General features: G+C 50.8%; 2 protein-coding genes across 6 annotated transcripts; one reads left to right on the forward strand and one right to left on the reverse strand.

Annotated features, from left to right (window-relative positions):
• Positions 1–14,044: 14,044 nt before the first annotated feature.
• Positions 14,045–145,816, reverse strand: MICAL2 (microtubule associated monooxygenase, calponin and LIM domain containing 2). 4 transcript variants are annotated; one of them, XM_040989100.1, is made up of 28 exons: positions 145,683–145,802; positions 121,402–121,467; positions 98,917–99,257; positions 67,701–67,908; positions 65,203–65,319; positions 63,536–63,637; positions 59,684–59,839; positions 56,693–56,793; positions 52,997–53,254; positions 51,443–51,558; positions 50,586–50,712; positions 49,910–50,000; positions 48,728–48,875; positions 46,923–47,122; positions 46,439–46,545; positions 38,387–38,455; positions 36,052–36,201; positions 34,612–34,734; positions 33,375–33,593; positions 33,044–33,145; positions 31,763–31,891; positions 27,683–27,745; positions 21,190–21,297; positions 20,093–20,279; positions 19,173–19,261; positions 17,855–17,957; positions 15,248–15,305; positions 14,045–14,278 (listed from the first exon to the last, which is right to left on the reverse strand). In XM_040989100.1, the coding sequence occupies exons 3-27, from the start codon at positions 99,178–99,180 to the stop codon at positions 15,265–15,267; spliced, it is 3,378 nt and encodes a 1,125-aa protein (XP_040845034.1). In that variant the 5' UTR covers positions 99,181–99,257; positions 121,402–121,467; positions 145,683–145,802; the 3' UTR covers positions 14,045–14,278; positions 15,248–15,264. The 4 variants fall into 4 exon arrangements, 3 of the variants coding, with proteins under 3 accessions (XP_040845034.1, XP_040845035.1, XP_040845032.1); XR_005884764.1 differs by lacking the exons at positions 27,683–27,745; positions 121,402–121,467 and having other exon boundaries at positions 15,134–15,305; positions 145,683–145,816; XM_040989101.1 differs by lacking the exons at positions 27,683–27,745; positions 121,402–121,467 and having other exon boundaries at positions 145,683–145,816.
• Positions 145,817–215,521: 69,705 nt separating this feature from the next.
• Positions 215,522–250,848, forward strand: DKK3 (dickkopf WNT signaling pathway inhibitor 3). 2 transcript variants are annotated; one of them, XM_040988952.1, is made up of 7 exons: positions 215,522–215,754; positions 221,360–221,497; positions 224,297–224,380; positions 247,216–247,308; positions 247,728–247,872; positions 248,655–248,811; positions 249,555–250,848. In XM_040988952.1, the coding sequence occupies exons 1-7, from the start codon at positions 215,542–215,544 to the stop codon at positions 249,769–249,771; spliced, it is 1,047 nt and encodes a 348-aa protein (XP_040844886.1). In that variant the 5' UTR covers positions 215,522–215,541; the 3' UTR covers positions 249,772–250,848. The 2 variants fall into 2 exon arrangements, with proteins under 2 accessions (XP_040844886.1, XP_040844887.1); XM_040988953.1 differs by lacking the exon at positions 224,297–224,380 and having other exon boundaries at positions 215,542–215,754.
• Positions 250,849–255,832: the final 4,984 nt, after the last annotated feature.

The raw sequence follows: 255,832 nt of genomic DNA on the forward strand, positions 1-255,832 counted from the left end.
TAATCAACTGCAGGAGACTGGCACTGTGGCAGTGAGTGGAGATACCACCTGCAGTGCCAGCATTCCATATGGGCACCGGTGTGTGCCCCAACTGCTTCACTTCTGACCCAGCTCTCTGCTCATGTACCTGGGAAAGCAGTGGAGGATGGCTCAGGAGCTTGGGCCCCTGCATCCACGTGGGAAATGAAGCTCCTGGCTCCTGGCTTCAGGTCTGGCCCATCTGTGGTCATTGTGGCCATTGTCTAGCACATAAAAGAATTCTCTCTCTCTCTACCAGCATGGTAACCTAGTGGCTAAAGTCCTTGGCTGGCATGTGCCAGGATCCCATATGGGTGCTGTTCATATCCTGGCTGTTCTACTTCCCTTCCTGTGGGTTTCCCTGCTTGTGGCCTGGGAAAGCAGTCAAGGATGGCCCAAAGCCTTGGGACCCTGCATCTGCATGGGAGAACTAGAAGAGCTCCTGGCTCCTGGCTTCTGATCAGCTCAGCATCAGCTGTTGCAGCCACTTGGGGAGTGAACCAGCAGATAGAAGATCTTCCTCTCTGTCTCTCCTTCTCTCTCTAAATCTGACTTTCTAATAAAAAAAAATCTTCAGGAAAAAATCTCTCTCTCTCTCTGCTTCTCCACGTTTCTCTAACTCTGCCTTTCAAACAAATAATCATAAAAAACATAAATAAAACTATTGGGGCCAGTGGGTGGTGGAAACTGCTGTCCTGCCACACAAATTTCCCCCTTTGTCATTGTTCCCAAAGAATTGAGGGGTGACAACCACCGACACCATATTCATGTTACACTGGGTGTTGGGTCATCTAGAGAAGATAGAAAATTACTCAGGCTGATGCAAGGCCGTCCCACGTGAGGGACCAGAGAGCATCTTGGACGTCTGTGTCCTCGGCAGCTCCCAGAGCCCAGCCTCTGCAGCTTTCCTGGCCACCTGGAGAAAGTCATGGCCCATTTCCTTTCCCATCCTGGCTGTGCAGAAGCATGCTTGACCTTGCTGGGCACATACACCTGCTGAACTCTTGGGCACACGGCCTCATTCTATCCAGCTCACCCTATCTTCCTGGGACAGTGGTTCTGAGTCATGCTGGCTGTCCTGCCCTCATCGTCCAGCAGGGGACGCTCTTAGAGCCAGCACCAGGGACACTGTGTTTGCTGAGAAGGCGTTACTTAGCCCTTTCATCTCCGTATCATCAGCCCTGATTCTGAGGCTTCATTGTCCACAGACACAGGCATATGACTCAGCTTCACGCTTTTCTAGCTACATTCCCTACACATCCTCTGGAAAGGATGGAGAGAGGAGAGACGGAGGAGAGGGACAGAAAGCAGGCAGGCTGCTTCTTAGTGATGGGGAGATGAGAGAGTGAGTGAGTACTGGGCTCAGGCAGTAACAGGCCAGGACCTCAGCGGGCACAGACAAGGGCTCTGCTCACTGCCTCCCTAGCCGAGCCAGTCTGCAGAGTACCACACTCAAATGCATTTTGATGACCAGCTTTCCTTTTTGAAAAAAGGCTCACAGGGGCCTGCATTGTGGCATAACAGGTAAGACTTCAGCCTGCAGTGCAGCATTCCATATGGGCCTCTGGTTCTAGTCCTGGCTACCCCAATTCCAATGCAACTCCCTTCTAATGGCTTGGGAAAGCAGGAGGGGATGGCCCAAAGCCTTGGGCCCTGCACCCATGTAGGAGACCTGGAAGAAGTGTCTGGCTCCTGGCTTTGGTTTGGTTGTAGCCATCTGGAGAGCAATCCAGCGATGGGAGACTCATCTCCTTCCTCCTCTGTGTCTCTTTCAAATAAATAAAACCTTTAAAAATCTTTCACTCTCACACAATAGGCTAAATTATGAGTTTCCATGATTTAAAGATATATATATAAATAAAATATGTTAAATAATATGCATAAAATATGAAAGACAACATTCCTGAGGACCTGATGAAAATTTAACCCCTGGCCACCAGGGGGCAGTGCAGGACCAGACATGCTACAGCTGTCCAGGGCAGCTTAGGAGGTTGGTACTACTGATGCGGTCAGGGACCCCACTCCATCCAGGGAGCCTGTTTTATCTGAGGCCACTCCCCAGCAAGAGCAGTTCCGGCCAGAGCTGCTGTTGACTGAAGCAGAGGGCTCAATTCAGAAGAGCTAGGCTGCTCAGTACAATCACTTCTAAACTGGCCAGAGCTCAGGGGCTGGAGAGGTAGGGAGGAGCCATGGCAGAATTTCCAGCCTGTCACTGCACCTGCACAAGGGGGTGCTGGAGCCACTCTCCAGAGGAGCCATGGCTCCATGTGTGAGGAATTTCCTAGCCCAGGACAGATCCTCAGTACAAGTGCATGCCACTCTGTAGGGACTTTCAGGTGCCTCTCCCCAGCCCTCCAGCCTGGCAATAGTGCTGGGTGCCATTCCAGACCCTTACCCAGGTGGCCTCAGAGACCATGCTCTACCTCCCTTCCCTCGGAGACCATGGGAGGCAGGTGGGAGGTGCTGTAGCCAGGAGCACCTTGTAACCTGCCCCCCATCTTTTCCTACCTGTGATGCAATGGCCCACAGGCCCCTTCCACGTCCTCCCTCCTGGAAGCCAGAGCTTCTCTCAGCTCAGGCTCTCACCCCAGCTTGCACCCCGCTTCCACCCAAAAGCTCACCCTGCTGCCATCACCCAGGCTCTCTGCTCACCGAGCATGGTACGGGGCTCCTCAGGCCACTGTGGTGAGACAACCCTGGTCAGGGGCTCCTTCAGGGAGCCATGCCGGATCAGGGACTTGGGCAGAGGCTGCGGGGGTCTCTCTTCATTGGGCTTCACCCTGGGGGCCTTGTTGCTGCCATAGTCAGACTCAGCATCAGAGCTGGAAGGAAGAAGAAGGGAGGGGGTGAGCCGGGAGCCTTGTACCCACCCCTGGCCCTCCCTGGCACCTGCTCCAACAGACCCTGTTCCCCGGGACCCAGGACTATAGTAAAACCAAGTCATTGGATGAACCTGCATCCCATACAACACACTCTTGTCAGAAGAGGGACTGGCATGGGTCAGGGCAGACAGAGGATGCCATGAGCCAGGGGCTGCAGACTGTCCTGACGTTTGCCTGCCCCAGGCAGAAGTGCTGAGCTGACCCTGACCCTAAACTGCAGGCATTTGGCTGCCCCTTTTCTCTGCTAGCATCAAGGGTGGGGCAGGGAGCTTGAGGGAGGCAGACTGGCCTGGAGCTACAGGCTGGGTGGCTACGACCTTCCCATGACTAAATGCTTGCTCTTTTTCTGTGCATATGCACCCAGCACAGCTGCTCCTATCCCATCAGCACTTGCTTCGGCAGACTCTATTCCCTGTGACCCAGCCTGGCCCAGTCCTGTTTACCCACAGGTGCCAGTGGTGGGGATGTGAAGGAGGTGACACCAATTGCATGCCGAGGCCCTCTGTAGCCAGGAGCCACATGTATGGAGATGGTCCCTAGGGGGATGGCTGCACGGGCTGGGAGGTGGCAGGGAGGTGGTGAAAGGGCAGGCTTCAGCCTGGCCTTGGAGGAGCTGGTGTACCTGTCTTTGCTACTGAGGCCACTTTGGGTTGGGAGATGGAAACTGTCTTGCCTAACTGAGGTCTGGAGGTGGGGTGGGGCTCTGAAGACTGGGTAACCTAGAGCAGGTGGCGCCCATTCCCTGCTTGCCAAGCCCCAAAGCCTGAACCTCCCACAGACACAAGCAGCAGGCTTGCAGGACCTGCTGAAGCACAGCTCCCGGCCCCATTCCCAAGTCCCAGAGAGCCAGGATTGAAGAACTCGGTGGCTTCTAACACAGTAAACCTCTCCTAGAAACAGCCTTCCCTGCCTCACACAACCCAGCCCTGTGACCACCGGGGCTTCCTCCTCCAACCCTCTTGGCCATCCCTTCTTGTTGGCTTGAATCACACCTTCTCAAGAGGCTGGTGTGCACGCTTTCTAAACATGGTTGCAATCATTCTCTTTTGCAGGGGGATTTTTCAGCCTCTCTTCACAAAGGATGGAGTCCACTTCTTTCCCTTTTGAATCTGGGCTGACCATGTGACATGTGTGGCCAATCACACGCAAGTGGACCAGCACAGTGCAGTGCCAAGTCCAGGCCTCCAAGGACATTGGCGCCCTTCTGCCTTGAAGGCCACCGGAACGACCCTGGGTGGAGGATGAAGGATCCACAGCTCAGTGGTCCTCTATATCCTGCCTCACAGCCAGCCATGCTCCAGAAGCAGAAGGATGCTACCCAGACATGCCAGGGGAGCTGCCAAGACTACGGCAGCCTGGGTGACGGTCACAGTCAAGCTTAGGGAGATGTGGCTTTGGAGTCCCTAACTGATACCAAGGTGGTTCCTGATCCATGAGTTTGTATCATATGAGAGCATTTTACACAGTCTGCCAGGGCTGGACATTGGCTCCGCAGCTGGGATGCAGGTGTGGATGCCTGCACCCCACAACTGGGAGCCTAGGTGTGAGTCCCTTCCTGCTCCTGCTTCCGGCTTCCTGCCAGCACACACCCTGAGGCAGCAGGTGATGGCTCAAGTACCTGGGTCCCTGATGGTCTCTTGGGAGACCCAGAGTGAGGCTCAGCTGCTGGTTCCAGCCCTGGGCCTACCTCTGGTTGTTGTTGTCTCTGGGGACTGAATGAACAGATAGCAGCACTGTCTCTAACTCTATATTTCTCATTTTTTTAAAAGTTCATGGAAAATGGAATTGAAAGCCAATTTGAATTTGGTGCAATCCACGCCTGGATTGCTGATGGCATGTATTTTCCACGACCTTTTTGGAGACCCCTCAAACATCCCGATCCTAACTCTGCTCTTGGCCCAGGTGAGGTATTCTTATTAGCAGTTTCCTTGTTCTTTCACTGGCCACCCCATCGGGTGAAAGTTCCATGAAATCCAGGACTTCGTACGGGTCCCACCCCCAGTGTCAGTACCTGCTAAGTCCTAAGCAGTCAGCCTTGTGAAGGGGTTCCATGCCCATGTGTGTCTGGGGAGGCCCAGAGTCTGGCTTGCTAAACGCTGCACCCCACAGACAGGTGGCAGTGTGTACTGCTAATCCCCAGCCCAGCAGACTCTGAATCAGGAAGTGAGAAGCTGCCCCCAGGACACCAGGGACTCAGGACCTCCTGCCCTGCCCATTATCAGACACCCCCATCTTCTGGAGAGGGGGAGTCTGCAGTGTCTTCCCTGTGACGGGTGACACCCCCTCTGCACTCTTGCTGCAGCCTGTATGATACTGGCCTCTTAGCAGGGCAACAGTGGGGCCGGAGTCTCCCCAGATTGTCCCCTAGCTGCTGGACATTATTCTGCACACGTTACTTGTCTTCATGCTCTGGTCTTCCCCTGAGATGGTCTTCTGTTTACAGATGAGAAAGGAGGCACACCCAGCCCAGTGCAAGCATATGCAGATACCATCCTATCCCATGCTGTCTGTACCACCCGTAGCCTGCGCAGACTGAGCGTACCTGCTGTCATCGCTGGTGACCAGGACACGCACGGCCAGCACATCCTGGCCAACTGTGTCCTCCCCAGGGCTGATCCTCACTGAGGTCCACTCAGAAGGCAGGGGGGAGGTGACTTCCTCTTGCATGTCACAAGGCTGCGGCTCGGGGATGCCCTTGGGTTTCTTGGGGAAGGTGGGCTCATCTGCTGAGAGGAGAACAGAACTAGAGAGATGGTGGGAATGAGTGGCCCTGTGGTGCACCTGCTCCTCCAGGAGATCAAGCAGGATGCTGTGGATGACTCCTCTGCATACCCCAAGACTGACTTCCCAAACGCCATTCAGCCCACCAGCTGCCCCTGGCACTTAGGGGATAGCACTGCTGCAGGGCACAAATGTACACTTCATCTGAAAAGAGCAAGCCGTATTCAGAAATGTTCAGAGGGTCCATTTCAGGTACCAGCAGCCTCCAGACTGCTGCCAGAACCACAGCCTCCAACAGGTTGCAACTTTGGGGCTCCTTATACCTGATCCAGCCCTCCCCCTCCTCAGCTTCCGGCTCAGCCCAGCCTGGCTCTGTGCCCGCACCCCTTCCCCACCACTGGTTGCCTCCTCGTCAGTCTCCATGGCTCTTTGCACCTTCTCCCCTTGACCTCCTGGCACTGCAGGGTCCTCTGTCGCTCACAAGCTCAGTGGATGTGTCTGCTCCCACAGCTGCAAACAGCTCTGGGCAATCGCCTCTCCCAGACTGACCGCCTGCCTTGATTCCAGACTTTTCTACGCCACAGCTTGCTTGGAGTCCAACACACGCGGCAACCTCAACCTGTGTCAATGCACTCCTCACGTCTACCTGGCCCTTGCTCCTCTGTGATGGGGTAGCGCCCCCTGCTGTGGCCCCTCCTGCACTGCACCTGACTCAGGCCCACAGGTGGCTCTTGTTACTGTCCAGGAGAGTCACTTCCCAGGCTCCTCTTGCCTGCACTGGCACATGGTGGAATGTCACCTGCCCCCAAAGCCTGCCCTGGGCATTCTGTCCCACACCTCCTGCAACTGGCTCTCCTCTGCCCTGCGATTCTCTGTAGAGGATGTCTTACCTCCTGAGAAAAGACATGACTGTTTTGTTCTGGTTATTGTCTCCTGTAGGGTGAGATTAAGAGCAGTAGATACTCAACAATAATAATGTCCTCCCTGTGGCCACCTCCAGCCAGCCTCAGGGGAGGCGTTTTTGTCCTTTCTGGGGAGATCTCTTATCTCTGCCCACTGCTCCACCCCAGCCATCATCTGCTTTTCCTCGTGTTCCTAGCTTATCATCCGTCTTTACGTCTTCCAAATTCTCCTGCTTCTAGAAATCTCTTCCCAACTCCCATCCCTTGCCCACTTGCCCATCTTTCTCCTTCCCACCCAATCCCTTTGGAAAACTTTGGCACCCTCACTCTCCCTAACTCTGGGAACCCGTATAAATCCTGCCTATGTCTCCACTCCTCCCACACTACCCCCACCAAAGGGCCTCCCTGACCCCAGGTCACAGAATTTGGGGGTACCTTCCACAACCCTTGATATATGCCCACCCTGCTCCAGGACCCCCCTCTCCCATGCCTCTCTGGCACTTCTCATTCACCCAGTCTTTTAGGGAGCCCTCCACCTGGGGGCTCGCTGTTACCTGAACCTGCTCGTCTCAGTCCCACCCACTCTCTCTGGGAGATGCTATCTACTTGCTTAACTGTACTTACCACCTGTAAAGAGAATCCCAGAGATGCTGGGTCTTATGTAAAAACCTCAAATTTGAAAATATTGCAGAGACCCATGATGCCTGTGAGTGTGTACACATAGGTGTGTGTGTGTGTGTCCACAATGATGGGACATGTGTGAACATGTGTGTGTATGCAGGTGTGTGTGTCCACCCTGGCAGAGTGTGTGCACATGTGTGTGCACATAAGTGTGTGTGTGTACCCTGGTGGGGCATGTGCATACATGTGTGTACACGGTGTGATGTCCACACTGACGGGATGTGTCATATGTACGTGTGTGCAGTTTTGTCCACGCTGGTGGCACTGGGGGCAGAGGGCTGTTTAAGGAATGTAACTGATGTCTGGCTGTGTCACAGCCATGATGTGATGCAATGATGACAGTGATGGTAACCGTGGCAGTGATCCCTTTCTTCTCTTCTGGGGAGCATGAACTGTGCACACCCATCCTAAGAACGAAGCACTACTGCTGTCCTCACTTGCCTGCTGAGGAAACAGGAGCCCAGAGAGGCTGGGCACTGGCACAGGTCATGGTCTCTTTGGGAACACACAGACCCCATGAACAGGCACCATGGCATGTGGCCGTTGTTCTAGGAACCTGCCTGGATTATGCACCTGTCGTGTGCTCCCTCCCTGTGCAAAGCCACAGTCGTCCTTCCTGCTACAAGGGGAGGGGGCCCATCTTTGTGCCCCACTGCCATGAAGCCTAGCGGCCAGCCTGGCTTTGGCCACTGGAAAATCCATGCCTGTGATAGGAGCAGAGGCTTCAAATGACTCTCTGGCTTGGCCTAACCCTATTCACGCACCCGTGACATCACTACCACAAACCAGCTGCTTCAGGGCTCCCTGATTTGGGCACCTGGAACAGAGCTGGTGCCAACATGTAGCCTAGAGTCCAATGCAGTAATCCCAAGGGGTCCAGCTGTGTACCCCCACCTTCCATACTCCTGTAGCCTGGGTGCACTGAGCAGGAGGGATGAGAGCAGTGGAGGCGGAGTGGAGAGGCTGTGGGGATGGGCAGCTGCAGGCAGTTGAGGCTGTGGGGCACGGAACCACAGGCCCACATCCTGGGGTCCTGATCTCCTGTTTCTTCCTTGCACTGAGATTTTTTAAGGGTGGAGCAGGCTAAGGGCTCAGCCTGGCTCCTGTGGGTGGAGGATAAAGCTGACTGAAGGGCCATAAGTGCCACCGGAGCAGGCCCAGCTGCCTCAAAGAACTTGGACACCTGGCAGGAACCAGGCCAAAGCATCCAGAGGTGGAGACTTGGTGGCAAAGAAACCATCACACATTTGCAAGCTTAATGAAGAAAAACTCCAAGGGGCAGTGCGTTCTTCCTTTCCTGCTTCTGCCCTTCCCCCAACCCTGGGGCTTGAGAGAAGCTTCTCCACTCACACCTCTCTCTGTTCCCAGGGTGTGTGTGGGGTCCCTGTCCATGCGCACCTGTCAGCAGTGGTAGTATGGCATGGGTGCTGGAACTGCAGCCATGACAGGGACAGAAGCAGCTGCAGGCCTCACTGAGCACCTGTGTGCCTGTTTCCTTCAAACATTCTTCACCTCCAATGTCCCCACCTCAGAGGATGCCAGAGGGAACACCTCCATCCAGGCACCCACGGGGACCCAGAGCAGCTGTGGCTGTGGCCGCTCCAGGCCAGCCACAGACAGGGTACACCTCCTAACACAGTCCCCTTTCCACCAGGCCACGCACGGTCCTCTCCCCACTGTTTTCCCTGGCCAGCTGCTACCTGGCTTAGACCTTGCTGAAGTCATTTTGTGCCTGAAAGGGAGAGAATCCAGGAGCACAGGGGGTGGAATACATGAGAACGGGGGGGGGGGGGGGGGGGGGAAAAATCCAGCACCTTCCAGAACAGCTGCTGTTGGCCTTCCACTGTGCTCCCCAAGAAGTTGCAAGGACCCAGCCAGGCCACTCCCACCCCTCACGCCCACCCTGCTACAAGGTCAGGACTAGGAGGAGCCGTTCTGACCCAAATCAGGAGTGGTCTCCACTTACCCCAGAAACCAGGGGTGCATGCTCCTATGTCACCTGCCATCAGCCCCATTTTACAGGGGATATAACTGAGGGTCATACATGCCTTTTCTTGCTAGGGCCACTGCTAGCACAGGGCCTGGTGAAACTCCACCTACTGTCCTGCTCTCTATTCTATTTGACTGCCCAACTGGAGAAACAAAGTGGTGGAGTCAAGTGTAACAGGTTTAAGCAGAATCCCAGAGGGGAGCTCCATGGAGAGCATGCGTACAGGCAGCAGGGTGCAAAGATGGACAGGGGAAAGAGCTGGGGTCACAGGGGTGTCCAGAGCTGCAGGATGTGGGAGGTGCACCTGATTTCCTCATTCCAAGCCACAGTCTCCCACCAGTGCTTCCCGCAGCCAACCTAACAGGAAGCCAGCTGCAAGGGAGTCTAGGAAATGTGGTTGGCAGTGGTTATACTCCTTGAGGTTGAGGAAGACGGAACAGAAGGTGAGGGCAGTGTCCTTATCTATGCTAGGTCTCCCTTGCTGTCCTGGGCCCTTCCTCTGCATATAGCCTCTGTTTCTGCTCCAGGCACTTGCAGGAATGTCTGAAGCCAGAAGGTCAGAACCAACCTGAGTCACCCACCAGCCTTGGCAAGAGGAAGCCTCAGCCCCATCCTGGGTGGATAGGACTGACACTCTGACACCTGGGGCAACATTTGGGGATTCCTAACGCCAAAGCCAGGGACAGTGGAGAGCCAAGAGAGGCTGCATGTGATCTTGAGCTGAGAGACCCAGAGCTGGACTCTGGCATCCAGGGCCGTCTAGCACCACTCTCTGTGGCTGCTGCAGGCCTGATCTGCCACTGTAAGGGCTGTGCTGTACCAAGAGATGAACGTCCCGAGAGGGTAGAACAGAAGCACACCCAAACTCCCTTCTCGAAACCAAAGGGCTCACATCCACCTTATCCTCCTCCCTGCCTTGTTGCCCTCCTGCGGGGGATGCTGCAGGCCAACAAGACCTCCAGCCAGAGGTGGCTGCCTGCTGGGGTCCAGACCAGAGGGTACCTAGTTCATGGATATTTACAAGGGTCTACGAATGACCAAGCTCATGCTACCTGTTGGGCTTCAAAAGAAACAGAGTAGTTATAGCCTCCTAAAGCTGACATTCCAGCCGGTGGGGGGTGGGGGAATGCAAACAAATAGCACCTGCAGGGCCAAGAGACTGATATAATGTCTCTGCAGGTGACAGATGCAGTGGGAAAACCACAGGTGTGTAAGGAGCCTGGGGAGGGTTTCCAGGGAGTCTTGGCTGAGTGAGGGAGTGGTTGGAGGAGGCTGGAAGGATGCAGTGGCCTGGGGAGCAGATTGAGCCAAGTCCCAGGGCAGACAGTGTGGCTGGGACAGAGTATATGAGGAAGAAGTGTAGGAGAGGAGATGGGCACAGGGGCAGACTCCACTGATAGTTCCTAAGGGTGTGAGCTGGAGAGCTCTGGAGAGTTCCCAATAGAGGTAGAATCTAGGCCACAATCTCCATGGGTCATTGCATTACAACAGGTTGAGGGCAAGGGACGGCAGCTAGGAGGCCTTGTCAGGAGACTGCTGTGTTAATCCAGGAAGACCTGAAACAGGCTGAATCCCAAGTGGTCCCAGAAGACAGGGAGAAATGGACAGATCCCGGCTGTTCTTGGCATGTGCTGGTGCCTAGGTGTGAGGCTAAGAGAAAAAATGGGTCCAAGGCTTTCGGGCTGAGAGGAGAAAGAGGGGCAGGGCCACTGCCCTGGATGGGGAAGGCCAAAGTCAAGGGTGGGGAAGCAGGGGAGTGGGCTTGGAGGTAGGTGCTGGAGTTGGAGACATCCAGATGGAGGTGGGAATACTGGGTGGGAAGCAGGAAATAGCTGGAATGTGCACCCTGGCTTTATCAGGCTCCAGATAATTATCAAAGCAAAATCCAAGACCTGTTGGGGTCAGTGAGAGGGAAGAAGGTCAGGGCACCCTGAGGGCTGTGGCTGGGGACAGCTGGGGACTCAGAGCCCAGGAGAAACAGAGAGGGAGCCACCCGGTGTGTTCTCAGCCTGAAGCTGTCTGGCCAGGTACTCTGAGCCACAGCTCAGCGCAGACATCCCCGGCTGGACACAACCAAAAAAGTGCACCTAGGACTTAGTGGCACAGAGCACCTGCCACTCTGTCCCCGGCTTCACCCCTAGAGGCCCCGTAGTCAGTTGCGGGGCTCCTGGTAGGCACCGCACTAAGGTTCTGAGGTTTCCCGACTCTGTCTCATAGCACTGGAGACCCTTTCCCAGTGCCAGTAAGCTCCTTTGTGGGAACTACTCTCCTGTGGGTCCCGGCCTCGGCATGGCCCCAGCAGAAGGAGAGCTAAGGAGACACTGCTGGGCCTAGCACCTGGCTCAGGGAAAGCGCTCTGCACATAACAGCTGGCCCCAGAGCAGAGCAGGAAGCAACGACCTCTTTGCCTGACTTGGGGAGTTTTTTGCTTCATGTTACAGTGATGACTGTGGCAGATCTACTTCCTTCACGTCCCTCTCAAGTTGCTCAGAGCTCTCTCACTTTTGAACAGTACTATTTCCTTAGCATAAATCCCTGGGGCGGGACTCCCGCACCAAGAGGCCCAGAGACCTTTGCCAGATCCTAACGCTCGTTGCCATATGGCCTTCCAGAAAAACACTGTCATGCTGGTTACTGATTAAATTCTTATTTTTCCTCTATGAAATCAATTTATTATTATTATTATTTTTTTGCCCATCCCTGCCTCCAGTGGGGGGTGGCGCAATTGACACAGCTTTGAAAGCCAAGTCAGGGCATTTCCGTAAGTGCTCACATTTTTCTTTGTAGTGTTTACTTTTTACTGTGCTTAAGTATGAGCTATTTACCCCAGGCTTTGTCTACTCATCATCGCACAATCAGTGAATGCGAACTGACCCTCCACCTGGGAACACCTGCTCTAATGGACACTTTAAAGACCGTGGCAGTGAACTTCTTTAGAGTTAACTCGGATTTCCTCCCATTTCATATTTTCATTATTATTCTTATAAATTGTTTTAAATGTTTTTCTATGTAGTTCTTCCTACTAGAGGTTTAAAGTTTATGCAGTTATCCGTATGTAATTCTGTGGCACTTTAAAATATTAACATCTTCAGCCCAGCGTTTCTGGATGGAAGAGTATCCTACATTGGGCAGGCACTGTGGCTTGGCAAGTTAAGCAACTGCTTGTAACACCAGCATCCCTTACAGGAGTGTTGGGGTTTGAGTCCCAACGTCTCCTTTTCTTATTTAGCTCCTTACTAATATACCAGCAGCACACGGGCCAAGTGTTTGGGTCCCTGCACCCATGTGGGGTCTAGACCCGTATGCAGATCCAGTTTCCTGGATTTCGCCTGGCTCAACACGGGCCACTGTGGCCGCTTAGGGACTGAGCCAGGAAACTGAAGATTCTCTTTCTCTGTCACTCCGCCTGTCAAATTAACAAATCAAAAAAAAAAAAAACACCTTGTGAAGCGTTATTTATGAAAAATGTATCATCCAAAAAAAAATAAAAACAAATTCTGAGAACAAAACAAGAACTTCAACAAGGCAGGGGACATGGGCTTAAGCAAAGTTAACACAGCTGCTTTGCCACGGGCTCCCGAGAGACTTACCACGTGGACAAAGCCCAGCACTGCCCAGGGGACAGAGGAGATCAGCACAAACGTGTCTCAAGTGTCCTCTGCTAGGAAGCCCCTCCATGGCACCACAGTCTAGAAACAAACTTCAAACAGAAAAACCAAACCAAATGGCAAGCTCCACTGAGCAGGGATTTATGTCTGCTTCTTTGCCTGCTTTCTTCTCAGCTGTAACTCTTCAGTCAAGCTGGGTTGAATGAGTAATGCAGCACACGCAAAAGAAACAACACTGTGTATGGTCCAGCAGGCCTGGGTACCTAGGGACACACTGCTGGATAACAGAAGCATGAAGGATGACTCACTGGCTCAAGGCAGCCCCCAACTCCTGGTCACCGACCTCCTTCTCTGAGTGAAAGGAAAGCATAACTCATTTGGGTAAGGGCCCAGGACCCTCAGCCATGATGGACACAGCCCTGAAGGCAGCTCCAGGTGCCAGCCGCACAAGGCAGAGGCCAGGGCCCCAGAAAGGTCCCTTGGTGGGTGCCAGGGCACTCATGAAGCATGCAGGTAATGTTCATGCCAGGGCCAGTAGCCCAACTCCATGGAGCCTGGCAAAGGCAGGTACTGCCCATGATAGGAAAGTTGAGGAGCAGCCACCTAGGGCATGTCCCAGGCCAGCTGAGACCTCAAATCCATCCCCAAGTGACCCCACGGGGTGAGCCACAACATGTAAGATGAACACTGGCTTGAGCCTTCGGGGACAAGACAGGGCTCCTAGGATGGCAAACAGCTCGCCACGGGATAAGCATACCTGAGTGGCCACTGCCATCCTGAGACCCACATCCAGTTCTGCCTCCTTACCTCTTTCTCAGCATTCAGCTGGACCAGCCTGAAATGCTCAAGATCCACCTTCGCTGTAACAACCTAAATGGTGCAGAGTTTACAGGGAAAGCTGCTATGGGGCTACGTTGTGGAGGCTGGGGGTGGGAGGTGGGGAAGGGGTACCATCTTTCTCTAAGATCCTCACCTAATATGTCCAGCACTTAGAACAGCCAAGCCCAGTGAGTTTTCAAGAAAGAGACCACCAAGCCCAACCCAGGAGAATAGGTGACATTTTCCAAATATTACCCCTGGGTAATATTTCCTTTGACAGTGCCCCAGCGCAGCCCCCAGAGAGTCCCGGGTCACCAGAGTGCAAGCCCTGCCAGCAGTTTAGGGAACACAGACCCCCTAAACCGGTCCCCGTGTCGGAGGTTTAAGAAGCTTCCCTGGCAAAGAAGAGAGGAAACAATGAGCTTTATAAAGAACCATATTTATTTTCATTTACAGCATCAAATACCATAAATAAAGCTAAACATTGTTTGCCGTGTGCAAAATACAGGGTTTTTGTGTGGCACTGCAAATGATTACCCAATGTCACAAACATGCCTTGTGATGAGATGGGGCGGCTAGCTAAGGAGAGATGGGGTAGGGGAGGGGGGATGGGTGGAGGGCACTCTTTGGTTGACATTCTAGAAAGGGAGGAAGACTCTGAAAGAGAAGATAACACAAGAGCATCGACTTGGTACTGGCCAGGCTCTGCACACACATGGCGAGGACGCAGCAGGCAACACTGAGCAGACAGGCCAGGAGGCTGCAGCAGCTCTGGGCACATGCAAGACAGATACCACAGGGCCTGACCTATGAAAGCTCCATCATGACTTGGTGTGTTGCTTCTCTGGGAAGCCTTTGATGCTCCAGGTAAAGGAGTCGGCAAGAGAAGAGGCCTTGAACAGAGCCACAGGGGCATTACAACTAACAGCTCATCTTCCAAAGCCAGCCTGGGCCCAGGACTGCTCTGCATGCAACGCTTGCCTCATTAGGGGGCATTAGAAACCAAGGCAGGTAGGGAGAGTCACAGCAGAGGCCTGGGATCTAGAGGGCAGGCCGCCAGAAAGGACTTGCAAGAATCATCTTGATCACATGCTCAGAACCCAGAGTAAGGCACAAGCTTGTGATGAGGTGTGTAACCTCTGCTAGAGGAATTACATAGGCTTCAACCAAGGCCATGAGCAATTCTTACTTTAGAGCCAATTGGAGATGAGGCAGGTCTGTACGAGCTACTCAACACCTTTTCTGAGGTGATACAGCCCTTCCATATGGTTCTGTCTCCCAGTCAGGGTCAACCCTCCCAAGAAGGCACAAGGCTTTGCAAGCACAAGTGGGGAAAGCATGCACGGAGGCCGGCCTAGGGAGCCAAGGAGAGGCAGGACATGCACTTGGTGAGGACCGAGCTGCTGGCTGCAGGGCAGTGGGACCAGAACAGGGCCTTTTGGGCTGGACATCACCCCATGCTGCTAACCAACCATGCCACTGAAAGAGTCCATTAGTATGCAAGACGCTCACAGTCAGCACAACCCCATACCACTGGTGGTGGCGGCGGCGGCAGGGCAGAACAGTTGCAGGAAGCAGGGCAGGGGTTAGTGCCACTCTCTGAAGATTGGCAAGAAAATCAGTCACCTCCGAGCAGAACTGTGTCAGCCAAGAAGTGGGTGTAGAACTGGAAGGGTGAAATGAACTGATGGCCACAGTGTCAGGTTGGAAGGAGAGAAAGACAGAAAAGAGATTTTTAGTGCAAGGGTGGGACGGTGGCGGCGGGGTGGGGCTGGGGAAGGAAAACAGGCGGCCATCCGAGAAGGCAGTGGGAGTGGAAATAAGGCAATTGTTACAAAAGAGAAGTCATTGCTTGCTCAAGAGAGAACAACATTTCCCGCAGCGACCCAGCTATGATTGGCACATGGCTGGCATGTCGCCAACCTTCTGCTGTCCCCCACCAGGAGCTAGAAATGCCCCCAGAATGCCCCTGCATCCCCATCTTATTCTAGGGTCTCATGTGGACGCTCCAATACAAGGTGGAGATTGGGCCTTCTTTCCTGAGGAGCCACTCACATGTCTGGTGCTGCACACCGGGATGGTTCCAGGTTTCAGAACATTTTACAGACATCTGAATCTTGCGGCAGGCACACCCTGTCTGCCAGAGTAATGCAAACCAGTCCTCCTCAGGGCCTTAAATACATGCTAAGAGATTCCACTCAGGCTGCGTGGAACATTCCAGAAAGCACCTCAGCTCACCCTGAGTTGATGATAGTCAAAAATTCATGACTGTTCCAATCATGCCCCCAAGAATTTACTTTTCTCTCATCAAACAAAGGCATCAGGCCCCACCTTCATGATCAGGTTGAACATTAAAACCGTAGCAAAGATTGAGGACAGCACAATGCGAGTTGCTGGACTTAGACTGAACATGAATAGAGGCCCCGGTTCTCACAGACTTGGCCAAGGCCAGGGGTCTGCTTTTCCAAGGATTTGAGGGACATGTTTACGGAAACACAGCCTTCCCCACCCTTTCTTCCCATCATACAGCAGCTTGTCATCTCAGAGCGCTCAGGCTCTCTGGCTCCTAACCCGTGCCAGGCTGTCTCGCTCTGTTAATCTGGAGGAATCTCTAATGATAACAACTGTCTGGTGCTATCTAAGGTCCAGCAACTCTGGACAGGCTGAGCCCCAAAGCAGGCCTTCTCGGCTTAGCCTCTCAATGGCTCCCTGGACCCTGCACCCCTTGGCAGAGTGCAGTGGGGTGCTCTGAGAGACCCTGTGGATACCCACAAGAAATAATACAGGCGGACCCAGTGCTCAGGCTTGGCCTCATCAGGGTGTACAGTGTTTGAGTCATCCAATAAGCAGTTTACATGCCCAGCCACCCACAGCTGAGCCTCTCTCTGGAGGTCAGGCACATTCCTTTTCTGGGGGTGGTGGGAAACTGTTTCCTAACTGTTTTAGCCAAGCACGCATGTCAGCCAAGTGGACTGCACCTGCGAGCCATGAGCCCGCTGCCCCTGCACCATGGAGGTGCTAACACGCTCAAGCTCAAAGGACAGTGTCTTCCATTCCATTCCGGCTGGTCATTAGGGACCTTGGATGGACTTGGTTGAGCCTACAGCTGAGCTAGGGGAACAGGCAGGGAGCCAGAGAGTTAAACTGCCCCAGCTTTACAGGGCTGGTCTGCAGCACTGGTGGAGCTCAGCATGGTCAGAAGGCCCTAGGGGCCAAGTGGGCAGGGACATGTGTGCTTGAGGCAGTGTGGTCCAACCTTAGGGGTTCAGCTGCAATTTCGCTTGGTGGCAAGGTAGGACTGGGGGGAGGGGCCTCTAAGCGATTACTGGATTTCAAAACGAAGGGAGAACAAGTAACAGTCAGCTCTGACTGCTATGTGCTTTAGTAGGTTTAATTCTCTTCTGGCCTCATAGTCTTTTCTTACAACATAGAAATGCTTTCCTGTTGCAAACAATTGGCTGCTATGGCCAGGTGGTACCCAGGGACATGGGTGGAAAGGCACTGGTCAGGAGGTGGTACATGACTGTCTACCGAATCCCAGATCACAAGCTTCGCAGGCAGTGGCCACTTCAAAGCCACTGCCTCACTGAAGCTGTATGTAAGACCAGTAATGAACTTGAAAACCATGCCTAGCAAAATCGACACACATAGAAAAAGAAGAAAAAAAAAATCCTCTCCTGGCTTATCAAAAGTTAAAAATTGAAATGTAAACCCAGAAATATGGCTCACTTTGGTATAAAAAAAGATTGTACAAAAAAAAAACCAAAAAAACACATCCTTCATGTTGACCCTAGCCCGGCACCAAGTGGATGTTCACCCTGACAGAGCTGGTGAAGGCAGCCAGTGTGAGCCTCTTTGGCTTTGAAGACAATGGGGAAAGGAGAGCAGACGCTGGGCTTTCCCCGCAAGCGTCACACACGCTGTGGGGCGCTCTGGGTGGCTGGGCGGCTCAGGGCAGCTTGACTGAGATGCAACTGAGCACCCAGCTGCAGAAGTTCTCCAGGGACTCCTCGGATTCCCTGTACATGGCGGCCAGGACCTCAGAGAAGACCCAGAGGAGCGGAAGCCCCAGGCTCAGGAGCTCGTATGTGTAGCAGTAGTTGTGAGCATTGTCCCTGATATGGAGGCCCATGGCGCGCAGAAGTCCCCGAATCCAGTTAAGCAGGCCCCGGGGGATGTTGAGCAGGGCCCCCGGCCAGCCCAGCACCTTCCTAAAGAAGGAGGTGGAGGTACCTGGGGGGCTGCCTTCCGGGGTGCTGATGGCAGCCGCTGCACAAGAGCTCTCCGTTGGCGCGTCTCGCCGAGGGGTGTCCTGTTCTTGCCATGTGCTCTCCTCCTGAGATAGAGATAGAGATAGAGAGAGAGAAATGTCACAGACTAACCAGTTCTCAAGCCTCACCCAGGAGCCCATGCAACAAAGCAGACCACAGGAAGCGAGCTTGGCGGGCCCTGGAGTCAGCCAGCAGCCCCTGCCCTGCTGAAAGGCCTCAGCCCCCAGTTCCATGCCACAGGTGGTGTCCACAATGGGCCCATCTCTTCTGGGGGTGGGGGAGGTGTGGCAAGTGAGAACGCGCACACTGACTGTAGGGTACTTGAGCCTTCAGACTATCCATGCACTTGACCGATCAGCCTAATTCTAAGACTAGAGACCACATAGTGCGGTATGGGTAGAGACAATGCACGAGGATGCTCATGTGAGAATAGTTGTCAGACAAAAACACCAAGCGACACAGAGGCCTGACAGTGTGGCACTAAGGAAACACAGTATTGGCCATCCACAAAACAGAATCATCTTTTCTACGCGTTAAAACATTGGCCTCTCAAAAAGAATGTCTGAAGTCATGGAAAACTGGTCTTGACATTGTGTTTACAAACAGAGGAAGAGACAAAAACATCCTGGATAGGATTCCAATGAGGGAAAGAGCTGGGAAGAGATGTTTCAAAAAGCACAAGTGGATAAAAGTGACAAAGCAATGACAGGTGACTGAACTCTCCTTTTGTGTACACTTTCATGAATTTCCCTATTTTTCTTCATTAAGCCTATGCTACTCGTTGAATTAGGAACACCTTTTGAGTTATGAGGGTCTTGGTGGCTGGTACTTAAGGAGGCATTTGAGGAGAGCCACCAGAAGGGGGCACTGCTGCCAAAACACCTGTAAACACAGTGCTTTTGCTTGGCAGACACGCAAGAACCTGAAAAAATGGCCGGGCGGGGGAGGACAGAAGGTGGTATTCTTGCAAGCAGTGCCCTGTGGCCAGGCGAGCCCCAGGCATCCGGGGATCTTACGGCTTGTCTGTCACCTTGCAGGCAGTCCCAGCCCCAGCATAGGGGCAAGCTTTTCTCAGCTTCCTGGAAGAAGCGTGTGAGCCACACACCTGAGAGACCGGCTAAGGAACCTCGCACCCTGGGAAGGAGCTGCTTAACTGTCACCTGGGAATAGGTTCGGCCCCTCCAGGGTTTGGAAAGCTGGCCTGGCTTTGAGAGCCTGCAAAATCCTTTTGCTACGGAGAACTCCTCTGTATCAGCCCAGTCCTTAGAGACACAGCTTACCTCTCTCTTCTGCTCCAACTGTGCTCGTCTCTTGCGTTGCTTGCTGTTCGTCTTACAGTGAATGAAGTGAGGCTTACAGTAAAACTTGCCTGCAAAGATACACACACACACACACACACACACACACACACACACACACACACACACACACACACACAGTTTGCTTCCGGTTGGCCAGGTCAGAAACCTCAATGATGGGAACAAGTCTTAGTTTGATTTTTCCAACTCGGGAAATGCCAGCTCGGGACTAAGACAAAGCCTGTTGGATCTTTTGATGCCCCGGAGACAGGCTCCAGCAGACGGGGCTCCTGAGCACTGGACTAGGATCCTCAAGAAATCCTTAAACCAACAGATGCCAAGCAGCTTACTTGACCAATTGCCAGGCTGCAGGGCAGAAGCCGTATCACCACCCCTCCACCTTTCTTCCCAAAGATAGGTGGCATCAGTGATGGGTGGGGAGGAGGAGACCAGGGCAGGGCACACTGAGGAAGTGCCCCCAGCCTAGGGCCACTGGACTTCTTTAGGCTCTCTGTTGCAGTAGTAGCAACCAGCTCACCACTTATTTAACTTACAGAGCAGGCTGGGCGTTGTGCTGAGCACACAGCACAGGTTGTCAGGTTTGAATATCTCAAACACACAGGGGTGGTGGAGGGCGGAGAGACTAACTGAAAAAAAATGAGGTCATTGATGCCTCAGCATACAGCAGGTGCACACAGGGTCCTTACATAACACAGGTGCCATTAGCTTCCCTGCCCTTAAGCCACGGGTGGCTTCTCTTGCTGGGAGGGATTCCCAGTTTTCCCAAACAGCCTTTATTTATTACTATTTTTGATGCAATGACACTCCCTGAGAGCAGTAGGGCAGGGTCCCAGAGGTTGCAGAGGGGCTGGGGAGCCCAGACCAAGGTCACTGGGGGTTACCTTCATCACAGTCAAAGGCATAGGCAGCCAGGCGCAAGGTGGTATCACAGACGCTGCAGCGGAAACACTCGCGGTGGAAGAAGTGGCCCTCAGCGCTCAGCCGCTCCATCACGTATACACGTTTCTCGCAGAAGTAACAGGTGTCACTGCCACCCACGTTCAGGGGAAACGCCTTCCGCATGGATTCCTGGGGTACAGGAGGGATGAGCAGTGAGACAGGCCGACACAGCCTCAAGTACCAGGTTCAGATGCTTGGAAGCTTCCAACAGTACCACAGGGGCCCTAGAGGGCCAGCTGCTTGCTGCTTGTGTCACAGTAGCTGAGAGTGAGAGTGGTGGAGACACACTCTATGGCCCCAGGCTGGCTGCCCTGATTCCAGGGCAGGAGGGCTGCCCCCTGGCTGTGGTAGAGGAGGCATCCCTTGCAGACATGCCTGTCCAGGGATGCCATTGCTGGGCTCGGTTCCTCGGGTCAGAGTCATCTGCTCTGGGTGTGGTCACTAACTCTGTGTCACTGAGGATGGCTTACACGTTCTTGTAGGAGCTTTGGTCAGACAAGGACAGTTTGTGGCAGCAGCTGTGCCCAAGAGCATGGCAGAAGTGGTGTTTCATAGCCCCTGAGCTGCCAGTCAAATCCTAGGCACAATAGGGAGGGCAAGGGCATGGGACCTATCTGGATGATTTGAAGGAAAGGTGCCAAGAATAAGAAGCCCAAAGAACAGTGGACTCCCATCACCAGCCACAGGAGCCAGTGGCCTGCCTGGGGTATGGATGGGAGATTTCAAAGGAAAAGCATGCGGTCGCATCACTTATTTCTGCATGTCATATGCAGGGGCTTCTCAGTTTGGACCCAGGGCTTCGTTGTCCTCCCCAAGGCTGAGCCCCATGTCCACAGAAAGCAGGGCAAACACTGTCCTGGAAATGACCCACTAAGAACCTGGAATGCAGCTTCCCTTCGACCTCTGCCCTGGGCCAGCCTCTTGCTCCCCAGACATGGGGCCTTCGAGGGGAACTGGGCCATCCTTCTTGTCCCAGGTATCTCTCCTGAGAGGCCAGAGCTGGTGCCTGTTGGTGGAGGTGGAGGGGACATATCCTTACCAGGTCTGGAGAGCTGGCCTGGGCCTTGGGTCTGTGATCGTTCAAGTACAGATTGACCAGGACTTCAGCTGCAGCCCCTATTCCGCTGGACACTCTCCCTACTGTGAGCTAAGCAAGAGCAGAGGCAGAGGAGACAGGGAGAAAGGGAGCCCATTAGCACCCAGAAAGCTGCCAACTGGCCGGATGTGGGGCAGGGCCCACGTTCCCATGCAAACAGCACCCAACAGCTTTGGAAAAGCAAACCAGCCAAGGGGTAGCACAGCACAGGTGCTCTGGAGATGGGGGAGAAAGGAGGAACACAGAACCCCGTGGCCACCACAATACCTTCATGGGAGATCCCTGGGGAGACAGGAGTGCAGTGACTAGAGGGAACTGGGGCAGGTTTGGTGCTTCAGGGTCACAGGATTAGAAGTTTCTGGAGACAGATGCTGCACACTGTATAAATATATTTAGTTCCTTTATACTCAACACATAAAAATGGTAACACTGGCTGATTTTATGTTACATATATTTTTAAAATGGAAACGAAGAGACTATAAAAGGAAACTTCTGGAGCCCTGAGTGAACCAGAAGCTGGATATAAAACCACATTCATGGGGAATGTGAGGCCTCTGGGAATTGGCCCAACCTCTTACACAGGTAGGGTAAGCATCTCTTTGAAGCCACTTAGCAAGTGCATAGGTGATTCAGGGCTACACTGGGGTCTCCCTGCTTCCAGCCCTGGAGCTATCACAACAGGTTCTCATTGGGTTTGGTGACTACCAGCAAGGCCTGCATTGCAACTGCATTTCCACAGCCTCCAGGAGTCTACGAGACACAGAAGTCAAGCAAAAGAAATAAATCAATCAGGGAGCAAGTCCTACCAGCAAGACAGCTAAACTGTGGTCACCTCCTCCAGGGTGCCCTCCTGTCTAGATGGCTGTGGACAATGAGCTATACACAGCGGGCAGTGGGGTCTGCACCCATCTGGGGAGCCCAACACAGGACACTGCTCAGGTCCGGCACAAAGTTTGGAACTTCTGGGAACACGTAATTGAACAGGGAAGGTTAGATATGCTTTGTGCATTTGTGGAAAGGACAGAGGAGTGACAGAAGCAATGTCTTGTGCCTGGTACTTAGTGGGGCTGGGCCAAGAGGACCTGACTCCTCATTCCTTTCTCTAGACCTAGCCTGCCTCAGCCCACCCTGCAGCAATGGGGCTCCTGGGAGAGCGAGGTCTGTGTCTAGCCGAAGTCAGTCATGGCACAACCGCAGACCACTTTGCTGGAACAGCAGTGTTGGGATGACTGGGTGCCCCAGCAAGGGCAGGAAAGGGCAAGTGGGGGGAGGAGCTGAGGGGTGCTTGTAGCAGGTCACAAAGCCAGTGTTGGACAAAACCATCTTAGAGTAGGGCAAGCTGCAGGGCCATATAAACTACAGGGAATATGGCCTGATGTAGAGTTACGGTATTTGTGCTCCCAGGTGCACCTCCAAGTTCTTTGTTCTCTACCAGTAGGTCAAGGGGTCAAAAGGGATGGTCTAAACAGAGCTTGGCTTGACCTCACACATGCCCCCTGGGTAAACCTCCAGCTCTCAAAGGCCACTCTTGCCAGGCAAACACGCTGAGTGGCAGATCCTGAAAACACGGGTGCCTCATCAACACACCCTCCCCAAGCCTGCAAATGTAGCTTCCAGGAGAGAAGGGTCCCAGAGGGGCACCCTAGGAACTGCAGGACATCTGGGCAAAAGTCAGTTGCTAACTCCACGGCATGTTGTTTGAAGGTATAGTCACAGCCTCCACTCAAACCCAAGATGCCTCAGTGGCAGGAAAGGTGTGTGTGTGTGGGCGGGGGGGGGGGCGGGCAGTCAGGGTGCATACCTCACCCCATACTCAGAGTGAATGGGCCTAGGAGACCCTGGGTTTGTTCTTATTAAGGCACCCCCAAGGCCTACACACCTTGGAATAGATCTTCCCCGACCACGTGTGTGCTTCTTGGGGACTGAAGAGAACATGGCAGGCTGGGGGTTTCAGATTTAGGCAGGTGAGGCCTCATCAGATGTTTTCATTAGAAGCAGCAGCTGCCAAGCCAGGCAGCCCCTCCTACCATTCCCTAATGCGTCCCAGCCTGGGAGCTTGGGATTCCACTTCCAAGCAGACTCTTGGTCATTGGGCTACTACTTCTCAGGGCAATAAGCCATTGGGTGTCTGACCTCCCATCCTGCACCAGGGCCTCCTCCATGACCCCTTTGGATGCTAGAACATCCAAAATACTTCCTAGCTTTATGTCAAAGTCATGAAGGAGAGAGGATAGCAGGGAAAGGCAGATCTACCCATGGTACTAGCTGCTCAGCCCCTGGTGAGCCCAGGGTGTGAATTACTCCTTGGCTCAGAAAGGCACCTGGTAAAAGTAAGACTCACATCCAGTTATTGCCTTCCCTGACTTAGCAGATCAAGACAACCCTTTCTGGGGGCTTACTAGCCACTTAGCTAATAAACACGTCTTATCACTGAACAGTCCTAATTTAGGGAACAACTGCTTCCATGAGCAGAGGGCTCGGAGGTGGCTGGTGCTGTACCAAGACCTATCCATGCAGTTGCAATCTGCCCGCTTGTTCTATCAGCACAGAGAGCTGGACACAGGGTCAGGATGAAGACCACACCTGGTCCTTCGTTTCACTCTAGATCCAAAGGCTCCTTCTGCCAGTGGCATCCACGCACACTGACAGTAAGGAGATGAAGCCATCCTTAAGGAATTCAGCATCGCATCTTCCACTTGCTCATCCCCACCTGACAGAAATCATCCCAGCCTTACCAAAGACAGATAAGAACTTCACTGAATCCTCACAAGAATATCTTGAAGGAACTTACCTTAAGGGAGGGAACAGGTGGGAATGTAGACTGGTGCGACCTTTGTGGAAGACAGTATAGAGATGCCTCACACACCTACACATAGACCTACCATGCAACCCAGCTTTTGGGACTATACCCAAAGGAAATGAAATCAGCAGATGAGAGATCCACTGGTATCCCTATGTTTATACCAGCTCAATTCACAGCAGCCGAAATATGGAATCATCTTAGATTCCCTTCAGCTGATGACTGCACAAAGAAACTGTGGTTATATGAATACTACGGACTACTACTCAGCCATTAAAAAGATGAAACCCTATCTTTTGTGATGAAATGGATGCAACTGGAGGCCATTACGAAATAAGCCAATTGAAAATAAATCATGTTTTCTCTGATTTGCAGTAGCTAATATATATAAGAAATTGAATAAATGTAAGTGACACTAACATATTGGGATTTAATTATTGCTTACAGCCCTGACCTGTGTTTACTGCTGAACAGGCTTTCCACTTTCTACTAGTTAAGTTCCTTACTTAGTGGAGCATTAAGCCTGTGACTATAAGGTAAATGAAAAATGTTATTGTGAAAATTTTTTAAATGAGGAAGAAAGGAGGGAAGGAGTTATCATTACATTCTTAGAATTGCATCTATGGGCCCGGAGGCGTGGCCTAGCAGCTAAAGTCCTCGCCTTGAACACACCGGGATCCCATATGGTTGCTGGTTCTTATCCTGGCAGCTCCACTTCCCACCCAGCTCCCTGCCTGTGGCCTGGGAAAGCAGTCAAGGACGGCCCAAAACCTTGGGACCCTGCACCCGTGTGGGATACTCGGAAGAAGTTCCCGGATCCTGGCTTCAGATTGGCATAGTATCGGCCGTTGCGCTCACTTGAGGAGTGAATCATCGGATGGAAGATCTTCCTCTCTGTCTCTCCTCCTCTCTGTATATCTGACTTTCCACTAAAATAAAAATAAATCTTAAAAAAAAAAAAAAAGAATTGCATCTACGGAACACATGAAATCTGCTCTCTTTATATAAATAATTTTTTTTTTAAAAAAGGGTTGAGGGCCCGGCGCCGTGGCGCAAGTGGTTAAGTCCTCGCCTTGCACGCCCGGGATCCCATATGGGTGCCGGTTCTAATCCCGGCAGCCCTGCTTCCCTTTCAGCTCCCTAGCTGTGGCCTGGGAAAGCAGTCGAGGACGGCCCAAGGCTTTGGGACCCTGCACCCGCGTGGGAGACCCGGAAGAGTCTCCTGGCTTCAGATCGGCATAGTATCGGCCCTTGCGCTCACTTGGGGAGTGAATCATCGGACGGAAGATCTTCCTCTCTGTCTCTCCTCTCTGTATATCCACCTTTCCAATAAAAAATAAAATAAATCTTAAAAAAAAAAAAAAGAATTGCATCTACGGAACACATGAAATCTGCTCCCTTTATATAAATAATTTTTTTTTAAAAAAAGGGTTGAAATTGGGGGGGGTGGTGCGGGTTGGTGGGAGGAGGGTCCTCCAAACCTGGACTCCAGGTCAGAGTGGACTTTGCCCCAGGCGTAGAAGTGTGCTTTCTTCTTCCTGCGTGTGGGTTGGCCACACTGGCTTCTGAACTTGAGGATAAGACCTCCTGGCTTCTGCTGGCTGCGGCTTCTGAAACCATCAGTGGAAAATCACCCGATTCTACTTTTTCTTTTACAATCTCTCATCCATGTGGCTTGATCCTTCCAGATGCTATAAAAACAGGTTTCTAGAAACAGGATTGTACACTTGGATACGAGGCAATGCCAGATTACCCTACATTATTCTTTCTTCTTGTCTTTGTTCAAGAGGCAGAGAGGCAGAGCAAAAGTGAATGAGTAAGGGAGAAAGTGAGACAGAGGTCTCCCATCCACTGGTTCACTCTCCAAATTTTGGCAACAGTTAGGGCTGGATTGACCCAAAGCCAGGAGCTGGAACTCAATTTGGGTCTCCCATAGGGTAACAGGGATCCAATGACATAAGCCATCATCTGGAGCCTGCCCTAGATTTACATTCTCTGGAAGCTGGCATTGGAAGTGGAATCAGAGTTGGAGCCCAAGCTCTGTGATGTGAGCTGTAGATGTTCCAATACATGTCTCAGCACTAGGCCCAATGGCTGCCCCTCTATACATTTTTAATGCTTACTCTCATTTGCTATATCTGTGTGTGAACTACACTGGAAGCAGCCCTGCTTGGACCAACTGGGGAATTATCAGGTGCTCAGGATCATGAGCAATTAGGAAAAGCTCAACTCATGGAGAATTTTCCAGAAAACTCATCTCAGCCTTGGCCTCAGGCAAGAGCCTGAGGTTCTTACCACATGTGTTCCTGGGCAGGGCTGGACAGGAGGACAGGTAGAATTGGGCAGAGGACACTTTGGCCAAAGCCCACCTTAGGTGATCCAAGAACCTAATCTAGCTTTGCCAAGTTACTTATTCTTTTTATAGACTTCATTTTGGAGTCCAAAGAGACCACTTTGGCAACCCTTCACATATCTTTGACTAGTCTCTTAATTTTCAAGAATGCGAACATTTTTCACTCCCTCCCTCCTCCTTTGAGTCTGAATTATTTTTCAGTCCATTAGAAAAAGTTAGAATGGTTGGCCATTTCCAGAGAGCCATATTATATTACAGTAACTTTGCATGTACCACCCTCCTCCTCTGAGCCTTCGCCTCCTGCTCTGTGAAATGAGGAGACCACCAAGCCTGCTGGCCTATAGGAGAGAATCACCATGCATCAAGGCTATGCCTCAAATGCTGCTGAGTCTCAGAAGGCCCTGGGCTAATAGTCACCCAGTCCAAAGCACTACCAAGTGTGCAGCTGGGCATACCCATGTCTGGGTACCTCTTTTCTGTTCTCCTAAGTGACTTTGACCCTGATCTGCAAAACTCAGAATCATGGGTCCTCTCCCCATCCCTGACTACTCTGCCATCTCTTTCCAAGCTGACCTCAATTCTAATATGGTGACCCAGCTGTGAACAGGCCGATCTCAGAGGCTGCAGCAGATGGTGGCACCTCCAGAGAGACCCTGCTCAGACAGTCCTGTGACCCCTAGCTCTGAGCAAAACGGTCTCTGCTTGGATGTCGGAGTAGTTCTCACTTTGCCCCCAGCTGCCTGTCTTCCCTCCAGCATGTACCTCCAATGGCCACCTCTTGTCTCGCTCACCTCTACCTTCTGAGCCCAGGACACATTCTCTGACTTCTTCAGAAGGAGAAGTCCAAACAATGCTAATTGCCCTCCTGGGGCCTGGAGCCCAGCCAAAGATAGCAGGTATGCAGCCTGCACCTGTCCATAGCACATGACCTGCTTGGAGTACTGGGCAATCCCATACAGGCCAGATGGGGGTGAAGGTGGAGCTGGTCAAGCTCCTGATGCCTCAGGGCTGAGGTCTCGTGGGAAGGGGATAGCTTCCTCAGATAAGGGAAGGGGAGGCAACAGAAACACCTTCCTTGCAAGGACCTGGAAACCTTACATTCACAATGGAGATACAGGCAGGGCTCTGTGGCTATAACCTCCTGGTGAGTCTGCCCACAGTACTCCCCTGGTACCAGACACTGTGCTACTGCCCACACACATTAGCCCTTACAATCCTGCAAGGTGGCTCTCCTGACACCCTGGGCACATGAGGCAGCCATGGTACAGCAGGCTCCCACTCACCTGAGCTGGCACTGTTCTTAAGCGGCTGGGATGGGAAAGGCCATTTGAAGGTGACATCAATTCCTTTAGAAAGAGGAAATCAACATGCATTTCAGGTAAAAGAGCTTTCCTTCAGAACTCCCTTCTGCTGTGAGAAAGAGCCCATGCTGGATGCTTTGGGCTAGGCGTGTGTGTTATGTCGCTGCAGCATTCCAGCACCTGCAGGAAAAGCTATTGCTGTCTCCATTCTACGGGTTAGAAAATCAAGGCTCCGAGCAGTCCACTGACCTGTCCAGGGTTGCACAGTGTGCAAGCCAGGTTGCATGCTTAGCTTCTCCCTACAGTGCCATGCCTCCTGTCACACCCAAGGCTGAAACTCACACTGGAGTCTTGGAAGCTGCTGCCTGCTCTTTCTCCATGACAGAGAAAGGGGCAAAGAAGCTGGAGGTGGCCTTGGGATCAGTCCTGCAGAATCATCCTCACACCATGTGAAACAAGGGCAGGTGGCCCAGGCACATTGGCCCAGCATTCCTGTTTCCCTCTCCTGTGCAGATTTCTAGAGTAAACCCTGCAGATCCAGTTTTAAAACAAACACCCTCAAGGCTAGAGAAAACTCCTATGGCAATGCTCATTGCTCTTGTGACCCAGGAAGTCCAAGCTGGGCTTTTCAGCCCGGTGAAAGGGCTCCTTGCTCAGCTGGGTCAGCTCAATTGCTAATTTGCTCTTCCAAGAGCTCACTGGTCTTAGCAAAGAGTCAGCAGTCATTGTCCAGATCCACCGTGGCTTCCCTTCTTGAAGAATGCAATTAATGAATGGTCAATAAGGAGCTTGTACTGCCAGAGGAGGGCTGGTCTAATGGAATGGGAGAAGAAAACAGTGCTGGTAATGTAAGACCAGACATGGTTCCCATAGGCCACTGTCTTGAATTAGAGCCCCTTGGTAGGATATGGGTTCTAAATGACAAAGCCTCAAGACTGCACCCCTTCCAAAATAATCCATGGGATGTTGATCAGAGTAGGGGCTGATGTCATCTGAAGACAGAGCCCTGGCTACTGCTCTTACAGTTGGTGATCCAAATTCATGGTCATGACAAGTTTGACTGAATATGTTTCCATTAGGTGGATATTCCTGGGCCCTCTGGGGTGCAGAACTTGGGGGTGAGAGGAGCTGGGACAGGGGCACACAGCCTGCCAGGAAGCCATCAAGGACCAAGCCTTGGTTTCCAGGTACATTTTCTCCCTCTGGCTCTCCTTGCATTGGGCACTCAGAGCAGAGTTCACCAAGACTCCCGGCTGCCTCCAGGAAGGGGGCCTCTCAGAGCTGCCCAAGGGGCATCAGGCTGCTTCTCACACAGTCATCTCTGTCCTCATGGATGCTGTTTCCACCATGTTCTATATGAGTGAGGCCCAGTGTGGAATCTACTAGCATGGCAGTGGCAGGGAAGGGAGGAAAGTTGGGTCAGGAGCTGGGGCTGGCAATGTCTTTTCTAAGACCGATCCTTGCTCCTGCTCTGATTGCCTCCAGGAGCTTCACAATGAGCCCTGCTGAGCCATGCAGAGCCCTGGGTGCAGGTGCTTAGGGAAACCAGACTGAAGAGGTGCAGCGGCTCATGTGAGAGCCCTGGGCCAGCTCCTGGGTCACGCTCAGCCATGCTGTGAAAGGCACATCAGACTGTAACTAACAAGCTGGAAGTAGTTAAAGTAGCCCAGTTACAGCAAATCACACGATGAAGCCAGGCTTTGGAGACTGGGCTGAAAAAAGAGGGGGATGGTATTCTGTACAATCTGGATGAAAATAGGGGACAAAGCTGCAGAGGAGGGGGCTGCATGTTGTGGGGTCAGCCCTTCCAAAGCAGCCTGTTTCGTAGCCCACCCTGTGGCTGAGTGTGGGGTTTCCCAGAGACACAGCTTCTGGCTGCCCTCCTCAGACAAGGCTGAATTCACACTTGGCCTTGGTGGCACCTGGCAGTCAGAAGGGCTGACTCTGCCTTCCTCCTGTCTGTGGCTCTGCTCCTGCTTAACCCTCACTTGTAGGAAGACCATTCCCCTGCTGACCAGATTTAGAAGTTGCTTCCTCTGCAGTCCAGGTCCCTGCCTCCAGCTCTAATTCTTCCACGTGAAGTAACTCTCTCTGTCTTTTAAATCATTCTTATGTAATCTACTCGGTTGTCACATTATCACTGATGGCCTGATTCCCAGTGCTAAAACGTAGGCTTCACAGGGCAGGACTCTAACTCTGACTCACTGGTGTGTATCCCAGAGCCTGAGGTACTAAGTTATCATTAGGTACTGCTTGAATGAATGATTAGTGGAAGGACAGCCTGCTCATTACTTCATGAGTGGCACTGGAGAAGCAGTCCGAGGTTGCCACAAGGCAGGAAGGAGATGTGACAGGGGCTGGGTGACCATGAGTGTCTGAGTCAGATGCAGCATGTTAGCTCCTGTCATTGTCAGAGGAATGACTGTCCACTGGAAACCAAGTGAGAGAACCTGGCCAGTGGTGGCTTTCCTTACCTCAGTGCTGTCCTTGGCTCTGAGCAGCAATAATCAAGCAGATGTTTCTGAGGGTAGAGGAGCAGCAGGGACAGGTGAGGCCTTGATTGGGACAGAGAGGAATCAAGTGGGCCCAGGCTACTCAGTTTGGATCGTGGGTCATTGCCTGGTCTTTGCCTCTCCTATCAAGAGACCTGGGTAGCACTGCTCTCTCTGGCTGGGTCCAATGGCAGCCATGAAAACTGAAACACCTATCTGTACCTGCAATGGGAGCAGGAGTCATTCTGTTCCCAGAGAGACAGTGAAGGTCCAGACAGGCTGGGGGCCTGCAGCTCAAAAGCTGATCCAGGACCCTGCCCATGGTCATGCTGCTGACACTGAACATCCAAGTGTTTATGCTTCTCCAGGTCCTGTTCTTCCTTCCAGGGATGCTTTTCTCACCTGGAGGGGTGGGACTTGGAGGCGATGGAGGCAGTAAGAGTCTCTGTTCTTGGGAACCACCTTCCTCCACACTGAGATGGAAGTTGATGCAGCGGGATCCAGCCGCACTTCAAAAGGCAGCTTTTGATTCTTCTACAGGGGAACAGTGTAGAGTTCATCTAAGCATTTGCCTAATAGCACGGAGGCAACCCAGCTGTGTCTCTAATGGGCATACTGGGCACAGCTCGCCAAGCTTCAGCAGAGGAGCCACATGGATTGGGTGTGTCCTGACACGAATCCTGTCCCCCAACTGAGCCACAGCTGAGATGGGTGCTTTCCCAACACCCTGAGGCCCCTTAGTGCCACAGAGATCAAAGGGAATGCCAGCTCAGAGGTGCATCTCACTGTTTGCTTAGACGGAGTTGGCTCCCTGCCTTCCGTCTCGGCGGGTCCATCCCAGCCCTGCTACTGTCTTGTGCTTTCAGAGGATGGAGTGAATTCTTCAATTCCTTACTATGAAAAGCATGGGCTCATTCTCACCTCATGCCATATACCCTGCAGACACTTTGATCCCTCAAGTTCAAGTCAGGCCACATATTCTGTCTTTGTATCCCACGCAGTTCTGCCTTTGAACGTACCAGCTGCTCCCGAAGACGCTCTGGCTCTGCACACAACTCCTGCAAAACCCTTGCACACAACCTTCAACCCTTGGCTCCCATATGCTTCCCAAGCATCTCCCTTCTCCATTCCCACACCCTCACCCTTTCTTTCCTTAGAAAGTAGCATTGTAGTAGGTTTGTTGAGCAATCCTGCTGTCTGGTTAGAGCAAAACTAGCTAAGCATTGGCAATGTTTTGCGTTAAAATGCAGCATTTCCATGCAAAGTGCTGTTTCCCATCTAAGCTCTTGCAAGGGCACTGCGCCTTCCTCTGCTGAGGGCACAGGGTGTCACCTGGGGGGTACCGCTGAATACATGAATGGGCTCCACTTGGCAGGCCTCTGTGGGCTGCCTGTTCATGCTCCAGTACATGCTCCAACACAAAATCGCTAACGGATTCCAGGGCTACTGTCAGACATTTCACAGTTATTCAGCCCAGCCCAGCCAGGCTCCAGATGTCCATCTGTGCGGGCCAAGTGAAGCATGAAGCCCCTCTGGGATGTGAGGACAGCGAAGGGCTCAGGATGACTACCTTTCTGGAAGAGGAGGCAGTGTTGACAGCCGGTGAAGAGGGAGGAGCAGCTGAGTCAGGAGACGGAAGACAAGAGGGAAGAGACGGAGGAGGAGTGTGGTGAGATAGGTCTTTAGCGAGCAGCTTATTCTGCACAGAACAGAGACAGAGGGAACTGGAGTTACCCAGGGGCAGTGATGCAGGCATCGATGACACGGCCCTATGCTAATGGACTTGGGGCACAGAGAGGGAAGACGGGGGGCTTGTGTCTCTCAGCACCAGGCAGAAAGCTGTGTTTTTGGAGCCAGGCAGGATTATTTGGCTCTTGGTTGGTCACTCAGCATTCTGCTACAAACCACGCCAGTGTCCGTGTCACACCAAAATAGCTCCAAGCTCCAGCAATTCTGTTTCTGCTCCCACCCTCCACATACACCAGCACCAATGACCCAGTTTCTGGAGCTCAGCGTGAACTGGCAGCTGCAGGCTCAGGTAGGGAGCTGCTGCTGGCTGCCTCGTGGCAGCTGCGGTGGGCAGTTGTGCCGGCCTTCCTGGCAGCCAAGTGCCACTCTGACAATCAACTAAACCTAAAGCATCATTCCTGCACCCACGACTTGACCAAGTCTCGGAAGACAGCATGGAGGAAGGCAGCAGAGAAGGTAAGTTTTAGAGAAGGGCAGAAAGGGGTTGTGACCTCATGGTCACTTGTGACAGGCTCTCTTCTCTTCCTTCCCTCCAGCAAGTTTCTAAATCGGGAACTTGGAGGGGGCTGCATATCCAGTTCTAAGGCAAAGTCACTCTGGCTGGATGTTGCCTCCTGCTGAACCAGAACCCAGCTTAGAGCACGACCTTGACCTCAGCCTTCAGGGTCATCCTGATCAGGGGCTCAGGGATGTCTCTATGTAGCACCAGATAGCCTGGGCAGCTGGTTTGCTTTCACCTTAAAGGCAGTGCTATTCCTGTGACTGACCAGTACGCCTTCTTTGCATGGGCCCTTAGGAAGCTCTGGGCTGACTCAGAACCTGCCTAGGACTTAACACGGCCCACACATCTGGCTAGTAATGTTTTTCTTTAACGTATGCTCATTTTCCTGCTTTGGTCTTCCCTTTTCAAGGTCTATCTGCTTATGCTGTATTTCTCAGTTGATTTTTTTCCCCCAGATGCCAGCCCAAACATTTTAGTGGCTTAAAAAAAATGAACAGTCATGCAATAGAAGGCAGTAGGAGCCAGTCAAGTTCCAGAGACTGCTCTTGGTCAGCTAGTCTCTGGGTTCTGGAGGACGAGGGCCCAGAGCACCAGGTTTACCTGCTGGAAATCAACGTGTCCAAACATGGAGGCCAGGTGGGCCGCCTTCTCCTTAATGTTCTTTTTGTGAAACTCTCTGTTGGCCAAGTTCTGGGCCCTTTTCTGAAGTCAAGGCAAGAAAAGAGAAAGAAGAGAGAGTGACAGAAACGATGGTGGTGCCTTGGAGAGAGGGGTGAGGAAGGCAGACAGTCAGGTGTCAGGGAGCAAGCAGGAGGAAACCACCCCTCCCAACACACATACACACTTCCCAGCACCAGGGCCAGGAAGAGGAGGAGCTATGATAGGAAGTCACCCAGGTATGGCCTTCATAGGGCACAGAGTCATCTTTCACCTGGATAATCTTTTCTTCCACCTGCTGTAGCCGTCGCAGCACCCCGGAAAGGGCCAATGCCCCCTGGCAAGTAGGAGGCAGGCCATCGGAGGTTTTGGGCCCACCCAGTTGCAGGTCAGACTTGGCCCTGGCTCTCCAGGGCCTGCTTGGGCACTCGCCGCCAGCGGACACTTGCTTCAGCTCTCGGAGCACATGCCCTGGCACAACCGTGGAGGGGAACTGAGAAAGAGGGAAAATCAAGTTTCTTTCCCTCCTGTTGCCCCTGTCCTAGGCCCCACAGAGGGAACCCCTTTCCACACCCCCTGCTCCCTGCTCGGGGCCCAGAGCTGAGAGGCCACACCCAGTAAGACTCTGGATTAACTTCCTCCATCTGCCTCAGAAGATGTGATTACCCCAGGACCTTGGAATCAAAACCCAATGGAACTTCTGTCCTCAGTCCTAGCTAAACATCTGAGATAATCTTGGGGGGTATGGAAAGCCCCCAAGTCTAGTCCAGTCCCCGGAAGTAGTTTGATGGGACTAGAGGGGCATGGCACCTGGGCATGGGTGTACAAGGCTCCCCAGGTGAGTAGATAAACTTGCTACACTCTACACACACCTGTCTTGCTCCGCCTCCACCTCCTGGAAACCAGCTCAGACTTCCTGATACCAACCAAAAGTCCTCAGCCCTGTGGCCAGTGAGAGCGATTCTGTTGATTCCAAATCCAGTGAGTGTGGCTGGAATGAACGACAGCTGGTGGCGGCATTGTCTTCTTTGCCCAGTGTGCAGGTACCTGGCTAACTCTGGCACCAAGTAAGTCACTGCATCCAAGCCTTGCCTTTTTGGGGTAGGAAGTCAAGTGGCCACCTGTACCTGCATCAACATCACCTGCTCATTGATTTGGACAGTCAACTACTCCAGTGGTCAGTGTTTACATAGAGCCAAGTGTGGCAGGGGGCATCACATGAGACTCCAGGGACTGAGGTTCAGCTGTCCCCAGGGAACAGCATTAAGAGCATGGCGGTCAGTTAGCCATTGCCACCCACTGGCTGAGGGCTCAATGGCATGTATTAAGCGATGATGTGTACTTAGTGAATTTCACCTATAAGGGTGGCAACTTCAACCCTGGGCCACTGGCCAACAGATTCTACAGTTAGCCCTATCTGGGGGTGTGACAGGAGCTCTGTGACCCTACCCCCTCCTGTCAAAGTCCCCTCTTGGCCTCATTCAAAAAGCATCCACTGGACGGAGCCCTACCTGCCTTTTCAGAGGAGGTGATGGGCTGGGTGTGGGCTCATCCGGCTTGGGGCAGCGAGAGCTAGCAGGAGAATCAGAGGAAGAGCACAGGGTGGTCTTACCTAACCCCGAGACACAGCGTTCCTGGGAGGAGAGAGGTGAGTCCCCAAAGGCAGCCACAGGAGACAGGAAGGAAGAGGTGAGTCAGATAGGTATGCAAGGAGAGAGAAGCAAGGGGGAACATGGAGAGGCAATGTACAAGTACAGATGGAGCACTCGGTGGAGCTTCTGCTTGCTGGGCCCAGCCTGGAAACTTGAGCCCTGGCTCTCCGTGCTTGTGAACAGCCTGTCCTAGAGGCCCCTCCTCCTGGACAATGTGTGAATCCTAGGGAGGCTTTGCTTTTGGCTCAGACACAGAGCCCTGGGTTGGCACTGCCAAGAGCCTATGCTTGGCCAGGTGGCTGGCCCGGGGATCCTCCTGAAGGCGGGAAATCTTCCCACCCACATGAGGATGAGGCCGTGTTGGTACATCCGATGGGACAGAGAGCTGTGGTCAGCACTTGGCAACTGAGCGGGACCAGCTTCCAGAGGAGGCATTGAGGACATTTCTAGAGAATCGCAAGTCTCTGGAAAGTGGCCCCCTTAGAATAAAGCAACTCCATTGCCTGGAGACCTGCAGCTGGGCCAGGACCAATCAGACATCAAGGGTCAGCTCTGGGGCTAAGGAACCCAGAGTCCACCCTCCTGAAACAGCCTCCACTGTCATGGGGCAGATCCTCTCTGCCCAAGCTCTTGTAAAGGGGCAGCAGCTCCCTTCAGGGAAATTTGGGGTGGCCTGGAGGGCAAACAGGGCCCAAGACAGGCCCAGCAGCCAGTCAGAGAGATGATCCCAAGGCATTCAACTTTTTTTCAGCTTCTGACTGGCCTTGGGGCAGAGGGCTTGGCATGGCCAGGAGACACCTGAGAGGTGACAACAATGCTTCAAGACCTCTAATTCCCTTTCCCTGGACTTGAGGTTTACAACATGGACGATGATCCTACCCTCCCAGGCGGTTGGCAACTTAGCAAGTTTCTGCAAGTTGTGCCATCTCACATAGCAAAGCAATATCAAGTAAGACAATGGATTTCTTCAATGCACAACAGGTGCCAGCAGTCTGGCCCACTGCCTGCTTTTGTAAATAAAGTTTTGTTGGAACATAGGCTCCTTTGTCTTAACCACTCTCATGCTTCCAGGCTAAATTGTTCAGTTACCAGAGATGGCACTGCTCTGACACACAGAAAAAATTACTATCTGGCCTCTTTTAGGAGGAGACTCCTGATTTAGAAGACTCTTGAGTGCTGCTTCGATTAGGCCTGACTGGCCTAATAGAAATCCATTTCCAGCCAGAAACACTCTATTGCCTTCCTGGCAGCAGATGATCGCCAGTGAGGCAGGTCCACTGAACACTGCCCAGGACTCACCTGCTTCAGAAGGGAGGGGTTCCGAGTGCTTTCCTCAAACTTGGCCCGCAGCTGATTCGCCATGGACTTGACTTTGTTCTGATTGCCTCCTTCTTTACTGCTGCCACTCTCCTGACTGGAGCCCAGGTTCCGGCTGGAAAATGCTGATGGCTGTGGAAATCAGAAGAGTTAGATTGTAGTTGGTTCCTGGACCTGTACATCACGGAGGGAGTCTGGTTCCTGAAGCAGGGCTCCTTCTATGGGTCAGGAAAGTGAGGCTGCAGCAGCAGGAACAGCCAGTCGGTAGAGACAATGCTCACAGAAGGGACTTTCTTCTCAAAGCATGGACATGATCAGGCTTAAGAGCCAGCCAGTGAGGGCTCAATCCTGACTTGCATTTCCCAGCTGTGTAACACTGGACATTGACTCAACGTCTCTGGAATGCCTGCCCTGTAAAGGGGAAGAAACCCACTTGATCTGGTTTCTGCAGTAACCAAATACAATATAGATATGTCAGACAAGATCAGGTTTAGCACCTACCCTGGCTCTGACAGTGAGTAAGAAGCAGGGACTGATGGATGCAGAGGAGCAGCTGGGCCCCATATAGGCTTGGAGTGCCTCTCTCCTCGACGTCATGCCCAACTTTGCCCAGTCCTGCCTGGGTGTTGCTGTCTTCATTTAATTAATTAATTTATTTACTTCTAATTTAGGAACAACCATAGGTTCACACAAATGTGCACCACAGATTGTTCCCATGTACTCCTTAGCCAATTGCCCTTACCACTACTGTCTGGAATAATCACTATGCTATTGTTATAACTAAATCAGCAGGAGCATGGCGTTATTCAAAAGACCAGGGATGCCACGCGAAGATCCCAGTTTTCCCACCAAGACCCTTTGTCTTCATGAGGAGTTCATCCCAGGAAGCCACACTGCCCTGAGTCACACCCTGTCCTTGGTTTCCTCTGATCTGCCTGCCCTTTCTTTGAAGGACACTGGCAGCTGTTTCAGAGGAAGTCCCTTGGTCTGGGCTGCTCTTTGTTCATGACTGGCCTTGGGGTGTGGGTTTTGCAGGGGAACTGCTCTCCTCATTGCACCCCAAAGGGGATACAGGGCACCAACATGCCTTGATCACTTGTGGGTGCTATTTTAGAACATGGGGTTCCTTGTAACAGTTCTCCAGCCCACCTGCTACCAACGATTGGAAAATCACTAGGGTTCCACAAGAATGCCTGCCCCTTCCCCCAAGCCTTCCCCCAAGCCTTAGAGAGGGGTGACTTGAACTCAATGAGCAGAATGAGTTTATTTTAAGCTGTGAACTGAATACCAGGTTTGTTTGCACTGTGCTCCCATTTTCTGTGGATCATCCCACCAAATCAGTGAGTAGCAGGCAGTGCACCCCCAGCCCTGGTGGGCCATGGGGCTCTGTTTAATTGACAGTCCATGGCTTGAAGATGGAGCAAATCATCAACAGAAAAAGCGGGGTTACTAAAAACAGAGCAACAAGCTATGTAAAACTAAAAAAGTCTTTTCTGAACCCTTATTCCTCAAGCATCACTACAGATTATCCCTTGTGCCTCTAAGTCAAGTTGACATTAACCACAAGGCTGGCGACAGCTGGCACCCCACACCTTCCTGACAACATGCAGACACTTAAAAAAAAAGCATGGAAAATGGGCACTATGAAAAAAATGGATATGAATTTCAAAATTCCCATGTACTCCCAGCAGTTGATGTTTCCAATCTATTTCAGTAGCTTCTCGTGTGTTGGGAGGAGCTCACACCTCAGGTCTCCAAAGAGCCACCTCGGGGAGCATAAACTGACTCACTCCTGCTGAGCCCCTTTTCAGAAGCAGGCGTTCTCCTCTGACTTTGCAATCTCCCTCTTCCACCGAAAGGGGGCACTCGTGTGCTCTGTGACATTTTTTTGCCTTAAAAGCAAGAACAGAAAACACTGACGACTCCAAACAGCGCCTGGGAGGAAAGTGGCCCTACTGGGGCCTCTTGACTGCTTGCTGTTAACAGTGATGATCTGGGGATTAACACATGTAGCACATAGCATGCTGTGAAAGACATCTTGCTCTTTAAAAACCCTGCATTTCCACAGGCTTCCAGTTTACCATGCATTGTCTTTTATAGACAGCATCCACACCCTGGGAGTTATCCTCCTCTAGGCTACAGAGCTAACAAGTCCCAAGGCGTGGCAAGGCGAGGCCTGGAACCCTGCCTGACTTGGACCTAGTGCTTCTGGGAGAGGAAATACAGACAGACTTTGGCTGCAGCTGTGGTCGGTAAGCCTGTGGCTACCTGTTGCCAGGGAGTGGTCTTTGCTCAAAGGAACCCTGGGTCCACTGACCTCCTCCAGGTTGTTGAAGCCTTTCCGCCTGCGTTTGTTCATGTCGTTCTCTTCGGATTGGCCATCCACCTGCAACAGCCAAAAAGCACAGTGAGTTCATTGGCACAGACAGCTGGCTTGGATCTGGCACAGAGGCTCGATCCCTGCCTAGATACAGAGCCAGCCTGCAGGCAGACATGGCCATCGGTGACCCTGCACCGTGACAAGCAACTGTCACAGGCTTTGGCTCGGGCACAGTGTTGGAGAAAGCCTTACCCCACACAGGGGGCCAGGGATTGGGGGAGAGTGGCTGGCAACTACATCCCCAAAAGATCATAACAAAATAGCCCATTCTGAGGACTCAAGGAAGTGAGCAGTCCAGGGACTTGGTGACAAATTAAATTGGCATTTTAGGTACCATCACAGCTATAGGCAAGTGATATTTTATTAACTCCAAATAACCATGAGAGATAACCTGATGCCTATAGAAGCTACACAGCCTTGTTCGCCCAGGCCAAACTGATTTACTGCCTCCCTCCCCCAACTCTGCATAATTATTAACAGTGTCCCCTTTTTACCCTCCAAAGTAGCCCAGCTTGCACAACCCATTAAATGGGTTGTTGTCTTACTGATAACCCCTCCAGGCCCATGCTCTGCTGCCTTGATCTGGACATTCCAATCTGGAAAACCCTGCCTGACCCAAACACATTGCATCAGCCCTGCAAGGACTACCAAAGGACTCTGTCACCATCATGCCTGTGTCTATAGGGTGGCAGGGGCTCAGGCAGGGGCTGGGTTTAGTGTCTCCTTATGCCATGCTGGGTAAGCTGCCCCATTTTGGGCTCTGCCATCCCCTTTTGGGGCAGTCAGTTCCCCACTGTGAGACCCTCTCCCAGTGTCTGGCTCCCTCCCAGCCATTGAGCCATCCCCCACATATCCTCCTACCACACACATTCATGCCCCTTCTGCAGGGTGCCTCACACACTGTGAGAGCCCCTCCCAGGAAGAACCACATTACATGGTAGCCTTTGTACCATTGTGGCTGCAGTAAGAAGGGCTGCAGGCCACCTGCTCATCTCAAACCCAGGCATGCAGCTCCACCACCCCCTCAACACTCCAGTCCCAAGAGTCTTTTATTTTCTGATTGTTCTGAAGTGGTAGCTATGGGAGCCCTGGCATTTGGTCCACCATGGGCTGCAGGCCTCCAACGAAAAATACCTACTTCCCCTAGCACTTGCACCTCTCACCTTGCCCTGCCTGCCCCTGCCGGTGTAATAGCACCTTGTTTTTTTTTTTTTTTTTTTTTTTTTTCTGTAACAGACAAGATCAACCACAGTTGTCACTGATACTGTTTCTGAAACTGGCAGTGCAGCACAACAGATCCAAGGGCCCAGTCTTGTTTCTGACATTTTTTCCTCCACTCCTAAGAAACCACTGTTCTGTGAATGGAAATGGTTTCAACCCAAGCATTTGGGCACACACCAAGAGAAACAGATGACCTCGTTTGCAGCTTAACAGGGAGGTTCTGGAGGCACAGACTGTCTGGGTCCCTATTCCACTGCCAGTGCAGGCTGCTCTGGCCCTGAGACCCGAGCCTGGGAAAGTACAAACTGTTCCACCCAACAAGGACTCTTCATGTGCAATCTGAGGATTTTCCTTGTGCATGTGTTTCCACCTTAAACAAGGACTTGGTCTTTTCTCCAAAGAATAACACAGCTCTCTCAGAGAGGTCCTCAAATGCTCAGGGACCACTGTCTGAGAATGGAAGGATAAGAATGGCTGAGTTAGATCCAGGACCACATGTCACATCCTCGGGGGCTTGTGCACAGCCAGCAGGCTTGGGGACACCAAGGCTTAAGGGGGAATCGAGGAAGTGTAAAGGGGTGGTTTTGGCTCCTCAGAGCCATCCCAAACCCTATGCAATAACAATGCAGACTCTAGAGACAACTGAGCAACACACAGATCCTAATGATTTCCTCTTTCTCTGGCGGGTTTAAGACTCAAGCATCAATCCTTAGCTAAGATCTAGGTAAACACAAGACACTTAAGTAACTGCAAACCCAGAGACCAATCTTTTTCTTATCTGCTTTGTCTATGTTTGTCCATCCCCACCCATTTTACTGTACAAGGAGGAAGAAAACAGCTATCATAGCTAGTCATCAGCAAATAACTTTTCTTTTCCTGTTAATTTTCCCAACTCCTTAGATAGCACATTATCCTAGCACAATTTCCCAATGATTCCAAAGACTATAAACCACAAAGTATTTCTTAAACCAACGGGTTTCCTCATTAAAAAACAAAAATCAGCAGCATCCCTCCTATTTATTTCATCAACACAAGAGAATCATGCTCCTGCACTTCCTGAGTTAATATGATCTTTGCTCAGAGTAGATCAACTTTGGCTATCTGGCATAGTCCAACCCTGGAGGAACTGAGGTATGGTTGAAGTAAGAGAGAGATTGGCATTGTGTGCTATGGCCTGGTTCATTCAGGCAGCAGCTATGATATTTGGAAAGACGGTCACCCCCAAAAGCAAGCCAGCACATTCATTCTTCAAGGGCCCATGGCTCAAATATTAGCTGTGTGATCTCAGAGAAGTTCCCCCTAGCTACCCTAAGTTCAATTTCCTTACCTGTAAATAGAATCTGATACTTGTTTAGCTCATATCTGTTGTGATGATGAATCAGCGTAGGTGTAAAACACATCTTGAATTACAGAGTGCCACAGATCCTGACACTATCTGTTGGGTTAATGCTAGGGACAAAATTCTACACGTCTGCATTTTAGTTCTGGTGCTGACATCTGTCACCTAAGTGACTTAGAAGATTTAATCCCTCCAAGTCCAGGTGTCCTCAGCTGTAACTGAGGACCATACTCCCAATCTCCCTCCAAAGGCAACATAAAGTGCAAATGAGATGTGCAAGGGGATTGCAAGAATTCATGGGAAAAAAACGAATGCAAAGTTTGCTAAAATGCAAAAATTTTTTGAGATCTACATGGTTTTCTCAGCATACCCATTCTCTATGAGGATCCCTCCTACAGAAGAGAGCTTTCTATATTGGAAAGTGCTGGATTGACCACAGCTACACTGCAGAGCCAAGTGTTTAAATAACTTCATGCATCTTCCCAGAAGACAAGCATCTCCATTTACTTAGCATCCGCAAAGGGAAATAGCCACCATTCACTGAGACCATTCTAGAGGCCAGGCCTGACACTCAGAGCTGTGTGGCAGCTGCTCAGGACTCCACAGCAGAGCTGGAGCACAGGCTCTCACCCTTGTTCTGCAGAGAGGCTAGGGAGCCTGTGGGAAGCTGGGATATTTGTCAACTCCATAGAGGTCTGAGGAGGTCTTTGCCCACTGGGCTTCAACATGTACTCCTTCCAGGAGGAAAGGAGAGCTGGCAGGGGGCTGATCTGGGGCCTGAGCTTGCCCAGTCTTGGAAGCCAGTGCCCCAAACTGTCTCATCTCTGAGGTGAGAAGTAACAGACAGGTTTGACAGGGGAGTGAGCAACTTCTGATGCCACTGCAAGGTAAGCTCCTAGGGTGGCTTCCTTGGTTGGTTCACCTGCTCTGCCCTCAGTATCTGGAACTCAGGGTGAAACAGGTGCTCAGGGTGAAACAGTTGGTGAATGAATGGATGGTGGAGAAGGTAGGGGCTCACCTGGCCCTCCCTGGCTCTGTGGAAAGTGTTTGGGCAGAAGGGAAGGGTTGGGGAGAGGGCCTGGCCCACTCCAGACCAGACATGGCCATGAACGTGTCATACCTATGAATTCCACTCTATCAGGGATGAGGGCTGGAGGAGGAGGAAGACCAGGCTGGGCACGATGAATCCAGGGCAGCCACCTGGCTTCTGGAATGGGTTGACAGGGGAGAGCTTCTGTGTTATCCTCTAAGGAACAGGCTCAGAGTGGGACAGAAGCCAGGTTCCCTGCAGACCCATGGAATGTAGAGTCTGTAAATACGACTCCAGCCATCACTCCTATGCAGCAGGTCTAACAGACCACAGACAGGCATGTGTCCAAGCTGGAATAACAGCAGCTTCAGAGGTAAGTTCAGTTCTACCTACCTACTTGGTGATGAGAGCCCTGTACCCTCAGGAACTGTCCCAAAGCTATGAGGCTTCTAGACCAATTGGGATCACAAGAAGATCTGTAGTGGGCCCAGAGCAATAGCCTAGTGGCTAAATCCTAGGCTTGCATGTTCCAGGATTCCGTAGGGGCACTGGTTTGTATTCTGACTGCTCCACTTTCCTTTCAGCTCCCTGCTTGTAGCCTGGGAAAACAGCAGAGGATGGGCCAAAGCCTTGGGACCCTGCACCCATGTGGGAGGACTGGGAAGAAGCTCCTTGTTCCTGGCTTCAGACTGACTGAACTCCAGCTTTTGCGGCCACTTGGGGAATAAACCAGCAGGATGGAAGCCCTTTCTCTCTGTATATCTGGTTTTCCAAGAAAAATAAATCAATCTTAAAAAAAAAAAGATTTTTAGTGCACAGACCAGGGCTTTTCAAAAAGAATGTGTAATCCCCAAGCTCATGGCCTCTGGCAAAAGGAGGGACACCCAGTCCTTAGAACTCATCAATCCAGCTGTTACACTCACCATTCAAGGGGGAGAATCACCCTCCCCCAAAAGAAACAAGGTCTTTCATGGAGAGAAGTATTTTATCTTGCTTGAAGTAGATAAATCGTGTTGGGATTTGGATTTGATTGGGAAGGTAAGATTAGGGAATGGAGAAATTAGCACCAACCATGAAAACCAGAAGGGAGATTTTTAAAGACTGGCTAATGAATTCTCTTTAGATTTAGATGCTTGTTGTAAATGAATGTGTATAGACTGGAAGGGAGGAAGTTTGAACACAGATGCATAAATATGGAAATATCTTCTGTGTGTAGGCCATGGTACAGAATTGTGCCAGAACGGTCCAATATGTCCATTTCATTCCACTTATTTGAAAAATAGAGAAATGAAAAAACAGTGGCAGGGAGAAGGTGGGAGGGAGGGAGGAAGGGAGAGAGAGATTGCCCATAGATTGATTTACTCTCTAAATGCCTCTAACAGCTAGCTTTGGGCCTAGCCAAAGCCAAAGCCATGAGCCTGGTCCTCCACCCCACATGGGGAGCAGAGACCCAAGTACTGCAGCCATCTCCTCCCTCCCTTCTAGAGTAAACTCTGGCATTCTTGGGGTGTGCATCATCAGGAAGCTGTAATGGAAATCACAGTCCAGTCACTCCTATCTGGGACGTGGGCATCCCTGGGGCAGCTGATCTACCAGATGCCTGCCCCTGTATCTCCATTCTGAGATGCATGAGCTAGCGCATGGAGGGTTGCGAGTTTAATTGTACCAACATCTTCTTGGTGTACCTGGGTTACATTCTCCATGTTTAGTCATGGATGCATGTGTGGATTTCAAACTCTGTCCACATGGAGTGGCATTCCTTGTTTGAATGAAATGCAGAAGCCTTGCCAGGAAGTTCTCAAATCCAAACGTATCCAGTCCATAGGAGTTGACACCTGGGGACTGGGGAGAAGCTCTGTGCCACACAGTCCTGACCGCCATGCTGGCATTGAGGGGTGCTCAATATGCAGGGAGTTAAGACAATGACCTTGGTGGCACAAGCTGGTGACCTTTTAAGCCTCCAGCCTCCCAGAGGGTGTACCAGATCTGACGAGAGAGAGAAAGAGAAAGAAAGAAAGAAAGAGAGAGAGAGAGAGAGAGAGAGAGAGAGAGAGCCCCTAGGAGGCATTACATTAGGCTGAAGCAGGGGTCTTTGGGACTGACCCTCTAAAGTAGGGCAGCCAAGGGACACCCTGCAGGACACTGGCCAGCTTCAAAGGGGGTCACTGCTGGGTCAGTCAGTGCCCCAGCTCCCCGAACATTTCCCAGTAGAGCCAGAGGGCAGTGAAGCTGCCTGGCTGGCCTTGACCAGTTCTGTCTTGTGACTGGCCCATTCCCCCAGCCAATGCTGGCCAGGCTGCTCTCACTGGGTAATTCTGTCAACAGAGGTGTGGTGAGTGAATGCCTCGAGAGCCTTCCTCTCCGGTTCTGTGTGTGGGTTAACAGCCGGGGATGGGTGGGTGGGGAACGAGGGTGAATCAGTAAACATATTCAGTGTGAGGCTCAGAGCTTCTAGGAAGAGTGCACTGGCTGACTGGGGATACCACCATCCCAGGCGCAGCTCCTGGGGGCTTGAGAGGGAGATGGAAAAGCTGGGGTGAAACAAGACAAGACAGGCTTCACAAGACGGCACAATGGGCCAGGAAGTCCCTAGCTCAGAACAGCTGAGTGAAAACCAGAGACTGCCATGGTCATCATTCCAGCAGCTTAGCTGAGAAGCCTACCCTTGCTTCTCTAGCCCTGGTGGGAAGGCCGGGCTATTCCCTTCCTACAATCAGAGAGGAGACGAAGCAGCCGGCACCGGAGACAGGGAAACAGTGGCCACCACATTCCAGGGAGCAGGCAGGGGAGGCCTTGATGGAAAAAGTGACTACTGCTTCCTGCCGTCCAGGGAGTGACAGGAGGCCAGGCGGCTCCACCCTATGCTGGGTGGCCGGCTGGGCTGGCTGGCTGGAAGAGGCAGTACTGGCCAGAGGTGACAAGACTGCTATGGTCCAGACAGAGTGAGAGACATGCAGAGGCCTGTAGGGTCTGCAGGGGGATGGGTGGGAGGGGAAGGGTGGCCCTTACTTACAAGTGCCCTGACCCAGAACTCATGCTCCCAGGATCCATCCGCTGTTCCTCTGTCTTCCACAACCACTGACTGGCCCAGAAATTCCCATTCCACTCCTGGCCCTGACACTTCTAAACTCCCCAGCCCATCTTACCCCTGCCCCTCTGTCCTGTGTCCTGGCTCCCTGGGTTTTCCTCTTTCTCCCAGCCTTCCTGGCTGTAATTCCTCTTTTTTTCCTTTTTCTTATAAATGGGCTGCTCTGCCTCTGCTAGCCCCTTCCATGTCCTTCCCCAAAGCTGTGACCTTTGCCCTAGCCCTCTCCCTATCTTCCCAGGGTTTTATCCTACCAGCTAGACTCACATCACTTCTGCCTCTGCCTGTAACACCAACATCCCTTACAAGTGACACTTTGAGTCTTGGCTGTTCCATTTTCTATCCAGCTCCCTACTAATGCAGCTGGGAAAGCAGCAGATGGCCTGAGATCCCTCTACCACTCACATGGGAGACCTGGTTGGAGCTCCAGGCTCCTGGCTGTAGCCTGTCTCAGCCCCAGCCATTGTGACCATTTAAGGAATGAATAAGCAGACAGAAGATTTCAGTTGCTCCCTCTCTTTTGTAACTCTACCTTTCAAATGAATAAATACATCTTTTTAAAATATGAGCACATGAGAAAGCTTATTTCACACTTTCTGTTGAGAACTTATCATCCAAATAAAATTCTAACTCTTTACTAGCCCTCCAACTTCCAAAGTGTGTACCAAAACACCTTGTGACACCACAGTGACTTCACAAAGGACTTGCAGCACATGGAGAATTCTCCTGTTATTTAGACTGAAATAGATGACAAACAGAACTGTCAGGCATTTCTTTTGATCTAGGGGCACCATGAAAAAATTATTCACTGCCAATTGGGGAAGAGAAAGTTTGGAAACCCATTTACTGGACTCTGAGCTCTCCAAAGGCAAGGTCCACTCGTTACTCATTTCTGCATCTTGCTTTCCTTATCAACAGCAAACAAGAACTATAGCTCCAAAGCTGAAACGCACACATATGCTGGACAAAATGAAAAACACAGAAGAATGAAACATACATGCAACTGTAACTTCAACACCACACACTTTGGCCATGGGACACCTGGATTAACTGGCTCCATAGTGACAGGAGTCACTCCCCAGCCTCCCACTGGCACCTGCTTGTCTGTTCTGTGTCCTCTCCCCTGGCCTTCCTATCCTGGCTGCCATGCACTGAAAAGAATGTCCAGGAAACCTGGGTACTAAACCCAGCTTGACATGCACCTTCCTGGGGCTGCTATCACAGCACATAGACAGGGTGGGGCAGTCTTGTGCCCCTTGACCCTACCCATGTGGGCCTCCCGAGAAGCAAGAACAGAGGGCAGAGATGACTCACTCGTGGCGTTCTCTTCCTCGGAAGCGTGAGGTTGAGATAGTTGTTAGGAATGGAGGTCTTGGCCAGACCGAGGTCAGCATTTTCTCCGTAGTTTTTGCGCCAAGAATCTGTTGGGGAAAAGAGGCACAGCTAAGTCATGGATCTGGGGGCCCTGGTGACAGTGGCATAATCACTGTGACAGAGTCCCTGTGAAATTGTTCCTTTACCCCAGACTGGAAGATGTCCCTGGCCTACGCAGGTCAGTGGAAGATTCTGCCCTCCCATGGATGGAGCAGGGAGTCCCCTATGAGCTCACTAGACAGACAGACACACACACACACACACACACACACACACACACACACACACACACACACACACACACACACACTCCCATACCTCCTTATCTTCAAAGGCCAGGCTCGGGTCTGCCCCAGAACAGATACAAACCCTAAGAACCATGATGGCTTATGAGGCTGAGCTCAACTCCCAGGCAGATGCTTACCCATGGGCCTCAGTGGGGTGCCCCGGAAGAGCTCGTAAAACTTGGAGAGGTACATGACCATGCTGAGCTTGTCGGGCACCTGGGCCAACGCCATCTCCTTGCCCGTGGTCACGGGAGGGATCCCAAACTCGCGTTCAGCCACGTCAAATGCCAGCTGGTTGTTCTCCACGGCATCGTCTTCATTGAGTGAGTCAAAGTTGCTGCAGGATTAAAGCAAAGAGGGGGCTCAGGGAGAGGGGGAGTAGGGTGGAGCTCAGGAAGAACCCATGAGGAGCAGTGCAGGCTTGCAAGCTGCTGGGTGCCCCTGACCTGGTTCCAGCTCCTAACCCTGTCTTGGGAGAAGTAAAATGCATTCTTGCTCAGGGAGGATACACGTCAGACGTGGGCTAGGACACCAACATTGTCTTTGCTGCCTTGGCCCAAGACCCCCAAATATCACATAAACCTCTCTGGAAAACACACAAGTTGTTTTGCATCTCATTGTTTCCCTTGTGCAACTCTCTCTATGATTTACAAAAGGAATATGGGATTCTTCTAAGAAAATCAAAGTACAACCACACATGGCAGAAAGGGAGAGAGTCCCACCCCTTCTCACAGCACCCTCATTTCTTAGAGGGACCAGCTGGCAATCCCAGTGGACATCCTTTCAGCCCTGTTGGATGGATTTGCATGTGGACGTGAGACTATCAAATCTGGTCTTTCCAGGGACCCTGCCAACCATTCCTGGATGATGGATGAAGAATCTGACGCTCATATGGTCTAGGTGGCAATCCAATCACATATAGCTAATGGGTCTGGGTCTCATTTTGTTGAGTTCCTCAATTCATCAAGGAAAGTAGAGTTAGAGAGAGAGAAAGAGAGAGAGTGAGCTTTCATTTGCTGATTTGCTCCTCAGAAGGCTGCAAAAGCTGGGATAGGTCAGGCTTAAGCAGAAGTTAAGAGATTCGTCCAGATCTTCTGTGAGGGAGATAGGGTCCCAAGTACCTAGGTCATCTTCCACTGCTTTCCCAGGTGCATTATCAGGGAGCTGGATCAGAAGCAGAGCAGCCAGGACTCAAACTTGTTCCCACACGGGATGCCAGTATCACAAATTAGGGCTTAACCTACTGTATCACAATGCTGGCTCCTCAAACCCAATTCTTTTGACTAAAACCCTTCACAGTGGTGTTCAGAATCAGGTCTTGCCCCAACTCGTTTCCTGAGAGTAAAGCTCTGAGGTACAAATGCCCAAGTTTCCACAGTGTGGCAGCTGGGGCATGGTGGCAGATTGCTGAGCCTGAGTCCCTTTTTGAACTCCCATGTAAAGAACACAGATTGGGGGTAGGGCTGCAGTATAGCAGGTAAAGTTACCATCTGTGATGTTGGCATCACAAATGGGCATAAGTTTAGGTGCCAGCTACTTAACTTTCAATCCTGCTCATAGCCTGGGGAAAAACAGCCAAGGTTGGCTCAACTCTTTGGGCACCTGCACCATGTGAAAGACTTAGATGAAGCTTCTGGCTTCTGATTGGCCATTGTGGCCATCTGAGGAGTGAACCAGCTGATGAACCATCTCTCCCTCTCCATCTCTCCCTCTCTTTGTGTAACTGTGCTATTCAAAATAAATAAAAATAACTAAATAAAGAACACCCATCAAACCTGAAACAAACAGGACAACCATTTCCAAGGCAAATGGGCACAATTAAGAAGATACCAGATTGAAACAACACAGAGGAAAGTACTGAAGCAAGTAACGAAGGCTCTGCACCCAGCAGAATGGCCTCAGTTCCCGTGCTGCTAGTGTCCAGCCTGAACCCCAGACTTACATCAGCTCTGGCCGGAAGCGGTGGATGATGGCACAGAGCGCCAGGCCACTGCGCCAGGATGTGGTTAGGTCAGTGACGTTGACATGCTGATAGCCCTCCGTCTGCTGTTGGCACCACGTTAGGAGCTTGCTGGGCCGGATGTCGGACTCTGCAGGGAGGAAGGAAGGAAGCATAGGCAGGGAAGCCCTGGCGAACTCTCAGGGGGTTGTGGGCATCCTCACCCATTCTACCAGGGCTAGAGACCAGGAGGAGCTGCACCCGGGCCAGGGGCAAGGGACGGATGCTGCAACAGGAAACACAGTCCTCCCATTGAATCTCTAAGATCCACCATGAATCCAACCACCTCCCAGGGTCAAGGCTAGGAACATAGCCTTGCCCACAGAGTGCTCACCCACAAGGAAAGGGAGAAGATGGTAAGGATGAGGGATCGCTATGCAGGGAAGAATAGGGTGCATGGAAGCAGGCGTGCCCCCAGTTTACAAAGGCAGCATGGCAGGGCAGCCTTTTGCAGCTGATTCCTGAAGAATGTCTATAAATTCATCTGACAGAAGGTGGCCTTCCAGGAAGGTTTAAATAACTGTGCAGGGGCCAAGACTCTGGGGAACCTACCCTATGTGTAAATAAGAGTAGGGTTCGTTACAGTGCATGGAGAATGACAACAGTTGGGCACAAGGTGGTTGTGGGAGGAGAAGAAGAGGCAAGGTCTAGAAAAAAGTAAAGAGGGCCAGAGGCATGGGTGAGGCCTGGTTGGTGCAGCTGGATGCTGGGGGAGCTGTGTTCTGAACCACTCCTTCCCCAGCCATGAGCAGTGGTCCTGTGTCTGGTGCTGTGTGAGGCCCTGGAAGGTTGGGAAAATACAAAAGCCCTTGGAGCTCCTCACCTAGTTTCGGAGACAACAGTGCCCCATGCTGAAAACAAGAGCATCAAAAGCAAGTTCCGAGGATGGAACCACAAGTTGTGATGGGTGTGCTAAGTGCCCGATGTATACCAGCTCCTTTACTCCTTGCAGTGAGCATGCATGCAGGTGAAGTTCTCCTCCTTAGGTGAGTGGGGCAAGTGGAAGTTCAAAGAGGAGAGGTATCTGTTCTGCCGGTGACAGAGGATAGAGCCAGGCTGTCTTGCAGAACTTGAGTCACATGGCCACTGAACACAGCTGGCCAGGCTCCCAGCAGGGTCACTCACCTCGCCTGGAGAGGCCAACTGTTCTCCGCATGGAGCTCAGTCTCTCAAGAGGGTGGTGGTCCAGCTCCTTTGTGATGTACAGGTGCTTTACCTGTGGACAAGGAAGAGCGTCCCATCTGCCTCCTGGCTTTCTTCTCCCAAATCCTAACCCCAGGGCCCTTGCATGGTGGGCCAGCATGACCCTCGGCAAGGGAACCTGTGTGACTCAAGTCCTAGAGGAATGAACCTTGATGGTCAGCGCCAGTGTGTGGGGTCTGAGGGTGAGTATATGCAAGTAGTGACTTTCACAAATTCACACCAGTTCTCTTGTGCTTTTCAGGGTTGGGTGGCTTTGATTTTGTACCTTGTCAAAGAGTAGAGCATGATCAGCAATGCCAGTGCATGGCAACAAATTAATATATGTAAATACATGCACATAGGAATATGCATGTGAGTTGGTGTACATATTTATATGCATGTGTATTTGTGCATGTTTGTCTATGGATTATCTTAAAGTGTTCTGACCCTCTCCTATAGCCTACAAAGAATACTAGAAAACTCACCCCATGTGTTTTCAAGGTTTCCCCTGAGGGCCCTCACAGAAGGCTGCACTTGGCAGCCTGGGAAATGTGCCAGTGTCTCACCTGGGCCTTCCCTACCCTCAGCTCAGTGTGGACTATTCCAGAGGCAGACTCACCTGATGGGGCCTGACACAATTTGAGTTGAGGTTTGGGTAGCGCGTCCCTGGGTCCAGTGTGTATTGCTCAAAGTTCTTGTTGATGTTCTCTGGGGTGGTTTGAGGTAACAGCCGGTACAGACTTTCCCTGCAAGAAAGCCAGGCCCTGAGGTCAGGAACAGCTCCTGCCACGATGGGCCTTTGTCCCAACCCTTCTCTTCCTCCACAATTCACTCTTCCATGAGCTCCCTGGTTCAAGGGCTTCTTGGGTGTGTTGGTACAACCCTGCCCTGAAATGCCTGGCTCTTGTGGTTCTTGAGATTCTGCAAAGTGAAGGGAGGGACACAGAGGCCCGAGTGGCAGGAACACTGGCCTCTTCCCTAGGATGCAGGGCTGGCAGCACAATGACCTGACGTTTGGCCCTAACCACTACACAGCCACACTGCCTCCTGTGGCCTGGCCTCCATTACCGTTGAGGGGCCATCTGTAACTGCCAGCCTTGGCTTCTGCCAGTCTGGCAGCTGTCATCATGGCCACATGGCTGGTTGCAGAGGTCTGGGAGGAAAGGTCAGAATCTCAGCAGGCCAGTTAGGGCAGGACACCTGGCACTGCCCTGGAGGACTCCTCTACAAACACCTATCTGGCTCTCGGGAGAAGGAGTGACATTGGGAGGCCTGATTTCACGGCCATCCCAGGTGAAGGCTTCTCTTTGGCTTTCAGATTCTGATAAGCAGAGGAGGTTCCTGAAGGAGATTAGGATGGAGAAAGTGTCCTTGGGGTCCCCACAGGTGGGGAAGGCAGGTGAGTCAATGATGACATTGCTGGGTGCAGCTGGCCTTACCTCTCTCCTGCCCTGCCACTGCTATGTCAATGCTCACCTTTCAGCCAGCAGCTCCAGAGGTGGGGTTCCCTGGTCCCAGTTCTTCACCATCCATGCCGTGTCAAAGGCTGCCAGGAAGCCACGGGCACAACCTGTACCCATAGGCCAAAATGGCTACAAGGAAAAACGTGGAAAAATCCTATTTGATTCTATTTGATTCTAAGGACTCCAAGTCCCCTATCCCATTATGCCCAGCGCTCTGACTTCTAGCCCCTTGCAAGGCACAGCAGTTGAGAGAGGTTGACAGAGGATAGGATCCTTGCTGTCCACAGTCACATATAGCGAAAGCATGAGGTCAGATGCAAAGGGCTATGACAAGAGCACAGCAAGACTGCTTGAGCACTCACAAAAGGTAGAGCCAATTCCTGCTCTGTGGGAGGAAGTTGAAAACAAGGGAATGCTTCATCCAAGAGCTGCATCTATTTCAAATTTTATTTTTATTAACTCATTTTTACCTAAATCGTTAACTAATGAGGGACAGAGAGGCAGAGAGAGAATTTCCCATTTGTTGGTTCACCTCTCAAATGCATACAGCAGCTTGGGTTGAAGGCAGGACCTGGGAACTCAATCTGGGTCTTCACGTGGTGGCAGGGATCCAACTTCTTGACCTGATCACTTGCGACCTCCAAGGGTCTACATTAGCAGGAAGCTGGAGCCAGGAGCTGAGCCTGGGTGCCCTGATATGGAATGCAGGCATCTGAACTGTGTCATAACTGCCAGGCTAGCCACCTGCTCTACTGCTGACAATAAACAACAGAGGGGCCTCTGTTCTTGATCCATTAAGGAACTGTGTGGGTAAAGGCTTGGTGGCTGTAACCTGCCAGAGCCTGATGGCAGACACAGGAAGAGCACAGGCAGAGCCAAAGCAGGGAGGAAGCCTGGGACAGAAGCAGGTGGATGCTGGCTGCTCACCTAAGCGTCCTAGTGAGAATGCACACATTGTAGTGAACAGATAGCCTGCCCAACACAGCTGTATGCCAATCACACTGTCCCATGAGCACCCAAATCATGAACTTGGGGTAAATATACAGACTTTTTATTTTTTAGGAAAATGCTTCCAGTAAAGATAAGAACTTATCCTTCCAGAAAACATTCATGTCATCTAAGGCTCCTTGTGCTTGCAGATTTTCAAGCAATAATCTGGAGCAGGGAGACCATGCATAGAAAATGAACCTTGGGGACCTGCAAGATGACTGCTGTCTGTTCACATCTTTGTACTGAATGGCCTCCAGCTAAGGACTCCCTGCTCAGAGGACAGCACGGGTTGGCACATACCAGAGCTGTGTTGTGCTGGACTGCCTGCCACAAAGGGAACAGCCCAGGACTTGGAGGCTGAAGAGAAAGCTCTCGCCTCTGCACGCAGGCAGGTAGTCTCCTCTAGAGACAGTGAAAGCACCAGGATGGGCCTGGCAGAATTGTGCCAGGTGCCTGAGAACCCTTCCTCCTCCATGCACCCCCAGGCTGCGTGACAGCAGATGTTGCCAGCCAGAGCCCCAGTGCAGGGAGCTCTGTCTCACAGCAGAAATGAGGCCTCCAAACACGCAGCAGATACCTCAAGCAAGCTGTCGCCCACCAGGGCCACGAGCAGATGGTGGGCCTGGCGCTCGCGCACCAGGGCTGCATTCTCCGAGGCGTACATGGAGGTGAAATCGAACATGGCCACATCAGGCTGCCCATAGTGGTTCATGGCGAAGTCCAAAGAGGGCAGCTGGTAATTGGTGGCGAAGTCTGCGGCTTCCCGGGCATAGGACAGCAGGTTGTCCTGGTTCACATTCTCTGCACACAGCAGCATCTCTGTGTCGGTGTAGTCCTGGGGAGACCGAAACAGCAGTGCAGCAGCTTGTCCCTTTAAGGGGCTAGACTTCATACACCCTTCCTGGCAAAAGCGCTTGGAATGGGTCTGCACAGTGTGGACTAATCAACAGACATAGGAAACCAGGGCCAAAGGGATTACAGAGGAAAAGCATGAGCCAACGACTAGGGTTAACACTGTTGTGATTAAACATCAACTTTGGCGTTGAGCTGCCGGGCGTCTGAGGCGACAGGGAAGTGTGATAAGTTATGGGGCTTTCCTTATCAGAAAGTAGGAAGCTGAACAACTCCTCAGGGGAGGTCATTTTTTCCTGGCACTGACTCCTAAATGAGTGATCTCACGTAGGAATTCCAACAGTGAGTGCTGAGAGAGGTAATGAGCCATGCACTTGATAATGGTCCTGCAGGCGACCAGAAGCATATTTCCCATGGCTGGGTCTCATGATAACACAACGCAAAGGCAAAGATGCAAGTCAGTCGGTGCGATTTTAAAAGGGACTCAAACAAGCTAATGTGGTCCAGATGTGTAGTGCGCAGCACACAAACAGGATCAGGAAAAATCACAATGCTTGCTGTAACTCCCATGCTTTCTCCCAGGCTGTCAGCAGGCTGGGAGCTGCTCAGGACCGGTTTTGGTCTTAGCCTGTGCTGCTCACTTTCCTGCTGAGGGGTGAAGAACCCTGAGCATGGACAGCCAAAAAAAATCAGCCTTGCCATGAACCACAGGATGCCAGGCAGTGAGGAACACTGGAGTTCAGTCTGACACAGTGTGGCTAAAGTACCTCAAAGGCCACCTGCCTTCAGAATCGCACAAGAACAAGGGACAATGTGAACAATGAACATGGACTTTGGATTTGATGAGAGCAACATGTCCAATTCTACCCCTGCAGGTGACCAGTAACAAATACTTCACTTCTTTAAGTCTGTGTTTCCATCTGTATAGTGGGAACAATACAATCTTTGGCACTGAGCCACATGAGGACTGAGTGAGGCTGTGTCCATATACAAGACACCCAGCTCATGCCTGGGACACAGAAGTGCTGCATGAACAGAGCCCTTGTATCCACAACCCACGGAGGCCTTTGGTGTGGCCATGGGGGAGTGCAACGTGCACCCAGGAAGTGCCAGCAAGTAGCTACACAGGTCTCAGAAGTCACAGCCCTGTATACACCTGCCTGGCTCCCAGCCTCACTTCTCCATATAGCCAGAATCTCAACCACTCTACATTCAAAATGCAAACATTTCCACGTCCAAGCCACACCCTATAAACTGCACCTTCCATTGCTGCAAGAACACTTTTGGGTGCTGGCGTCAGGAGGGAATCTGTTAATTGGTTTCCTATCTGACACCTGTTTTTGTAGCCATGTGACCACTGTCCTTTGTGGATGATATGGGCTTGAGATGGGGGCAGAGTGAATGGGGAGTGACATGGGCACAGACACACACACAAGAGTCTGAGTCCCCCAGTATGGTTTGTGGCCACCACAGAAGAAAGACAAAACCTGGTACTCAAGTCCCAAGCAGGAGGGCAGGGATCCTGATGTCCAGGAGGGCCTAACTTCCAGTTGGACCTGAGTGAGGGCAGCTGGATAGAAGGACAGCCAAGAAAGGGCCACCTGTTGTCCAGTGGTCAGTTACTTAACATTTACACAGGACGTCCTGTATCTTTACAAAGATGCTGACCCATATTCCGAGAGGACTTGCAGTTCCTCTGGGGAGCAAAAGAATGTCAACTGAAGTGGCTCTGAGTGCAAGGGCCAGCAAATGCTACTGTGCCTTGTCAGACACCTGCAGCCTGAGGCCAAAGCTCCTGATCTACGTGATGTCCAGTCCTCCCATGTCCAGCCTCTTGGCTCAGGTTTCTGGATGAGAGTTCCTGTCTTGTTCCTCAAGTGTCCTTAAGCAGTGGCTTGCAGGTGCTATGGAGTCCTCAGGGAGATAAGGAAAGACCTTGGCGAGGATGACTGGAGGCCTCGGAGTTTGCTCCTGGCTTTTCACAGCTTTGATGGGGCAATTGCCATGAGAGAAACAGACATGAGTGTGGAGGGGCTCTGCCAAATGTCAGAGATGCCAAAAGCAACAGGTCACTGCCCTGTACACACACTGTGGGATGATCTCAAGGTGACCTTGGCACCCCAGGAGACTTGGCCAGTGAAACATAAAACCCAAGGCAAACTGCCTGAGCACCATCTGCCAAGCTGTCCACTGTCCCTGCATTCAAGTGGTCCAGCACTCCCTGACTCGGTCGGCTACAGAAGCAGATGATTGAGAGAGATACCTATGGTGTAGAGGGAAGATGGGGGAGGGGGAGGGAAGCCACTTGTCCCAGCTGAGCAGTCAACAGCAGTCAAGAGTCGTCGAAACCCAGCACCCTTCCACACCTGTTGTTCTGTCCAGCTAGCTCAGCCTCCCAACACCCCTGGTGCCTGGCCTCCATCCACAGGCTCTCAGCAAAGCCCCAGGCTGTTGTGGAGGAGGCCCTTGGGAGGGTTGTGTTACTGGTACTGCCCGGAAAGCTGCCAGCACAAGCCAGCAAGGAGATGGGCACATTCTTCTCTGACAAGCAGCAACAAATGCTTGCCACCTGGCCTGGGCTCCAGGCAGGCACTCGAGAGCAGGCCGAGCAGGACTATGAGATCCTTATCCTGAAGACACGGTGGTGATGGACAGTGGCAAGGACAGAGGCTCTGAAAGGACTGAAACCATGGTCAAAGACACTGCCTGTCCTGGGAACTCCTCTCTGCGGGCTTACTCCTTCCCATTGTACTCTCTGTTTGGCCATGAAGATGCAAAGCCACTCAACAGAGACCAGGAAGCCAGCAGGAGTACCAACAAGGCCAAGAAACTAGAAAGGGAGGCTACAAATCTGGCCACCCACCTGGTCTTTGTGAACACTTTAAGAAAGTCCTTTCCAGGATCCTTGCAAAGACTCTCTCTGTTTTACATATGAGAAGGCTGAGGTTCAGAAAGCATAAACAGCCTGCCCTTGACCCTGACCTACTTCGTGGCAGAACCAATGCTTCCAGTCTTTCTGACTGTACCAATGGTGAACTTTCCTCCAGATGATGACAAGAGCCCATGACATAAACAAACAGAAGCACCTCTCTGTCCCAACCAAGACAAGGAGCCCTTCTCTGCTTCAAAAGGACATGTGGCCTCCCAGGGCAAAATAAGGACTCACTAGCCCACGTCAACACCTGGCGAAAGGTCTCCCAGCCCCTGCATGTCTTTGCAAAGACACCTCTGTGTACTGGGACAGTCTCTTTCCTCAGGCCTGGTGTAACACAGAGAGAAAGGCCAGTGGTTGGGAAGTGGCCCCTGCCCCTCTCCTGCCCCTCCTCAGTTTCTGGTAGGACATACTTCCACCTGCACAGCTGTGCCAGTCTAGGTCACCAAGACAAAAACAGGTGGCAAGACCCAGCCGTGGGGTGCGTACCTCAATAATGACCCCTTTGTCGAGCAGGCTCTGCTTCTTGGCAGTCATGACAAAGTAGTGGGTGGAGTCCTTGTAGTAAACAATGTTCTCGAGATCAATCCCTGAAAAGAGAAGCATTCACACCCAAGTTTACGTCCTCAGTACCAACCGTATGCTGGGAATGAAACCGGGCCACGACTTGTGGCTCTATGGCAGTATGTTCACACGATACACATGAGACATGGTCCTAAGGTATGTGAGGTTGGAAAGGATAAAACAGAGGCCAGAAGCTACCCACAGCGAGGCAGTCAGCTTAGAGTCCCAGGCAAGCATTGTTGCTTTGAAAATGCTCAACATCTTATAGGGCTGTCGGCTGGTGCAGCTGGTTGGGTTGCAGAGAGGCCAAGTGCTAGCCATGGCCATGGAATCTAAGCAATATCAATGTCAGGATTTGCACCTACACCTGTTTGGTTCCAAGTCCCATTCTCTGTGACTCCAGGTAGCCAGAATGGCAATATTAAAGATTGTCTCCCTCATTCCTCTGCCTACCTGCAGTGGTAGGAACAAGTCAGAGTTAAGGCTATATACTTCTCATAACATCTTCCAGCTAAGGATTCTGCTTGCAGAATCATGATATGAGACCAGGGTTTAGCTCAGTGGTTATCAAAGGGTGGTCCTGGGCCAGCAGCAGTAGCATCACCTGAAAACTTAGTGGAAATGCAAACAATGCAGGACCGTTCTCACACTGACTGAATCTGGAGCTCCAGGGCTGAACCAGTCAACACCCTGTCTCATAAAAAATGCTCTACACAATTCTGATGAACACTCAAGTTTGAGAGCCACTGGCATAGCTTATTTAAAAGGAAAGAAAGGAATTGGCACATGGTGACCCAGAAGTCTTTGGCACAAGGTAGGCTGGGTAGCCATAGCAACATCTTTATTACAGTCAAATCGGAAACAGCCATCAGAACAGAGGCCTTCCCCGCCCCAACCTCTCCACAAGAGAATCAGAGGAAATTCATCACTGTCACCGGGTGAAGACATTGTTGTGAAACAATAGCCCAAAGTGACAACCACAGCAAACGCCTGGACAAAACACATTTAACATCATAATTTATATTTAATGTTTAGATATTCATTTTCTTGGCGTTTGAGGGGAAGGAAGGATTGGAGAATTTTTAAATCATTTGAAAGGGCATGACATGCTCAAAGGAAGTATTTAAATTCTTAAGAAAATAATGCAACTGTGGTGAGACTCAGAGGGTCATGCAACAGCGTAAGAGGCAGAGTCTGGCTCCTAGGAAATGATCTGAAGGAAATAATTCAACAGCAACAGTTTTATCTGCCACTAAAGTAACTAAAGGGAAGGTCTAAATCAGAGGTTGCAAGATTTCATGTGGAAAGGGCCTCATAATAAATGTTTCTGGCTCTGTGAGCCATTTGCTCTCTTGCAAGCATTCATAATGTAAATAAATGGCCATGGCTAGGTCATAGTCAATCCTTGAGATCTGAACCCCACATAATTCCTAACGCATCATAAATATTATTCTTTTTATTTCTTCTTCATCCCCCCCCAAAAGCAAATCATTTTTAGCTTGGAGGCAACACAAACACACATGACTACCCATGGTTTGCCAGTCTCTGGTTTAAATGGCTAGGCAGTGATTCCACATCCACTTGACAACGTGCTCTGCAATACCCCCAAAAAACTTTCAGATGGAGGATCTTCCTCTCTGTCTCTCCTTCTCACTGTAAATCTGCCTTTCCAATAAAAAATACAAATCTTTTTTCAAAAATGTAAATGTGGAGGGCAGTGTTATGGCATAACATGCCAAGTGGATTGAATGCCATATGGAAACCACTTCTTGCCCAGCTCCCTGTTAATGCACCTGGGAAAGCAGCAGAGGATGACCCGAGCAGTAGACCCTTGCACCTACATGAGTGATTTGGATGAAGCTCCTGGCTTCAGTCTGGCCCAGCCATGGCCATTGTGGCCATTTGGGCAGTTCATCAATGAATGAAAGATCTCCTTTCTTTAACACTTTCAAATAAATGAGCCTTCTTTTAAAAATGTAAACCTGATGCTGTGTGGGAAAAGTAGAACAATCCAGGGCAGGGGACACTACGACTTCAGTTGGAGCAATGGAAGGAGTACACAGGCAGGGGGAAAAGAAAGAATATATGATGACAAAGACTGTTCTGAGCTGAGTAGTCATATTAGGGTAACTTACTTTCTGTGCAAAGATTTTATTTGGCAATATTTCTCAGGATATATATATATATACATATATATGTGTGTGTATGTAAAAAGAAAAGTTGGAATTTACTTGGGAAGGGGCAACTCATCCTCCTCTTTCCCTTCACCCTGCCCTCATCATCCTTTAGTACTGCATATCAGGTGTTTTCTTGCTTATCGACCTCTGACCCACATAGACTAAAAGCACCAATCAAGCCTTGCTTTGCTGCCTGTTCTGTCACAGTCCCCAGGAGATACCTTGAGTGAAGGAGCCCATGCCATCTGGGCTCCAGGTTGTGACTGGTGATGAGTGATGCCAAGGACTGGGTGTTCCCAGGTGTCCCTCATGGGGAAGGAAGGGCAGCACTGCACAAAGGCCCTGAGGCCTCCTTAGGGAGCACCCACTGTCAACTTCTACCTGCCTCTGACCTCAGGCATGGTGGCAGGTACTAGCTTTACATGGGTGCCCTCACTAGGCAGGGAGCTACTGTAGGAGTGAGCATGACAATCTCAACCTCAGACCCCACACACTGAGTCCCCACATGCCCACCAAGGAAAAGCTCAGTATCTACTTTTAGAGGCAACATCCAGAGGTTCCCTCAAGACTGTTCCCTCTTGCCCCTGAAGAAACCTGCCCATTGACTGTCTAAAGGAGGGGTATCAGCCTCTGCCCCATTAGAGTCCCTTAAGTGCCCAAAGCCCTGGAAGCCAGCTTGCCACTCTACACCCTTCACTGGTTTGTGACCAATGGCCAGATGAGAGAGCGGAAGTCCCACCTGTTTCTTCTTTCAGATCCTGAAAAAACTTCTGGTTGAAGATGAAAGCCACACCACTGATCTCTTCTACCTTGGCCTCAGCTGTACTGTTTCTGTTGATGAAGTTGGCAGTAATCGCAATGGCTAGCTTCCCACGGAATTCCTTTCTTCTGAATCCTGCATAAGGAAGGAAAGAAAAGTGGGTCTTGTTTCTGTGTTTGATGTGAAAATTGACCCCCCAAAAAAGAAAGAACCCAAACCACAAACAGACAAAAACAACCTAATCCACTGAGAAGCCTACATTCAGTTGCCACCAGGCTCACAAAACCAGGGTCCCAGGTGGCTAGGGAACAGGAATAGGAAAAACACTACAGTTTAAGTCAGCAGAACTTGGTCTTTTTCACAAGGCTGTAGGTCCAAGTCCTTGACTAGGCTTATGAGAAGCAAAAGGCTAACACCAACTATAACAGCCAATCATAAAGCTGGATAAACAGGAGTTTAGCACTGTACTAGATACACCTTGGGGGCCTCACATGCACTTGCAATGTAACTGTTGAAAAGTACTTTGCCAACATTTTTTGTGGTTATTTTCCCCTTTTAAGGATAGTGAAGTCCTGCAGGACTGGGATTTTCAACAACTCTTCTTTGCTTCTTCCTTTGTTGTGGATTACCTGTGTCTCCACGTGCTGCACTCACTCTCTCTAATGTGTATGCTGAAGACCTACCCCACCCACAATACCCTGAATGTGGCTTCAATTGGAAAAAGGAGATCATACTGGAGCAGGGTGAGTCCCCAGTTCCAAATGACTGGTGTCCACCTGGGGAAATTTGAACACAAGACATCCCCAACAAGAAGCCTGCAATGTGAACAGTTGGGGAGAGAGTAGAGGATGCTTCAACAAGCCAAGGGCACCACGGATGGCCAACCAGACTCCAGAAGCCAGCAGGAGGATGTGGAACGGGCTCTTCCCTTAGCCCTCAGAAGGAAGTGATTTTTAGGGTCACTTTGACTTGGCTTTCCAGTCTCCAGAGCTGACAAATGGTAAATTTATCTTGTTCAAGTCACCTGGTTATGGCACTATGGGAGGACAGGCCCCAGGAAACTCACATACCAATTTCAGTGACTGATATTTGGGACATATCCAATCAAAGTGTGGTAAACAGACAGAATTTCAACTTGTAATTAATTCTAACTCCTCAAGCTTTCATTAAAAAACCATCTTTACAATTGACACAGGATAATTTTACATATTGATGGGCTACCAGGTAGAACTATAGTACCTGCGTGCACTGAACAAGGATCCTATCAGGGTAGCTACATATTCACCCTCTAAGTTGTAGCAAGAGTTTGGGATCCTTCTCCTGGCTATTTAAAAACACTGCATCATGGTCAACTCTGGTGTACAATGCTGTATAACAAACAGGGGAACTTTCCTTCAGGGTTCCTAAGTTTCAACGGTTCACATAAAATGTCTTTTGACATTTGAGGATGGTGCAATGGCACAATTGGCTGATCCTCCTCCTGCAAGTGCCAGGATCTCATATGGACTCCAGTTAGTGTATCAGCTGCTCCACTTCCCATCCAGCTTCCTGGTTATGGCCTGGGAAAGCAGCAGAAGATGGCCGAAGGCCTTGGATCCTTGCATCCCAGTGGGAGACCTGGAGGAGGTTCCTGGTTCCTGACTGCTGGCTTTGGACCAGTTCAGCTCTGACCATTGTAACCACTTGGGGAGTGAACCAGAAGATGGAATATCTTTTACTCTATCTTTCCTTCTCTCTATAAATCTGCCTTTCTGAAAAAAAAAAAAACAAAACTTTTTTTAAAATGACTTTTGAATGGCGATGACACAGAATGACAGCAGTGATATCATTCCATTAGCCTGCCTTCTCCTTCTCATCTCTAGTCCCTTTTCAACACTTGATTCTTTTCCTGCAGTCTTGAATTTTCTTGTAGTCCCACTTTCTCCACCTGCCCCAACCATGTTCTTTACTTTCCCCTAGGCACTTCTTGCTATGGTTGAAAGGAGGCCCCAAGTTCATGTCGCAGAAACTTAAATGTTAAGAATCTTCACAGTGGGGCCATTAGGAGGTGACTCAGTCATAACTGCTCTATCCCCAAGAATGAATTCACGCATGCATGAACAGATCAATGGGTTATTACAAGAATGGCAAAAGCAAGCTCTGGCAAGCTTGTTCCACCTTGGCACATGGTATCCTCCACCACGATATAATGCAGCAAAAGGCACTCCTCAGATGCTGGTATAATGCTGTTGCACTTTGCAGACTCAAGAACTGTGAGTTCAACCTGTCTCTATTCTAAACGCACAAGCCAGCCTCAGGGACTAATCTTGAGTACAGACTTGCCACATGTAGCCTTCTCCAGCTGCCTTCGGAAATTCCATGCACACCTGCTCAGCATGTGCTCCAATTTCATGCTTGTTTCCAGTCATCTGTGTCAAAAATCCCTTTTACTGGAAGTTTGTGTCTCTAGTCAGGAGCCTTCCTTTAGCTTTTCCTCATTAGATCTTTGTCAGAGGGTCAACAAAGGCCATTGCTCTCCCATCCAGAATTTCTCGGTAAGGGGTGTGGGGTAGCTATGTCTCACAAGGGACATTTGGTGATGTGTGGAAGCATTTCTGGTTGCCACAGTTGGGAGGTTATCTACATGTAGTAGTTAGAGGTCAGGAATGCCTCACAAGAGACACCCACAACCAGGAATGACACAGCCCTAAAGGGCAACTGGTGCCAAAGTCGAGGAGGCCTGAGACAATCTACCTGGTTGGTGCTAAGTTGCTCAGATGGTACCATCCTTCCCACCCTCCTTTTCATACTCACAGGATGCCAAATTTTACTGAAGCTGAGCACAGATGCTGGATTTTCAGCATTTTGCCCAAATATCCAAATAACCCTGAGACTGCAACCTCCAGCTTGGTGGCTTACAAATTCCTTGTCTGATATTGCTGATTGACGATGAGGAGGTAGATTCAGAAGTAAGGCCAACAGCACTGGATGCACAGCAGGTGGAAGGAGGCCTACCCTTCCTGGATTCTCCTAGGTAAGCTTTACTTCAAGGACAAGGTCTTGTGCTAGGAGAACGAGCCCTCTCAGACAGCCCTCTGCAGCTTGTGGTCATTAAGAAGGCCAAGCTCAGAAGCAAGGAGCCCCAGGCTAAGAGATGCTCCTGGAGGCTATTTACTACCCATGATCTTGACTTACCACAGTTAATATGAATCAGTACAGCCTGTGGACTACTAATTCATCCTAAAGCTGGGGTAGAGGTGACTAAAGCATTTCTTGGCAATGGGGTTTCTCTCTCCATCTGGTTAGATCCCACCCCCACATAAAGCACACTGTGCTCCCAGCTTTAGAACCCTGAGAAGTATGGATTTGTACCCTAAAGCTTTAGACTAACTCCCTAACTAGGTATGTTGTGAAATTATGCATAAAAATGAGCTCCTCCTACTGGAGCATTATACTTGAAGATAAATGCATTCCATTAATAACAAAAAATGCTTCCCTTGGATGAAGCGAGGGTGAAAATATTGAACACCACAGTGTTCAGGAATTGCATGTTGATTTTTCTCATGGCATTTGATCTGGTGAAAGCATTTTTTCCAGACACTTGCCCCTCCCAAGTCCTCATCATAAGGTTCTGAGACTAGATTGTGCTAGGTCCTATAGCTGGGAAAACCAATGCTCAGAGAGAATTAAATGGCTGGCCTCCAAATTCAGCTTCCAGCAGGTCAGAAAGCCTGTGCTTTTGCCAGGAAGCCCCACCCCCAGCATTGACATCTGCCACCCTGCTTATGTTCCTCCACTCCCTGCCAGCTCCCAGCTCCCAGCTCCTGTCCCAAGAAAGAAAAGTGTACTCACCTTCCAGCGTGTTCCTGCGGCCATCAGCGCCAATGATGACATCAAATTCAAAGTCAGAAAGAGCGTGGTCTGCAGGGAGGAATTCTGCCCGCCAACCAATCTCTGCCAGAACAGAAAAACAGACAAGCTGGCAGACAGAGGTAGGAAGAGACAGCAATGACGCCCCTGCTATGGTGGCCATGAGACATGAACCATGTTACCAGGTCTGTGCTCTAATGCCCCAGAGGAAAGGTCTAGAGCTCCCACACTCTTGCTAACCTGGTCATGTTCCTTCAATCCAGAACAAAGGAAGCCAGCAGCAATGCCAGCACCAGGTCTATCACCTGCCACTGCCAGGAGTCTGCCCTCTGTGATGCTACAATTAGTCTCTCTTGTATCTCCTTTTCTTTTTTTTTTTTTTTAAAGATTTATTTTTATTAGAAAGGCGGATATACAGAGAGGAGACAGAGAGGAAGATCTTCCGTCCGATGATTCACTCCCCAAGTGAGCGCAACGGGCCGATACTATGCCAATCCGAAGCCAGGAGCCTCTTCCGGGTCTCCCATGCGGGTGCAGGGTCCCAAAGCTTTGGGCCATGGGTGCAGGGTCCCAAAGCTTTGGGCCGTCCTCGACTGCTTCCTGGGCCACAGGCAGGGAGCTGGAAGGGAAGCGGGGCTGCCGGGATTAGAACCGGCGCCCATATGGGATCCCGGGCGTGCAAGGCGAGGACTTAACCACTTGCGCCACCGCGTCGGGCCCTTGTATCTCCTTTTCTCAGCAGAGTCTCCCATATTCTCTGAATGGTCACTAAATGTCCCAGGGTCTTGCCACTGCCAAACAGACTCAAAGGATGTACATGTTAGGTCTCACAAAGCCTGTCTGGATGACTGCTCCTTGCTCATGGCACACAGCCTTAATAATATAGATGTCAGGGAAGCCTGATTGGCTCCCATCCTCAAGACTGAAAATGCACTAGGGGACTGGAAATAATTGTATCCAGGGGATGATAGATGATGGAAGCTGTCCAGCCACATCAGTCTGCCCTAAACCTTAGATGCTTTTGGGCAGAAGATGCCAGGACTCAGAGGAGCACTCTCAACAGGAAACTGCAATGTCTCCAGCCCTGAGCTGGCTCCAACACACAGCTCTTTCCAGGAAGGAGATCTTGACCATGGAACAATGATAGGGGATTTGGGTGCTTCACTAACTGCTTGTAAGCTGGGTATGTGGTATTCACAGGCCTACCTGCAGATGCAACTATCTGGGACCCCTACATGTGGAAGGATGCACCCCCACCAATAGTTTAACCCCTAAGCCAAATGCCTACTCATAAAAGTCTGACTGTCTTTGCTGGATCTTCAACAATCTTACAGGTGCCACAAGTGCATCCACAGGTCCATGTGTAAACTGAACATTTGAATGAACTCTATAAAGTAACCAAATCCCCACTTTCTATTCTACTTACTGGTTAAACTCCATTTGTCAAAGCAGCCTCTCTTACAATCAGGAAGACCAAGTTATAAAAAAAGTTGAATGCATTAAATCCTGGGGCAATGAAAGAGCAAATCTAAGATGGCAGTAGGGTCCATGAGATGATGCCCAATAGCCAATAGCAGAATGACTCCCAGAAACACTCTGAGAAATCACACACACGTTGTGCATTTTGCAGGCAGAAATGGGTACCATACTTTGGTTTTCTTGGTCTTCGGGAGGCTCAAGAACCTTCACAAACTCCACATTCACGTGGATTTCCACACCCAGCATCAATGCCACCTTGAACAGGATTAACTGCAGCTGGCGAATACCTGTTAGGAAGGAAAGAGGAGAGTAGTGGAGTGGCCTGAGTGCCTCTCACACGCAGCAGCCTGTGACCTTAGAGCACAGACATGAACCACAACCCTCCCTGGGGAGCAGTAGCAAAGCACCAAGCACTGTGCGCCTTCTCATTGAACATGGATTGCTAGGATTGCCACTCTTTTTGTTAACTGAGGCTTAACAAGGTCTGGTGACTTGCAACCAATCATTCTAGGATGTGGGTGTAGGGCTGTCTGATGCTAAGACCCTGCTCTGGCCATCAAAGGATAGTCTAGTTTGGGAGGCTCTGGCTTTTCTGCCTCTTTTCCAAGCTCGGGGCTGGGTATGATGTGGTAAACCTGGAATAGGAGCAGACAGACAGCTCTGGAACACAGTACAGCCAGTGCTTGGGCCACTCAGATACAGAGCTGTGCCCAAGCTCACGGCCACTGGGTGCTGAGGAGTGGGGCAGGAAGTCCTCTCCCATATCACCAGCCTCGTGCTGCTCTCCTCTGCCTCCTCCTTGATTTTCCAAACTCTCCAAGTAACGAAACTGCAGTTTCCTCTTGTGCCCCTGGACACTCAGCATTAGCACATGTACCTCCCATTACCGCTCTGCAGCCTGAGGAGCTTCACCTGTGTGCCCAAGTTTACATACACCTGCTGAGCATCCGTTGCATGAATGTGCCATGTTGGGCAGGACTGGGAAAACCTGCCCTAGCAGAGGAGTCCCTGGACAGAGCAGTCCTGGAAGCTGGCAGTGGAGGTGACAGGACCAGCCAACCCCGTGGAGGGGTTCAGGGCTGTGGAGACCACATTAAAGGCCTCATTGAGGACACATTCAACGGTTGATTGAGGCTAGAGCTCCTGGAGACCTCAGCGACAGTCTCAAGGGCACAGCAATGAGGGAGAAAGAAAACCAACTGCATAGGGCGGAAGTGAGAATGAGAAGTATAGACTGTTGACACTCTATTTTCTAGAGGGATTTCTCTGAAGTGGGGAAAGTTAAGGAGGCATCAGCAGAAGGCTCGGGACTCCTGTGAGGGAAGGAACAGGTAGAAAGGAGGGACAGAAACCACAGGAAGCCAGAGATAATAGGAATGTGGGGAGGAAGGATGGGGTCCTAGGGTATAGAAGCAGGGAAACAGGCTGGCATGGGAGTGTGGCCATTGGCCTCTCCCTCAGAGAGCAGAGGGCAGGCACTGTGAGAGCCAGGAGGCCACTACCATCAGACAGCATGGGGAGCTGCTGAGTAGCACCAAGCCAGAGGACACAGCTGGAGCCATGCACCACTGAGGGTCTGGAAGGAAACCAAGTGGCTGGGCACTTGCCAAATTCAGCCTGCCTCCTGCCATGAAGCTGTCCTGCTAGGGGAGACCAGCACCTTTCAGCTCTCTGGGTCTTTCTGGTACTGGTGCACACTACGTGCACAGAACATTCTCCCTGCCTTCCTTTGCATGGGGGACCCTGTAGCTGCTCTGGGACAACACACATTCTGCACACATCACTCACTGCTCCAGAACCTGTCAGCAATGCTGTATGCTGGATGTGCGTGTTGGGAGCAGGTAGGAATTAAGCCATAGCCCCATCAGGAAGGACAGGAGGGGCTCCTGTAGGGAGGCTAGCCTGACAGCTGGCCCCACAGCCCTGCAGGGTCATGTTCCAGGTGCCTGGTGCTGCGTCTCAAGGGGCATAACGAAAGAGTAGAAGCTCAACATCCTGGTTGTCCTTGCGTGTAATCGATATGCATTCTTCCGTGGGTGGTAGAGGATGGCCTGCAAGCTGACGCTGCAGCTCTCCCAGCAGGGCCAAATTCCTTTCCGTTGTCCTCCTGGAATTTTCCCATCCCAAAGTGGGAATAAACTCTAGGGCCACTGCTGGTAAATTCGCTTGTGTCTGAAGAAATTATACCCTGTGTGGTGGCTAATTCTCTCCAGTCATCCTGTCCAAACCTCACTCCCTTTTCCTATTCATTTCTGGCCTTCTAAAAGCATGACTCTCAGGGCCCTCCCCCATCCACCTGGTCTGGATTCTGAAGGCTCTAGGCTCACTGTGACCACTGGCTATGAACCATTTTCCTGAGCAGCTACTACACACCAGTCAAGTGAGACCCTTAGTCCTAGAGCACCTTCTCAGCAATTCTGAGAGACAGATATTCATTATATTTAAAAACTGAGATGTGGGGAGGGTAAGGAGTTTGGGCCAAGGCACACAGAAAAGAGACAGATTAGGGACCTTGAAACTAAGTGTCAAGTAGCCTTTCACTAACTGATTGTAAGCTGGGTATGTGGTGCTCACAGGCCTACCCGCAGATGCAATAATCTGGGACCTCTACATGTGGAAGGATGCATCCACTGAGAGCCCACCCCTCCCTTCACAAAGCTTCACTCACTGATGTGGTCAATGGAGCCAGCGCAGAACTTTCCGTAGAACTTCTTGGCTCCCAGGCCCCGCAGGTCGTGGATGGTGAATGGCCAGAGGTGCAGCACATTGTTCCGGGAGAAGGTGTCCCTCTTTTCCACCACGACCACTTTGGCCCCCAGGAAGGCAAGCTCAATGGCGGTTCGCAAGCCACACGGTCCACCCCCAATGATGAGACACTGCAGAAGACAGAGAGGAGAGAGACGCTCAAGAACCCTCAGTCAACAGGCTACCAAGTCAACAGACAAGTGCAACCCACATCACCAGTGTAACACACAAAGCCCCTTGGTGCCACTATACCCTGTGCTGTGCCCTGGGAGGGGCAAAGGTAAAGGGACTTGGGAGATGCACATGAGGTATAGAGTCAGCCTGACCTGGGGTTTGAGCACTGGATTTGGCTTTCCCTGTTGGTGAAGTGGGTCCCTCCTCTTCCCTCACTGTATGTAACACATCACTTTGCAGAAGCACACAGTGCATCTTTGCAATCTTGGATGACTCTGTTGTGTCTTAGCTATAACACCAAGTGCATAAGTGACAAAAGAAAAGATGGTAGAATCAGACTTCATCAAAGTTAATGAACATAGTGCTTCAGTAGCACACTTATGAAAGTAAAAACACAAGTTATGAGAAAATATCTGCAAATGGAATAACTGAGCAGAGTCGGCAGGGGGTTATACTCAAAGCACATAAAGAATTTTCACAATTCAACCATAAATGCACAAACCATCCAATAAGCAAAGGAAGTTTCTTCAAAGGAGATAAACAATGACAAGTAATCATTTGAAAAGATCTTCAACACCATTAGCCATTATGGAAATGCAAATCAGACTGCAATGAGTTATCACTTCACAGCCACTGGGATGATTATAATGACAACAACATCCAAAGACAGAGAATAACATTGGTGACAACTGGAGGCACTGGAACACTGGTAGGAACATAAAATGATTCAAACATTTTGGAACAGTCTAACCATTTTTCAGTTAAACTCTGTATTACCATATAGGCCAGTCATCCTACTCCTTAGTGTAAACATCTAAGAGAAATGAAGATGTACATTCATATAGAAACCTGTGCCTGAATGTATAGCTGCCTCACATTCCATCGATAAAAATGGAAACAACACAAATGTCTATTAACTGATGATGAATAAGTAAAATGCACTCCACACTATGATGTATTATTTAGGTATAAAAGAGTGAAGATCCAGTATATGAATGAACCTTGGAAGACTTGAAAAAAAAAGATGCAAAGGGAGACTGACCCCAAGATTCCGCTGTTAGGAAATGTCCATAGTAGGCATGTACTGAAATGGAGGTGGATCAGTGGTTTCCAGGGAATGGGACAGGCAGGACCAGGAAGTGAGTGCTAAAGGACACGGAGCTTCTCTTTTTGGAATGTTCTAGAATTAGATGACGGGGCTGTGAACTGTATGCTTGCAAAGAGATGTGCTGTGGTGCATGGATCCCCATGCATCAGCCTGAGAGCAAATTCAGACTTTGAAACAAACATGTAAAACCCTGGGTGATTAGTTCTATTTGGTGCCCAGAAGGGGAAAAAAGCTAATCCTTCTTGGTGGATTGAATAGGACTTCCTAGGGACTATCTTCAAGATGATGATGACGATGGTAGCAGGTCCTCAGATGCTCCTCTCCCAGGAAAGATGCAGCCCTATTCATTGGGGAAGAAAGACCTGCAATGAGCTGGATCATTCTACTGGCCACACTTCATGTGGAACAATGACCTCAACACCAAGGAAAATGGCAATGCTGTGACTGAACGCATGAGATGGAACTCAAAATAATAAATGGTAACAAGCTCCTTCCGTAAAGGCAGGCTTTGACCAGGGGCCAGGGGCCTCCGCACAACTGAGGCAGCCCCTGGGAGCCAACAGACAGGGGCCTGTGCCAGCTGTTCCCTCCTCCACATCACAGGCATATGGAGACTTCCCTTGGACTCAGGATTAAACCTTATCTTAAAGAAATACATTCCCCTTCCCCGAGCAAATATTCCATCATCTGGTTATCAGTCAGCCAGGCCACCAAAACCCCAAAGGGATCATGCAAACAAATCTATCAGGAGCACCCCCACCCCAATCAGTGTGGATAACAGTCTGGAATCTTCTAGTGAGTCTGTGAACACCCAGTCAGGGGAAATGAAGTCACCACTGAGACACAGCTCACCCATCTGGGAGGCATGGTGGGCTGTGTGGGACTGTGGGTGGCCTGGTGGGATGGGGAGCAGCTCTTACAAGCCCAGCTCTACTCCTTATCATGCACCCCAAGCCTTCTCTGAGGCAGACAGAGCCAGCTAGGACAGCCAGGCCCAAGGTCACTCTCAGCCCGCCATTTGTGAGGCTGGCTTTGGGGTGAAGTTGGATTTGTTTCTTTTTTTTTTTTTTTAGATTTTATTTTATTTTTATTGGAAAGGCGGATATACAGAGAGGAGAGCCAGAGAGGAAGATCTTCCGTCCTATGATTCACTCCCCAAGTGAGCGCAACGGCCGATGCTATGCTGATCTGAAGCCAGGAGCCTCTTCCGGGTCTCCCACGTGGGTGCAGGGTCCCAAAGCTTTGGGCCGTCCTCGACTGCTTTCCCGGGCCACAGGCAGTGTGAGCTGGACGGGAAGCGGGGCGCCCATATGGGATCCCGGGTGTGCAAGGCGAGGACCTTAACCACTTGCCATCGCACCGGGCCCTGAAGTTGGATTTCTTGCATTGCTTTGGCCTTAGTGCATCTTTTCCTGTTTGCCTGGTTCTGTCACTTCAGGGCCAGGTGTAGACGAGGTGGTGGGAGGATGTGGGGTGAGAAAAGAAAGGAAAGGAGGGAGGAGTCCATCCCCCCACCCCCTGCAGCCTCTGTCTACCAGGTCTGACCTAGTACCATTTCTCAGACCAGGCAATTCCTGTTCCCACCAGTCAAGGGGCTACAGTGCATCTGGCATGGAAACCATAGCTGGTGTTTTCCTGTCCTACTGGCTAGACCTAAAATCCATTAGTGAAAGCTCTCCATTTTCATATCCGCCTAAGGCCCCAGCACAGATGTGGGGCCTGAAATCTTAGAGACGCCAGTCATACTATAAGCTAAAGTCAAAGCAAACACCAACGGCCCTAATTATATCACAGGAGGAAAATTGGGCACAGATGTTATCAAGGCCGTTGGTAGGAGCCAGGCCAGCTCCTTCCCGCTGAGTCCGCCTATGAGGATTAGCGTGGGAACTTGGCGTCCCCAATCAGGGGCTGGATGCCACACAGCCACATGCCTGGGCAGAGGGGCCCAAGAGAAGAACCCCCGCCCCGACAGTGCAGTGTTTGTCCTATCCATGCTCTGGATGTTGGGCAAGGTCCGCCCACGACCACAGATGCTAAGGGGTGTAACCACATGGCCCAACGGGGCTTTGTACTTTCCCACTGTCTACTGCTACTGAGGACGTGTTTCCAAGAGTAGCTTTCCTTAAAACCCATCCCTGACACCCCACCTTAAGCCTCCAAATCAGATCATGCCAAGGGAATCATGGTAGCCAAAGATGAATTTATTTCAGTGCAAAGCGATTTAAAATCCATATAGGGCTTTTTTCCTAGTACGCATTTTCCATGAACTTTTCAACAATCTTTCATATATTATCTCAAGTTTCTTTTAAATCCTATTTCCTATGAACTCTGAAATACCCACACACCTTCCAACTGAACTCCCATTGGCCCTGACCCACAGCCCATCCTCTAAAGCTGTTCCATGTCCTCTGCCCTCTGCAGGCACAGAGCCCGGCACACCTGGGGTCTGGATAAACAGCAGATGGGTGAATGAACTTCACATACCTTCCTCGGCCACCCAAGCCCAGCTCTCTGTCCTGAACTAAGGAGTTCAGCTTACAGCAGCCAATGTCCGTGTCTGCAGATTCCCACCCAGACTGCAGCTCTGGGATTGACAAGGTCACCAGCATCATCCATGTCCCATGTAGCTGCATTCAGGCAATATAAATCACTACCCAGTGCAGGCTGGAGCAGGGCCACCACCAGCAGGAAATCAACTGTAGCGATAAGCTCAGTAGAGTCTGGCCCGTCATGTTAGCAGACAAATGCGACACAGAAAAAACAGCTCTTTATTTAAGGGTGTGCAGTGGGGCAACAGCTAGCTTGTACGCAGTTGGGGCACGGGGGTAGGGTGGCCCAGCTCACACAGGACTCCTGAGCTACCCCACCCACACAAGCATGACGCGCTTCTTGATGAAACAGCGCATCATCCAGCTGCTCCCCTTCCTGACCCACAGTCACTGTGTTGTGCTGGCACCAGACCAAGAACGTGCGAGGGATTCAGTCCTCAGAGGAGATGCTGAGAGGACCAGGGCTGGACCAAGGGTTAGCAGACTGTGGGCTTCAATTCCTTTGTTGAATCCTGCCCTCTGCTTCCCTTGAGGGCTGGGTGCAGTGATGCAGAGGGCAAAAGCTGGGGGTAGGGGGGGAAGGGGGAGCCCTGGGGGAGGGCCAGTTGTTCATCTGCTGGATGACCCCCACCTGCACCCTAACTGCAAAGTTTGATTACAACAGCAAAGCTTCCCACTCACAAGCTACCATTCTTGTGGCCATAATTCATCCTTGCAGCTGTGGTAGAAGGGTCTTGGCATCATCCTTGCTGAGCAAACCAGGAAATTAACCTTGCTTGAGGGACCCTTACTTATCAGCATGCTTGCATTAGGTAGTGGAGACTCTGAGTAAGAAACATGCCCAGGTCATATTTACAAGTGGTCAGCTTTGGACTTGCACACATGTGGTATGGACCCAAGGTCAGTGCTACCCGGGAGGAAAGCTTGACTTTGGCAGGTGTAATCAGGATGGGTTGAGGCCAAGTTCACAAGGCCTCTGTGTGGAAGGACTAAGCTGTATCCAGGCTGGGCTTAGTTGCTTCCCCAGAGCAGACATCCACAGGCTGACTAGAGCTGGAGCCTGTGCAACCCCAGGAAGCCGCACTGGCAGGTGTCATGGCAGCTGGAGTTTGTGCTCAGGACAATGCAAGGCTCTGATAAGCTGGCAGCCCTGGTAGCACTCCAGGCAACAGGAGGTCAGGCATGGGGCTGTCCTCCTGGTAGCAGCAGCTCTCCCAGCACACTGATCTGCAGGCCAGCTCCCTGGGGGCAGGGCTCCAGTGGCAGCAACATGCTGCCACACTTCCTGCAGGCCTCATAGGCCCTGAGCATCAGCTGTTTGGTTCCCACCAGGCAGCAATGCCCTGCCCGTCACTGGGGCAACAGCTTGCTTAGAATGCTAGGGTGGAGAGCTGACAAAGCCTAGGTGTCACCCACATGCTGTGGGAATGGAGACTCAGCCACACTGCCTCACCGCTGCAGGGCAGTGCTGGGGGTGGGGTTGTGGTAGAGGGTAGGGAAAGGAGCCTCAGCAGAGATGTGGCCACTTAAGGTCCCAGCTGTGGAGGGACTCTGGGAGGGGAGACTGGTCTGACAGCTCTTCTTAAGGACTTTCAGGGCTGTCCCAGGCAGGGAGCAAAATCTCATCCAATCAACAAAGCCTTGCCCCATCCTGACAGCTCATGTCCTTGGGTCAAGCACATTGTAGATACCTGCCACTTAGTAATCTCAGAGACTGAAAGGAAACGGAGAAAGATCCCCTCTTCTCCTTGCTTCCCAGGAAAGCAACACTCACACCTCAGAGGAAGGCCCTCCCCTTCCAGCCAGAGCCGGTCTCTCCTGCTTATGTGGGGAGCAGTAACCAGAAACTGCAGGGTCTGGGTTTGGGGGGACAGCCTCACTGACAAGCACTCTGTGCTGATCCTTGTAAGTGTGCTTGTGTTGGCTACCACCTGGGTGGTGGATTCTAAGCCCTTCCCTCTCAATCCTACAGCGTGGTCCAGGCTGGTACTGTTCACACCCTGTGGCAGCCTCCATCCCAAAGTTTAGTGTGTGAGTCACCCCAAGCCTGGAACCTCTACCACAGCAGAGTCCACAGCGTCAAGCAGGCGATGAACAGTGCCAGTCCTGTTCCTCCTTGCTGGGGAGGAGGTTCCTACCTTGCTGCACTCCCTCCTGGGGACAGCAATGGTAACAATGGCATTAATGCAGATAATCAAAACACAGTTACCACATGTCACCTGCTAAGGTACAAGAACTGTGCCAGGCACATTATAAGAAATGTGTCCTGTCTCCTTCTTCAGAAACAGGAGCTTGGGGAGGTTAAATGATTTGTAACCATGTTTACAGGACTAGGGTAAGAACTGAATCTCAGATCACAGGCTCCAGGCTGAAAATCCTAATTCTTTTGTGAATCCTTCCAGGCTCCTGTGGCCATGGATTAATGCTCTCTCTCCTTTCACAGGCGACCAAGGATGGGTAAGAATTCCCAGGCAGCTGGGAGGAAAGGCTTTGCAGAAATGCACCCTCAAGGATGTTGCACTAAAGAAACCACCCCAGGTTCTTAGGCATCCACTACATGGCACTCATGGGCAGCAGGATGGATAGGACTGGAGCCTGCTGACATCTAGGCACTGCAGTCTATTCACAGCCCTGAACATCCTTTCATGGGAAGCCATTTGTCAGTGGAAGGAGATGCACTTGGAGTTGTCAGCAACTTCAAAGTATGAATGAACTATTTCACAATCTTTTTCTCATGACAAACCTTGTAAGCAGGTAAATATTTTACACTTAGGAAATAGAAAGGGAGTCACCCACTGTGATGGGCAGGAGGAGTGAAAGCAATGTGGAATGGTGGCCAGAGGCAAAGGATCACAGCTCCTGGTGGGTACCCCAGCACTCTGTCACTTCATGCTTCCCTCCCCGCACCCTCACCCCTGAGTACTATCCAACCCCACCAACAATCCTCCTACCCCCTGGGATGGGAGCATAACAGGAAGTAAAGAAAGGTGGCGGAGAAGCAGGGAAGAGTCCGGGCAGGGAGCTATGGGGAGCTAGAACCTTCTGGGCAGCAGCCAGTGCAGACCTTCCAGGAAGCACCTACTAGACATCAGCCAGAGTGCAGGAGCAAGACAGATAGAGGCTTCCGCTGCCCCCGTGCTCCCACTCAGGACATCCAATTACCTCTCCTTATGGCTGTTCAGCCAGGGCCTGTTCCAGCCCGAAGAACTGCTGGCACAGGCCTTTTAAAAACCACAGTGTCTGAATCAACCTGGAGTCACTTCCAGAAAAGTCAAGATTTGTGCCTGGGACCACTCAGCAATGATTACATTATCTTCAGGGTGACTCAAATGGAAGGGCTGGAGCCCGTTTTCAGACTCCCTTGCCACATTCACCGAGTCCTGGCAGTTCCAGAGAGGAAAGAATTATCCCCCCTGTGCACAGTGGAGGTTCAGGACCTCACCTCAGGACAGAGCCCTGGCCAGGATGCTCCCACCTGATTTAAAGGAGAAAACCTCAACTGAAGCATATAGCCCAAACTTAAAACAGTCACAGAGGTGTTCCCCTGTGACTCTACACTCAGTTAGTGGATTAATCATACCAGGAATAGGAAACATGGAACCCTTTACAGTGAAACCCAAACAGCTCCATGAGGTCAAAGATGGAAAGCAAGATAAAACAGAGGCAAGCAGGGTGGAAAGGGACAGAAGAATACAGAGAGAATGGGGATCCCATACGGCCAAGAGAAAGGGGGCCCCTCCAGGAACAGCAGGGCCCTCTGGAGCAGAAAAACTGGACATCCAAGTTCAGGGCTGCTCTCTGATTTCCTAAGGCAACACGCAATTCATCATTCAGAGGCTCTGGCTGAGGAAACCAAGCCTGCAGTAGACCAGGGACCACCCAGGCTACGGTGGGAGCCAGCAGTAACAGGCAGGCACCCAGCACCTCAGTCTTCCCAGCCTGGCTCCAGCAAGAGGCCCCTCCTCACCCACCGGGCTAGATATTTCTGCAGGAAGTCTCCCATTAATTGATGCCCTGAGTTTCCAGCACATGTGCCAGGTGCTGCTGAACTTTCCGACAATCTCACAGAATCCACCGGTGCCCACCTCCAGTGTTTCTGTATGGGAAGTTTTCCCAAGAGGCATCTTCCCTTCCCATCTCTGCCATCCTCCTCATTTTGTAGATGGGTAAACCAAGGCCCAGAGACTAAGAGCTCCTAATCGACCATAGGCAGAATAAGGAGGGCATCTATGAGCTTTCAGGATCACACCCTTAAAGGGAAGGTTACAGACAATGCTCACACACCCATAGTACCTGTGATGAGAATGCCTTTTACAAATCACAGCTATTAAATCCACTCTCACTACTTCACAGAACTCATCTTTCTCTGGACAAGCTTTGGATCAATGTGCTTTGAGTCTGTTACTCATTCAACTATGCCGAGAGAGAGAGAAAGAGAGAGAGAGAGAAATTGCCCAAACTCCCTGTTTCATCCCTACGTGGGCAAGGACTTGCTTATTTTTCAAAATCAGTTTCATCAGCATGGAAGAGCTCTTGGCATTTACCATGGGTTTCCAACCAGTGTTCAGGCCCCAGGGAATCCCACTGATACAGATCTCTTTCTGAGCCATCCACACAGCTCCCATATCCCTAGCCTGCCTTGGGAGCTGGGGCGCCCCCTTCAGAGCCACCAGGCCAACCTCCTGGTCCCAAGACTCCTGTGCTGAGTGCCTACCATGTACCTGGGAGGTATCAGGCTAAGAGGGTACACCATGCCAGTCCTTGGTAGGAGTTTCAAAGTGTGATGGCAGGCTGGCACTGGTGCTCAGTGGAAAGCTGTTTCTAGGAGCACAAACAGGGTACCGGGGCTTCACCCTGCCTTGCCCAGGGGTCCTGCCAAGTCTCTTTCTTTATGCACTGCAGATGGGCTTTGACACTGCCATTGCTCTGGGAGAGCTGGGCAGCACAGCACCCTGCAAACAACAGGGAGGATGGGAACTGAATCGGGAGCTAGGATGTAGCAATGAGAGGACTCCTCCTTGGCAGTCACCTGGTCCCCTGCAGCCTCAGTGTGTCCATCTGTCAAATGGTAACACTGGGGAGTTGCAGGGAGGACCGGAGTTCAGCCACACAGCAGGGGATGGCTTGGAGGAGGCCTGCCCTGCCCTCCTAAGGGGGAAGCTACTTGCAATAGATACCTTGTGGTGTACTCCTTCTAGGGCTGAACAAGGGTTGAGGTTTGTACTGAAGCCGAGACCACTTACTGAATGCTAACCACTCTGTCTCAACATTGGACTGGGGAGGTCAGGACCCCAATTCCATCCACCTATCTCTCCATCCATCTTTGTTGGATGAAAGCTAACTGCCATGGTACACCTTCTACAAATGTCTCATTGAAATGGGAGGACTCTGGGCCCGGCGCGGTGGCGCAAGTGGTTAAAGGTCCTCGCCTTGCACGCCCGGGATCCCATATGGGCGCCGGTTCTAATCCCGGCGGCCCCGCTTCCTTTCCAGCTCCCTGCCTGTGGCCCGGGAAAGCAGTCGAGGACGGCCCAAAGCTTTGGGACCCTGCACCCGCGTGGGAGACCCGGAATTGGTTCCTGGCTTCGGATCGGCATAGTATCGGCCCGTTGCGCTCACTTGGGGAGTGAATCATCGGACGGAAGATCTTCCTCTCTGTCTCACCTCTCTGTATATCCGCCTTTCCAATGAAAAAATAATAAAAATAAATTCTTTAAAAAAAAAAAAAAAAGAAATGGGAGGACTCCTGGGGGACGGGTACAGGCCCAGAGCTCTTCCTTTGGCTATTAGTCTGTTGTTAACTCCCTAGACTACGTGAAGCCTTGCTTGCTCCCTTCCTGCCATGCTGAGCCACACGCAGATGGCCGAGGTGGCCCAGGTGACAGTGGACAACCCAGCTGAGCGCAGGCTGAGCTGGTGAGGCCTCCAGGCCCTAGAGCAGGGACAACCTCCCCAACTTCTGAGGCCAGGCAGGCTCCACATGGCTGTGACTCATCCCACCTCCCCTGCCTCCTTGCTCAATTTTGAGTCAACAACAATATAGACTGGCGTGGCAGTGGGCTAGGTTGGTTATAACAGCTGGAATCTATTGATGAAATATCTTAGAATAGCCCCAATCATTTCAACACACACACACTTGGAATGCCAGATGTTGCCCAGGACAAGCCACAGTGCAGACATTCAGTACACAGGCATTCTTGGGCGGGAAGACTGGCCTTTCCTTGACTTCTCTCTCTCTTCTCTCCGACTCCTCCTTTGGTGACTAGTTTCAGTGAAGCAGCAGAGAGGCAGGGCTCTGCCTGCACAGACACCTGCACTCCACCCCAGGCAATAGTGTACAGGGAGCAGTTTGAGAGACGTGGAGCCACACTGCACACAGCCTGCCTCCTGTCAGTGCTAACAAGCTACAGGTAATGGCACCCAGCACCAGGCAGCACTCTAGGGGTTTACTTACATTGGTCTATGCAAGTCATGCAGTCTCACCTGAATTGTGTGTCATTATCACCCCCTGTTTTACAATTAGTGAACTGGTACACAAAAAGGTTAAATTATAGGCTTAAAGTCACACAGCTCTATATGAGCTGCCAACCCAGCTGGGTCAACCAGTAGGCCCTGCTCTGAAACAAATCACCATGTCCACACCACCTCCTTCCTCAGCATAAAGACAGGAGAACCTGGAGTGCTGAGTGTTTTGGTGGAGCTCTCAGCATATCTTCTCCCCACCATATCCTGCACAGGAAAGTCCCTCACACTCACTTCTCTCTCTGGCCTGTGCGGAGCTCAGGAGTGAGATTGTGCATTCTGGATTGGAGCAGATGCTGCTGGGAGCCAGGCCCGGGAGGGCAAATGATCAAGCCAAAACTTAAGCTCTCATTTTGAGCAACAGCTCAGTAGTCAGCCAGGAACACCACATGTGTTCATGTCCTCTGATAACAATTAAGTTCAAACAGAGCATGGATTCAACCCCAAGACCATTCAATGACCGAAAGACAAAACCACAATGTGTGTGTCATCTGCACCCAGGGACCACAAAGCCTTTTTGGGGTCAGGACTTAAATAAGAAAAAAACAGAAAGCAGAGGCAGGATATGGTTTCGTGCCGGCATGGAGCTGTTTTCCTCGCCCACATGCTCACAACTTCCTGTGTGAAGAAAGCATTGGGTCACTGCAGCACCTTCCACCAACATGACCATGGCTGCATTTTCCCATGGAAACGACTGGTGGTGAAAAGGGATGTGTGGACCAGGGATTGGCTTTCCCAGGATTGTTATCAGCTGGTGCAGAGAGCAGTGACCACTCTTAAGGATGCATGACCCCATAACTGTTTCACACCGTGCTCCAGGGAGCAGCTCAGCCCATGCATTCCCAACCTGTGAGCTCAGGGCTGGAGGTGAGCCAGGGGAAGCCAAGGTGGACAGCGGAAGGGAAAGGGAAAGGCCTGGGAAACTGTGGTCCTTGTTGCTGCTCCAGCACAGGAAGAGGGTTGACCAGTCACACGGCAGCTCAGGTGGGACAACAGAGCACTTCTGGGGTGGGGTGGCAATGGGGCGGGGGAGGGGTCTAGCATCAGACCCTGAATCACAGCACATCTATGGGATACTTGAGTGAGTGCAGCCATCAACCTCTCCGCTGTCAGACAGAAGGAAACAGAGTAGGGAGGAAGGAAGAGAGGAATTTGCCTCTCTGAGGACTAGCTATTGTGGGAGTGATTGTTCTCCCACCCCCTTCCTTTTTTTTCTCTTGTTTGAGAGAGCCAACCAACTTGCATCCATTAGTTCATTCTCCAAAGCTGGCTGCGACAGGCCAAAGCCAGGAGTCTGGAACTAAATCTGGATCTCCCTGGATGTAAGCAATCACCTGCAGCCTCCCAGGGCTCATTAGCAGGGAGCTGGAATAAAAGTGGAGTAGCTGAGGTTCCAAAGAGCATGCTGATATAGGGTGTGGGAGTCCCAACTGAGGGCTGTAGCGTAACGCCCACTCTGAATGATTCCCTGTGTGAGTGTTGGAGCTGGTGAGGCAGCTGTTTGCTCTGCTGTTTTCACTACGCAGACAATGGGGCTCAAGCCAGTAAAGTAACCAGCCTAGGGTCACAAAGCGTGTATGTAGAGGAACGGAAATTTGACTCCAGGACATTCTTTGGCACCCTTCACCCCTACAAGTCCCACAGGGCTCCTCACCCCTCCTTCCAGATCTATGACATTGAACATGGGCTCCTGAACCATTATTTTTCGCAACTTGAGAAAGCCTCAGGACTCCTGCCCAGTGTACTATCTTTAAATGTGTAAGATGTCAGCACATTTAACATATCTAGCAAGACCTAGCTGAAGATCCACAGCTTACATATGAGTATAAATGATGACAGAGCTACCCCAGCCACTGCAGGGCATTGGCAATATATGTGATTTCCATGGGGGACAGAGGTGTCACACTCCTAAAGCAGCTTTCCTGCCTATCTTCATCATTGAGAAATATGCTACATTTCAGTTACAACTTAATGGAAATAAAGGGATTTTCCCCTCACCCAAGTTTACTGATTCCTGAACCTCAAAAATCGCTGCACCAGACCAGCACTACCTTCAATCTCCCACATGGGGGACAGTCCTCAACATTTTCCTTAAAGTTTTAGGACAAAACAGTAACAGCTGCCATCTACCAGGTGTCACACTATTGCAGGTTCCTGCTAATGACACATTCTTTCAAGCAGCAGTATCAGTTTCACTTTACAAAGCAGAACATTTTCAAAGTTGAATCTTGCTACAAGTTAGACACCTCTGCCTGCAGCACAATTCAAGTTTTGGGATTATTATCATGGAACGGAAAGTAAAGCAAAGATGTTAAAGATTGTAGCTGAACTTCCTGCTTGATTTGTGAATTTTGAGATCCGAACAAATGCTCAAGCTGCAGTACTCATCAGGCTACCACTGCCATTCTTAACTCCTACACAGATCAAAACAGCTGCACGGCACTTCTAATAAACAAACATTCAGCTATGAAATACCAAAATCAGAAATTCATTGAGACCAAACAATGGTGTTATCCACCCTAAATATTTTACTCTGCTTCTTTCAAAGAGAGAGAACAATATCTGTGCCTCTCCGTGTCCTCACCATGTGACACTAAGAGCACCAGACATGGTGAACAGAAAACCACATACTTTACAAAGCTTGCGAGAGTTACATACTCCATTAAGTCCTAACACAAAGGGTACTCAATTGGATGCTAATTCAGGAACCCCTGTGATTGGACATTTTTGCATCTTTCCGTGTATCCCCAATTAAACCTCCATTTTTTTAAACCCATCAAACGAAGACAAAAGTGCCAGCCCTGGTTTTTCTCGCTGAGTTACTCTAAGAATCAAATGAGATCCTGGCTGCAAAATGACATTGTCAGCCAAAAAAAAAAAGATTCCCAAAGCTACGATGCCTTGTGAAAACCTCATAGGCCGTGGCATCTTGTGTGATGCAAGAGGCTCCTGTGAGCCCCTGATTACAAGTCAATGATACCTGCACCTGTCGCTGAAGTCAGCAGTGCCAGGAAAAGGCCACACAAAGTGCTCTTCACAGAAACCCAAAGACACAGAAAGGCTCTGCCCCTGGCACCCCCACCCCAAATTTTGTAGTTTCCTGCCTTTGGAGAGATTTCCAAGGTGTCTCCTTAAAGATTGTGGGGACAGGAGAAGGTTCAAAGAGGTGGGGACATGAGCCTCAAGAGGCCAGGCAGACAAGGGCACAAGGGGGTGCTCGTGGGTTTTCCAACTCCCAGGCTCCTGGGGACGCTGACAAAAACTCTTCTACTGGGCTGGGTCACAGTGTGGTTGAGGTGAAGGGAGGAAGTACAGACATAGAACCAAGGAACACAGAGCTATCTGTCCCCAGGAATTCGGGTAAGGAGGGAAGAAACAAAGAGCTGAGGGTGCTGGCTCTCACAAGCTATCAGATGGCTACTCAGAAAGGACTGGGAGCCTCGTGGGAAAGCAGAGGATGAGCCAGCTGCTGGTGGACTTGAGACCAAGGGAGGATATCCCCAAGGGTCACCCTAGAAGCATGAAGATGCTCAGCATCCAATTATTGTAATTTTCACATGATACTCCTAGCTAGCTCTGCTGCTTTCTCCCATGGTGCCAGGCAGCCCTGGAGGGGCAGCATCAAATGTCAGACCCCAGCGGCTGCCAAGCTTGGGTCAGCCTGAAGCCCGAGGCCTGGAGAAGCTGCTGAAGAAGGTTATTAAGGTCAATCCCAGATTCCACAATGGTCGAGCCATGACACCCAGGAGAAGCTGCTGCGGGATAGGGAGGAGTCGCCGAGGATGGAAGTCAGGCTGGGAGCCAGTTTCAGGAGAGTGACAAGCCAGGGTGTGAAAAAGCTGCCCATCCAATGAGAGCTGAGGTGGAGCCATCCACGGTGGTGGTAGACTCCCAAGGTGTGGCCCTGGGAATGGACTGGGAGAGGCTGTTTGGAAGCCATCTCTGCTACAGGGGGCTGGGCAGTGTCCAGGGTGCCAGTCAGGAGCAGGGCACAGAATGGAGTGAGACTGAAGGCAGCCCCTGTGAAGGAAGTGGGCATCAATGTCAGAGGCAGGAGAGCCTCCAGGCTGGGTTGGAGTCGGAACCCGACCACGCATGCACAAGTGGCTATTAAATTGGGACCGAGTTGTGAGTAATGGTGTGTTTGGGGGAAGGACAATGTGGCAGGGCACAGCCACTGTTCCAGAGCAGGGAACAGGCCAGAGGCTGGCGGGCATTGCGAACTTGGGGAGGAAACAGGGCAGTCCCTTGGCCAAAATGGGGAGAGCGACCGTGGAGACCTGCTAGGATAGAATAACTAAGATGAGGGCAGCAGGACTGGACTCTTGGTCAGCTGCACAGGCATAAGGGAGATGGAGTTCATGGCCATGGTAGGTTATGGAGCCCCTGGAACTTTGAGAGGACAGAGGAAGAGAAACAAAGATGGGAGCAGGGCAGCACACTTTGAAAGGTATGGGGAGGGAGCTGCAAAGAAGTTTCTTAGGCAGGGCCACGGGGTTCAAGAGGGAAGGATGGGCCAGAGATGGAAATGTGGGGGTAGCAGGTGAGTGTGGCTGAGACCACCTCCAAGAAAGCACGCCTAGGAAGAGAGACACACAGTCAGTCACAGACAAGTCCTTAGATTACATGGAGCATGGGCCTGAGAAAAAGAAGCCAGAAGATGACTTAAAAATGGGTCTGAAGAAAGCTGTATCACCCCCTCACCTAATAGCATATACAAACACTAACTCAGAATGGATCAAAGGCAGGGGTTGATGTCGTGGTGTAGTGAGTTAAACTGCACTAAACCTGGGGTATTCACATCTCTTACCAGACTGCTAGCCCAAGTCCTGGCTGTTCCACTTCTGATTTGGCTTCCTGCTAGTGTGCTTGGGAAAGCAAGAGAGGATGGCTTGAGGACTCAGACCACTGTCACCACATGAAAGATCCAGATGGAATTCCAGGCTCCTAGCTTTGGCCTGGCTGCTGCAGCCATTTCAGGAGTAAACAAGTGAGAGGATAAAAGATCTCTCTCTCTTTCTCTCTGCCTTTTAAATAAATAAATAAATCTTTAAAATAAATGCACCAAAGACCTAAACATAACAGCTGAGCTATAAAACTCCTGGAAGGAAAGATAGGGCAAAGACTTCATGTGATGGGATTTGAAAATGATTTATTAGTTATGACATTAAAGGCACAGGCAATAAAACAGATAAACTTGGCTTCATGAAAATATCAAACTTGGACACATCAAAGGCTAATATGAACACAGTCAAATGTAATATTTGCAAATTACACATCTGAGGATAAGGAAGTTAAATTTCTGGATTTTAGGGTTCATAAGAATCAGCAGCAAAATAGCAAACGAATTTAAATGTGACAAAGAGCTGGAATTTTTTCAAAAAAATAATTAAAATATGCAAAAGAGAAGATATATATGAATGAGGAGATGCTCAACATCATTAATCGTCAGAGAAAATGCAGATCCAAGCCTTGGTGAGACACCACCTGACACCCATGAGGACGGCTGAAGACAGACAGCCCTCCAAGCAAGTGCTGGCAGATGCTGGCAACCCAGGCCCTAGGGCCAGCAATGTAAGATGGTGCCACTGGGACAGAAACTGTCAGGGCAAATCCTCCAAACATCACATGTAGGAAATGACTATGCAAACCAGCGATTCTGCTCCTGGGCACATATCCCCACAACTGGAAAGCAGGGCCTTGATGAGGTCTCCATGCATTGCTGTTTGCAGCAGCACTGTACACGATAACCCGAAGCTGAAAGCAACCTGAGTCCATTGACTGATGGCTAGACAAACACAGTGTGGTCTACACACTTGGAAACTACTGAACAAGATCCCTGGAACATTACCTGGCCCTGCAAAAGAAGGGAGTCGTGAATTAGGTTATAACATGGCCAAACCTTAAGGTCTCTCTGCTAAGAGAAATAACATGTTCCATAACGGGTAACTTCTACATGACCCTATTTCAAGGAGGTCCTTAGAGCAATGGGATTCATAGACCCAGGAAGCAGAATGCTGATTTTCAAGGTTGGAAAGGGCGAAGAGGTATGAGGAACTATTGCTTCATGGGCACAAAATTTCAGTTGTACAAGCTGAGCAGCATCCTAGAGACGGATGGTGGTGATGGCTGCACAACAGGAGTGTCCTAAATACTCCTGAACTGTGCATTGAGAACGGGCTAAAACCTTCAGCTAAAACAGTAATAAGTTGTGTCTAAGAGATGAGAAGTGGCTGTCCAGGAAAACAGCTAGATTTTCAGCAAGTGCAAAAGCCCTGAGGCAGGAAAGCTCCTTGTCAGTCACAGAACTCATTGAAGTAGCCATAGCTGCTAGAGTGAAGGCAGCAAGGCAGGCAGTGATCCAAGACAAAGGTGGGGATGCAGTGGGCAGGAGCCAGGTTGCTGAAGAGCCTCTCATGTGGGCCCTTGAAAGGAGTGGAAGTTTCATCATGAATGTCTGGCATTGTGGCAGTGTGTTAAGCTGCCAGCTGTGATCCCACCATTCAGGCACTCTGCTCTCTGAGTTCTGATACCCAGCAGCTAAGACACTTGGCTGTAGTCAAAGAGTGAATGAGCAAAGCAATGAACACGGTCCTCCTTGGGTCGTGTTATGTGCTGTGGCTGTGCAGCCAGGTGTGCCCTCACCTGGGCAAGCTGCCCCCAACCTGCTGGCTCCCATTGTCGGAGGCATGGCAAGCTCTCCCCACCTGAGTCAGCATCATCATTCAGGCACCCTCTTTCTGTCTGGCCACCCCTGACCAGCCCATGAGTCTGCTCATTGCCTCTAGAATCTACTGAGCACACTTGCTTGTCAGCATCTTTGCACCTGCTGTCGACAATTTCATTCCCTGCCTAGAGCCACGTGGTCATCACCTCACTTCCCCCAGGTCTCACCTCAAGGACTGCCATCCCATAGAAGCCTTCCCAGGATGCTATCTGCACAACAATAGCCCACTTCTCTCTGAGGCTTTGGCTTCTCCCTAGTACTTACCACATACATACATACATACATACATACATACATACATACATATACACACACACACAGAGTTTCTTGCTCACAAGAAATATCAACCTCAAGAGAACAGGGACTTCCTTCTCTTTTTTTCTGCTGAATCTCCCACACTTGCCATGGAACAGACACCCATGCAGCAGACTTTGAGAATAAATGACCATAAAATAGTTAATCCAGGCACGGAATTTTAAAAAATAAAGGTAAATTGATAAGGTTGGCACAGTGGCATAGAAGGCTAATCCTCCACCTAAAGTGCCGGTATCCCATGTGGGTGCTGGTTCTAGTCCTGGCTGTTCCACTTCAGATCCAGGTCCCTGTTGATGGTTTGGGAAAGGAGCAGACAATGGCCCAAGTGCCTGGAAGCACCCACGTGGCAGATCCAGAAGCAGCTCCTGGTTCGCAGCTTCAGACTGGCCCAGCTCTGGCCATGACAATTATTTGGGGAGTGAACTAGCAGATGGAAAAATCTCAATTTTTTGCTTTTTTCCCTCTCTCTCTGTAACATTACCTTTCAAGTATAATAAATTAGTCTTTTTAAAAAGAAGATTTCTGGAAGAGCTCCTGGCTCCTGGCTTTGGATTGGCTCAGCTCCAATTGTTGCGGCCGCTTGGGGAGTGAATCATTGGATGGAAGATCTTCCTTTCTGTCTCTCCTCCTCTCTGTATATCTGCCTTTCCAATAAAAATTAATAAATCTTTTTTTAAAAAAAAGAAGATGATGATGTTTTAATAAACAAAGGTAAATGAAAGCTGTTGGGTTGTTTCTTTATAACATAAAAGTAGAATTACTGTATGACTCAGCACACCCACTCTTAGTCATTCGCCCTGAAGAACTGAAAACAAGGACTCAAACCGACACTTGTACACCGGCCGTTGTGACAACGTTATTTGTGATCACCAAAAGGCAGGGAAAATGGAGCTACACTGAAGGCTACACGGATCAACAAACAGTGTCTATTAGACACTAGAACAGTATTCATCCCTAAAAAGGAAGGTGATTCTGACATAGGCTACAACACAGCCGAACCCTGAGGACATCACACTGGGTCTGAAAGTACACAGACCATCTGATTCCAGTCCTCTGAGGTGCCTAATGACTCAAATTCAGAGACAGGAAGCAGAAAGGTGGACGCCTCAGGCCTGGTGGGGGCGGGGAGAAAGGATGGGGAAGTTACTAAGTTACTATTTAACAGCAGATTCTCAATTCTGCAACATGACGCATCTGGGAAGGCAGAGAAAGATAGTCCAAGTGCTGGGGCCCCTCCACTCACATGGGTGACTCTGGTGGAGTTCTAGGTGTTTGGTTTCAGTCTATTCCAGCCCCAGCCATTCTGGCCATTTGAGGAATGATCCAGTGGAAAAGAGATCTCTCTCTCTCCCTAACTCTGTCTTTAAAATAAAGAAACATTTTTTTGTTTTAAGATTTATTTATTTTTATTGGAAGGTAGACACACAGAACAGAGGAGAAGAAACGGAGAAGAAGACCCTCCATCTGCTGGTTCACTCCCTGAGTGGCCGCAACAACTGGAGCAGAGCCAATCTGAAGCCAGAAGCATCTCCAGGTCTCCCATGTGGGCGCAGGGTACCATGCTCAACTGCTTTCCCAGGCCACTAGCAGGGATCTGGATGGGAAGTGGAGCAACCAGGACACAAACCAGCCCCCCCCATTTGGGATCCAGGCATGTATGCAAGGTGAAGTTTTAGCTGTTAGGCTATCTAGCTAGGCCCAAGAAACAAATCTTCTTACAAATTAGCATTTGGGGCCTGGCAGCGTGGCCTAGTGGCTAAAGTCCTCGCCTTGAACACACCGGGATCCCATATAGGTGCCAGTTCTAATCCCAGCAATTCCACTTCCCATCCAGCTCCCTGCTTGTGGCCTGGGAAAGCAGTAGAGGATGGCTCAATGCTTTGGGACCCTGCACCCGCGTGGGAGGCCTGGAGGAACTTCCTGGCTCCTGGCTCTTTGGATCGGCATAGCATCGGCCATTGCAGTCACTTGGGGAGTGAATCATTGGACAGAAGATCTTCCTCTCTGTCTCTCCTCCTCTCTGTATGTCTGACTTTGTAATAAAAATAGATAAATCTTCTAAAAATTAGCATTTGAATGAGATGTTCTATAAATTGCACACCAGGTTTTGAAAACTTACAATAAAAAATGTAATACGTCTTATGCTTAACAATGCTTTCATGCTGAGATGACGATTCAGTTGTTTTGAAGAAAATAAACACGATTAAGCTGAAAAAGAAACAAAATGAAGTTCTGCCACACGCACGCATGACTGGACCTTGAAGACATTATGCTCAGGGAAACGAGTCAACACCAAAAACAAACATCACGCGATCCCACTTAGGTGAACCACACAGACTGGCCAGAGACTACAGAGCAAGAGGAGCTTAAGGTCAGTTCACACAGAGAAGCTGCCTGACAGGAGAAGAGAAATGGGGCTCACCACTTCGTGGCCACAGAGCTTGCATTTGGGGTGATGGAAAACTTTGGAAATAAACATGGGTGATGGCTCCCAATGCTATATATATCATCAGTGCTAGTGAACTGCACACGGAAAATGACTAACATGACAAGTTACATGTATATTTACAAATATATTTCGCAGGTATTAGAAAAGACACATGGAAATGTAAAACATCAACACCAAAACAAACAAACAAACAAACAAACAAAAAACCCACAACTGGTCTTTTTCTTAAGCTGGAGAGGAGTTCCAAGCAGTGCACAGCAAACACGGCTGTGACAGTGTCATAGATGGGACTCGGCCACAGATTTGGACTTCATGGAATTTCCCCTGTCCCCACCCTCCATATCCCCCAGATTTAGGGGGCTCTCCCTTGGAGACGAGGTCTTGAGAACAAACTATCCATGGTAGATTTCCACAGATACATTTAGCTGCCCTGAAACCACCAAGCGAGTGGGAGGCAAGGTGTAGGTTGAGTGGCCAGGGAACTAAAGTACAGGCAGCAACACTTGGCTGTTGTTTCCCAGGAGCCGCATAGCTGCTTGAGTCAGACAATGGCCTCAACATGCATAGACATGCATGTGTGTGTGTGGATTCTCACACACACACACACACACACACACACACACAAATGGCTATGTTGCTAAATGCTGGTGTTTGGTAGGTTAAGTGTTACATGCATTTTCAACTTATGGTGTTTTCAGCTTTTTAAAGAAAGGATTTATACACTTATTTGAATGGTAGACTTGCAGAGAGAAAGGGAGCGAAAGATCTTTCATCCACTAGATTATTTTCTAAATGGCCTCCATGGCTGGGCTGGACCATGCCAAAGTCAGGCACTTGGAACTTCTTCTGGATCTTCCACATAGATGCAGTATGCCCAACCACTTGGGCCATGTTCTACTGCTTTCCCAGGGCTGTTAGCAGGGAGCTGAAGTGCAGCAGCTGGAACTTCCAAGCAGCATCCAGATGGTGGGTGTCATAGGTAGTGGCTTAACTTACAACACCAGCCTGATTTCTCAACTTTTGATGGGCTTACAGGGCTGGAAACGTGTCATAGTCACAGAGGACATGTACTATTCCCCTATACTATTCCTCCCACAATAGTGTGCGTTATCTAATTCAATATTTTACCAGGATATGTGTTCACATTTGTTATCTAGAGGGCTGGGAGTTTCTAGCTAACCATCTCATGTCAGCCGAGAACCAAGTGGTCTTCTACCCACTTCCTTTGCCAAACTTTGCCAAGTTAGAAAAGGACCCACGTATTAAAAACCTGGCAGGTACTTGGCTTTCTGGCATATCCTTCCTCAGCCCTATCCTCCTTCAGCCCCTTTCCTTTCACAGGTGGTGACTGGTGATCTGCTTCTAGGTACCCTAAAGCACCTGCTTTTGAGCAGTTAACCTGTGATGAATACCTACCAGGTGTTAGACATTCGATAAAATGTTAGGGGATCAGCAGAGAACATTTGACACAAGCTCCCGGCCCCATGATGCTTACATCTTAACATTTCTGCCTATGTGATAAGGAGACAGCGGTAACTGAAACCTTGTCTTTCAACCTTCTTCCTGTCTTGGAAATAAATGTAGGATATGGAGTTACAGCAGCCACCTTGTATTTTCAAAATGACCCATATGAGGAAAAGTTTCACTGTCCAAGTTAGGAGCCACTAGCCACATATAGCAAGGTAATATTTGTAATGTAGCTTATCTGAATTGAGACGCAAAAGGTAGCTAACTTGAATTGTAATGCACTGTGAAACACATGAAAAATTTCAGAAACTTGATATTCAAAGAGTCCAGCCTAATTCAGTAATCATCTCTGTTACAACAAGTGATGGACATAGCAAAATTAACTTCACCTTTTCTTTGTACTTTCTAAATGCAGCCACCGGAAATTTGAAATCATGTATGTGACCCACATTGTATTTCTCTTGGACAGCACTGATTTAGTAACTAACCCTATGACCATCGTGTCTCTCTTGACTTCTTGTTAAAAATATAGTAAGCACTATTTATTATTGTCTGTTTCCTTGCAGCTGAATGCAGTCCTTTCCATCTCAGCCCAAGGAAACACACAGGATCTGCAGCCTGCCACCCCACCCAGTGCAGCAGGATGCAGCCAGCTCCATGCCGATAGGACTCTAGCCGCAGCCTACACTCAGCTGCGAGAGGTCTGTACCATGAGACAAAGCACAGCAGGGGTCTCCGGTGAGCAGAAGAGGAAGTGAGGGCTATCCTTGCTTCTTGGAGCAGAGCGTGATACCGCTCTATGACTCCCCGTGCCCTGCATAGCAGCACACACTTGTTTGGACAATCCTGGCCACAGCATCCTTCCCCTCAACCACCCCCGGGGCCTTGTGCAATCCTGGTTGGGCTGGGAACTGCAAGCTAGAGTTTTTGTTTTTCTCCAAGAAAGAGGATGCTGAGATGTTCAGACTCCAAGGCCTGCTGGCTACTTTCCATCCCCCTGGAGAACTCCACCAGCAGCTCTATGAGGGTGCAAGCCAAAACAAGGCTGCAGTCACCATCCCTGCCCCTTGGGGTGGAGGCACACAGAGGAGTAAGACTCAGATGTAAAACTGGACAGAAGCTTAGGGAAGAAAAATGAAGGGATTGGTGGCTCCTGACCCCTACAAGCCCACAGCCAAAAGCTTGCAGATACCAGCACTCACCAGGATGGCTCCGAATACAGCTCCATAAGCCACAGGGCTGATTACTCTAGTCTCTTAGCATCTTGTCCTTAGGCTGGGATGAGGCCATGTCCCCAGGGGTCTCAAGGTCAAGAGGAACAGAGACAGAGCAATTAATATGGGACACTGCCCAGCAAGACAATGGTGGGTGTCTGTGAGCCTGCACATCATCAAAGCTTGACTGGGCATAAAAAAAGAGGAGGAAAAACGTGAGAAGAGGGTCAGGGAGGACTCCCAGGAGGTGGTGGTGTTTGCTTAAGCTCCCATCCAGCTTAAATAGCAGAGATTGTCCAGGGACTGGGGCCCTCAAAAAAAAAGTTACTTTTTAAAGGTTTGTTTATTGAAAGATATACAAAGAGAAGGAGAGACAGAAGGAAAAAAAAAATCTTCAATCCACCATCCACTATTACTTTCCCAGGCTATCAACAAGCTATGGATGAGAAGTACAGCAGCTTGGACTAGAACTGGTACCCATATGACATGTTAGCACTGCAAGGCAGATCAGTATGTTGAGCCACCACGCAAACCTTCAAAGCTCCCATTATTTGATGAGAAATTTCAGTCACGTATATAAGCGTATTTTATTTGACACACTCTAATGTGTTCCCTTTTTTAGAAAAGACCACACAACTTCACTGATCAAAAAGCTTCTTAATGATGCAAGTGTTGGGAGGTAGAAACACTTCTAAGAGACATGGTTCACGCTGGTGCTGAACAGATTTTCACTCAGCGGCCTCCTTCAAGGCTACGTAAACTGTGCTCCAGGACTCACAGGAGGTCCCTCCACGACCAGCCTGTAAGGCTGAAGAAATCTAGTTGGCAGCACCTGCTGCTGGGGTCTCCCTGCCACGAAGGAGGCTCTCTGGATTCCCTGTAATACTCATGGAAGCACCCACTCCAGGGGTGTGGCAGCAAAGGTGCCTGTGTTAGTTCACCACCATGCATATGCTTTCTCAGAAATGGCCCCAGTCATTCCATTAGATGCACAGAAAGTGGGGGTCAGGAAATGTCTTTCAATGCAAAGTGATGGTGAATAGGGACAATCCAAGCAGCCTCCTAAACCAGGAATCTATCACAGCCATGGAGAAAAGGGTTACACGTGGAAAAGCCAAAGGAAGCGATCTCAATGGATACGTTTCTGAGTGACAGGAGTATGCGTTGGGCCAGCACTGTGGCACATCAGATTAACCTACTGTCTGCAATGCTGGCATCCCATATGGAAGCTAGTTGGTGTCCTTGCTGCTCTACTTCCAATCCAGTTCCCTGCTGATGCACATGGGAGAGCAGTGAAGGGTAGCGCATATATGTGGTCCCTGGCTACCCATGTAGGAAGCCTGCATGAGGCTCCTGGCTTTTGGCCTTGATCTGGCCCAGTGTTTGGCCTAACATCCATTTGGGGAGTGAACCAGTGGTTGGAAGATCTCTGTCTGTCTCTCTAATGCTGACTTTCAAATAAATACAGAACAAATGTGTACATTTTTTTCCATTTTAAAAGCAAATGAGGCACCAAACCTACCCCACAGACACAAATACGCATACAGGTGCACACACAGGTAAGACCCTGAGGCAGGGGCAGGGACAAGGGAGGAAAGTCCCATCATGGGGAGGAACTGGAAGCATGGGAAGAGAGACGTCTTTCCTACTGTACTTTCTTATCCTATTTATTATTTTTTTTTACCATAAACATACTCAGTTTTTAAAATTCAGAAAGCAAAACTGTTAAGATATTTCTACAATAGGGAAGAACAAGAAAAAAAAACATTTTAATTCTACATGTTTATGGGATACAAAATGATAGCTTAATATACATTCTGATCTGAATGTGTGAGAATCAAATCAGGTTAGCATTTGCAACTTCTTAAACATTAAAAATTTTCCAGTCTTTTCAGTAAACGTGCAGGAAAAATGAGATTTCCTCTGCAGAAGGCTGAAGCCAGACACCTGCCTCCCACCTTGCACAAAAGTCAACTCAACATGGACTCCAGACCTCATGTTAGACTCCCCATTCAGAAGCTACCAGAAGCAAGCACAGAGGAAATGCTTCAGGAAATCAGGATGTGATAGGAGGTTTTGAATCAGACCACAAAAGCCCAGGAAATAAAACAAAAATTAGACAAAGGAGACTTCATCAAACTAAAGACCTTCTGTTCAAGGCAAAGAAATAGTCAACAGAGTGAAGAAACAAGCAACAGAACGGGAGACAGGGTTTGGAAGTTGTATTCCTGACAAATGGCTAGGATCTGAAATACACAAGGGACTAAAGCAACCCAATAGAAAACAAAAATAGAAATACAGGGCAATGGCTTTAAACACACATTTCACAAAGACACACCAATGGCCAACTTGAAAAGATGCGTAACATCACTATTCAGGAAAAGTAACTTGAGATGACAATGAGGTAGCTGGATGCTATTTAAGAAGAGCAGAGAAAACAAGTGCTGGTGAGGCTGTGGAGCCAAGATTCCCGCTGCCCACTGCGAGGGGAGTGTGAATCTGTGGTCACTGAAGGAAATGATACGGAAGTCAGATCCTCAAAGAGCTAATGATCCAACCGCTATAGGGCGTGGCTGCCCTACTCCCAGGAAAACACACCAAGACAACAAAACCAGTCTGTTGAAGAAGTAGGTGCACGTCCACATTTCCTGCAGTTCCACTCACCATGGCCAAGGAATGAAACCCAACCAAGTATCCATCCAATGCTCGACGGACAAAGAAAATTGGTGCATACAAGTAGCGGAGTACTACTTAGCTATAAAGAGAATGTCATTGTGTCAGTTCTAACAACAGATTTCATTCACATTTAGAAAGCTAAAAGTTTGACTTTGTAAAAGATATGCATGACATGATGGTTACCAGGGGCTAGGGAGAGTGAGGGGAGGCAATAATGGGGAAGGGTTGATCAACAGAAACTAAGTTATAGCTAAGTCAGAGAAAGAAGTTCTGGCATGCTCCTGCAGACTAGGTTGGCCACAGATAAAAATAGTAAACTGTGTGTGAGTATAACAAAAACCAGAAGAAAGGATTTTGAAAGTTTTCACCATCAAAGCAGATGTTGAGGATATGGATGTATTTATTATGATTGGACAGTTGTACAACATATAACTATGTAAAAACATTGCACGGTATACCGCAAAATGTACAATCTCTGTGTGCCAGTCAATAGTAAGTTGGGGGCTGGTGTTGTGGCTTAGCAAGGGAAGCCATTGTTTGTGATACTGACATCCCATTACCGCATGCTTGTGTCCTGGGTATTCCACTTTTGATCCAGATCCCAGCTAGTGGTCTGCAAAAAGCAGGTGTTTGGGCTCTTGCCACCCATGGGAGAGATCAAGATAAAGCTTCTGGGCCAGCACTGGCCATTGCCAGCCATTGGGCAATAAACCAAAGGATGGAAGATGTCTCTCTCCCCTTCTATTCCTCCCCTACCTCTCCTTCTCTCTAACTTTGACTTTCAAATAAATGTATCTTTTTAAAAAAATTTAATTGAGAAAGGGAATCAAGAATACCAAAAGCAAAGTTACATTTAATAAAGGAAGAAAATTAGTTTTTTCACAAAAATATATTGTAAGTCTGTAAAATGTATTTATAAAACAAACCACTGTGGGTCTGGATTAACTGCTTCTCATGAAGGTAGCCAAACAAGAGGGTTCTTTCTTCTTAATACAATATTATGGACAATGGGGTTCACAGAGACTCATGGGTATTGCCCATGGCACATACTCAGGCCAAGCCTGCATACGTGCTGTCCCCATGGTGCCGTGATGACAAGTGTGGCCACTAAAACAAGCCAGTTGCTATTGAGAGTAACAGTGCCAGCAGTCCATTGCCAGGTAAAGTGAACAAAGGTGAAGTCTGTTGCAGTTCTGTTCCACCAGCTCAGACATCTGCACCCTGGGGACCAACCTCCATGCTATCTGTCCTCAGTGCACCTGTCCATATTAGGCGAAGTGGTACCGCACATACCGATGCCAGCAGAGTCTCAGTTGCTGACTTCAGAGGTCAGGAATGCCAGATGGGCTTATCCAGGCCAAGAGATAGCAACCCTCTACCCCCACTTCACCCTGTCCACCTCTCACACACTCACCTCCTCACTCCCGTCTACCCTGCCATGCTTTGCTGAGGCAGGGCAGTGACCACGTGACAGGGCAACTCTGAGGATAAGCCTGGGTCTGGGCTGCACAGTGGGGAGGTACTACAGAGGTAAAGAAGGACAAGAGTCATGTTCGGGGACAAGGAGGAGTAACCCTGCTGGGAACTGCCATATTCAGACATATCCTTCTACAGAGATGGCACAGGAGTTTTTATTATATGGGCCACTCCTACTCTAGTGGGGACAAGAGTCTGTGAGTCACTTCCTCCAAGTTCACTTTTATGGCCCTAACGTGCAGCACTCCCTCTGCAGTCCTGTTTACCTGTGATCTCTGAGCAATCTCCCAGCAGGGGGCAGAAAGAACCCTGGAGCAGACTGGGGCTCTGCAGCTCCCTGTCAGAGGCTCTGCAGGCTGGACCTGCTCTTTACGGCCAGACACCTGGAGGCCTCTCTTCTTCGAGTCCTCCTACCATCCATGCACACAGCTCTCTCCGGCAATGACTCCTTCCCAGTCCCATACCACCTTCCTCTCCATCACATAACAGCACACACTGCATCCATCACGCAGCCCTCTGCCTGTATTCTCTTCAGCAGTTCCCTTAGCTCTACCAAACTCCTACTCCCCCGCCAAACTCGACCTCACACCTCCTCTTCCAGGAGGCATTCCAAGACGGCCCCAGACATAGTCACTTGCTTTTCCAGACTGCTACATACCAATATGCACACTTCTGTCAAAACACGTGGGTCATTAATGCAACTAAAGGCTAAATACTGAGTGACTATTTACTATGCACAGGCAAAGCTCTAAATGCTTTACAATGATGACCTGATTTACTCCCCACAGAAACTCCATAATGGGGGTGCCATTATTATTCTCATGTAACTGAGAATGCTATTGAAGATCAGAGTTGTTGAGTAACTTGCCCAAAGCCACAGAGCTATTACATGGCTGATACCTAAACAAGTGCTTGGCACACAAAGTAGCTACTCAATAATTTTTCATCCCATAAATGATTAAGTGATTAAATGTGGAAATAATTACATTACTTCTGCCTCCTTTCTGGAAAGGTCAAGAGAGAATTCATTCATGCTTTGAACCATACTTCCTATCAAGTGCCCTGTAAGGTATAAGGCACTGTAAACACCTTTTACGAAGTCAGTGAACCAAAACAACAAAAAGCAAGCCAGATCTCAGCAATGCCACTCGCTAGCCTTAGCTCCCACCTGTCATCCATCAAATGCAGAGGCTGTGCCCTCAAGTCCCTTCTAACATTTTAGGTTTCTATGCAAAGTGACCAGGATCCACGATCTGTGATTATGGCAACAAGCACACCAAAGCATGCCTTACACATTCTGGAAAGCCTCTTCTGCTGATGCCACTCATCTGACGTTTGAGCCAGGTGTTATCCAGAAGTAGCAGCCCATGCTGAGCTAATTGGCCAGAGCCAGGGTTCACCCCGTTCTAATCCAAACAAAGCCATTCCAGGGGAAAGAATGACAAAGGGCCCCGACAAAGGGCCCAACAAAATCCTCATTAATAATAATAATAATAATAATAAACAAGGATCCCAAGTTGGATTATGCAACTAACATCTGCCCTGGAGACCTGGGGAGGGCAGTCTCTCTGTTTTGTGGTCCATCTACCAGAACCTTTCTTCCCCAGTCTCCCACCACCAGCACCAGTGCACACAGGCCCTCACTGATGGCATGACCCCAGTGGTACGTGGGGGTGATGATTACTTGTGAAATGCTGACACCCCAGCCTGCTCCAGATGATTCTGAAATGTGTCCACGTCAGTGGAAAGACAGGACTCTGGTTGAACTGCACTGATTCCTGTTTCACCTGCAGATCCCTGGGTGCTTGGATGGGTGCCTGGTCCCTGACCCATCTGCACTCTCTGGTTTAACATGGGTGAGCAGCCACAGCTCCGCTCGGGCCCTGTATTTCCTGTTTGGCTAATATTCAGCATACACTACTGCACCAAAACATACCTGAATGTCTGAGCCATAGACTCTGACTTTACACTGGAAGAGCGAGTAGTAGCCCAGCTCTGTGCTTTATACCACTAAGAACAAGAAGCACAAACACTGTGTCTTAGAACCAGGCATCCACACAGGGTGGGCCTAAACCACAACCAGAACACAGTTTCCATAGAGGACACCTTCGGCTAATCTGCATGCACCTTCCCCACCACATTCCTGGGACCTGCTCCTCCCCCATGCCATCAGGGAAGGCCCCACAGTGCTGCCGGATCACAGTTGCCATAATCAACCCAGATGCCAGCTCATCAGAATCCTCTCCTGAGAGTGTTTGCAGTGCTGAGCTGGGAGAGAATGATCCTGGCCTGACTGGATCCTGAAGCTATAAAGATGGGAAGTAGAAACCACTTGTTGATGAAGAGAAAAGTCTGTGTGCAGGAAGGAAGAATGCAGACCTCCCATTATTTCCTGGCCAATGATCCAAGAGGAGATGGAACGGCTAGCCCCCAGGTGCCTGTGCCTTCTGGCTCTTGCAAGCTGATGAGTTTAATGAATGGATCTGAGCTGCACCTCTGCTATGTTCAGCTGTTCAGTCTTAATCCATGCTTCCAGACCACTTGTCTCCACCATCCCAGTGGCCAGCTGGCTTGGATGACATGGGCTGTCATACTTTGAACTGTCTTTGTAAGAAAGATTTCAAAATGCCCAGTAAGCATTACTAACTTTTCCTTTGTAGCAAGTGCCATTGGTGACCCACTGATCACACGAAGCTTTTGAAGTGGAGCCATCCAAGCTGGCACGAGGGCTGGCTCCACAGGTGAGGCAACCAATCAGGCAGTGAATTTTGAAATAAGGGCACCTTGCCCCTGCCAACCTTCCAGCCCACTCTCTGCCAGTTGACTTTGAGGGTCTCCAGAACACCAAGACAGTTCCTCAACGGCCACACTGCACTGGGGGTGTATGGAGCATAGCCATTGCCTAGACAAACAGGAACTCTGAAAAGACTGTGAGAACCTACACAGCAGCAGGGCCACCTAGTTTCCATTGGAAATTTCAAAACCACATATGGTTACTGAGAAGGGCGATGTCTTGAAAACTGGAAGTTTCTCCTTCCTCTAACAAGTTACCCATAGAACCACGACCATGAAATTCAAATAACTAGGAAGGGAGACACAGGGCAGGAGTGTCACCCGGGACTTTAGTTCCCAGCTTTGTTCTGCCTCCTTTTCTCCTAGTCCTTCATCTTCTCTGCTTAAGGCCAGAGCATAGCAGGTTCTGGGCAGAGGTGCCTTAACAAATACTGTGGGAGCATGGCAGATTCTGGGCAGCGGTGCCTTGATGGATACTGTGTTCTGGACTGAAGTGATTGCTTGTTTCCGACTGATGGAATGCACTCCCATGCGGCATCCAGTCTCAGCACACCCCAGGCTCCCAGGGGATTGGCAGTTGCCTCCCTCAGGATGGTGGAAAGCAGCCGTATCTCAGGGCAAACACACCAGCTCCCCATCACCAAAACAAATGCACAACAGTCCCCATTGCCATGGAGAGTTCAATCCCCTTGTCCTGGGATTGGCACTGACTGGAATTCCAAGGGCTCTGACTGAGCTACCTCTTGTGAGGTCTAAATGCAGTGCATGGGATTTTAACCTAAACACACAGCCTGCAGCAGCGGCCGGGGCTGACAGCTCCCAAAGGCCAGTGGAGAAATCTTGACTTTTGGCTACCCCACATGGTGTGGCATACTTTAGGGACATTGAACCTGTTTATACTCTTTTCAGCCCCAGTTCCCCAACCCTTTCCAAGATGGAAAGTTTGAACAGTTTGCAGAAGGTTATCTTCCAGTGGGATCCTGAGCACAGATATGATCCAGGCAAAGAACAGGTTGGGGCAGAGGACAGGAGAATGAGAGGGAGGAAAAGGCAGTGAGGACAAAACACCTGTTCCTTACCCATTAATTACAAACCAGAGATCTTTTAAAAATGCTTGCTCCAAAGGGAACACTACCTTAATTACGCTCCTCCGTGGGATTTGGTGCTAACATTCTGGAATTGGACAAACCAAGGTGGCCTTTCAGTTATATGCCCTTGAGCAAGATCATTGAATGTTTTTGGTTTCTGTATCTCTAATACAGGTCAAAGGTCTACTGAAGGTGTGCAGTGAGATCACAGATGTGAAGCGCCCAGCTTGACAGTTCAGTTGCTCAATGAACTGCAGGGGCTGCAAGTCCTACTGGTAGGAAGAGGAGAAGGAGCTTAAGCCTCTGTGAGGTCCTCTCTCCACCTTGGCTTTGGTTCCCTTCCCTTGGTGAGGGCACAAGAAGGGATGTTGAGGCCACCAGGGTAAAGTGCAAACTCCGACACAGGAAAAGCTGAGTGTTCGTAAGCAAAGGACCCCTCAGCTGAACAAAATCAATCCAACCATCACCCTCACAGCCATTAAGGTCCTAGGGTGGAAGAAGAGGAATGACCCCCTGACCTCTCAAGGCCAACCTATGCACCCTGCACAGACAACAAGCACCCATGCAAGGTCACCCCTTACCTTGGTGTTCATGCATGACTTTCCTCGTTTATATTCTTTGTGGGAGCCCCGCTTGTCCAGTTTGTACCACAGGGCTTTGGCCTTCCAGGTGGTCACCTTGGACTTGAGTTTCGAATAGAAGTTTCTATGATCCAGAGGATCCAGGTCCAGCTGACGTACGAGGATGTTGAAGGCCTGCAGGGTACCTTTGCATGTGGAAGCCTGGACAAAGTTCTCAAAGATCTGCCCAGCCTGGGCCTGCTTCTCGTCCTCGTTCTCTCCCATGTCTCAGGAGCTGTGTGGAGCAGAGGCGTGGAGAGCGCAGGGGAGGATACCATGAAGTACCTGGAGAAATGACACACCTGCAAAGGGAGGCAAAGGCAAATGTGAGCTTCATGGATCATGAGACAAGGAAGGGGAAGAAGGATGCTGAGGGCTATAAATAAAATCCCTTTATGCTATTAAATGTTAATTCTCAAAAATTTTAAGGTTTCTTTTTTATTGGAAAGGAAGATTTATAAAGAGAAGGAAAAACAAAGATCCTCCATCTATTGGTTCACTTCCCAAATGGCCACAACGGCTAGAGCTGAGCCAATTTGAAACCAAGAGTCAGGAGTCTCCTCTGGATCTCCCATGTAGATCCAGAGTTCCAATTACTTGGGCCATCCTCCACTGCTTTCCCATGCCATAAGTAGAGAGCTGGATGGGAAGTGGAGTAGCTGGGACACGAACCAGTGCCCATATGGTTCACTAGCACTTGCAAGTAGACTGAGCCATCAAACCAGTCCCTAATTCTTCAATTTAAAAAAAAAAATTCATTTTTATTTGAAAGGCAGAGAAACAAGAGTGGGAGGAAAGAGAGAGAGAAAAACAGAGAAACAGATCTTGAATTCACTAATTCACTCCCTAAATGCCTACAATAGCCAGGGCTGGGTCATGTTGAAGCCAGGATCCTAGAACGTAACCCAGATCTCCCATGTGAGTGGCAGGGAACTCAAGTCCCTGAGCCATCACCTACTGCCTCCCAGGGCATGCCTCAGCCAGAAGCTGCATCTGAAGCACACTGCTGAGACTCTAACCAGACACTCTGATTTAGGAAGCAGGCATCCCAAATGGCAACTTCACTGGTGTGCCACACACCAACCCCATTTACCTTCAGTCTTAACACTAACCATAAGTCGTCCACAGGGAACATGCAACCTGGCAATGAGGTCTGGCTGCTGATTTCTTCCTCTCTAGCTTCCCACTCTCCTCCCTGGCTGCAAACCACTGCAGACTACGCAGAGCTACACCCTGGCTGACGTCCATGGAGCCTGGTCACTCTTGTGCTCAAGATAGTTCTGGAAACAGTGACTAGCATAAAGCAAAAGCCAGCAAAGTACACTAGAATTTAGCACCCCTGCCCCCCACTTCCCATCTCCACTTAACTCCCCTTCTCAGGCTGCAAATGGTTCACTAAGATGAATGTCACCCAGCCACATGACATTAGTGCCCTGAAGGGAGAAAAACCCAATTTCTACTACATCGCTCTGCAGGTGTCATGACTGCCCCACCTGGCCTGAGATAGGCAAATAAAAAGTTCTTATCAGTTACCAGGGCAGGTCTTTCCCCTGCACAAATGGTTAACAGCATCCTCTATCTGGTACCTGCTGGAAGCACAAACTTTCTCAGTGAGAGAGAGACACACAGAGAGAGAGAGAGACATTGGCCCAGTACAGCAGGCACCTATGCTTTGCAAGGCCAGGCTGTGAGCTGTTTGGGACAAGTACTCAAGCAGATAGAAGGACTGGTTGTTCATTCACATCACAAAAATAGCTCGCCTGGGTTTTGGCCGTGGCCCCCTTCCCTCTCTGTACCATTCTAACCTCAAGCATTTTTTTCCTTCAGGAGAAAACCATTTAAGTTGCAAAGGAACAAAAATAACACAAGGTCAATTTCCCAAAGTGCCAATTCCTCTTTTTTTGTTGTTGTTGTTCTCAAGAACCAAAAGCTGGTGAGGACCAGGGTTTGGGGACTTGGCCCTAGCTGTGCAGTGGGGGGGGGGGGAGGGGAAGGGGGGGGAGGTCTCACACCTTGAGTTCCAATGCCTCCCCACACCTCTGGGAAGGGCCTGGGAGAGCAGGTCAGCAAGCAGTGGCAGCACGCGGCCCTCAGGGCAGCTTCCCAGCCTTAGCAGCAGTTATCAAGGGCACATGTGGGCTGGGGTTGGCACCCAAGACTAAAGGCAGAGCAGGTGTTTATCTTCCTCCCTCATCTCTTACTCATTCAACAACAGTTCCTGGTGCCTTAGCCAGAATACAGCATTATGTTAGGGTGGTAGGCACCTTGAGAGAGCCAGCAATGGGCTGTGCTTGGCAGTTTGGAGGAAGACGGGTGGGTGCAGAATTGATCACAAGACAAAAGTCAAGTGCGCATGGAAGAGAACCAAGTGCAGGGGCCAGAAATGGGAGGTGCCCACCCAAACCCCAGAGCTTGCAGAAGGACCATGAGAGGGTAATACCAGGCAGATTTCACTGGCAAGGAGCACTGACAGCCCTTCCCAAGAGTTGCCCATGCATCAGACACTGTGTGAAGAGAGACTAGCAATCAGTCTTTGTTCCAAGCCCAGCTGACTGCCACACCTTAGCCAGATCCCAGTGCTCAGAAAAGGCCCCACCAGCCTACTGCAGTCCATGTCCAAAGGACTGGGAGGGCGGGACCAGCCGGGACATGGATCCTGCACAGCCCCCTTGCTCGGCTCCTGTGATGTCCATGGCGCCTGCTTTGGCATCACTTGCATAAACACTGCCTCCTCCTTCTCAGCTCACCCCCCCCCCACCGCCTCGTACAACACTTACCACCCAGAATGGCATCCAGCGCCTGTGAATTCTCATACGCTTTATCTGCCCTGAGGACCACTGCTATGTCCAGCCTTGAGCAAAGGAGGTGGCAGCTAGTCTGCCAATACAGGCCACCTGGACCCTGCTCAGAGTCTGAGGTGGGCAGTGCAGAGAAAACCACCTGTAGAACTTCTGGCCCTCCACACACACATGGCATCACGCAAGCCACACAAATGCTGGGCCTTTGTGCCTTATTTCCTAAGAGCCACCTGGTCCCCTTCACCTTGTAGTAAGGGCTATGAAAGGACAAGAGAGAAATACCAGTGGTGGCTAGACCTGGCCTGGGGAGCCTTCAGTGCACTTGGCAACCACACCGTACAGAGTCAAAAGAGAAGGGGAAGGGAGAGAAGAAGGGTCTGCTTTGATTTGGGAAGGAAAAACAATTTAGCAAATCAAGTCTCCAAGTTGCCACCTTATTTTAGTTTAAAATCATGCTCTGGTGAGAGGTATTAAGCCAGACCTGACTGCCAGACGATAATTTACAAACTGGAAGAACCTGTCTCTTCCCAGCCATCTCCTCCCCCACCCAAAGAAAAATGAACAACTTAATCTTAGACTCCAGCAGGGAAAGAGCCAAGGGTGGTGCCTGTGCAGAGGGCCCTGGGTGGGCGTGGGAGCTGTAGGAACCGGCTCTTATCTAGAGGGAGATAAGGGGAGGTGGGGGGAGATGGCTGGACAGGAGACGATAAGCACAGCCTTGGACGTGCACCCCAGCAGCCCGTACCAGGCTCAGACCTGCCTCCCCAGAGCTAAACGGTCTCCTCTCAGCCTTACAAATCAGCTCTCCGAGGTAAACGAGATGTTCGACACCCACAGTGGGCAGCTCTCCTCACACGGGACCCTTGGGACATGCAGAGTTGGACAGAACTGGCTGTAAATCTGGTCTCAGGCACTTGTGATGCTAGGCACCTTATCTCATCTGTCTAAGCCTCAGCTTTCTCATCTGGGAAATGGGGACATGACCAATTTCCTTTATTGAGCTGTGGGGGATAAGCGAGATCAGGGTGGTGATGGATGAGGCCCCTGGCAGCTCCATGAGAACTTCAAAAAGGACCAAACATCACTAAGAGGAAGGGAAGCAAGGCAATGTGACTCATAACTGCATGATCTCCCAGAGACAGGAACCATAAGCACCTTAAACCCAGAGGATCCAGGCTGTTTCCATTTAAAAGACCCACTTCCCAGTCCTGTAGTTGGGGACACAGCACTTCTTCACTTCCAAGTTGAAGTTTCCCACAGAGAAAATGGGTCCCAGTGTTTTCAGAGCAATACGCTGAAAAGATGCAGGGTTCAGGGTTGTGCTGACCATGAACTAGAAAGGTCAACTTTGTTCTTGGAATCAGTCATAGAGTTTGAACTTCAGGCCTTTGTCCAGGGAAGTGGTGTGTTTGGTAGACACCATTCCCTGGTCGCCACCAAAATGTTTAAAATGTGTCCAGTTCAGAGGGTCCTGGGTGACTAGCTCTGGGTGACTAGCTCTGGCTGAAGTCTCTGTGGCTTGCCACTGCCTAGCTGTTGCCTTTTTGGAGTTTGGTATGTAATAGAAATAAAACCAACACAGCCAGAAATATGAAAGGTTTCTGTACTTTCTGGGAAGTAGCAAGACGGGATGCTTCAGTTTCCAAGAATAGCCTTGAAGCACTCTGGTTTTTGCCAAGTGGAGTCCCTTATTTGTGGTTCTGTTGCTCCTCTGCCTATGTGACGTCATGAGTCACAAAGCAACTCCCTCTCCCTGTCTCTGCTTGCTACAAATTAAAGTTCAGGGTGAAATGTTGGCAAACAGCTGGGAGACAGTTCAGGTTCAAAGGCTTTGTAGAGTGGCAACCTGAGAGAGGGAGACACAGGTACCTACCAGAGTCTGGGCAGTGGGACATGGCTACTGCCCTCATTGCACCTCTGCATGGCCCAGCATGGGTAGGAACACCTGATACACAGGTGGGGTCGGCTGTGTCTGCCCTCCCACCTGGCCCTGCAAGGTATGGCATTCTATCTACTGGGGCTCCAGGCAGCCAACCTGAACCCAGGGAGTAACTGCAGGATTGGAAAGAATAGACTCCTTGTGGCCTCCGTCCAGCCAGGTGTCCCCATTCCCTGATGGCCACTATAGGTGGAGGGCACACAGCTCCCCCTTGCCTCCTCAGTTGGGAGCCCTGCCTCCTCTATGAGCTTACTTCTTCACAGTGCTCTATGATATTCCTGGTTTGAACCTCAAGATCACTCCTAGGAAGTCGCTGCCTTCTCTGTGCAGGCTGAACCCACAAATGCAGAGTCCTGTTCCATGTGCCTTCTGGAATCCCTACCAGAAAGGGTCCATGGAAACGCATGCAGAGATGCTCTGCCAAAGCCATGGCAAGGTCCCCGGGGCTTCAGTGGGGTCTGCACTCATCTCTGCAGCCCAGCTGCCCTTCAGCACCAATGCCGCAAAGAGCCTTAGGTCCATGGCAGGCCAGCCTTCCACTAAGAGCCCCAGGCTTCCCAGTTCTCACCCTTCCCGCTGGGCAGTGGTTAGTGGACTTGGCAGGACTGGCTGAGAGGGGGGTCTCCAGGTTGCCTCATCCTCAGCACCATCCATTGCCTCTTATAAGGGCTCACAGCACAGTGCCACGGATCTGTTCCCATCCTCGGGGTCCTACTGCATGGTGCCAGGAGACACGCGTGCTCTAACCAGGCACAGGGCCATGCCAGAGGCCAGAGGCCCTCTGCCAGCCAGGAACTTTCACCTGCATTCTGCTAAGGAGTCCTCTCAGCAAGTCCCTGGAGTGACGTGAATTCTCTCCACCTACCCACTTAAGAAGCAAAGGTCTGGAGCCCAGCATGGTAGCCTAGTAGCTGAAGTCCTCACCTTGCATGCTCCGGGATCCCATTTGGGCACTGGTTCATGTCCCAGCTGCTCCTCTTGCATCCAGCTCCCTAATGGTAGCCTGAGAAAGCAGTCAAGGATGGCCCAAATCCCTGGGAACCTGTACCTACATCGTAGACCCAGAAGATGCTCCTGGCTCCTGGCTTTGCATTGGCTTAGCTCCAGCCATTTCAGCCACTTGGGGAGTAAAAACCAGCATAGGAAGACCTTTCTGTCACCCCTCTCTCTGTAAATATGATTTTCCAATAAAATAAATATAAAATAAATTTTTAAAAACAAAGAAGAAAAAAATCTTTTTAAAACACTGAAGCAAAATTCACTAATCAGCTTGCTCTCATTGCATTACTGGTTTCAAGGCAACCACGATTTTTATCATGTGTGGTTGCTCTTTTATTTACAGGTGAGTGTGAGTGTGTGTAGATGTGCACCTGAGGTTTCTTTTGAGAGTTCATGGAAAGGATGAAATGAAAAGATAAGGTTAGGGATTGGCATTTGATGTAGTGGTTGGGATGCTGCTTGGGACACCCCATCCAAGTGCCTCAGTTCCAGTGCCATCTGTGCTTCCAATTTCCTGCTAATTTGGCCCCCACGACGCAGCAGGTGGTAGTTCCGGTCGTTGGACCCCTGCCACCAATATACAACGCTTGAAGTTTGAGTTTCAAGCCCCTGGCTTTGGCCTGGCCCAGCCTGGCCTGTGTGAGTGTTTGAGAGGGAACTAACAGATGGGACCATCTCTCTCTTTGCCTTCAAGTAAAATTAAAAAAAAATTAAGTTCACTTTGGTGTGAATAGAGTTTGAAATCCATGTGTATTTTTAAAATAATATGTATTTTAAGATTTATTTTATTTTTATTGGAAAGTCTGATTTATAGAGAGAAGGAGAGACAGAGAAAAAAGACCTTTCATCAACTGATTTATTCCTAAGTGGCCATAATGGCCATAGCTAAGCCAATCCAAGACCAGGAGCCAGGAGCTTCTTCTGGGCCTCCCACAAAAGTACAGGGTCCCAAGGTGTTAGGCCATCCTCTACTGCTTTTCCAGGCCACAAGCAGGGAGCTGGATGGGAAATGAGGCAGCTGAGACATGAACTGCTGCCCATATGGAATCCCAGCACATGCAAGGCAAGGATTTAGCCACTAGGCTATAGCACAGGGCCTAATAATATGCATTTTTTTTTCATGAACTTTTTGAAGACTGTCCAAGTTTACATATATACATTTGTATCTGTAGATGAAGCTACAGATATGTGTATCTGATGTCAGTACTTCAAAAGGTTTATAGAAATGTGAAGTTTATTTTTATGCAAAAATTTTGAAATCCATGCAAGACACAGGGTCTTCAAAAAGTTTGAGAAATGTACATTCTGGAAATTGCAACCTTCAAAATTTTTGTGCTAAAATAAATGCATAATTTAATACCATTTTCTGTATATTTTGTAAACACCCTCTCATATGCATATGTATGCATACTCATACATACATTTTTAAAGTATTTCACAAGGATTACCAACCAGCACCCCACATCCCATCCATATCACTAAGCCTCTCTTCTGCAGCCTTAACCTAAGGGAGGCAAGGTCTCTGAGGTGGGAGCATGGCTGGTCTGTGCAGGAGGAGGCCTGGGCTGCAGCCACCACCTGCCTTCCTCTCCACTGCCTTCCTAATGACACTGGCATTGGCACTGCTCAGGTGCTCCTTGGGCACCAGTCATTCCCTTTGCCTGCCCCTTTACAGACACTACTGGAGCCAAGCCACCTTGTGAGATCAAAACATAGGTTTCCCAGGGTGAGTGACTCCACCAGCATCTCACAGGTACTGAGTGGGAATGCTGTGAAACTGAGTTCCCTCTGCTTGGGAATCCACACTCCGAGCCACTGACCAGGGCAAGCCTATGTGCGGAAATAGTGCAGCTTGCCCTTCCTGAAGCTACACAGTAGTGTCAATAGTTGACTGGTTCAATTCTGAAGTGCTCTCAGGCTTGGAGAATCCACAAGTGTCAATCACAGGGTTTGGCTTTGTGAACCATGATGCAACCCACCAATAAAGCACCAGGCAGCACGTTCCTGGATTTCCCAAGTCATCTACCAAGGTCCATGCTTGGCCTTGATAATCCCTCCTAAGGAGTTGTCCAAGTACGAGTGGTTTTTCCCACCTGCTAGTCCCAGGACACAAGTGGCGCTCCCTACAAGGCATTTTCCTCAGGCCTAACACGTGCTTGGCACTCGGAGGGTCTCAACATCTGAGACCCTCCCTAGTTCCCCTACACCAGCAGTGCTTTCTCCAGCAAGGAAAAGGGCCATCTTAAATGCAGCTCTGATACCTGGTTGGCTTAATGAATTGGCTGAAGTTCTAACCAATTCCCTGAGGCTACAATAGCAACACTGGCTCTACCCTCTGGAATATAGGACAACCCAGTGCAGTGTGGCAGGCCCCCTTCCATAGAACCATGCCATGGGCTGGGGAAGAGGGTCCCTTTTCCCCAGGTTCCAGCTGTGCCTGCAGAACCCATGCCAAGGAGGACACCAATTTGCCCACTGACAAAACAACACACATCTCACTACACACACAGAGAGAATACTACCAACAAAAGCTCAACATACTATTCTGCCTGGGCTGGGATCCTACACTGGGACCCTAGAACTGCGAACTGTGTGCTGTTTCCAAGAGCCCCATCTATGTCAAATGGATGGTGGGAAGAGCTCACTATCAGCAAAATAGGAGAGAGAAAGAAGCTCAGTGGGTGTCCAGGGCTGGGAGAAAGGGCGCTAGGAAAATGTTTATGAGCTCAGAGTTTTAGTTGGGGAGAATGGATGGTAGTGATATATGTAAAACAATGCAACTATATTTAATGCTACTAAGTTGTGTTTACAAATGACTAAAAGGGAGCTGGCATGATAACTTCACTCATGGCTTGTGATGCCAGTATCCCACATGAGAGTGCCAGTCCGAGCCCTGGATGCTCTGTTTGCAAGACCATTCCCTGTTACCATGCCTGGGAAGGTAGTGGGTGATGGCCCAAGTACTTGGTTCCTGCCTCCTTTGTGGCAGACCTGACTAGAGTTCTGAGCTGCTAGCTTCATCCTGAGCTAGCCCAGCTATTGTAGCCATTTGAGGAGTGAACCAGCAGGTGTAAGATTTTTCTCATTCTGTCTCCTCTCTCTGTAATTCTTTCAAATGAATAAATATTTTTTTAAAAATGCCAGAAAGAATGTTTGATCCAGCTGTTAAGATATTAAGCTGTGAGGCCCACATTCAAAACTGAAGTGCCTGGATGAGTCCTGGCTCTCCCACTTCCAGCTTCCTGCTGATGCCTCCCTTAGGAGGCAGCAGGTGGAGGCTCAAAACATTGGGTCTCTAATTGTGATAAAAGACTAACGTAAGACGTTAATATTAGAAGTTGGGTGTGGATTCAGACTGTTATAAAAACACACTAACATCTTCATAGAGGAAGATGTTGGGATATAGAATAAATGCAAGTCCTTCGTACTAGTTTGCAATGTTTGTTTTGTAAATTTAATATGGTTCTGAAATTAAGTTTTAAAACAAGCAGAGGTTAGGTTCTTGTTACCCTCCTGGGAGACCTAGATTGAGTTTCTAGCTCTTAGTTATTGCTTGGCCCAGCCCTTGCTCGTTGGGGAAATCTGGGGAATGAATTAATTGCCCAATTTCCCTGCCTCTCTTTGCCTCTTACATTAAACACTTCAAAAATAAAAAGAATGATTAAAATTATAAATGTTATGTATATTTCACCAGACAACAATAAAATTTCCACTACCACCATCTACTAAAAGGAGACTGCAGTACCAAATTTGTGGCCTAATTAACAATGGGTTTAATTTTCCAAAATACTTTTGAGTTAAAAGGTACTAAGAAACAGGTAACTACATAAATGAAAAAAAAAAAAACCTTGCAGCTTTTTTTTCTATAAAGTGAAGTAATTTTTAAGCCCTCTAGGCCTCTCACATTCTTCCCTCCAAATCTCACTGATCCCCAGAAAGCCCGAGGAAGCTCAGACTGACAGGTTCCCAGCACTTACCCTTATTCTGCTTCCCCCAGGCTCCCACTCCCATGTCCCTCCCATCCTGAGGTGGCACCTGTGAAGTTGTCTCTAATATCCTGGAGGAAGTTGGGGTCCTTGCTCCTTGGGGCTTAACCCCAGAGTCTGCTACCCTTCACCCCGCCCAGGAAGCACCTCTCCAGCCCTGTGGGCTGAAGCTGTTGTACAGCACTGGCACAGGGGACAGCAGGGGCTTTTCTTCCCTGGGGTAAGCAGACTCCCTGAAGTCTCCTTGAGGGCCAGTCCAGATCAGCCTGCACCTGCTGAACACACCATCCAGCTCAAATGAGGGCAAAAAATGACTGCATGATTAGTCCTCAAAATCAGGACTGGTTGACTAACATCAGTATCAAGGACACTGGCTATCAATCCTTTGGAATCACTAGGAGGACTCCATTGTCTTCAAAGAAGTTTCCCCTACTTACAGAAACAAGGTCTGATATACCCTGTGCTTGCCATGCCCAAGCAGGGCAGGTGACTGTGAGCAAACCCTCTGGACAGTTCTCACCTCCTTCCCAATGCCTTTCCCAGCACAAGGACTTTTCTGCACGGTAGGTACTTTAAAGGAGAAAGCTCCAGTTCTCATCTTGGGACACACAGTCATCAATGACCTTAATGAGCGTCCCTGAGGGCTCAGACAACATGCTCAAAGGTTTTCATGGATTAAAGGAGTTCACTGTTGTCACAAAACCACACATTGTTAGAGATGATTAATAGCTTCATTTTCCAAAGGACTAGAGAAATCAACCACGTTCCTGAGGTTGTGAAGTCCTAAGTGGTGAACCTGTGTTCCTAAGCCCCTTGGCCAGGGTCCACAGGCACAGCCACCTGCAGTCCTCCTGTACTGCCCTGCACACTGATGCTTGATGCCCCCTCACCCTTCCTTCATCCAATTCTGTGCCAGGCTTTGTACTGAGATCTTCATGCAACATCAAATGAGGACAATAGCTAACTTGCCAGGAAAAAACACAACTTAGAAGTTATCCTTAGGCCTGAGTGGGCATGACAGAGACCAGCTGGCCAACCCCCAGCCTACTTGCTGCTTCCTTGAAGCAGAGGGAGCCCAGGTGAGAGAGTTCAAAGCTGTGGCGTATGACCAAGAGTGGCTTTCACCACTGCTTGAGCTGACCCCTGAGAGTTACAACCACCATCCTCGCTCCCTCCACTTCTGCTAGCCCACAGCACCCTGGGGGACCACAAGCTGGGGACAGGAGAGCCACAGCAGGAAGGAGCCAGATCCCCCACTCACCCACTTACAGGATAGCCCTTTCTGCTACACACACATGTTGGACTCCACCTGCAATAAACCTTACAGTATGTGAAGGCACTAAGACTGGAGGGCATCCGCGAGGTGGGCATTATCACTGCCTTAACTGATACAAGAGGAGTGAGTGGTGGGCACGCTATGTCAGGAGATGCCCCTTCCCACTGAGGAGGTTATCATGGAAGTATGAAGACCATCTCTCCCTCCCTCTGCAGCTGTAAGCTAACGTCAAACAGCAGCCAGTTCTGTCTTTTATCTTCCTCCCATGGGAGATCTCAATGTCCTGCAAAAGCTGCTTTCAACAAGCCAGCCTGGCCCCATACTCAGGCCTAAAGTATCCTCACATCCATACCCTTGGCCAGTCTGGGAGAGACACAGAGAGGAGAGACTGGAACAGAAAAGCCAGTTCATTCCCTTGGTAACATCAGTGGTTCCCTGGGCACTTGGCTCCCACAGCCAAATGAGAGTGCCCCACGTGGGCTGGTGGGAAGAAGAGAGTGCTCTGAGTCACAGCCCCAAGCTCTTGTGGGAAGGAACTTTTGGGGGATTTCTCCCGGATACCTGTGTATCTGTATGTGCAGCCCCAAGCCTACGACAGCGCTGTTTCCCTGCCTGCCCCTCACCCCAAGCAGCCCACTGCCCAGCTGTGTCTGTAGGAGCATATGTCCCGAAGGTCTCCCATCATGAAGAATGATGCCACATGCTCACATTTTTCAACACTGCTCCTACCTCCATCCCCGAAAGGATCCATTGCTCAACAAGACTGTTTTGCTGTCTGTTGATTTGTGAATTTATCAGCAGGAAGTCATTCTCCCAACACATGACTGGATTCAGCCCCCAGTGAGATGGCTATTTGCTTTTACTGGAGAAAATGAACCAGCACCCTCACTTGTTTTCTTTGAGTCTGTGCTCCTAAGGACAGCCATGCGGAGTTTGCTATCACACTTCCCACCGTACTTCAGCTGTGAGGCTTCCCCTCCCTCCTGCCAGCCCCAGGCTTCCCAATCATCACTGATCTGGCCTCATCTTACACATGGTCTCTCCCAGTTTCCAGCCTTTTGCTCCCCCACTCTTCCTTTACCTGCCCCTCCAAGGAAGGTTCTGAGCTCCATTTGCATCTCGTTCTCCAGGACCCACACCATCCCTCAGCTCAGCCCCTGTCTGTGTCCTACTGACTCATGGAGCAGAACCTCCAACACCGGCCCATGTGTCAGCTGCCCCTCAGACCTGCCCCTGCTCTCTCATGAAGCCTCCCAAGGGGTCTGTTGACCTGTATCCCACCCATTTCCCCTCCAGTAACCCCTAAACTCTGCAGCTGACACCATCCACACCAGATAATCCAGCCAAACCCTTGGTGTTGGCTCTCTGATCTTGCATAACTGGCCAGACACTAGGTGCCTCCCCCTTCCTTCCTGGGGAAGCTCAGGGCTTTACCTGCTCTCTAGGGCTCCTTATTGATGGTTTTTCCACTTCCAGGTTCGCCCTCCTCTGATGCACCAGCCCAATCCTCTAACTTGTTGCCAGAGAGAACTTCACCTCACAAAGGCACACTGGGTCCAGTACCAGCCCTAAGCAGCAGGCCTTTGTTAACAATCTCAGAAGAGCAGGAAGCAATGCCACCTTCACCCCTAGCCCTGACCTGCCCCTGTACTCAGGACTCACAGAGCCACAGGCAGCTCCCTGGTAAACACCGGGCCCCTCCACACTCCATGCCGGCACCTCTGCCTGTGCTGGGCCTCTGTCGGGGATGCCCAGCCACACCCTGGTGACTTGGTAAAGGCCTATTTGTCCTCAGGAGTGAGACAACTAAGGCTGCATAGTCATGGGTTCCACTTTGGACTCAAGCCAGGTGGACTGGTGACGAGGCCTGAGCCAGTTCTTGCTCAAGTATGAAAGGAGACAAGTTATCTAACCTCTTTGAACCTCAGTTTCTTCATCCATAAAATGGGGATAATAACAGCCCTGCCCCAGCGCTGCCTGGTGGGGTAGTATCCTTAGCAATACTTATCTTTAAAGCCTTACTTCAGCCTCCTTGGTCCATTTTCCCACACTGTGCCCTGTGGTGGTTGGCAGGGTGGCTTCCCACATACCCCCACATCCATCTGATTGCAGGTCAGCCTATCTCTGCAGCCCAGGAGCTTGTACCTGAGCTTGTACCTGGTACCTGAGCCTCTGGCTGGGCTAATTGCTCAGTAACAACTGCTTGCCCACAAAGCCAAGTAGGGCTGCGATTGCTCACCAAGCCTTGAGGGCTCCCTACACCCCCTGTACAAGTCCAGACTCCCCTGCTGGCCGGCCTGTGTGCTTCATCAAAGGCATTCAGGCCTGTTGGGGGGCTGCCTCTAAGGCCAGTCTCCTCTGAGTGCTCACGTTGGGGCTCCTCCTCTGAAGTAAAGTCCCTGCCAACCCACATGCTACCACAAGCTCCTCAATCTACTCAGGGAATCAAGTCCAAACAGCTATCAGCGATCAATGGCTGCAGCAGAGCTGGGCTCTGAGACATGTGGGTGAGAGTTGGGAGACACATCTCATGGAAAAGATAGGGTTGAATCTTAAGGGAGGAGCTGGAATGCTCAGGAACAAAGGCCTCTCCAGCCTTTATCTGCATTTCTTTTCTAGGCACTTTTTTCTATTTTATTTATTTTTTGAATTTTGAATTTTATGTAACAATTCCATAGGGTCTAAGATCCCCTCCCCCAAATTCCCACCCCACTGGGCTAATTTTCCCCATATTATTGCAATAGTAGAGTCCTTCATAAACAGTTGTTAGTCCATTGGTCTGTTATGTAAGTGTGCCCTGACATTGCTGGTACAGACAATGTCAGGCAGTCCAGCATCCCATTGTTTAGATATGTCCAACAGTTTCACTGGGAGTCCATCTTTGATTTGGAAGTAGGGATGCATACTACATTGTATTTTCACATATGGACATGACAGTCTCTATTACACCATCACTATACATTGCCTTAAATGAGAAGCCATGAAACAAAGTCAATAAAAGGTATGAAGTTAAAACAAAAAATTTACAGCACCATGGAGCTGAAAACACTCCACTGAATAACCACCACATGGATGAAGAAAACACAAAAGCCTCTTGGATAAAATGATGCCACCACGCAATCTATGAGACAGTGATGAATTCGACAAGAGAAAAACTATTTGGAAGAAATGAAAATAAAAACAAAAGCATCAAAACACATGGGTGCAACAAAAACAGTTTTTTGGATTTGCTTTTGTTTTTGTTTTTTTACTGTCCCTGGGTTTCTGAAGCTCTTTGTAAATCCATTCTTGCACCTTTTGGAATTGGTGCCAGAGACTGCTAAGCCTGGCTGAGCAACAGATTCACCAGGAAGTGCTCCCCTTCTCAATTCCTCACCTGGTTCCACTCCTGAAAACACTCTGCTGCAACATGAGGTCAAAGATCTTCAGAGCAATTATAACACAGGACTCCCAAGGCGCAGAGAACTGAGTACACTTCCTAACGAGAAAGTCAGTGTTCTTTGCTTACTTTTTTTTAAAGATTTATTCATTGTTATTGGAAAGTAAGATACACAGAGAGGAAAAGAGACAGAGAGGAAGATCATCCATCCACTGATTTCACTTCCCATGTGGCTACAACAGCCAGAGCTGAGCCTACTCGAGGCCAGGAGCTTCTTCTGGGTCTTCTACGCAGGTGCAGGATTTGGGCCATCCTCTACTGCTTTCCCAGGCCACAAGCAGGGAGCTGGAAGGGAAACGGGTCCGCCAGGAAACGAACTGGCACCCGTATGGCATCCTGGCACATGCAAGGTGAGGACTTTAGCCACTAGGCTACCATGACAGGCCCCTTTGTTTCTTTATTTCCCCAAGTACTCACTCCAATTCTGGATACCTTGTTGAGACTCACCAATAATTAAGATTCAGCTAATTCAATTCTTGGCATTATGTTCTCTTTCATCCACCCACTAATGAATTGTCTGTTCATTCTTGCCTTTGTGTGCAGGCAGTTAGTCCAGGCTTGCTGAATGAATGAATTGACCAGTAGCAATATACCTCAGAACAGATGGAATTGCTACCACTCACACATTTTTTATTTGAATTACAAACCTTTATTTTCAAGATTAGTTTCATGATGGACATCTACCCAGGATCTGTTGTTTATATGGTCATTAACGTTACTAACATCATTAATGACACTGTTCTGGATTTCAGTGACCTATTGGCCTCCACATGGGAGGATGCCCAGACTGGGTAAAGGAAGAAGCCTGCCCATCCCTCCTATAAAGCTGTCTGCCCAGTCAGCAGGCCAGCTGGTGTCCCCTAGCCTAGCCCCCACAGAAAGGCCTATAAACTGTATATCCAGTTTTTATGAGCAACAGTGGACACCTGTACCGGTAGCTGAGCTACAACTGAGTCAGAGAAGACTTAGAAGTTATTTAAAGCTTACCATCACTTCAATAGAGTTGGGAAGCCAGGATCTACTATTTAAATGTAAAAGCTCCAATGTCACAGAGAAGCAGTATGACAAAGCCAGGACACCCATCAGGAAGTAAGGGTAGTCAGGTCTACATGTGGGACATTGAGTCAAGTGAGGATGGACTGGGCAGACGGAGGTAGTCAGCACAATGCACTGTCCCTTGCTTTCTCCAGGGCCAGCATTCCCAGCGGTTTGTTGTGGTTGGTGGACTCCTGAGCTTGGGCTGATATGGGTCAGAGATCAGCTGGCCCTCCCTCCAGGCCTTAGCTTGGGAGTTATCGTTATCACCAACTCCCTACCTGGCCAAAGGCTGTGCAGATCCTGATGGCCTGCAGGCAACTCAGTCTGGAACCAAGAAGGACTGACTTGTTGGTCACTCCTTGGCTGAAATATTCATTCAACAGATATGGATCACTATGTGCGGGGTGATGTGCTACATGAACAGTTTGATGGCTTGCAGGTGCAATCTCAGGGAGAACCAGCAGACCAGAAACTGATAGCAGAGACAGCTGGAAGAAAGAATTCCTTCACTTCAGCGTGCTGTGCCCCGAGGGGAGCTCTCAGCAGCAGTGAAAATGCAGTTTCCGCTCACCCCTTACTAAGGTGCCGCCGAGCTGAATTCTCCTGCAAACTAGTTGTACCACCCCCACGTCCTGGTCTATAAAATCAGTTGAGGTTGCAGCCGAACCAAAGGGTCTCTCTGAAACACACTCTGTAGCTGAATCAACATCTGAGGAGGCCACTGGCTTGGCAGGTTGCCTTTCATCCTCAGAACAGGGTACACTCCAAGTGCTGGTCCTGGAGAGTTCTGGAACACTTGCCTGCTGGGGAGGGACCAGGAGGCTGGCAGCGTGGGGATGGGAGCAGGAGCTCAGGACTCTCACTCTCCAGGGAAATGTTCTCGCAAGATCAGAGAGATCTGAAGGGGAATGCAGGTCTTGGTCTGTTGAATGGGTCAGATGGTCCCAATTGGCCCCAACTCTACTATCAGTTAGCCCCAGAGGGAGACAGAGCTCACAGAAGGTGTGAGGCAGCTGGTGGGGAGACAGTACCTCCCCCGCACAACTCCAGTAAGTCCCAACATAATAAACGTGTGTTGGCTGAAGGAAGATGCTGGACTCTGCCCTTGGTGTTTGGACTTATCCTCCGAAAAACAAGTTCACTAACATAAGCAGCCACTGTCCACAAAGAATTTTCTCTTTCCTTATAAAGATGAAACTCGGGGGATATAAATGTGCATTGTTGGCACAAGACCAAGGAGCCTGTGACTGCAAATCACCCTCCTGTTTATCAGTCCGCTCCACCCACAGAGGATGAGCCAGAGCCAAGGCTCGGCTTCCACAACTCATTTCCGGGGGTCAACCTCAGCCCGCTGCTCCCTACTGAAGGCACACCATAACTGGGAGAAGGATCTGAAAGGCTCTCCTCCTTCACCATTCCCCTATGCTCTGCAGAGAACAGTTAATTTTTAAAAAAAAATCTGGAGACAGACATTTGGGTTAGTGGTTAAAATCCCACTCAGGGAACCTAAACCCATATTGGAAGTGCCTGAATTCAAGTCCAGCTCTGGTCCTTGCAGCTTTTGCTGGTGCACAGCCTGGGAGGCAGCAGGTCATGGTTCAAGTTGTTGAGTCCCTGCCACCCACCTAGGAGACCCCAGGAGTTCCTGGCTTCTGGCTTTGACTTGGCTCAGGCCCGGCTAATTACAAGTATATGGGCAGTGAACCAGCAAATGGGAGATCTCTGCCTTTTCTTCTTAAATAAATAAATAAATAAATGTCTTTAAAAAAAAAAAGCTGGTTCATCTTTTGGCAAGTAAGTTATATTTACCTTGCAGATATTATCCTTAGAAAACAGCTCCATGTTTTAATTGGCTTTTATTTTTCATTAGCTTTCTCACCACACATCCCTAGTTCCTGCAGAATTATTGCGTGGCCCTGTCTGGAATGTCAAACAGCCCCTGGAGAGACGGTTTGCACATGAACTCACATGGGTGTCTGCCATGGGCTTATTTGGTGGGAGGAATCTGAGACATCTTAAATATGAGCTGTGGCATGGCCCATCCCACCCCATTTTCTGCCCCATCAAGAATCACCTCCAATGGTGCATGAGGCAAAAAACACAGAAAGCGGATGCAAAGCCAGCTGAAAACAAGCCCCTGCTGCCAGCACCTATCTCCTGAGAAAAAAGAACTTCAGATGCTGCAGAACTCACATCTGGGGAGACCTCATTAGTCTCTACTGATGCCACTCTCAGTGAATCCCACGTGTCAAGCAAGGGTTTATTTTTGCAAAGCCCTTGGCAGCCTGGTCCAAGCCTGCTCCTTGCACCCCTGGCTCCTTTCACTCTATACCTTTCCCTTGAAGAACCATCTGCCTCTTCTATTCCTGGCAATCTCCTCTTCATCCTTCGATACCCAGGTGCCGCTGCGCCTCCCTGGTGCAGTCTTCCCTGTGTGTTGCCTTCAGTGCTTTCTGAGCACCTGCTCTGGGTCTCTAGGACAATGCACAGCTGGCTGCGACTATACTCATATGCATCTGTCCTACTAACAGGCCAGCCCACATGCTCCCAGGAGTAACAAGTTTAGGTCCTTCTGACCTTTACATCCCAGAAAGCAAACCCAGGGCCCAGCACATGCAAGTCCTAGAGTGAGTGCTCAATGCTGCACACATGCCCTGGAGTGTTTAGCCCCAGCCCTCCTCCTCTAGGCACAGAGGCTGTGTGAACTGAGGAGCCAAGAAGAACTCAGGGGTTCCTATTAGAGACCCTAGATTATGTAGGGCACAGGCATGGTAATTAACCTATATCTGCCTTAGTTTTCTGAGGTAACCAACAGCCATGCCCACTTCTCAGGGGGCTGATGGGAGGAACAAACAGTCATATGGATAAACCCAGTGCCTACCTTTGGCAAAAGCTCAAGTTACTTTCCTTGAGCTCAGCAGGAAGTGTTCAGCCAAATGGACTCCTACAGAAACAAAAGCAAGTGGCTTCCATTGCAGTTCACAAGCCAACAACACAATGAGGGTATCACTAGCCCCTCCTTGAGCAAGAGACATGCACCCAGTGCATGACCCAGGACAAGGCCTGCTCGGCAACAAAACCCTCAGGACTTTTCTTCAAGGAGTAAACATACAGGGGCTCCTGTTCCTAAGGGCTTGACCATCATAGCTTTTATTTCCTTTCTTGAATTAATCTTTTACCCATATGGCACACACAGAATAACTCTGATTTGGCACTGCTAAGTTGCCAAGTGTAAAGCCAACAGGCTACACATGAAAGAAGACGTTGCAACCTTTGCACGTTGCTGCACCCAGGTCTTCATAGGGCCTTGATGTACAGTGAAGTGGAAGTGGTGGAACACCTCAATGCTCAAGTTCAGAGTCAAAGAGACATGAGGAGGCAACGTGACACAAGGGAAACAGCCAGCCATGGGAGAGCAGGAGCTGGCTTCCCACTCCTGCTGGGTAAGTTTGCTCTCTGGATCTCAGTCACTGGGCCCTACTCTTTCTACTCAGACAGGAAAGCTGGATTAGATCATCTGTAAGCATGTCCTAGCCTTACCACTCTACAGCTGTGAATCATGGAGACAAATCCACCTTTCCTCTAAACCTCTCCATTTCATGTAGGCTGGCCTGTCTGACACAGCTCTGAATCTTTCCCCAAGCAGCCTTCCACCAAAGCTATAGGCTTTACTGCTCCAGGAGGTCTGGTCAGCCACGGCCACAGAACCCAGCCAAATCTGGGGCAAGGCTTGAGACCACATTCTCTACTGCCCCTACTCCAATCGAACAACTCAACTGAGTACAGGGGCCTTGAGCCACTAAGCACCTGGGTGTTCCAATCACTCCCAGTCCCACTTCCCTCTTTACCTACTGACTTCCACTCCTTAAACATGTGACAGCCTTCCCATGCTGCTTGGCAGGAGACTTGGGCAGTGGCAGGCAGTGTAGGGGTCCCTGGGGGCAAGGCAAGAGAGAGATGGCAGAGCTACTAAGGCCAGGGGAAAAGCACTGCCAGAAATGTGTTCCTGCTGCATAAGATAGTGGCTTGAGGAGCCAACAGTGCCGACCACAAGTGGGCACGGGTGTAAGAACCACAAGTCTAGAAGACCCATTTAAGAAGCACACAGCCTACCCTCCTAGGGTAGTAGCAGCTCTCCCCACCTCCCTTGGTTTCCTTCCTAAGGAAAACTGAGGGCAGGCAAAATTTTGAGGCCGCCCAGGTGAGCTGTGAACAGCTAACCCAGAATAGGGTTCTCAACGTCTCCACGTACTCTTTGTGCTACTCTGTCCTGTTGATCTCAAGAGTCTAATGAGGCCAAAGAAACATGACCCAGGAGCAGGCCAGCAGGTGTCCTGATAACTGTCTCCCCAACCCCTCAGCTCCTTCCTCTACAACGTACCATTCTCCCCAGCCCTGGGCCACAAAACGTTGGAGAGTTGAGCCATCACTGGTCAGGGAGAATGTCCCCTGTCGCTATGGAATCCCACAGCACTAAGATCAACATCTATTCTTTAGTCTGGAGAAGGCTGGTAGAGAAGGAGACTGAGGCAAGGGGAAGTAGAATTAAATTAACCCAACAGGAAGCTAACCTGTTTAGGCCAAGAATGTTCTATATGAGCAATTACATATTCTGTGTAGGTCTGTGACCACACACTACGTGAGCTGCCTCAGCCAGGGAACTTTCAAAGATCAGTGTGTGTCAGATCCCCTCAGCATCAGGTGGAGGAAGCTCAAAGTGAAAGATTCAAGGAATTAATTATTTAGCACGCATGACCCAGTTCCCGGAGGTTAGGCTGGCCGAGACCTCACCAGTTCCTTATCACAGCGAGAAACCCAACTACTTTGCAGCCACGTGTTCTCTTTGTTGCCTGAGAGGTTCCATTTATGGCAAACAGCAGCCACACACACACACACACACACACACACACACACACACACACACACGCCAAAGTTCGCTCATTCAGCAAATATTTATCAAGTTCTACTTATATCCCAGGTCCTCCAGGCATTGGCACATGGCTAAACGTCAGTGATGGAGACAGACAACAGAATGTATAAACGGGAGCCTCTGCCCTTGGTGGGCTGCACTACCTTTAGTAGGTTGTGCCCTGTCTGTGGCATGGTTTCCACCTGTGAAATGGGAATAAATTGATCTGCCAGATCAAAAGATGAAATGGTCTTTCTGAAATGCCAAGTGCAGTGTAAACATAAGGTATAAACACTAATGACATAACCTGGCACAGTTTCCCTGCTCTAAAGAAGTATGTAATCTGGTAGTGCTTTGGAAAACAATCCCAGGTACCTATTTGGCAAGCACCATGTCCTCTGTAATTCAGGCAAATTGTACATTCCCAGTTGCCAGTGTGGACGGAGCCAGCAGTCAGTCCCAGTCTCCCAGTCTATGACTATGAAATTGCCAGAAAGGATGAAGTCAACCTCTAAGATTGGCCAGAACCCACTGCGTTCCAGGTCAAGCCTCGACTGAATGAACAAGCCAGGACAGCTCCAAGGGGAGTGAGGAGGACAACTGGATGGGTGGTCAGTGGGAAATGAAAAATCTCTGCATGAAAAAGGAGTGAGCTCACCAGCAAGCATCACTGCCCACTCAATGCACATTCCCCAACCTGTAGAGATTCGCTGTTGGCTGCCCAGCCCTCCACCAGTGCATTCTCTTGGGATGTACTCTGTAATCCAGCATTTCTGCAGGGATGGGAACTGCCCCAGCTGCCACAGCCTGGCCAGCTCTGGCCCCGCACACTAAGAGTCAGAGCTGACGGAACAGCTTTCCCTGGGCACATCCAACCCCTCTCAGCCCGTTGCTCTGGACTCCCCAGCAGGCCAGCTTCCCATCACCAGACATACCTTTCAGCTGTCCCTAAGCCCCAGCCTCCTGGACTGGGCCTGGTGCTCTTCCCTCAAACTCCTTCAAAGCCTTGCCGGGGTGTACCCCCTGGGGAAGCTCCTGCAGCAGGAGCCACTGGCATTTGCCCCCACATGCCTGCAGCTCAGAATGCCCTGGAGGTTCTTCCCCTCTCACCAAATGTGGACTGTTTCCATTCTTTAACTGCTGTGTATAGATGAGAGGTCAGAGGGCGGCATGGGGCGTGGAAGCAGGCTTAGCCAAATGTCCAGGCCCCTCACTCCAGTTCTCCTTTGGACACCAATTTCTTCTACTTCCTTGAGAAAGTATCTTCAGGACAGACCTCAGTTCCCCCATGTGCTAATGAGAGGTTTGCTTTAAACAGTTGCTCTAATTAGAAAGCTTGGCATTACAGAAACCAGATGCACCTGGGACACCGAAGACAAGCGGCCTGGCTTAGATTCCAGTCTCGATGTCTAAAAAGTAAGCGAGGATGCTACAAGTAGTCCTCTCAGGGTGCCATGCTCCCATGAGACCCTGTCTGCAGTCCTGAGGACCAAAGGCCTGGACCCAACCTTGGAGTTGAAAGGCCTCAAGACAACAGACAGTAGTTGGCTGTACTCAAAGAGCCCAGGACATGTCTACTGGGAGGATACTCCCCAGCTCAGGTGGGAAGGTTGGAACATGGCTGCTCACCCAGGAGGCACCTGCAACTGGCAGGTGAGACAGTTACATGAACAAGCCCTACCTCAGATGGCAGTGCACCTGACACCTCAAGTTCCACATGAGAGTGCACAGGGATGGGGCGCTAACATTTCCTGACTTTGCTCTCAGGGAAGAACAGCAAGTAGGCCTTCGGGAAGGAGGGTACAGAGACCCCACCTGCCTAAACATCACACAGGCGGATCACATGAACCCTGGGTCCATTCCCCATCTCCTCTGACAGCATGGGTAGGCAATGCAACTTTGCAGGCCATCAGCAAGGAGCAGAAGGACCTAAAGGGCATGGTTTCTTCACACGAGCTACATGCCGTTGGGCTTGGAGAAACAGCTCAAGTGCTCCCAAACTTTCTGAAACCCTCAAATCCGCCCCCCAGGAGCTACTCAGTGGCATGGCACTGTGACTTACTGGTTTCTCAGACCTCACATCAGTTGGCGTCTTCTTCCAGGGCAAGCCACCCAGTTTGCCATGTTCCTATAAAAACAAGAGCCCAACAGTGAAGGTCAATTGATGATCTTGAATTCCAGCTCCTGTCTCCCTCCCCCAAGAAAGTTGCTCATGATTGTGCACTTGGCCTTGGCATGACACTTTATGCAGCCATGGTAGCACTAGGTACCACATGGTTTGCATGTGACAAAGGAGTATCGAGAGTGTTTAACCATGTTGTTTGCCATTGTCTGGGCACCCTAAGAGCTTACCCATCTAAACATGAAGACGTTGCTGAGAGAGGGAGACAAATCTGGGGAAAATGCTGTGCCAACTGCTTTTGTAAAACCCTAGCATGGGGCCCGGCGCGGTGGCGCAAGTGGTTAAGTCCTCGCCTTGCACGCCCGGGATCCCATATGGGCGCCGGTTCTAATCCCGGCAGCCCCGCTTCCCTTCCAGCTCCCTGCCTGTGGCCTGGGAAAGCAGTTGAGGACGGCCCAAAGCTTTGGGACCCTGCACCCGCGTGGGAGACCCGGAAGAGGCTCCTGGCTTCGGATCGGCATAGTATCGGCCCGTTGCGGCTCACTTGGGGAGTGAATCATCGGATGGAAGATCTTCCTCTCTGTCTCTCCTCTCTGTATATCCGCCTTTCCAATAAAAAATAATAAAAATAAATCTTTAAAAAAAAAAAAAATAAAAAAAAAAATAAAAAAAAAAAAAAACCCTAGCATGAAGTGCTAGGGTTTCTAAGTTTACAACTGAAAGAAAGTAAATCAAGCTGGGGTGAAGCCTGAGAACAAGGCACCAGTGCAAAAGCAGTCAGATTTTCAAGTACTAAATAAAGGGGAAGTAATAAAAGAGGGATGCTTAGGGATGCTGTTGTGACGTAGTGGGTAACACCGCAGCCTGAGAGGCTGGCATCCTATATGGGCACTAGTTCATGTCCTGGCTGCTCTACTTCCCAATCAGTTCCCCTTAATGGCCTAAGAAAGCAGCAAAAGATGGTCCAAGTGTTTGGACCCCTGCCATCTGCATAGGCGACCCAGATGACACTCTTGGCTCAGTCCTAGACATTGTGGCCATCTAGGAAATGAACCAGTAGCAGATGTCTATCTCTCACCTTGACTTTCAAATAAATAAATCTTATTTTTAAAAAATAAGATTTAATGGGCTTTAAAAAAGCCCATCTGATCAGGGCTGAGTTTCCTAAGCAAATTGCTATGGGGGCTCCCAGGAGTAACCCTTGTTGTTGTTACATCCTCCTGCTTCTGCAGAAGACAACGCCTCTACAGTCTGCTTGGAAGATGGAAACCAGAGCGACAAAATATGGCTAAGGACATATTCCACATTCAGAAACAGATCTAAACATCTGCACAGTAAACTTGAGAGGATACAAACTAACACAGATGTCAAGCCTGGGCTCTACAAGAGACAATTTCCATTCTCAGTGCTTGTGCACGTGTGGACACACAGACACACATACACGCCAAAAGAAGGGACTCACTGTACAGAAGTTCGCGATGAATGGGACAGAACCTGCTGTTAGCTGAGCACTGGCCAGGTGTGGACTCACTGCCCCCTGGGACTCTCCCTCACTGGCTCTGCACACATAGGACTTTGTGGGGAGCACCAACCCTTACGGGGAGTAGATGATCAGCCCACACCCCAAAGCACAACAGGAGCAAGCCAGGCCTGGTTGACCAGCACGACCAATCCTTTAAGTTGTGGGGAGGGAAGTATTCTGAATGCCAACCCCTGGGGCAGCCGGTGCAGAGGCAGAGGAAACACACCCTGTTTCAGAGGAGCACACACCCTGTGAGCCTGGCAAACTTCAAGGACAGCCACCTGGGCAGAAGCCACAGTCACGCCCATCAACGTCACCACCAAGCCCACACCCCCTGTCGGGGCTTGTGCCAGTCACAAACAGGCTGGCATGCCTGGGGCGCATTGTGTAGGACTGAGCTATAAGCTCTGTGCTGCTGTCCCCAGCCAGCACTCAGAAAGGCTAGAGACCTCAATGTAAATGCCTCCTGCTTCTCTAGAGAAGTTTCTAGCAGCAGATGGGGGAACTGCACAGCCCCATACAGAACCCCACTGTGGGTAGAACTTGACTCTGAGATGCCTCAATCTTAGGCACAGAAGTCCCTTCCCATGCTGGTATATAACTAAGGATACAAAACAGGGAGCTTCCTGATTGATGTTCTGTGTGGGTGGTATCCACAGCAGGATGGAGGTGGGTGCCACCATGAGGGCTGACTGCTAGGCACACTGTGACCTGGCTACTCAAAGTACCCACTCATACCCTCTATCTGTTCATTTCCATAATGCACCTAAGCCAGAGGGCTCCCTAGCAAGGGATTGGTTTCCTCATCATAAAGCTAGCAGCTTGATGACAGAGCAACATTCTCACCAAGGACGCCTCTCGGCTGCCATGCTCCACAGACCCTGACTTGTACGGACACCCACAAAATGACTTGGCTGTGAGAACAGGGAAGGGTTGTCCTGGGCACAGACCTCCTGGGGTAGGGGTGGCCAGCACGCACTGCCTGGGCTAATCCTCTAAGGAATCTGGGGAGGCAAGTTGTCCAGCAGCAGATGGGGACACTGAGGCAGGGCACAGCTCCTCCTCACCCAAGGCCCCAGCATCCCTAACCACAGCAGTCCTGAACCAGTCAGGAGGGCTGGTGCAGGGCCACACCCATGCTTGCTACCTGACACAGGCTTCCCTGTGTCAGCTAGGAGAACAACACAGTCTTTCCCCAGGCTTGTGTCATGCCAGTTCCTTGCCAAGAAGCAGGAGGAGGTCCCTTGTCTCTCATGGGATGATGTGAACAGTGCAGGAAAGGGTTTCTGGGAGCCTGTGTGACCTCCTGGATGCCCAGGATACAATGGAGAGGACCTCAGGGGGACAGCAGGAGGTTTCCTAGGGGACATCCTGCAAGCTTTGCTGCTGTCCAAGAATGACAGCTGGACAGGGCCTGGCACACCTAGGACACTCAGCAAGAGAAGGAATGAATGACTTAGAAGCTGTGATGCACAGGAGGCTTGTTCCAGAGCCACTTGATACCAATTAGTGGGAGACGCCCCGAGACCAACTGGAGCTAGCCTGGCACAGCAGCCAGAGGGCAAAGGTCCAAATGCTGGGCCAGGTCGGCTATGTACCCGCCTCAACCTCTAAGAGAGGAACACTGGAAGGCAAAGCCACCTGGTGAGGCAGTGAACAGCTGCACTGAGCCAAGACAAGACCCCACCCCAGCTCTGTGATTTGAATCTAGCTGGATGGCCCTGGGTGTGTCAGGAACTGGAGACAATGCTACTTCCTGCTGCGCAGGGCTGTTGGAGATGAACTGCAATAATGTCGCAGGGAACTCTGCTCCTAGTCCATGTACACAGAGTGCCAAAGGGACGTCAGTTTGTCCCCAGCTGTGTTGGAGTGGGTGAGGAGAGAGCAGATCTGGAGCCCCGTGCTTGGGTTCCAACCAGGCTCCCCTCCCAAGCAGCTATGTGACCTTGTGCAAATTGCTTAACTTCTCTGGGCCTTGGTTTCCTGGTAGACAAACAGGGTTGATGGTCAAGATTAAAGAACTTATGCAAACCAAGAGCTAAGAAATGTCTGGCACATAGGAAGCATTTCACAGAAGCGGAGTTTGGTGTATCCCAGCAGCCTTCTCCCTTTCTTATGAGGACACCTTCCCCTTCATGGAGGCAAAGGATACACAGGTGCTCCAAGCTAGGCCACGTTCTGGTCTGAGAAGTCCTGGGGAAGGCCTGGTCCTCTTGGGGTCAGGTGGACAACTTGGCAGGGAAAGGGGGAAGCTCAGGGTGGTGGTATAGGGGGACGGAGCAATCAGAGTCAGCTGGGAACCCCTTGCCACTGTGAGAACCCTGCAGGTCATTATACCACTATGGCACTGGATTCCTCAGGGCCTCTTCTAAGCCTTGGAGCTTCCCCCAGTGATTCCCCAACATCCCCATTTTCAAACGGACTCAAACTCAGTCCCTGAAATTTAGAGTCCCGACTAACAGAAGCACTCAACACATGCCTGCTTTCCAGCCACCCAACCCTGCCATTCACTCTCCCCAGTCCCAGGCAATAAGGGAGAAGCAGACATGCATGGTACGATGCCGCAGCCAGTTCCCTGGACCCCAGGTCCTTTCCAGGAGAAGGGAAGATGCTGAAGTCCTGAAAGCAGACCAGTGAACAGCCTGGTGCAGTGGTCCTTGGCTAGAATCCAGGGTCTCCTGCTCCGGGCCATCAGGAAAGAGGAAAAAGAGGATGAAAGAAGCTAGGATGATGGTCATTGACTTCAGAGTCATACTGAAAAAAAAAAAAAAACAAACAAAAAACCAGACTTTGTGAAGGAGCTAGTAAGTGTAAAGAGAGGAATCCCTAGCCTGAGCCCTTACACATGCCACGTGCTGTGGGGCAGACTGTTCCATCTGTGATCTTTCCCACACTCTGGCATGGCCCTGAGAGCCAGGTGATTATTCAACCCATTTTCCAGGTGAAGAAACCAAAGCTTAGACAGATTCATCACTGACTCGCCCTGGCTACACGGGTGCCACCTGCCTGTTTTATCTGATGAGCTGGCCCCTCAGCACAAGGTCTCCTTCCCACACCTGTCCCTCACACCTGTGCTTCCACCCACTACAGACTAATGTCTTGCCGCTGCCCCATTCCCAACAGGGCTGCCCAGAGGCACAGACAGCTTGAAACAGCATTTCCATCCCCTATGTGCAGAGGGCCAGTTCCCTTCTGTACTCCAAAATCTGCCTGCTGCTGGGATGCGTTTATCCGCATTTGTCAATGGGGCTTAGCCAGAATGTGCCCCAGGGAATCCCGTGGGAAGCTCTTGGTTTTGTTGCTTGCTTGTTTTTATTTTTTGCTGTTGTTGTTTCTCAGTTACTCGTCCCAAGAAAGTCTGACTTTACAGGTAAGACTCTATGGCCCCACATGTAGCACTGGACTCAAACAATGTTATTCTCCCTGCATCTCATCTGCTTGCCCAGCCAAACCTGAGCATCCCCCCACCTTCTAGTAGCAATCGTTTCCTCTAGGGAAAATAGCCCTATAGTCAGTCCTGGGAATTAACCAGTCAGAACGTGAAAGAAAGAGAGGTCCCAAGCCTGGTAACCACGCTAAGAGCCCCAGCACACTGATCATGTCCCAAATCAACATCCAAAGTTACACACGCAGCCACCTTCCCCTACAGGGCTCCAGAATCCCAGTGCTGAGCACACAGCTGTGGAGTGAGTGCCACACAGATGCAAACCCAGGTGGGCACATGCAAGGTGACATGGTCAGGGTCAGAGGCAGCCTGAGCTGCCAGAAGGGTCTGCTATACAACTCAACCAGAAACCAAACTCTAGAATGAAGTGAGTAAAAGCAGTGGCTCCTGATGGCCTGTACACAGGGGCACAAGGGAGGTTAGCAGTCCTCCAAGTCCTCAGAGATTGCCAACTGGCTATCTGTGGCTGCGGGCAATGGCTGTCCTCCATAACACCCTGGGGAATATCCAGGCAGAAATCTCCCCTACAGGTATCTCCTCTTCTCAGAAAGTAGAAAGGAACTGGCCCACTTCCCTCAGAGTATGATGTGGGTTTCCTGGCACTGGCACTGCAATGGGGCAGAGACCATGGGCAACAGAACCAGCCCCAACGTGGACAAAGGGATGGCATACTCTGGGGCTTCCATGTCCTGCCCCTTCCTCCTCCACCTGCTTTCCTTTATAATAACCTGGAGGGGTTTTCTGTGAGCATTAGCTGGGTGCCCCAGATGGCACTGAGAGGAATGCCCAAGAACCATGGGCCCTGGGGGCCAGGACTCAGGAAGCGGAGGAAGCTACAGGACAGGAGAGCCCCAGCTTTGCTGCCCACCTGGTATAGGATGTGGAGCCCGTCCTTCTAGCTCGGAGTTTCACATGCTGCCTAGTAAGCTAGGCTGGAGGCAAAGGGGAAGAAGGAATAGCCAGAAGACTACACACTGGTGTCTGTTACCACTCACAGTAAGCCTGCAGCTATGAGCAAAGTGCTTTGTATGGATGATAAACAACTTCCAGGTAAGAAAAGTGAGCCTCATAAAAGCCAAGGCCCCTACCCAGGCTCACACCACAAAGAAGCAGAACTGGAATGCATACCCCAGCCAGGTAGATTCCAAGGGCTGGCCTCTGCTCCATCACCTGGGACTTGGCAGGTGCTCTGAGCTCACATGGCCTTCCCCTCAGGAAGCAGAGATGGTGAGAAGGCTTCAGAGGCTCAGAATGCTTCACAGGCCAGGAGGCCCATGTCCAAGAGACTCAAGGAAGTCCATTGGGGTCAAACTGGACCATACTGCAGACAGCTGGGGGTAGGAGTGATCCTGGGCCTTTGATGAAAAAGGCAGTGGAGACAGGCAAGTCAGGAGGCAGGGAGAAAGGGAACTGGCTTGTCTGGAGAATGGGCAGCCTAAGACATTACCTGGGATCCTGCTTGCCAGACACTCTGCTGTGTCTGCTCCTGCAGTCACACATCAATCACAGAGGCATCAGGAAGTGCAAATGTGAAGGCCAGTAACCTTTCTCCCCAACCCCCATGGCACCATGGGTTTGATGCGCCTGCTTGTCTGCTAAAGTCCCAGGCAGGCGGGGCTTCCCCAGCCCCCAACCATGTCTGTCTCAGTGCTTTCACCACCTGGGCCCCTCTTCATTCTAAATACGCCTCCATGGCCTGTACCTCAACACCTCATCCCAGATCCCATACCCCAGATCCACGCAGCAGGGCAAACACAACCATCAGCTCAGCTTGTAGCTTGGTGTGTCCAGTTTGGAAGAAGTTGATGTGAAGGAGACAGATGGCAGAAAGTAAAAGTGCACAAAGGTCTGCTGGCCACATGGCTTCTCCCTAAACCTCTTCAGCAAAATGGCTAAAGGTGCAAATGCATAGACAACTTGGGGAATGGAGACCAAGGCTTCCTGCGGTGGGCAGGGGCACCTGCTACCTTCCATTCCACCTGTGAGTCCCTGGGCAGATTCCTTAACATGCTTGGCAGCCTCTGAAAGGCCCCAAGACATGGTCTGTAAGCCTGGGAAGTAGGCTGGCAGGGTCCGGCATCCACTCCTGCAGGCAAATCTCATTTGATGCCTTCCAGTTGGTACAAGGCCTGAGTTTCCAGGGATGTCAAAAACAAATGCTGACTGAAATCCAGTCCCAGGCCAGTGAAGGGGAGAAACAGTGACATCTGCTATATGAGGAAAACAGGTGTCATAACAGCAGTCCTGCAGAGAAGGTAGGATGGCTTATTTCGACCACACAGGAAGACATCATGGTAGCGTAGTTCTATCAGTCACTGACACCCGAATGCTTTCTGGCACAAGCCACATGCCAGGCACGATTCTAAGTGTTTGTAAGTCTGTTCTCATAAGGACCCTAGGAAGTGGGTTCCCAGATGACAAAACTGAGACATGAAGAAGCTGACTCCAGCTTTGGCCCTCCCTGGCTAGCCAGTAGTGACAGCTGACTTTGAATCCATCTGTGTCTGCTGCACAGTGAGGAATGGGCTGGATCTCAGACAAACTCCCTGTGGGACTGAAAGGCTCTGATAAGGCCTGTAAGGCTGACTCAGTGAGGGCAGGTGTTGACTCAGCCACAGGCAGCTTCTAACCCCTGGTCCAGCCCTGGCATACATACACACACACACACGCCCTTACCCTTAGAAGTTGTGCCTTCCTCCCCAGTCTCCCCAACGCTCCCAGATCAAAGGAGACTGATGTGAGCACCTGAGTTCAATGTCCACACTTGTACAACTGATCCTACATGGGACAGCCCCAGCTCTGCCACCCGCTGGCCACATGATCGTCACAAGGCTCAGCATCCTCTGAGCCATGACTTCCTCACCTACCAGTGTAGGACGTGTGTAACACCTTTCACCATGGGCCACTGGGGAGAGACACAGTAGGAGAATGGCATGCATGGCACCTGGCGTGTCGCAGGCTGGGTAGGCCCAGTTGAACGGAAAAACTTGCCAGAAGCACTTTATCATGATAGTATTGGGGGAAACGGTAGTGATCTACCACTGGTCCGTAACCAGTATGACCTCGTTAAGCCCTAAACAGCATCATCACTTTCTCCATTTGACTTATTTATGGAACAAGAAAGGATGTGCCCCCCTGTCTGTCTCTCTCTCTCACACACACACACACACACACACACACACACACACACACACACACACACACACACACACTTGCATGACTGAGGGTCAAGGCAGTTGGTATTCACTGGGTACTTACTGGGATCCTGGGCCCCAGCCTCCCTTCCCTGCCCTGAACTCACACATTCACTTGGCCCCATCTCTGTCCCTCTCCTTTGCATCTGTCCTAAACTCACCTGCCCAGCTTCCTGTCCTCCCCACACCCTTTCTGATTCCTGAGACTTCACACCCACTCCGGATGTTCTCTTCCTTCTCCCACATATCCATCTGCACTTCCCCCACCCCCCAGGTCCACATCAAATGCCTCCTCCTTCCAGGCCTTTCCTGGCCCACACAGGACACTCCCCACACCCAGCACAGTCTCTTGCAGTCATATGCATGTTAGTCACAAACCCAATTCCTCTCCTATGACTATCAACAGGACTGGTATCAAGACACCCTCTGCTTAATGTTTTCACCCAAGTATGACTGTGTCTTGTCTTCCCAAATGTAGTTTGTTTTCTTTGAGGAGAAGCTGAGCCGTATCCATCTGTCATTCCCATAACACAGGGTCTTGGACACAGAGTAGGTGATCAATAAATGCTTCTTGGTTAACCTCCCCTACATTAAACAAGTCACCTTCTCAACCAGGTCACTTCCTCAGTTACAGGTACCTGGCCTGGCCTCTGGCAACACTTGCATCTTTTCCTTACAGACTACCCTGCACTCAGATTGTGGCAAACTCACTGAGGGCCCACAGCTCCCTCCACTGCCTGCACCACACAGACCAGAGGGTTTGTGAAGCCCCAAAGGTGTGGAAAAGGCAGGCACAGTTCTCCTGGACAAGCCCAGGCATTCACAGGACTCCAAGGTCCTCAGTTACCGGGGTTCCCTGGCCGAGTCATCCCCAGGATGCGTTTTAGGTGTTCTCAGCAGAACACCAACACTGGAGGTTAGGGGGCACCTGCTGAACACCAGTTCCCTGTTTAACTGAGATCACAACCAACAGCAATCAAATCTCAAGCAACTTCTGGTCTTGGGACAGACCAGGGCCGGGAAGGAGGAAGGAGGTGCTGTCTCCTGCAGCAGCTCCCAGCACAGGCTGGCCCTCAAGGGTTGGCCCCAACATCCACACTTCCCGCCTTGCTCCCTTCTGCAAGTTGAGTGTGCTGGGAGCAGCCTGCCTTACACTCGAGGCCCAATTAAGTAAAAAGTCACAGAGCCCTTTATTCAGACAAGTGAGTCATTCCATGTGGCCTCTCTCACCAGTGGTAAATCAACCAACCAGGACCCCTAGATTACCTGTGGTGAAAAAAGAAAGAAAAAACCAACCTGGATCAGAAATTATACTCACTGGGTTTCCAAATCAAAAACACGGAAGTACACAGAAGTTTCCCACCTACTCGTGGCTCTGCCTACCTAGTACACCCCACACCGCAGCAGGTGGCTACTGTTATGGTCACTGGGTGTCATTCTAGACAGCAACTGTGCAGAAAAAGGCACATACCCATGCAAGCGTGCACCTTTGCTGCTGTGAGGGACAGCCTACTCCACACACAGCTGAGCCTGGCTTTTGTCTTCTAAAGGAATGGACTTGGAAAAGACAGGGAGACAGGGGTGCTCTACACAGCAGGCAGAGGCAGTCATTGCCCAGAGCCACGTGGGTGGGAACCAGGGTCCAGCCACATGTAAATGGACCCCACCACCGGGTCTACCCCAGCTGTAGTTTCCTGTGCCAGGGTGGAACAGGACAGCCCCATGGTCCCTGATAGTGCTAGGAGCCTGGGGACTGCGGCTCTGTCTGCAACACTGACCTCATTCTCCACTTCCCACGATGGCAGTGGGATGGGTGAGTGACCAGGAGGACACAACAAATGAAGGAGGAAAAGCAGTCCTTTCCTGTGAAGGTTATCGGACCCAGAAAGGGAAGTTAGGACCTGAGACTAAGAAAGCAGACATCAGATCATTGAGAAGAGCAGGGCTCCAGACCTGAGGCTGAGCAAGCAGAGAGGACTCGGGGGCAGAAATGCAATCCCAGCTGCAGGCCAGCAGAATGGGGCAAGCAGACGGAGAGGCGTGAATCATGGAGAAGAGCGGCACAGTCTGCCGGGAAGTGGGAGCTCATTTTTTTTTTCCAATGAAAGCCATTTAGATACTTTCATGACTACTGTTGCCTGGCTGAAACCCTGGCACTAGGAATGCCAAGTTACTTAGTGTGATCCCTGTGGGTGGTCCCAGCACCCCTCAAAGCTGTCTTGGAGCCCCCTCTGCCATACCTGATGGTGACAGGTGTGTCATATCTGGCTGGCTTCAAGGGCAGAGCAGAAACAGGGAAAGAACCCAAGCAAAGGGTAGCTGGAACCAGAGCTCATCATGCTAGCCCCTGGAGGCTCTGGGGTGCCCTCACCCTGAGGAGGGCTCCCTGCTAGTGGTTCAGTAGGACCCTGAAGGAACTCAGCAGCACGGGGCTGCCTTGAAGGCAGTGAGCTTTCATGTTTAACAGGATGAATCAGGTGAGAACAGAACAGAAGGCTCTGCCTTGCCGCTTAAACAAGCACACATGTGTTCCAGGGAGTGGCTGATCAAAGGCTGCGGTTGGAGGGTTAGTGGTGTAAGGTAGCTGCTAGGAAAGCTGATAGCATCCTAGGCTGCATTAGAAGGGGTAGAATGTCCTGAACTGAGGAGGTGACAGCTTCCTTCCTGTGCCGTGGTCATCCTGTGAGTTCAGTCTACCATCTGGGCACTGGGCACCACCTTTCCTGTGAAAAGGGGGCAAACTGGGGTGCATTCACAAGAGAACCAGGGGACAGCTAACCTCCAGAGAAGACAGTACCACATTTCATGGAGTAGAAGGCCTGAGAATGATACCCTATTTCACTGAGTAGAGCATACTTGGTTGTTTCCAATAATAAAGTGCGTGAAAGCGAGTACACGTCTTGAGAGCCCCCATCACCTAACCCATCTCTCTCAGGATGTGGCTGCCCACAGTGGTCAGTATGGAAAGCCAGCTGTTAGTCCTGGTGGCATATTTGGACCACTACAGCCTTCACATCTTGGGAGCCAAAACATATAAGGACTGCGTGAGGAACAAGTTCTGGTTACCAACAACAAAGTAGTCTTCATGGATGCCTCCTGGTAAACTCAAGAGAGAACACCAAAGTTTACAGAATGAGTGTCAGCAGCTGGGAAAAAACTAGTCCAGACACCACGGAGATAAAAACCCACCACCCTTCTGCCCAGCAGATAGTGGGAGACCAGAGAAAACACCTCCACCACTGCCTGGGTCAGAGAATGTTTCTGCAGGAGCTGAAGTTGTGTCAACCCACTAGCCAGTTCTTTTTCTTATACATGAAGGTGATAAGGCATCAAAATGTGGGCCTTCTCCCTTAATGCCCCCCTTTAAACATGAAGGAAACAATATGGAAAAAATAATAGTCTTACCCACTTTCCTGTAGCCCTTGAACCTTTTTACCCTAATTAACTATGTAAAAATTGTCAAAACATAATTTTTAAAAAGAGAGAGAAAAAAAAATGTGATTAAAGTCCCAAAGCTGTGAGGAAACATACAGTGCAAGTTAGAGTCCTACAGTGCCCATTGTTTCATGTAGGTTTATAAAATCATGGCACGTTTTAGCACTGATGACGTCCCAGATTTGATGAAAATGCATGTGCACACTCACACACACACACTACCTGTAGGCTGTCGTTTGGTAGAGTCTCCATGGCTGCTAGGAGAAGGAATGCAATCACAATTCAGAAGCCGTGGGGTGCTACGGAGGCGAGCCCCAACACTGAAGAGCTGAGATTGACTCCAAGGCTCAGCCAGGTCCGCAAGGCCAAGGCGAGGAGACCTCCTCGTGCAGACAGAAATCCCATCATGCCTCACTGCACACACAGGTGCCTTGGTTGAGCCCTTCCCTTAAAAAGCCGCTCCTTCCAAATAACAGGGATAAGGCCTAGAGGAGTGCAGCCTTCAGCTTCGTTCTGAGACACCTGTGCACTGATCAGGACAGGCTCAAGGAGGGCGAGGTCTCCTTGTTGCAGTGTGCCCCTTGCCCCTCAGGCTCCTATAGCCACCCTGTAGATAGGCAGGATCATCACCAGTCTACAGAAGGCAAAGTGAGGCTTCGAGAAGAACGAGGCTTGCCCCAAGGGCTGATGGTGACCGCACATCCATCGGCTGCCTGGGAAAGCACACTCCTCCTAGAGGGCACTTCAGAAGTCCTGACCACAGAATGGATGTACTGATCAGCCACTACTCCAGCCATGAAGGCATCCACATGTGTTGGATCTGCAGTCCTGAAACCAGGGAGAAAAGCAGGCAAGCCAAATTCATTGCCCTACCCCGAATCCCCTTTATCGCTACCATGGTGCTAAACTCCTTTCATTTGTTGCCTGCAGGAGCAATCTGTCCGGTCACATAAGCAAGGGTATCTCTGAGACATATACAGCAGAGAACAGGTGCAGCAGCAGTTCTGCTCAAAGGTCAGCGCCATCAACAGGCTGGGTTGCCCAGCCTCCCACCTATGGATTAACCCTGGAGCAGGCAGAAGCTGGGCTCAGCCTTTATCTCCAAGCCCACAGCCAGGAGTTCCCGAAGGCTGGGGAGTGGCTAGCATGCTTAGCTGCCCAAAGCTGTCCAGGCCAGCCCAGACAAAGCATGCACTGGAAACCCTGGGAAAGGACTGCCTCTAGGGGAGAGTCAAGGCCACAAGATGGGAGTCTCCATGTCCCTGCTGATGCTGGCTCTTCCAGTGGCTTAGGGAGCACCTGCCATCCACAGAGGCTATTCCTTCACAGTCTGTTCCTTTGAAGGAGGATCACCTGACTTCCTGTCCCACACCAGCTTAACTACCAAGGAACTCCATCCCTGCTTCCCTAGTGGCCACTCCTGGAAAGGCCCAGCATCCCCAGTGTCCCCAGCCATGCCCCTTGAGGAAGAGTATGACATGTACAGAACGCTTAGCCTGGATCAGGATGGTGAGGGTGGCATTGGTACTATTTTCCACACCAAGGGAGAGCCACCAGAGCCCAGATAGGCACATACAGCAATGATAGGGGCTGTGGAGGGTGACAGATGGCCCCTACTCTGAGTTCCAGGATTCCCAGCATGGGCTGATCACCTTAGACACTGTGGTGGCAGGCGGGGGTGGTGGGGTGGAGAAGGGGTAAGGGCTGTACACCTGAGTCTGGCTCCAAGAGAGATAAAAAAATATATAGGACATAAAAAGCCTCTGTGGGGCCCAGCCTCACCTGCCCCCAGCCCCACTCCCCTACGGCACTCCCTGGGTCCCAATAGATGGCAGCCATCTGGACTGCAGCACCTCCATGAATGGGGTTCACTTAGGCCTCTCATCACCTCCTCCCACAACAACCCCAAGGGTCCCTCTGCCCTGGCCCTCTCGATCCCCACTCTAAGCCCAGCCCCAGCATACAGGGTCCCCCATTCCCCGGAGTCAGTCTGCTTCCCTACCTAGGCAGTCCCAGATCTCCAGAATTCACTCTCAAACGCAAGGTGTGTCGTGTTCAGGGTGTGTCTAGTGCACTTCCCTACAGAGATCAGGAAAGCTCTGGGAGCTGTGGCTACACTGCCCGCTGTAGCCAACGAACCCTGATTGGTGGCTCCACGCCCTATTTATGGCCGTCTCTGGATTCCCTCCTCCACCTGTTCCCAGCTGACTCATCCCACCCCCATTCTCTCAGGGTTCAGTGGACAACTAGTGGGAGATACACTAATCTCCATGTCAGCGTACAGTCCTGGCCGCTAAAGTCTCTATTTTTAACAAAAGGCTTTTGAAGACCAGGGCTTGGAACAAAGGCATCAATTCTAGACCTCTGGGATCTAGAGGAGGGTTGTTTGTTTTTGTTTTTGTTTTTATTTTCCAATAAGCAACAACTTTGAGAGTGAGACTGGCAAGGGCTTCAGGTCTAAAAAGAGGGAAGAGAGTCAAGCTGGCCAGGGCTGGAACCCAGGTTCTGCCCGAAGGTGAGGAAGGATAAGTGTGAATAGCCTGCATGGAGCAAGGCCTAGGGCGTGATGCAACAGGAAGGGCTAACCATGACACTCGGCACTGAGCATGGAACACTCCCCTCTCGCCTCAGCTCAGCATGGACAAGCTACCCAGGCTCAGTTTCTCCCTGGAGAAAACAAGGCAGGGCCAAGAACCAGAAGCTCTTGGCCCTCCTTTCCCAACCTGGCATCCCAAGGTGACTCAAAGTCCCTCTCCTTCCTCCCGGAGGTCAGTGTCATTTGAAACCAGCTCTGTTCCATTTCCTCCACACCTCAAGCCCCACCTGAGTCCAAAGAGAAAAGCCAAGAGAAAAAGACTGCCCTGCCCCAATCTGCAGGTGGCCTAGGAGGGGCGGACCTCAGCCTCTGTTGGGGAGAGGCAGGGGCAGAGGTGTGGAGGAAGGGGCTGGTTCTCAGGGGCACAGCAAGGCTGCCATCTGTCCCAGTCTGGAAAAATCCCGTCAGCTGCTCGCCTTCACTTCCCTGGCCTATCTCTTTTGAGAGATTACAACAGTCTGCTAAATATAAGTTGCTGCTCTAAAACCGGGACATATAAGGTCTCTCTGCCTAGATCTGAAGAGTTTCATAATGGGTAAAGTGCGGAGTGGGGAGGCAGTAGACGTGGAGGCAATCGAAGCCGCACCACACAGCTATGCCCGGGATAGGGCTTTAAAAATAGCTCCCCCGGCTCACGTGCTGAAGATGAAGTTTTCGCAACAGACATCTGTGAGGAGCTTCTGCAGCCCCAAGCAGGCCAGATCCCTCTGGAGGGAGGGGGGCAGTGGGCATGAAGGACAGAGAAGGAGGTGGTAGCCATGGCCTTGGACTTGAGAGTCTGGAAGGACAGAGCTAGAGCCAGTAAGGATCTCAGTATTTGGGGACACACATACAGGACTTGGGGAAGCCATCCATTCAGTAAGTCCATGCAAGTCTCACTCATTCCGGAAATGTGTCACTCTTTAAAAGTGGAGGAAAACAAACATCTTTAAACATATATTGAGGCAAAGCACCTCAGTGATATTTGCATTTCATCACTACAGCAATCCTTTAAGATAGATGTAATCACCTCCTCTTTATTTTTTTTAAAGTCTGATTTATTTTTATTGGAAAGTCAGATTTATAGAAAGAAAGACAGAAAGAAAGATCTTCCGTCTGCTGATTCACTCCCCAAGTGGCCACAAGTACCACAGCTGACTGATTGAAGCCAGGAGCTTCTCCTAGGTCTCCCACGCAGGTGCAGGGTCCCAAGGCTTTGGGGCATCCTCGACTGAATGGGAAGTGGGGACAGCAGGACACAATCTGACACCCACGTGCAAGGCAAGGATTTAGCCATTAGGCTACGTAGCCAGGCTCAATGGACTCTTTTTTATAGACTGAAATGCCAGAGTGCATGGGCCATGTGGCCAATATGAGAACTCAGCCCGCCTCAGCATGAGCTTGCTCCTTTGCTTGCCCGTATCACCTGCATCCAGAACATACCCCGAAGGTTTAATCTCTGTACCCACACTCTCTGAACCCCCAAATCTAACACCAAGAGCTTTTTAAGGGAGAGAAAAGGCAAAAGAGGAAGGAGGGGCGACAGTAAGGTCTGGACCAACTACAGTCACTGCTAAATGGGCCGTGCTTCTTGGCATGTTGGTGACATCTCAGTAAGCAGGAGGAAGAGCAGGGATGACTGGTGGAGAGGGGAGCTAGCATAAAGACACGTCTGGTTGACAGAAGGCTCCACAGCAGACTGGAGAAAGCAGCTGCCCAGGAGAACTGAAGGCTGGAGGATTGAGAAGAAGGGACACTCTTCATGAAATCCCCTTGTGTTCATTTTACCATTCAGCTGTGTGAGTGTGAGTGTGTGTGTGGGGGGGGCATCCGGTGCCATGCATTCACATACGTGTTGGAGGTGAGGACCATGCATACATACACATATGGTGGGTAAGAAGTTTTTAAGAGGGTATGAGACATCAGACATAGGATCACCAATCCTTCCAAGCTAGAAAACCTGTGAAAGCAAGAACTCCTGGTCACCTGGTTGAAGAAACCCAGGGTCCTGAGGCTGCATGCAGTGGCCTCCTTCCTACACAGCAGCATGCGCCTCAACTCCAGCAGGGCAAGGAATTTCTCCCAGCTTGGAGACCAGGACTCCCAAGATCCCAACTACGCAAGCCCCAAGGGACTGAACCCTCTCTCTGGACTCTGCAAAACAGCTTTCTTCCACTTGCCCCTGTGTGTTGTTCTTTCCTGCCTCCCCTCTCAGCTCTGTCAGTACCTCCTGCTCCAAGCAAGTATCTTCCACCTCTAATTAGCTTGCATCCAAATGTGCGCGGCCCAGCTGTCCTGCCCCATGGAGTTGTCAGCACCCTGACTTGACAGCACCCGTGAACTCTGCTCTCTGTACCACCAAGTCCCATTCTGCTCCCCTGGGTGGAAAGGTAACCAAAAGAGGGGTCGGGGCCAGGCCCTCCATTGATGCTGGCTCTAATCTGTTCTAAGTTGTCACTGTCTTTTTAGAAAAATAAATACTGAGCCCAGCTAAGTAGCCTAGTGGCTAAGTCCTCACCATGCATGTGCCGAAATCCCATATGGGCACCAGGTCATATCCTGGCTACTCAACTTCCTTTCCAGTTGAGGACAGCCTAAAGCCTTGGGATCCTGTACCTGCGTGGGAGACTCAGAAGAAGCTCCAGACTCCTGGCTTCCATCAGCTCAGCTGTGGTTGTTGCGGCCACTTGGGGAGTGAACCAGCAGATAGAAGATCTTTTTCTCTGTTTCTTCTCTCTATACTGACTTTCCAATACAAAATAAATCAGACTTTAAAAAACAAATACTTATCTTTTAAAGGCAGATTTACAGAAGGTAGAGACAAAGAGAATGTTTTAGCCACTGGTTCACTCCCCAAATAGCGAAAACAGGCAGAGCTGAACCATTCCAAAGCCAGAAACAAGGAGGTTCTTTGGAGTCTCCCATGTGAGTACCAGTGCCCCAAGAACCTGAGCCATTCTGCACTGCCTGCCCAGTTCATAGCAGGGAGCTGGATTGAAAGTGGAGCAGCTGGGGTTAGAATTGTCAGCACTGAAGGTAGAGGATCAGTCTGTTGAGCCACCACTGTCTTTTGTGCTCCACACATCCAAGTGCCATCACCCCAGGCATTCTTCATCTCCTTCTACACTCCGTTCTCCTGGCTCCCTGCACAGGCTCAATTCCAAGAACCTGCGTATCTTCAGCAGACACAGCCAGTACCCAGGTATGTGCCCAAAGCCAACCACTGAGAAGCCAGAGAGAAAAGAAGCAGTGTCCATGTCATAACACATGGCTCCCCCGACGGCAAGGCCAGAACGAGCTGTTCACAGACTCCCATTCCTATTTCTGGCGTGTGCTGGGCTTCCGGAGTGTGTATGCAAGGATCCCAGGCATGTAAAGGGCTCTGCAAACCCGCTGCTGCCAGTGGAGCTCAGGGAGCCAGGATCCCTCTCCAACTGCTGGCTGCCAACAGAAAGGGACATGTCCCATGCCCAAGGAAAGAGGGAAATCTGAGACCCCAGTCAGCATTAAACAGCCCTCCCCTCTGTGTTCCCCCAAAAACAAATCTGCTCGAGCCCTGGAAGGGTTGCAGGGCTGTGAGGAATGCAGACAGCACCCCAGAGGTGGGGATTTGGGGTGGAGAAGGAGGCAGGGAAATCACCCTGAGACTCAGGGGAGAGAACCATTAGTCAAAGTAAGAACACGTTAAAAATCCTAACGTGGAGAAACATAGCCCCAGCCACACATACTCCATGCCCTGTTGACTGGCTACTACTGAGCTGGGACAGGTGTGCCAGGAACGAGTCCCAAGGTAGCCACTTTTGAGAGATGACACCACCCCAGGTAGTCCCAGGGAACCCAAAGGGCTCTCTCTCCATGGGGGACACAGTGGGGTAGGGTAGACATTCCTCTGGAGGTGATGGAGTAAGAGCGTGTCTCCCAAGGGGAGCCGTGGCTGCCCATCTACAGGGATGGGTTGCTGTGAACCTCCTGTGCAGCCAGGACCAAATTTCCACCAGCAAACAATGAATACTTTAGAAACAGGATGTGCGGCCAGTGCAGTGGCTCAATATGCTTCTTGTAGCCCCACATTCCATTTGGGCACTAGCTTGTGTCCCAGCTGCTCCACTTCCTTCTTTTTCTTTCTTTTTTTTTTTTTTAAGATTTATTTCTTTTTATTGGAAAGACTTTTCATCCGCTGTTTCACTCCCTTGGTGGCCTCAACAGCTGGAGCTGAGTCTATCCAAAGTCAGAAGCTCCTTCTGGTGCAGGTGCAGGGTTCCAAGGCTTTGGGCCATCCTCAGCTGCTTTCCCAGGATACAAGCAGGGAACTGGATGGAAACTGGATCAGCCAGGACACAAACCAGCACCCAAATGGGATCCTGGCGCAAGGTGAGGATTTAGCCAGTAAGCCATTGCACAGGACCTGTTGCTCCACTTTCAATTTAGCTCCTTGCTTATGGCCTAGGTAAGCTGTAGTGAGAACGACTCAAGTTCTTGGGCTCCTGTGTCCATGTGGATAACATGTTAAGAAGCTCCTGGCTCCTGGCTTTGGATCAGCTCAGAATCAGCTCAGTACTGAACCAGCGGGAGTACAATTTTCCTTTGGCTTTCTCTCTGTAATTCTGCCTCCCCGCCCCCTCCCCCCAAAAAAGGAGGAGCTTTATCATCAGTCCTGGTGTAGCTCTAGAGAAAAACACTGGCTAGGAGGGAGGGAGGGAGGAACCTAGATACCCAGAAGTGAGGGCAGCAGCATGTCTGCCCAGCAGGCATTCTTCCCCAAAGGTCAAGGCAAGCCTGCCCAGAGGGCTCCATCTTACATCTTTCCTTACAACTAGTCCTTGGAGAGCTCCATGCGCCTGAATTAAAATACCCAGATCAAGGGCAGAAGACTAGAGAGATCTCCAGCTGAGCTGGGGAGTGCACATGGCAATTCTCAGACAGGAAAGGAGGCTGAACAGGCAGAGAGGGGAGGCCACGTGGGTCTCCTACCTTCCCACCTTTCTGAGCCGCAGCTCACTTGATTTTCTACCTTACAGGAAGTCTGGGCCTGTTCTTTAAAATAATGTTCCAAGCCAAATACCAGAGTCCCAACAGCGCTGTGGCATTATGTGCACGCGTACTCCACACATACAATATACAATACTCCAAAGTGCTCCAAGCGAGTCCTCTTTGCCAGGAGAAAAAATACAGAGATATTTGGTTTTGTAAAAGCAAAATGTTTTCACTTACAGAATTTTAGAAAAAAAATACTACAAAGGGGGGGGAAACCCACTCTACCACTGTCATCAGGAAAGAAAGATGGCAAATTTTATTGCTATAATTCCTCATGGTGGGAAAGGGTGTTTTTTTTTTAATATAACATTTAAAAATATGCAAAAAAAATCTGTGATTATTTATTTTGAGGGATGTTTGCAAGGAGGAGGGCTTTTGTTTATTGGAAAGTTAGAGAGAGGTCTTCCCTCTGCTGGCTCAGTCCTAAATGTCTGCAACAGCCAGGGCTAGGTCACGTTAAAGCCTCTATCCAAGTCTGCCATGTCCTTGGGACCATCACCTGCTACCTCCCAGGATGCACTGGCAGGAAGCTGCATCAGAAGCAGAATCTTCTGCTTAATCTGCTGCATCATGATGCCTGCCCCAGGGTGGGGCCTCACAGACTGGCCCAAGGGCACTGTCAAGAGAAGCAGGCCCCTTCGCCCCTTCCCTCTCAGGCCTCTGTTCGCTGCCACCAGGTCACCCACAAAGGTGCCAGCGACGATCCCATCACTGCAGAACCAATTCGGACAAGACACACACAGGCCACACATGTTCACTGCCTCTCACAGCCTGCCCTGGCTGCAGGTGAACAGTGATCTGAGAAAGGCTCCATTAATCCCCCTCATGCGGGACAGGTGAGAGAAGGTTCTAGAAGGCACAAGCTTGGCCAGAGAGAGAGGGAAAGGAAGGTGAACATGTTTTATGCCAACCCCTTGGCCTAGTGTCTGAGTCCCAGCATGGTCATCATCCCTATGCAGGATTCAAACCTGGGGCAATACCACCTCCTGAGCGCTATGAACCATCAATGGAGACCAACACTGACCGGGACATGGACGTGATATTCGGATTCCCAGCACAAGCTAGAGCAGGGAGGATGGTTTCTCCTGTGATTCAGGAGGCGTGCAGACTGACATGTGCTGGGTAAACATGGCACGTGAGCCAGTCACCTTACCTGAATGTGTACAGGGGCCATCTCACTAACTTAGGACACGTCTTACTCATTCACTGGAAACACATCTCCTGAGTGGCTTTGACACACTGGATGATGCTCACCCATGACCCAAGTACTTGGCACAGAAGCAGACAATGGTCTCAATGTGCTTGCTATCCTCCTTGGAGACAAGCACTTAAAGCACAGAGTAAACAGGATAAGGAGCTTCTCCAATTAAACGAGGTGTTAAAGGACTGCCAACCAAACAGGGCATGAGGACTAGATCCTGATTCTAACAAACCAGCTGTACAAGGTCTGAAACAATCAAGGATATCTAAATAGGGACAGGTGACACCAAAGACCTGCTGTTAATTTTGCTACATGTGTGACCATGAAAGAAAATGCCCTTTTGAAGATAAATACTTGTGGCTGGTGCCATGACATAACAAGCAAAGCCTCTGCCTACAGCTACAGCATCCCGTATGCACACTGGTTCGAATGTTAGCTGCTTCACTTCCAATCCAGCTCCCTGCTTATACATCTGGGAAAGCAGTGGAGGATGACCCAAGTCTTGGGCCCCTGTTACCCATGGAGGAGATGTATTTTCTGGCCCCTGGCTCTGGCCTGGTTCGAACCAGGCTGTTGCATGCATCAGGGCGAGTGGATAGCAGATGGAAAATCTCTGTCTCTTCTTCTCTGTCACTCTGTCTTCCAAGTAAATAAATAATCTTTAAAATGAAATTCATTGGGAAGGAAGGGTACAGGGAAGGGAAGGCAAGGTGAGAACAAAAGGGAGAGCGGGAGAGCTAGTGAGCAAGCATCCACCAGGCATATTCCTGATGTAGCTGGCCAGTGAGTATTCAGGGCTCGTTAACCTATCCTATTTTGTATTAGAAATGTACAGAATATCAGGCCTGATGCAGTAGCCTCGTGGCTAAAGTCCTCGCCCCGAATGCACCAGAATCCCATATGGGCACCTGTTCTAATCCGGGCGACCCTGCTTCCCACCTGGGAAAGTAACGGAGGATGGCTAAAGTCCTTGGACCCCTGCACTCATGCAGGAGACCTGAAAGAGGCTCCTGGCTTCTAATCAGCTCAGCTCTGGCTATTGCAGCCACTTGGGGAGTGAATCAGTGGGTGGAAGATCTTCCTCTTTGTCTCTTCTCTCTGTATAACTGACTTTCCAATAAAAATAAATAAATCTTTTAATGAAAGAAAAAGAAATGTTCAGAATATGCTTAAGATAGGACTGCAACGCATCACGGCACATACCCTCATGGAGGCTTGCATAAAGGTTAGGAGAAACAAGGAAGGGTTTGTAAGGACTGGAAAATAAATCTGCCAGGTTTAACAAGTGCTTTCAAGGCTGTGGTGTGGCGGGTGGGAAGACGTGTGCACACATAATTACTGCACAAGGAGTAGGAAGCGTAGCAGAGGAGCTGGACAGGCAGAGGTACCACAGCTCAAAGGGCGGCCTTGAGCCTTCCCTCCTGCCCAGGCTGGCTAATTCCTCCCCTGGCACCCCCAGACCTGCCTCCTACAGGCTGAGTCCAAATCTCAGCTGGGTTACTTGCCAGCAGTGTGAGGGGGAGGGGCAGCTAATTTCTGAGTCCCTGTGTCTTTGGGAATAAGCCTATGTACTTCAGATGGCTAACATTAAAGTCTCATGATACAAAGAATGCAAATTTCAGCAATGAGGAACTTTCCTCTGAGGCTTCTAAGATTAGCCATGTGCAGCCTGTCTCCTACTCACGTCGCACCCCACCTTGCTACAGCCACGGCTCCTTACCAACAAGGAGGATCCCACTGGAGCAGGTGGAAGTGTGAGCATGGGTATCTGATACAGGCAGCTAAGGAATCAGGGATGTCTCGGCTGCTCCAGGAACGGGCCTCCCACTGCCTCAGCCACAGTTCTTCAGCTGACTTAGACCAAAGTGTAGCCGACTGATCTCAACCTGAATCACGACTTTTCTTTTGGAAGAGGGATACAGGCAGCAAGCCAGGCCTTGGGTCTGAAACAGGGAGTAGCAGGAATAAAAGTGAAATCACATTTTTATAAAGGTGTGATAAAAACAGCAACAACTGGTATACCCCAACACCTGCCGACTCCAAACACAAGAATCAATCCCAAAGTTGAGGCTATTTTAGCCCACGCAGCCCTCCTACCTGGTCCAGAAGCTGACTCTCAGAAGCGAGGCCAAGATAACAGTGCAAGCCGACTTCACCACCAACACCATCCTTCCAATACCACCCACCACGGCCAAAACCACCTTTAACTGAAAGCCAGTGACCAGGGACTTTCAGCTTCAACAACCTGGGCTCACTTGGGTCAGTTCCAGGGTTCTGCAGGACAAGCTTCCACCAAGTCTGGTGGACAGACTTTTAGCGGTCAGGGGGACCCCAGGCAGTACCCAGGGGGCTCCCCAAGGCTGCACACAGTGCGCCACTTGGCACAGCCATGGACAGCCGGTAAGAACACTGGACTTAGCACTGTTAGAGCCAGTGCTGACTCAGACACTTGGGCACTTACCCCACCTGAGTATCTTTCCTCATCTCTAAAATAGGAGGAGAGGGAGGGGGAGGGAAGGGAACGGGAACCGCCCTTGGAGTTTTTTGAAGAATAACCCTGAGATCGGCTACAAAAAGCGTCACAGCACCTTCCTGCTCTGCAGAGGAACTGAATACATCTTCCCTAAATCATCCCGGTCCCCCAAGAAAGCCCTACTGCAATCCAAGTTTCCAGGGCACCAGACGGGGCTGCCCTGAGGTCCCTGTCCCCTTTAGGGGTCCACTGCCCCTAGGGAAGAGGTGGAGGGTACACCAAAGGAGTCGCACACGGGTGCCTGGGAACTCAGACACGCAAGTATCAGCGGGGGCCAGCTGGCTGCTGGCTCTTTCCCCGCGGGATCTGCCCACAAAAGAGCTGGTCAGTGACTTCATCCTTACCCCAAACCACGGAGTGAGGACGGCAGCCTGCAGCGAGCTAGCAAGCCGACAGCAAGCGGGCTCGCCCAGCCTGAGCGCCTTCGTGGTGGGAACTCAGGCCTCAGACTTCACAAGGTGCAAAGAGGCGCGCGCTGACTCTGGTTTCCACTAGACCCTTCCCCGTGCAGCAAAGACCATTCCTGGCTGCGCCCCTTGAGACTGGCCGGGGACAAGGTTAAGCTCCAGTAGGCTGGAAGTCTGATCAATTCGAGGGGGAGGCTGCAGCAGGCAGGACCCCATTTGTCCCCCGGGCGAAGGCGGGCAGGCAGGAGAGTAGGCGACCGCAAAGAGCGTTCCTGGGCCCAGGGCTAGCATGGGCTGCTGGTGGGGGCACCCGGGACACAGCGCGGCCACCGCCACCGCCCCAGCCCGCACCCAGCCAGGCCACTGACATTGGCCCTACTTAACTTCCTGTTATTACGGAGGGAGAGGAACAGGGGAAGAAAATAAAAGGGGAGGAAGGGGAGGGTGGGGACGCCCGCTGAAGGGCCAGGGGGAGAACACACGAGCCCCAGTCGCACCCAGCAAAGTTTGGGGAGGGTCTTCCGTGTGGTGACAGGCTGCACTGCTGTCGCGCCGTTTGAGGTTCTCCCGGTTCACGATTGCAGGGTTTGTGTGTCGGAGAGTGTAGAGAAAGGTCGGGCGGGCTCCTGGCGGGAGGTTTTTACTGCGTTCGGATGGGTTCGGAGCGCAGCAGGGCTGCCCCGGGCTCTCCCGCAAGGCCACCTGCTGTCTGCGCGCCCCAACGCGGAGAGGTTTGAAGATGCTTCGGCCGCACCTGACCCTGCCCGGCGCCAGGCAGGGAGCGGAGTCCAGTCGGAGCTGCCACGGTCCCCGCTCGCCTGCCTTTCCCGGAGCCCACGCCGCGCCCCGCCGCGCCCCGCCCTGCACAGCCTTACCTAAGGCCGCGCGGGCCGGGGGCCTCGGGTCGGCGCCTGTCTCCGCCACGGGCCGCCGGCGCAGCTGTCCGGACCCGCGGCCGCCGGCGGAGCTGGGAGCGAGCGAGGCGGCCACGCGCAGGCTGAGCCAGCCGGACGCCTGCAGCTGTGCGCGGCGCGGCGGACCGGCCTGGGAAACACCCCCCACCCGAGGCAGGGCCAATCGGGGCGCTTCCCCGCCCCCGGCCCGAGGCACGCAGCCAATAGCAGCGCGACGCGGAGCCCGCCCCCGCCTCCGCCCCGCCCCGCCCCCTGGGGCCGGCTGTCACCGCGGCTGCCGCTGGCGCACGTGGGCCGAAGCCCGGCCCCGAGAGCGCAGGGAGCCGCCGGGCGCTCCCACCAGGCCAGCGCGGGCCGGAGGGCAGCGACACGGCCGCTAGCAGCAGGGCGTGGTGGCGCTGCTAGGTGAGCAGCCCAGCGTTGGTTTCTCGGGTGCCCAGGGAGAGAGGCACCTCCGCTCCTGCGTGGCCCTCGGTGGCTGAAAAGCAAGACGCAGCTTCTGCTTTTTGGACATGCAGTGCACGCCCAGCTGTGCCTGCGTGACCTGGGGAACTCCCTCCTGGCTTTGGTCCTTAGCCTTCCTGGGCTTCAGCAGTCCACCCTACCACCTAGCAGGCTTGAACGTGCCTTGCTTAGGATGATGCTGATGGCAAGAGCGGCAGTGGGCACAGACAACATATGTCAGCTTGGTCAAGCCACCTCATCCTCCCATCTTTCCACTCTCCAAGGCCTGCCTTCTTCTCTGCCCACCTTCACTGATGGCCATATACCTCTTCTTACCCCTAGTCCCAGAAGCAACCATTCGTGGAAAACACCGTGTGTAGGTCTGCGGTAGAGTGAGGGCTGTGCAGGTCTTGTAGAACATGATGTGCCCATCCAGGAGCAATGACGATGAGCTGGCATCTCCATGGGCAGCAGTCCTGTCTGACTCACCCCCAGGGCCGCCCAGGGCTCATCTTGGGGCTTGGCTGCATGCAAGCATCAATAAGCATTCTTGGAACTGAGCTGACCCACGGGGAGGAAAACAGGCAGGCTGGGGCAGCAAGAAGCAGTATCATAGCTCTGGGCTGCTGGAATGTCTGCCAGACCACCCTCTGGAGACGCCACGTTCCCCTGCCAGGTAGGTGCAGCTGCAACAGTCTGCTTACTCTTCTCCTTGCCCTGTGATCTGACTCCCAGGTATTGTTCAGCCTGGCAGCTGCCTTAGGGTCCACAGGAGTCAGTTATCTTCCTGCAGTTAAAGCTTGCAGCAAAGGCTGTCCTTGAAGAGTTTGCACAACTCAGTCAACACTGAGTCTCCACTTGAGAGCCCTTTTACACACTACCTCATTGAAGTCTGGCTCTGTGGGCATGCATTTTGCAAATGGTAATTTATTTTTTTTATCTATTTGAAAGACAGAGTGACACAGAGAAAGAGATCTTCCAGTCACTGGTTCCCTCCTTGAATGCCCACAGCTGCAGGAGCTAGATCAGGGTAGAGCCAGGAGCCTCGAACTCCTCACCATCCAGGTCTGCCCAACAAGTGGCAGGGACTCAAATACCTGAGCCACCACTGCTGCGTTCCGGAATGTGTGGTAGTGGGAAGCTGGGTTGGAAACTAAGTAGCTGGGACTCTAGTCAGGCACTCTGAAATGGGGTAGGGGCAGCTTAACCCACTGCACCTCAACATCCACCCCTATCTGTGGCTGTGGAGACAGGTCAATCAGGCAGAGTGACTTGTCAAGGTCCTATGCCTAGTAAGTGTTGGGCTGGATTTCCTCCCAGATCTGTCTGATCTAGAAACTGCATGCCTAACCCCTAGGCTGGGGGCTGTTACAGCCCTGTCCATGTCTGTAGGGGTACTGGACAGGTCCTAACCATCCTCAGAAAAGCTGACCCACTCAGTCCTTCTGAGCACTCTGAAGGGCTCAGGCCGGGGCACTGTAGGGAGAAGATTCTGGCCTCTGTGTGTGCAGTATCATAGGAAACTCAAATGAGCTTAAGGAAAGTGTGTTGCCTCTGCTTGAGCTCACTGGACCCAAAGCCTGATGCTACTAGCCTGGGCCTAAGACACAGTGTTGGGGATGGAGATGGATACACAAACCCTCCTGTGAGCTAGAGATGGGTCCACCAAGGATGTAACTTACAATGTAGCAGGTGCACAAGCAGAAGAACACAATGACATTATCACTCCTTTTTGTTTCTAATGTGTTCCATTGTCTTATCTAAAACACAGGGTTCTCCTTCCAGATTAAAACAAACTTAACACCATTTCAGGAACACAGTGGCCAACCAAGTTGAACAGATATTGCCTTGCTCAGCACAGACATTCTCACGACTCAAAAATGAGATTTCACCAAGGAGTACCCAGGATGTCTGCCTTCTCTCCCCGAGCCTATGCATTTTAGCTTGGGAGAGGGGAGGGGCTGTGTTAAGAAAGACAGGAAGGTTCAGGACTAAGCCTTTCCCGGGATGTAGGACAAGCTGGGAGCAGATGGGGACTAACCTCCCGGAGGGAGACAATAGTCAGGGACTGTTACCACCACACAGCAGTCCCCTGTGACAGCTGCTACAGTTTGGATATGAGTTTGGGTGTTCCCTGGGGGCTAATGGATAAAAGGCTTAGCCTTCAGAGTCTTCTATTAACAGCGCTAAGAGAGTGGAAACTGGATCCAGTGTTGGTGTTAGTGGAAAGTGGTCTTTGGGAACTGATTAGGTTGTTAGGGCAGAGCCCCCCCAAGCCTAAATCCTGGTAGCTCTGTAGCAGACAGACAGACACTCACAGATGATGTTCTGTCCCACCTAGGGGCACTGCCTGGTCTCGGGCTGTGAACCACCAAAGCCGTGGGCCAAAACATATCTCTTTCCTTCATAAGCAGCTCGTCTCAGATACTGTGTTGTCATAGTGGAAAGGTGACTGATACGTGAGCTCCATGGGGGCTGGAAAGAAATGATTCTGGCTGTCATATTCAAAGATGTCGTCTCTGCCTGTCACCCATGACAACTCTTGTGAGTTTGTATAACTCAGCTCTCCACAGATAAGCTCATGCCATGTTAGGATAGATCTCGGAGGAGATATCCAAGGAAATTTGAAAGAGGAATCAATACAGACCTGGAAACCAGAGGATGTTCATCAGGATCCTAGAGTGGGTAGAGTCAGGCCCACCCAGGCCATAGAGACTCAACTACTCTATGCTCCCCATTCCATACGCAGTGACAACCCCTTCCCTAGCCCACTTGCTAGCAGGCTAGATGGGAGGTTGTCTGGGCGATGCAGATGGCCACTTAGCATCTGAGGGAGGGAGAGAAGCAAGGCCCAGATTCATCCCTAAAAATATCACCACCTCACACTGAAGCGCCAGGCCTCCATGGCACCACCCATGCCTCCCTTGGAAAGAGCTCCAGCTGGCAGCCGGTGGCATCATCCGGAGGCAGCCCACGAGGATTGTGGGCATGGTAGGTCTGTCTGCTTTTTATTTCCAGCCTAGCAAGCTGCTTAGAAAAAGATCAGCATTGCACTAAGCAGATTTCTGATGCAGAGATTTCCTGGGTGTGTCTCGTGGTGTCCACCCCTCTTGGTATCCATTTATTGCATTCGTGTGAGACAGTGAGTACAGTTCCCACTACCTCCTTCATCACTGGACTTCGGTCTTAGAAGCAGAAGGCTGTTGTTGTCTATTTAGACCCAGTAATGAGAAAGAAAAGGCTCACCTTTGGAGAAGATTCTTCCTTGTTTTGATTTTAAAGATTTATTTTTTATTTTTATTGGAAAGCCAGATTTACAGAGGAGACACAGAGACATATTCCACATGCTGGTACATTTACCAAATGGCCACATTGTCCAGAGATGAGTCGATCCAAAGCCAGAAGCCTCTTCCAGATCTCCCATGTGAGTGCAGGGTCCCAAAGCTTTGGGCCATCCTCTCTTGCCTTCCCAGGTCATACACGGGGAGCTAGATGGGAAGTGGAGCATCTGGGACACGAACCAGAGCCCACATGGAATGCTGGTGTTTACAGGCCTGGGATTAGGCTATTGAGCCATCAAACCATCCCTGCAGAGGACTTTCTAAGCCAGAAAGTAGCAACATTTGTATCTCCTTCAGAGAGACCCAGGACCCTGTGAGAGGCAGTATCACTGGAGCCTTGTTCTAGCCCTTATCACTTAAAAGGCCTCCAAATGCGCCCTTTGTTCATGGCTAAGATACAATGAAACCTTTAAGGTTGCTAGGAATTCATCATGTTTACCATAATTGAGTGGATTTTCCTAAAGCAGCTTGGGGGACCAAATGGCCCCTGTCTGAGACCTGCTAGTGTCAATGATGCGCTCAGAAGCACCATAACCATTTGCAGACTGTGCGTGTTACTGGTGAAGGAGACAGATCTGGAGTTGGAGAGTCGAGAGCTGTGGCTATAGGTAGGTATCCCAAGCAGAACAGGCAGTGAGAGAGGAGGGAGGAAGGCACATAGCATGGAAGCAGCCCCATCCTTGCCTCCTTTAGACTTGGGAGCTGGGGGGTACTTAAGTATGTTTTTCCAAAGTCAACTATGAAATCCAAGGGCAAAACTTCTCATCCCTTGAAGCACAAGAGACAGAACAGTGCTCCATTTGGTGGGCTGGACCATACCTGCAGCCCATGGAGGCTCCTCCTGCTCATGCAGCACTGAAATCCATCTCAGAACATGTGCTGTCACTGAATGGTGCTAGGGAGGTGGCTTTCCCTTTGCACGCCCAAGCCCTCCAAAGAGCAGTAGGCTAGGAGCTGGAACCGCAGTGCTCTTCCTTGTTCAAGTCAGACGGTTGAGAAACGCACTCAAGTCCATGCGTCCATCCATCAGCTTTCTTTCCCACAAAGAGGTACAGTGCAGTTGTTCCAAGAAGGGACAGACACAGTTACTAAGTAGCACAAACTTAAAAATGCCTGCATTTGAATCCCAGTTCTGATGCTTATCAGCTGTGTGACCTCTCTGTGTAGCAAGTGCTTTCCCTGTATATGGGAGCAGGATGCAGAGATGGAATAGTTTTAGGAACATAGTAAGGATGTGTAAGGATTTTGTGAGTCCACAATTCCTGGGGCTAATAACAAAGGTATAGAGAACCAGAGTCTTGTTTAAGAGGCATTGATTGTGTAAGGAACTCCAGGCCAGGGGCCCAGCTAATTCCCAACATCAAACGCCTATATGTGTGTGTCTAGCACTCTTGGTTCTATCTTGAGGTGGGGGCCATTTTCACTGGGTGGCTCTTTATTGAGTGATCACTATGTCCTCCTGGCTGTTCTGGGAGGAGGGGACACAGCAGTGAGTAAAAGAAGAAAACAACCCAAGACAAGCTGGAGAGGTGGGCAAAGACTGTACAGTGGGTGGCAGTAGCCAATTTGTAGTATAAAGAAGTTCATTAGGTGGCTCCTCTATTCTCCCTTATTTGGCAATGTCCTCTGCCCTCCTGACTACAGGACTGGCTCATCTCTACCTCTACCCCACCCCAGGCCAGGCCAAGCGTACAGCAAGATGGTGTGCTGCCTGGTAGACATACATATGGTGTAAGTGGAGTTCTTGGGGACTAGTGTATAGCTGTGGGGTATGCAAAGTCACCCTCTTTCCACGGAAGTCAGGCCACCATGTGTTCCAGATGCTACAGCACATGCCCGCCTGTGATAGGTGAGATACAGATTCTTATAACTGAAAAACCCAGAGGTGACAGCTCAGCCATCTTCCTTTGCAGGGGTCTGAAGTGCCACCCTCTGGTTTGGCTTTGTCTTCAGGCTGGTCCTCCTCACCACCACAGGGCCAGCAGCTCTCATTGCCACGAGTCTCCCCATCCCAAAGAGACCATTTCTGATGCAGCATTCTAAGCAGAAGTCCTGAGATCCACTCTGTGTGGATTGGGTCACATGCGTACCTGATCCTATGCTACAGTTAGAGGAAGGGGATGGGCTAGTGTTCCTAGCAGCCAGGGCCCTTTCCCAGAGCTGGGTGGGCTCAGTTTCCCCTGACACATGGGCTGCTTGGGTGGCAGGTGAACATTTGAAACAAAGTCAGGTAAAGGTAGGAAGAGAGGAGAAGGTGTCCCAGACACCCGAAATACAGAGTCAGCAGCTGCTGCAGGCTTCCACATTCCCTGGGTGCTTTCTAACATCCACTCTAGGAGTCTGGGGGACTTCTGCAGGCTCAGCACTCAATTCCACCATGCCTGGGGTGCAACCAAGCATGGGAGTCTTACCATCACTAGGAGCAAACTTCAATCAAGAATGGACAAAGAATAGGGGCAGGTGTCCCCAGTCCCTCCCTCTTTGGAAGAAATGTATGGATGATGTATTCTATGTCTCTATCTCTGTCCCAGAGTTCTTGTCAGGACTGGGGTCCAGGTTTCCAGAAGAGTAGCCTGCTCACCCTCTTTCTGCCTGCTACTTCCCAGACCCTTCCCTGGCACTTCCTGGAATTACTCTACAAGAAACTGCTTGCATCCAATTTCTGGCCTGTTTTGGGGAGCACACACCTCAAGTAGGACAGGAGGATCAGTTTATCTAATCCCAGTGCACTCATCCCTTTGAGAGGAGCCACAATGTACTCACTGATGTCACATCAGTGCACCCAGCCCATAAGAGCTAGCAGTAAATGCCTGTGGACAGAATACAAGAGGAAAAAAAAACCTCCAAAACAAACAGGCACCAGTGTTGTGGCACATCTGTTTAAACTGCAGCCTGTGGTGCCAGTATCCCATAGGGGTGCAGGTTGTGTGCCTGGATGCTCCACTTCTGATACAGCTCCCTGCTAACAAGCCTGGGAAGGCAGCAGAAGATGGTCCAAGTCCTTGGAACCCTGCATTCATGTGGGAGATCCAGGTAAAACTCTTGGCTCCTGGCTTCAGCCTGACCCAGTCCCAGCAGCTATTTGGAGAGTAAACCAAAGAACAGAGGATCTCTCTCTCCCTTTCTCTGCTTCTCCCCCTCTCTCTCTGTAACTTTGCCTTTCAAGTAAATAAATGTATCTTTCAAAACAAAACAAGCATAAAACCCACTCAGCAGAATGCTTGGACCTCCCAGCCAGTGTTTCCCCAGCGGGCCTGGACCCCGGCCACGACCTGGGCTGCGTGAATCTTCAGAAGAATGTATGCTTTCACCCCTCAGGAAGTTAGGTCATCCTGACCTTTGCCCCCTATATCTGCTTCCCACCCACACACCTCCACTACATTTTTCTCTAAGCTCCCTGCATTTGACTGGAAATGAATACATTATATTTAAGATTAAATCCCTGCCCAGTGGCCTCTGTCTTAAAATCTTCCTCCCAAGTACTTCACAGAGGACAAGAGATGGCCCTTGTAACTTTGACCCCCGGGTTTAGCAGGGGCACACCTCTGCCATGCCAAGTGGGTACTCCTGCAAAAACACCCCAAGGATTCTGAGTCCCAAGGAAGAAACGCCATTGGCGCTGCTCAGGCTGAGGGTGGTGGAAAAGGTTCTGGCTCCAATACCCAAATTCACTACTTCTTGACTCTGTGACTTTGCTACAAGCCAGAGGGGCTGTAGGCCCCTCCCCTGCAGGAGTGGAGCATAGGGCAGGTAAGAGGACACACCACAGGGCCCACACTGGTCCTGTGAAACTATTCCCTACTTTCCTTCCTCCTTGCAAGCCTGGTGGCTTTAGATTGCAGTAAGTTATTGAGCTGGAAGTGTTGCCTGGAGTTCTCTTTCCCACATGGGTCCTGCCTTAAGACTGGCCACACGGGACATGTGCAGGAACTAGGAAGCAGCCATCCCCAGGGGGAGGTGGGAGCAGGGCCCCAGCACTGTGGCATGGTGTGCTGTGAATCTGGCCCCCTACACTCATTGCAAGGCTCAGCTTCAGCTGAACCCAGTGACAGGTGCATGTACGTTTACACTTAGTGGCAAGTTGAAGCTGCTCCCAAGGATGGGACCCTGAATAGTGGTGAGAAACACATGAATTCCACCTCCTGCTGGTGGGCTCTAGTCTTCCTGAGGTCCACTCATCCCTTGATTTGGCCTCATCGTGCCCAGGTTTTGTTCTTTGCCTGCCAAACCCTGCGAATCCAGAGTGACTTGAAACCCAGCAGTAGAATTCAAGGCCACAGTTTCTCTCCGCTGTGTTTCTGGCCCCCAGCCTGTGGCAGCCCTAACTCCTATAACAACCCTGATTTTTACCCTGTGTTGATGATACTCTTTCCCAATCAAACCCTAGCTGACACTGTAGGTAAATACCAACTCCCACCTTCCCCAGGGCTTGCAGGGGGCCCACGTGCTGCCTTCTTAATCTTTACAACATTCTCTATCCTGGAAGGCAAGAATGCTAACTCCATTTTACACAGGTGAAAGCCTACACCAAGGGGGGATAGGTAGCATTTTCTATAACTGCAAAAGTACAAAACTACATGTAAGCCTTTGGCTGTCTGTCCCCTGAGCCTAAGTGCTTGTCACCTAGGCTCTTTTAGTCACTTCAAAACTAATCACAAGCAAGTATCTCATGAATTACACAAGGACTGAGGAGGGGGCATTTGGCGCCTACATCAGAGTACCTAGGTTTGATACCTGCCTCTGGTTCCTGCCTCCTTCAGTTACTGTTCATGCAGACCCTGGGTGGTAGCAGAAGGTGACTTGAACAGTAGGGGTGCTACCACCTATGTGGGAAACCTGGATTGTGTTCCAGCTCCCAGCTCCAGTCCCAATTAAGTCCCAGCCATTGCAGGAGTGAATCTGTAGATGGGAGCATTTTTTTTTCTCTCTGTAAATAAATAGAAATTTAATAAATCATATAAAAGGGCTGGAAAGTGATGTTTACTGACTAGGAACAGAAAAGACTCAGACACAGTCTCAGTTGCTTAAAAAGCCAAAGAAAAGATCAAAATGTGAGAGAGTGTCATCTCCATAAGATCAGAAGCAGTGACAGAAGGCAATCCATTACAGGCCAGCAGATTGTCAGGCAAGGTGCCCATCAGGGATGCTTGGGTCAGGTGGCAAGTGCCAGAAGTCTGATCCTGCTGAGTGCGGACAAGTCTAAGAAAGGAACTTGGCTTCCTTCAGGGCAGACTGTAACCCCTCCTGCATAGCCTGGGAAAAAATCAAAGGAGTTTAAGTGAGCCTCAGGATCCCAGAACACAGCATGGGCCACAGTGGCCTTCTCAGAATGCCCTGGGGAGACCAGACTTTGCTTCCGGAGGATGAGGGAAAGCTGCTAGAACAAAGCTGTGGCTGCTCTGGGCAGTCAGTGTGTGTGATTTAGTTCACCCTGCCCAAAAGCAGAACAGGACCTGGGAGAGGCAGAGGGAGATTGCCACCAGGGTTCCAGCTTCAGCTTAGAGTCCCCTCCCCAAGGGTCCTCCCCTTCCTTCCCACCCCACAGTCTGTACCCTAGGCTCCTGCCTGGAGAAGCCTTCCTGTGTCTGGGTTCCTGTTCCATCCCCACACTGGGAAGAGGCCTGCCACCTGCCCCATGAAGTCACATATCCTTCTGCACCCACAGAAACGCCTTCAGAGAGGAGGCCTTCCTCTAAAACCTGCTTCTTCCTCAAATTAAACCTGAACCTGTTTAATCCTTCTTTCAGTTCAAAGCTGTGTCAGATCACAAAGAGAGTTTCCAGTGCAGATTGGAGTCACCTTGTGGCCTCTGTGGCTGGAGGAGGCCAGGGAGGGCATGGCCAAGCTGGGCCCTGATGTTAGCTCAGCTTTGGGTGGGATCTCAGATCTGACTCTATGGCTTTGTTTGCATTCATCTGTCTGACCTTCAGTGTTCCCTCTTTGGTGAAATGGGAACAGTGAAACAGCCAGAAAGTTGTCATGAAGTGATTGTGAAGATTAGATCCAATGAGCCACAGAAAACTCACCAAGAATGGCTGTGGAAGGGAGGTGTGAAACCAAGACACAAAAACATGCCTGTTTTACCCATCACAGAGTTCAAAACTCCAGGACGGTTGGAAAATCCACGGTGTCAGACAACCATGGCTGCTATCTTGCTCCAGAACATGATATCATCCCAAAAGGAAGTGTTACACCCATCAAGCCACTGTTCCCATTCCCCCTTCCTCCCAGCCCTGGCAATGATTGATCTGCTTTCTGTCCCTATGGAAAATCACTCTTTTCATCTCAGGCCAATTTCTCCCATTCAATGCACCAACTCAAAAGAGGAAATAATTAAAGCAAAAATAATAACAATTGGTACAAAATCAATGTGTGAAAATTATTGGGGAGGCAGGCGTTTAGCACACTGCTGAGACACTGCCTGAAATGCTTATATCCCAACTTGGATCCATTCTACTTTCCAGCTTCCTGCTAATGCACACCTTGGAAGCAGCTGATGGCTCAAGTCAGTGCCGGGTCCCTGTCATCCACATGAGGGACCTGGGTTGAGTTCCAAGCTCCTGGCTTTGGCTCCTGCCCTGACCCAGACATGCTTGTAGTGGGCATTTGGGGAATGAACTAATGGATGTACTAACTGTCTTTCAAATAAATCAAAATAAATAACTTCAAAATATTATTCAACACAGCTACCTGGGCCACTGCCCTATTACTGTTAGGAAGTTGAAAATCAGCCTAGTGTATGAGAGGGGCCTAAAGAAGTTAATATCTATGGAAAGGAATTCAGTAGTTTCTAGCAGCCTTGCTATAAAGTCCTGCCCAGACCCCAGTAATTTTACAGGGGGTCCCAGCTTTCCTTCCCAGCAGACTCCCCAGGAGAGTCCTCTCTGCTGGTGTCAAGTAGTCTAGCCAGTCTGATAAAACCTTGGGAGGAATGTCAGCTATTTCACAGCCAGCTAGCCTTCTGTCTAGGAGGTGAGGGTAGGGGCATAAGAAGACCTGGTCCCCATTCCCTTATAAGCCCTGGTCTGAATGGTCTGAATAGACTGCTCAGCCTTTCCTAAGATGCCTGCCTGGTCTGTCAGCTGTATTTGAGCTCTCAGTTCCCTCAGCTCTTTGTTGAGCTGCCCACCCAGCCTGTCAGGTGCATTCTCACCGTTGAACTCTGTAACCTGCCTTACCCCAGCCTGGATAATTGAGCACTCCCTCTCAGCTTCCACCAACACAAGTGCCCTTCATTAAACCTTACAACCTCACTACTTTGCTCACCCTTGCTCTCTGCCTGTTGCCTGAATTCTTTGTGTACAAACCAGAACCTCTGTTCCATCCATCTCTACTACCATTACCATCACCATCAAACTCCTCCGAGAGTAAAGTGCATGCATTTTCTCTGTGTGCTCCAGTCTTGCTAACCCTGAGCCCTATACCCTGCCTTTTGTTAGAGTGACAGAGCCCTCCTAACTGGAAGGCCACTGCTCTACTTTTGGCTTTTACCTGCCTTGCTTTTTTTTTGTTTCCAGCAGAATGCTACCAGAAGCGCCACCTTCTAGAAACTGCTGGTCAACCCCCTTCCTGCATCTCCTGTGGGATGATCGCCTCCATCACCCTTCCTTCAGTCCTCTCCCAGCTTCCACATTCATACACACACATCTCCATTGGACATCATTTCCTTTCTGTTCCCAGAGTAAAAGCTGCTATGGTTTGGGTTTCCCCAAGTCCATTTCTTGGGAAACTGATTCTTAATGGAACAGTGTTTTAAGATGTATGCTTGTGAGGGTTCTGCATTTGTGAGTGGATTAATGTAGCAGTCATGAAAATGGGTTTGCCATCACCAGAGTGGATTTGTTAGAGAAATGAGTTTGATCCTTCCTCCTGCCTTCTGGAATTCCCAGCCTCCAGTTCTGCAAGAGATAGACCTCCTTTATCAACTTCCCAACACTCAAGGCAACCTCTCCATGTCAACATGAATTGTTCAAAAGCCCATTGGATATCTATATTTGTAATCTCACTAACAGTATCTCCATCCACCCAACTTTTCAGACTCAGATGTTTGGCAATCTGTGGTTCCTCTCTGGCTCTGAATCTGCTTTTCCAACAAATCCAATCCAGTATAGTTCAGAAACATCTCTGGGATCTTATCTCTTGCCCATCCTTGTCATCCTCCTCTCCTCCTGGACTTCCAGGTGAAGCCACTCCCATTCCTGGTTCCAGAGGTGGGACATGTGGCCTAGATGAAGTCAGTTAGCAATCTCTCCATCACCCCAGCCCCAGGCCCATATCAGAACCAATGCAATACAAGCTTGGGCTACGAAGCAAACAGACCATGTCTGTGCACTGAATTTGAAGAAAGAAGGAGCAGAGACCAGAATTACTACCTTTTGTAACCAGAGGGAGCCTGAAAGTAGAGCCATTACTGCGGAAAGATGGTAACATCTTTTGAGGTCTATATCAAACCTGAGCTAAAGTATCCTCCACCTCTTTTTTATGCTTAAGACAGTCTGAGTTGGTTTTGTATTGGTGGAAAACCAAACTCCCTACTCCTTACCCGCTGAGTCAGTGTTTTCCAAATTTTGTTGAACTCTAGAATCATCCAGGGAACTTTTAAAAGTCCCATTACCAATTAAATCATAACATCTGGGGATGGAAGCCAGGCCTGGGTGGTTTTGAAAGATCTCAGGTGTTTCCAATGCAGAGTGACATTGGGAACCTGCAGAACAAGCTGCCCCCTCTCAGCCTCTCCAGCTCCTGCCCACCCAGGCTCTAGTGCTCTCTGCATGCCACCTCGCCGACCTCCCCTCTAGGACTCTGAGCAAGTCAACAGCAGTGTCACAGTTCTCTCTTCTCTGTCCTGCAAGAAGCAGGCCCTCGGAAAGTGTGAAATAATGAATGAATGAATGAGAAGTCCAATCCCTTCTTGCCTATGGTTTTCCCCTAAGCCACCTTAGGGGAAACAAGGTAGAAGAGAAGGAGACACAAAAAGATACAAAAGGATTACACCTTTGCACAAATCCTGATTCCATGTGAGCCCAGAAAAATATTCAACTTCTTAGCACTTCTCTTTCCTCATCTATAGAATATTAACAGCATCAGAGTCTGTATCACAGTGATGCAGCTGGGATTTCATAAATGAATCCTTGCAAGGCTTGGAACATTGCTTGGTACATAGCAAGCACCCCATAAATGTCAGCTTCTATCTTGGTGCATTCATTCGTACCCAGATGAATATATCAAGCTGAGACTCTCTGGGCTGCCTAACAGAGGGGCAGGAAGTGAGTTGGTGGAGACGGTGAGTACAGATGATTCCACGCCAGCTCTCATGGGATTGGAAGGGCACCCAGAACGTGGGCAGCAGCGGAACAGGATGGTTTCTGGTGTTTTCATTTTCAGCTGCAAACCTGGAGTGTGTTTTAGATGCTAAAGAATAGAGCCAAGGAGAGGGAGAAGCTGGAGTGTGGGAGCAGACAGAGGCAGCAGCTGACAGAGCTGGACCCTGTACGAGACAACCAGGTGAGGGGGCGTGGGTCTCCCTGCAGCCAAGAGGAATCACAAGAAGGATGGGTGATGGGATGGTCATACCTCCAAGCACTTTGGGGCATGTTTTCTTCCCTGGGGAATTAATTTCCAAGCATTTTGTTCAGGTGGTTGGCAGTGTAATACACTGGGATGAAAAATCATGTCCTACTGTTGGGTGGTCCACAAAACACCCAGCTATGGCCACAGTGCCAACAGCTCACAATCAGGTACCTCCAGGGGACCACCTGAATAATGCCTGTTTCTTGGACTGGACCCAGATGAAGGACTTATTCCTTTGTATTATCCATCACCCAGAATTTGGTATCTTTTAAAGGAAATCTTTCTGTCCAAGGTACCAATAACCATATGCCTTGTAGTGGAACTTAAGCAGCGGGAGTTTTGTTATTCAAAGCCTCTAAGCTTCCACAGGAGTCTGAGGAAAGGCTGGAGGGCCCTGAGCTGTTTTAGAGAGAGTTAGCAAGCTTCCAGCCAAGGATATCCCTAGAGTCAGCACTCCCCCTCTCTCTGCTGCTTTCTTATCTGCAAAAGAAGGCGGTGGGCCCTGCCTACTTCCTGCTTTGCTGCCATCAACACGTGTTGCTTGAGCAGCTACCATATGCGCTAGAGCTTCTGTAGGTACTCTAGGGAGATAAATAAAACCAGATTCAACAAGACCAGATGAAGCCATTGTCCCTTGCAGGGGACTTTTAATTTGACTGGGCTGTGGGAAACTACAGATTGGCTCTAGCCCCACCCCACACAGATACCCAAATCTCCAGCCAGCCCAGTATGGGAAATGATGCAGTATTTGTATATAACCTGTGCACACTCTTCCCACGATTTAAAACATCTCTAGATGACTTAAAAGATCTCATTCGATGTAAATGCTACATCAACATTTATCACCCTGAATTATTTAGGGAATGATGACAAGAAATAAAAACCTGTGCATATTTGATAAAATGCAATCTTATGTTTTTGAATTTTCCATGCACAGTTGGTTGAAAGTGGAAGCCCAAGGCTAATAGTGTGTCCCAGATTTTTGCTGCAGCTGAAGTTTTTAACACTCCCTATTAAGACCCACTCAGGGACTTCATAGTTCATCTCCCAGCCTTTAATCATTTTTCCCAGCCTCCACTTCAGCCAGTAGGACCCCTTTGAAAGCCACTTATTCTGGGCTCGGCAGCATTGGCCTAGCAGCTAAAGTCCTCACCTTGAACAAACTGGGATCCTATATGGGCACCTGTTCTAGTCCTGGCAGCTCCACTTCCTATTCAGCTCCCTGCTTGTGGCCTGGGAAAGCAGTCAAGGATGGCCCAATGCTTTGGGACCCTGCACCCATGTGGGAGACCTCGAAGAGACTCCCTCCTGGCTCCTCCTGGCTCTTCAGATCGGCACAGAACTGGCCGTTGTGGTCACTTGGGGAGTGAATCATTGGCCAGAAGATCTTCCTCTCTGTCTTTCCTCCTATCTGCATATCTGACTCTGTAATTTAAAAATCTTAAAAAAAAAAAAAAAAAGAAAGCCACATATATTCTGCAGGCTGCCCTCCCACCCACAGAAAGACAGGCCCCTCCATGCTGGTTGCCTTGCTCATGCTCAACTCTACTCAGCCTCTGTGTTGTACAATCTTCTATTCATTCCTCAAAACCCACACTTTCCCTGTACATACACACCCTTGTGTGACGCCAGCCCCAGCATTTTCAGACAAACTCAATGTTAGCAGTTATCACATTGTGCTCACTCACTTGCCCCCTGGACTGTCCTCATTCTTACATCTCTGCCCCACACCTTCACAAACTAGAGACCAGGAACTTGGAACTTTCTTTTCCTGAATATTCCACCATAAGGAAACAGCAGCAACTATTGCTATACCTAGCACCCAGCTTGAAGTGCTCAGTTATTTTGCCAGATTTAGTTAATGGATACTGTTTACCCCAAAGGGATTGTCCTCTCTACTCTTCACCCTACTGCCTGCTTTCAAGGCTTCTACCAAGGCCCTTTTTCTAAGCGATGTGTTGTACTCTCTCATATGCTTTTAAACATACTGACTCCATATCAACTCACGCTCCGTGTGCAAATGACAATGTGGTTTCTGGTCCTTGCTCTCTAGGTGCACTTGGCCTTGTTTTCCAGCTCTGTCCTATGCCACCGTGTTTGGGCCTGTTCCCATGCAGATTCTTTAGCCTGAGTGCTAGTATCATGGCTGGCAGGCTGTCTCTTCTCACTCTCCAAAGCTGGCTTACCTATCTTTTGGCCTCTTCTCCCTTATGGCGACTTGAGAATGAGCTGGTAAAGATTTATGGGATTCCTGATGAAGTGAGTCTGGCATTGCATGCACACATTCGTTTGAAATACTTTCTTCTTTATGGTCCTGCATCATTTCCCATGAGACAGATAAAACTGCCCAGTGATTCAAGTCAGCTTTCCCATGGGATATGATCATTAACCACACAGCATCCTCCCCAAAGGGATCCCAGGGCAGCCCAAAGAGCATGTTGGGCATGTGGTGAGGCCAGCCAGCAGGACCTGAATGCAGGTGGTCCACCCTGATCCTCCTCCCACCTGCACCAGGTACTGCTGTTCTCCCCATTGTCTTCTTCCTCCAATACCCTGCTCCCAGCTTCTTTCCCAACCTGGCCACACAGCCCAAGCCAACTGTGCTGCCCAACCTAAAACCCCACGTGCGCCAGGCCCCAACACCATGACTCCTAGAATCTTTGCAGGCCCACCCCATGCTATGGACAGAAATGTAGGTGCATTGTCCCTCCCCCCCCACAGTGGCTGCCACCCTGTGACTGCCTTCCACCTTAGAGAATGCTCCCCCCACCCCACCTCTAGCCCCACAGGAAGATTGTGGGCATGCTCATTAGCCGACTTGACAGAATTAAGACATGAGTTTTCATCCAAGCTCCCAGCCATGCTGTGTCTTTAAATGTGTGGGCACCCTTAAAACCCCAGTCCCTGAATGCTTGGCAAGGGAAGCGACTTTATCTCCATTCAACGCCTATGGAAGCACATGGTTGCCAGATCTGGTGACTGATTCCAACAGAGCTTGTATAAGCCTCTCCACCTGGCTCTTCCCTTCTGTGCCTCCAATACCCAGCACACAGTAGGCGCTTCCCACACCCTGCAACGACTTGGAGTCCACTGATGCTTTCGGTGTGGTGTACACTACCAGGGCTGCCAACTCCACTTTGCACGTGAAAGGAAGCTAAGAGGGCTCACCCAATGAGGCTCCTAGGCTAACACCTCTTGACCCTGGAACTTGAGTCTGGCGCCATGTGCCCAATGCTGCCTGTTAGGGAAGGGAGGAGAATGAGGAGGGAGGAAAGCAAGTGTGGCTGAGTTGGACAACAGAAGGAGGTTGAGAGAGTGAGCTAGCAAGAAGAGAGGCTGGCAGTGGTGCAGAAGACTCTGGTCTTCCTTTGTTTTCCAGGGCTTCCTCCTCAGAGCCTGACAGTACCCACTCCAGAATGAACTTGTTTGTCCCTCAGGCAAGAGAGAGGAGGAAGTAAGGAGCAGGGGCAAGAGGGTGAGTGGGAGGAAGAGGGGGAGAGGAGGGACAAGAGGAGGAAGGCATACCTGAGGACACTCGCTGAAGGCAGGTGGACTCTAGGAAGCCCAGTGAGTCTGGGAAGTGGGAATTCCAAGATCAAACCATCATAACAGTTCTGCCCTTTGTTGTGATGGGGACAGGAAAGCCACAGCAACCGCATGAACGCTGGAGCCTGGGAGGTCAGCTGAGGACCAGGATGGGAGCACAGGTGACCTGGACAGTGAAACTAAGCTACACAGAACAAATATAGAGCCCTTCCCAGGTTGCACACCCTCCCTCTCTTTGGGATGGAACTGTCACTTCCTGCATTTGCATGTTCCCTTGGAGGCCCCAGGCGATGCTGGCTGCAGCTCCCCTGGTTTGCCTAAAGATACAGGACAGTGTTCCAAGGTCAATCCCACACCTCAGGGGACAGGGGGGCAGGGGAGCAAACATGCCAGGTGCAGCCATGGGCTGGGGTAGAGCTGAGACTCCTGGGAGCCCAGACACCCCATCAAGCCACCCATTCTGCAAGGTGCTTTGCTGTGGCCTTACCTTGGCCCCCAGGGAGCCAGTAGCGACTTCTGACTCCACTTTCCCTTCCCTCCCTCCATCCTGTGCCCAGCTCTCCAGGGTTCCTAGCTCTCCTGGCAGGACCATCCCTCCACCCACAGTCTCTGGGACCTGAGCTTCATTAAAAACCTGTTCACTTTGTCCCTCCACAGGAAATGGGGCGGAAGCATGGTAAAGTCCAAATCAGTACCAGAGGCATCCACTGCCTTCCTGTCCTAATGCCCCGGGCTAAGCCACAAGGCCTGCTGGGACAGGAGGCGAAGTGGAGGCCAAGTGGAGGCCTGGCAGGGGCTCTCAGGCAGTTGGGCAGGCACAGTCAGGAAGAGCCTGGCATTTGCCAAGAACTCCCAGCCTCAGGTAGACAACAGCTTTCAAGGGGTGAAGGGAAAGGAGAACAGGAAGTGGTTTGGTAACCAGAAACAAGTCTGGCCTACAGTAAGGGGAAAAGTTAGGTAAAATTAATAAGACCTTAGAATCCCATCCAGATGGGGTCAGAAGACTCCTGCTCACTGGGAAATCTGTGAGGACAGAGACAGGGACTCAATCTCCAAGCTTGGGCTGGGAGAAGGCTGCAGCTGAGAGCCCAGTGAGGGCCCCAGAGCAGAGCATGAGCACAGAGCTGCCTCCTCCCTGCCCTTGCCATCTGAGGCTTCCCCTCTGGTTCAGGCTTCCCACTGACTAGTGGGCCTGAGAGAGACTTAAAAGGGTCATGGGAGATTCTCGGTCCTTATAGATGGGCCTGATGCAGGCAGGCAGAGATGCACACCTTTGATTTCATCATATGGGGAAGAAGTTGAATAATCTGACATTTCCCTGCTTCGCACCTGCTGTTGGCAAAGCCCTCAGCTGGCAATGTCTGTGGAAAAAAAGACAATTGCATTTCCTGATACTCAGGCTAAGGCCCCCTTAGAAAAAGGGAAACAAGGAAGCTGAGATGCAGAGAGTTAAAGGTGCAGAGAGTCAAGTGAACTTGGCTGGCAGGAATTGCTACTCCATCCTGGCACGCTTTCCCACTGAGCACAGAGCAGTTGATGAGGCTCATTTGGGTCACAGGTCCCCCTCACCAGAGGCTCAGCCATTGGCCATTTCCTGTGTGATTGAATGAGGATCCAGAGAACGTGGACAGAAGGGATCCTGAAAGAAACATCTGGGGCCGTTGTCATGGCTTGAGCTTCTGCTAAGGGTGCCAGCATCCTACATGGACACCCATTCGAGTCTCAGCTGCTCCACTCCCAATTAGCTCCCTGCTAATGACCTGGGAAAGCAGTAGAGGATGGCTCAAGTCCTGAACCCCTGCATTCACATGGGAGACCCAGAACAAGACCCTGGCTCCTGCCTTCACATGAGCTCAGCTCTGGCCATTGCAGCTATTTGGGGAAGTAAATTAGAATATAGAGGATCTCTTCTGTCTTTCCTTCTCACGCTAAATCTTTCAAATAAAAAAAAATCTTTAAAAAAATAGAAACACCTGCTTAAATGACACAGTATAACTCTGATTGATATATTTCCCAAGGATCTGTCACAGGACAATGCCTGTCCCTTCACTCTCCTAAAGAATAGAAGAGTGTAACTGCTTTATCAATAGGCTAGACCAGTGCTGTCAATGACCTTGAGCATTCTGGCAGCTTCTTCCTCCTGTCTTTTGGAAACTAGCTGTCATATTGTAAGAATCTAAAGATGCGTGGAGAGGCAATGCGTACTTGATAGCCTGACCCAACCCCAGGTTCAACCAGATTCAAGTGAGTGACAACCATCGCAGGGAGCTGTCTCAGATGCCCAGCACATTTAAACAATCAGATGACTATCACTCCAGCTGGCAGCTGCCTTCATGAGAGACACCCAGCATGAAGGGTGCAGCTAAGGCCATGTCATATACTGACCACAGATCATGACAAACAAGCTTTCAAGGTACCACTTCAGGGGTCAGCATTGTGACACTACATGTTAAGCCACTTCCTGTGGTGGCACCATCCTATTTAGGCAGTGGTTCAAGTCCCAGCTGCTCCACTTTTGATCCAGCTTTCTGCTAATGCACCTGGGAAAGCAATTAAAACTGACCCAAGAGCTTGGAACCCTGCACCCATATGGGAGACCTAGAGGGAGCTCCAGGCTCTTGGCTTCAGCTTGGTTCATCCCTGGTCATTGTGACCATTTGGGGGAATGAACCAGTAGTTGGACAATATATATATATCTGTAATTCTCCCTGTCAAATAAATATGTAAGCCTTGTTTTAAGCAATGAAAAGGCATTACTTGAAGCTGCTGAGTTTTGGCGTAGTTGACCATCTCAAACCATGTGCTTAAGACAACCACCATCTCTGCCTCGGATGAGGCCAGTTGCTGATGTGTCACTGGGCTGCTGGGAAGGTGGTTGCAAGATGGTTGATCCAGGGTGGCCTCTGATGTGACAGCTCAGCTCTGTTCCATCTGATCTTCCATTCCCCAAAGCCTAACCCTGGATTATCCTCAGGCAGAGGCCAGGATTTAAGAGGCAAGGTAGAGGGCTCAAGACTTAAGCTAGGAGCTGGCACGCAGGCACTTTCAGCAAACTGTTCAAAGTGAGTTTCATGGCCAGTCCACAGTCCCAGGATGAGGGGTGATTCTCTCTCTCAGTGGGAGGGCCCACCCATGGCAGACAGCAGAATCTTGAACGGGATGGAGGAATGTGTCTGTTTTTGCAATCATTTTCTCATGATAGCTAATGAGGGCATGACGTATGCAGGGGTATGGGATGTCAATCCTTCCTCTGTGTTAACTGATGGCTTTAGCCCAATCTGCCATCACTCAGGATTACTCAGTAGTTTAGCTTTGCAGTAACTTAATGGAGGAGGGTAAGAAAGGAAAGGAACCTTGAGGAGTGGGGTCTAAGTAGCCAGCCCTTTGTGTCAGTTGCTCAGGAAATACCCTGGGCATCCTCTGCTGGGACATCAAAAGCGAATGGGTGTGTATGAGTAGGAGAACTCTGGTCCCAACCTTAACAAGGGAAGTTCTATTCCCTCTTGTGATGTTCTCTGCAGAGCCTTATGCAGCTTTGAAACAATAAAAGAATCTGGGTCCCCTGAACTAGACCAACCTCTCCATCTTTTACAACAGGCAACCATCTTATTGAAGCTAAGCATCTGCCCCTCAGGTAATTCAGCAGCTGAGCATCTTGGCTGGTGTTGGAACCATCACTCCGCCTGACACTAATCTCCTACTTTGCTCTCTTGTTGCTTCCCTGGGTTTAAGTTGGTTGAGCATGGAGGAATGGAGGCAACCAGAAAGGATGCTCCAGGCATCACTACTTTCATTGTACACATACCCTCACATGCCATGTTCCAAGACTTGCTATGCCCACAGCCACAGGCGGTCCCAAAGTCATCTTGGTGGGCAGGCCGAACTGACCGGGCATGTCTGGGGCAGAGCTGGACACACTTGGGGTTGCTGATGCTGGAGGGCAGATGGAGCTCCATCTGGGAGGAAAGTTCATTTTCCAGGAGAGAGCCTGCTCCTGCTTGGAGTCTGTGATCTCCTTGTTGTCCCCTCACTGTGTTAATTCCACTTCTTCTCCAGTTAGTTTCTTAAGGACATGAGCTATTTATAGAGCCTCCTAAGTCCTTTTCAGTCTGTTTCCTGTTCAAGTCCTGCATTAGTCACCAGAAAGTGTCTCTATGTCTGTCTGATTGCAGCCCCATGGGAGCACGGGGTTGTTGGTCAGACCCAGGCCAGAGCCCAGTGGGGATGTGGCAGGCAGGAGCCTTTTGGGAAGATGGGGGAGGGGTCATTGTTGGTCCCCCAACCTCTGTGGCATGAAGCACGGGATGCTTGTGGCTTTCTAGACTTAGCCCTTAGAGGCACTTCTAGAAGCTTCAAAGGCACCTCCACTGGCTGCATATTTTTGCCATTACTTGATGACCTATTTGCATGCAGCTCCTAGCAGAGAATTTCCTCCCAAGCCATATACGGTGATTTCATTGCACCACAAACTGAGGCTTCTATTTGCAGCAGTGATCAAGGCTCCTTCCTGACTTCCTCCTGCCCTTCCCCACATCCCTCCCTTTGACTGGAGATGGCCTAAGCGGCTCCCAGCTCCCTCCAAGCTCGGCTTTCTCCAAGTGAGGCTGCTCCCAGGAATGCACTAGCTCCATTTGAGGGGAGCTCCTGGGGTTCTGAGCTGAGCTCTTGCACCCGCAAACCCAGGGAGCAGGGGACCCCTAAGGTCCAGGGGAGGCAGAAAGAGGTTTCATTCCATGGAATGGGACTCAAGGGTTGACGACCAAGCTTTCTCTGCCTCTTTCCCTTGCTGTGCCTTCATTCATATTGTTCTCTTGTGTGAAACACATGCCCTGGACCACAGTGAAGGTTCATGGTGACATCCAGCAGGTGTTAGCATCACCTGGCAGCCCCTTGGGGCTGCTCTGAGAGATCTCTAGAAATCCCCAGGACAGGGGGTGAGTTCAGGGTTTCTGCCTTTGTACTTTCTGGGGACGAAGGAGAGAACAGTGGCTGCAGGCCTGAAGTTGAATTTGTATGTCTAGTTGTCACATGACCCACCTTCTAGAGACCAGGCTCTTTCCAAGCTGTTCCCTCAACTCTTCCCACACCTCCAAAGAGGGGCTTGTGTGGTTGCATCAGAACTTCTGAGGGTCCTGTAAGTACTGTTTCTAGATTCTCCTTGGAAGCAAAGTCTTTCTCAGTCCCAGATTCAAGGCTGAGCAGTTCAGCACAGCATGGACCACCTCACACCTGCTGCTCACAGAGCACCTGCTTTTCAGGCCAGGCTGCCTGCCAGATGCTGTAGAAACAAATACACTCAGAATCAGTCATGGCAAGAAGGTGCCTGGGCTGAATGCGACCTTCTGGTCTCTGGGAGAGCTGGCTGCATGCACGTCAGAACCTGCAACCAAGGAAGAAGAAGAACTGGGGCATGAGATGTGGATGTCAGGCACTGGTCCAGCATCCCAGGGCTACTCTTGAGCTGGGATGCACAGCGACCATCTGGCACAGCTATTTTTATTTCCATTTGGTTTCTATTGTAGGAAATGTATTACAGACTGTCTCTCCACAGAGCAGCCTCAATTGCATCTTTGGGAGGGCAAAGCCCAGAAAACGCCATTAGGGACAGCTGAGTCAGGCTTAGTTAAGGGTGCGCTTGCTGCTGCCAGTGCTGTTTGACTCCCAGAGGACAAGTGATCCAGGAACTGAGTGGGGGTCTGAGCACAACATATAGGCTTCCCTTCTTCTGGGACCATGATGGGGGACTTTGAGGCAGGGAACATTGAACTGTGACATATTTATCCCTGGCTCCTGGCTTCGGATCAGCTCAGTTTGGGCTGTTGAGGCCAGTTTGGGAGTAAGCCAGCAGATGGACAATCTCTCTCTGTGTGTATCTCCTTCTCTGTAAATATGCCTTTCAAAGTCCCTTTAAAATGAATTCTCTTTTACTTCTACTTTTTAAATTGTGAGCATTACAATTCATCCTGAAAAATGCATAGAACATTATGTATAAGAAAGGATAAAGCAATGGATTCACCACTCCTGCCAAGAAATGAGATATGGCCATTGCACACGCCCTCTCGGATCAGACACATGTCCCTCACCACCAGATTTGATGGCATCTGTTTCCTTTCCCTTTAATTGTATCTCCTGAGTTTGTAACCTAAGAAAAACCATTTGGTTTTGCTTTGAGTTTTCTATGAATAGAATCATATTATAGGTATCTTCTTTTTTGAAGACTTATCCAAGTCATTGTGCATTGTGATTGAGCATTCATTTTCATGGCTGTATTGTGTTCCATGGTGTGAATGTGCCATATTGTGTACATATTCCTGTTGATGGCCATTCGCATTGTTTTTAGATTCTGGTATGAGCGATATGGTAATGAGCATTCTCAGGATGCATATCCTAGAGCTAAGGTGCACATATTTCTACTGTGTGAATTCATGGGAGTGGGATTGCTGGGCTGTAGGGTATGGTGTATTTACCTTCAGCAGGAAACAGTGAATGGGTTTATAATGTTCCACCACCTACTGTGCTCTGGGTTGGACTATAGTGGTAGCTGGGCTAGGAGAGGGAAACGTGGGTTCCCCTGCAGAGATGCTGCAGCAGGTTGTGGAGAAGTCAGCACATGGGTACCTTCTCTTCTCTCCCTATCTCACACACAGGGTCCACCAATCCTGCCTCCCATTCCAGTCCCCGTCACTGTCACTCTCTGTGGCACAGCCCAGGACCCTATACTTTGGGCTCAGTTCACTGTGGTCCCGACTTGTCTCGGCAAGGGCAGGGCAAACAGGTGTTATATGAAGGTGAGCCCAAGGGCAGTGAGGAGTCAGAGGTGATAACCTATGCTGGGGCTTGAGTATGGCTGTTGGCAGAGGGCACTGCCATGGCTGGGCCAGAGGCAGCCTGGAAAAGCATGGCAGGGAGCTATGAGGACTAGCAGTAGGTCCAGAATCCTGCAACAGCTTTTGAGCTGCCATTGGCTACTGTGCTAATTATGAATGCCCATCATGAATCTTATGATCAAAAAGTGGCTTGAAGAAGTCCTGCACAACAGCAAAGGAAAATTTATGGTCCAAAGCATGATACACCTGCATGATCAAGCAGAGGCTCAAGCAGAAACACCAGGCTCTACTTCATGAACTATCTTATCTCTGCTTAGGAGAGTCAACAGCTTGCAAGAAGGGATGAGATGAAATTGCACAGAAAAGATGAGCTTCTAGAAACAGTACAACGCAGCAGTCGAGGCTGGGGCAGGACATCCCAGGGTCCCCAACTGGAGACAACTCAGGAAGTGATCCCCACATCAGATACAGAATAGTGCTCCTAGATTGTTCCTGGTGCCCAGTGCACCACTCTGAGAGCTTGGGGATATACAGGCACACACAACCCTAGAAAGGCACGTTCCATCCTCAGACACCTAAGAGCATTCATCTGTTACTATTCTGAACATTGGAAAGGCCATTCCTTGCAAGGAGAGGGAACAATGAGTATTCTTATGAGATGCAAACATGATGAGCATATTTTATATACTAGAAATTAGGCTGTGGGAGAGGCCTGCATTAAGACTCCTCACCACTCACACGTTGGTGAGAAAATCCAGATTCCAACATCTGGAATTTCTGGGACATTTCTCTGCTGTGTGAGACCCAAGGCACAATATATTCGAACTTGGGGCTCTCTGGGAAAATCCTAGCAGCATCCTGGCTGCACTGTTTTTAATCAGTTTGGGGGATTTTTAATACAAAGGAGGAATTTGATCTCCTTGACTTATTTCGAAAACAGCAAGTGATCAAGCTACAACATCTTCCTCCACCCCCACTTCCCACAGGGACTCATTGTGCAGAGTTTCTTATACAAGTTCCAGAAAATAATTTCTCTAGGATCCAGGCCCAGGCAAAAGAAGGTCAGAAAACTGCTGTATCAGCTGCTGCCTTGGCTGTGGAGGGACCCGATGAATGAATGAATGAGTGAATGAATGAAAGCACTGTACAGTTGCCTGGCCCCTCCCTTGCAGGCCTCTTGCCCTGGCTCCCCGGATGATGTCACCCAAACAGCCCCTGCCCCGCCCTACTCCCATTCCTCACCAGGCCATCACGTCTTGGCACAGTTATGAGCTGGGCAATATTTACTGAATGAGAATGCCCCAAAGGGAAGGCTCTTCCCTCTGATGACATGTCTGCAGCTTTGGAACATCTACTCTATTTTTTCCAGCAGTGATTCATGCAGGAGTCATTAGACACAGACGGCCTGATGGGGACAGGGCCAGTGTTGCCTCCCCAGCTTTTGTTCAGGTTTATACAACCTGGTGCTGGGTATGCTTACACACTTTGCTTTCCCTGTGCCTTTGCCTCCTCAAATCTTAGAGAAGTCTGTGTGGTGCCTGGATTATATGGCGCTGTGAAATCCTTTTCCTCAAGTCATATGCATTCCTAAATGCGTCTTTGTGTGACATCAGACCTAGAATAAGTAGGCAAGGCAGCCCAGAATCCTCACTTTTTCATCCATCATGTATTAAATGCAAATTTACCAATTCCTGGACCTTCCACCAGACCAGGAGCACCAACGTCTGAGGCCTTAGATAAATAGCCAAGTTATCCCAAGCCTTCCAAAGAGACCGGCAGCTCAGACATCTAGAACAGCATGCTCAGAGGGGCTGGTGACTGACAGTAAGTGCATGCAACATGTTATAAATAGAGACCAGAGTAAGGGAAGGCCAATGGCCAACAACAGGCTGGAAAGGTAGATAGGGACTGGATGTTGAAGGCCTTGGATGCCAAGATCACCAATTTGGACCTTAAAGGCTGGTGGGGTTTTGAGTAGGAGAGTTGAGATGTTCAGGGACTGGTGACATAACAGAAAGAGACAGCACACTCAAATGGAGACCTTGTGACAAGGGCTCTGTGAAGGGAGCATAATACCCATGTGGTGCAGGTAGTATTGAAACTCCCTGGTCTGATGGCACAGATGGAGCAAGTACCATCAATGCTGACTGGCAGGAGGAGAGTCCTGGAAAGTTGGAGTTCATTGTGAAAGGAGCTGTGGCCTCTGTTGAGGTGGCTCCTTGGTGAGAGAACCAGGGTGTAATTTCACAACCCCAACCCTACCCATGTCCTTTGAGCTCTTGTAAGTGTTCCCCATTGGCCAAATCTAACCAGAGGCCTGAGGCTATTGTCACAGCCCCTGTGGGTCAGCAGGATGAGAAGGGTGGAGAGTAGAATTGGATGTTTTGTTTTGTTTGTTTTTTTATTTTTTTAAAAAAATGTTTATTATTGCTATCATTTTGTGGTACAGCTCCATATTCCCTTATCCTCTCCCCAATCTCCCCCCTAGTTCCTTTATATCATTACTAACATATAGTTCTTCATACTCAGTCATATGTCCGTCATTGTGGGCATGGACAATGGCAGAATCCAGAATACTATTGTCAAGATATAGTAAACAGTTTCATTGTAAGTCCATCTCTGTCTGAAAACAGAAATGGCATACCACACTGCATCCTCACATCTGGATGTTAGTCTCCATTTCACAGCTACTGTACATCCCCTCAAATGAAAAGTCATGATACAAAATCAGCAATAGAAAGAAAAATAGAAATTTACAATTTAAGGGGAAAGTGAATGGCACACAAGGATATGCCCGGATGAGCCGCCTAGCAAGGAGGGTGGGGACAGGGAGCAAGAACAAGACCCTGTTTAAAGCAGCAACCACAGGCACAGGTATTACAGGCAGAACAGAGCTTATTAAGAAAATACATGAGCCATGACCCACTGACAGAATCTGAAGCATATAGATGGTGGACAGGGACAAGCATAAGAGGGAACCCTCTCCTCCCACCAGCAGAGGTAGCCCTAAACAGGAGGAAGACCCCAGGATCCTTGCTCTGCACAAGCTATAGTGGCTCTAGACTTCTTATTCCCCAACTCTGCCTTCTTCTCTGTGACTGAGTGGGGACATCCACTTTGGCTAGGTTCAGCTCTCCTTGCCACTCCCAGGCTGAAAACTGATGCCTCCATCTCTGCCTCTCTCCCTTGGACACTGGGCAAAAGCCCATCTGTGAAAGGGCAATCACAAGGGACCAACTCTCTGTGCAGATAACGGCATGTGTCCAAGGTCCCACGGGAATGGTACTCTAATGAGGAAATTAAGAGGGGGGAGGTTTCTCTCTACCCCTGCACCTTCCCAGGGTGGGGGCAGAGCGGGGGCATGGAGGAAGTGCTGCTAAGCAGCACTGTAGCTTATGACTGAGAATGATCCATCTGTTCAGGTACTAAAACAGCACAGGCTTGAACAGCGGGTCTCCATGAGTACCCTCCTTCCCCCGGCCCCCAGGAGAATCCAGCGATGGAAGAAGCTGTGTGGAAGGCAAGAGAACTTCCAAAGGCCACCACAGCAGAGGAGAAACGGTGGGCTGGAGAAGCGGGGCAGGGATGCTGGGCAACAGGTTGCCCTGGTGAGAATGGTCGGTGTACACAGGTGGCTGTTTGGTGGTCCTTGCTAATTGTCAATATGAGTAGGCTGGACTTTCTTCTGGTGCTACGATACTTGGAAACAATGGGATAACATGGACTGGCAGAATTTCGCAGAGAAACAGCCGTTTTCCTCCCAAGGGCCTGCAGTCCTGATTGAAAACACAGCCACACAGAAGCCATAGCCGTGACCCACAAACCCTCTGTCATCTGCTGGAGAAATGATGCTCTGGCAGCCTCAATGAGTCACAGGGTTAAAACGACATCCCAAGCCCCACCACAAAGCTACCCTGGATTCTGTGTGACGACCCTGTTCCAAGCATTTGCATTCACTCACTTATGCATTCCTTCACGCAGTGGAGGGCTACAGGGTTGCCATGGCTGCTGTCATTCCACTCCAGATGACTGAGCCCCCAAACCAGAGTCACAGGTTGGATGCGTTTCCCTAAAAATACCTGTGAGCATCCTAACCCCTAGTTCTGCAGAGGTAATCAAGTTAAGATGAGGTGGTCAAGGTGAGGCTTTCTCTTGACTAGTACATCCTAAATGGGTGGAACTGGGACTCAGATGGCTAGGCACATGAGGAAGGTGATGCAAAGACATGGAGAGGACGCTGTGGAAGATGCAGCACTGGAGCAATGGACCTGCTAGGCAAGGAGTGCTTAGCTGCTCATGCTCCCCACCCCACCCAAGAAGTTAGGAAAGGCACCCTGCAGGTTTCAGAGAGGCTACAGCTCTGTGACACCTTCATTTTGGACTTCTGCCCTCCAGAAGTACAAAAAATGCATTGCACTTTCTTTAAGCCCCATGGTGTGTGGTCGTTTGTCACAGCATCTGTAGCAGACTCACACTTCCAAGCCATGGCAATCCCATCCTGGGGTCCCAGTGCTGGCCAAGCAGCTGTAGGAGGAAGACAGCTGGGCTGTCTGAGAAAGCTTTGGCCTTCTTGGCACATGCCTGGAGGGGACTCTGGAATGCTGCAGCAGCCCTCTGCGAGCTAGAGGGTACAGCCTTGCCAAGCAGGGAGAGAGTGCAAGCAGAGAATCTGGTCCCCCCAGGACCTGGCTGAGTTGTCATGTTAGCCATGCTGGAGTGTGCTCTGTCTTTTGTGCTTTCAGCTCCATGACAAGACACATATCCCTGCTGTTGCTGAAGCCCCATACTGGGCCCGCAGGTCCTCCCTGGGTGGTCCACCTCTCCCATTCTCAGAGCCTCCCTGCTCAAGTTCACTGAGTCGCCAGCCCTGCCCCAAGTCCACCTGCATCTCAGCTGTTGACTGTGAAAGGTTGCAATGGGAGCCACTGGAATTCCTCCTTCACCTGTGCATTTTGCTCTGGTGCGTGGCCACATCTATGAAGAGGTGGAGCCCATTTCTTCACCCTTTGGACTTAGGCTTGGTTCCATCCCCTATCTCCCATGCCTCTTGGATTGGAAGCTTAGTGTCTGGCACAGCAAGCTGGGAGGTGGGATCTTTAAGTGGTGATAGGCTCATGGGAGTATTAATGGCTGCATGATGGGAGTGGTTTGCTGTACCAGGTGGGTACTTAGAGAGGTGGAGTCTGGCTCTCCTTCCACGTGACTCCTTCTACCATGCTATGAGTTGGCAAGAAGGCCTTCACCACCTGCAGCCTTTGGGCTTCCTGATTTCTGTGCACTAGAAATGACCCGGTCTGTGGTATTCTGACACAGCAGCATCAAATGAACTAAGACAGCTGACCAACAGGACATAAACCCAGGAGACACAAGTAGAAGTGTAAGAACACAGGCTCCACACACAACTTGTTCCAGGGGCTGCAGGTGGAGCCCTGAGATCCTGAGCAAGCCTGCAGGAAGGGACCATGGGGTGGGGGGAATGGAGGCCCTCCAGATGACAGCCAACACCACTGACTACCAGACACGAGAGGAAAGCCACCTGAGTGACCCCAGGGGAGGCCAGCTGCATATCCTCAGCCAGTGCAGCCTGCACAGCAAGACCTGCAGTCATGAGCAGATAAAATGGTTGTAGTCTTGCTCCACTGAGCTTGGGGGTGGCTGTTCCACAGCAGTAGCTAACTGCTACACTAACTGCTACAATTACCAATCTGGCACCACCCTCTGGGGTTCATTCAATGCCAGGTCCTGTATGAAGCACCATGAAGACAACCATAGGAAAGCACAGATGTTTGTCATCAGTGTCAGGCCTGGGGCCAAAGGCTTTGGCTGCATGTACCCAGCTGTCAGGGTTACAATGATCACCATTATTAGCTTCCTAATGAGGAAACCAAATCTCAACAAAAATAAAGAAATTGCTGTGGCAGACTGCATTCCACAAAGACCTGCAACAATATTTTCCATCAGCAGCTGTGCGCTACTAGGACCTCATCCTTCCCCATCAGGGAGGGAATCTAGTGGCCTTGTGTCTGTGATCAGGTCACAGCAGGAGCCAGGCAGCATGACCTCCGAGGCAAAGTCAGAAAGGAACTACAGGTTCTATTTGCCAAGCTTGGGCGCCTGCCTTGGGAGATCCAAGTTACCCTGTAACAAGTTTGGCTTCCCGAGGCCACAGCACTATGAGCAATTCTAAGCCACACCAAGGGATCAAGCGTGGGTGTCCTAGTTGGCTACTGTGGTTGAGAGCCCGGGTGATAGCTTGCATGAGATTTCCAATGACTCTAGCCCCCAGCTTGAGTCAGTCACACACACACACACACACACACACACACACACACACACACACACACACACCCAGACTCTGCCACTCCTCCCGTAGGCACAGCTATCAGAAGCCAAATGCAAGCTGTCCAACCCACAAAATACAAGAGTAATTAGGTGGTTGTTTTGCACCACTAAGTTCTGGGATGGTTGGATGTACCATGATAGGAGTGGAGCAAAGACTTATCCTGTGCCTGCAGAGGGTATGCCCAGCTCCACAGGGATGGAGGTTCCCACTTGGGGATCTGCCCAGCCCGTGACCTCAGCATCCTCCATCTGGCTGTCTATGGGTGCCTTTTAAATCCCCTTATAATCAACCACCCCCCATATTGCCCTGATGCCTGTGAGCCTCCAAGGCAGAGTAACAGGGGCCAGAGAGAGAGTCGTGGGAACCACAGTGCAGGTTCGCTACTGAGCCAGCAGCCCTCCACCCACGGGTTATGACTACACCTCCAAGTAGATGGAGTGGAGACTGAATGGAATTAGAAGGTACCAGCAGGTATTGGCTGCAGAGGTGACTGCCTACCCACTAAGGCAGGGTGAGGAGGTTCGGAGAGTTGGGGGAGGTTCATGGGAGTTTGGGGAGGTCTTCATTTCACAGCAGGGATCTGTTGTGAGCTCCTTGTTCCTCTGCATCCTTGGGCTCCTTTGCCTCAGGTTCCCTGGCACTGCCCAGCCTAAAGGAGTTGCTTTTGCCTTCTGGTTTCCCTTCCTGCCTCTCTGGTTTACCTTGTTTCCTATCAAAATCCACATGAGTCACGCCCACCACACAAACCTAAGGGACACAGTTGGAATATAAATTAGTGTGAGCTCAGCATCAGGCTCCTGTGGCAGCTGTGACCTGCGGCCACAGCACAGATTGGCTCACGGACCTGGAGACTGAGGGCTGAAAGGACCCTCTCCCTGGTTTACAACTCAGCCATTCCTCTAGAACTAGAGGTGAAGAGCAAGGTCATGTCCTTGCCTTTTCCAGCATGCAGAGACTGTCGGCCTTCTCTGCCTCACAGCCCCTTCTTCTACCTTCAGAGCGATTCACAGAGCATCTGCAAATCCCATCCTGCCTCTACTTGACCCTCTTCCACCCACAAGGGCACCTGTGACTGCACTGGACCTACTCGGATTATCCAGGAAAATGCCTCCATTCCAAGATTCTTAATTCCAGCCAAGTTTGTTCTTCCATATAAGACATTGTACCCACAGGTTCCAGGATTGGGCAGTGGACATGTTTCAAGGGAGCATTGTCACAGCCACCTCAAGATCCCTGGATGGGGCTCCCACTTGTGTGTAGGGGGGGGAGGGAATATATTTTCAACAGAAGCTAGCGCTCCACACCTATCTTCATTCCTCATGTCTAAACACAGTTCCTTTTCTTGCCATCAAGTGTGATGAAGAGGGTGTGCCTCTTGCAGATCTGACCCTGGTGTTATAAACCCCCTCATCCCCTGCCCACCCATGAACAGAGTAAAGAAGACACGAAGGTCTCAGAAGAATGTGGGATGACAGGACAACACAAACAATAGACGACACTAGAGCAGTGGAGACCCACGTTGTATTCTCCCATGAATGAAAAAGGAAGACAATAGGATGAGCAGGTTGGCTGTGACAGAAGTTGGCCTACATTGAGAGCAAGAGGAACTCTACGAAGTTGGAGACAACAGGCATTTGGCCGTACATGTAAGACGCTGGATCCCACATTGGAATTTAACTCCTGGCTTCGGCTTCAAGATCCAGCTTGCTGGTGATACAGATCCTGGGAGGCAGTGATGATGCCTTAAGTGATGGAGTTCCCACTACTTGTGGAGGAGTCCCAGGTTGCAATGCCAGCTCCCAGCTTTGGCCTTGATCCAGCCCCAGCCATTCCAGTCATTTGGGGAACAAACCAGTGGATGAGGGCTGTCTCTATTGTGGTATCTAATTCTCAAAGCAATGGTTTCTTAGGCCCTTGAATCAAACACTTTTGGCACCAGAATACATGCACCCCATAATTCCATTTCTCTGAATTTTTGGAAGTCCTCTCCTATACAGCCAGGAAAAATGAATCTTAATAAATGTATTTCAGGAACTTGATATGGTATTAAATTTTGTAAGTAAATACAGCATGTACTTATTATAATAATAAACTGGTCTGGGACATAAACTCTGTGAGCAAGGTTACTTGATACACACAAGAAAAAAAAATCAGAGCTTAAGCCCAGCTGTAGCCAGCCCTCCGCATCTGATTTATTTTTGTGTTTTGCGTTGACTGGTTGCACAATATTAAGGAAGTCTGGATTAACAGCAATAAATAACTGTAAATGGCAACACATAAGTTCTAACCTATTGTTAAACTTCAGAAATTCTTCAGGAGACAGAAATCACCAGAAAAGCTTGAGTCTGAAGATGATGTTGACACTATTAACAAAGCCATGTGAGTTAGCATGCCAGGCAGCTTCGACAAGGATTTACTTGCTTACTGTGAACTTTCAGAAGGCCTGAAGATGATTTACCCCAAAACTTGAAGGAAAAAATGAAACAAAAACCAGGCAAACAAGAACAACAAGAGACGAGTCAAGGGGTCAAGCAACTGGCCCTGGGAATTTCTCAGGCCAGAAAGTAGGGGAGTGGGCTGGGGAGAAGGCGAGAGTAGAAAGAGGAGAGGAAAAACTTGTGGCCTATTTTCCAGCATGATGCTTGTCAGCAATGGTCAGGGGTCCCTCATTTAGATTGCTCTGTGCCTGGCTGTAAGGATAGACAAGGGTTCACAGAACTGTGTATCAGAGTCTGGCACAGCCTATGCTGCCATATAGACATGGAAAGAGGTGCTGGAGAGAACTGGTGGACCCCAGAGAAGCTACTGCTAGGCAAGGATCAGTATTTGTGGAGGGATTGAATAGTAGATAAGTTCTGAGTCCCCATTCCCTCTGGCATCAGAAGTGGTAGAAGGTTCTGGAAGTCCTGCCAACAAGTGAGAAGTGATCCCGCTGTGAGGCCAGTCTGCCATGGCAATTAGGGGCTAGTCGGGGGAGAGGCACATCTTTGACCAGGATTCTAGTCTGTCAAGTTCATTTCAAACAACAGCCCTGTGGATGTGGCAGGTGCCTTTAAGACAAGGGAACTGGGTTATAGGAAAAGGAAAATCAGCCCTAAAAGCTTACAGTCCTATGTGGCAGAGCTGGTGCTGGAGCTCATGCTGCTGCAGCCAAGGGGCCAGACACCTGTCCAGAAGGGCTTGGCCACACGCTTCTATGCACACAATGTCACAAATGGATAACCACTCCCTCTTGACTCCGCTTTGGCTGAAATAGACCAGAGGGGCAGTTCAGAGGCTGTTGGTGCCACCTCTAAAGCTGTCAGCACTACCAGGAGGTGAAACCACTAACCTTGGCCCTGGTTGAGTGGAACATCTGAGGAGCTACATAGCCAGGGTACAAGGCGTGTGCACCAGGGCAGTGAGGGACTAGATGCCCCTGTCTTCACAGTTCCCTGGAGACACAGGCCTGCTGGAGCACCACAAGGGCCCTTAGAACATGCTGCACCACCTCTCATTGTCCTTACACAACCACCCATGTGAGAGAAGTGGGGAACAATGGCACAAGGAGGTCAGCCTCTAAATGGAGATGTAGTCATTGAATTACAGTGCACCAACTAAGGTTCAACAGGGGTGAAGCCCTTCTTTTCTCTTTAAATATGTTGAAGTCCTTTTGAATCACCCAAGCTGCTATCTTCTTTCCTAAGGTTCGGGAGTTGTGACATAGTAGGCTAATCAACCACTCACAGTGCAGGCACCTGATTTGGACACCAGTTTGAGTGCTGGCTACTCTATTCCCCGCTGATATCCCTGGGAAATAAACAGAAGGCTAGCCCATGTTCTTGGTCCCCTGCTCCCACATGGGAAACCTGGATAGAATTTAGGCTCCTGACTTTGGCCTAGCCCAGACCTGACTGTCAAAACCATTTGGGCAATAACAGCAGATGGAAGAGCTCTCTCATTCTGCCTCACTCTCATTCTGTATTTCTGGCAGGCAGGATGTCAGGGAGGGAGACAGAAGGAAAAAGATCTTCCATCTGCTGGTTCACTTCCCCAATGGGTGCAAGGGCCAGGGCTGGTCCAGGCCAAAGCTAGGAGTTAGGAACTCAACCTTCACCTCCCACATAGATGGCAGGGGTCTGAGGACTTGCATCCATTTTCTGTTGCTTTCCCAGGCATATCAGCAGGGAGCTGGATCCCAAATGGAGCAGCTAGGACAGGAGGTGCCAATGTCATGAGTGGCAGCTTGACCCACTGTACCAGTCCTCTATATTTTTCTTATTCTAAACTATCTCTCAAATCATTTTCCCCTCACCCTCTCCCCTACAAAATATGAGGGGTCATTGAAAAGTTCATGGAAATTATGTATTGGGGGAAAAAAAGCTATGCAAGGATTTAAAAACATTTCACATCAAGATAAACTTATCTTTTAATTCCCACTTTTCTGCCAACTCTTGAAAGCCCCTTGTATGTCAAGTCATCATGATTTTCTGAAGGAACTAGCGTGCATATCTTGCAAGGAGACATGACTTGGGAACCTTTGATTAGCACTGGAAGTCTACAGCAATGTGGATATTTCTACATGAGGGAGTTGGGTGTCCTGAAAATTAGACAGCACTTGTGTATGACTTGAATTGCCCCAGGAAGTGAATGTTTTCTTTCCAGATTTTGACAAACCCCCTGACTAAGGCAGATAAGGCTGCTGGAAAAGGAGAAAGCTGGGGCACAAGGCCAGGGCAGCCCCTGCTCACAGGTATGGCAGGGCAGATAAATGGAGAGTTATCCAGCAAGGGATGGACCGACCTTTGTTCTTCTTTCTAGGCCACCTTTCATCCTCCTGAGCTCCAGGTGCTCTCTCCAGCCCTGCTCACTCAGGCTTAGGCCCTCAGGGAGGACATTAAGAACATTGCAAACCCATTTTATAATGCTGCACTCTCTATATCTAAGGTTCTGGTGATGCCACCTAGAGTCTGAGCCCTCCTTCATGCCCTCCTCTCTCAGACAAACTGTGCCCTGGAAGGATTGAGGGGTTGATGGCCTCTGCTGTGTGGGTGGCACTGGACAATGCTCTCTGCTTGCATCCCATGTCCCTCATACTGGTCCTAATTGCTACAAGGGACTGTGTGAGCAAGGTTGGTGGGACCCTGACCATGGGCTGGCCCCTACCTGTGGCTCCTCCATTAACCTGATCAACACCTCCTAGGTAAACCCACCTGGGCGTGGACAGAAGCAATTCAAGAATTTATGACAGAACAGAGATGGGTGGTGTCTGGATTCCAGCAAACTACCCTGATTTACTTGCAGGTCTCAGAGGCTTGCAGTAGTTGATGGTCAGACAGTGACTCATTAACCCCTTCTGAGAATGGCAGTGAGGATTGCAATGGCACAGTCAAAAGACATAGGACATTCATCTTGGGATGTGGAGTGCCACTGCTCCCAGCTCTAGGACGGCTGATACGAACTGCAGTGGGCTAGTCCCGGTGGGCCCCATAGGTAAGGACAGTGAGGGAAGGCCATGTGAGAGTGGGAGGGCAGCTGAGTCTGAGGAAGAGCTAACAGGCAGAGCCACCCAGACAGGGTTGGCCTGTGAGGTCCCAAATTCCCTGTCCAGCGTTGTGTATGAGTGTCCATTCACTCACTGAACCCACATATCAAGTTGGACATCAGAATGGGGAGGCCACCACTCACCACCAAGCTTAGGACAGCTGAGCTGATGCAGGGTCAAATTGTCCATTCAATGAATGAATGCATGACTGGGTATTTCCAGAGGCTTGGGGGGCTCAGGCCCTGGCAGGACAGTCCCGCTCCATGTGGATGTGTTGAGGTCCAGCAAAGGCCTGGAGTGCCAGAGGTCAAACCAAAAGGAAGCAAAGCTCCTGCTTGCAGAGTTCACGGTTCAAGCAGGGAGACAAACCACACAATGCAAAGAAAGGAAATGACAACAGAATACATGTGGAAGAGATGGGACTGCGCAGGATGTTCAGACAGGGCTAAGGAACAGGGCAGGTCAGTCTCTCCTTGGACTTGGCTGCCAGTGGGGAAGATCAGGCAGGAGCAGATGGGCTCCTAGTAAGGAAGGTGGCAGAGAAATATCAGGGCAGGAGGAGGGAGGGGGGGGAGCGAAGGGAGCGAGCTGTGAAATTCTTCCATTCTGAATCTGTGATTTCTTGAAATCTACTTGTTGGGTTGTTTGCAGGTGACTGTTGAGTGACCCCTGCATAGAGACGGGTGTGGCAGAAGGAATGCACCCCTTCAGTGGGTGTTTAGATGGACCCCGGAGTTCCCAGGCATGGTTGGGGTGGTGGCCTTCCTTTCCTTCCACCTGCCACCCCTGTCACTTTCCTGCCTCTCAAGCTTGATTGTGTAACGGCTTGGCCTGTATTTAGAGCCCAGCTCAGCATGGAGCTTGTAAATCTTCTCTCACATCATGAAATGCCAGCAATTTCACAGCCAGGGATTCCTGTTCTCATACTGTCCCCCACCAGCAGGCTTGCATCTAAAAGCGTCCTCGGCCCCGGCAGATCAATGTCAGAGCTGCTCCGCAGCCAAACACTGGGCAGAAAAGGAGCCCCTAGCACTGTAAGGTGGCCTTGCCAAGCCCTGTGGCCACAGTCATACCTGCAAAGTGACTTCAAACCCAGATCCCCAGAGTGGGGACAGAAATCAATCCCACCACAGCAACGACTAACCTGCCATACACTCTGTTCCTTGCTATTTGAGAAAGAGGAAGAACCTACATGTTTAAATTTCTGAAAACATTTTACTTGAAACCAAGTTACAGGGGCAGAGAGGGAGAGAGAGAAGTCTTCCATCTTCTGGCTCACTCTAAATAGACAAAATGGTGAGAACTGGGCTGGTCCAAAGCTGGGAGCCAGGAACTTTTTCCTGATCTCCCATCTGAGTGCAGGGGCCTTAGGACTCTGGGATACCTTGTACTGCTTTTCCAGGCCATTAGGAGGGAAGTGAATCAGAAGTGATGCAGCCAGGACTAGAACTGGTATCCATGTGGGATACCACCCCTGCTTGTTGAGGATTAGCCTGATACTCCACTGCAGCAGCCCCCAAAACCTACTTCTAAGCCATGTGTGCAGTTGTAATTCATATGGAGAAATAGCCAACCTGTGTAGCCATAGGTGGCTCCTCCTGGGCTTCGTTGGGACAGTATGGAGGGCTCCTGAGCAGTCGCCAGGGACTGAATACTCTCAGCTGTGAGATCCTGACTTGGTAGAACCTGGGCTCCAGAGAGCAGCTCCAGCCCAACAGCTGAAGGCATGCCACCTAACCCATAAAGCAAGAAGGGCAATCTGTGGCTCCCTAAAAGGCCCCAGCAACTCCTGCCTCCTATCATCCATGTACTTGTGAGCGGGCTCTGACTCCTGGCTCTGAGAAGGAAAGTGGCCACCAAATGAAGGACTATCATGCCCAAGACTAAGCTCCAGAAGACGGTCGCTTCTCTGGAGCATCCTCGTGCCTCATCTCACTCACCAAGGCTCAGGGAAGCTGGCTGCCATGTTGAGGTGTCCACAGAGCGAGCTACATGGCAGGGAAGGTATGAATCCAGCCCACAGCCCCAAGTGTCCTGGAAAAGCTTCTCTCCCATCTGTACCTTGAGATAGCAGCTGCCTGGTAAGCCATCCTGGGCCAAAGGGTGCTTGGAGATGATGGATGTTCACTGCTTTGGGCTGTGACCTGGGATAGCTAGCTATGCAACAATAGATTACCAATACAAACACATGCAGTAAAGCATGCACGGTGGCTTAGCTCTGATGGATCCCTGTGTCCCTCCTTTGCACAACAGCATTTTCTAGATTTCTGCATTACAATGGGCTGTGTCCAAAATGAAAATGTTTCGAATTATGCTCAAAACCAGCTGTAGAGGAAACCATTAGGAGAGCAGGTGTGACCTTATGATAAGCAAAGCTTTCTAGACAAATCACCAACAAGGTTCATCCAAAAGGAAAAAGAAGAAGATAAATTGGATCCTATAAAAACTAAACTTTTGTTCTTTAAAAAACTCATTACAGTATGGAAATATTACCCACAGACTAGAAGGAAAAAAGGCAAATCTGATAAAGAGTTCATCTCTAGAACACATAGCGAACTCTCATGGTGACAAGACAATAGTCCAATTAAAGCATTTACCTGTGGAGTGGACATCGTGGCACAACAGGATAAACCATGTCCAGGTGTCTGATCCAGTGCTGCCTCTACTTCTGACCCAGTGTTTCACGGGCATGTACCCTAGGACACCTGCTTAGGATGGCTTATGTCACGTGGCTCCTGGCTTGCATTTATCGTAGCCCTAGCTGCTATGGGCATCTAGAACTAGTGGAAGGAAGATTTCTCTCTCTCTCTCTCTCTCTCTAATGATTAAAAAAAAAAAAGATTAATTTTTTGGAAGTCAGAGTTACAGAGAGAGAGAGACACAGAAGTCTTCCATCTGCTGGTTCACTCCTCAAGTGGCAGCAACAGCCAGTGTTGGATCAGGCTGAAGCCAGAAGCTTCATCCAGATCTCCCACATGTTTGGCAGGGGCAAAAACATTTGGGTCATCTCTGCTTTTCCCAGACCATTAGTAAGGAGTTAGCTCAGGAGTGGATCAGCCACAACATGAACCCGTGCCCATATGGGATGCCAGCAACACAGCTAATGGCTTTACCCAGCACACCACAATGCGAGCCCCTGCTCTGCCTTTTTAATACACAAACATTTTTAAAATGAGCTGCATTTTTCGAAAGATGATACATAAACAGCTAATAAACAAGGGAGAAGATGTGCAACAGCGCTCATACTCAAGAAATGCCAGCTCAGGAGGTCCCGGTATCAAGGAAATACTAACCGCATTTACTAGATGCTGCAAACAAGATGGGTCGATGGGTGAGATGAGGAGGCAGAACCCTCACACGTGGCTGGAGGAAACATCAAACGGGAAGCTCCTTGAGGAAACGGTTTGCGGGATCTTAACAAGGCACACATTGATGTACCATGTGACCCACTCCTGGGCACCTACAAGAAATGATAACACGTGTGCCCAGGGTGAGCCCTGTACAAACACGCAGGGGAGCATTGCTCCTAACAGCCCACGCTGGAAACCAGGAGCCCATTAGCAGGTGCGTGCAGAAGTAGCCTGTGGACCATCCATGCGGTGAGACGCTGCTAGGCAATAAAAAGGAACAAACCGCTGAAACAGGTGACACTGTGAGTAACCCACAAAACAGTCTAAGTGAAAGAAGGTGCCCACAAAGCAATCACATCGCTGAGTTTATGTGAAACATTCAGAAAAGGCAACCCGAGAGAGGCAGATGACCGAGTGAAAGTGGCAGTGAGATGAACTGAGGACAAACACAAGGCACCATTCGCAGTGATGAAGTCCTGGGGATGGATGTCGGTGTGACCGGTTGAGGCGCTGCCGACCACGCCACCATCCCTGCCAGGGGGCTCTGCTGCTCCAGGCTGCTCTGCATCTGACCCAGCTCCTTACCAGTGGTCTGGGAAAGAAGGAAGATGGCCCTGCCACCCACGTGGGAGGCCTACCTCCTGGCTTCACCCTGGCCCAGTCCTGGCTGTTTTGGGAACGGAACCAGCAGATGGAAAATCTTACCCTCTGTCTGTCTGTTATCACTGTTTTTTAAACAAGACTCTTTAAAAAAACACTTTAAAACTGGATCACAGAGATGGTGAGTAGCTGTGCTTTAAAAAAAAAATCATTGGATTCTATAATTATAGTAAACTTTGTATTTTGTAAATTATACGTCATAAAACTATTTTGTTAGGCTCCTAACATTGAGCCCAGCAAGTCACGCTAAGGGCACCATCACAATAGTGCACAGTTAGGGCTTAAGAGTTAATGAAAAGGGCCTGGCATGATAGCCTAGTAGCTAAAACTTTACCTTGCAGGTGCCAGGATTCCATATCAGTGCTGGTTCATGTCTCAGTTGTTCCACTTCCCATCCAGCTCCCTGCTTGTGGCCTGGGAAAGCAGTGGAGGACGGCCCAAGGCCTTAGGACCCTACACCCCCATGGGAGACCCAGAAAAAGTTCCTGGCTCCTGGCTTCTGCTTAACTCTGGCCTTTGCTGCCACTTGGGGAGAGAATCAGCAGATGGAAGGTCTTTCTGTCTCTCCTTCTTTCTTTAAAACTGCCTTTCCAGCTGGGATGGGAACTGGCACCCATATGGGATCCTGGGTGTGCAAGGTAAGGACTTTAGCCACTAGGCTACTGCACCAGGCCCCCGAACCTAAATTCTTAAAGAAATCTTGTGATGGTCAGTCCATGCTCTCTAGTAAAAGAGGCTGTGGCTCCATTGTACAATGAATATAGCACATTGGACTTCTAGTTCAGAAGGCTCCAGATTCAAAATATTACACACACACACACACACACACACACACAGTATCATCTTCCATGGATGAACTATTTAATGTTTGCTATTAATCCATACCTATACACTTTTTAAAAAGTCACATTCTACTGTAGGCAACTGTGTAGGTCCACATAGCATGTTATGAACACCTTTTTGAATCCATTCTTACTTGTTGTATTAATCTGCGCCCATTGTTTTTGATTGCATGGTGCAACAGCATTGTGAAATACTAACCGCAACCCTTCCAAATGTTCTCTTCTCTGGGGATTCTTCGACAGCAGCTGGGCTGGGCCAAGGCTGTCGCTCCCAGAAAGGGGTAACGAGAGAGAAACGCACAGATGACTTTCAGACTTCAAGGTGGCAGAAAATCTGCACTCGGGGAGGGTGAGAGAACTCTAAGTTCTTCGCCTCTGCTCCCAGCAAGAAGTAAGATCTAGGGCCCAGAGTGACAGCTCAGTTGGTTAATCGTTTGTCTGTAAGGGCTAGGATCCCATATGGGTGCCAGCTCATGTCCTGGCTGCTCCACTTCCCGTCCAGTTACCTGCTTGTGGCCTGGCAAAGTAGTAGAGAATGGCCCAAAGCCTTGGGACTCTGGACCTGCATGGGAGACCTGGAAAAAGCTCCTGGCTCCTGGCATCAGATTGGATCAGCTCTGGCCTTTGTGGCCACTTGGGGAGTGAAGATCTCTCTCTCTCTCTCTCTCTCTCTCTCTCTCTCTCTCTGTCTCACCTTCTCTCTGTGAATCTGCCTTTCCAATAAAAATAAATTTAAAAATCCTGACATAAAAAGTGGATCCTTCGGTTACAAATGAATGCTTTTTAAACTCTTTACCCATCCCACTGCAACCCAAAGAGGGTTATCAGACTCAGCAAATGGAGCAGCTATAGCACCTCCAATTTTAGATCAACAATAAGTAATGTTTTAGTCCAAGTATATCTCAAATATTATATAGGATATACATATATACACCTTAATGAAAAAAGAAAATTAACTAAGATTGTATGTTTATCTGTATAGTACTTAAAGATAAAAGTGTTCAAAATTTAAGCAAAGATTTAGAAGTCAGTAATTTGTGGGATTATATATGGCAATCCTAGACCAATATAAAATGGATGCTTCCCATCGTTGAGTTTCAGGGTAGTTTGTCCTACAATAACAGGCAGGTTGAAGAGTGGGAAAAAGAAAAAATTATAGATCATTGGTGGGAGCATCGAGGAGCTGTGGAAGGGCTTGTCAGCATGGCTCCCTGAGAAGGCAAGGCCTGCAGGAGGCTCATGGCAGCAGTTTCACATGGACTGGGGACTGATCTCAGGGAGTCCCAGGCTGTAACCTCCCAGAGGCCCATCCGATCTGGGGTGAGCTAACCAACCTCAAAACACAAGTCCCCTTGGCTCCGGGCTCTGGAGGTGCGGCTGGGGACATGGGACCCTCTAACCGCCGCTTTCCCTGGGGGAGAGACCACAAGAGGCAGTCATGGCCCTCTGCTGGTGACATTGCACCATTCATCAGAGTGGAGCCCTCCTCACCCACATACCTGCCCACACTGATGTCACCCTGGAGGGCGTACCCCCAGACCACAGCTGGGGGGCCTCTTCAGAGTGCTCCTTCTTCTCAAAGGGCACTGGAATACTGCTAGAGCCACAGGCCTGGAGAGACTGCAAGGCCTGGCAGAGAGCAGGCTATGGACTAGTGACCCGGTCACAGATGGCAGGAGGCCTCCTCTGGATGCCCACTCCACCTCCCCCAACATCCCACCCCAGTGATGTCTGAACACCTGCTCCAGCCCTCATAGTGAGGTGCATCTTAAAATGAAAAAATTCATCCCAGGTCATAGAAAATGTTGTGTTGCTCAACTGATTTCCTAGATTTAAACCTGTACCAGGCACAGCCACTTCAGCCACTTTAGGCTTTTCTTTTGGAGCTATGCCAAGTTTGATGTCCATGTTCTGTCCACTATTCCTGTCACCCCTAATCTCGGCCACATGCCACATTCAGTTTTCAGCCCAACTGCCCCCCAAAAGGTAGGACAGGCCCAGGGCCCCGGGACCCTCCAGCTCTGCTACCCTGTGGCTTTGTGGTCTTAAGCAGATTACATAACCTCTATGGCTCTCCATTTCCCTGCAATGAAATGGCAGTGACACAGTAATGGGTGCCCCAAAGCACTACATTTAGGATGATGTGAACTTAGCCCATGCATACGCTCTCAAGCTCTCAGCCTCGAGCAGACACATGGAGATGGCATGTGGCTTGTACTGTTTTGCAAAAACCAATGGGAAGGCCCAAAGCAGTAAGCTAACAGCTAAAGTACGTGCCGGGATCCCATATAGGCACCGGCTATAATCCTGGTAGCCCCACTTCCCATCCAGCTCTCTGCTTGTGGCCCAGGAAAGCAGTCGAGGATGGCCCAAAGCCTTGGGACCCCGCACCCATGTGGGAGACCCATAAGAGGTTCTAGGCTCCCGGCTTTGGATCAGCTCTGCTCTGGCCATTGCGGTCACTTGGGGAGTGAATCATCGGATGGAAGATCTTCCTCTCTGTCTCTCCTCTTCTCTGTACATCTGACTTTCCAATAAAAGTAAATCTTAAAAAGAAAAAAAAAAAAATGGGAAACCAAAGTGTAGACCTGCTGATGGCTGTGATAATGAACTAGTAAGCCAGGTACCGGAGATGGGAAACCACTCTCGCTCCCAAGCCTTCTGGATTCATCTGACACCTGTGGGGTCAGAGGAAAGAAAGTTACAGTCTAGAGACACCGGTGCACCAGACCTGGAAGGCCCCACCATGCACCTCTGCTCTCTGACTGCCAGCCCAGGAAAGAAGACCCTCTAGCAGCAGCCTGCAGGTGGCCGCTCCTCACCTGCTGAGCTCAGGCCCACCAGCTGTTGCTCCACTTCCCAGCATGTCCCTAGCCCGGGGAGGCTCGGCCTCACCGCCCACCATGGGAGGAGCTTGCGTGGTGACTCATGGTTCCTCTCCTTTCTCATCTCTCCATCTCTACTCATCGATCGGTCCTTCTCGGAAGTCTATGGCATGCATGCACATTCCTGTCCCAGGTGTAATTTCCAGGAAACTACAACCTGAGACCCAGAGCTGTTGTCATGGCAAAGGCTAAGTTCCATCTGGGACCTAGGGACCAGGGACACTGTGCAAAAGTGACAAGACCCAGGCACAGGAAGGCTTGTTGTGTGTGTTCTCGCTCTGCTGTAGAGTTTAAAAGATAAAGCTCACATAGACTAGGTCGTGGCTGCAGGGCTGGGGCAGCTGGGGAGACGCCTCAGGCAGGCAGGACAAATGCAATCTGGCAAGGTAAGCTACAGCATGGAACCGGCCCAGAGCATTCCACTGACATTTGTGATGAACGTGGCTCTTAAAACTTCTACACACACACACACTGCGATGGGGATGGTAATGTCCCTTGATTGTGGGGACCACACTGTAGCAGAGTCATTATCTCCTGTGATGACATTATGCCTTAAATACCTATCTCGTGTACTTACGACACTTCAGTAAGCCTAGGAAAATCAACTGTAACTTGCTCATGCTCCAAATGTTGCCATCTGTCATAACCGTAAAAGCTACCATCAGATGTGAAATGTAAGCCACTGTCCTATGTGCCTACCTTTGGCCCTCGGGCCGCTGGAAGAAGGCAAGTCGGAGAGCCAGGGTGGCTGTGCTTCGGCCACTCGTTCTGATGGACACACGTTTCTTTTCAGCTGTTACTAGCACAAATGATAGCTACACAAGTCGCCTTTGGCAATACCAGGTGTGGCTTCTCTAAAGCCCAGGACCTTCCTCTGCCCACCCACACAGCGCCATGCCTGTGGCAAAGGCCAGGCTGAGCCTAGGGCTCTCCCACCCTCCCCCTGCCCTGGGCCTGGCCTCAGGAAGCGCATCCTCTCTCCAGTCTCCATCTGCCACCACCTGCTGAGTATGCTGATGTGCAGCCTATAGGCCATGGCCAGCTCACAGTCAATGCCGGACAGGGGCACAGGTCTGAGGCCAACCTATGGGTCAAGGGAGGGGGCCAAGGCTCAGGTCCCGGGTTCTGATTGCTCGAGGTGGGAACTGCACCTAGAGAAGCTGAAGGGCAGGCCTCACAGCCCTGGCAAAACACACACACACACACACACACACACACACACACACACACTCCATGCTGCACCCTGATGGCCAGGAGCTCACACACACCCAAGGGTCACTCCGCCTTCCCCCACCCCAAACAGCTCTGGGGTGAGGCAACCATTTCAGGTTCAAAGTCTTAGCAGGCCTTGGAATCAGGCCTCCAGTGATAACGTGCACATGTGAGTGGGACAACATCCAGATGTGTGTACCACAGAGCTTGTGTGTAGCCCTGGTGCTCTTGTGGATTCAGTCAGCAGGAGCTCCCCCAGCCTCCCGTCGGGTGGCCTGCAGCCTCGGTGCCCTCCTGTGGGCGCTGACACACATGAAGAGTCCTGGTAAACATACACAGTGCCTTTGAGCAGTACACAGCCTGCGCTCCTGAACATGGATCCCACGGCACCATCCCTCCCAGGCGGCCAAGCTGCACCGTGGGGAACAGAACCTACTGCCTGAGAGCTGCCTGTAACTCCTTCAGGCCTCCCTGAGTCACTCAGTGGAAGCTCGGGGGTGGAGCCAGGACCCCAGCACCCAGAACAGGGAGTGCCGGGGAAGGGGGAGGCAGAGTCCACCCCAAGTCTCAGCTATCTCCTGAGGTGGTTCCCTGGACTCAGGCCTGCCAATTAAAGGTCAAAAGACCACAGCCTGGCCCTCCCCATGGGAGGGTTCCACCTGCTCCTTATGACCACAGCCCAGAGCTGCTACTTAGGGAAACCTGGAGCACCTAGAGGTAACCAATCACAGCTTCTCTAGGCACATGCTAATCACCCTAGACTTTGGCCACAGGCCCCACCCACACCTGGGCCAGATAACTGCACACCTGCCTGGTCCTGCGCAGTCCAGGAGCCTTGGCCTGTGTACTCCGGAGCTGGAAAGCGTCAGGCTAGAGCAGTTTCCACCCCGCAGGCCCGTGCCAGTGCAGGGAGGGGCAGCAGGAGCAGAAGGGGTCACACCAGAGGGGTGACAAAAGTGAAGAGCATCCAGCACCTTGCCCTGGGTGCTTCCCCACTGACCCCACCCCCCAATCCTCACCCTGTGCTTGTCTACTTCCTTATTACCTGTCTGCCGTGGTAAGAAGGCAAGCTTCCCGTGGGAGGTGGCATTGCCATGGCAGGTGGCTGCTACAAACCCATTGCCTCCAAACAGAACAATTTATGAGGCTAGAGCTCTCAAGGTCAGCGATCTTGCAGGATTAAATCAGAGGCCGGGTTGTGTGTCTCCCTGGAGGCTGCCCCAGAGGCTCTGTTTCCATGCCCTTACCTGCTGCTGGGAGCCACCTGTTCCCCTTGACTCAGGGCCCCCTCTGTCCTCACTCTAGCCTCTGCTTCCACCATTGCAGCCCCTCCCATTTAGCCTCGGCTGTCCCTCCCTGTCCCTTCCAGGGACTGCAGGGGACTCACCTGGATAAGCCAGGCTCACTGTGGGTCGGCTGTGCCCTCTGTGGGTCGGCTGATGGGCAGCCTTAACTTCCACCAGCCGCAGACACAATGGTTTCCTCTTTGTGGCTGCATCCCCAGGACCTAAAGCCGTGCCCGACACATGGCGAACCCCAGTAATGACTTACTGAGTGTGTGAGTGGACTAACATGTGACTGAGTAGATCCTGAGAAGACCAACTCTCACAGCAAACAGTGGTCCTGCTTGTAGGCCCTGTTGGAAGTGCCTCAACCAAACCACCTCATGAACTCCATCCCCAGCAGTCCCAGGAGCCCCATTTCACCATCAACTGCCAGGCCCAGGAAGCAGCCAGCCCAGCACTCCGCAGCAGGTGAGCAAGGAAGCCTGGATTCCAGCTCACACTGACAGTGCCTCCTGCTGTGTGTCTTGTCCTGGCTGGTTACCTTAACGCTTCTAATCTTATTTCATTGCCACAGGGTAGAGAGCAGGATGGAAATTTATAGTCAAGTCTGGGGCCCAGCTTGGAGGTTCTGGGGGCCCTTGGAGCTCAGTCAGACTCCGTGGCTCAGTGAGTCTCACTACTAGTCAGACAAGCACCAGTGCCCCTCCCACCTCATGAAAAAGTGGGGAGCTCCTGTGTTCTCTCCAGGAGCTGAGTTCCTGCCTGCCAGCCCTGGCAACCACGCCCAGGCCCCCAGTGCACCTGCCACTGGCAGTGACCATCACCTAGAGCTGGGCTGGCCTGACCGCTCTGCTCCTAGAGGCCCAACCTCCTGCAATGGACAGGACCCGGCTTCCCAGCTCACCCAGGGCTCCAGGACCCTTGCCATTTCTCTGATGATGGTTCTGGGGACCGCCCCATCACCACCCCACAACTGACTATACCCACATTTTACTCATCATGAACCATTTTTAGTCTGTGGCCACCATGGCAGGTCATGTCCCCCTGGCTCTGGGTGCCCTCCCAGGCCAGCAGGAAGGCCCCATGTTCCAGTCCTCTCTGCATCTTGTTCGCGTCCTAACCTTTGCCATCAAAGCCGAGGCCAGTGAGACTCACTGGTGCCTGCCAGCACAGTGGGGCATCGCATTTTCTGTTCCTGCCAGCACATTTTTTTAGGGCAGCGTCAGATCAGGGAAATCCAATACTGCATGGCCCAACGTTTTATTTGAAAACAGAGAAGTTGCTTTCCAAAATAAAGAGTGTTGACTAGCAAAGCCCGTGGAAACGGCCATCAGGAATGAACTTGAGGGCCCTGGGTTTAATTGCTATAAAGCCAAGGTCAGCCGGGGCTCCAAACCTAGACAGTGTAGCTGGGTGGGCTGGGACCATGTGCACCTCAGACACACGTGCCCGTGGGCCTCTGCACAAGTGTGAGTTGGCACACAACCCTCCCTAAAGGGGCTCTGGGTCCGTGTAGCGTGAGTAGTAGCCAGGAGACCTGGATACAAGCACTGTGTGTGTGTGCACACGTCACGTGATTTTATACTCAGACCTACTCCCTGTAGACATGTCTTTTCCATCCCAGCTCCCATCCTGCTCCTTCTCTGAACTGGTGGCAGAGAGTGGGGTGTCTGGGGCTCAGATCCTGATGCCCTGGGGCACCTCTGCCCCTCCCCCGTGGGGATATGGCCTTGCTATACAGGTCCATGGTTTCTGGTGACTTGGCTGGGCCCCAGCAATTTGAGCTCTGGGGATGTTAACAGCTCTGGAAATGGTACCACATGCAGCCTAGCCAGGACCTCTGGCCTCACTTCTTGCTGACGGACACCCTGGCCACAGGCTCTCCCCTGCTTCTGCTGCCTGCATAGTCTCTTCTGTGTTTCGCCTCTAATCCCTGGCTCAGCTTCCACGTGTCTGGCAGCCGCCTGCCTCTCAGACTCAAGCAGGTCAGCCTGGCCTCCAAGCTCTGGGCAGTTTCCTCAGCAAAGCCTCCCTCCCCCGCTCCGCACCTCCCTGGGCTCATGCTGTTCCCCAGCTCAGCGCAATGCCCCGCTGCCTCTGCTCTCCCCTCAGCCCTGGCAGACCCTGCACTGGCTTCAACAGCAGCTTGATTCTCACCCCACACCTTCCCACCAATGAGGCCTCAGACAGACCTCTCTGTGGGCAACATATGTCTCCCACCAAGCCTGGGGCACCTGGGGGATGCCCTGCCCAGGGTGCTGCCTAAGATCTGTCTTCTGGCTGCTTCATGGTTCATCACGCCTCCTCACCTAGACAGCAATCTCCATCCAGGTGAGAGTGAGCCCAAGGGGCCAGCAATATGGCAGAGTGGGTTAAGCCACACATGGGTCCTGGTTCAAGTCCTGGGGCCTACCCCTCACACGGGGGAGCAGCATGAAGGTCCTGATGCTGGCTTCAGCCCCGCCCAACCTTGGCCCTTGTAGCCATTCAGGAAGTGAGCCAGCAGATGAAAGCTCTCTATGCCTTTTAAATAAGTAAATAAATCTTAAGAAAAAAAGAGAAAGAGTTGAGCCCTGTGCTCCTCTTGGACAAGCGGGATCCCAACAGAGTTCTGCACACCGTGTGGACCAGCATAAAGCATGTAGATGAATCTTCTAGCTCTGGATCAGCTTAGCTCTGGCTGTTGCAGCCATGTGGGGAGTGAACCAGAAGATGAAAGAAGAAAGAAAGAAAAGAAAGAAAGAGAGAAAGAGAGAGAAAGAGAAAGAAGTGGAACAGCTGGCATTTTCACTAGCGCCCACGTGGGATGCCAGCATGGCGGGCAGTGGCCTTACAGGCTATGCCACAGTGTCGGTCCTTTAGCGTACATTCAGTCACTCTGGCCTGACTACCAGGCCATGTTAGCTACTGTTTCCCAACCATGAGCCCGTCCAGCCCATACAGGAAACAGCACAGTGAATTATCTGCTTGTTGTCCGGACAACTAATTCAACAGGTCCCACCTTCCTGGCCACACCCAACCTCCCCGAAGGTTAGCGTTTCCACAAACTAGCAGTGCGTTCCTGGCGCAGCAGCTCTCAGCAAGGGCCTTGCCTCCCGCCGGCTCCTGGTCTCTGGGCCTGGGACTCCAAAAGCAAACCCCAGCACAGGGACGGCCGCATGTCGGTCCCTGTAGGGGGGTTCAAGCCACAAGGTCAGTGCCCGGGCACTGGTGATGGACAGAGCCTGCCTGCCCTTCCTTGCCAGGGCACTGTGACTTGATGGATCCATGTTGGGAGAGCAGCAGCCCTGTCATGGCAACAGATCCAAGCCGAGACACTCTGGCCCTGTGGACAGGCAGCCCTCGGGCGCCCCCGCCTGGGCGCTCACAGAGGACAGGTGCACCCACATTGCAGTGACTACAGGGTCAGATCCCAGCTGGGGAAGGGCTGTGTGGGAGCGCGGGAGTGGGCAGCTCAAGTGCCACATGAGTCTTTAAGGGGACTTTCCCAGAGTTTAGGACCAGTACCCACAGCCCAACCCTGTTCCCTCCTCCCCTCATCACCTGTGGCCGATTCTGCACTTACAGGGTGAAAGCAGATGTGGTAACTTGGTGGTGGCCATCCTTGAGGAGGCTCTAGGAGGTGGAGGCCAGTCTAGGGTGGGGACAGGCGCTGGTTGCCTTAGCGGGTCCTTATACTGGTCCTTACAGAGGAGCAGGTGGGGAAAGCCCTGCAGGTGAGCAGGGTGGGGGCGTCCCCTGGGGACTAATGCAGCTCAGGTGGCCAGGAAGTGGAAGAAGAGGACACAGGGGCTCAGAGACCCCGGGACCTGAGCATGACTCTTAACTCCTGCTTTCTGTCTTTGGCAACCTCTGCTGAGGAGGAACAGCTGTGGGCAAGAGGCAGGGAGCAGGGGTGTTTCTCTCAGGTCCCCCAGGATGGGGTCAGGGTTATGGGAGCCAGCAGACCGCCCTGTTCTGCGTGTGCACCCTGAATTTCTGCACTGAGGGATGTGGTCTGTATGGCCTCCCTCCCTGGTCACCACCTCCCCAGCTTGACCTCAGCTGTGCCCCATGTGACATCTGACCCCTCACCCCTTAGGCTCTGCCTTTCTCTGCAACATACTGTCCAGCCAGGGACAGCCACAAGTCCCCAACAACCCCACGCACCTGGAACCTGCCACCCTCACAGCCTTAGCAGCACCACAGCTTTCAGAGAACGGCTGACCAGACGGCTTCTCAACCCGGGCAGCAAAGTCCCGGGGCCCAAGGGTGCAGCCGTGTGGGAACCTGCTCCAGGCTCGCTGGGAAAGCAACCGCGGGCACCACGAGGTGGCGCTGTTCCCACTCCCACCGGCACAGAGCAAGCACGCCCCCCGTGTTTGCCAAGAGAAGGTTTACCCAGGAGTTTCTTGCTCAGCTTTCCACTGCCAAAGTTTGTCCAGACTGAGGAATTCTGCTAGGAAATGTGGTCACCTCTGAGAGTGCACTTCAAAGCTCAAGTGGTCCTGCATACTTGGATTCCTGGCCAATGCACACAGACTAAGTCAACAGCGCCTGGGTCCTCCTGCAAGCACCACCGCCAGGACCAGGAGGGATTCTGGGGCTTCCTTTTTCTTTCAAGTTCAGGGGTTTCACGAAAAGACCAAAAAAAAAAAATTACGAAAGTGCACCATTGGGGATTTTTTTTTTTCAAGTAAACGAGGGCTCTGGCTGCAGGCAGGGAAGCAGGGCAACCTCCCCTGTAGAGCTTTGCTCATTTCCAGCCTGGGGGCAGGTGTTTGATCCACCTGTCATGTCAGCCTGGTTGGGGTGCCAGCTCCCCTCCTGCTTCCGGCGTCCTGCTGATGCGCACTCGGGAGGCAGCAGGCGATGGCTTAGGGGCTGGGTCCCCACCATCCCCCTGGAAGACCTGGGTTGAGTTCCCAGCTGCCCTCATGTGCTCAGTCCAGCCCTGGACATTGTTGCATTTTGGAAATGAACCAGAGGAAGGAAAATCTGTCTGTTTGTGGTGCTGCTCGCAGGAGCCAACTCTGCTCCACTCCCGATTTCCAGCTTCCTGGGAGGCAGTGGCTGACGGCTTCTGCCACCCACGTGAGACACCTGGACTCAGTGCTGGGCGCCTGGACCCAGCTGCTGTGAGCACTGCGGAATGAACCAGAAAATGGGAGCTCTGTGTCTTTCACTCTTTGTATCTCTCAAACAAGGTTTTAGAGAAAAGAAAACATAAGAAGAAAACTGCTAATCCAATATTTCTGGCTTCTTTCAGCGGAGAATAAAACCACAGAGAATACTTGGTCAAGTCATATACTATTGTGAGATATTGTCTTTTGAAATCAAAGTCCCCCAAAGCAGGTGATTCCATTAAGAAATAAAATAGCTTTGTTTTCTCTTACACACAAGTATATACTTTTAAATATTTAAGGAAAATCAAGTTAGAATCTAGGTTTATTTGGTGCCAAAATTTTGAAATTCATGCATATGAAATTCTTTAAAAGTTCTTGGAAGATCCATATTATGATTTCAAAAACACTTTTTAAAGATATACTGATCTATTTGAAAGACAACTACAGAAAGAGAAAGAGAAGAAAGGAGAGGAGGGGGGAGAGGAGAGGAGAGAAAGGGAGAGGTGGGGAGCAGAGAGGAGGAGAGGAGAAGAGGGGAGGAGAGAGAAGGGGAGGGGAGAGGAAGGGAGGGGAGGGGAGGGGAGAGGAGAGGAGGGGAGGGGAGAGGAGGGGAGGGGAGAGGAGGGGAGAGGAGGGGAGAGGAGGGGAGAGGAGAGGAGAGGAGAGGAGAGGAGGGGAGAGGAAGGGAGGAGAGGGGAGAGGAGGGGAGGGGAGAGGAGGGGAGAGGAGGGGAGAGGAGAGGAGAGGAAGGGAGGAGAGGGGAGAGGAGGGGAGAGGAGAGGAGAGGAGAGGAGAGGAGAGGTGAGGAGGGGAGAGGAGGGGAGAGGAGGGGAGAGGAGAGGAGAGGAGGGGAGAGGAGAGGAGGGGAGGGGAGAGGAGGGGCGAGGAGGGGAGAGGAGAGGAGAGGAGGGGAGAGGAAGGGAGGAGAGGGGAGAGGAGGGGAGGGGAGAGGAGGGGAGAGGAGAGGAGAGGAGGGGAGAGGAAGGGAGGAGAGGGGAGAGGAGGAGAGGGGAGAGGAGGGGAGGGGGGAGGAGGGGAGAGGAGGGGAGGGGAGAGGAGAGGAGGGGAGAGGAGAGGAGAGATGGAGAGAGGAGAGGAGCAGAGGGGAGAGGTGGAGAAGGGAGGGGAGGGGTGAGGATGGGTGGGAAGAGGAGGGGAGAGGAAAGGGAAGGGAAAAGAGAGTAGGGGAGTGGAGGGGAGGGGAGGGGAGGGGAGGGGAGAGGAGAGGAGAGGAGAGGAGAGGAGAGGAGAGGAGAGGAGAGGAGAGGAGAGGAGAGGAGAGGAGAGGAGAGGAGAGGAGAGGAGAGGAGAGGAGAGGAGAGGAGAGGAGAGGAGAGGAGTTGAGTTCACCCATCTATTGGTTTACTCCCTAGACGGTCACTTGGCTGGACCAAGCTTAAGCCAGGAGCTTCCTCCGTGTCTCCCAGCCCTGTGACAGGCCAAGCACTTGAACCATCTTCTGTTGCTTTCACAGGCATGTTAGCAGGAAACTGGGTCAGAGACAGTGCAGCTGGGTCTGGAACCAACACTGGGTTATAGGATGCCAGGCGTTGCAATGTAACCCACACAAGGACAGATAGGATTTAAAATTATTTTTTCCATTTTGCAGGAGCTTTTGGAAGCAAAGATGCACTGGATGCGGAAGGTACCATCAGAAACTCCTCCCACCCCAGCTCCAGGTCCCAGAGGGAGGTGGGAGAGAATTCAGCCCAGACCTTAGAGTCCAAAACGAGCATCATGTTGGTCACGGAAGCCCAGGCTAACAGGGCGCCTGGCTCCTGCCCTGGGTCTGTACGTGTTGAGTCACCGCTCGCCCCGCAGACAGGGAGGGCCAGGACGGACTTGGCCTTGGAGCCAGGGCTGGACCTGCCGCACCGAGGAGGCCAGCACGCCCAGCGGAGCCCTTTACACGGCGTGGATTTAGGACAAATCTGGAATAGCGGCGCCCTCTAGTGTCCAAATGGCGATAACACGCCAACAGCCGTCGCAGGCGAGAAAATGAAGAGGTTGAAAGCCAAGCCAGCCAGAGGATAAGGGCTGGGAAAAAAATCCTAATCTTTCAATGTACAGATGATGTCATATGTGAGCACGCATCACAACCTCTCAGCAGACACCCAGGGAGCAAAATAAGGTGTCAAAATCCAGATAAAAGCTGATGTATGTAAATTATTGGATACAGAATGTAAAATAGCTATTCTAAAGGAACTCAGCGTGACTGGGAAGACGATTACTCTGACAAGCTTAATAGACAGAGGGAAGTAATTTTTTTTTACAAGATAAGCAGAAATCCTTGGGCTGAAAAGAACATTAGTGAAGTTAAAAATGCCTGAGGGGCTGGCATTCTGGCAGAGTGGGTTTAGCTGCGATCTGTGACAGCAGCAAGCCATGTGGGCACGGGTTTGTGTCCTGGCTGCTCCACTTCCAATCTTGCTCCTGGCTGATGCTCCTAGGAAAACAGCAGAAGATGGCTCAAGCCCTTGGGCCCTTGCATCTGCTTAGAAGACACAGAGGAGGCACCTGGCTTCCTCTTGGCCCAGCCCTAGCTATTGTAGCCATTTGGAAAGTGAACCAGCAGGAAAAAGATCTCCCTTTTTCCATCTCTGCCTTTCAGATAAATAACTACATTTTTTTTCAAAAGTTGAGACATGAAGGAAACCAACAGGACATTTGGGAGACCATTAAAAGAACAAATATCCAAGATCAAGAGGGACTTGAGGATAGAAAGCAAAACTGAAGAGATGATAAAAGTTCCTGCATCTAGGAAGTGCTCACGTGTTCAGATACAAGTGGCTCAAAACAATGGCCTGATTACCTGGAGTTTCGTAAGCTAATACAGAACAACGTTTCCATTCAAAAATGGAGTTGTGCCACGTGACGTTCTTGTCTTTCCTTCCCACGCGAATATCGTAAGCAGCTTCATGAGCTTGCAACGCTTTCCACTTCGTTCAGGTTCAAATCTTCCCTGAGAACCTGTCATGTTCTAGACTCAACACTAGGCGTGGAGCCAGAGGGAGCACCCCTCAGGACCCTGGGTGTGCAGTCAGAGGGAGCACCCCTCAGGACCCTGGGCATGGAGCCGGAGGGAGCACCCCTGAGGACCCTGGGTGTGGAGTCAGAGGGAGCACCCCTGAGGACCCTGGGTGTGGAGCCAGAGGGAGCACCCCTGAGGACCCTGGGCTTGGAGCCAGAGGGAGCACCCCTGAGGACCCTGGGCATGGAGCCGGAGGGAGCACCCCTGAGGACCCTGGGCTTCTGTGAGATCCCAGGTGTAGAATCAGAGGGAGCACCCCTGAGGACCCTGGGCGTGGAGGCAGAGGGAGCACACCTCAGGACACTGGGCATGGGGCCGGAGGGAGCACCCCTGAGGACCCTGGGTGTGGAGCCAGAGGGAGCACCCCTGAGGACCCTGGGTGTGTAGTCAGAGGGAGCACCCCTGAGGACCCTGGGCGTGGAGCCAGAGGGAGCACCCCTGAGGACCCTGGCATGGAGTCAGAGGGAGCACCCCTGAGGACCCTGGGCTTCTGTGAGATCCCAGGTGTAGAATCAGAGGGAGCACCCCTGAGGACCCTGGGTGTGCAGTCAGAGGGAGCACCCCTGAGGACCCTGGGCGTGGAGCCAGAGGGAGCACCCCTGAGGACCCTGGGTGTGGAGCCAGAGGGAGCACCCCTGAGGACCCTGGGTATGGAGCCAGAAGGAGCACCCCTGAGGACCCTGGGCATGCAGTCGGAGGGAGCACCCCTGAGGACTCTGGGTGTGGAGCCAGAGGGAGCACACCTCAGGACACTGGGCATGGGGCCGGAGGGAGCACCCCTGAGGACCCTGGGCATGGAGCCAGAGGGAGCACCCCTGAGGACCCTGGGTGTGGAGCCAGAGGGAGCACTCCTGAGGATCCTGGGTGTGGAGCCAGAGGGAGCACCCCTGAGGACCCTGGGCATGGAGCCAGAGGGAGCACCCCTGAGGACCCTGGTGTGGAGTCAGAGGGAGCACCCCAGAGGACCCTGGGCATGGATTCAGAGGGAGGTCCCCTCAGGACCCGGGCGTGGAGCCAGAGGGAGCACCCCTGAGGACCCTGAGTATGGAGCCAGAAGGAGCACCCCTGAGGACCCTGGGCATGCAGTCGGAGGGAGCACCCCTGAGGACTCTGGGTGTGGAGCCAGAGGGAGCACACCTCAGGACACTGGGCATGGGGCCGGAGGGAGCACCCCTGAGGACCCTGGGCATGGAGCCATAGGGAGCACCCCTCAGGACCCTGGGTGTGCAGTCAGAGGGAGCACCCCTGAGGACTCTGGGCGTGGAGCCAGAGGGAGCACCCCTGAGGACCCTGGCATGGAGTCAGAGGGAGCACCCCTGAGGACCCTGGGCTTCTGTGAGATCCCAGGTGTAGAATCAGAGGGAGCACCCCTGAGGACCCTGGGTGTGCAGTCAGAGGGAGCACCCCTGAGGATCCTGGGCGTGGAGTCGGAGGGAGCACCCCTGAGGACCCTGGGTGTGCAGTCAGAGGGAGCACCCCTGAGGACCCTGGGTGTGCAGTCAGAGGGAGCACCCCTGAGGATCCTGGGCGTGGAGTCGGAGGGAGCACCCCTGAGGACCCTGGGTGTGGAGTCAGAGGGAGCACCCCTGAGGACCCTGGGTGTGGAGCCAGAGGGAGCACCCCTGAGGACCCTGGTGTGTAGTCAGAAGGAGCACCCCTGAGGACCCTGATGTGCAGTTGGAAGGAGTACCCATCAGGACCCTGGGCGTGCAGCCGGAGGGATCACCCCTGAGTACCCTGGGCGTGAAGGCGGAGGGATCACCCCTGAGGACACTGCACGTGGAGCCAGAGGGAGCACCCCTGAGGACCCTGGGCATGCAGTTGGAGGGAATACCCCTGAGGACCCTGGGCATGCAGTCGGAGGGAGCACCCCTGAGGACCCTGGGCATGGAGTCAGAGGGAGCACCCCTGAGAACCCTGGTGTGGAGTCAGAGGGAGCACCCCTTAGGACCCTGGGTGTGTAGTCAGAGGGAGCACCCCTGAGGACCCTGGGCATGGAGCCAGAGGGAGCAGCCCTGAGGATCCTGGGCTTGGAGCCAGAGGGAGCACCCCTGAGGACCCTGGGCATGGAGTCAGAGGGAGCACCCCTGAGGACCCTGGGCATGGAGCCAGAGGGAGCACCCCTGAGGACCCTGGGCATGGAGCCAGAGGCAGCATCAGGACCCTGGGCGTGGAGCCATAGGGAGCACCCCTCAGAACCCTGGGCATGCAGTCGGAGGGAATACCCCTGAGGACCCTGGGCTTGGAGCCAGAGGGAGCACCCCTGAGGACCCTGGGTGTGGAGTCAGAGGGAGCACCCCTGAGAACCCTGGTGTGGAGTCAGAGGGAGCACCCCTTAGGACCCTGGGTGTGTAGTCAGAGGGAGCACCCCTGAGGATCCTGGGCATGGAGCCAGAGGGAGCACCCCTGAGGATCCTGGGCTTGGAGCCAGAGGGAGCACCCTGAGGACCCTGGGCATGGAGTCAGAGGGAGCACCCCTGAGGACCCTGGGCATGGAGCCAGAGGGAGCACCCCTGAGGACTCTGGTGTGGATTTAGAGGGAGCTCCCCTCAGGACCCGGGCGTGGAGCCAGAGGGAGCACCCCTGAGGACCCTGGGTATGGAGCCAGAAGGAGCACCCCTGAGGACCCTGGGCATGGAGCCAGAGGGAGCACCCCTGAGGACCCTGGGCATGGAGCCAGAGGCAGCACCCCTGAGGACCCTGGGCGTGGAGCCAGAGGGAGCACCCCTGAGGACCCTGGGTATGGAGTCAGGTGAAGCACCCCTGAGGACCCTGGGTGTGGAATCAGAGGGAGCACCCCTAGGACCCTGGGCGTGCAGTCGGAGGGAGTACCCCTCAGGGCCCTGGGTGTGCAGTCAGAGGGAGCACCCCTGAGGACCCTGGGCGTGGAGTCGGAGGGAGCACTCCTGAGGACCCTGGGCTTGCATGAGACTCCAGGAAGGTGTCTCCCTCTTGCATGGCACTTCCACCCAGTCATCTTTGCTGCTGATAGAATGAGAGTGAAGATTTACTGAGCACTGAGGCTAGGAACTCTGCAAAGTATGCTACCTGGATTCTTTCCCTTAGTCTTTATATACTTGTGGTTGAAGGCTTATGACAGCTGAAGAAATGGAGGCTAAATGCTTCAACATTTAAAGTGTCCGAGACCAGATTCCAAGTCACACCTGCCGTCACAGCCCAGACTTGTCCCTGAGGATTCCAGTCTTGTGCTTCCTCATGTCTGGATGAATATTCCAGAAGAAGAGATTCTTGGAAAGAGAATTAGCGTGCCTTTCTCTCCCCTCCCCCCCATTTTTTAACTTTAAGAGGAAAACCAAAAACACTACCTTGTGCTATTGGAATGTCATTTTTATGACAGACTGGTCCTGCCCAGGTGACAGCCACCTGCAATGATGTGTCTCCGGAGCCTAAATGGAGATATGCTCCGAGTGAACACATGGCCTAAGTTGTGAAGACTTGGGGTCGGGGGGCACAGACTTTAGGCATGAAAGATTGTGGCAATAAGTTTGGAGTGTGAAAAACGGGCATCGGGCATCGACAGTTAAGTTTCCCCCGGGATGGGATGGGGTGGTGGGGGAACAACGGCGAAGATGCCAGCCGAGGGACTGGTGCTGCACCATGCACACAGCTTCCATCAGCGAGTTCACTCCCCACATGGCTGCAGCAGCCAGAGCTGCGTCAGTCAGAAAAGCCAGGTCTGCCCTGTAAGTGCTGGGGCGCAAGCACGTGGCCATTCTCCACTGCCTTTCTTGACCACTAACAGGGAGCTGGATGAGAACTGCAGCAGCTGGGACACAGCTGGCACCTACACAGCACGCAGGCAACACAGGGTGGAGGCTAGCCTGCTTGCTGGTTCCAAGTATTAAAATTTTAAAGTTCATGAAAAAATGGAATTAAAAGATACATTTATCAGAGGAAAAACAGTTTCTAAGGTTATGATACACTGGCCAAAACTAGCTGTAGGAGTGACGACCACTGGATGTCATCTGAGTTTAAAACAAAATCTCTGGTGAATTCCACTGGGAAAAAAAATCTTCTGCATTTAACAGTTGCCATTTCAGTTGTATCAGTCCATGAGTAAAGTTGGCGAAACTAAATGGCCTTTTATTGCTCTTTCTGCAGAAATGAAAACTGTGCTTATTCTCTTTTTTGATTAGCATCCTGGATGTTTGCTTCTGGCGGGTAGCCTTGACATAGAAGGTGATTAGGACACAGTATGGGCAAGTTCATCTGTGGTGAAAATAAAAACTCACAAAAGCTGGCATAGCATCATTGTTTTCCTTGTCTTTTACTAAAAACTCACTGAATCCACTTGGATTCCACTACTCTTTACTGCACCTGCCATTTGCCTTTCTGGGGAGGAGAGGTGACTGGGCCTGGCAAGGCCTTCTTCAACAGTCAAGCGACCAGACAAGCCATCAGCTGCCAGCAGGCTCTGATCACAGCCAGGCTGCTGTCTGCTACAGCTGGGACTTCGTGCAGCAGGAATCCAGCAAAGAGATTAAGAGTTCCAGTCGATTCCAGGACATCTTGATGACTCACAGCTGTGTGCACAAGATCAAATGGTGGCATGCTGGGAGGCTCGTGGCACGGTGGGTGGGTAGGCGGCAGCCTTAGCCGTTCATGTCTCATATCAGACTACCTACTTCGAGGCCTCGCTACACTGCTTCTGATCCAGCTTCCTGTTAACGTACCTCCTGGGAGGCCGCAGATGCTGACTCAAGCACTTGGACCCCTGCCAACCATATGGGAGACCCCAATCAAGTTCCAGGCTCCTGCCTTGGGCTGCACATTTGGGGGCTGTGAACCAGTGGATAAAGGATTTCTGTCTTTCAAATTAAAAGGAAAATAAATAAAAATTTCAAGAAAAGATCAAATGGCACCAAATGGTGTACAGAGGTAGCTGGGGGGACAGGTTACAAGAGAAAGGTAATGCTTGCAGGACGCTTGTCATTGTGAGCACGGTGCATGGCAGTGCCCAGGACCCCAGCCAGTAGCCTCTGAACACAGCCAGTCCCTACCCTCCGGCTGCATCCGCAAGGCGCTGGGACCATGCTAAGCTTTGGACATGTCTTTTGCATGTCTGTTCCCTGCCTCCGCTCACTAAGCATTCATGTGCTGAAGGTGTGGCCCTTGCTGTGGAATAATTGGGAGGTGGTAGACACTCAGGAGAGGTACCTGGTGGCCTTGACCTTGGCAGGGGTTAATGCTGGCCTGGCCGAGTGAGTTGCTTTACACAAGCAAGGCTACTCAACACACATGGCTCCTTCTGAATGTTGGCTGCTTCCTTGTGTCCCTCTGCCTTTATTATCATTATCATTATTATTATTATTATTATTATTATTATTATTAACTTAGTCAAGAAGTGACAAAACTGGGTTTCTGGGAGAGCCCCTCTGCCTTTTTGTGACATAGGTGAAATGGGCCATTGGCAAGGGCTGATCTTGGATCTCAGCCTTAAGCCTCACAGGCTTTGCTATAGCAACAGAAATTGCACAGAAGTGGTGCCAGAGGCCTTGAGCGACGTTAGCTGCCATCCCAGTGGCAGGGGTCTAGTTTCCACAAGTAGACACATCGTGTGCTACAGATGAGTAAAACCAGAAAAGCTTCCAAGGCCTTCACACTTGGAAAGAGTCCATGGAAAAGGCATTGACTGTGCGCGAGCATGCAAATTTGATTTGGGAACAGCGTGGATGGGGCTGCAAGGAGTCTTCCAGAATGCTTGTTAAAATAGGCAGACCTAACTCAAGACACTCCTAGCCCAAGGCTGCGAGGTCAGAGACAGTGAAGGAAGACTTTGGAATGCATAAAAGGAAATAAAAGAAGAAAGACGCCTGTTGAGAGCCTTGGAGCGCTATCAGAGACAGACTTTCATGTCTGTCCTAGTTCTTGTGTCTAAATAGTTTAGTCTTATTTTTACTTGACTTGTATTTGAAGGCCCGCATACTCCTCACCCAGGAAGCTCCCTGCTGCCAACCACAGCTCCTGCCCACTCTGGCTTGTGCAGGAGTTTGAGTTCATTCCTTTGATTGTGCAGAGCTGAACATGTGAATGAAAATAGGCTCCAAAGGTTTTCTTTCAGTGTCAGCTGAAACTCTCTGGTCCTAAATAGCATAACCTATTTTAATGACTTCAATCAATAAAAAGATGTTACTGTGGAGGCAGGGGGTTCCCCGGAACACCAAGGGTGTGTGGAGGTGGGTAATCCCCAGAAGGCCCAGGTACTGCCACAAGGGGTGTTGGCTGTTGGGTTCACCTCTGCTTCATGCCAGAGATGTTTCTCTGTGTGCATGAGGTTCAGCAGAGCGGCTCTCCCTTCTGTTGAAGTGGGGAATCCCTTGATTCCAGAGAGTACACCTGTCCAGAGGGTTTGGGCTGGTGCCTGTCCCGACTCAATTAGCTGTGGCTAAGTCACAGAGAAGGATTGTGGCTGCCATGTCTGCCCTGGTCAGTGGGCAGCTCTCTGGGCTTCCCAGCTCCCTACTCCCCAGAGAAGCCAGATGAGTTCCAACCTAAAGTCCAAACAGGAACAAGCTAGCTCCCTGGAGACTGGGAGGGTAGCTGAAAAGGTGCCTCCTCCCCTCCCCCAACTTTTATAACAGCCTTTTTGCTATATAATCCACACATCATACAATTGCACCAACACAAAATGTAGATAATGTGTGATTTTTAAATCCATGAACAGAGCTGTGCACCTGACTTCATTTTCACCACCTCAAGCAAGAAGCTCTACCAGGATCACCAGCCATATGCTGAGTCCCTCCAAATCTCTGCCCCAGTCCTAGGCCACCATGGTTTCACTCACATCTCTGCACATCTACCCCTTCTGGACATCTCTCATGTATGGAATTTCTAAACTATGGTCCCCATCGACGGGATTCCTTCACTTGGCACGTTTTGTCCTGCAGTGGATTCAAGTGCAGCAAGGCTCATTTCTTCTCATTGTCAAATGTCCCATTGTGGGTGTAAACCGCATCTTGCCTATCCATTCGTCAGTTGATTCATATTTGACTTGTTGCTACTATGGACTTGTGTGTACAGTCTTTTACAGGGTAGTCACCATCCAGGGTAGACACATTGGAGCAGAATCACTGGGTCATTCAGTGACTCCCTGTTTGATGTCTGAAGGACTGCCAGGCTTTCCACAAGCTCCCTTGTTGCACCCTCTTGTCACCCCCACCAGCAGGTGTGTATTCATTCCACTTCTGGAGCCCAGGGCTTCGGTGCAGGCTACAGACCCACCTCACCTGTGATTTATCAGAGCCCGCTAAAAGTTCAAACAGTGCATCTCTGCTTCCATCCATTTTCCTTTGCCATGATGACAAACTGAAGGAACTTTAAAAAGAAAATACATCCATGGAGCTTAAGGTTCTGAGGCCTCTGAGCCCCAACAGCACACGATGGGCTCTTGCAAGGACCTGTTTCTCTATGTCCCATCACGGCAGATGGCAGGCAATAAGTATGGGGGGTGGTGTCACATGCGAGCCAGGAATCTAGGGAGAGCAGACAGGGCCAGCCTTGCTCTCCAGAACTTACTGGGGTCCCATTAGAGCCCCTCATTCCTCAGTTACTTCCAAAGTCAATGTCCTTTCCCCCTCCCCTCAGTGGCCTCATCATTTGCTCCAGACCTTGCCTCATCAGCGCCCTACCACTCCTTCCACCACCAGCCTTGGGGCTAAGCTTCAACCTATGGTTCTTTGTGAGGGATAAACCACAAGCAAACTATAACAGTTTCCTTACTTGCTTGTTGAGGTCAGTGGGTGGAGGCAGGGAACTAGGTGAGAGAGCAGTCAAATAGACTGGTTCCATTCAGGAATACCTAGCATGGGAGACACCTGCCATTCATGTGCCATATTCCCCAGGCAGGACATGCCCACAGTCCCATCAACCCTGCTAACCCAGGCACTGGGTTCCTGGCCAAGGTGATTCAGCCTGTGGAGACACTGATGGCATGGGTTGCCCCAGTGTTTCTCTGCCCCACTCAACCTTTCATTTTTTTTCATTGTGTCTTGCCCAGGAGCCTTGCTAGATGTTTTCTTCCTCTTTCCCCCACATTTAATTCCTAATTAACACCAAGATACCATGCATTTCTTTATATCTGTGTTTTATGTATACACAATAAGACGTTTTTTCTGCCCCTAAAGAATGCATCTGTAGCCACTTGGGGACAACATTACCCTGTTGGAAAGCCGACTGTGGATGGGAAGTACGATGATGTACCTGTGCAGGGTCCAGTTGGGGTGGAAGGAAGAAGGAGGGAGAAGATGCCAGACACAGCATGCAGGAGAGACGGAGCAAACAGTTATGCTTGCAATGAGAGCCAGGTGTGGGGTCTGACTGAATTCACTGCTTGACTCCTAATTATCTTTGCTCTTCTCTATGGCAGCTTCTGTAGAAGTGTGGCCTCGCTTTCAAATGCCTGCTAGGGAACTGAGTGAGTAGCAGTAATAAGGGCTTGCCTTACAGATTGGAGATGACTCAGAACATCAGACTCTCTAGAAGAATCCTCTCCCTGGACCTGACTGTCGGTTGGCTTTGTTCTAGAGGACACTGGCAATTCTAGATGCTCAAGAGGTCATATCCCAGCGTCGGCTGTTGCAAGGATTTGGGCAATGAACCAGCAGATGGAATCACATGGTCTCTCTCTCCCTTCAGGGAAAGTAAACATCAATAAGTTTGAAAAAAAAAAAAAAAACCCTAGTGACAAGATTTTAAAAACTGGGTTGGTGATGTCACATGGACAGAGTTTTCAAGACAAAGCATTTAGTTGGTAATGACTGTGGCAGTGGGAACACTCATGTACCGTATAAAGCATGAGCATTTCCAGGGAGGTAGAGGGAGGCAAGAACTTGTCAGGATAGAAGCAGGCAGGCAGGTTGCATATGCTGTTTTGAAGCCATTGTCCTTGGCTACCAGGATAACAAGGGCAGTGTCAGCCTATGACTGGACAGGCGGCTGCTAAGCAGATGTCCTCACACAAGTATGTTATGTATGAGGTTGTGATTTGGCAGAGCCTCTTGTGATAGCTCTTGTTATCAGGCTCCACGGATGAGGGCCCCTCCTAATGGCCTCCCAGCTTCATTTATTTACTTACTGCTTAGCCCACGTGACTTGCTGTTGCTTCCAATAGCTTTCAGTCACCACGTAACAGTGCTGTGTGACACACCTGCATGGACCACGGAAGCTGGTCCAGGCCTGGCTGGTGTGGCCATTTGGGAAGCGAGCCAGTGAATGGAAGATTTCTGTCTCCCCTCTAGGTAATCCCATATTTCAAATGATTTTTTTTAATACTAAAGAAAAGACTTTTTCAAATGTTTGCTTATCTTTCATTTACTTGAAAGACAGAGAAAGAGGGAGAGATTCCCCAGATGTCCCCAGTAGCCAGGGCTGGGCCAGATCAAAGCCAGGATCCAGGAGCCCCAGCTGGGTCTCCCATGGGATGGCAGGAATGTTAGTACTTGAGCCTTCATTCACTGTCTCCCAGGCACATTAACAGGGAGTTGGACCAGCAGTGTAGGGCAGCCAGGACTTGAACTGGCATTCCAGTATAAGATGTCTACATCCCAAATGGTGGCTTAGCTTGCTATATCATAACACCTGTCAGTATCTGTTTTCTTGGTAGATTTTTTTCCCTTATTCTTCCTTTCTTGGTCCTTTCAGTTAAATTTCTGGTCGCTGCTGGTAGAAAGCAGAAGGTAAAGCTTGGGAAACCGTTTAAGCTTTCTTCTATCTGATCTATAGTCACCACCTCTTTCACTTGAACAGGATACCATCAACAACAGAGCCATTTCTCACCTACCACTGGTACTTTCTGTCTCCATGACAACCAAGAACAGAAGCACTAAAGCTTAGATCCCTGGAGCCACAGTGTGAGCATGCCAGGTCCCATCTAGAAGCCTATGCATAACAGCTGCCACCACCACCCACCCCAACTGATTCTGATGCTTGCACAAGTTTGAACCTCCTTCCCACCCCGTTCCAGCCTAGGAAACCATGGATGCTACTAGGATGCTGCTGGCAGCATGAGCCAGCCTCAGGGTCCCCATGGGGGTTGTCATCTTGCAGAGACTTTAGGCAAACAGACGTACCTCTGGGGACTGCCTGAGAGCACGTCAACCTGAGAAAACGCAAGGTTAGCTGAGTGCGTGCAAACGGCTCCAGCCTTAGAAGTCCTTCTCTGGTCAGGTGCTTTCAGTGGACTCCTCTGCACATTTCACCTGAAGCCCAGGTGGATGTCATAGCGCAAGAAGGTGTGTGAGGAGTCTGAAATGGGAGCGCCTCAGCTGCAGGCCCTCAGCACGACTGGGGGCAAGTTCTGGGTACAGAGTTTATTATGTGAACTTTTCACCCTGGCATCCCAACAGTGCCCAGCGAGAGGCAGATAAGAGGGACAGAAATAGCTGAGTGCACCGAGACCCTCCACAACCCTTTGAGGCTATGGAGACTCCCCCATGCTCTGCCTTCCCTGGAGCCCAGCAGAGTGCACACAAAGAGAGCTCTGTTGGCTGGGCTCGGTAATGAGGTTAATGATGATAATTCAACCTCAGCCAGCCCTCCCCAGTGCTTCTTGCTTGCCAAGCCCCAAGCTCAAAGCTTTCAAGAACCAACTCATGTAGGGCTCACCAGAGCCCCATGAGGTAGATACAATTCCTATCCTCCTGTTTATACATGAGTGACATGGGGCTCAGAAGAGTAGGACTTGGACAGTGAGTCATGCAGGGCTGGCATTGGCCCCTAGCTCCTGATTTTCCAATTAAATCCCAGTGCCTCGCTTCACAGACATTTACAAAGGAGAAAGCACATAGGTGACTTTACAGGAGAGAAGCTTACAAGGACGTACATCTAGAGGGCCTCAGAAGTTCTTACCAGACACTGTGGGGTTCCTTCCCGACTGCAGGCAAGGGCAGCTTCTCACCCAGGAAGCTGGCTGAGGGTTTAACACAGCCTTTTTGCACCACAGCTGAAAGTCAGGAGTCAGAAACACCTGCTTGAATCTCCGGCCTCTTGTCCCTCCTTTTCCTGGGTTACGACTGACATACATCCAACTCCACATACCCACCACTGCCATTAAGGTACAGAATTCCCCCAAAATTTCCATGATCCTTTGTGATTAAGCCCTGCTTCATTCTCAGCCTCTGACCCTCAGTGATCTGTCTGCAGTCCCAACTGTTCTGTATTTTCTGGAATATCACATAAATGGAATGAGGATGAAACACAGCATCATGCTTTCAGGATACTTCTACTCAGTTGTCTGAAGGCAATTCACTACATTTTACTGTTGCCAGCAAAGACCTGGCAGCAAAAAGTCCAACTGAAACTAGCTCATTTGACAGGACATACCCTGTTCAATCTTGGCTCACTGACTTTAAGATGGCATCACTGTCAGGGAGATGGTGATGGTGAAGGTGATGGGAAAGCCAGGACTGAGTCTCAGATGTGCAAAGCCATGCCGTCGAGATCTCCCAGGTGACCTCAGTGTTGACTGGGAGGGAATGGGAGTGCTGTGGTTTGGAACTAATGTGTTCATAAGCTACAGAACCCTAGAGAATCAGGTCATGGCAGAAATGGTCAGAGCCCAAACCTGAGCCCAGAGCTATCCAGCCTTCTTTCTACAGCTCCAGTGGCTTCCAACCAAATCTGTCGAGAAGGCAAGCACTGCCAGGCCCACCCAAGCTGTTTCATGGGCTGGAGAAGCGACCTGAGGGTCACAGATCATTCCTTGTGGTCTGCAGAACCAGGCAAGGGTCAGTGCAGGAGAGGGACCTTATCTCATACCTGCTGAGCCAGCATCTTTAAGGTGTGTGTGTTTTGAGCAAATGTCTCAATAGGTGATTCTATGATATACAGCATCAAAATATTCCCCAGAAAAAACAAAAACACATCAATTTGTCCCAAGCAATGGTGAGAACTAGGTACAAACACATTTCTCTTCCAGAGAAACATTTTTCCTCTAGAGTTGCCTAATAATATTAACTAACTGTTTTCCCCTTTGGCTGCTGGTACAACTAAATCTCTCTTCCATGTCAGATACCTCTGCAGCAACACAGAGTAACTGGATCCACCTGCTAAATTAAAAAAAAAAAAAAAGGCAAGAAGTCCACCTGCCCTGAGTGCCAAGGGTGACGGCCAGGAATTCAGTCCTCTGGGTCTCCTCTGCCTACCCACCCACGGAAACTTGGCAAATCCACTGTGTGTTTTGGCTCTTCAGGGGTTGTTACTCATGGAAACCCTGAATCCACATGAACACTCTTTCCTAAGCCAGATGGAGTTTCCATTCAGACAATTCTTGGCACCAGTTTCTTCAGAACAATAGCGAGTTAAAGGCAGGACCCAGGAAGGCTCTGTGGGGTTGGTAGCTGGTGCTATGGGCCAGCACTTGGCTGACAAAGGCCAAGGCACCTTGATCATCTGTTTGCAATCTAGGCTGCCCTGTCCAGACACTTGTAAGAATGATCGGTGCCTAAGTCAGTGTAGTCTGATTAAAGTCAGAAGTCACTAAACTGAACGTGAACAAAAGGAAAAGTATAGCTAGTCTTTCTCATTTGTGATTCCTCATGGGATAATTCAGCCACCCAGAGAGAATATTCAGCCTCAAAAACTACATCTGGGGGGCAGGTGCTGTGACATATCAGGATAAACCCCACTTGTGACATCTGCATCCTTTTCAGAGTCCCTAGGATCAAATCCCGGGCTCTCTGCTTCTGATTCAACTTCCCTGTCACCCAGGTGGGAGATTCAATGGAGTTTCAGGCCTCCCTGCTTTTGCCTGAATCAGTCCTGACTGTTATGGCCAACTGGGCAATGCACCAATGATGAAAGAGGTCTTTCTCTGTGTCACTGTTTTTCTAGTAAGTGAAAATAAACATCTTAAAAAATTGCATCTGTACTCAACAGTGTAGACTTCTCTTACATTTATTCCCTGAACAATACAGTACAACAGGCAGTTTACACAGAGATTGCATAGCCTTAGGTATCATAATCTAGAGAGAATTTAAAGAATATGGTGCTGGACCACTTCATTTGGGGGACTTGACCATCCAGAGAACAAGGGATGCACAGGGGTTCCTGACACCCATCCCCAGGGATATGGAGGAAGGACAGAGTGTGGGAAGGATGCAAAGACACCTTACAGAGTGTAAGGGCAGATGTGGAGGCTGGGCCTCAGAAAGATCACCATGAACTGCAACCCAGAAGAGCTTCCTGGAATGAAACAGCTATTCTGTGTCTCTCCTTGTCACACTCAGCTCCTTGAGGATGGACCCTTCTCTGGGACTCTCTTTTGAGCAACTTCAAATTCCCAGCCAGACTGAGGTAGGTCCAGCTCTACTCAGATGTCAGCCCTGGTGCATTCCAGGGGGTGGTCCCCAGGCTGGTACCACTTGGCTTCTCATCTCCAACAGAGTTTATGGCATCAGAGATGAATTATCTGTAAAGAAGCATTTTTGTTACATTATTGCCCTCTCTTCCTTTTGCTGTCGGCTCCTCATTGTCTTTTCCTCCATTTTACCACCTGGCGTAAACTCACCTGTCTCTTGGCGGCACTGTGGATTGAAGTCTGTCTGTTCCACACACCTCCCTCCAGGGCTCACTTTCTGCAGGGGCTGGGCGGACAGGAGATGGTTACAGGGGCAAGCACCATGTACAGCCTCAAGGCTGGGCAAAGGGGCTCTACCTGGCTGTGTGGATATGCTGTTCTGTTTTGCCAAGTTATGTTCCATGTAGTTGGAAGTGGAAGGGAGAAGCAAGCAGAGAAGGAAATGTGTATTCAACCCTCCCATTGTCCAGTGCCTGCGAATAGTCACAGCTTTAAAAGGAAAGCCAGAGAGTAACGCTGCTCTGTCCAGATATGTCTGCCTCTGTGTTCTGGGTATCTTGGGTTTCCTGGTCTATTTTCTCACTCCTGGAAATGCTGGGGAGGTGTATGTGGGAAGATCCATTGATATGCCCCCATCAGCCATTGCTCAGCCCCACCCACCCTTCTCACAGCTGGAAGCTGCTCTACCCACAGAAGAGCCCAGCCTGGAGTAGACGCCTCCCCACTCTGCTGGTGGTGATGGAGGCCACCGCTGGGCTTCGGCTGGGGGCGGGCATTTCTAAGTCAGCCAGGTTATATAAGAGGCTTTTTGGTTGTGTTTCTTTCATTTATTTTGGACTTGAGGATGGTTTCCTTTTACTTTTTCCCTTTTCTCTAACCACCGTATTCACCCACTATTTCAAAATAACCGAGAAATAACAAGAGGCATATCATCTCCCTGCAGTGGACAGGCCCACTGTGGTGATCACTCAGGCATACCATGGACACTGGCTCCAGGATTCCTCTTTGCTGCTGCATTCTCTGTCTTAAAGAAACAGTGCTGTGAGTGCCACTAAGGACCCTCCCTTCCCCAGCCTTGCTGCCCAGCCTGAAACAAGACCCACGTGCCTGCGTGTGTAGATCCACAGGCAACCTAAACGATTGTGTGCGTGTGGTTTGAATGCACACAATAGTATGGCATGCATCTATCTCACTGTGCAAATCGTCTTTCGCCATCCACTGTGATTTCCTGATTTAAGGCCGTTGCTCCCTAAGCTCATTCTTCCTAGAGCAGCCTGGTGTTTGTATAAACTCCAGCTCATCCAATTCTCCTGCTGTTTTTCGCCATTGTAAATATCACTTCCATAAACATCTTCTTGGGCGCAGACTCACTAATCCCTGGAGAGTGGACAGCGAGCAGCAAAGCTGCTTGGGCAGTATCTGACTTTCTAGGTCGATTTCAGCAACGGTCAGCCCCTCACTGCCACTTGCTTCATCCATGAACTAAGTCCCCAGCTGTGACCCTGTGATGTGGCCCTCCAGCATATGGCTGGCCTAGAACTAGAACTTTGTGGGAGCCACCAGAGAGCCCAAGGCCAGCCCGGGATGGCCATGGGCTAGGGGTATCCTCCAAGCCGGCGCCATCGCTGGGTAGAAGTCGCCTTGCAGAGGCTAAGGAAAGGCCATGGTGAATCCCAGGCCGGACACCTGGGATTCGTGTAGCTACGGATGGAACTGCGCGGGATGGGAGATGCGAGGAACAAGGCGGCAATGCCAGTAGATGACCGAGACCCAGGCAGGGGCAGGCGCGTGGGTGAGGTCGCAGGCGCCTCCGTGGCCAATGGCTGGGCGGCCGCTCCTCCTACGGGGCGGAGCGCGGGCTGCAGGCTAGACCGGGTACCAGCGACGCTGCATCCCTGCCGCGCTCCGCACCCGCCGCCGGTCCTCCTTAACGTTCCGGCTCCGGCGGCTTGGTGTCGGCCTTGCGCCCAGGCTCAGACGGGTCCAGTGGGAGAAGCAGCTCCGTCCAGTCGAGGTGAGTGAGAGGAGGCGGCGGGGTTGGAGCGACTCAGCCTGGTCTCGCCTGGGTGGGGGCAGGGCGGAGCGCGCCAAGTGCGGTGCCCACCACCACAGAGTCGAGCAGAGGCCAAAGAAGGGAGTGGAGGTCAGCAGGCTGGAGCTGCGTCTTGGTCCCGTTGGGGAGGGAACCCAGGACGGAGCTGAGGTGAATGCAGTGGAACGGGAGAAGGGAGCTGTAGGTGAGGGAGACCCGGGTTGGGTGGCTCCGGTGAGGAGGTTCAGAGCTGAGCGTAGAAACTAGGAGCGGGTGAACTATCATAGGGATCCAGGAGCCAGGCTGCAGCGCTGGAGCTGCTGGGGACGCCTTTGTCCCGAAGGGTCGCGTAGCTGAACCCGTAGGAAATTGTTTGCTCCGCTCTGATGAAAAGGAGGGTTGGTGCGGGGCTAAGGGGTCCAGTACGCTGTACCGGGGCTCGCTATTCCGCGAGCCTCTAACCGTGCTCTCCGACCCACAGGCGGCGGCCGAGGGCGCAGAACGGAGATGCGGCGGCTCGTGCGCGCGGTGCTGTTCATGCTGCTGGTGGCGGCGGCCCCCGCGGTCCCCGCGCCAGCGCCCACCGCCACCTCGGCTCCGGGCGAGCCAAGCCCGGCGCTCAGCTACCCGCAGGAGGAGGCCACTCTCAACGAGATGTTCCGCGAGGTGGAGGAGTTGATGGAGGACACGCAGCACAAACTGCGTAGCGCAGTGGAGGAGGTGGGTGCAACCAAGAAGGGCGCGGGGTCCGGGGTCCTGGCTGCAGCACCTGCTGGGGAACCTTGCCTCTCGCCACTGACGACAGTCTAAGATCCGGATCCCAACTCCACTTGGTGCTGCCTTCCTGCCTGGAGGTCTTGATCCACAGTTTCCAACTGGACACCTCCCCATCCCCCGCCCAGCAGCCGGGGTCACCACGCTGCCGTGGTCTTCAAATGTCTCTGGTCACTGCCTGTAGTGCCTGGTGCTCTCAAGGCCATAGAAGCCAGGAGCCAGGGTGCAGCGCTGGAGCTGCTGGGGACACAGCAGTTCCACGTTGGAGCTGTGGGCGTTGAGCGCATGCTACCTCCTGGAGGTGTACTTGGGATGCTTGTCCAGACAAAGTGACCAAGTGCCCAGCTTTGCCAGCTTTCTTTCTGGGCCATCTTGCCTCCCCTCAGTCTGGTGGGGGACAGGGAAGGCAGATAAGAACCCTAAATCCCAGGGTGGTCGGTGAGCATGTTGAGAGGTTACTCTGGGGTTCCCGTCCCAGCTTTCAGCCCTGCTCTGCCACTTGACAGTGCTGGCCTCACCCTCAGCTTCCTGTGAGAATTCAGTGTCATGGATATCAATGTGGGCACTTGGTGAACAGTAGTGGGCATGATGTAGCGGCTGTTATCAAATACCTGATATGGTGGCTTGGCTTTTGCTGGCTGCTTCCTTCGCTCACTTCCCAGGGCCAATGCTGGGACTGGCATCCTATTCTACCCTCTCTGGTAGGTCCCCCTGTAGGCTGCCAGGGGTGCAGGACACCCCATCCTGATGTGGGGAGCTGTCCCTGGTGCCCAGATGGACAAGCCTGGTCAGTGTTGATCTACACCTGTTTTGCGGGGAGAAGCCATCTCACTTAAGAAAGAATCAGAGAGAGCCCAGTTGTCCCAGCCTCCACAGGTCCTTGGTGAGGCCAGCAAAGCCCTGCACGTCGTTGGCTGTTGTCTGCTGAGGAAGGTTGCTTTCCCCTGCCCCAGCCTCCCCCACAGTCCTCCCCTCCCACCTGCACACTCCCAGCACCGTGCAGTTTGGGAATGCCTCTTCTTCCATCCCAGTATAATCAGCTGGCAGCCTAGAGGATGCTGGATTGGGCAGCAGTGACCTGAACGACTGCACCTAAAAGTTCTCTGGTCAGGCCTAGATGCCAATTCAAGTGCTTTGCCTTTCCAAAATGTGAGAGAGAGGGATCAGATCGACCCCAGCATGGTTAACTCTGAGTCTCCAAACTGAACTGAGCTCCTCACCCTTCGAGTCCTGACTCTTCCTAGGTCCTCGCTGCATGCATGTGACCAGGATGCATGACAGGTTGGAGAGTTCGTGTCTGGGGCCTCTGATGTCAGCTCCTGTGGAGGGAGAGAGCAGCCGGGGTCTCTTCCATCTCCCCATGGATTACAGCAGACTGTGGTGGCTGTGTCTGCTCCTGGGAAGTGACCCACACCAGGCTGTGCCAGGATGCCTGTGTGTATAGGCTGGCAGGCTGTGCCATGAGAGGATGGGGTGACTGTCCCCTGCCTCAGTCAGCAGCTGTTGCCCACAGAGTGTTCTTGCTGGCATGGGGACAGGATGAAAGAGGTTGAGCACCGTTAGGGTAGGAGAACTGGCAGGTGGGAGGAGGATCCACTTTCCTTCACTTAGACTTGACACTGTCACTCTTTAGTGGTGGGATTCAGGGGTTTGAAAGAAAAACATCCACCCCTTAGAATAAAGGGAGAATTCAGCGAGAGGGTGAGAGTTAAAGCTGCCTTAGCCATCTGACACTGGTTAAGAAGCTGATTTGGACCCCTGTGTGCTATATGCTGCATGGCCTGGATTCCCTGTGTGAATCCACTCCCACTTTCAGCTTCCTGCCAGTGCACACTCTGATTACAGCAGCAGGTGGTGACTCTAGCAGTTAAATCAGCACTGCCCACAGGGTGCACCTGGATTGCATTCCTGGTTCTTGGCTCCAGTCCTGGCCATAGCAGGCATTGGGAGAGTGAACTAGTGGATCTTGGTCTATGATGGCCTCGTGAATTAAAAATAAATAGAAGGACACTAAAACCAGTGTTAAACAACATAGGTATATACGAGTAGCTTCCTTGTGCTACTGTTGTAGAGATCCCATGAGCTTGCTGTTCTTTAATAAGTAATAGCTGTTGTACTCATTGCAGAAATGGTGATTTGAATAGAACAGAATACCTTCTTAGTAGAGGGTAGTTGCTAGTATGGTAAAAGAGACTTCCAGAAAGCCCCTTAAATCTTACAAGCACAGAGCAGCTGCCATTTAGTTGTTTTCTGAGGGAAGGAACACAAAGAGGGGCCAGACACATTAATTATTTATATAGTTGCATCATGAATCTGCTTTCAAGTAACTTCTGACATGCTATATATTCCAGCTGACTCTACCTCCTGGAACTGGTCCTGGGAGAAGCCAGCCCCCACAAGGTTTGCCTAGCAGCTTCTCCTGTTGGACCTTTCCCTCTGGGTTACTATGTCTTCTACCCAAATTGGCACCTCGGTCACTGGCATATGTTAGAGAGTTCTTCTTGGCTGACCCGTCCCTCCCATCAAGACTGGATTTCCCCCAGTGCATTTCCGACTGGGTACCCCTTCCCCAGACACACAGAATGGACCCACTCCAAGGGCCATGGGTCAGCATTCACATCCCTCCCCCTGAAGCAACTCCTCTTGCTGCAGGCCCAGGTCCTCTCAGTGGTGGCTGTAATAGTTGTGGTTGGAATTTCCATTGCAGACTCTACTATTAGTCTGTGGTGCTGTTATGGAGCTGTTAGCTCATTCTGTTGAAATAACCACTGGTGGAGAGGCAGGGAGGTTTTCACAAAAAGCTAACCTGCTCAACTCATAGTACTCTCTAGACTTGGTAACTTGACAGTAGTTTGAAAGCCTGACTGTAGAGTTTGGGTTCCAGTGGGATTTTTAAAAAACATGCGAACATTCCCCCTCCTTCTGGATCAGCAGTTTCTTCATCTTTTCCAGCTGAGTCTTTCCAATCGAGAAACATGCCAGGATCACTTGATTTAAAAAACAAAGTCCATCTGTCTCCACTCTTGGCTCCTTTCTTTCTTCTCTACTTCATTGGAAAACTCTTGACACGCATGCTATTCACTGGCGGCTCATCCCACTTCTGAAACTGTTGTCTCAAAGCACAATATCATTATGTATTTGCTTTGTGGCAGGCTCTTGGATTTCATGATCCTTAGTGTTTCTAGCCACTCTACGAAGTGTTATCATCCTCATCTGATGATGAGCAAGCAGAGTTGTGGAGGGATTGGGTGTCTTGTCCAAGGCCACGTGGCTACTCTGGGATCAGACACTCTGGTTTGACTGCAGAACCCTGGCACTTCCCACTGTGCAAACTCTGATAACAACAGAACAGCCTGCCTTACCTGGGGACCACCTAGAAACAGCCTCCTCCCCCTGCCCCAATGTAGCTGCCTGTTCCAGGACTTGCTTCTAGCCAGTTCTTGCTTTCAAAGTTACCATATAATTTACCAGGTAGTTTTTTTGCTTGTTTGTTTTTTGGTTTTGGTTTTTTTTTTAAAAAAGAATTTTCTGCAGTTTCTTAGGGCCCAGAATAGAGTCTTTTCTTGGCAGCAGGGAGAGGGGAGGAATGGGAAGCACTAAGAATCACCTGAGTGGTTCCTGGACACTGGGGGTCCCATTTCCAGAAATGTTAATTTAGCAGATGTGGGAGGGTGCCAGGTATGTCTATAAATGTGCCCATTTCCCAGCTGCCTGATCTGTGTGACTGATATTCTCACCTGCTTGAGAACTGGGCTAACAGCCTGTTCCTTGGAGCTGCCCTTGGGTCTGCCTCCTGACCTCTCCTGCACCCTGCTGCCACTCCCTACCCCCTGCCATTTATACCTGGACCCCTGAGGGGCCTCCTCTGCAGCCCATAGCATGCACCACACATCCAGGCTGCCACTGGGTTCTTCCTGAGCCCTTTCTTCTGTCTTCTCCAAAACCCTGGCTTGCTTCTAAAGGCCCCCAAGAGGCCCTCTTCATACTCACCAGATGACTCTGTGTGTGAGTGCATTGAGAAAGGCACGGGATTTGTGGAGTCAGACCTATCCAAGTCCTAATCCATGTATTGCTACTTTTGGTTACAAGATGATGTTAGGAAGCTCCTGCCTGCCTCTTATCTGTGAAGTGGGGTCACTTCTACCCTCCTCACACGTGGCTGTGAATATTTAAGGTACCTGGTGCAGCGACTCAGGCTTCGCTAAACAAGGGAGCTGTTACAATGATGATGGTTGATCGTCAATTCTGTGATCTAGCTGCAAACATCCAGTGCTTATCTTGTGTACCCAGCGATGTCTAACTGAGTCCTGCTGTGTTTAGTCCTGCCTTAGTCCCTACCAGACTCTCACTTTCTGCTGCATAGAGGCAGGACATTCCTACCCACATCCACCCAGCTCCGCAACTCTAGTCGGTGAGGCAGAAAGGGCAGGGAGACTGGGCTAGTACCGCAGTTGTAGAGGACAGAGATGTCTTTAAAACAGGAAAGCACTTGTGAAGGCTTCATTAGGGAATAAAAATAGCCCAGAGTCAAAGATAACAGGATTGGAAAATTGCCAGCCCCCAAGGAGAGCTTCTCTTTGTGTCTCTCATTGTGAATTCCTAGAGCATATCTGATTGGCTGAGCTGGTCTGCGATGTGACCTCTTTTGGGTCTAGACAGCTAGGAAGCAGTCTCACGTGGACTTGTTACTTAGCAGGGTTTGGGCAGGGACTTGCATCTGGGAGTAGAACAGGAGCTCACTAATGTGTCTGGTTGAGACTCAGGGGGTAGATGAGGCTGGAGGGTTTGAGACAGTGGCTTCAGAAACATGGCAGACGCACAGATATTTGTAAAAGCTAGCAGGGATGTGGACTTCGAGAGCTCAGCAACTCACCCTCTGCAAGGGTCCCCAAGTGGTGGGGTGGGGAAGGGATCTTAACAGTGGCCACAGCTGCAGAGGATAAGGAACCATCTGCTGGGAGGTCCCTGTGCCCCTGCCACCCAACAATGTATTTGAGAAGTGTGATCCTAGAATGTACTAGTGGGAGTTGGCAAATGGGATGGAAGAGAAGAAGGGCCATGAGGGGCTGTAGGTTCAGTCCCATCGTGAACTACAGAAGCCACACACCTTAGCCTGTTTCCATGTTGCTCAGGGGTTCCTGGCACTTGGAGGTCTATGAAGACTGAACCTGCTTCTGTGGGCCAGAGAAAGCTACCATGTTCTGGGCCAGATGTTGGCATGGTCAGCGGTCTCCAGATTAGGCTACCGGTAGATGGCAGGACACTGGTAGCATCTACATGTGGAAATATGTTCAGATCCAGACTCTGCCCTTCACTGATGGTCTTGGAATTGATGCAGACTCCATGGAGCCTAAGTTTCCCTGTTAGCACCCACTGCCCAGGGAGATGCTAGGGTTTACAGGCTAGTTCTCAAAGTATCAATTACAAAGTCTTTTTGGACCCAGTGGGTCCTCCATTAATGGCATCTGTCATGGTCACTGTTCTTTGTCATCGGACTCCCCTTTGTAAAAAGAAAAAGCAGTTTGGCTAGTAAAATTCATTGATCCAACAGATGGAGGCAGAAGAAGCTGCTGCTAAAACACCTCTGGAAATAAACCTGGCTGATCTGCCCGCCAGCTATCACAACGAGACCAATACAGAAACCAAGGTCGGAAATAATACTATCCACCTGCACCGAGAAATCCACAAGGTAAGGATGCTCGTGACTGGCTTCCTCTTCTGCGATGCCCACCGCTCAGAGGACTGCGGCCCTTATTACACACAAGCCAGAGACACAAACGAGAACAGTCAAGTACAGAAGAGAAAGCAGAGGGGGTGAGGGTGCTGTTTGACTGGGGGTGGGGTTGGATCAGGAGCCTGAATTGCTTCTGCTCTTAGGCAGCAAATTTAACTTTAGGCTTGCTGCCAGTCCAATTGCAAAGGAATGTTCCAGGGTTTTTATCATCTGTAAAGAGGAAGCTAACACATGTCTATAGAGCTGTTGCCCGGGTATTGAATTTGAAGAATGTATCTTGTGTGTATTTATGTGCAGCTCAGTTGGGAGTTGAAATAGAGATGTATGGTGGTGAATGGTTCCCCATTGCTTCCTTTGGAGGGATTTGTGTGAATTCTGTCCCACCAGGAGCTCAAGTACTCATTTATTGGCTGGTTGTCTGTTCAATAGCAGACATTCCCCTCCTCCAACCTTCTACCTGAATTCAGTGTTCCTTGGTGTGATATCTTACATAAGGAACAAACATGTTGATCCCTGTTCTGGCTTGCTGGAGAACATTTTGTAAAACCAGAGGAATCCAGCATTAGCCCGTCCTGCTGGGATACGTCTCCTGAGTGGTGGTGTCGGGGCAAATGATGCCATTATGTGTTATGTGCCATGCTCAGGGTTGTTGTTAGAAGTCTTGAGTAGACTTCTTTTGTGAATGTCGAGGCCACAATGGCTCTCCAGGAAAGAGCCCAGCGATTGTTCAGGTGTCCAGGTAATTACTTGATGGGAACAGTAGTGCTGCTGTGCCATCAAGCAAAAGGGGGTCAATTCTTACAGACCATTGCCTTGACCATAATGTAGCTTTTGTGTGGCTCTTCTCCCGCTGTGGAGGGAAGGGCCCAGCTAAATGCAACAGCTTTTGAGTGTATCTCCCTCCCAAAACCCCGGCGAATGAATGAGTTCACCAGCTCAATGGAATCTTTTAACATTGCTCATCTGAAGGCTGGAAACTGTTTCCAAAGGGGTTATTTTGTTCTTGTCAAAGCCAAGGTGAAGTCATCCTTTCTGACAGTAATTAGCCTATGATTTCAGCTGCTCCCTAAAGTGCTTCCCGTGATTGTCGGAGGACTTGAATGTGGGTCCTTCCAATAACTAGTGTGATTTCAAAAAATGCTCAAATGTCCTGGTCCTTGCTAACTGCATTTAGGAAATGAGGATATCAGCATCTACATGGTAAAATGATACATATCACATAACATGAATTATATGAAAGTTCCTTGGGGACCAGTGTGATGTCTCAATTGGCTGTCCTCTGCCTTCAAATGCCAGCATTACATTTGGGCACCAATTTATGTCCTGGCTGCTCTGCTTCCCATTCAGCTTCCTGTTTATGGCCTTGGAAGGCAGCAAATGATGACCCAAAGCCTTGGGACCTTGCACCTGTGTGGGACATGCAGAGAGAAGCTCCTGGCTCCTGGCTCTTGGCTTTGCATAGACTGAGCTCTGGCCATTGCAACCATTTGGGGAGTGAACCAGTGGATAAACATCTGTCTGCCTTTCTGATAGCAATAAATTATTCTCTAATTTTTTAATAAATAAGTTTTCAAAAAAAAATCCTTGCAGACTGTCAAGGCCTGGGCAGAAGCAAGTATTTTTCTTGCTAAATTGTCTTTGATCAATAGAGAGTAGAAGTTGTCAAGTGGGTTCCACGGGACACCACTTCTTGTGCAGTGCTTCATGAAAAAAGAGGCTGTGCAGCAATGAAACAGTTGGAAAACATATATATTTAATCTCCTCCTAGAGATTTAAAATCTATAATAGTATAATTAAGGTTCTGAGAAGTGAGGCAATCCATCCTTACAAGACTATAGAATTTCAAAAATTTGTAGGAATGATTCATCCTGTAAAAAGATTGTAGGGAGGAAGAAGCTCCCTTCTATTTTGGGGGGAGAAGAATGACAGTTCAAGATATAAACACATGATTAGGAAGACAGTTCTTGCCACCTCAGAACTAGGATCCAACTGATTCTTGCAAGCCACGCGAAAGTTGTGGCTACCAGCTCCCGGAGCTTGAAAATCCTGCAGAAATGAGAAAATGGTGAATCAGGGAAGATGAATGTTCCACGATGATATACAAGGTGGTTTTTGGCAATTGAACCACAGCTCACGCACAGATGCCTTAGCTCTTAGGCCAAGTCAAACAGTAGACATGACTTTTGACAGGGGTAGAATTGCCTGGACTCCATGTGGGATTTAGCTTTGAGGTGCTTTGCACCTGCACCTAGTTACAGAATCCAAGGCAGGCAACAGGTGGAGAAATGCTGTCACAATCTCTGTGGTACCTTGGCACTTTTTCAGTGGCAGGAAACCATTTACAGAGGAAGGAGTGGGGCTGCAGCCATGGAAAAATGCTGTCTTCTCGGGAAAGATGTCAGCCCACACCAGCTTTGTAACACATTACAAAGAGAGGTGGCTGGCATTGAGCTCTTAGAATGCTATCAGTGGCCCTGGTTGCTGAGCAGGTGCCAGGGGTTGGGTTCTGTGGCGAGCCCTGTCCACCCTCCTTTTAGCTCTGTCATTGTCTTCCACACCATACCTAGGCAGCTGGGCACATGGTGGCCACCAGGAGGACTCAGAAAGGGACAGTGGACACTTGCCTATCAACTGCATGCTCTTGCTTCAGAATAAGGTGGCAATGGGATGGGGAAACAACTAAAGAATAACCAATATGTGGGATTTGCCCGGGTTTTCTTCAGTTTCACTTTCCTTTTACCTGTCCTCCTGTAGGTAACCAACAACCAGACTGGACAGATGGTCTTTTCCGAGACAGTGGTCACATCTGTGGGAGATGAAGAAGGCAAAAGGAGCCACGTAAGTACTCAGCTCAACTGTGCTTGTGCCCTGGGCCTGCCAAGGTGGCCCGGGACTGCAAACCCTGGGCAGAAGAGCTGACTCTCCTGCTTGTTCACTGCCTTGTTCTGTCCCCCTGCCTTGCCTGATTTTCCAGTTCTCATGCTGCTGACTGGCAGGTACTGGCTGCTAACAGACTCCGAACCCTGTGTGCTTAGCATCAGAAACAGCAGTGAAATTCAATTCTGTGGTCATTTGCCTGCCCGTATCTCAGCCTCAGAAGTGGAGCAAGCCAGCCTCAGGTAGATTTATTGGAGTGCACCAGACAGGGAAACCCCCTAATTCCTCCGTGTTAAAGTCACTGGCCTCCTGCCCCAGGCCAGAGGTGACTCAGCTGCCCTTTCTCTTCTCAAAGAGAAGAAACACTGCATGCCCTATATGGGCATTACCAGGATCCAACCTCCCTTTCCATAGCTGCCTTATGTACACCTGTTCTTTCAAGGGCATCAAGGTTTGCTTTCACCTCCTCTGACCAGTGGCTACAACAGAACCCTCTCCTGATCATAGAAAGGCCATGCCATCTTGGGTGGCAGATGATGAGTTTTTCTGCTCTGATTTGGCTCCGTGCTTGGTGCTGGGAGCAAGGTGACATTTACGGCAGCCAGCATTCAAGAAGGCCTGGACTGTGGTGGGAAGGGCTGTGTGCTGATGGAGGCTGAAGGCCTGTGTTTGTTTCCTGTGAGCTGAGGATACTCAGTTTCCTCCTCTTCAGGCATGCTCAGGTCTTCTACCATCTTAGAGCCCTGAAGATACAAAAGCCCATGGAACAAAAACAGGCTGTGTTTAGGTCTGGAAGAGAGAGAAACCAGCTTTCCAAGGTGTGGGGAGAAAGAAAAGGAAGCAGTACAATAATGAGGCAGCCACAGGATATAACTGTGGTTTCTAGAGGAAAAGCTTTAGAACATTCCAGGTCTAAGTGTGTTTGGAGGCCTAATGAGGGACAGAGGTCTAAAGCAGGAGAGCTGTGGTGGTGGAAAGAGTGGGGGAAGGAGCTTGCAGAGTGAAGGATTAAGGAAAAAGCCTTGTCTCAAACTGTAGAGGAGTGGGTTTAGTTGTGCAGGGGTACAGCTTTACAGCTTGGCTCTGTGGTAGCAGCCCCACCTGTGAGCACAGCTGTGTAGCCAGGGAACTGAGGGACAAGCGGGGTGGCCACACACACCTTCTGTGTGCGTCCCTTCACTTCTGGGATGAAGCATATGTGGCGTCAGGTTTCAAGCAGAGACAGTGGAAACCATGAAAGTAATGAGCAGGTAAGAGACAAGACCTCCACGATGCTAGGAGCATGCTTGGGACAGGGGACTTCTGCATGCACTGTCGTGTTGTGAGCTGGTGCCAGCTTTCCAAAGGGTGCAGGAGTTGTGTGCCCAGACTCTCCATGCTGCCCATAATGTGATTAAGGGGAGTCGAGGGCACTTCAAAGAGTTTGTGGAAAAAATGGAATTAAAGCCAAGTTTCTTTTAGTGCAAAAGTTTTTTTGAAATCTGCGGATCATTTTTTCCTAATGCCTTGCCATGTTTTGAAGACCCTCTTCTGTGCACAGATTTTAAAGTTTTGGACACCAAAAAATGCTTACCTTTGAATTCTGTTTTTTCTTTTTCCATGAACTTTCTGAAACACCTCCTCGTACCCTTGGACAGGGCATAATCCGAAACCCTGCAATAAGATAGTCCTAAGGATGCAGGAGATTGGAGAGATGCAACAGATCCAAGAAACCCAGAAACAGGCGTTTATCCAGGTTTCTCCTATTTCCCAAGCCCTTGGGATAGGAGCACATTGGGTTTTTCTGGAAGGAGAAATGCCAGTTTGATGGGCTTGAAGGCACATCTGAGGCATATGATACTTAGGAGTTCTGGTGTCCAGCCAATCACACGTGGCTGTGGAGAACAGACTGGACACTTGGCAAGTCACTTGTGGCAGGGGTTGTCATGTGGCAGCAATGCTGGCAGGTGTGGGGGTGCCCCACTGCAGAACTTTGCTGCTTGTCAGGGTGGTTTGCCCAGGGTCAGGGGTACATGACCCAGTTTCCAGTGCCCCCAAGTCCTTCCATTGCTCCATTTTGCGTTTCTGGGGTCTCCATCATCCTAATTCGCTGGAACTGGTACTCAAGCCCCACCGTCCTAGCCGCACTGAGCTACATTTCCTGAGCAGGAAGCTGCAAAGATCAGGTTGCTTACCAATCAGTGTAGAGGGTGGTATGCTTTTGCCACTGTTCCACTGCAATGGCTGTGCAACCTACTCATTTTTGCCGCCGGTCCTAAGCTGTCCCGCATGCTATGGAAATGTTTGTGTCAAGGGAGATTGGCTGTGTTAGAGACAAAATCATATGCAGTTCATCCCTTCATGTCTGTAAATGGGTGGTTAGGTTTCCAGGTGGATGCAATGAAAAGGAATCACTCAGAAACTCCTCCCCTTCATTCAAATACTGGCATAAGAATGATTATGCAAGGTAACCTGAGCAGGCTTGCCAAAAGCCATAGACACTAACCCTTGGTGTCTGTCTAGAAATTTTCACCCTGTCTGCACAGGTTGCTGGTCCGTTTTTGTACTCGTATGAGAGGGAGTAGGGCATTATGGTGCAGCAACTGACAGTGATGTGACAGTTTTTTTTTTCTAGCAGGGAAAGCTTCTGTGCAGGTACCATCCCCCAAGCACTTTCCAGCCCCTAGGGAGCTGGGCTGAATGACACCCTGAGCTGGTGTGGGTACTCAGGAAGGTCAAGGGGAGTGGAAAGATGGAGGGAAGACCAGGTTTCGATCTAGAACTTCATCCTCATTTAAGGAGAGCCTGGCCCAGTTAGCCAAATAGTCACTGTTAAAGACTCCGGCCTCTAATGAAAATGTTGCACATAGCTCATGGGAAAGTGCAGCTCCTGCCTTTCTCCTTGTAGTCTCTCCTTGGAAGATGATTGGAGGGAGTGGAGTAGGTCTGGCTGTCATCCTAGCTGAACGTGCTTAGCTTGGGATGCTGTAGGTTCTGTCATCTGCCACCACCCCTGAGATGAGATACTGGCCACCAGAGAAGGGGTAAGGCAGGAGGGTGGCCCTACCAGCCACAGCAGCCACAGTGTAAACATCAGGAGGAGGGGGAATCAGTGATTCCCTTGTTCCCAAGGGGGACCCGGCCTGCCCGGCTCTTCTGCTGGCAGGTGGTGACCATGGAATTCCACACGAGTGTGAGAGCTGAGGCCTCCGCTGTTGAGACCTGGGGAACACGAGATGTTAGAGTATGGCCACACTGTGCATAGAGACTCTCACTGGCTTCCCTCTGGTTCTCAATTGCCCAGGGAGGAAACTGTGAGAGTTGACTGGAAGCTGAGGGTGTGTGGGTGGCCTTGCAGCTAGGCCCTGCTGTCTGCCTCCAGCTCCTGCACGTCCCTTCTGAGTCACAGGTGTGGCCAGAGCTGTACGATCCCTGCTGCAGGCTGCGCTGTCTGTGGCCAAGTATATGCGTGCGTGGTGGGGATGGGTAGGTCAGGGAGAATGAGCGACACAGGGAGTCGTGATCAGGTTTCAGCAAGCTCCAGGTGGGGCCTCAGGTGGGCGAGCATATTTGGCTTGTGAGTGAGAGCATCATTGTGTAGAATGTGAACACATGGTTCCATGACTCTGTTAACCACACTGCATTTGGGCCCATTTGTGCATCTCAATTCAAGCCTTGAGTTGACTCTGTGGTTTTGGCTGTGTGTAGGAACTTCATGCCTTAGTGCAGGAGAAAAGTAAAGGAGGAGAGGGGAGAGTGGAAGAACTCTATCAGTCTAAGGGTACACAATCCCCAAGTAAATACAGCTGTTGAGGATCAGCAGGTTTTGTGAGGTAAGCGTTTCTCCTTGAGCTGTAACCTGGCTGAAACACATGGCAAGGAGCTGTGCTCTGTTCAGCCTAAGTATTTTTCAAGAAGGTATTCTTTGACTGATTCCACAGCCCCAAACAGCTAATGCATTTCATCTGGATTTCATATACATTGGCCTAAGAGATCTTCCATAAAGTGTTGAACAAGAAGCACCATGGGAGAGAAGTATATTTAATATATGAAGTTTACATATGTGGTATATCTAGTATGTAAACATATCTGTTTTAGAAAAAATACTATATATGAGAAAGGTTGGTAAAATGTATCATAAATCATTAGCAGAAGTTATCTATGAAGGAATATAAATGTATTGTTTGTTTATGAGTGTTTGTAAGGGCAGCCTCTGCCTCTGTCTCAAATACATCTCATGGCGTTGGTTGGCATTGTGGTATCGCAGGTGAAACTGCCACCTGTTCCTGGCTTTGCTCTGGCCGAACCCTGGCTGTTATAGCCATCTGGAGAGTAAACCAGCTTGCTTTGCAAGGGGTGTGTGTGTGTCCCTCCTTTTAACTCTCTCAAGCAAATTAAAAAACCTTAAAGCTCTCTCATCCCTTCCTTCCTGTATTGAGGAGAACAGTCAGTGTTGCCTTCCAGGCTGTTCCCGGGACCCAACACCAGCTACCCTTTGTGGGGCCAGTAGGGAGGTGGGAATTTCTAGAAGGAGCCAGCTGATAGCTGCAGATCTGTGGAAGTTGATGGACTATGTGACACAAGCCATGGAGAGATGTGAGGGGCTTTTGGGGGGGCAGAGGGAGGAAGAAGGAAGCAGGGTGCCTGCTAGTTTGATTTTGCAGAGTGGAGGCAGGGATGGTGACAGTGGTGGGGTCGGGCTTTGCCTAATCCTGCTGAGGTGGAGACCTGAGGCCCCATGAGGGCCGCAAAGTGCTGGCCCTGCAAAAAGCCTTGCTCCATTCCTGGGCATCTGAAAACCTTAGCAACAGAGTGCGCTGTGTTTGCATGGTGCCAGCAGACAGGCCAGATAAGTGACCATGATTGACCCTGAAGTCTCACTCAGCTGATGATGTCTGCTGCAAGGCAAGGTGATTTCTGTGGCCTCTGAAAGCCAACGGGTCGGGCTGAACTACTTCTCTGTGCTGCTGTGAACTTGACTTTGGCTGTGGACGTGGGGATTCTTCCGGGCCCACTGAGAAAGCCTTCATCCAAGCGCCTTTGGCAGCCTGTTTGTCAGCCATGTAGCCCTACCCTCCTCTCCCCTCTGCATTGTGCTGGAAAACTTACATTTAGTTTTGGTTTGAAAATAGCATCAACGGTTCTCTTTCATGATCCCAAGGGCTCTGTTGTAGAGTTGCTGGGATCACAAAGTCACTAAATCAGCCCGCCCTCTCACATTCAGGATAGAGCTTGGTCATAGGTCAGGCCTGTGATGTGACTAAATGACGCCATCATGACCATGAAGGTAATGGATGCAGGCGAAGATCAAGGGGGCCATTTGGGGAACCCTAGGGCCGAGTGCAGGGTGTGGTACTGGAGATGTATTCTATGAGACAACCCTGCAATGTTGACCTCTCTTTACAGATCCTCCGCAATATGACTCAGCAAAGTGAGATGTCAGAGCAAACCTAGATCTTACTAGTTCCCAAACTTCCACGTTTATTATTATTTTAAAATATTTATTTTTATTGGAAAGGCAGATATACAGAGAGAGATACAGAGAGAAAAATCTTGCATCTGCTGGCTCACTTCTCAAGTGGCCACAACAGCTGGAGCTGAGCGATCCGAAGCCAGGAGCCAGGAACTTCCTCCATGTCTCCCACGCAGGTGCAGGGTCCCAAGGCCTTGGGCCATCATCGACTGCTTTCCCAGGCCACAAGCAGGGAGCTGGATGGGAAGTGGAGTAGTCGGGATTAGAATCGGCGCCCATATATCCCTGTTCATGCAAGGTGAAGTCTTTAGCTACTAGGCTACCGTACTGGTCCCCCATGTTTGTTCTTAGTGGGACGTTATTTTTAACAGAAAGAGCAAGCTTCTGTCCGTTGGCTCATTCTCCTTATGCCTGCAGCAGTCAGGGCTGGACCAGTCAGAAACCAGGAATCTAGGATTCAGCCTGGGTCTCCCCTGTGGGTAGCAGGGTAGCAGAGACTCAAGTACTTGAGCCATTATCTGCCGCCTTCCAGCAGGCATATTAGCAGGAAGCCTAAATTGGAAGCAGGACTTGAACCCAGGCCGTCTACTATGGGATGTTGTTTTCCAGTCAGGTGCTCACACACTGAACCTAACAATGGCTTCCACCAGACCCTTTTCCATGGTACCTATACCACTTTACATTTCTGCCAGCAATACCCACAGTGGAACAGTCTCTCATTTTCTAGCTTTTGTGACTTCAGGCACCGGAGGATAGCAGGCTGGACTGCAACTGCAGGGTTCCTGAAACTCCCTGGACCCTGGAGTGCTAGAATGAGATGGTGCCTCGGCTAGCACTCCTTCTGTCTGCTGTCCCTGTGGGGAGACAGCCACAGCCTCAAGGTGTCTCAGGCATAACCAATTAACTGATCTGTGGGTCACACTCAAATGCATGCTGGAATCCCCCGGACCTGGGGTGGGCAGGCCCAGGCTGCACCTCAGAGAGCCTTCTATAGAATGTGGCTTCCAGGCTGTTTGGTCATCTGTACCCCTCCACACTCTGCATTAAGACCCCTTCACCCCCATTCCCATGACCTGCTTAAGAGAACCAGAGGCTTTGCTGCTTCATTGTCAGGGACTCCAGACTCAGACAGGTCACCTGGCTTCCATGGAGAGGGTTGTTGTGATGGTGGTGGTTTAATTTCTGCCAATAGAAGGAAGGACCAGGCAAGGCTTGGGCCACACCCTCTTCTTGCCCAGAGGTGGGGAGCTGGGTCAGGATGTGTGCTGGGGTGCCGAAGGCTGTGGTGAATACTGTCAGGTTTCATGGTGATGTTCTGAATCTGGGAAGCTGGGCTGCTCCCTGAATCAGGCAGGCTTGGTCCATGATGGATAGAGGATGAGCTGCTTCTTCCAGCATCTTCCCAGCTCTCATGGCTATGTCTAGACCTGCTTGTTGGCTTCATTTTTCATCTCCACTCCTTCAAAAAGAAAAAACAGATATCACACTTGGATCCTTGTAGGAGTATGTGGTGGAGTGGAGTGTGGAGGTTGGGATCCTGGCTCCTTTAGCAATATATCCCCTTACCCCCTGCTACTCTGAGCCCTGGGCTCTGCTCTGGGGTCGAAGGAGGCGAGCGCCCGAGGAGGGTGTTGGGGACGTTGGAAGTGTACAGTGGATGCTAACAAAGTGCAGATTCTGCCTGCTGACCTCATTTCCTGAAAGAGGATGGTGGCCAAGGTGCTAGACTAAGCAGATGGGAAAGCTGATGTGTGGGAAGACAGGCCTTGTGCCAGAGATAGAGCAAATCAGTCACTCACAAAGGCACACCATGCTCAATAGCAGAATTCACATTGAGTTTTGAGCTCTTTTAGACCAGGAATGGAAATGTGTGGGCACATCCCATGCCGTCCCCCACTCCCCATCGCCAAAACAGGGCAGACATTGCTAATCAGTCGCAGTTATTTCCTTATAAGTGCAGAGGATCTCAGCTCGTGAGGCAACACATATGCAGTGACCAACATGGAATGTAAAAGGGCTGGGACAATTTTCAGACCAAGCCTCCTATTCTACAGATGGGAAAACAGATGGAAGGATGCCATCATCTTTCAGTTGGGCAGTGATTGAAGCTGGAACCTCATATCCTGCTCAGTTCAAGTTTGAATCCACTGCGGACCAGTAAGGACTAGGGGCCCCATTGTGTCATAGCTTGGAGGATTGGTAATGGGCAAGATGAGTTGCTAAATGCTGAGAAGAATGATGAAGATTGGTGAGAAAAATCAGAAATTCATATAACGGGCCTGCTATGATGACTCAATTGGCTAATCCTCTGCTTGCAAGCACCAGCATCCCGTATGAAGCCACTTCCCATCCAGCTCCCTGATTATAGCCTGAGAAAGTAGTGGAGGATGGCCCAAGTTGTTGGGCCCTTGTACCTACATAGGAGACCCAGGAGGCTCCTGGCTCCTGGCTTCAAATAGGCTGGGTTCTGGCTACTGCAGCCACTTGGGAAGTGAGCCAGTAAATGGAAGATCTTTCTCTGTTTCTCCTTCTCTCTATAAATCTGACTTTCCAACAAAAAAATCTGGAAAAAAGAAAATTCATGAAATAACAGCAAAAGAATTGTCTATAAGACTGAGCCACAGAAGGCAAGAACCTCATCGGCTCACCCACTGTCCCTTTGATGTAGAAGGGGCACTTTGTGTGAGTGGACACACAGTAGTCTGTCTACTGCCTGGTTATGGTTTCCGTCGATAGTACCCGCCCTTGCACCCCGACCCCAAAATGAAACACCAGAGTCACAAAAGGACACAAATATGACATGTACAAGGATCTTCCCCTCCCAGGGATGGTGGTGCCCTGGGGGGTGGGGGTCACGGGAGGGAGCACTGGAGGAGGAGGAAGATGGTTAGGGAACCGTGAACTCTCACACGCTGTGATCCTCACTGGTGACTGTGTTGTACCTGCTGCCGTCACAAAGGCGGGTGCTGAGCCATAGCAGGAGCATTTTACATGGGTGACAGGTGCACGTGTCTGCAGACATTGGCCACTGGTACACATCAGTGATAAGATGTGGAAAATGAAGCCACAGGGAAAACAGCCTCAAGTTTCCATCATCTCATTTTTCAGGACCTCCCCAGAGAGGACAAAGGAGGAAAAGGAACAGGGAAGTGCGAGCTAGAAGAGCTTGGTACCCAAGGAGGAAGGGAGGCCTGCTGCTTCTTAGGCCCGGTGGAGCAGGTCCCGGGGTGACCAAGGTGGGCAGGGAGCAACAGACCCCAACCTTCCCAGGCCTGCCTGGCAGCCTTCCCCTTTTTCCATCGTTCTCAAGGCCCTGTTTTTCTAGAGGAAGCCTGCGAGACCCCCTTCCCCAGTAGGAGCTGCTCCCCTCCCCCACATGCTGCTGGGACTGGGGGATCAGTAGAAAGAGCGCCTCTGATGTGCTAAGTGGTGCATGGTCATGTCCTATCAACTGTCTTTCCTCACTCCTCTCAAAGCCACCTAACACAGGGGTCGAGACAGCCCCAGCACACAGCTAAAGCACTGCAGCTCACGCTTGCTGGCTGACATCCCAAGCCAGGAGGCTTGGGATGGGGTACTGTGTCTGTTTTACTCAGAAGCTGGGTCCCTCGATGTCTACAAGGCTATCCTGCCCTTGCACCCAAGGATGGCCCCTGCCCTGTGCAGACCCACAAACCACCCTTAATCTTTCTAGATTGTATCTCACCGGGTTTGTCATCCCCACTTCACAGATGAGCAAGCTGCGGCCTGACTGAGTCAGGCTTGCCCCTGAGATCTGAGCAAGGAAGCAGATGTGGGCAGCTCACCATGGAGGGGCAGCAGCTTCTATTCACAGCTCCAGAGTGTGCTCCTGGCTCAGTGAGCGGCTGGACCCTCCCAGGGGCCCACCAGCTCTGCTGGGGCCACTCTGAGGGTGGGTGGCTTTAGAGTGCTGTGGGTAGGAGGCCTGGGTGGGTGTACCAACGCCTTCCCTAGACCATCTGCACTTGGCCTTCTCCTGGGAGCAGGACCTCTCCATGCCCCCACCCCACGTAGCAAAGGAGAACATGACGCGGTCATTTGCGAGCAGACTGAACATCTGTGTCTGCGCCACTGGAGCCTGTTGAGGTTTTACACAAACCCAGCAACGTCAGCGCTTCCACTTGGAGGGTTTACAAATGCCAGAAGCCACATTTTTGCCCTTCCTGTGGAAGGAGTTTGTGCTAGTGCTGGAGGCAGGGAGAGTCATTGCTGAGAAGTTTCGAGGCCCGGGGTGGTTGGCTGTCTCCTAGTCAGTGACCCTGTCTCCACCCGCTTGAAGGGAAAGACATGTTCCCTGCAGAGGGGCAAACAGCCTTGTCTCCAAGTTGCCTTCCTTTAGATTTCCTTCTAGTTTCTATTTATTTATTTTCATTTCTTGCTTCCTGTTTTTCTTTTTAAAGAATGGAAAGAATTCCCTGAGATGTGTGTTTAAAAGACAGTGAGAAATTGGAGGCCCAATGCAGAGGCTCTCATCCTTGCATGCACATCAGCACTTCCTTTTTCCTCCACCTAGAAAGGGGGATGAAATGTGTTCTTGCTCCCATTAACCTTTCCATTCAGTGGAGTACATTCCTCCCTCTGTGGTATGAACAGTGCTTTTGTCCTGAGAGCTGTCCTAAGTGTCTTTGCATTCTCTTCGTTCTACATGTCTTCTTGCTAGATCATACTCTGCAGTGTGTTAGCAAAGAACCGTATAAAATGCTGTATCTCAAAATACCTTGATAGCTGGGTATTGGACCATCATTTCCTTGATCCAACTCAGTGCCGTGTTCTGGAAGGGCTGCATGGCACAGAAAGTGTTAGGACCACTTATTTCCAAAGGATGAGGGCCAGGGGTATCCACACTGGGGCCTCCTAATGGCCCATTCATGGATATGTTTTGCATTCCTCAGAGTAAAACACCCTATTGCAAATCAGATACTCCTTCCCCGCCTATCCCAGCCACCCTGGGTCTCCCTGGAGTGCTAATCTTCTACCTAAGTGATGGAACTCAGAGAACTGGAAGGAAACTACAGTTGCAAAGAATCCTGCTCCTTGGGTTGGTGGAGGCTAGGGGTCCATCCTGGATATCGGGCACCTAACACAATCCATCATCTCAGCTGATGGTAGCTGACAGCAGCTACCATCAGCCTCTCTCAGAATGCCTAGGCCTTGAAATGCAGCATGGCAGCTGGAACTGTGTTGGGAAAACCCCTGCTGTAGCCCCCGGAACCTCACTGCTTTCCTAGGGAAGGCTGCAGCTGTCCTGTTGCCAAAGGCTGTGGCTCCTAGCCTCTGGGTGGCACAAATAATGCAGTCTACCTCACTCGTGGCTCCCCTGAGCCGTGGGTCTAGGGACTGAGTTTCTGCAGTGCTCTGAGAAAGTAGCATGTGCACATGCTGAGAGGCCATGGAGACCTGGCCCATTTCTTGCTTTCTTTCCAAGGCAGAGGAAAGACCATTGTTGAGGGTTGAGGTAGATGGAGTTGGCTCTGTTATTCATGTAAGAAGACCCACAGGGAGCAACAGAGCAAACGTGGAGATGCCACATCTGTCCCCAATGGTGGAGGGAGTGGCGTACATGAGGCCTATACGAGACAGGGAGGCTGGGAATGCAAGCTGAGGAGAAAGATGCGCAGCAGGCTGCTGGGTGTGCCGGTGGCCTGGAATGGCGGTTAGGGGAAGATACTGGAGACATTCTATGTGCTGACAGCAGAGGGGACAGCTATGCATCTCACCAAGCGGGGCCATGTGGAAACTCACTGGAAGCATTCCTGCCATGACCTCCCAGATCTTGGAGCTGACTTGGTCCGTGTGACACCCCAGACTCTTCTCTCCTGGTGGTGTCTCCTCCTGTGACTCCTGGGGTGGTGGTGGTGGGGAAGGAGGGCATCGCTCCTCCCACCTGACACATTGTGGTCAAGGAGCACCTATGATTGCTCAGATGCTGATGTCACCCCTACAGGTAGCTTCACGCCCACAAAGTTGATTACAAGAAAGAGAAAGCAGTATGGGGGTCCAGGCTGGGTTGGGCAGAGTGATCTCCGCCTGGAACACCAGCCAACCCATCTGGCAGCCCACCCTAAGACTGGAGAGCAAGGGAGACCGGAGGAAAAATCCCATTCACAAGAAGGCTTGCTCAGCTTGCTCAGCTGGGAGCTTGACCAGAGAAGGGAGTTGCCTAGCCTAGAAGAATAATCTCCCCACTGCCCAGCCTGGAGAGGCCATGAGCAGTGGCTGTATATGCCCAAGGAGGCCAGGAAGAGTCCAAGGTGGAGATGAGAAGGTTCGTGTGTCAGGTGCCAAGCTGTAAGGTGACCAGGTGTCATCTCTATCGTAACGGATTGCTTCTACTTGGCCAACCCATGGGAGGTGAGCCTGCACCCCAGTTCCCTCTCTGGGCTCTGGCAGCCCAGCCAAAGCCTGATGGTACCAGCAAGCCAGGTACAAGGGCAAGTTGAAATCCATAAAGTCTCTGTTTTCTGTTAGCCCTGAAGCTGGTACTGTGAATTGCCCACCAGAATTACACACCCCTGAACTCCATGCACTGGAATGTAGAGCACCAGGGGTCTGTCTGTTTGTCTCGCTCCACTGCATGTGAGGCCTCAAGCTGGAAGTCAGGGGAGATCTAGTTGCTGGAGGCTCCTTTCTACTCATGTTTGGGTCAGCCCAAGAGCTCAGCCTGTGCTGCTGGCCCCTCTGTGTGGCCTAGAATTCCTTCCAGCATGGTGGCCTGCTTCAGAGGTCAGACAATCAATAAAGCCAGGAACCAAATGGAAACTTACCCTGTTGAGACCGGAGCTTGAAAGTCATGCAGTGTCACTTCCTCCACGTTCGGTTCATTGAGTGAGTCTGTAGTGCCCCCCACCCCCTAGGTCGTGATGAGATGGCTGGAGAGATGAGTATGTTGCCCTTTCAACTTCCCTCCCTCACTTCCTGCTCCTAGAAACAATCACTCTGCACAAAGTTGTGTGGCCGTCTGGGTGAGGAGTTGGCTGGGGATCCAGGGAAGGTGCAGAGGTTGGTTTTTGCCTAGGGATGACTTAGAGACAGCGGCCCACAGCTGGGGGCCACCCCTTGGGCTCCTCACTGAGCCCAGTGGAATGGCACTGGCTGCTGGTGGGAGAATTGGGCAGACTGCCCCTGAGGTAGTTCCAGAGGCAGGCCCCAGAGTCTGGGTTCCGGGAGGCCAGGCAGAATACTGGTCATGAAGAGCTTGGAGTGCCACCTGTGCTTTGGACCTCAGGGCGTGCCAGATAGAGAGGAGACAGTTCAGGTAGAGCATCCTCCAGGCGAACCAGAGACTCAACACCTTGGAGAATTTGGTTGAGTTGCGACCCTTGAACCTGGGCATTTGCAGCCCTCTTGCTAAGTTAAACACAGACTGTACTAGTGTGGGGACCCAAATGCCAGAGATAAGAAGCAGCTCATAGCCAGGATTGGGACCCCAACCAGAATGCCCCCTGGATCTGGGGTCCAGGTCCCAGGGGCAGAAGGTGGGTTGGTTGGATGAAGGTGGGGTAGTGGTAGTGAAAGCTGGAGGAGGCTTGAGACACTGGAGAGACATTTCCGGGCCAAGAAGAGCAGGAAGTCTTATGATGGAGGGGGAGGGGACTTCTGTGGAGTGACATCACCAGTGCTGTGGCTGAGCCCATCAGCCTCCTGATCTGCAGGTGAGATGCCACCTGTGTGGCCAGGTGTGTTTGTGGGAGGACAGGTGAAGGCTGGAGGTTCCCCCTACTGTGTGTCTTTGGGGGTCTGGGGGCTGTCTCAGCTTTCTCTAAGCCCAGAACGATAAGAGATGACTTGAAGACGTGAGGAAGTTCCCTTTGGAATGAAAAATGCCAACCGGAGACAGTACTCAGACTGAAAGAATGTGCCTGAGGCCCTGTGGGCGTGGGACTGACTCTGTGGCCTGGCAGCTAGACAAAACAAGGCAACAGACATTCTTCCGGAACGCCCTCTCCATTGCTGAAAATGTGTGAGCATGCTGGTCTCCCTCTGGGAAGCTGGTGGAGAGGGCAGCTCCGGGTGCAGCCCTGATTCTAGGGCTGGATCTATTGCAAGGGACGTGGGGAGATGTGGAGGAGGTTGGGAGGGGAACAACAGCTCCAAGCTTGTTTCCAGAATGACCCAGCCATTGAAGGGTGGGGAGATGGGGAGCCAGTTGTTCTGCACACCCTGGTCTGGTGGCAAGGGGGTGCATTTGCTTCTTTGCTGAACCATGTGGCTTGGGGAAGGAAGATTGGCAGGAGAGCCCCAGACGACGCAGGCTTTGCCAGACGTTGGCACTGTAGGGCAATAATCGCTACCATCAGCTCCTGGCTGCTGCCTGGATTTTTCCATGGGACAGCGTTTGCAAGATGAGACTGGCCAGAGCCTGGGATGAGGTTTGGAGCCCCCACAGGCCTGAAGTGCCTGAAATTTCCAGTGCAGCATCCAGGAAGGGCGCCCTACTGTGATGGAGACAAACGTGCCTTCTGCGGACTTCTGTGTTTGCCTGGCTCTGAGATTCCCCAAAGATACCTAACAATGGGGAAAAATCCTTCTGCTCTGCCTCTGCATACCTCTCCTAACTCTCCAGGGGCCCTGGGCCAGGACCAGCCTGGTCGACCCTGTCATCCCATAGTAGGGCAGAGCCGGCAGCCTTCCCTCCCCGGGAGCTCCTAGGCTCCTTGCCAAATCACCTCGTGACCTCCAGTCCCCAGCCTGGGCCCCAAGCTCTGCCCATTTGTCCCCAAGGATCTGAGGAGGCTTGAGTAGGGGAATCACATGCAGCCCTACCACTAACGCTTGATTTTAGCAAGCAACTTTAGCTCACCGCCTCAGTTTCTTGACTATAAAATGAGTTTTCTTGCTCATTTTAGAAGATATGATGGAGTTTTGGAGGCAAGGAGGTGATGTGTTGTTTTTTTCTTGCTTCTTGTGGGCATGCTAGGTCACTTGGCCCCAGGACCCCTGTGGTTCTGTGCGTCTGTCCTGCTCCCTCTCCTTTCACCAAGTACCAGAAGCTGTGGGATGAAGCAGGAGGCGGTCCCATGTGAATGGGGAGAGCTTGCTGGAGCCCAGAATTTGGGGCCTCTTCAGTAGAGAATGTACTCAGTGGTAGAGATCCTTTAGCACAAATCACAGCTCAGGAAGTTGCTGGCATCTCCTGGAGGCCATTATTTGCCATCCTTTGCTACTGCTGAGTTAAGCCCCACCAAGAGAGAGAATATCTGAGGGCTGGAGGCTATGGTGCCCCAGGCACATACTCTGGTTTTTAGTCTGCTGACCCCATGAAGCTTCCCATTTTGCAGATCAGAAAACCAAGCACCTGGAGACCCAAGGTCACCCAGCTTGTTTGTGGACCCTTGGGAAACTAAAGGCCATGCCCTGCCTCTCCTGACCTTGACACTGCAAACCCCACATCCCAGGAAGCCTTTAGTCCTGGAGGAATTGAGACTCTGGTCCCTCTACACCTGCAGTCTCCTATTCTCTGTGGGTGAGGGTCCCTGAGTCACAGCTTCCTCCCAATCCAAGGGAGAAAGGATGGGGTGTTGGCCTGTGTCACAGATGGCCCCATCTGGTCATCCTGGAGCATGGAGAGCCTTCCACCCAAGGCTGGGAGAAAGAGCCATCTATTGACTGCCCCACACTAACCTTGAGTGACCAGAATGTGTTGGGAACTGGGTGCCAGGGCCTAGGACTTGGGCTCAACCAGGAAGCCCCTTTTTTGTGGTTGAACGCCAACAGAATGCAGAATGCAGCAGGGCTTCCCCTCACCCCTCTGCCTCCCAGCAGGCAGCTGCTCAGGGACCAGAGGCCAAGGGTGCCCACAGTATCCCATACTGTAGGGATGTGGGTTGTTGGCTGGCTAGGGGATGGGGAGTGTGTTTTAGCTGGTGCTGCTGTGACACCCTGAACTGGGCAAGTCATAGAACATCAGTTCTGGCAGTTCTGGGTCTGAATGTCCGAGGTCAGTGTGAGGGCAGCTGGGCTCCTGCTGAAGACTGTGAGGGGAGGGTGCTCCAGGGCTCTGGCCTCGGCTGCAGTTTGAGCAAGTTGTGGCTGGCTCTTGGGTGCAAGTGTTCAAACCTGAGTGTCCTAAGTTGAGGATACTAAGCGAGTGAAAACACAATCCAGTTGTGGTGTTTAGGGTAGGGTTTTGGGGAAGCTGTTGGCCTGGCAACTCTGTAAACAGAGACAGACACACGCATGCACCCTCTGCCGGGTGATGCTCTGTTTCCTGGCTCAGCAGGTATCCATGCTTCCCTCTGTGCACTCTACCAGATGCCCAGCCAGGGAGACTTCCTGACCTTAAACTTGAACGTACCTGTCCTCTAAACTATAAGCTTGATTCTTGAATGTTCCCAGGCTTTGTGTTGTGATTAAAAGATGACTAATCCAGCCAGCTTTTACCTGTGCCCCTTCCCATCACCTTCCCCCTCAGTATGGTGGTGTCCAGATCTCCCGTTTGTACAAGGTCAGCGGCTGTATGAGGGTGACTTCAGCTTTACAATTGCAACTTTGATGGCCCTGTCTCCCCGTGAGGTCCCATTCTGAGGTCCCATGGTCAAAGACTTCACCATGGACCTGGGACACACAAATCCAAAACAGGCACTTGAAGGCAATAGGATCTAGAGGAATGAGTGGACATATGGTGGTCTGAGAGACTTGCAGTTCAATCCTGCCTCTTCCTCCATGGATGACACTAGGCTCTGGGGCTCGATGTCCTTGCCTGTGGTTCATCTGTGCATCGACTCCTAACTATTTCTAGCAAGTGATGGCTGAGTGCCCAGCACCATGCATATAAGCTGGGGCTGTAAAGGGTTGAAATATTTGTTCCTTCCTGGACTTGTGGAGCAGCTTGGTTATTGCTGTATTGGGAGATGGAACCTTCCCTGGGCAATTATGTCCTGAAGCTTCTGCCCTTGTGACTGGACCAGTGCTATCACTGCTGCATTCATGACGTTCATTCAAAAGGGGCAAGCTCAGCTCCCTTTCCTCCTGCTCTCCCTTGCCCTTCCTCCTTCTTCTAAGAGATGATGCCTCAAGATGCTGGACTTTCTGTCTTGAACATTTGCAGCCTCCAGAACTGTAAGACTGTGAGCTTTCTTAAGCCACCCTGTCTCAGGAGAGAGCTTGAAGCACATACAGGCCAGCCAGCATTGGTGCTGTCTCAGCATCAGCTCCTGCACCTGCTCAGTGGGCAGGGCGCTGAGTGCAAATGGCTCTCCTGGGTCTGAGTAGGAAAGGATAGCTTGGAAGGCCTGCATCCGTCGTGGGTGGCCTCCTCCCTGAGCTTCGCTTGAACAGACATTGCCCCAGTCAGAGGGAGAGGAAGGACAGCGGCAGAGGCTCCCTGGGGGTGAAGGGCAACATGCTCACCACCTACGCTGACCCGTCCCAATGCCCTATCCCCAGCTTCAGGCTCCTGCTTCTTTGGGAACCACTGTCCTCTGCTGACTGCTAAACCGTAACATCAAGCTCAGCACAGTCCCTTTGCCATTTTCCAGTATTTTGTTTTCATGTTGAAAAACCCCGGGGCAGTTTCCAGGCCCAGCATCCCTGCCAAGTCTCTGCCTCACTCCGCGTCAGCCTGGAGCCTTCTAAATATAGCTCCCTCCCAGGGACGACCCAGCAGTCACCCTCTGAATGGCTTTGGACATATGTCAGCTTCTGGGCTGTTGGTCAGGATAGTAGCTGGGGGCAGGGATACACAGGGAGTGACCAGACCAAAGATGAGAATGGCATCTGTCACCCAGACGGTGACATTTAGGTCCAGACATCCAGAGCCTTTGGCCTTGGTGTCGGTTCTTGCTTTTTGTCCCCCAGGGATGGGGAGATGGGTTGAGGGTGGGCGCCCGGCTAAGCTGTGACTGAGGGGAGGAGAGCAGTTGGCACAGAAGGGGGAGGAAAACACTGATTTCCAGCTCCCTGGACTGCCAGCTCCAATTCAACCAAGTTGAGTAGCTCAGTTTCCACGTCTGTGGAGAGCAGGAGGAGAAGCATGTGGAGGGGATGAGAGAGAACTGGGGGCAACCAGTGGGTACTTCCTTTCTCGTGTTGTATTTGTGTCTTCAATCAAGGCTGAGCATAGGATGGAGTCACCCTCCAGTCCCAGGGTCCCAAGAGGTGCTTCTCACCCTACATCCCTTCCTTCTCCCTCTTGGGCCTCTTGTTCCTGGGCCACCCCGGGCTTGGCTGGACCCTGAGGTTCCTTTCGCATGCTGGCCCAAGTATGCACACGGCCCTGGAGCACCGGCAAAAGACTGGGAGATCCCTGAGCAGGGTAAAGTATGGGTCTTTGAGAACACACCCACGTCCTTGCCTCACACTTGTAACACCTGGAAAGAGGGACCTGCTCCATACTGCTAAAGGGGGGAGGGAGTGTCTCAGGAGACACCTCGTCTGGACCTCCTGCAAGGACAGGCCACTTTGCTCCGCTCCTTCCTTTGGGCCCACAGGCTACTGCTCTCCTCTCTGACAGCCTCGGGGAATAGACAAGTCAGTACCGGATGTCCAGTTCCTGAGTGCAGGCAGGGACAGAGGTGCAGCGTTGTCCGGGGCAACGCCAGGCTGGGCCCCTTGTGGGTGGAGATCTGCTTTGTGCTGACAAGTTGGCCCCTGTCAGGCATTGCACAGAGAAGAGGCAAATGCAGCTGCTTGTTGCCATGACCACCATTCACAGAACACACTGCTCTGGGGCTTTGCCTTCCTCTTCCTCAGCCTCCTTTTGGGTTGCTTTTGAGTCATCAACAGCCGGAGATCATGTACCCAGGAGGTGGAGATTTTTGAACCTGGGAGTCCCAGGCTTTGGTGGGTGAACATAATTTTTCACAAATGTCCCCAGAGTCTGCTAAGAGCCAAAGTGTCCGTGCCCATAGGGCAGCCTGGTGGGCTCCCATGCAACCCAGCCGTGGAGCTTTCTCCAGAGACAGACTTAGCCAAGCTCTTGGAGGCCTGAGGAAACTGGGGGGTGTCGGCATGCTTCAGTCCGTCAGAGGTTCCACACCAAAAAGATTACCATGCCTGGGGAGAGGGCAGGCACAGCTTTCCCATGGCTTTGCAGGAAATCTCCATGGTACACAGGAGTCAGGAGGGCAGTGAGCAATTCCCAAGGACGAATGTGCGCTTTTCCTGGTCGGGAGCTATGAATGGGATAGGGAGGGGTTAGAGTATCTCTGGGGTGGGGGCTAATGCTGTAGGGGTCTTAGCTCCTTTACTGAGCCACCTGGAAGAAGTGATTTATAATATGAAAAAATGTATTTTGGGAAAATGAGAGTTAAACAGATGGAGTGTGTGAGAAGGCTTCAGAAAGTTCATACAAATGTGCCTTTCCTCCCTTTTCCCCTCCACCTTTCTGAAGCTCCCTTGAAGAGGTTTGTTGGCCTTGGTGTCCACTTCCTCGCTCACTGTCGGCATTTTGGTACCCTGCTTGCCGTGGTAGCAGCTAAGTGGTCTCACCCATTCTGCACATCACAGTTGGGAGCCCTCGATGGCCCCTTCCCTTAGCCCCATATGCACTGTTCCATTCAAGTCACAAAAATGAGCATATGGTACTTCTCATACTTGCTGTGTTTACTTACTGATGAATTGTCAAAATCACCGTGCAAGCAGGTCCTTTTTTAAGATTTATTTTATTTTTATTGGAAAGTCAGATATATAGAGAGGAGGAGAGACAGAGAGGAAGATCTTCCTCCAATGATTCACTCCCCAAGTGGCCGTAACGGCCAGAGCTGAGCTGATCTGAAGCCAGGAGCCAGGAGCTTCTTCTGGTTCTTCTTTGTGGGTGCAGGGTCCCAAAGCTTTGGGCCGTCCTCGACTGCTTTCTCGGGCTGCAAGTAGGAAGCTGGATGGGAAATGGAGCAGCTGGGATTAGAAGCAGCGCCTATGGGAGATCCAGCACATGCAAGGCAAGGACTTTAGCCACTAGGCTACCACACCTGGCCCAAGATTATTAAGCTTTGAAACTTTTTCTTTACTTTATTTTTATTTGAAAGGCAGAGTTAGAGAAAAAGAGAGAGCGATATTTTACGTCTGCTAATTCATTCCCCAGAGGGCTGCAACAGCTAGAGTGTGGCTGATTAGAAGCCAGGATACTTATCCAGTTCTCCTATGTGGATGCAGGAGCCCAAGGGCTTAAACCATCCCCCCCTGCTTTCCCAGACTCATTAGCAGGCAGTTTGATTGGAAGTGGAGTAGCTGGGACTCAAACTGGCACTCATATAGGATGCCAGCACTGCAGGTGTAGGTCCAGCTTGCTGTACTATGGCACTGGTCCCAATTATTATGCATTTAATACAAACTCAGAAATGGATGTTCAGTGATGTATAAAGCTTAAGATGACAATGTTATCTTTGAACGACATGATTATCATTATAACTATTTTTGAAGATATATTTATTTGGCAGGCAGAGTTACAGGGGGAGAGAGAGAAATCTTTTATCCACTTGTTCACTCCCTAGACGATCACAATGGCGAGGGATAAGCCTTGAGCTAAAAGCTTCATCCAGATCTCCCACCTGGTGCAGGCACCCAAACACTTGGGCATCTTCTGATACCCTCCCAGGCCATTAACAGGGAGCTAGATTGGAAGTGGAGCAGCCAGGACCAGAACCATTGCCCAAATGGGATGCTGGCATAGCAGGCGATGGTTTAACCCACTATGACACAATACTGACTCTTGTAACTAGTTTTTCTAATAGATCATTCCATGAATTCTGAGCGCTACAATCTACAGCCTAGTCTAAAAATCACACGGTATTATGAAAAAAGATGCATTTAAAAATATTTTATTTATTTGAAGGACAGAATGAAGAGTGTCTGAGAGAGAAATATCAGTCTTCAGTTCACGGTTCACTTCCCTAATAATTACAGTAGCCATGACTGGCCCAGCTGAAGCCTGGAGCCTAGAACTCCATGGTCCCTCTGTCTTCAAGGTTGGCAGTGGCCAGTGGAGTCCTTTTGACATGCAGGTGGCATCTCTGATGCTGGCTATTCCTCTGGGTCCCTGATAGATGATGCTGTCACTCAGGATAATCTCCCTATCTTCAGATGGGCCAGTTGGCAACCTGAACTTCCTCTTGCTGTATAACCCAGTACACCTGCAGGTGCCAAGCAGATGTGGACGTATTGAGGTGGAGCACTGTTTTACCTGCCAGGGAAGTAATAGCTATTTGTATTCTTTTGTTCCATTCAAAGTTTAGAAATAGTGTTCTCTTTTAGTCTAAAGTTTTTCAACTATGGGTAAACTGCCTTTTCTATGTAAAGAGGCAAAATAATTTTTACTGGATTACCTTTCTGAAAAATGAAACAAAAATCAATACTATTTGAGAGACAGAGAGTGAACCTCAATCTGCTGGTTCAACTCCCCAGATTCCCCAAGCAGCTTGCACTGGGCCAGGCCAAAGCCAGGAGATGGGAATTCAATCAGAACCATCACTGCAGCCTCCTGGGGTGGACATTAACAGGAAGCTAGAACCAGGAGCTGAGACTTGACCCCAGGCGCTCCGATGGGGGACTGGTGTTCCAGCCAGCATCTTAGCCCTGAGGCTGCACACAGCCTCCTCGGGCTGCCAGTCCTTAGTGAGTTTCTTAGTGAGAAACTTTGTCTGTCTTGCATCCCTTGTGCCCCGGACCAAGGCGACTCCAAACCTTTCAACCTCTCCCATCTCCCAAACATCAGCCCTCCTGCTCTAGTCTCTTGCTGTTTGTTTTGGATGAGATGCCAGGAAGCCTCTGGCTGCACTGCAGAGTGACTCTGTCTGCACGGAGACGAGAAGCCACTTTTGGCATCCTCAGGATCCAATCAGCCGAGATGGGAAATATTCCAAGAAAAATGGCATTTTTACTCAACTGTACAGGCTTCTGCTGCTCCTTGCTATTCCTTAAACAATACAGCACAGTTGTGTTGCTTTTCACATAGTGGTAGTTATTACAAGCAATCTAGGGATCATTACTATATAGGCAGCTGAGCACAGATGATATACACATGCTATGCCCCAGTTATGAGGGACTTGGTGTCTGTGGGCATCCTGAGAGTGATCCTCGGGGATACTGGGGGATGGATGCACCTTGCAGCCTCCTGGATTTCTCTGGCCAGGAGGAGGCCCTGGGGTCCAGCAGACCGTTGTCCTGTCCCAGCTTTAGCTCCTTTACCTGGGCTACCTTGCACTCCTCTTGGAGCCAGAGCTTGTTTGCCTGTAACACAGTTAATGTTGTGCCGGTTTTTGAAACCCCCAGATAATCATCAAGTCTGAAGTCGGTGCTGAGGCAAAAAGGTGGTTTATTCAGGTTAGCCTAGGTAACCCAGCGGCCTCCCCCAGCCCAGCATGGCTGGGCGGGGGAGGGGCAGCCGCAGCCGAGGCTGCAAGGATCCCACAAGGAGGACAAAAAAAACGCGAGCCAGAAGCCAAGGGAAGCCCGAGAGCCCAAGCCCCCCAGTTCTTATACATTTTAGGCTATTAATTATACAGTCATGACTTAGCAGGCTTCTATTGGTGGGTTTGAAACAAGCAACTTTCAAAAAGTACAAATTGATAAGCTATTGGGCTGTGAATCTTATCAAACACCAGGTACCTCCTTCCTGAGGAGTGGTCTGCTCATTAACACTGCATTCCGGACAGCTTAGGTGTGCTGGGTAAGTCAGGAATCAAAGCTTGGAGGGCTATTCTTGCTGAGCTGCAGGTAGAGCCACGGGAGGCGGACTGGTGCAGCCACTGGCCCCGGGGAGCACTTTTAGGTCATTTCTTAGCATGTTAGGCGATGGGATCTCCTTCGACATTTTTTGGGAAAATACCATAAGGGCTGCAGTGCGTTTCAATTATTCTTAGACTTTGTTTTTTCTAAAGCTCCAAATGTGTACAGAGCCTGGTATTTGGTGATGACGTGTTCACCAAAAAACATAGGCATCATCATTTGGGCTTGCTTCTGTCCCTGCTGGCACAGCTGCCTTAGTCTCTGGGCAGTAGGCCTGGCCTCTGCCCCTCTCGCAGGCAGCCCTCCCCTCCTTGCTACTGGGCCTGGCCTCAGACCCTTTCCTAGACAGTCACACAGGGCCTTTGTGTTAACTCACACATGTGCTCCCCTCTCCACTCATGGGTATGCAGGGTAGGGAAGGCTGTCCAGAAACGCAGCTGTACAGGTGGGGCAGGGGACCCTGCAGACTCAGGGTGGGGTGTGGGAAGTGCAGGGGGCTCCTCAGGAGAGGCTGGGATGGAGCCAGCCAAGAGCAGTGTGTGGGGCAAGGCTCCTGTCTACAGACAGACATCTTTTGGGTGAGGGGGAGACGGCCTGGGGCTCACCCCGACTTCTACCCCTGTGGACCTACTTCTTTGTTTCATTGCCTTTCCTTTCCCAGGAGTGCATCATTGATGAGGACTGTGGACCTACTCGGTACTGCCAGTTTGCTAGCTTCCAGTACACCTGCCAGCCATGCCGGGAGCAGCAGATGGTGAGGGTGCCCTGAGGGCCTCTGGGGCTGCAGCACCAGGGTTCAGGGGACCCTAGGGGGATGGCTGGGGGTGCTAGGAGTTCTCACCTGGGCTTCATGGAAAAGAATACCCAATGTGGCTGATCAGGAAGCTACTAGCCTGGCAGGGCAGCTGTCAGTACGGAATCGCTGGTCACATGTCAGCTTCATGGAAGGCAGGCTAGAGGAGGGAGTGAGTGAGAAGGACTCGACCCCTCTCTCTTTCTTGGGGACCTCCATCCTAGTAGACACAAGCAAGTACCACCTGCAGGGCAGAGGGTGCCTAGCCCCTAGCTGTTCACCCATGTGCCTGATGAGAGAGGTCAGGGGGAGGGCGGAAATGGACACAGCATGACCCCTCTCCTTCCTCCCTCTCCCTACGCCGGCCTTGTTCCCTGTAGCTCTGCACCCGGAACAGTGAGTGCTGTGGAGACCAGCTGTGCGTTTGGGGTCACTGTATGCAAGCAGCCGACAGAGGCAGCAATGGCACCATCTGTGACAACCAGAGGGACTGCCAGTCCGGCCTGTGCTGTGCCTTCCAGAAAGGTGGGTGGGTAGCCTGCCAAGATGCTGGGGAAGCCCTGTCCCCAGTCGGTGCCAAGCACACCTGTCGGGGCCCACTCCTGCACCCGGAGTCCCAGCCCCAGCACATCTGCCTGTGGTGGAAGGTGTTCTGTGTTGTGCCCTGTTGGTGCCTGGAAGAGTTCAGGCCCCTGGCTGAGGAATGCTGGGGTGACAGGAGCATCCAGGAGGGAATGGCTGGGCTTCCAGCAGCTCTTCCTCTCTCCCACAGCCCTCGTTCTCCAGGGTGTCAGCCCTTTGTCCTGGGTGTCAGTACCCAGCTTTACACATCCCTTCTCCTCCTGCCCCAGCTCTGCCCCACCATTGCCTGCCCAGTCTCAGGCTCGCTGGCCTCTGGGAATGCCTCCCCTTACCCTAGCAAGCCTTCCCCGGGCCTGCTGCTCCCGTGCTGAGGCCCACAGACCTTCCTGCTATCTCCTACCTTGAGTCTGACTCATGTGGTTTCATATAGCTCCAATTCACTATTCCTCCTTCCCCTCCATGCCTCCCCCACTTGGCCATCTCACTGGCCCAACTTTCCTCACTGAGTCCCACCCCAAGCCTCTGTTGGCTCGTGCTGTCCTCTGGCTGCAAATGACTTTGTCCCTCCAAGTTCAGCACAGCCAGCCTCTTCTGGGTAGTCCTCCTGGGTGGTTCCCTCCTTGATCCCATGCCATCAGTCCTGTTTCTATCCTCTATTGTGGGGTGGCAGCTGGAAGGCGGGAGGCTGTACCTCTTTTCCACTTGCTGATTCTGGATGGTTCTAGGCCTGCTGTTCCCTGTGTGCACACCCCTGCCTGTGGAGGGTGAGCTTTGCCACGACCCTGCCAGCCGGCTTCTGGACCTCATCACGTGGGAGCTGGAGCCTGATGGAGCCTTGGACCGGTGCCCATGTGCCAGTGGCCTCCTCTGCCAGCCCCACAGGTGAGGGTGCCCTGTCCTCTGTGTCTGAGGGCCAGCAGTGGGTGAGGGGATGCAGGAGCGGGTTTTGTCTGGGATGAGAGATGTGGGTCAAGTTTTGGGTAGGTTGGATTTCAGAAGTTCTCAGGGGGGGCTCCAGGGGCAGGAAGGTCTACAGTCATGGGGTCTGGATTTGGGGCTCACCCTGGCAGCGAGGGAGGGGGAGATTCCTTAGTGAGGGGGCACCCAGGGAAGGGGGATTCTGGGCCCATGACAACACAACAGTCAGAGAAGGCACCGGCAGAGCAGTAGGGAGAAGACTGTGTAGCCTGCACTGCAGGAAGTGGCCGAGGACCCCCCACATCTGGGCTGATACCACTAGCTTCTGTCTCGCTTCCTGTCCTGGAAGAATTCATTGCAGCTGGCCAGAGGCCTCTCCCAGTCCATAGAGGCTTGGGGCTCCCCTGTGTGCAGCAGTCAGCGTTAGGCTGTGCCCCACTGGTACTCACTGGGCAGGAGGTTGCGAGTTTCTGGGATTTCCACCCTAGAGCATCAGTCCCAAGAAGAGGCAGCTAGAAAGAAGGGCAGCTGCTCGAGGAGCCCACCCAGTGACCCCCTCAGCTGCCTGTGTAGGGTGAGAAGTTGGCACCAGGAGATGCCTGTTGATGGGACATAGAGGGTAATATCTCCGGGACAGGCAGGGGCACTGCTGTGTTTGTATGAGGGAGACCTGATCCTTGGCTGAGCCATAATCCATCCATCCACAGCCACAGCCTGGTGTATGTGTGCAAGCCTGCTTTTGGTGGGAGCCAGGAACACACCGGGGAGAGCCTGCCACCCAAGGCGGTACTCAGCGATGAATATGAGGACGGCAGCTTCGTGGAGGGGGTGCAACGGGAGCTGGAGGACCTGGAGAGGAGCCTGACTGGGGAGATGGTGCTCCAGGAACCAGTGGCCGAGTTGCTGGGTGGAGGAGAGATTTAGGTGCGGACCACCCCATGTCTACGTGCCACAGAAATCGCTAATTTATTTCACCAGGCGTGTTCCCTAGGTGTGGGCTTTCCCTCCCCATTCCCTGCCTGTAGCTTGACCAAATGCAATGCACCATGCGTTTGGTCCACACTGGCCCTCAGGGTTCCTGTTTAAAGGGAGGTGCTGGTGCCAAGTCCCAAGGCAGGGGTGGGGGACAAGGCAGCAGCTGCCCGAGCTGGGTTTGCCTTGCCTTGCTTCACCAACGTCAGCCTGCTGAGTGAGCGTCCTTGTAGCTCTTTTGCCAGCCCAGGCCAACCACACCTGATGCTGCTGCAGTCTGCCTCTATCCTGTCGGCGCCTACCTCTCATTCTGTTCCCAGCCCGCTGGGGACCCACTCTCCCTGCAGCCTGGGGAGGGGACTCTGTTCTTCTTCGCAGGAATCTTGCAGGCTCAGAGACTCTATGACTGGCCCATGCCACACAGCTAATGAAAACTCCCCCAGCTTTTCCCTAGGGTGAATCCAGGCTCCAGCTCTCCCTGCTCCCACAGGAGTCTCAGTGCCCCTAAGAACACGCCTCCCTATCCTGCCTTTCAAGGCATACCTGGAATTAACAGCACTCTGTTTTCCCACAACTCTCTCAGACTGAGCACCTACTGTTAGGAATAGCTGTGCTGTCACATTCCCCAGTGGAGACAAAGCGACAGATGTGGACACTGTCTCCTGCGGCAGCTGTTCTGGTCACGTTTGGAGGTAGTATCTGCAGAGATAGCTGTTAGCTCATGGCAGGGCCAGTATTGCAAACAGGGAATCTGCCACATCTTAGCAAGCAATGGAAAACCATTATCAGCACAGGGAGAGCCAGCCAGGCACTGTGAAATATGGCTGTCATATCTCAACCGAGACCGCCAGACTGGATGCCGTGCCACACACTCCCTTGGCAGGTGCCAGGGACTGTTTCCACCATGTCTTCCTCCAGAATTATTACATTCTAAAGTTGCACACAACTGTAAAAGCATGCTTTCTTTGACTTCTCACTTCTGTATGAACACGTTGCATTTTAGAAATCATGCATAAATCACTTCAATTACTCTTTGGCTCCATTTTTGTTTCCCCTTTGACTTTGAAAAAAAGGAACTCTTTCAGCCAGAAATATAAAGTAGAAATGACCTGTGTTATTTAAAAATATATATCTCTTCCATAGAAGCAAATTTTCCAGACAATTGAAGCACATCTCTTAGCCTCAATACATTTTAGAAAAGGTATTATTTCAATTGTCTGGAAAACTGGCTTTATCTGTACTCCATTTATTTACTCAGAACACAGTGAATGCTTTGTAATCTTTTTTTTTTAAGACTTATTTTTATTGGAAAGGCAAATTACACTGAGAGAAGGAGACAAAGATCTTTCATCTGCTGGTTCACTCCCCAAGTGACAATGTCTGAAGCTGAACTGCTCTGAAGCCAGGAGCTCAGAGCTTCTTGTGAGTCTCTCACATGGGTGCAGGGTCCCAAGGCCTTGGGCCATCCTTGACTGCTTTTCCAGCAGGGAGCTGGAAGGGAAGTTGAGCAGCCAGGACACCATGCAGTGCTGATATGGGATCCTGGTGTGTACAAGGTGAGAATTTAGCCAGTGAGTCATTATGCCTGGCCCAATCCTTTGTGCTTTTTAGACCAATTCTCAGACAAAACCTGTCGCATTTCTGGGAAGGGACTTTTTGCCCTGAGCAGCAGAAGTGGCCAAGAGGTTCCTCTGCCTTCCATCCTGTCCCTTCTGTGGGACTGAGTGCAGGTCAGGTGGCCTTTGGCGACTACAGGGTGGATGTGGTCTGGCCCTTTTCAGCTGTTTGAAGTCACGTTCCTTGCCTCAGGACTCTTCCTTCATGTTCAAAGTCAGCTAGAGCAGGGCTGTCCTGGGGCCGTCTCCCTGGTGCTCTACTTTGAAGGACTCATGTCGCCCTCCCTGGGGTACCTTAATGCTCTTCCCATGTTGAGGTCTTGGCCTTAATCACCTAAGAGGTCATCAAGGTCAAGGTGAAGGCTCACTGACACAGGGCTTAAGCCTTGAACAGCCCGAGCAGAGCCATTACTCAGCCCTATCACAGAAGGACACAAGTTTGAGTCCCTGATATTGATGAGGAACCACTGCTGGCTGTCTTGTAAAGCAGAGCATCCCTTACAGCTGGGATTAGCCTGTTATCTGAAGCCCAAAGCATTCCTAAATCCAATGAATGACAGCCGATATCCACACCCTCCCATCTGCCCCTCCTGTGCCCCTGCCAGGAACAGGTGCTGCAGGGCAGAAGGGAAGAGTTGAAAAGCCAAGTGAGGGACCATCTGTGGAGTAAGCAGAAGGCATTAACTCTTTGCCTGGATTATGCACCCCTCCAGGTAGTCAGAAATTGAGCCAGATGATTTTGATAGTGAGGGTAGGTTACTCAATCCAGGGGACCAAAATCTGTTAAAGCAAGGCACCTCCGCACTACACTTGGAAATTGCTGCCCCAGAAACCATGGGATGCCCCCCACATGAGGACACCTGAGTGGGGCTGTCAGACTCCCTTTAGGACAACTGCTGTGTTGGGGAAGCAGTTAACTCCTCTTCATGACTTTCCACGAGGAAGGGAAAATCAGAGTACCCTCTGCTGAAGCCTGTGAGAATTGAACTCATTTATTTGAATGACAGAGTTCCAAAGAGGAAGACACACACAGTTCTTTCATCTATTGGTTCACTCATATGATCACAACAGCAGGGGTTGGGCCCATCTGAATCTCCCACATGGCTGCAAGGGCCCAAAGATTTATGCCATCATCCTATGCCGATTTCCCAGGCTCATAAACAGGGAGCTGAATTGGAAGTATAGCCAGGATTTAAATTGGCACCTGTATAGGATGCCAGTGTCACAGGCAGTGGTTTTACCTACCGATGCCACAGGGCTGGCCTCAAAGGTATTGGAACTTTATAATTTTTTTTTCTTTTGCAGATTTTTATTGGGAAGTCAGAGGAGGAGAGACAGAGAGGAAGATCTTTCATCTGGTGATTCACTACCCAAGTGGCTGCAAGTGCTACGCTGTTCCAATACCAGGAGCCAGGAGGCTCTTTCAGGAATCCCATGCAGGTGCAGGGTCCCAAGGTTTTGGGCCATCTTCATCTGCTTTCCCAGGCCACAGGCAGGGAGCTAGATGGAAAGTGGGGCTGCCGAGATTAAAACTGATGCCCATATGGCGCATCAAGTCGAAGTGATGACCTGGCGCATTCAAGTCGAAGACTTTAGCTGCTAGGCTACCGTGCTGGTCCAGGTGTTGGAAACTTGAGGAGCATCAGAACAGACTTTGTTGGAGCAAAGAGGGCCCAGACCCGCTCCTTTGAACCTGCAGCCCTTTATGATAGACAAGAATATGGATTCTCATAGCAGTCCTAAAAGTAGCAACATGAAAAGTTGAGGCGAACAGTGGTGATGAGTTGGTGGGAACCAGCTTAGCATGTCCACTTCAGAACATTTCTGACCATCAGGTGGTTGGTAAAAGCTGTGGTCAAGTTTCAGGAAGGCCTGCCAGGGTCATCTGCTATTGAGGGCTCCACCTTCACATTACTACATTTATCAGGGATCAGTGAAAAGACAGCAGCCTCACTATTACTAGAAAGCTGCTCCATGTCCCTTCACTCTTCGTTAGCTCCAGTCAGAGGTCATACGGGGGAGTGGACAGACTGACCACATATTCCTGCTCGCAACAGAGGTCTGTGAGCACTCTGCGAGTAGGGGAACTTTGAAAGGACTGAAGCCTTAAGTTTGAATTGTCTTAGTGGTGACTCAGATGTTGTAGGCCTGTGCTGAGCTTCGTAACACACTTCCCAGGAAACTTTCACAGAAGACAACTGGCCTCTCTTCCCCACTTGTACAACACAGATGCAGCTTCATGTACACCTAGTTGGTTCAAAGCTTCCTCTGGATCACAAATACCTCTGCAAACCTGTAACTGTCACGCTAGCCCCTAGAAATTCAGACATTATTTTTTTTGTATTGTACTTTAGGTTTATTCCAGTGGGGCAGGAACAGGGATGGAGGTGGTGGGAAGGCAAGGAGGAAGGGGGCAGTGGAAGAAGACAGAGCCACACCTGCGGGCCTTTATGCCATACAGGTGAGCCTGCAAGGTGTGTGTGTGTGTGTGTGGGTCGGGATTGAGGGCAGGCCCCAGGGGACTGGTGCCTGAGACTGTCACAGATGATTGTCTAAGGATGATTGGAACTTCTGATTGCAAGACGTATGGCTCTTATCATTTTAGGATTTATTTTTTAAAGGGAGGCAGAGGTTGATTTCCATCTGCTGGTTCACTGCCCCCAAGTTTGTAAAAGCCAGTCCTGGCTCAAGCTGAAACCAGGAGTCTGAGATGCAATCCACCCATGTGGGTGGCAGGGACCAAGTGCTTGGCCATCACCTCCCAGGTGCACTATTATCAGGAAGTTAGAATCAGAAGTGTAGCTAGGACTCAAATCAAAGCACTTGAATATAGGACATGTCTTAGGCAATGTCTTGCCAAGCACCTGCCCCTTTAGGATTTTCTAAGGCTTCAGGTTGCTGCTCAGACTTAGTCTCATTTAGCAAACAAAACACTTGCTTAGTCTTCTACATCACTAAATATAGCCTGGGGTACAATCTGCAGGTATCATGTGCACAAGTGCTGGCTTCGGAGCTGAACAAAGGGATAAAAATCCAGAGGGGAAAACAACTACATCCACTGAAAAGGAAGTACCAGTAAGTGAACAAGAACAAAGGATTTTATTGTACTCCATACATTCATTCACAGGTCATTGGCAGATTTAGTTACAACACCATGTGCTGAGGTTGTGCACTCACTGAGCTGAGACCAAGCTGAAGGTGTGCAGCTGTCTCGGCCTTTGGTGCACCACTGCTAAGAATGTGGTTTGGCAATCTGTGGCCAGTACACGTGATGACTATAGTAGGGGCACAGGTTCACCACATCTTTACAGAATAACAAATTTCCATGCTGTTTCACAGGAGAGCTGTTCCACAGTGGAGGGCTCCTTATGCACGGTCTTGTCTGTCCTGACTACTGGCCCTCACATATACTTCCTGTTTGCAAAGTGGACTTTCGAGTAGCCCATCTGCTCTACAGACTAGCTCAGTATGTGCGGTCTGGAATTTACAACTTGTTTCTTCGGCGCAAGTGTACCTCAGACTGTGATTATCTGCCCCAGCTATGCAGGTACATGGTTCTCACAGTCTTGGCATGGCAGACACCAATGCAGCTACCCCAGGCCTTGCAGCCTCGGTGACCTGTGGGAAGCAGGGTTGTGAGCTATTGCATGGGGCATGTGTCAGCCTCCGCAGATTAGCAGCCATCAGGCTCTGTGTCCTGGGCTATGGATGTTCACAGGAGTCCCTGAAGCTCGGGGCAGCTCACACATCTACCTTCTCAGCGAAATTACTGCTCCCACCTCACAAATCCACTCTGCCTCTTTTACTGAAACCACAATATCATGTTTCACTCTAAAAGGCATTAAAAAGCAAGAAGCTCCTTCTTTTTCGTAATAAAGAACTTTCCCTCTTCTTGGCTGGTGCGCTACGCCTGCAATTAAAGAACAAAACCGCCAGCAGAGCAGAAGGTGCAGGCTGAAGAGCAGCTGTAAGACCCTGATCATTTTAACAGAACACTAACCCCAACAACCAGACCCCGCCTGCCCAAGGCCACCCTGCTTGTGAAGCAGGTCCCCCCAACTCACACCTCCTCCTCATCCCCGCCTTCGCCCGCCTGACAGGAAGTGAGGCCTTGCAAGCATAAACTCCGTTGGTTAACTCTTAGGAGGGAATATCCCAAGTGACAGGCTTTAGATGGCAGTCCTCTTCCAGAAAGTCCAAGTGATCCACAGGACACGTCATCTCTGTTCCCCTGAGAACACTGTCAATTCCATCAATACAAATTCACAGCAATACTTCAATCCCATATAGCTGAAAGCTGCATGGTTTTTAAGGAATATAAATCAACCAGAAAACTAGCTTTAAAAACCTGTTTTTCCTTGTGGATTTCAAGAGACTTTTAAGACATGGAATTCTCA

The sequence above is a fragment of the Ochotona curzoniae genome, unplaced genomic scaffold, assembly GCF_017591425.1.
Source record: "Ochotona curzoniae isolate NIBS_2020 unplaced genomic scaffold, NIBS_Ocur_1.0 contig_517, whole genome shotgun sequence".
NCBI lineage: Eukaryota > Metazoa > Chordata > Mammalia > Lagomorpha > Ochotonidae > Ochotona > Ochotona curzoniae.

Coding starts and splice junctions, on each gene's coding strand:
- MICAL2 (XM_040989098.1), bottom strand. CDS start 99,180: ATGGGAGAGAACGAGGACGAGAAGCAGGCCCAGGCTGGGCAGATCTTT. Junction 51,559..52,996: donor TGGGCGACAGCTTGCTTGAG/GTATCTGCTGCG, acceptor TTTTCCTTGTAG/CCATTTTGGCCTATGGGTAC. Junction 48,876..49,909: donor AGTTGGCCTCTCCAGGCGAG/GTGAGTGACCCT, acceptor TCCTCCCTGCAG/AGTCCGACATCCGGCCCAGC.
- DKK3 (XM_040988952.1), top strand. CDS start 215,542: ATGCGGCGGCTCGTGCGCGCGGTGCTGTTCATGCTGCTGGTGGCGGCG. Junction 215,755..221,359: donor TGCGTAGCGCAGTGGAGGAG/GTGGGTGCAACC, acceptor TTGATCCAACAG/ATGGAGGCAGAAGAAGCTGC. Junction 247,873..248,654: donor GTGCTGTGCCTTCCAGAAAG/GTGGGTGGGTAG, acceptor GGATGGTTCTAG/GCCTGCTGTTCCCTGTGTGC.